The following is a 288,358-nucleotide window of genomic DNA, read 5'->3' as shown; positions in this document are numbered from 1 at the left end:
TTCAATCAAGGAATGCCCACTGTGTTATCTGCTGTCAAAAGGCTATCATAGCCTTCTAGAGGACTATAAAAGAACTCTAGGGGCTGATCCTTGCCATCTCAGATCTGCTTAAACTTTGGCAGGGGAAGTTCAAGCCACAAGACTGAGGTCTCCTGGTACTCTGAACTGTCCCTGCAAATTCTTATGGAAGAATTTGAACAACATCTATACATGGACTGCCTATTATTAAACTGATTCTGGAAGAAGTTTTTGCAAATCAGCAGCTCACCACCTTTGCTATGACCTAAGAACTTTATTGATATCTGTATGTATAATGATCTTTTAACCACAGTAATGCTTTCTTTTCTTTTTAAATAAATCTTAGATTAGTTAATAAAAATTGGCCGTAAGAGTGTATTTGGGTAAAATCTGAAATATTCATTGAACTGGTGGGTAATGTGTCTGATCTCTTAGGATTGGTAGAACTTTATATATGGTTAATAAGATTTTAAGTAATCCACACCATACTTGACCTGGCTGTCTGGGTGGGAGCCAAAGGCTGGATTGCTTATTGGGAACTGGATTTTAGTTTCTTGGTAACCAGTAAGGTATTACAGAAACTGTTTTGTGACTGGCTTGGTGAATCTAATTATAAGATTAAACCACCAGTTTGGGGGATTTGCCCCATTCTTTGCAGTTCACTCGGATTGAGCATTCTCAGTGTGGCCTCTCCAGTGACCACAGTCACACCCTGACTGGTCTGGATTGCACTCTGAACCCTGTAATAGTCGTACTTGCATATTGTTCTTGGATGAGCTGTCTTGCTTGAAAATGTGCCTTCCTATGGTACAGAAAGTAGCCAAAAGTAATCCCAGTGAAGGGCTTAATTATGAAGATTGCAAATGACTGGTTTTAGACTCAAAAGTGATTGACATATAAAGGGTCATTTCTTGAGAGGCACAGAGCACCTTTAACTGACACTGATTTGGCAAAAGAAAAAATAGGATGCTTTAAACAAGCTAAACTCTATCATGAGTAGATAGTTTCATATGAATGAAGACAAAATTACATGTAAAACATTTAGCTCTCTTTAAACCTATTTTTTTTCCAACTTACAACCTCCCAGTTCCTCTTGTTTGGTCGGTAGCTTACCTCCTAAGGATCTGACTTCTGGCTTTTTAGGTTCAGGTCTTCGTAAATGTTTGGGTAGCATGTCATTCTCGTTATGCCATTTTTTCAGACATTGTGGTTCATGGATGCCAATAGATTTAGTTCCAAACTCACGGCCACATATGTAACAAACAACAGTGGGTGGCCGCCTGATCACTGGTGGCTGCAAACAACAATTGCAGTAAAGAAACATTATTGTTTTCAGAATTCATTTTAGACAGTAGTGATGTTAATGGAAAATGATCATTTTAAGGAACTGATCCAAAGCTCACGAAAATCAATGGGAGTCTTTTTCTTGACTTCAGTGGGCTTTGGTTCAGGCCCTAAACCCATAAAGGTCCCTCCTTTATTAAATGGCCATTTGAACCGGTGCCCCAGACTCTGGGCTGAAAATTCATGGAGGTCACTTCATTACTCTTCAGCTAGCTAGATTTAAAGCCTTCTTCTCGTACTGTCACAGTCATGTCCATGGCAGTGGATCAGCATACTAAATAAAAAATTATAGTTTAAGTATGTGATCAAGCAGAAAAAGAGTAGTTTGATTCAGGAGAAAATAATTATTTAAAATAAGATACCTCCAATGATATTGGGGGAGAACACAAAAGTGTCATCATCAAAGCAAAGCAAATAGCTTTCTCTGTAAAAATGTTTCCCTAGGGGAGAGGGGTAACCTTTTATGTCAGATCTACCACACTTTCATTCTGAAGTGACTGACTGTCATTACCATTGGATAGACACAAGGGGGGGCGAGATAATATCTCTTATTTGACTAACTTCTGATGGTGGAAGGCACAAGCTTTCATACTACACAGAGCTACAACACTGCAAAAAGTTGCCATTGAATGGCTGCTTAGTGGCTTACATGGGAACGAGTTAGTAGTCTCAGTCCTGTGCCAGCCACGTCACAAAAAGACATCCACATCACAAAACTCACTGTTGCAGTTGGCACTCTTTCTGGCACTCTCAGCAGAAAGGCTAGAGACTGAATAAGCATATCTAACCAAGCCCTGGAAATTGTCCCTCCAGATCATAGCTGGAGGAGTGTAGGGAAGTCTGATAAAAGCTGTATTTGTTCTGTAGCCAGAAGTCTAGCACTTGGACTTTGTTCAGATGCTAAAAACTCACTTTAAAAAAAAGGTAAGAAAAAAATGGCTCCTTATTGTAATTTTCAACAGCATGCAAATATTTTTCTAAAGAAAACTGAAGATCAGAGAGAAACATCAGAACTGAATTAGATCACCTTCAGGTTGGAACGATACCCGTCCTGAACCCATGCTACATGTTAAATTCTCTCCCACCTCCACAGATACATGTACCAGAGCTAACTAAAATACAAAATGTGAAAGAGAATTCTCCTTGCTGTTTGTAATAAGAGATGATTGTTAAACTATGGAATCTTTGGGATGGTGAGTTTCTTTGGGATTTTTAAAACCACTGGTATTTAACATTCATTTCTATTCCTCCTTAAACTGTCCTGCCCAAATGTCACATCTGGAATGATCGTTGTGGAAGTAAATTATTTTTGGAAATCATCAGATCCCAGTTCAAGGAATTTTCCAACCCAGACTATTCATAGGACAGTGACTAAATAGTCTGCTACTTACTGTTCATGGTTTTGTTTTTCACTTGTAAAAAGAGTGATCACATTAATGCCCAGTGTCATGAGGAACTATGTGCTTATAAAAATAGCTACAAATACCTGACAAAGTCATTAAGACTCTTTTCTTGTAGGTGTCCTTTTTTACATGGTTATGACCATTTATTGTCTTCACTACCATGAATACAAGAATTAAACTCAAAGGCTATATATTTTCAACAATGAACAAAATATGTCATTTCTTTTTCCAAGCCTGTTTTGTAGAACATGGTACTTACCTTAGAGGTATATTTTTGGTTTGTTATGGTGCGTTCAATTTGACTGGGTCACAAACTTCCCTAAAGAGCATAATAATTTTTCATCTAGTAGTAGAAGAGTCAAAAGTTCCCACTCACCAAATTATCTACCTAACTGAATGACAGGGGATCAGAATTCTGACCAGTGCTGCTCACATGTGAACAATGGAGAAGTAGAAAAGATTAATAGCACAATCAGGCGCCTAGAAAGTAGACTTTTTTTCACCCATCCCAACCTGTCTGACACTTAAGGACATTAGCGTAAGGGATGGAAGTCTCTAGTATGAATCTTATTAGTAACATAAAGATTGTCTCTTTGTCACAGGCTGTCATAATGACCTCAGTGGGGGATTGGCCATATTGACTGGAATGGTGTAGTACAGAAGCCAGAACTGACCCCTATATTTATCTAGTTAAGTGTAGTAACAAAAAGGTAATTCTTTTGACACTGTAGATAAATGCATATGTAACTGCATGGGAATTATCTGAGTTTTCCATTTTATTCCAAAACTGCTACCTTTTTAAAACTCAGAAGTAAAGTGCACGGTACTTATATAGAGAGGAGAGAGGGGAACCTCCATACCCACCATGATATTTCTTAATGAAACTCATTCAAATCCTTTATTGTCCATTTTTATCTATCCTTTTCTATTTCCTCATATTTTTGTGAATACCTTCTAACAAAAAGTGTCCAAATTGGCTCCTGCTGAAATTAATGGAGAGTTTGTCATTTACTTCAATGAGAGCAGGAGCAGGCCCATGTTGTTTGGCAATACATTCTATTTGAAAAAGTTCTAATTCTATGAACTGGTTACACAGTTTTGTGCAAGATCAAGTGAATGGTGTAAAAATTTTGATGGAGTACCAGACTGATTCTGTATTAAGATGTACAGTAATGCAGAAGAGAGAGGTGGCTAACATTTTTATTTTGTCGGTAAAACATTACAGTAGGGAATAAACAGCAGATGGCAGCACCAGATGCTAGACATACAGCTGGTAGGATTTTAGGATTAAAGTTATCACCATCTGTTGCCAAAGAAAGCGGAAAAAGAACATTTATAGCACTTAATTAATATCAATCTGCATAGTAAGTAGCAACCATTTTTTTCTGTGAAAGAGTAGTGCATTCTCTGTTGTACTGGACTGGATTTAAAGAATATAATTATGTGCCTTATTAATAACATCTAATGTATCACTATATAATCCAAATAGGATCCAAGAAGAAGAATTTCAGAACTGATTTAATCCCTGAAAGTCAATTAGGCATAGGCTATTGTTTGGTTTATATACAGTCAGACCCAATTAATGCAAATGAGTCCATAGTTTCCATTAAAATCCATACTTTGGATTAAAAAACAACTTTGAACTAACAAATCAGTAATATACCAATTAGCTTTCTCTACAGCTGGACAAAAGATTTGGCGGAGGATTAGAAGAAAATCAGAGCTAGCATAAAAACAGAGGGCCAGATCCTTTGCTTCCCCATGGTTGCTTTATGCTGCTTTGGTCACACATAGGAGCCCAAGAGGTGCTTTAATGATACCAACTGGTTCAGGATTTCCCAGTGTGGCAAAATCCCCAGGTGATGCAGAGTTTGTATAACTGTCCCTACCTCACCCTCTGATCCAACTCCCTGCACAGGGGGCTTGGCAAGGGGAAGGTATGTGGCAGGACATCCCTTCATTTCAGTGATACTCAGTTGTAATGGCTCCTTTAGACCACTGGCAACAGGGACAAATTAGAGCAGCCATGAGATTCCTCTGGCTAGTGCTAGCCCGGAATTGGGGTATGCAAGTTTATGTACTTTGGAGTATTGATGGTCTCTGTGCTGATTATAAATGTTAATGTAAAGGTTGGCAGAGAGGCTCTCTTAATATATATATTTTACTAAATATTCATAAAAGGACCTGATTCAGCAAAACACTTGATTTTACGCATGTGCTTAATTGATTTGCTGATTCTGGACCAAAGAAGTTTGGATAAACATAACATGGACTGCCCAGGATTATTTTTCCCACCAAGAAGTCCTCTCTTAATTTCTTTTGATCCTTCTCCTGTCCCTCAACGGACATGCCCTGAGGCAACATTTCCTCAGGTGAACAGGCTTTTTCTACTTTGCATTAACTAGGTATGACTGCATGTTGTACTTTCCAAACTTCTCCTGCCACCAGCCCAGCACTTTCCCTCTATGCAGCAAAGCTGTTTGCTATTACTTAATTAGCCATTATTTATTTTTAACATAATATTAACATATTAGTAAATCGTTGTGTAGCTGGCAAAGTGAACAATAGTTACAAGTATTTGCTGGAAAAATACAGTGAAAACTGGACAAGATGACTAAAAATTAAGCTCAACAGATGGTCTATTTCTTGTGTGGTCTTTTTGCTACTCAGAGGATTGAGATGACGTTCCCATTATAATTCTCTCTCTCTTTCCACTCCCATCTCTGCTTTTAAAGTTCAGGTCTACATAGAAGAGAGGTTCTGTAAATGTAAAAATGCAGTGTGTGGTTCCTTGTCTATTACTGCTGAAGAATTCCCATACTAGATACATTCAATTTACCAGTGAAGAGATTTCTTTTCTAGTGGCCAGCACTGCAAACTCAGCCTCAGACCTGAAAATCAAGCTGGTTTCTTTGCTTCTTGTGCATCATCACTAATATTATTACACTGTCAGTCAGACATGTACAGCCCCCATCAATGTCAGTGGAATGAACAGGTGTAACTGACTAGAACTAAGTAAACAAAGTAATGATGCACAAGAAAGATTAAAATCCAATTCACATCATCTTGGCTACACTGACTGTGCAGTATTAAGAGGAGTAAAAAGCAGTAATAACTTATTTTTGCCAATCAAGTCAACATATGTGACTGAATGTACACACATCTGTTGAGTAAGAGGATAACATTTTTACAAAGTGACTTTTTCCATAGAATCTGTTCTCTGCATCACTATAATTATGGACTTCTTTTCTTTTAATTTTTTCAAAATATTTTTACTTAATTAATTTTTCTTCTTCAGTAAACATGAAATTATACGCAAAGAGTAACTAACTCATATGCATTATAATAGTATTTCATTGTACAATTACACTATATTACATAATGATACAAGTTTTTGGTTGATAAGACAATGTAACAATACAAGGTTAATGTATTTTTTTCTACAACCATAGATACTCATATATATATAGCATTTTGCATTACTTCATACATCCTATGCCATGTGAACATGTGCTGAAGAACCCTACTATCTATTCACCATTGTCTATCTATCTTATGTACTTATATAGCTCCTAATACTGTAGTATCTGAGTGACTTACAATCTTTAATGTATTTGTCCTCACAACACCCCTGTGAGGTAGGGAAGTACTATTATAGCCCCCTCCCCAGACACATTTTTTTAAACAGATGGGAAACTGGGACACAGAGATACTAAGGCCCAAATTTATGAAGGTATTTAGCCATTGCCCCACTCAGCACTGCAAGGCCTAAGTCCCATTTTCAAAGGTGACTAAAATGGGACTTAGGCACTGCAATGCTGATTAGAGCAACACCTAAATATTTCTAAAAATCTGAGCCTAAGTGACTTACTTGGTCTTGTAGGAAATCTGTGACAGAATAAGGATGTGAATATGGGTCTCCTGAATGCTAGACTAATGCGGTAACCAGTGGACCATGCACATTTTCTTTTTACAGTAGTGTGACTCCACTGAAAGCAAATGAAGTTGGATTCTCAGCACTTTTGAAAACAGGGGCAGCTCCAGGCACCAATGCACCAAGCGCGTGTCTGTGGCAGCAAGCCGCGGGGGGCGGCCTGCTGGTCGCCGTGAGGGCGGAAGTCAAGCTGCCTTCGGCGGCATGCCTGCGGGAGGTCCGCCAGTCCCATGGCTTCGGCGGCAATTTGGCGGCGGGTACACCGAAGGCGCGGGACCGGCGGACCTCCCACAGGCATGCCGGCAAGTCCGCATTACCAGCCAAAGGCTGCCTCACTGCCGTGCTTGGGGCGGCAAAATACATAGAGTCGCCCCTGTTTGAAAATCAGGCCATTCATTTAGGCACCTACTTATGAATCTAGATACTTAACTGTAGGCATTTTTTTAAAATTTCAGCCAAAATAAAGTACCATTCCAAAGTTGGCACAGAAACAAAAAAATATAGGCTCTATTTGGTTAATGTTCATGTAGCTTCTTGCATATAAATTGGAGCGAGAATTGGTCCCATTAATCTTGGCTCCTTCATCAAATTCAGTAGAAAAACTGCAGTCTGTTTACTTATTTTTCATTGTATTCTGGGTTGCTGGCTTTGAACATGCAAAACCCAATGATTTTATTCATGGTTAAGTCTAACATTTAAAAAATGTAAATCTCTGGAATGATTAAAGTACAAAGAAACATTAGGGCTCGTGTTAATTAAATACAAACATCTGATGTCCGTTAAAACATACTAGAAAATGCAAAGCCTGCTTAAGCAGCTCGCCATAATCTCTTAATGACCTATAGTGCATAATGGCCTCTTCTGGGGATACATCTCCCACAGGAACATGGAAAATGAGAACCCAAATATCTCCTTTCAACAAGAAAGATCAAAGAAACAGGGATAAATAGGATTAGAATATTTTATGCCTTCCCTTCTGAACGCATTATTCCCCGCCTTACTCCACCCTTGCTTAGCTGGGAAGAATTTGCATGGTGCAAAATGATGCCTTTGAAAGAAGTAGGCCTTAAAATTTAAGATCTGATGAAAGTTCATTCATCTCTAGTGTCTGGGGTATCTATAGCAAAACAATCACGTCTCTTTCATAGGTCATATGCATAATAATTTACCTTATCTGGTATGGCTGGTGCAGCCCCACGTGTTTGTTGAACTTTACTAGATTGATCAGTACGTGCTGCAGATACAAGGCCAGAGCTAGGGCCTTTAACAGATTTAGGGGGGTTAGAGCTTGAAGGGCCCAGGCCACCATCCTTTGGTCTGCAACTCCTTTGGTGCACAGGGAGACGATCAGGAAGAAAAGTGCGACCACAGTTTTCACAGGGTAAGAGCTGAGCTTGAGCACTCTGATAAGCTGCCTCATTTGCAGCCTTAATATCATAGGTGCCACCAGTAAGGGACTGAGGTTTAGCAGGTTCTGCTCTTCTGAGATGCTTTGGTAATTTGTCATTTTCAATATGCCACTTCTCCAAGCATTTGGGTTCATGTATGGCAAGAGATTGTGACCCAAATTCTCTGCCACAGATATAGCACACCCTAAAGCCAGGTCTCTTTGATGGAATGACTGGCCGATTCAACTGACTCTGAGACATGCTTGCAGTGTTTGACCGTTTTGATATTATTACAGTGCCTGGTCTCCTTTTCCCAGGGCTTGCTTTTACTATGGAATCTAAACTCACTATTTCTGGCAAAACTGTGGGAAGATCTGACACACTGGATGTTGCAATCTGTTTTGAAGGCAGAATGGTAGAGATATTAGCAGGGACCTTTCCAGCACTTGGCAGAGTTTTATTATGCTTGCTCAAACTCTTTTTCTTTACAGTTGTTTCCATGAAGAATACAATGTTCCAGGAATGTTCTCTCTACTTTATTTGAGATTGCCTTTTTTCAATGTGATGCTCATTTTTGTTGACTTTGCTTCGCAGGCTAGAAGTTACTAGAGTGTACGGGAGCTGCATCGAGTTGAGGCATATTTGCAGCAATCAGGTTGTGATGTTTCAGTGGCAGGAGTTTGTGGGGGGTTTTTATTGCAGTTTTTTTGTTTTGCCTTTTTGCTTTGTTTTATCCTGAAACAAATTATATAAGAAGAAATTAATAAACACTATCTCTTGTTAAAGGTTGGCAACCAGGGGTAAAGTAGACTCCATTTACCTTACCATGATGCTATACTTTCATGTCCCATACAAATAAGCAAGGCCATCTAAGATGGTCGACTCACAACATCAGCTGCTAAATTATTTTATTATATAAATCTGAAACTCAAAACTGTAAACTTGCAGGGTGCAAAGCCATGAGAAGCAAAATATGGATAAAAGGTTTGTATGAACCTGGGTGAATCAAAACTGCTGAGCTTCATACAACTGTAAACATAACGCAGAATTTGTTACTTTCATTCCTGACCAAAATGATACTTCATGAAATTTCCCAGTGCTAGTGCACGAACTTCGTCAGCAGTGTCCACCCTTCATTAACCCATAACCCTGCAGATAGCTCTCTGTAGGTCCACGGATGAGTGTGGGATGGGTGGGCAGTCCAGGGAAACATACATCATGTCCTCTCTCTTCCATCCTGTGTGATTTTAAAAAGCTCTAACTCATTGCTAAATTGCTTTTCCTTTCCTTGAAGCACAGCTCCGCTGGAACCCAGTGGCAGATAATAGAGAGAGACCATTGGACCATTGGAATCAAAGCAGAGGCACAAAAGCTCTGTGCAGAAGGCCTTTGCTTCCTATGGAAATCTGCCTTCCCTCCCCCAAAGAAACATGGAGGTAACTGCACAGGATTCCTCTTATAGAATTTTCCTTCCCTGGAGTTCCTTGTGGGAGGAGCAATCTGCCCCTCACTTGTTTTCCTCAGAGGCACAAGTTTTTGCCTCCCCTGTTTTCATCTTTATGCCCCTCTTAAAATAATAAGACTTTGCATATCTACAGCACCTATAATTATAGAATCGAAAAGCGCTTTACACGTATTAGTTAATATTCACAACATTCTTGTGCTCCAGAGAAGTATTAGTCTTATTTTGTAGAGGAAGAATTGAGGAATAGAGCACTAAATTCAGAAGTGGTGTAAGTGGGTGCACTCCACTAACCTAACTGTTTACAGTGGGTCTGCGTTTAACCCTTGTCTAGGCCACTCAGCAAGAGACAGTAGATGAGGTGAGAACAGAACAGAAATCTCCTATTTCACAACCCACTTACCCTGTTGGGCAGTTTGGTCATGAAAGATTACTATGCTTTCCCAATTTTACTAAAGGAACAACAATACCATCAATGACATTTAAGTTTGATAAACAAAAACTTTAGACAACCTGTGTCTGAAACTATATATAACAGTGCAAGGTCAAAGTCTCCTCTCACTTATACTAGTCTAAACCTGAAGTAAATCTATGGTAGGCAGTGGAGTTATATTGATGTAAAATAAGTAAGTAAGAGGAGAATCAGGCCCCTGCCACCCAAAAGGAACATTAAATATACTGAAAAATTTGACCTGTTATAAAACCAGTTTTGCAGTAAAAAACCCACTCTATCTTTGAAGTTAACCACGGTAGAAATATTATGTGCCTCATCTCAAGAAAATACAGGAAATATTGACCATTCCATCTGATCTAAGATTTGTATTTTGATCATTTTTGCATATGTAACATATAAACTAACGTCTTGCTGTAAATTACTTTTTATCTCCATGACATCTTTCCAAGCATTTCTGATTCAGTGTTGACCGAAAGACAAATTCATGGCCACAGATGTAACAAATTTGAAAATCCAGACAGCATTCTGGCCGACGAAGATGATTCTGCATGAAAGAAAAGAATACAAGACATGTAACTGACAGACTAGATAAAACCATTAATATGAAGTTTTGAACTACATGTATTTCTTGAATTGAACTTTAAATTCACTATGCAACTGGGAAATTAAATTAGCAATAAAGTTTGGATCATAACACTTCCTTGGAGAAAGCAACAAAACAAACTGTACATCTTTTGATACAAGATATTACGCTGTAATTTTAGCAAGGGTTTCTGGGAACAACTAAATAAAAAATAAACACACAACCATACATTTTATTCATTTTGGATTAATTTTATACAATGATTGGCTACCAATAAAAATACAGATTCCTGCTGGAACTGTACTTTTTCAGCTTATGACACTCCTTGAGCTCAATTTTCAAACTTGGTTTCATGAAAGTGAAAATTTCAGTGAAACTTTGTGGAAATGGAACCTTAATGACAAAAATAAATCTTTATTAATGTCTACGCCTGTTAGCACAGCACAGTTGTGGGAGTGGGAGTTGGATTCTCCTCTGAGTTCCATATCATCAGCAGAATTGCAAACCCGGTTCTAATAGCAGGGTCAAATTCTGCTCTCAGCTACGCTTGAGCAATTGGTTGAAGATGAATTTTATTAATGGGTGTGATGCATATGCAGGAAAAAGAACCCAGCTTGACTTTTAGAACCCAAGAGGGCCTTGCAAGTTTTACTTGGAAACATAGAAAATGGAATATGCATGAAATGGAGGCATTAAAACAAAGAAGCACAATAAACAGAGATACATGATGCTTTTTTTACACAGTCACTTTTCAGAGTAAAACTGCACTGTATAAGCTGCACTGCCAAGCACCCTCAACATGCCCTACTTTACTAAGAGGGTTCAGCACTGCACATGAAATGCTAAATGACTCACATGATCAGAATCATTACTAGAATATTCTGATCCCACATCTGGATACTCAGATAGACATTTAAATGAGTAAAACAGGCATTTTCTAAGAAGATATTTAGATGTTGAAGAAATTGCCCATTTTCCATGCCTAAGTGCTGATTTAAGTATTCAAATATAGGTGCGGGGTGTTCCTGTTTATTAATGTAATCACTTACATTGCAACCATCATGAAATATATTGCTAACAGTTGGTCATAAGAGACCATTCACTGCCATGACCAATACCAAGCACAATGAACATCCTAGCAGCTTTTAATGAGATTGCTACTTAGCATTTATATCAAATTTCAAGTTGCTTCACATTTTCAAAACACTAAATCATTGATTAATTAAACTTCACTGGTTGAAAGCTAAGCTTTATTGTCCCGATTTTACAGCTACGAAAACTGATAAGGAGATGTTAAGTGACTTACCCAAACCTTCAGAGTGTCAGTGGAATAGACAAAAAATGAACTGTGTACTTCCTAATTACTAGTCGTATGCTCTGAACACTAAACCTGTTAAAATCAGTGAAATACCATCTCCTGCTGCATCTACATTTTTAACAACCATAATCCTTTGTACCTTTGTAGTACTTGACATTAGAAGATCTCAAAGCCTTTTACAAACATGAATGAACTAAGCTTCACAACAAGCATGTAGGATAAGCACTGTTATCACTGCTTAACAGATCAAGAAACTGAGGCACAGAGCAGTTAAGTGACTGGCATAAGCTCACATAGCAAGTATGTGGCAGTGACAATAATAAAATCTAGATCTTCCAACTATCTGACCATTCTCCTTCCTAATGGCCCCAGAGTCAGGCTCTGGCCAATCACAAGAGGGAGCAAATTCTGAAGCAAAGTACGTGGCTATTCGCCTTCAAGAATTCAGCTCTCAGCATGTTTCAACATTGGGATTTTTGCCTTTCTTATAGTTTCTGTATATTGTCCCCTTCATATATGTGTGTACTTTACATGCGAGTCCTATTAAATGCAAGGTGAGCTATGTGAATACCATTCTCAACACACTATTTGACAAATTTAGCACCCTTTTCTGTTTGCAAGTTATCCACAGAGAGTTAGACTTTTACCCATTTGTTAGTTATTCAGAATTATTTGATAATTTTACTTATTGGTATTCCGTACTTAAAGACACAACATAAGAAGAACTCTCATGCAGGGCTCTAGGCATCCTTGCCATTAACTAGTAATAGAAACACAAAAATGACAAAAGTCAAAAATAGGATCACTTTTCTGGACCTAACACCACCCTTAATATTTCACAGGGACATATTTCAGCCCAGATGTTTCTCACAGACTATTTGCTAGGACTATTGCTTCAAGCATTTGGGTTTTGCAATTTGCTATTCGTACTGGGGGTGATATTCACTCCCCAATGAAAGGCGAAGACAATGCTTTTGCATTACTTAAGTCTTCCAGTGTGGCTAAAGCAGAGCATAGGCCTTGCACTGGCCCACTGCACATGGGTAAATTTAGCACAGATTGTATGCACTTTAGTGCAGGGACTGTATTTTTATTACATGTTTGTACAATGCAGAGCACATTGGGAACTGATCACTAACTTAGGGTTACCATTCGTCCGGATTTACCCGGACATGTCCTCCTTTTTGTGCTAAAAATAGCGTCCGGGGGGAATTTGTAAAGCACTCACAATGTCCGGGATTTCCCCCTCCCCCGGCACAGCAGAGCGAGCGGCTGGGAGGGCTGCAGGAAAGTCCCGGGCTGGACTCCGGAGCAGCTGGAGAGGAGCTCCGCCCTGCATTCTGAGCAAGTGTCTCAGCACAAAGTGCAGCCCTCCCCTTTTGCAACTGGGAGCGGTTTCTGCCATGCAGCGTAGCAAAACGGGAGCGAGAGCACTTTGTGCTGATACAAGGGCAGCTCTCCCCTGCAACCCGGTCCGGACCAGGGACCGGGTTTTGTTGTGCAGGGCCAGGGACCGGGTTTTGTTGTGCTGGGGAGCTTAGCCACGTGTCCGGCTCGCACAGAGCCCAACACCCTGTTCTGAGCAGCAGGGTAAGGGGGGGCAGGAGAAGGGGCAGGGAGGTTCTGGAGGGGGCAGTCAAGAAACGGGGGGGGGCTTTTTGGGGGGAGTGGAGAAAGTTTTGGGCAGTCAGGGTACAGGTAGGGGGTAGGGTCCTGGTGGGCAGTGGGGGGGGGGGTCTTAGGAGGGGGCAGTTAGGGGACAAGGAACAGGGAGTCTTAGGTAGGGGGTGGGGTTCTGGAGGGCAGTTAGGAGCAGGGGTCCCAGGAGGGGGCAGTCAGGGGACAAGGAGCGGGGGGGGTAGGGGGCTGGGAGTTCTGGGGGGGAGCTGTCAGGGGGCAGGGGTGGGGAGAGGGATCGGAGCAGTCAGGGGACAGGGAGCAGAGGGGTTTAGATGGGTTGGGAGTTCTGGGGGGGGCTGTCAGGGGGCAGGAGTGCGGAGAGGGATCGGAGCAGTCAGGGGACAGGGAGCAGAGGGGTTTAGATGGGTTGGGAGTTCTGGGGGGGGGGCTGTCAGGGGGTGGGGAGTGGTTGGATGGGGCGTGGGAGTCCCAGGGGTCTGTCTGGGGGTGGGGGTGTGGATAAAGGTTGGGGCAGTCAGGGGACAAGAGGCAGGGAGGCTTAGATAGTCCTGGGGGGCAGTTAGGGGCAGGGGTCCCAGGAGGGGGTAGTCAGGGGACAAGGAACGGGGGGAGGGTTGGGAGGTCAGGGGGGGCGGGAAGTGGGAGGGGCAGGGACGGGGCTAGGGCGGGGCTCCTCCCGTCCTCTTTTTTGCTCGCTGAAATATGGTAACCCTAACTAACTGAGGCCTCGTGGGGCTAGTGTAAAACACATAAAAAGTAATAAAAATATGAGTGGTCACCAGAATTGCATGTTATTTTTTCTGTTGCCAGTCCCACAAATAGCTGTCAAGTTGGTTGCACTAACACTGGTATGGATTGTGGCTGTGTATTCCCAGGATATCATGACACTTTCTAACACTGACAAATTCAAATTGGCTCATGCAAAGGTTTGTGGAGAGTGAATACAAGGGGTTGTGAATGCCATCAAAGCAAATCTGTAATTTTTATAAGAACAAGTGTCTGTGAACAACTATTTTGCAATATGCAGGCAGCTCTCCTGCAAACACATTAGGGAAAATATGCATTCCGAGTTTAACATCATCTTCTCTAAAATTCTAATGTATCATTACAGCTTATATAATGACATTGTAAAGTACAAGACTGTAAAAGCCTGTAATTTCTGAGGCTATATTTGTATTTTATGTCCCTATGCACATTAAAATACGTCACTGTGATATTTTTGTCTGCAGTATCAAAAGGGTTGCTAGCCAGCGTACACCAATTCATCACAAGAGTGTGAAACTAAAATGTCCAGTGAAAAAAAATTACTACCAACTAATGACCATACAAAGGTCATAAACAAGTTAGTTCCAGATACTATAGTAATCAACAATAAACAAGAAGCTTAGTGGGTTTGCAGAAAGCCTGGTCCTTTTCAGAGCAAGAACTTTTGCCTCATCATTTTAATGCAGAAAAAGTCCACTTTTCCACTCCCTGTCAACTATCTAGTGTAGGACAAAAAAGTTGTATATATAATGAGTCTGCAAGCACCTTACCTTTCATAGGGGTCTGAATTTTCTGGCCCTTACTTTCCTGCGGTTCAACTCTTCACCCCACAAATGACTGTAGTCACTGATTGTGTGGTGGGGTGTGCTCCACAATAGGAGCACATGGTTCCAGAACTCATTTGAATTCATTGGCCGACAAAGCCTAGTAATAAGGCTGCTGTAACTACGTGGCCCGTTCAAATAATGGAAAAGGGATTCCTAGGAGGACTGCCTATTGAACACAAGTTGGAAGGTAGCCAAGGCCTTTTAGTGGGATGAAGGAAATGGACACACTAATGGGTCACGTGAGGGAGGAGATAAGGGTTGTTGGAGGGTCATGGGAAGTGAATGTCAGAAAGTTCAGCTAAGTTTCAAAGAGCTTCTGAACCTAGTGAGGTTGTACTCATCATCTTCTGTTCTATTTACTGATTTATGTCAGATTGATTATTATGTTACCTGAAAGGATTTGAAAGTAACATCAAGCAATACACTGATTCCCACATGAAGAATGTTGTCTGACTCAAGCTATTTTATTATTAACAATGAATAAAACAATAAAAGAAGCTATAAACAACTTATTAACAATATAACCTATTGTTGGATTTCCAAGCTTGCTATTGAAATACTTACAGAATTATTCTTCCTTATGGGGATTACACCATTTGGTCTACATTTCTTCCTGCCAAGTTGTCCTTTGTTTGTTGGAAAGTAAATATAAATTCAGTGTGAACTGAAAATGTATTTGAAGACTTCAAAACCCCCTTTGTCTAGCTTAAATCATAAAATACATTGAATTCATTCAGGTTGTGGAATTAATGTTTCTGGGTAAAAGCTAAAATAAAACTTTTTTTTCTTTTCTAAATGATACAACATTGGAAACCAGTTATGGTTTGCTATCTTATATAGCTCTGCTAGCCAATACCTGAGACCCTCTGCAGTTCCCACTGAGAGCAGCAATTCTAAAAATAATGGACTCGTCTGATTCAATTAAAAACAAGTGGAATAAAATGGCTAGTTCAGCTTCAGGCTGAGAATGACACAGCCCAGAATCAAAAGTGTGTAATCAATATAAGTTCGATCATCCACCTTCCTGTTCTGTATGGGGAACAGGACTTGTAGCATATCACACTTTTTAACTAATCCTAATCAAAAGTTGTAACAATGGCATCATAATCAATACATGTTATTTTCTCTTAGCTATTATGTGTGGGTCAAGGATTCAGTCTGAAAAGGTTCCACCAATAGGTTCAGAAGGTGCATAACTCACTGACGTGGCTATTATTCTAATTGTTGTGGACTTCTTTCATGGCTCTGTTGGAACTTGGAATCTCTCTAGATTCTCTTATGTAAACAATCCCTCAAAACCCATTAGCAGGCCATTTTCTGAGTTTGGATTCCTTAACTGAATTCTTGCCAACAAAACACATCTATGCTGACCAAGGGATTAAATTGGCCAATGCTAGTGATCCTCAGCACTTCACCTTTTCACTTAGCAGGAATGCCACATGGACAATTCACAACCACAAAACAATATGTACCTTTTGGAAGATCACATGACATAAGGTCTCCTGGTGCCAGGATAGACTATTGCTTATTCAACCATAAAACAAAAAATAAGTAAAATTAATTATACCTTCCAAAAACATTCTGTTTTATAAATACTAATTTGAAGTCCTGCACACTTAAGTCCTTAATCAGTCAAAACTCCCACAGAATTTAATGGGAGTTTCACCTAATAAGGCCTGTAGAATTTGGCAGATTGCCTTTTTCCCTTCATCATCATATAAGAGTTCATCTGCTCTTGCTGCTTATCCTTTACTTGATGTCTGAGGATGTTATTTCCAACTTGTGACTGCATATTTATTTTCACATTAACCCATGAAAATGAATGGGGTCTCAAACAGGCTAAAGTAAAATTTATAATCTCATTTGTGACATCACATTTGGGTTTTATAGAAATTATAAAATTGCAATCACGTTTCCAACATCACATGAGGCATGAACATTATTATAATAATTCATTATTCGTATTACAGTAGCAATTAGAGGCCCAGGACAAGATCAGGGCCCCAGTGTGCAGGGCAATATACAAATACATAATAAGAGACAGTCTGTGCCTTGAAGAGATTATAATCTAAATAGACAAAATAGACAAAGGGTGGGAGGGGAAACAGCAGCACAGAGATGTGAAGTGATTTGCCCAAGGTCATACAGGAGGTCAGTTGCAGAGCCAGGAAGTGGTATATCTAATGATAGAATAACTACCAGTTTGGGATGAGTCTGCCCTATTTCTCAGCAGTTTGTCCTGAATCTGGTATTCTCAGCTTTGAGGCATGGTGACACCCAGAGCACCCCACAGGGCTGAAGCTGGGAGCCTAGAGCCCCAGTGCACTCCAGGGGGACGAAGCTGGGGGCCCAATGTGCCCCCTGCAGCTGAATCCCAGAGCCCATCCCCCTTCTAGGCCCTGGAATTTGTACAGTATGTTGCGGGGAGACTCAGAAAGAAAAAAGTTGAGAACGCCTGGACTAGATGGTCTGATCCAATATGGCAATGCCTATGTTCCTAAACAGGATATCCCTGTTCTTAAAATCAAAGATAACAGTGTACAGAAACATCAAACAACAATTTAGGGAAGAAAATGAAGATGAACAACATATTGAATTGAAGCTTTAGGGGAAACTCAGGGAGGCAGATGTAATTACCTGAAGTGTAATACCGCTCGGACAACAGGTTTAACACCCTATGTTTTATTAAAAAATTTTTGTGATCCTTAATCAATACAGATGGCTAAAAGCGCAGTTTCACATCTCATCTGAACCAGCAACACAGTACTCCCTAATGTCCTGCTGGGACATTGATATTGTAGAAGGAAGAGTCCTCCTGCTATATGTAAACAGTGCTTAGGAGGCCAGGGTCCAAATACTAAGCCAGCCAGGCACCATGTGAGCTCTGGCAGGATTACAGTGCAAGATCATTGCATAGGTAGCAGATCAGTCATTTACTAGAGGTCCTACCTCATAAATTAGTGATGCATCTTTAACATATGGCAGCCTAAAAGTTTATTTTTTTTATTGTTTTAAAAAATTGGGCTTCTACACCAAGCACAGTGCAGTCTCTTTGCAATGAAGTTGCCATTTTTGATGACTGTGGCAGTGACCAATGTGGGATGCCACAGATTAGATTTACGGGATTGAATCATTAATTGCTCCCAAACTGCTTTGGAGATTTCACAATTTGCTACTTTTGAGTTTGCTTTCTCCTCATTTTCTTTCTTTCCCTGTGTTTGAAGTTGTTTTTCATTTATTTGTTTACACTATCTAGTATCCTATCTTATAATTTCTTCACATACAAGGGCTTTACTACATTTCATGAGCCTATGGAAAAAACATATAGGGCAACAGAATGAAATACCCCAGATATTATGGGTTAAATGAAGAAACATCCGAGCTCTGTGCTATAAAACAATAGTTTCATCTGGTCTGAAGTAAAATCCTTCCTCTTTCCAGTCAAGTCCCAGGTCACTAGATTAATGAAAATTCTAATTGGAATAAAAAATTGGTAATTTTGCATTAAAGCCAATTATGCTAAATAATAATTTGGGTAACCATTCTATCAGGTATAATCTTAGATGGGATTCTTTTTACGTACATCTGCATAAACTTAGCGTACTTCAGAAAAAATTAAACAAACAAAGAGCATATGTATTTTTGTTTTTGTTTCTATATGCCATCATTTTTGCATTTTATAGGAAACATTGGTTTCTGGTAACTACTTATCAGCACCTTACCTATACAGCTGATAATTAGAACTACTGGAGGATTCTTAATGTGATTTGGTGCAATCAATAATTTATGTGCCAGTGGTGGCTATCCTATACATCAGGTAATATTTCTGTTTCTAACTTTTAGCGTCCACTTGCACACACTATCTAAAGCTTTGTCAAGGAGACCTGTACAGGTGAGCTCCACAAAATAAATATACTGCTTTCCCAGTAAGTAAGACACATGCCTAATTATCACCAACTAAGCAATTTTGGGGGGGAAATCCCACCCAAATCCTCCCCCCATCTCCATTCACCAAACTGGGAGATCTGCAGGAATCTTTCCCACTGGGCTTTTTGGGCTTGATGTGCTGGGATGAGGGCTTAACTAGTTAATTTTTACAACATATTTGTGAGTTAGGGAAGTATTATCAACTGAGTCTGAACTTGGGAAACAGAGGCACAGACTGATTAAGTGATTCACCCAAAGCCACAACAAGACAGTAATAGAGATGGGATTATAACTCAGGTATTCCTAACTCTCGGCCCTGCATTCAATTCACTACACAATATAGTTTCCCCAGGATCGCCGCCAGCTTTTCTGCCACCCTGGGTGGTGGAAGGTCCTGCCCCGAAATGCCGCTCCCCCCAGAAGTCCCACCGCCGAAATACCACCGCGGTCGCTGCCCCCAAATTGTAGTGCCTTAGGTGACTGCCTAGGTCGCCTAATGGGTTGCGCCAGCCCTGAGTTTACCTGAAGGCTAACAGGATGAAGGATCACAATGTACATAAAATGCCTTTACAAGGAGAAGGGAGAAAAATTATTCTCCTTAAACTCTGAGGATAGGACAAGAATCAATGGGTTTAAATTGCAGTAAGGGTGTTTAGGTGGGACATTAGGAAAAAATTCCTAACTGTCAGGGTGATTAAACACTGGAATAAATTGCCCCGGGAGGCTGTGGAATCTCTATCACTGGGGCTTTTTAAGAGTAGGTTAGACAAACACCTGTCAGGGATGGTCTAGATAATACTTAGTTCTGCCATGAATGTAAGGGACTGGACTAGCTGACCTCACAAGGTCCCTTCCAGTCCTATGATTCTATGATTCTAATGTCACTTTACTGCAAATGTCATAAGCAGGAATTTCATGTTTGCTTTGTTCAGTGGGTAAAATGGAAACTTCACTGTTTTTCCTCTCTCGGTGCCTTAAAGAAATGAACAGAATTATCTGAACCAAAGGTCAGAAGGGGCTGGATGAAGTGCAAACCTTGTAATGAAACAAATCTATTAATGACTATTTATTCTAAATATTTATTTTGGTTTAAAGGGCCATGCTGCAAAGTTTGGATCCAGATCTCAACTTTCCCAAGACCAGGAGTGTTCTGATCCAGAGTTATGGTTCAGGTTCATCTTTGTAAAAGAGAGAAAACTGTGCAGCTTAAACAGCAGATTTAGAAGAACACAAAACAAACCACATTTTTCCTGCTCTGCATGTGTAATTTTTTCTGACTTACCTTGTGATTTCAGCACCTAATCCCCCACATACTGATCCCCGCTGTGAGCATCCAGGAGTGGGCAAGGAACTGGCAGCAGCCCAGTCCCTTCTCTCTTTCAGGGCTTGGAAGGTTAGCATTTTCTGTTGCTATGGTAATGGGAGTCTCTCTTTTGTCTCTCACATGTTGCCCAGCAACGTGTCAACAAATGTAAATTCACAGAGCTCCTCAGAAGCTGATTGGCCTGCTTCATTGTTTGGTTAGAAAAAGGAACGAGGAGGTGTGTTCAGGAAAAAACATTGGGAGGGAGTCTTTGCAATCCCCATAAGCATCTTCAGTGGAGTGGGATGCCAGGGTGCAGCAGCTGGAACTCGCTCCAGATTTCTCTCTTGCTGCTCTATCACTGACCTACACCAGGTAAAGAGGAAGGAACAGAAAACTCTCCCCACTCTGCAAATATTCCATAATCACTGACCTACATGAGGTGAGGTCGGATGTGTAGGATGCAGGAGGAGCTGCAGCTGGAATACCTGCCCCCTACCAATTGTTGTACAGTTATAACATGTATGATGTTAGTGTGTGATAGGAGATGTAGATGGATACCCTTAAATTACATAATCAGTCAGCAGTGCATGTGTCATGACTTGAACCTCCTGGGCACACATCTTCAACACTGGTTTCTCTGGGCTGCTAGTACAGCTTTTTACCCCTCTAATTTTCTTCACAGGACAGTTGCCTGTAAATATTGGGCAATCTTGGCTGCTTTTCTTAACTCTATCTTGAGCGCCCTGCAGATCTCTTCAAAACCCACTGACTGATTAGGAGAGCCAGTTATGGTAACTCAATTAGAGTGAATTTCAAAGAATGGGGCAGCCAATCCCCATAAAGCTGATGGATATTCCAATACTTAGATTTACCAAGCCAGCATAAAACAGCTTCTCTATTACCTTACTGGTTACTCAGAAGTCCAATCAGCACAGTCCCTTAAAGTGACCCAGCCTCAGGCTTCCATCCAGGTACCCACATCAAATATGATGAAAATTTCTGTAAATCTTAATTCATCATATAAAAGAAAAGGTTCTACCAATCCCAAAGGATCAGACACATTACCTCCCAGGTTAATTAATGTTTCAGATCTTACCCAAATACACGCTACAGCCAATTCTTATTAACTAAACTAAAATTTATTAAAAAACAAAAGAGAGAGAGAGTATGGTTAAACGATCAATATACATATAGACATGAGTTCGATTCATAGAGGTTCAGAGTCATAGCAAAGATGGTGTAGTTGTAAAGAGTTCTTTCAGAAATAGTTCATAGGTTATAGTCCAATGTCCAAATCTCATATTCAATGAGTACCAGCATAACTGGGACCTCAGTCTTGTGACTCAAACTTCTCCGATGAAGCCTAAGCAAATCTGAGATGACAGAATCAGTACCCAAGGATCTTTTATACAATTTCATGTCTTTTGACAAGTTGGAGTTCCTCAAGGAACAAAAGGTAATTAGGATGAATTTGAAGGAGGTCCATCACCGTTACTTAGCTATACGAATTAACATAAGGCCATTTGCTTGTTCCTACACTATTCACAGTACATTTCAAAGAGAGATGAATATCGAAATATCCCATGTTTTGACCTCTGAATTATCAGAATACAGCATAGACAGGGACTGTTGATTACACTGTGGACCCTACTCATACATATGTAAATACACAAAAACACAAACATTATCTCCCCACATGTCTTTTGAGGGTTATTTATTTTGCAGAATGTTTAACCCTTTCTAGCCATGCATCACACAAACCACATCTTGGTTTGACAAAATACTAAACTTTTATTTAATCTGAGAAAACATAACAACAAACATAACCACAGGCATTCAATATTTTGCCAAATAGTTGAAATTTTCCTTGGAAAATAAACCTATTTCTGCAGGAAAAATCCCTATCACAGCACATGCACATGATAGTAGTGCTGAGGGCTTATACATGAGTGCTATAGTCATTTCATAACTTTCTTAATAAAAAAAACAATCCTCAGTTTTGGAAAATTTGCAAATAATGCCTAATAGACACCATTTATTTAAGATATTGGCAAGAACAATGTTTTGTGTACTGCTAAACAACAAGATCTATTGCAAACAAACCCTAGCACCAGAGCTGTGTTGAAATTATCAGTGATGCAGGTATGCTGCTAAGAAGGAAGTAAAGAAAATAATGAAGTAGGTTTTTACAATATTGCCCTCTCTTACTGCACGCACACTGTGAGTGTGTGTGTGTGTGTGTGTGTGTGTGTGATCACCAAACCAATTAGAATAGCAATTACAAATGACCATTTAGAATACCAATTGCCAAACCGATTACCAAGTAAAACATTACTTATTAATTACACTACCAATTTACTAGTCAGAATACCAATTTTAAAACCAATTACCAATGTATAATATAAAATAAAAATGAAAGACAAGTCAAAGATTTCAATCATTATGTCATAATATTTGTCTAACCCTTTTGGAATTTTATATTATGTTATAAATTATAATCTAATATAACAAAGCTGAGTTGATAAAGTTGAAACAGTGGTTTTTATCTTATCACAACTAAACATTTTGAAAAGGTTGAAATAAAATGCCATTTTCCAAAACAAAATTTTTGAACTTGTAACATGGGAAATTTTGATTTTTTCTGTTCTCATTTTGGAATGAAAATATCAAAATGCCTGAATTTCCCATGAAACCAGAATTCCAGGTTCCAACCAGTTCTAGCAGCAAGTATTGGATACCCACCTTTGTTACACCCCCTTACAGCTCAAGATTCTATTACCTCTTCTGGAATGCGCTCTGTGACTTTCCAATTAAAACAGTTTAAAAGCCTAATTTCCCATATTATAAACATATTTTTCTGTGGTGATATTAGAAGGAACAGAGTTTACATTTTTTGTCTTTTAATTGAAAACTGTGTGGAACAGTGAAAATGCTAATGAAAGCTGAGGGCACCCAGCACTTTGCAGAATCAGGTCCCTGGAGAGTTAAAACCCAAAGCAGGACTTCTATATTTTCTTTTAGGTCCCAGGGCAGCCACTGCAAATAGCCTTTTTCTGATGGTAAATGGGCATCAAGGCATGAATGCATTCTTTTATTCGTGTCATAGACTTCTTCCTCCAATAATGCATAATACAGTTTTAGCTACTGATAAGGCAATGCCAGTAATTTTAATTGTAGATCCAACTATATAAGAGCTATTTATTACAATTGGATAAAAGTAGTTGGGATAGATCATTGATACTGCAAACCCATTGATAAAGAAAAGCCTTATCTACATATCTACAGCATCTGTAATGTCCAGCCACCACAACTCAAAACTTTGGAATTTAGAAGCTCAAAACAAGTTTCATGAAGTCACCATTCTGAGTTTTATATGTGACAGGTATCACTGTTCTTAGCATCTATTTTATACATTTTTTTCCTGGGATCAAAAACATACTGTGAATACTGTAAAAGGACCATTCTATGTTTCAAATGCTTATATATTTCTTATCACATATCATGGACCAACTATCAGGGAATGTACCATATTCTCAAATTGCTTTCCCACTTAACTTTACACTTATTATACAAAACACACTGATAACTCATAATAAATTGGTATGAGATTGACATTTTCTTTTTATCCAAGTAGATCAACAAATCATTCTCATATTAAAATCTCAGTCAACTAATGGAGCAGAATTAGTAATTTTCATTAACTAATGCCTGTAATTCAAATGTCTAGACATGAGTCCTAGGAATATAAGTGGAGCCCAGCCCATCAAGATCATTAATGTCTTATTATACACATTTTGAAGGATCATAATCCCCATTTGTTCCCATGCTTACTATAGAGGCACCCTGAAGAGCCTCCAGCAATCATGGACTCTGGATTAAAGTCCAATGTGGCTATTTTACAGATTTTGTTTAAGAATTAGGTAAATGCATTAGAAATGACACAATCTTAGAATTTCCTTACGTTTTGTTTTTACCAACATGTTGAAGACACTTTCGGGATCATAACATTTAAGAAACTCCTGATCCAAATTAAAGAGGAAATTCCTATCCTCTCTAACCAAGAGACTAGAAATTGCATTTATGAAACTCATTTGTAGAATTTTAAAGAGTACAATGCAAGGCTACCTCTGTCTGATGGCAAGATAAGTGCATTGGTGTTTTATGGCTGTTAAAAAGGAGAGAGGTCTTCAATTACTAGGACTTCCTTGTTTTTACTACTTGTTATTATTTGCTCATGGAGGAAGGCATATTGTCAATACACAAAGAAAGATATTTTGTGATGTATTTTTGGTTTCTTGTTTGCTTTACCTCTGCTTTAAAAACATTCATAATTTGCTGTCCCTTTTAGCAATGTATCTATTATGTATTGAACAGCATTACTGGGCTCAATTGTATTTAATACAATGATGTTTGGATGGCTGAAGATTTAGGAGTTTGACTTTTCTTGCCATAAAATACGAACCTATACTATAAGCTTGTAGCCTCGAGAGCAATAGCTGTAAGAATTTTCTTTTCTTTCCGCTGCCTTATATATGTAACCCTTCTGCCAGGTGGAGCCAGCAGCAACAAGGATTGGGTTCAGTATCTAGGGGTTCCTTTTCAACAATACAACACAAGACCGTCTCAAGCCCCCACCGAGTGACCTGGGACAATTACAAACCACCCCCTGGGTGCCTGTAAGAGGCAATACTTCCCCTCTCACAAGTGTAGAGTCTGAATGTAGCAAAAACTTTTAATAAAAGGAGGGAATTAACCCAGCATTAATTTGGGAAAACACCGCAACTAGGGTTCATAAACACAAAGCATGAACAAAAGACCCACCCCCAAGTAAGTTGGGCAGTGTCCTTTTCCCCTCAGTCTTAAGTCCCGCAACCCAAAAGTCCCTTTAACTTGTCCCCCACCTTCTCTGTACCCCACTCACAGTTGCTGTCCTTGGCCAGTGCAGCCCTAGAGTTCAGAGGTTCATCCGCAGAGTTCACCTCCTACCCTGTATGGAAGGCAAGGGCACTCGCTCATCTCCTCAATGGCCGATTGCCACGCCTCTGTGGGGCTCTGCTCTGGCCCTCTCTAGCAGCCTCTCTGCTAGCCGCCCTGCCACGTCTCTGACAGCCTCCCTGCTAGCCGCTTACTGTCTCTCTCCACCAGCCACCCTGCTGGCCGCGCCTCTCCACCAGCCACCCGTCAAGATGTCTTCAGCCCCCCCCTCCACAGTTAACACAGCTCTCAATGATTCAGCTGTTAGTGGGTGAGCCTCACTGCAATAGAGATGCTATCCGAAAGTGGGTCTAATATTTAGACCTAGGTACCACTGATTTCAGCTCTGCAGCATGTAATAAGACTCTCAGTTGAGTCTAAATTAGCTCTTTTATTATACCATGGAGAGAAGAAGGATCAAATGGTGTCTAGAACCCTTAAACAAGTACCTGTCCCCACCCTCTCTCAACTCATTGGTCTTTGGAACCCTGTCCCCTGCCTAGCGAGTGCCATTTAATTGAGTCTGAGTCCCTCCATTGGTGTATGCCAGGTACAGTTCTGCTGCCCTCGGTTCACACAACAAGGATACTCCTGCCCCAATAACAAGGACAATGGGGATCCAACACCAGCCACAAGTGATCATTTGGGCAAGCAATCCCATCATGCTGAGCATGTAGGCAGGGTGGGTGTGTCCATGCAAACGAGATCAGCTTCTGAAGTCTTTTTCCACAGCTCACTAGATGTCAGGGGAGAGCTCATTCAGACTCTGCTTACATATGTAACCCTTTTGCCCATCTAGGTTGGCAGCAACAAGGGCCGGGTTCTGTATCTAGGGGTTCCGTTTCAATAACACAATGCAAAACCGGCTCGAGCCCCCACCCAGTGACCTGGGACAATTACATACCACCCCCTGGGCGCCTCTAAGAGGCAATATTTCCCCTCTCGCAAGCACGGAGTCTGAGTGTAACAGAAAATGTTTAATAACATGAGGTAAACAACATCAGCATTAAATTGGAAAAACACCACAAACAGGCTTCATGAGCAAAAAACCCACCCCAGCAAATTGGGCTGTGTCCTTTCCCTTTGGTTCTTGAAACCAGCAACCCAAGAATCACCAAAGTCCCAAAAGTCCAACAACCCCAAAGTCTCTTGGGTCCAGCAACACAAGGATCGCCAAAGTCCCAAAAGTCCAACAACCCCAAAGTCTCTTGGGTCCAGCTACACAAGGATCGCCAAAGTCCCAAAAGTCCAACAACCCCCCAAAGTCTCTGTCCCTGGTCAGTGCAGCCCCAGAGTTCAAGCTGGGGGGGGGGGAAGGAGGCACGCAGGGTGTTAAGGGGCACCTTACGTGATCCGAGGCCGACCGGCTGCCTCTCCGTGGGGTTCCGCCGCAGCCTTCTCCACGAGCCACTCCACTCCACCAGCTGTCCCGTGAGCCGCTCCCGCCGTCCACTAACTGTTCTGGCAGCTGCTCCGCTCTGCTCACCAACCTGTGAGCCGCTCAGCTCTGCTCCACTTCAGCCGTTCCTTGGGCCACTCCCACAAGGCTCCGCTCTGCTCGCTGCTTCTCCAGCCACTCCACCCTGCTCACCGACCCGTGAGTCGCTCCGCTCCAACCGTCCCATGAGGCTCCACTCTGCTAGCGGCTCCGCCAGCCGCTTAGCAATATAGCTTCAGGCTCCCCCACTAGTTAACACAGTCTCAGTGATCTCAGCTCTTAATAACTTTAGCTCTTTTGTGATTTCAGCTCTTAGCAATTTCAGCTCATAGTAGGGGAGCCCCAGTGCTAGTGCACCATTGGCCCAAAGTGAGTTCAGCTCAGCAGCCTGTAAATAGACTCCTAATGGAATCAAAGTTAGCTCTGACATTCAACAGTGGAGAGAGGAAGTAGTGCAATTGGTGTTTCAAACCCTCAAAGAGGGCCCATACCATCAGCTATAAATACCTGTTCACGTCCTCTCTCCATTCACTGGGTTTGGTAACCCATGCCCCTTGTCAAGCAAGTGCTACTTAGGTAATGGTGAAGGACTCACTCAGTCCTTCTGTCATACAACAGTTCCACTGGCCTTGATTCACAGAATCAGGGTAACAAAACTTTATTCTTCCTGCCCCAATAACAGAGAAGCTGGGGATCCCACACCAGCCAAAGTAACCACTTTGAGTTGCTGTTGTTTCATGCCAGGCGAGTGGGTGTGCCTATGCAAACCAGATCAGTCCCTGGAGTTCTTTTCCACACTCGCCATAATTCACCACCAGATGTCAGGGTAGAGCTCATCCTGACTCTGGTGGGCAAGCATGTAGGCAGGGTGGGTGTGTCCATGCAAACGAGATCAGCTTCTGAAGTCTTTTTCCACAGCTCACTAGATGTCAGGGGAGAGCTCATTCAGACTCTGCTTACATATATATACACACCCCAGTGCTTTATCGTGCAGATTGGCACATAGATACTACTGCAAAAACTGCATTTGACATATCTAAATATATGTTAAGAACTTATTCTCCACTGGAGTTAATGTTGAAGGATTATCTGTCATTTCCTGAGAAAGGGAACACATGTCACTGAGATTGAATGTACCTTGAGTAGGAGTTTAATTACCATTTCTCATGAAGAGTCTGCAGATACAAAAGATCACATTACTACTAAAAACATAGTTCAAATGTGCACCACCCACATTCTCCTTTGAAACTGGCAGTCTTCCTAGGGAGATGAATATGGCTGCAGCTGAAGCAACAATAACTTTTCAAACAGTGAAATACTGTCAAGCATTCCAAAGCTTGGACTTCACCAACCAAATTACACAACAATGTGAAAGTGATTACAATGTTGTCACCACCTGAAAATATCTAGTGCTCATTCTAATCTTTATTTATAATGGTACAATTACACTTATGTAGAACCTTCTATCCAAACTGTGAGGTAGGGGTAATAATTCAGAACATTAATGAGTTCTGTCCTCAGTAACACAAACACATAACAACTGGTGGAAAAGAGAATATGTCAAATCATTAGAATTGGTATAATTAAGAACAGGAAGGTGGGTTTTGAGCAGGAATTAAAATGAAGAGAATCAGAAAAAAAAGGGAGAAAAAGAATTCCAGGGAGCTGGGCTAGAAAAGAAGAGGCCTAAAGAAATGGATCTTTTAACAATATTTTTTAATTAAACCCGAACTTCTCAGACTTGGCAAACAAGGCTAAAGCATTATTTACAAGTGACATCCATAAACACATATTTCTCATCCACTGCCCTGGACATTACTCATTGCATCAGAACTGATTGTTCCACCACAGTTTAGGCTATCCTCACCCATGTACTACTTTAAGTTCAGACTCCCTTCCATGGAATGCTGCAGCGCTGCACTCTAACCTCAGTTTACTTGGCCTCCATCCGAAGCTGCTTAGGCTTATGGCTCTCCAGAGCAGAGAGCTTTAGCCTGGGAGAATTTCCTCTCACAGACTTCCAGGAACATTTAATAAATTGGATTTCCAGAAATTAGAAGCTACTGGCCTTTTTTTTTATGGCAGCCAGAGGATCCTGTGTGCTCAATCTGCATTTCTTGCAGCTCCCTCAGAGTGGGTGTATCAGTGCTGCCTAACTCAGCCTGCCATTTTACTCCGTCTCTCACTGGCTTTCCTCAGCAATGCAGCTGCCCATACCTGCAGCCCCCATTGCCAGAAGACCATCCAAAGTGATGGAATCAGCAAGAAAAGATCACCCCGAATTCCCTTTCTCCCAGGTTACTCCATGTTGTCACCAGAGCAGCCTAGCCTAGCCTGCTAACTTCTTGGACCTGCTGGCAATTGTCGCAAGGGCACTGCAGCAGAGTGGTCTAGTAGCCAATACCAATGTCCACAAACAAATAACTGAATTCCAACAATACAATATCAGAACTTGCGGGGGGGGGGGGGGGGCGGGGGGAGTGCCAATGGTGGCATGAGTGTAACGCCACTGCAGTAGGGCCTATCTGAACATAGTGCATTTTAAAATGAGCAATGCTTCCTAAGCACTAGTGCTCCTGTCTGTTCCTTCTACTCTCCCAGGATTTCAAACTCTGCTTTGGCAGAGGCTATTCTTCAGCTCCTAATATTATTCACCTCTGGCAGACACCCTTCATTTCATAAGTACCTTCACAGGGAGAAAATACGGGGTACTAGCAGACACTGTAATCTAGCATGGAAAAGGCATAACAAGAAACAATGGCTGGAAGTTAAAGCCGGACAAATTCAGATTAGAAATAAGAACCATTTTTAACAGTGAAGAACAGCCTAGAAGGGGAAGTGGTGGATTCTCCATCTCTTGAAGTCTTCACATTAAGACTGGATGCCTTTCTGGAAGATACGCTTTACTCAATCAAGTTTTTGGGCTCAAAGGAGTAACTGTATGAAATTATTTGGCCTGTGATACACAGGAGGTCAGACTAGATGATCTAAGAGTCCTGTAATTCCTCATGATTGGCCCCCATAGGGATTTAAACCTCAATTACTTAAAGCCTCCTCCCTCTGTCCTTGGAGTTATTAATCAAAGATTTTTTGTATCATCTTTCTTTTACACTTTCTCATCTCCTGTTTCATAGCTGCTCCACAAGACAGATTCCCAGTAGAAGAGTGGCAGGTCAATCTGATTCTACAGGCCCAGACAAAATCTCCATTTTAGTCCTATAGACGGAGACATCCTGTATTTGTTTGTTTCCTTCCTTACTGTAATCACTTAGAATGGCAAATGAGCTGGGGGTGTCTCAAAGAACTCATTTCCAGTTTTTCATTAAAAAATGGCGTTGACTTCTACGCAGCTAAAAAGAACAGAGCTCCACTTTAATCAGTGTCTTGCCTATATTTTTGTCCTAAATTCTAACATCATTAGGAAAAAAGTTGCATGCATTGGATGTGAAATGGGATTTAAAGTCTATCTGCACTGGACGAAAGGGTGGAGAAAGTGAGAGACCTTTCATTCTTCTTTCATGGGATCTCTAAAATGGTTGAAGGCCTCTAATATGTACTCTCAGATGATCAAAATAAACATAAGCCAAACATGCAAAGCACACTGTAAGACCTCTCCGGTGGACGTGATATATCTTGACTTTAGCAAAGCTTTTGATACGGTCTCCCACAGTATTCTTGCCAGCAAGTTAAAAAAGTATGGATTGGATGAATGGACTAGAAGGTGGATAGAAAGCTGGCTAGATTGTCAGGCTCAATGGGTAGTGATCAACGTCTCGATGTCTAGTTGGCAGCCGTTATCAAGCGGAGTGCCTCAGGGGTTGGTCCTGGAGCCAGTTTTGTTCATCTTTATTAATGATCTGGACGATGGGATAGATTGCACCCTCAGCAAGTTCACGGATGACACTAAGCTGGGGGGAGAGATAGATACGCTGGAGGGTATGGATAGGATCCAGAGTGACTGAGACAAATTGGAGGATTGGGCCAAAAGAAATCTGATGAGGTTCAACAAGGACAAGTGCAGAGTCCTGCACTTAGGACAGAAAAATCCCATGCACTGCTACAGGCTGGGGACCAACTGACTAAGCAGTAGTTCTGCAGCAGTTCTGGGGATTACAGTGGATGAGAAGCTGGATATGAGTCAGCAGTGTGCCCTTGTTGCCAAGAAGGCTAACAGCATATTGGGCTGCATTAGTCCAGCAGATCGACAGAAGTGATTATTCCCTTCTATTCGGCACTGTTGAGGCCACATCTGGAGTATTGCACCCAGTTTTAGGCCCCCCACTACAGAAAGGATGTGGACAAATTGGAGAGAGTCCAGCAGAGGGCAACGAAAATGATCAGGGGGCTGGGGCACATGACTTACGAGGAGAGGCTGAGGGAACTGGGCTTGTTTAGTCTGCAGAAGAGAAGAGTGAGGGGGGATTTGATAGCAGCCTTCAACTACCTGAAGGGGGGTTCCAAAAAGGATGGAGCTCAGCTGTTCTGAGTTGTGTCAGATGACAGAACAAGGAGCAATGGTCTCAAGTTGCAGTGGGGGAGGTCTAGGTTGGATATTAGGAAACACTATTTCACTATGAGGGTGGTGAAGCACTGGAGTGGGTTACCTAGGGAGGTGATGGAATCTCCATCCTTAAAGGTTTTTAAGGTCTGGCTTGACAAAGCCCTGGCTGGGATGATTTAGTTGGTCTTGGTCCTGCTTTGAGCAGAGGGTTGGACTAGATGACCTCCTGAGGTCTCTTCCAACCCTAATGTTCTATGATTCTATGACATCAAAGTACATTCTACAAAGAGCTCATCAAAGTCTTAGGATGAGAAGCACAGAATTTTATAGTAAGAGTTTTGCAATGCAGCCATTTAAGATTGGGAATCCCTTAATGATAACAACAAAAGTTTAATTCACTGTCTCCTTTTCTCTTGCTCTTCTTTCTCTTTCCTTTTTCTGTTGAATCCTTTTTTCTTTAAGGAGAACTACTCCTTCCCTTCAATACAAATTTCCTTAATTCTCTTCCCCTTCTTTTCACTACTTTTTCTTTTCCATCCCCACTTGTTCAGCTTCACTCTTTGCTAATGAAACAACCCAATCTCTTCCTTCTTTCTCCACTGCCTGCCACAATCACCACTCACAGTGCCGCAAGCACCCATGAACTCACTCACCTGTCTCACCCATCCACGCTCATTGCCCCCCTCCACAGAGAACCACACACACATCTATTGTCCCACCCAGGCCCATGCACCACCACTCACTGGGACCTTCTTTTCTGGATTCCACACCCACCCCATACCCTTTCAGGGACAGTGAGGACACCCCAAACACCCATGGGTCACCCAAGGCCCATCCCCCTTTTGAACTCTCATGAGCTCTCCCATAGCCCCCTTCTTGTTCTCTGAGACCCTCCCTCTTAGGTCTTTTTGTGCATCTCCCATTCCATTTTCTGGCATTTCTGTATGATACACACACACATACAGTCCCCTACCCCATGGCCCTCAGAGGCTCTCAGCCTCATCACCCTCCCCACAAGGCTCCCATGTGGACCTGTTTAGACCTCTTCTCAGAATACCCTTCATGGGTCTCTTGGGGCAAGCCACATTCTCTCTGGGCTTTTCCACCTTTTCACTCATTCTCTACTTCTTTCATTGCACTGGCCATAGGCAGGAGTAGAATACCTACTATGGGAGGCATCTCTGATCTGCCTCACCTGCCCACAATGCTTCCCTGCAGGGCAGGATCAGAAAGTGCAGGAGCAGCACCCTTCCTTGGTTACAGCCTGTGATTGCTCTGGAGGAGGCAGGAGAAATTTGGCTGCTGGCCACGTAAAGGAGGCTGGACAGTCCAGAAGCTGGGAAATGGAAGGGCCCAGGAGAAGGCATGGGAGGACCTGCAGACTATGCAGTGGAACAGCTGCTCCAAAAGGCCAAGCTCTAGCAGTTCAAAAGACTAGTGCACTTCAGAAGGCTCAGCCCTTTTCTTACATTAGCTGCAGGCGGGGGCAGGCTTTGCAAGCTATGGCACTCACTTAATCCACCCAGGACAAGGAGGCTAAAATCACCATAATTAGGCACAGTGATGAGGAGATTTATCTTTTACCCAGCTTCTCCTCTGAAGGCCTTTTCCTGTCCCCCAGTGTTATCCCATCTCCAATCCCTACCTATCAGTTTTCCCCTTTTCTGTCTTTTCTAGGACTCTTTGCTCTATAAGCCAGGCTGCTTGCTCTGTTTCTTTAATCCCGGAGGATTTCTACAGTTCTCCCATGTCCTGCAGAATGAAAGTATACTGGACAAGCACGCTGGCACAGACATTTGCTCACCTGGACTGCCCTTTTACCAATGTGTGGCTCGGAAGGATTATGGAAGTAAGGCCAGACAAATTCATTCCAGAAGCAGAATCTGGCAATTCCAACCCCATGCTGGACAAATGGGCAGAAATCATAGGGCCACACAAACAGTCAAAATCCACGATTACACTTAAATAAATATTGACAGGTAAGAAGTCTGCTCTCTTTCCTCCATTTGCTTCCTTTCCCCTAGCTCCTTCACTATTATGACCATCATCAGCTACTCCAGAGTCCATCAGCACCGTTACTAACTTTGGATGTGGCATGACATAAAGCACTCATTTAAAAAACAAGCACAATACAAATCAACATTGCAAAACAGCATTTCAGTCTGTACTGCAGTGCTGATTTTCTCTCTAGTGAGGGGTTAAGGGAAGGTGGGGAGCGGTTGGGCAGGACTGATGGTCTTTCCAAATATTTTCCTCCAAGGCATTGCCAGGAGCTGCAGGAGGGAGGCACAAATGTAGTAATCATACAAAAACAAAGGATTTAGAACATATTTTATTCCACTTTGCTGGGGGTTGTTTTTTAGGTCTTGGCTTCGGACTGCATATCCCTGTGGGCCCATCAACATCTGGTACCTGTAGCACTGTCTGTACATTCTTGGCAGGAGTTTATAGATTTCATTTCATGAATCATTCACAGGCTGCATGGATGCCAAAGTTATTTATCTCTTTATCCTTTCCTAGTATTTTTCTCCTTCAGCCTATGGCAGAAATGCTGAGCAATGCTAATAAGACATGATCTAATACATGATCTAATTCCCTTCTGCGTTTAAGTAGTTCCTTCAGGTGCCAATACAGCCATGCTACCTGAATTATACATGAATTTGTGTGAGTAATTAGGGAAAGAGTGGCAACAAGATATCAGGTAGAAACACAAACACACATGGAATTTTTGGCACCTAGGATAACAGAGTCATAGGACATCCCCTACTTTCCTTGACTTCCAGGTAAGCAAAACTCTAGACTAACATCTATTAAGTCTCCTGACAGCAATGAGCACCAATGCTTTCCTCTGCCACTTAATCAACTCCCTATTTTTTCCCATTGTGTCAACAATCTCTGACGGAAAAAAGTTGTGTTTGAAGTCTAGTTCATCTGTGAGCAGGACTTTGTCACCATCATATTCCTGAAAATAGTAGAAAGCCCAGCGTGACTGTCAGAAGATTTCGTATAGTTTTGTAAGCAGTGAATAAAAAAATTCCAAACCCAACTGGATTAAAAACTATATTACTAGATACAAATAACCCCTCAAAAAGAGGACAATATACATTTGGCACAACCTGTACTATGTAATTAGGAATAAAATAAATTTATTTAATCTGAATATCTGCTTCTTCCCATCTTGATTTACATGGAGGTTGCTACTTTAAAGTAACATAAAGAACAACCAGATTATTTCATCATGACAAGTACTATTTGCTACAACTTTAAAACTGGCTCCATTTGCATGAGGATGGCACAATTTACTGTGGGTTATTACACCTTTGGAAATACATAGTACAACATGTTTCTCATCTCTTATCACTAACTCTCATATGCTGGCCATTTTATTTCCCCGCAGAGATATGACATTTATATTGGATATTTTTTATTGAGATGAGTGATGCTGTAAGTAAGGACTAAAATGAGGCTTGTGAGTTATTTTATTTTTAAAGAGAATTGTATGGTAAAGTACTTTAAAAAGGGTTTATCTCTATTGTTTGGATAAGCTCTTAGGAGCTTGAAAATGAACTCTTTCCTTGTAATTTCTTTTTCTTCTGGCAAATATTGTTTTTGTTTGCGTCTTTTGGTTTGCTATGTTACTAAAGAAACTTGAAATGTAAAACCGAGTCTCTTCATTACCAATGTGTACGAATTTCAAAGAGGGTTATATTTTAAGAACAAATAGACTGACAATAACCCTCTAAAGGTCAATGTACGCAAACATAATCAATTACGTTAACAGGTGTCAAACCAAGAGAGGAAAATATACAGCATGATGTTGCTGGTGCCGTGTACCTTTAGGTTGCTTGGTTTTCTGGTGTCCAGAATAGTACCTGCAGGACCCGCATGGCATTGCTTCAGATAATGACTCTCCATGCCCAGGCTGTCACATTCTCTTCTTCAGCTTGAGGACACGGTTCCAGTTCCTTCACCAGAGAAAAGAGTCAGTCAAAACTCAATGCAATTCGATGACTAATCAAACCATTATTTACTGGCATTTTACAAAACAGAAGGAAAAGGTTAAATATTAAATGTATGAGTGTGGCTATTAGGAGACGTCCCCTCAAGGAACCTCACTGTGTATAAGCTGTCCCTTTCATAATCAGCTCCTGTGCCTGACAGCTACTTCTTAGAGACATAAGAACAGCCATACATATGCCCAGTGGTCTATCTAGCCCAGGATCCTGTCTTCTGACAGTGGCCAGTGCCAGATGCTTCAGAAGGAATGAACAGAGCAGGCAATTACTGAGTGATCATTCCCCTGTCATCCAGACCCAGCTTCTGGCAGTCAGAGGTTTAAGGACACCCAGAGCATGGGGTTCAGTCCCTGATCCTCTTGGCTAATAGCCACTGATGGACCTATGCTCCATGAACTTATCGAATTCTTTTTTTAACCCAGTTATACTTTTGGCCATGGCAATGAGTTCCACAGGTTGACTGTGCATTATGTGAAGAAGTACTTCCTTTTGCTTGTTTTTAACGTGATGCCCTAATTTCACTGGGTGACCCCGGGTTCTTGTGTTATGTGAAAGGGCAAACATCACTTTTCTAATCACTTTCTCCATTCCATCCAGGAGTTTATACACCTCTATCAGATCTCCCCCTTAGGCATCTCTTTTCTAAATGAACAGTTGTAGTCTTTTTAGCAACAGAGGGTCCTGTGGCACCTTTGAGACTAACAGAAGTACTGGGAGCATAAGCTTTCGTGGGTAAGAACCTCACTTCTTCAGATGCGAGTCTTTTTAAACTCTCTTCATATGGAAGCTGTTCTAGCCCACGAATCATTTTGTTGTCCTTCTCTGTACCTTTTCCAGTTCTAATGTATCTTTTTGGGGGATGGGGTGACAAGAACTGCACACAGCATTCAGGTATGCACATACTGAAGATTTATATAGTGGCATTAAGCTATTTTTTGTCTTATTATCTATACCTTTCCTAATGGTTCCTAACATTCTTTTTGACTGCTGCTGCACACTGAGTGGATGTTTTCAGACAACTATCTACAATAACTCCAATATCTCTTTCTTGAGTTGTAACAGCTAATTTAGACCCCATCATTTTGTATGTATAGTTGGGATTATTTTTTCATTGTGCATTACTTTGCACTTACCAATGCTGAATTTCATCTGCCATTTTGTTGCCCAGTCACCCAGTTTAGTGAGATCCCTTTGTAACTCTTTGTAGTCAGCTTTGGACTTAACTATCTTGAGTAATTTTGTATTGTCTGCAAATGTTGCCACCTTACTGTTCACCCCTTTGTCCAGATCATTTATGAATATGCTGAACAGCACAGATCCCAGTACAGATCCTTGAGGGAGGTCCCACTATTTACTTCTCTCCATTGTAAAAATTGACCTTTTACTCCTAGCCTTTGTTTCCTATCTTTTAACTAGTTACTGATCCACAAGAGGACCTTCCCGCTTGTCTCATGCCTGCTTTTGAAAATCCAGATACACCGTATTGATCACCCTTGTCCACATGTTTGTTGACACCTTTAAAGAATTCTAATAGAGTGATGAGGCATGATATCCCTTTATAAAAGCCATGTTGACTCTTCCCAAAGACATATCATATTCATCTATGTGTCTGATCATTTTGTTCTTTACTATAGGTTCAACCAATTTGCCTGATACTGAAGTTAGGCTTAGTGGCCTGTTGTTGCCAGGATTGCCTCTGGAGCCTTTTTAAAAATTCATTGTTAAATAAGTTGCCTCCCCTATCAACTGTTACAGAGGCTGATTTGAATGGTAAGTTACAAACCACAGTTAGTAGTTCTGCAATTTCATGTTGAGTTCCTTCAGAATTCTTTGGTGAATATCAGCTGGCCCTAGTGACTTCTTATTGTTTAATGTATCAGTTTGTTCCAAAACCTCCTCTACGGACACCTCAATCTGGGACAGTTCCTCACAGTTGTCACCTAAAAAGAATGGCTCAGGTGCAGGGCCGTCCTTAGGATATATGGAGCCCTACGCAGTATTACTAAACTAGTGCCCCTATGCCCGACTTGGGGCACAGCCACCACCCCGCCCGTGGACCCCCAGAAGAACCCCCCCATTGCTGACACACACTAAGCTTCGTACGCAGCAGACGCTGTGGCAGCTTGTGCTTGCAGCCCGGGTAGGGGTGGGGGGAAGGAACGAGGCAGCAAAGGATACTGAACTGCCCAGCCTGCCTCACAGTGGCGGCAAGTCACAGTTCCCTGCAGAGACCCTTGTACCCTCTCCCTCACGTGGAATGTCCAACGTGGGCGCATTCAGCTCTATGTATACAGCCCCTGCTTACGGAGACTGCGGCATGCGCTGGGTGTGCAGGAGCCGACACACTCTTACCTGCTGTCCCGGTGGTGCCCCAAATTTTTGGGTGCCCTATACAGCCACATATGCTGTGTATGCCTAAAGATGGCCCTACTCAGGTGTGGGGATCACCCCCACATCCGTTGCTGTGAAAAGCAATGCAAAGAAATCATTTAGCTTTTCCACAAGTCTTGTCTTCCTTGAGTACTCCTTTAGCCATGGCCCCAGTGACTGTTTGGCAGGCTTCCTGCTTCTGATGTACTTAAAAAAAAATTGCTGTTACATTTTGTGTCTTTTGGTAGCTGCTCTTCAAATTCTTTCTTGGCCTGCCTTATTATACTTTTACACACGACCTACCAGAGTTTATGTTCCTCTCTATTTTCCTCACTAGAATTTGATCTCCAGTTTTTAAAGGCTGCCTTTTTGCCTCCTACTGCCTTTTTTACTCTGTTGTTTAGCCATGGTAGCAATTTTTTTTTGGTCCTCTTACTTTTTTTTTTTTTTTAATTTGGGGTATACATGTAGTTTGAGCCTCTATTATGGTGTTTTTATATAGTCTCCATGCAGTTTGCAGGCATGGTCACCTTTGTGACTGTTCCTTTTAATTTCCATTTAACTAGCTTCCTCAGTTTTGTGTAGTTCCTCTTTGTGAAGTTAAATGCAACTATGTGGGTTTCTTTGGCATTTCCCCCCTTACAGCTATGTTAAATTTAATTACATTGTAGTTGCTATTACTAAACAATTCAGCTATATTCACCTCATGGACCAGATCCGGTTCTCCATTTAGGATTAAATCAAAATTGCCTCTCCCCTTGTAGGTTCCAGGACAAGATCTTTCAAAAAGCAATCATTTATTGTGTCTTGAAATTTTATATCTGTATCCTTTCCTTAGGTGACCTATACCCAGTTAATATGAGGATAATTGAAATCCCCCATTTTTATCTCATTTTCTGCATTTGTAGCCTCTCTAATCTCTCTGAGCATTTCACAATCACCATCTTGGTCAGGTGGTTGGTATTATAGTTCTACTGCTACACTCTTATTGTTCAAGAATGGAATTTGTATCCATAAAGATTCTATGGTACAGTTTGATTCACTTTAGATTTTTACTTTATTTAACTCTATGCTTTCTTTCACACATAGTGTCACTCCCCCACCAGCATAACCTACTCTGTCATTCCTGTACATTTTATACACTGGTATTACAGTGTCCCAGTGATTATCCTCATTCCACCAAGTTTTAGTGATGCCTATCATATCAATGTCCTCATTTAATTCTAGGAAGTCTAGTTCACCCAATCTTAGTATTTAGACTACTAGCATTTGTATATAAGCCCTTGTACATTTTATCTATATCCACTTGCTTGCCTTCATGTATTATATTAAATGAGACTCTTTTATGTTTGACTGTTCCTCACTAGCTCCTACCTGTACTTTACCAACTTCTTTCTTATCCTCTTTACTTGGATAGGGAGTTAGTTCCTCCTTTAATAAATTCACCCTAAGGGCTTTCCCTCAGCCTTAGTTTAAAAAAATCCTCTGTTTTTAATTTTACATGCCAGCAACCTGGTTCTGTTTTGGTTTAGGTGGAACCCATCCTTCCTGTATAGGCTACTCCTTTCCCAAAAGGTTCCCCAGTTCCTAATAAACCTAAAACCCTGTTCCCCTACACCATCATCTCATCCATGCATTGAGACCCTGCAGTATTGCTTCTCTTTCTGACATGTCTCTACAGAGAAATGTGCCATGCACTTAATAATCAATGTAGTATAAGTCAATTAGTTTTAATGTGTAGAGAGCACAAATTTCAATATGTGTTACTGTGTAGATAAAACTATTTTTTCTTTTGAAGAAAGGGGTTGTTATACCGTGAAACCTGCACAAAACACCATCTTTTGGGGGCAACCTTCTGCTACAGACTGCCTCTGAGTATTTCTAAACATATTCAGTACCGTTCTGCTCTAGATTTATTAGAAGACCACCTCCACTAAGTAACCAGTTTTTGTTGGTCTACTGAATGATTGCTTAAGAGAGATTTTACTGTATGTTCTTCTATCCTGGTATTGACTTATGATAAAAGAAAAAGTTTCTCACTGATTAATTCATTTTTCAAAATTACATCCATCTCTTTGCCCACTTCAAATAAGTTATTTCAATTTCCTTGTCCAGCTGGGTGAAAAAAATCTCTTTGCATACATTTCATTTAACTGGGTTTTGTTTGTTTGTTTGTATTATTAACAACCAAGGCAACACCTCTTTTCAAATTCCATTAGCATTAACATGAATGATTAACATGTTGATATATAGAGGTCAACACACCTTCTAGAGAATAAAGAAACAATCCCTGCCCCAAGGAGCTAGCAATCTAGTTCAACAAAGATAGGATGTTTGTCCGCAATGTACTTTAATTGAGTTACACAGCTGTAGGAATCAAATATAGATATGAAAAAATGATAAATTGAACAGGCTGGTCACATCTATTACAGTGAAAAAGAGTGAAGGTTCAATCCATCTTAGTTTGCTTCCTTAGTCAGGAATTCTAAATTCATAAATGGCAATTACTGAAACAGGGGAACAGACACTCAAACTGCACGACTGCTCACAAAAAGACAATAATACAGGCATCAAATCAAACACAACCCAACATAAAACACATGTCTAGACCTTTGAGTCCTCAAGCAGTGCAGAACAATTTTAAAAACATTTTAAACAGAAGCTTTCAGAAGCTAAATTCTGCCCCCTTTCCCCCCCCCCCCTTTAAAACATTGCAAAATCACCAGAGCTATTCTTTCCCAGTGACATTAATTAGATTGTGAAAGAGGAAGGTGATTGTGTGGTTAAACCACAGGACTGGGGATGAAGAGTTCTGAATTCTGTTCCTGGGCAGCCTTCCTATGTGATCTTGAACAAATCACTTAACCAAGAAGCCTGCAACCTCAGCTGGGACCTCTGTAATGCTACAGTAATGTAGGATATAAATAATAATTGTACCTCCAATTCATCCATCTGTACAAAGAGGATAATGACACTTTGTTACTCTACAGGGTGCTGTGAGATTGATTAATTAACCTTTGCAAACTGCCAGAGATCCTTGATTGGAAAGTACTATAGAAGTAATTTTATTATGCTCACCAGTGTGAAGAGATTTAAGGTTAAGTCTTTTGAAAAATGCTCTTTTTCAACATCTCCCTCTCTCTCTCTTTCCTTTTCCAGAAGAACATTATGTGAACCCATAGGTCTGGAATGGTGTGAAGACTGAGCAGAAAGGAAATTCACAGAGGAGAAAATAAATGTCTCATTTACTGCAATCTTGTGGTCTAAACAGAGGAAACCATAGCCAGATGTCAGTGTTTTTGTGCAGGGAAGGGGGATAACACGAGGACTTTTGCATTCCTGAGATTACAGAGCATTGCAGCCAGCCAAAGTGTGTACAATTCTTATTTATGGCAAAAGGGAGGCTTTCAGAAGTACAGAAACTAAGTTCACACAGTGGGTACCAGTCTGTTATTCATCCTTTCAAATTAGATTTAAAGCACCCAACCATTGCTCTGTTTATGTGCCAAACCTGGAAGAAACGTAAAATAAATAGATAATTTAATAGTTGCACTGTGTTTCAGCTGGGATTGCAGTGTATGGTGTCAGACCTTGGACCAAAAACAAGCAATCTGCTGTGGATGGTAGTGTTTAAAGCATATCTTATTGAATACACTACAGTACATCATAGAAAAATCTCCATCTGTTTAACATTACATTTATAATAAACATTCTAAAGAAAGGAATATTGAAGGCAAATATATACTTGAAAGCAAATTCTAAGCTCTTGGGACTAGTAATCCTTCCAGCAATAGCTCCCTAATGCTTAATGGCCTGGTCTTTACAGAAAATCCAAGCAATAAAATGCACAGTATCATGATGGTGAGGAAGCATCAGATTCTGCTGTTGGGAAACTGATGAAAGCTAAAGATTATATATTTAACACACAAACATCATGTGGTTATATGGATACCAACATTCATATGCAATCAACTCAGAAATAAGAATATCACATTTAACTTCACTTTTTGAAGTATATTGTTACTTTTATAAAATATGTTAACAGTCCCAATCTGTTCGGATATATCAGATATCGGCCTATCAGTGGATTTATTTCATAATGCCCATTTTTCTTGCCATTTTCAATACTCGGTTAATTCTCCAAACCACTGCAAAGGGGATGGGTAAAGGGATATGGATTCTTTAACCCCCAGCAACAAGTTCAAATCTAGTGCAAGCCGGTAGTGTCGGAAGGTGGTTTCTATCTGAAAGCTGCTTACTGGTCTGTTTTTTTGGGGGGGGAAGAGGGTGTGGCCCCAGGCCTCCGCTGGGGAGCAAGAGGGAGACCGCCCCCCAGCACAAGCCGGCGGAGCGGAGTAGGTTGGGGCTGGGTCGCTCCTCTTCCTGCCGCCTGGTGATTGCAGGGCGGGCCCAACCCCACACTCATGGGGCGGCGGGAAGCGAGTGACCCAGCCTCAGCCCGCTCTGCTCTGATCCCCTGGCTCCCAGCCTTGGGGCTTGCGGGGTAGGGGGGACCTGCCTTCCAGCACTCACCGGTGGTGCGGAGCAGGCTGGGGCTGGGTCGCTCCACTTACCGCTGCCCGGTGAGTGCAGGCCCGACCCCTGCTGCAGTCCTCAGGGGAAGGGGTGGACTGGGGGTGGGGCTGGGGTGAAGTAAGGGTGGGAAGAGGCAGAGCAGGGGCTGGAGCAGCACACAGCTGCATAGGGTACCAGGAAATTTGGGGCACCCATTGGCTGGTTTTGTGCGATTAGAAAGTTGGCAACCCTATTGGGCAGAGATGTGTTCTAAACAGATATTTGGGGAACAAAACCTAGTTTTGACTGAACACTGGATCAGCCAAACAGTTGTGCTGGCTGATGATACCCTCTCTCCTCCATAAGAAGTCAGTCTCTAAAGAAAAAGGGCCAGATTCTTAAAAGCAGGTCTCCCTCTTTGTGCTCACAGTTACTTGCAGGTGCACTTCAAGTCAGCTGGTATAGCTGATTAGTAAGCACAATGTAGCTAACATGTGCCAATTATTTGCACTCAGAAAACTGTACAGATTTAAAAACTAGGAAGTGGGGGGAGATGGTTAGGAGATGTCCAGGTAATCGACACGCCTGATTTTAACATTGAGAGGGAAGAAAACGAAGCAAGAAAGGATACTGTCGTAGGTCGGAGAATGGACATATGGAGAAAGTGTACTGTAGATACAATTCTAATAGGCAATATTGGCGGTAGAATGTCTGGGCCTAATCGGGTAAAGAATGTGAGTGAAGCCAAACAGCAAGAATTCAGATGTTTGTACACCAATGCGAGGAGCCTAGGTAACAAAATGGAGGAACTAGAGTTACTGGTGCAGGAAGTGAAACCGGATATTATAGGGATAACAGAAACATGGTGGAATAGTAGTCATGACTGGAGTACAGGTATTGAAGGGTATGTGCTGTTTAGGAAAGACAGAAATAAAAGCAAAGGTGGTGGAGTAGCATTGTATATCAATGATGAAGTAGACTGTACAAAATAAGAAGGAATGGAATGGATAAGACAGAGTCTGTCTGGGCAAAAATCACATTGGGGAAGAAAGCTACTAGAGCCTCCCCTGAGATAGTGCTTGGGGTGTGCTATAGACCGCCAGGATCTGATTTGGGTATGGATAGAGACCTTTTTAATGAAGTAAATATTAATGGGAATTGTGTGATCATGGGAGACTTTAATTTCCCAAATATAGACTGGAGGACAAGTGCTAGTAATAGGGCTCAGATTTTCCTAGATGCGACAGCTGATGGATTCCTTCACCAAGTAGTTGCTGAAACAACAAGAGGGGATGCCATTTTAGATTTGGTTTTGGTGAGTAGTGACATAGATGAACCTTGGTTCAGGCGATCATGAGCTAATTCAGTTTAAACTAAATGGAAGGATAAACAAAAATACATCTGTGACTAAGGTTTTTGATTTCAAAAGGGCTAACTTTAAAGAATTAAGGAAATTAGGGAAGTGGATTGGACTGAAGAACTTGGGGATTGAAAGGTAGAGGAAGCCTGGAATTACTTCAAGTCAAAGTTGCAGAAACTATCAGAAGCCTGCATCCCAAGAAAGGGGAAAAAAATTCATAGGCAGGAATTGTAGACCAAGCTGGATGAGCAAGCATCTCAGAGAGGTGATTAAGAAAAAGCAGAAAGCCTACAAGCACTGGAAGATGGGAGTGATCAGCAAGGAAAGCTACCTTATTGAGGTCAGAACATGTAGGGATAAAGTTAGAAAGGCCAAAAGCCATGTAGAGTTGGACCTTGCAAAGGGAATTAAAACCAATAGTAAAAGGTTCTGTAGCCATATAAATAAGAAGAAAACAAAGAAAGAAGAAGTGGGACCGCTAAACACTGAGGATGGAGTGGAGGTTAAGGATAATCTAGGCATGGCCCAGTATCTAAACTAATACTTTGCCTCAGTCTTTAATGAGGCTAATGAGGAGCTTAGGGATAATGGTAGGATGTCAAATAGGAATGAGGATATGGAGGTAGATATTACCACATCTGAGGTAGAAGCCAAACTCGAACAGCTTAATGAGATGAAATCAGGGGGCCCAGATAATCTTCATCCAAGAATATTAAAGGAACTGGCACATGAAATTGCAAGCCCATTAGCAAGAATTTTTAATGAATCTGTAAACTCAGGGGTTGTACCTTATGACTGGAGAATTGCTAACATAGTTCCTGTCTTTAAGAAAGGGGAAAAAAATGATCCGGGCAACTACAGGCCTGTCAGTTTGACATCTGTAGTATGCAAGGTCTTGGAAAAATTTTTGAAGGAAAAAGTAGTCAAGGACATTGAGGTCAATGGTAATTGGGACAAAATACAACATGGTTTTACAAAAGGTAGATTGTGCCAAACCAACCTGATCTCCTTCTTTGAGAAGGTAACAGATTTTTTAGACAAAGGAAATGCAGTGGATCTAATTTACCTCTATTTCAGTAAGGCATTTGATACGTTTCCACATGGGGAATAATTAGCTAAATTGGAAAGATGGGGATCAATATGAAAATTGAAAGGTGGATAAGGAACTGGTTAAAGGGGAGACTACAACGGGTCATACTGAAAGGTGAATTGTCAGGCTGGAGGGAGGTTATTGGTGGAGTTCCTCAGGGATCGGTTTTGGGACCAATCTTATTTAATCTTATTATTACTGACCTTGGCACAAAAAGTGGGAATGTGGTAATAAAGTTTGCGGATGACACAAAGCTGGGAGGTATTGCCAATACAGAGAAGGACCGGGATATCATACAGGAAGATCTGGATGATCTTGTAAACTGGAGTAATAGTAATCGGATGAAATTTAATAGTGAAAAGTGCAAGGTCATGCATTTAGGGATTAATAACAAGAACTATTGTTATAAGCTGGGGAGGCATCAGTTGGAAGTAACAGAGGAGGAGAAGGACCTCGGAGTATTGGGTGATCACAGGATGACTATGAGCCGCCAATGTGATATGGCCGTGAAAAAAGCTAATGCGGTCTTGGGATGCATCAGGCGAGGTATTTCCAATAGAGATAAGGAGGTGTTAGTACCCGAAATACAAGGCACTGGTGAGACCTCATCTGGAATACTGTGTAAAGTTCTGGTCTTCCATGTTTAAGAAGGATGAATTCAAACTGTAACAGGTTCAGAGAAGGGTTACTAGGATGATTCGAGGAATGGAAAACCTGTCATATGAAAGGAGACTCGAAGAGCTTGGTTTGTTTAGCCTAACCAAAAGAAGGCTGAGGGGAGATATGATTGCTCTCTATAAATATATCAGAGGAATAAATACCAGGGAGGGAGAGGAATTATTTAAGCTCAGTACCAATGTGGACACAAAAACAAATGGATATAAACTGGCTATCAGGAAGTTTAGGCTTGAAATTAGATGAAGGTTTCTAACCATCAGAGGAGTGAAGTTCTGGAACAGCCTTCCAAGGGGAGCAGTGAGGGCAAAAGACATATCTGGCTTCAGGACTAAACTTGATAAGTTTATGGAGGGGATGGTATGATGGGATAGCCTAATTTTGGCAATTAATTGATCTTTGACTATTAGCAGTAAATATGCCCAATGGCTTGTGATGGGATGTTAGATGAGGTGGGATCTGAGTTACTACAGAAAATTCTTTCCTGGGTGTCTGGCTGGTGAGTCTTGCCCACATGCTCAGGGTTTAGCTGATCGCCATATTTGGGGTCAGGAAGGAATTTTCCTCCAGGGCAGATTGGCAGAAGCCCTGGGGGGTTTTCACCTTCCTCTGCAGCATGGGGCACAGGTCACTTGCTGGAAGATTCTCTGCACCTTGAAGTCTTTAAACCATGATTTAAGGACTTCAATGGCTCAGACACAGGTCTGATACAGGAGTGGGTGGGTGAGATTCTGTGGCCTGCATTGTGCAGGAGGTCAGACTAGATGATCATAACGGTCCCTTCTGACCTTAAAGTCTGTGATTCTAAGTGTGTATGGGGGGTACTAACAATGGGCTAAATATCAAGCCCAGAATGTGTGGGTCTCAGATCTGAAACTGGAGCTTACAGCAAGCTTTGAGTTGAAGAGAATTTCCACTCCATCTTGTTTAACCTCCATAACAACAACTCATATTCTCCACTTTATGAGGCTCTTTAGAGTGCCATCTCTATCTTCTACTGCTGCACTGCAAGTTGTGCGACTGCCACTAGGCAACGATTTCCACTGAAACAGTGTTTCCTCAACCCTCCTCCATCCCCACGAAGAAACACATCAGAAGCCTTCTTAAACAGCCTAAATGAATAAAAATAAAATCTGTGTAGAGGGGTGTAGTGGGGTGGTCATCCCGCTCCTGCCTGGAAGGGCTTGAAAATAGCCCTGGGAGAAGGTTGTGGCTGGGAGCTGCTAAGCTGGGCTGATTGGGAAGTGGCTGCAGCTGGGCCATGCCCCAATTAGGCCACAGCTAGCCTGTATAAAGAGGCTGGGAGCCAGGAGCTCAACAGACTCCCTCCAGCTTCTGAGAGGGAGGGACCTGAGCAGGGGACCTGAGTGGAGCAGGGCTGGGGAAGCTCCAGCCTGGAAAGTCCCAGGCTGTGGCCTAGCAGAAGGCCAACGGGAACTGAAGGTTGCAGAGGGCAGCCCACGGGTAGGCAGAGGCAGCAGGTTCAAACCCCCTTTGCCTATGATGAGTGGCTTACACTGAAGTCCGCCCCAGTGAGTGCGGGGCTAGATGGGGACTGGCAGTAGTCTAACACTGAGGCGAAGTGGGGATGGTGGGTGGAGGTTTCCCTGGGAGGGGAGACCCTGAGGCTGTCAGGGGTTACTGCCAGGGGGCAGCGCCCCAGATAACGGGGCACCGGGTCCGGGAGGGACATGGGGGGCCAAGCAGCAGCAGGACACGGGCCTGCAGAGCTAATTCCCGAGATGACCAGCAGGAGGTGCCGTGGGGTGAATCCTGCATGGCTACAAGGGGTAAAAATGGAAATAACTTCCTGTATATTTTAAAGTTTCCAAATCTAATCCAAGTTCTAGTCAAAGGTATTATAGCCAATATCTTCCTGGAATGCACCAGCATAAGGGGTTTGAGTCTGTTACCCAGATCCTGGCCCACTCCATGTAATCTGCTTCCTTATACCAATAGGCTGGGTTTTTTGGTAACTGTGGTGGTAACACTACACAAGACTGTGATTTTTCTCTCAAAGCAGGCACAACTGGCTCAGCTTGATGTTTCCAGTACTCTAATGAAAAACTATACATACATTCTGCTGTTGCCAGATAGCATGTACCAGTGCCTGAAAAATATGATCATCAAGCAACCCTTCGATTAGGCAGGGGAAAAGTCTGTCAGGGAAATGAGTAACATTCTTAGGAGACCTGAGTCACACATTTCAAACCTGAAAATTACCGGCTGAGACCAGGAGAGGGCGACGAGCACATGTAATGTCGATGATGGTTAGCAAAGACCAAGTTACTGAATGGTATGATGGTTTTCCTCTTTTTACTCCAAAGTCAATATTTATTTACCCACCTCATTTGTTCCAACAAGCTGTGTGGCTGAGAGAGAATATCAATATATTTGTGACAGATCTAAATTCTCTCCCAAACATATGTATATGGAAGCAAAGTTTCCAGATGAGTCCTGCAAATGTAAACCCCGCCCCCCTCCATTCAGAATTTTCTGTGGACAGCTTGCTCTGGGGCAGGAAGGACGCATGTGTTTAATTGGACAGACTCCCAGAATTCCACAGAAATTTACATTAAGTAAAACCTAATAATCATTTCAAGGTGGGACAAGTGTTGCAAAGAACTTCTGTTTTTAGGAATTGCTTTCACAACCCCGCTGCACATATAAACACTCTCTCTTTTCCCCTGATGTATGTTTTTATAAATAGTATGTTTACTCCACTTGGAGTTCTCTCAGAGTATTTACCTTTGGGTGAACTCTAGAAGAAAAAACAATCCATCCATTAACAAAATGGGACAGTATTTGTTAGTTTTTCTCCCAGAAAATGTACTGTTTGTGTTACTTCTAGGGCCGCTGTAGACATAAACAACAATAAATTGTCCTACTAGATTCAGGCATGTAATTTTCTTTGTTTTCCTTGAAGAGGAAACTCCCTTTAGAAAGGCAGAGTAACTTCTAATTTCAAAGACCTTATAATACAAAATAAAGGGAGGTTACTTTGGTTAAAGCAAAAATAACCTTTTCCGAAAGCAATTGAATAAAAATACATCATTATCTTCAGGTGTAAATGTGCACAGTTTGAAACTCAGGATTGACATTTCCCTTTCAGGAGCTTTTTATAGTTGGAATGGAAATATGTTCCGTAAATGATCAGGCCAAAAAAATTGAGTCTTGAACTTATTATTTTTCCACTTTTTTTTTTTTCGTGGTCTGGTTGGCATCTATTGGATTCTGTTTTCGTCCCTAATGTATTAGTTTAACATTTTGTACACAACATTTAAAGCCTTTCTGAGGAATTCAGAATAGCTTCTGTACTCACAGGGGCAAACACATACATATTACTCACATATCTAACAGTCTAGTGGTTTACCATAGTGAGAAATTGTCCACTGTATATTATGGTTTAACCTCAGTGATGAGAGTTTTTTCATGAGTTCAAGTGAGTTTAACTTGCTTTTGCCCAAGGAAATTATTGCTTCACATTTACAGGATTATTTTGTTCACTGCTGGGATATGCTGCCATGTGTAAAATATTTTTATTGTATAGTAAAAATAATGTTCTCATATTACAAGAACAGTGACTCATCCATTTTCAGTCTCTCTCTGGTTATTGAATTAAGTCACTCATCTTGCAAGAGCTCAACCCTAGCCTCTGTTTGCCAAAAGCTGGGAATGGGTGAAAGGGGATGGATCACTTGATGATTACTTGTTCTGTTCATTCCCTCTGGGGCACCTGGCATTGGCTACTGTCGGAAGACAGGATACTGGGTAGATGGACTTTGGTCTGATCCAGTATGGCTGTCCTTATGTAAACTATTATTTATTAAATTACTACTTACTATTTATATAGGACCAGGGGCTCTAGCGACAAAAAATAGAGGCTAATCCCTGTTCGGAATGTATTTTAGAATGTAAATAGAACAAAAGTAGCCAGTGGTCGGGGCTGGGATGTAACAATCAACTGATGGTTCAAGGGAGAAGGGACATGTGTCTTATTAGTTTCATGTTTGTTTGTAGCCCTGTTAGAAGTAATATGTCTTAATGAAGGATTTAAAGGAGGAGAGAATGGAGATCAGATTGAGTCAGGTGTATGGGACTGGATGGAAGAATATGGAGAGGTGAGAATGGGAGAGGACACAAAGTGTGGGTTAAACTAGCTAGTTTGGATACTCTATACAGATATAACACAGACAGATATGTTAGTTTCTCCTCTGTAATTTAAGCATGACCAGAAAGTCATAATTGGAGGGAGATGAATGAATACATAGTGTCCTATCATCAGGCTTCTCTTGTACAAGCAGACACTTATGGCAACTCTGCTTTTGTTTTGCAATGTGGATTTTGGCTCTATAGGATAGGAGCCAGATTTTTACTAACAGTGAATAGGGCTAGATAATATAAACCTGTGTTCTGAACATAAACTTCTAGTGGTTGAGAAAATTAAACCTTTTCAACCCACATAGGATTTGTTCTGATCCCAGTGTTAAGAAAACAAACCATACAACAGGAGATGAAATGTCCTTGCTCCTCCCTACCTCTCATCTCTATGACCATACCAGCTTGTTTTGTGACCCTGTCAGAAGATGGGGTTAGTTGGGTTTATGTTTGGATATGAGAACCTCCAGGAAAACCCTAGTGTTACAGGAAGTGGTGTTCAGGCCTCAGGATGTGGCATTCTTCCCTCTCGGTTGCTACTCATTGGTGGTTTTGTCATTAAGGCATTGGGGCACTATATCACCTCAAATCACAAAAGCAAAACAAAATACATGAGCCTTCCTAACACTTCTGTGCATCATTCAAAGTTGTTAATTTTAACTGCACAGTGCTCCAGAAGATGGATCTAAGCAGGGAAGTTGCTTCAGTGCCCCAGACAATGAAGAGCACATTCCAAAGCAGCAGCAGCATTTTAACAAGAGCACCTGCCCTTCACTGTGGAGCCGATGGTCATAGCAAAGAAGTGAGGGCTTTTTCAAAGGTGCCCCTATTTAATGAGTGCATGAGGAGGGTTCGTGCTTCACCTACTTTTTTGATCTACCACCACCACTGTCCATAGTTGATACCCCACCATGGTGTTACAGGGCACTGTGATGCTGCAGGTGATGTCTTGTAGATTAAATGTAAAAGCAGCTTCATAACCATTTATATTGAGGGTTTTTCATAAGAGATGGAGTGTTAAATTCAAATTAGAAATAAGGCACAGTTTTTTTTTAAATCAGGGTAACTAACCATTGGAGCAATTTACCTAGGGATGTGGTACACTCTCCATCATTTGAAATGGAGGAGGGGACGGGGAAGTGAGCTGGGGGCGGGATGGAGAGCTGCAGCGCGGGGCCCTCTTGGCGCGGGGCCCAATTCAGCCGAATCGGCTGAATCGGCCTAAAGCCGGCCCTGTACCTACCTTCTCCCTGGTTCTGGCCCATTCTCTTCCTCTCTCTGCACTGAGCTGAGGGTGGGAGTGCATTGAGTACAGGGCTGGGGATGAAGGGTCTGGCCAAGAGCTAGAATGAGGGAGGGGGCTCAGGGTTGGGGCAGGAGGTTTGGGTGTGGGGCACTTACCTGGGCAGCTCCCATTTGGTGCGAGGGGTGCAGGTGGGAATGTGGGGGCTGGGTACAGGAGCTCCCATTTGGTGCTCGGGGTGGGGATGTGGGGGGGTGCAAGAGTCAGGATGTGGGGGTTGCATGGGGTGTTGGGGGGATGCAAGAGTCAGGACAGAGGGCTGGGGGCATGTGAGGGGGTGCAGGTGTCAGGGCGGGGGGTCTGGGTATGTGTGGGGGTGCCAGAGTCAGGGCTTGCGTCGTGGGGGGGGCGGTGAAGGAGTTAAGCAGAGGGCTGGGTGTGTATGAGGGGGGCACAGGGCTCAGGGCACGGGCCTGGGGTGTGTTTGGGGCTGTGGGCTGGGTGTGTGTGTGTGGGGGGGGTCAGGGCAGGGGGCTGGAGGGAATATGCCCCTATTCCACCTCCCTCTTCCCAAAGGCCCTGCCCCCGCTTCTTCTCTGCCTCCGCCGGGAGCAGCCAGCACGCTGACTCTGTTCCTTCCCGACTCCCTCCCTCGCATCCCAGCACACTGCGGGAAGAGGCAGGGGAGCCGGCAGGACCAAGGTTTTGCCCCTTGCCCCTGTGGGGGCTGGCGGGGGCAGAGAAGAGCAGGCTGGGTCGGGCAGGGCTGGGCAGGATTTTTAATGGCACTCTGCTGCCTGCCAGGACTCCGGCAGGCAGCAGCGTGCCATTAAAAATCGGCTCACATGCTGTCTTTGGCACACGTGTCATAGGTTGCCAACCCCTGGACTAGATGATCATAATGGTCCCTTCTCTGGCTTAAAAAAAATCTATGAATCCAAATTTCAGCATGTGTAATCTCACTCTACTCAGTCTACCTAGAACTTTCCCCAGCAGTTTCAATGAAAGAGTTTCCCTTCACTTCTTGTCTAAAACTGTCCTTAGTGTTGCTTGTAAACAGCTGCCATGTTCCACCAGAGAGCTGTTTGCATCTCAGTTGTTGGTGCAGTATGTAAAGTACTGTGGGATCTTTCACAATAAAAGGTGTTATATGAATGTAAATTATTATTGTTTAGTCTTTGTAGAGTGCTTAATTAGCTGTGGTGGTGACAACAGAGGAGGCGGAGAAGAAAGTGGTGTGTGTAAGAAAAAGAGAGAGATGATGATAATGATTCCTTCCCTTCCTCCCATAGGTCAGACACTTGAAATAATGCTCTACTCTTATCCCCAAGCATGAGAAAATAGAAACTTTAATGAGGCAAATTTTACAGCAGTAATTCTGAGCCAAAACAGTAGTGCTGAGAATCATTCCACTTTTAATACAGATTTAAAATGCAAATCAACAGCTACAACACAAAGTATGAAAACAAGAGCACCTCAGGGCTTTTTTTATTCCTTTAAAAATAAATCTTAGGCCAACTAGAACCAGATTAAACATTTCACTGCAGTAATTATCAGATACAGGGACAAATTGACCCCTGGTACAACACAGCTGACTTCCTTGGGAGTTATACCAGGAATGAATTTGACCCACAATGTTTTAATGAGGAACCTAGTATAAACATACTGAATGAGACCCCTTCCAGTGTGGGAAACACTAGCTTAAGAATTTTTTCCCTTTTATCTCAAGCAGGGACTTGACGCAAGAAACTTATGTGGGTCAAGGTTTGTGGATGTGTTGTGTTTCTCCAAAATTTCCTTCTCCCCCTGACATCCATGTCAGTATGGCTCCTGTAGGACAATGCAGGCTACCAACCCTGACTCACTCTCTTCAGGGGCCCAGCAGGGCAGAAAGATAATGTTGACAGGCCAAGGATTACCTTTCTGAACTCACTGATTTCCCTGGCTCTCAAGAGGAACTATGCCACTAAGAGCATCCATTTCCCCAGCCTCACCTGTGAAGCCTGATTTCTGTGGAGCAGTCAGAAGGGGGAAGAACAGAATGAGGCCAAGAAGCTGGCACACTTTCCTGAATCTCTTTTGATCATGGCAGTAGAGAAGGTGAACTGGAATATTGTGATTGATGACAGAGAATTCTCAGGTAGCTCTTCTTAATGAAAAGCTTTTTTTAAAAAAAAATCAAACATTTTACTGGAGATGGACCCCAACTATAAAGTTTGGATCTGACTGAAATGTTTGCCAACAAAAGTGCTAGTGTAGACAAAGCCAAAATGTCCCCAAAGTTTTAGGGATATTTGTGTGTGTGTCTGACCATATGTGTGTAGGTGTATTTGTAAAGGTCTTGGGTTTTGGTTCAGGACCATCTATTAACAACTATACTTTGGAATGTTAGTGTTGTTATACACATCGATATACAGGAGGATCTTTTTTCTAAATAAACACATGTAGAGACAGAAAATATTATGGTGAAAATCAGACCAAAGGAAAAACCACAGGGGATATTCTACTGAGTCAGAATTGTAGCATGTCTACTTTGTTAAATAATACAAATAGCTGCATGAAAGGCTTTGCAAGGATCTAAATGACTTTAAATGTTGCATTTATTTTAAGTGCTTCTGTAATGGCAAACACATTATGCAGCTAAGCAAATTATTGTGTATTCATTGTCTTTGTCAGATAGGTTTAAAATCAAATGCAATAATACTGACCTGCTATCCCATGACAACTCTCATGCTTACTCCCAGAGGATCATACTTCAATCCATACCAGAGATTTGTTCAAGTATCTAGGTTATCAGTATTTACTGCAAAAAGAAAAAGAATTCAGTGATAATTTTTATATCTGCTATTGAAAATCCCAGTAGATTTTTCTCCTGCTATCTCTAATTGGTAGGATAAATACTATACATGTTATCTTGACAAGCTTTTGATGCCTCTTACAAAGCATTTCTTTCAATATACCTGAGTTACTTTGAATTTTTTAATTCAACCATTTATTCATTTTTCTGGGTAACTGGAAGAGCAAAAGTGAAATGTGACAGCTACCCATAGTTGAAGACCAGAATCTGGCTTGAAATGGATCTATTGTACAGCTATATAAAACAAAATTGAATAATAAAAGAGTATATGTTTGATCATAATATTGTACCTAAGACAATGTTCTATAAACAGTTTGGACTAATCTGTTAACGTTGTTATTATGTATATTGCCATAGTGGCCAAAACTAATAGGATCAGAGCCCCATCATGATGTAATTGAACAAACACCTCTGAGACCCAGCCCTGCAGAGCTTAAAATATTATTAAAGAAAATATGCAAACAATAGGAGGGAATTGGGGAGGGACGATAATGGCAGTTACACTGGATAAGAATGTGAATACCTAGATGGCCTTTTATTTGATTCAGAACTCACTGTCTCTTATAAATCAGGTAAATAAAGAAAATCAGCTTTCCATGACTGTCATTCAACTAGCCACCAAGTTTTCCATACTTCTCGGAATAATCACACTCAGATCTCCTAGAGAATAATATTTAACAATGGAGAACCGATCACCAGGCCAGATCACCAGGATGGGTAAATTGGAATAGCTCCAGTGAGGATCTGGCCCCTTGTCTCACGTTAGCTGATACAGTATAGTCCAAAGATAAGAATACATATCTTTTGAAACCTCAGTTCACTTCAATCACACAGGAACTTTACTTTTTCTGTACCTATAGCTTAAACATGGAATGTGTATATATACTAACCTTATCTGGTGAGCTAAATAGCATTAATGTATCTCCTGGCAATTCCTTCAGGATGAATTCTTATAATATGAAGATTTTTACTTATCTGTACTGGGCTAGCCAGTTACCTTGTGTCAAATATGCATTGGCGTTCATTTTAGATATGATTGCTCCATTACCTCCAGGAAAGACACACATGCACTGGAAAATATCTCATGTCCTGCACTGAGTTTATATAGGGGTACACAGGCATACTGTCCTCAGTTCCTTCTCCACTGCAAAATCTGGTAGAGGAATTCTGAAGCTGAATGGAAGGAGGGCAAGTAGTGGAGCAACCATAGAGAGAGACATCTCAAGGAACTCCAGTTACTGCACAGGGTGAGTAACCTCTCTGTCTACTTGAAGAGTGTCCCTATGGGATCTCTACTTCAGGTGACTACTGAGCAGCACTCTCAGCTGGAGCGGAGAGCTTCAGAGCTGAGTCCAGGGCTGTAAACAAGACTGCATTCCCAAGGGCACCATCTGATCTGGAAGATGGAACTACTGCATAGTGTTTGGAAAAAGACATGTATTAATGTCCAAGTTGCAGCCTTGCAGATCTCAGTGACGGAAATGTTCTTGAGCAGTGCCACAGAATTAGAGAGAACTCTCATGAAATGGGCCAATACCGTAGAAAGAGGTTACATATCGATAGATTCATATAGGAAAGTCTCTAGATGGAGGTTGTGGACCCTTTTGATAGGTCAGCGATTGACACTACCAGTCTCAGAGTCTTCCTAAATGGCTTGGTCCTTGGGTGGGAGCTTTCATCTGAGGGAAAAGTTTCCCAATCCTTTGATAAATCTCACTGTTGTGGAATGAGAACCCCTCAACCAGAGAGTGAAAGGCATTATAACCGCCAAGTGAACTCTCACAGAACTCATAGATAAACCTGTCATCTTCAATTCCAGGAAGTAGTCTAGAACAGCTGAGACAGAAGAATAAGCAGGTGAAAGACGTTGTTGTTCACACTAATGGTTGAATCTTCTCCACTTTTGAAGGTAAGTATTTTGGGTGGATGTTTTCCTAATGTTCAGCAATACCTGTTGTATCTCTGCAGTGCAAGCAGTCACTAGTCCTGCAAACCATTGAGAAGCCACATCTTGAGGTGAAAACCTCCTAGGTTGGGGTGAAGAACCTGAACAGCCTCTTGAGAAAACAGATGAGAAATTGCCACAGGGCTAATTGCAGACAGCTAGGTGAATCAGGTAAGGATACCAGACCCGTCTTGACCATGCTGAAATTATTAGTCTGACCCTGGATATGTCTTGTCTGATCTTGTTCATCACTTTTCATATTAAAGGCATTGGGGGAAATGCAAACATATGTCCCTTCATCCATGGGAGGAAGAAGGCATCTCCCAGTGAGTGAAGGACCAGTTTGGATTCAACAAAACTGACTGCACTTGTTATTGAGGATGGCAGAAAAAAGGTCCATCTCTGGAAACCCCCTGGTCAGAAATATGGGATTAAGGGTCCTAGAATCCAACACCCACTTTTTGTCCTGGGAGAAGAGCCTGCTGAGAGTGGCATCTGTGGTGTTCTGTATGCCCGGAAGATAGGCCACCAAAATGAGGCTCTGATTGGCTATGCACCAGTTCAAAAACTTTATTGCTTCAGTACAAAGAGAAGGGGATCACATTTCCTTTTGCCATTTGATGTAAAAAGTGCAAGCTATGTAGTCTGTCATGATTTTGATAGATTTCTCCTTGATTAATAGAAGCAAGTGAAGGCAGTCATTCCTCTCTGCCTTCAACTCCAGAAGGTTAATGTGTAGTTGAGATTCTTGGGCCAACCATCTTCCCTGAACAGTATGTGACACTAAATGTGCCCCCCAGCCCAACATCTGTTGTTATGGTGATGGATAGAGATGACTGGGTAAAAGGAACACCTGCACAGACATTGTGAGAATCCTTCCACCAATTGAGTGAATCTTTTACTTAACAAGGGACTGACACTTGTCAGTCTAGCCTGTGTTTACTCAGTGAATAAATTGCTCTGAGTCATCATAGAAGCAGCAAAGGCATAACCTTGCATGACGTGTTACAAAGGTACAAGCTGTCATATGTCCCAAGAGTTGGAGACAATGTACCGCCACAGTCTGACAGGGTTGTGAATCTGTCCATGGGAAGGCACAGCATCCAGAGAAGCTCCTATGAATTCTATTCTTGGCACAGGGATCAACATAGATTTCTTGATATTGAGCTGAAAACCTAGCCTGAGGAACGGGGACAAATCTCATTGTAAGACCAGCTCTTAATCAGCCAGTTGTAGAGGTACGGAAAGATTATTATCACCTGTTGATGAAGATAGGCAGTGACCACTGCTAGAACCTTCTAAAATATTCTTGGAGTAGGGTAACAAACGGAAGTACTCAGTATTGGAAGTGGTCCTGGCCTACCACAAAGCAAAGGAATCTCTTTCAGACAAGTGAATCACGATATGCAAATATGCATCTTGAAGGTTGAGGGGTGAAAACCATCCCTGGATCCAATGATGGAATTATAGCTGCAAGAGTAATCATCCTGAACTTTCATACTTTCACAAAGTTGTTTAGGAGTCTTAGTTTTAAAATGGGTCTTCACCCTCTGTTCTCTTTTGGGACCATAAAGTACTTGGAGTAAAACCCCTTCCGTCTGTGCTGAGCAGGAACTGGTTTTGAAGCTCCTAAATGTAGAAGGTTGTCAATTTCCTGTCTCAGCAAACGTTCATAAGAGTGATCCCTGCAGAGGGATGGGAAAGAGGAGTGAGGTGGGGGGGGGAAGGGAAGTAAAATGAATGGTGTATCCCAATGTTATGACCTCCAAGATCTGTTTGTTAGATGTAATCTGCTCCCATGGCAGTTGAAAATGGGAAAGGCAACCTCCACATGTGAGGATGCAGGCAAAATGTTGCAGCTGGAGATGCAAAAAACAGGGATGATTTGGACCTTCAACCAAGCTGCTAAAATTGACATTTTGTCAATGAGGAGAGTTGTGTGGTTGAACCAGGTGCAGTGAGTGGTCTCTTTCTCTGAAAACTTGACTGCGGCCTTGGGAGCTCAGAAGGTCTTTGGAAATGAGTTAACTGGATGGAACAGGATCTCAGGATCTCTGAGCTGCCTGGGATCTCCATTTACTTGCAAGTGTGTAGATCTCAAGATGGCTCTGGAGTCTTTCACCATGTGCAATGACTCATCAGTGTTCTCAGCAAAAAGTTTCAAACCATCAAAGGAAAGGTCATCTGTATTTTGGACTTTCCTAGGGAACCCAGAGAGCTGGAACCAAGATGCCTGTTTCGTGATAACTGCCTTGGAGAAGGAATGAGCAATGGTGTCTGGAGCATCTAGGGAGGCTTGTAAAGATGTCCTGGCAAGCAGCTGACTCTTGGCTATGATGGTTTGGAACTGCAATGTTATTTATTGTTTGTTATAGATATTACCCCAATTAAGCAAGGTACTTATGCACATGAGTAATCCCATTAATTTGAAATGGGACTGCTCATGCTGAAAGTTAGTCACATGCTTAAGTAGCTGAGTGAATCATGACCCAGTAAAATACATGAACTTTTAAAATGAAGCAGTACTCAAATACATGAGTAAGGTGAATGTGTTGTGTTGGATACCTGTTATATCACTAGATTTTTAGGGCAATTTTTATGCAATTATACTGGGGGGACAAGAGAGTTGGATGGGTTAGTTTTGTAATGAGCTTTTCAGCTCTCTATCTCTTGTTCAGAGCCAGTGGTAGGCTTTTCAGAGGCCTATGAAAACAAGTTAATCATCTTAGTCCGGTTCCTCAAGGATAGGTATATTGGCAATATTTGCAGAGAGGACAGGGGCTGAATGAACTTAACTAAAAATGGAGGATCTCACTTTCCAGGATTGTTGCCAGCACCTTTTATGACTCATGAGTTCTACATTCACTAAAAATTAAAAATAGTTCTTTGGAACAAATGATAAACAATGTCTGATAAATGGGCAAGACTATTCCCAATTATTGGTTTCTTCAATTTCAGGAAAAACAGTTACATAATCAGGCAAAGCACAAGAGTTGTGGCCAGAATCCCAGTGTGTGGAAACATTTTCTAATATCACACATTGGTATACAACTTGCTATTTGTAACACTAGTAAGATTTATGGGAAGATTAGAAAGACGGAGACTTCATTTTCTTCAACGTTATATTTTCCTTCTTTTCTAGACTTTCCATTTTCGTCAGTCTTAGTCATTGTTCCAGTCAAGACCTAAAGCGGAGGATAAAATATTTAGTAACCACATGAAAAAGTTCTGAGAGACTGAGATGAACTGTCTGAAAAATTAGAAGAAAACCTCGTTAAAAGAAACAGGAGAGTAATGGCTTAACAGTTGCTTGGCCTGTGCATGTGAGGGAAGTTACCATTTACCTGTTTTACTACTAGAAGACCCTGTCCTGCAAATGCTACCTACCAAGTATTTTTAAACTATCATGAGCAGGCATCTTCAGCCAATGGGATCACTCCTGGGAGAAAACACTATGCTAGTCAGGAAGCGGTTGCAGGACTACCAGGGAAATTTACAAGAGACAACAACAAAAATCCCTATTGGTTTTAACACCTGGTATAGAGGAGCCTATTTTTATCACCATTTTAGTTACAGCAGCTGGAAAGCAACCATGGCCGGCTCCAGGGTTTTGCCTGCCCCAAGCAGCCAAAAAAAAAAAAAAAAAAAAGCCGCGATTGTGATCTGCGGCGGCAATTCAGCGGGAGGTCCGTTGCTCCGAGCGGGAGTGAGGGACCGTCCGCCGAATAGCTGGACCTGCCGCCCCTCTCCGGAGCGGCCACCCCAAGCACCTGCTTGCCAGGCTAGTGCCTGGAGCTGGCCCTGGTGGTAAAAAACAGTCCAGCAGAGAGAGCCCCGTCTGCACTAAGGCTACCACCATTTCTAACACCAATTCCACCGAAATTATTTTGCATATGTGGCAGTAATGGGCCTTAGTGCTCCTTTATCTATCTAGCAAAGGCCCCAGTCCTGCAAATGCACATGCTTAACTTTTCATCCATTGAAATTAATAGGACTCCTCCTAGTAAAGTGTTATACAAAAGGTATTAATTCTTATTTATTATTAATATTATTAATTGGATGATAGCTTAGTTAAACATCCTTATATTGTAGGATCAAGTCCAATATTTATACTGAAATTATTATAACCAGTACTGTACAAATGGACAATTTTTATGTTATTGCAAAGAGTAGGTGGCAAATTTGTCTGGAACCAGCTTTGCATGGCACTGTTAGCAGGTTGCTAACCTGAAGGTTCAGGAGAGTTAAGAGAATCTATTTAACTGAGGCAAGAAATTCCAGCCTGGCACTGACCCAGGACTGACAGGGTCGTGTGAAAAATCCTCACTAACAAACTAGAGCTGATTCTGTCCCATTCCTTTGAAATGATTCATTAGCAAACATTTGCACCTGTAACAGCCACTGAAACCACACCAGTCTGGAGTTTGTCTGTGCTTCATGGATGTGTAGTTACTCCCAGACAGTGAAACAGTCTGATCTGATCCAAACACAGCGTTTATACATTTTTTTTAAAGCAGGAAGGGGAAAAAGTCAGATCAAATACCTTTCCTCTTCTCCCAGCTCTTCCAGGGAAAGCATAGCTTTAGGGGACACTTGCCTGGCCAGGTTTATTTGTTCTGCTGATGGGCTAAGTCTCTCCCATGTGAAATTTCATTTTCCAATGAACACTTACTCTGGGAGGCAAAGTTGTAGTGCATTTCTCGTGTGACTCATGCAGAAATCCAGAAATGGATAGGCAAGAGTTTATTTACTGAGGGGTTTACCTCAATTAAAAGGGCATTAAGGATACTTGACTGTTACTTAAATCCTCAGCAGTGACCATATTGTGGGAGATGTTTTGGCCAGAATATTTCCCAGAAACATGTTTCCTCTCTTACTAAGCGCTCACCCCAGTCTCTCCAGTGCTGATGAGCTAATAGCATTTTTCCTTTGCATATTTTGGCATTGCCCCACGGCCTGGCAGGCCGTGTGTGTCTGAGTGCATTGAGATGCCTGCAGGCTCGCTCCAGCTTGAGACGTGCAGCTAGAGGTGTGTATATATAGAGAGGGAGGGACCCTTTTGTCTCCTTCCCCCTGCAAAGAGGCTCTGTGAGCGCGGGCCGAAGAGGGGAGGCAGCGGCGGGACAGATGTGAGGCGCTGTCAGACTCGCACGTTCCCCATCGCATTACGTGAGCAAACAGCGGCGGAGCAACCCGCCAGGCGGGCTTGTGTAACTTTGCAAATGTGCCAGAAAGTTTAAAATCCCTGAGCCCTCCTCCTCCCGCCTCCAGTCCAGACCCCAGAGAAAGCCGGAGGACGATGAGAGGCGGGTTGTTTGCTGCTGCTGCTGCTGTTCAGAACCGTGCCCTGTAAACACCCCGGGAGCGGACAAGCTCCCTCCTTTCGGAAGGTCTCTGCCTCCCCGGCCCGCCGGCGGGGATTGAGCCTGGCTGCGGCCAGCGGCGTTTGGCGAACGACCTTCGCGCCCGTCCGGGGCCATTGAAGCGGGGAAGATGCACGTGGCGCTGCCAGCGGCTTTGCTCGCCCCGCTGCAGGTGTGGGTGTACCTGAGCTGCGCCTGGCCCGCCGGCTGCCAGCCGCCGCCGCGCCGCAACCCACCGGCGCCCGCCGCCTGGAGGCAGAGGATTCAGTGGGAGAACAACGGGCAGGTGTACAGCCTGCTGAGCCTGGCCTCCCAGTACCAGCCGCCCCGGCGCCGGCAGGCAGCGGCCGCGGGCAGCCCCATCCTGCTGCTCCGAAACAACGCCACCGCCCCGCGGGGGGCTGCTGCTGCTGCTCCAGCCAGCGTTGCCCAACCGCCGGCCGGGGCCGCCAGCAGGGGCTCGGGGGCTCGCCACTGGTTTCAAGCCGGCTACCAGCCGCCCCCCGGCGGCACCGCAGGGCAGAGGAGCCAGGGAGCCACGAGCGGTTCAGCCAGGAGCCCTCCCCAGGGGGCGTCTCAGCCCAGCGCCCCCCACAGCTCAGGCGTCGGGCCCAGGAGGGGCAACAGCACCAGCCCCGGCAGCCCCCCGCCCCTGAGCAATGTGAGAGCCGGTCGGGAAGATGCCATGGTAGGAGACGATCCCTACAACCCCTACAAGTACACGGACGACAACCCCTATTACAACTACTACGACACCTACGAGAGACCCCGCCAGGGCAGCAGGTACAGACCCGGCTATGGCACCGGCTACTTCCAGTATGGTAAGAGCCCCCCGCACCCCTCGAGCGCGAGCAGTAACACCTCGCCCCAGGCTCCAGCAGAGGCCCCGCCGCCAGCTCTTAGCTGGGCTCTCCGCTATTTCCCACAGCCCTCCCCGCCTCAGCCCGCAGCCAACCCAAACGCCAGCACAGCACATAGCGATAGGCTTTGGCAGTGGGCTCACATCCCAGCATGCTCTGGAGAAATGACCAGCCCTGCCTGCTCCACACACGAGGCAAAAAATCTGACACGGTCCTAGGATTCCTAGGATCATATGGTAGTCTTAGGGGCCCGAGAGGATTTATGAGGCGAGAGGCTGGCTGCAAACAATAGGCTGTGTCTGTCGAGCGAGAAGTTTAAATGCTTCTTGTGACCTAAAGGCTGGCAGGAGCTTATGGCCAAAATAACTCCTTCTAAGTAATGGTTGAAAGTGAAACAAAATGTTGGCAGACATGTTCTGGGTTTGATCGTGCTGTTGTGTGGTTGGTTTGATGAACTGCAGGTCTCCCTGACTTAGTCGCGGATCCCTATTACATCCAGGCATCCACATATGTCCAAAGGGTGTCCATGTACAGCCTGAGATGTGCTGCCGAGGAGAACTGTCTGGCAAGGTAGGCATCTCTGGTGACTTCTCCTTTATGTTAGGCTCAAGCCTGGGTACCCAACAGCAAGAAAACCAGAAGGGAAGGTAAAGATAGAGGGCTTGAGAACAGGTCCTGAGTCTAGCTTCTTTTGTGGCATCCTTATAATGTTTCAACAACAGACAACAAGAAAGGGTAATGTACTAACCAATGTTTTTAAAAGTGACAAGTGCTTTTGGGTGCCTCCATTGGGTAGCTCATTTGAAATGTCTTAAAGGAGCCTGATTTCCAAAGGGTAGGTATGCTGCACTTTCTGAAAATCAGGCCTCTAAACCTTACTGAAGCTAGATACACCAAATCACTTGTCCCTTTTGAAAATCCTTGGAATCTGGTCTTTTTCAACTCTCTCCATTAACGTGAATAAATCATTGTTTCATTTTTAAAAAATCACCAGCTGCTCATTTGTAATCATTTGTGTGGGTTCACAAAATACTGTATTCAGTATTCTTAGGCACATGCAATACAACATCTGTGAGAGAATCTAGCAGAAAAATATTTGCAATAATCTCTTAGAATTTTGAAGAAAAAAAAAATCTTTACTCGTGAGTTGTCTCTATCCACTTGGCAAACAGGGATTTTTCCTGTTTTGACTGGAACTGAAATGAACATAGCTGAGTTTCATAAATTTAACTTATATAGTACCTTACCATGCAAAACAACTTTGTTTATTCATCAGTTTCATAAACTGGTTGTAGCATAGCATTAAGGAATCATTTTTGTTACGTTGCTTCAGGAAAACCAGCAAAGGGAGCACAAACGGTTGATTATGTGGTTCTTGGTAGCAAATTGATAGTTAAAAGTCAGATATTTAAAGAGTTAAATTACAATTTGGGATCAAAATGTCTTGATTGTAGCCTTTTAAACTACAGTGGAAACAGAATCTACTGTGGCCAAGAAATCAACAAGATATGTTTTACAGAAACTATTGGAAAACAGTTTTTCATGCCAAACAAGGACATTTTTACAGCTATCCATTGTTAAAGTGATCTTATGCTCTTGGCTATTGTTAAACACCATTGATTTCCCTAAATATCAAAGTGTTTCTAACCAGTGCTCATCAGGTATCAAAATCCTGCTCTTACTGAAAACAGCGACAAAATCAACATCAACAAAAAGACTGAGTCCTAGAATGTTACTAAAGCCTGCATCCAATACCAGAAGCTCCTAAGTACACCATTGAGCATTCTTGAGCATCCTCAGCTATTTAAATTAATGGGGTTGAGGGTGCTCAGCAACTTGCTAGTTATGACATCTAGTCACAGAAGGTTGAATGCTAGAGCATAAGCCAAGAAGCAGCAATTTTGAATGTTTAATATTTTGTAAACATACTTATGCCTCTTTTTACATCACTGCAGTTCAGCTTACAGGTCAGATGTCAGAGATTATGATACTCGAGTGCTTCTGAGATTCCCCCAAAGAGTGAAAAATCAAGGCACATCAGACTTCCTACCAAGCAGACCCCGATATTCATGGGAGTGGCACAGCTGTCACCAGTGAGTAAAGTGCCCAGTATGGTACCTTCTACTTATCTTTTTAATTTGTCATTTGTTAATTGTAATGTGATGTGTTTTGTTACTATCTAGGGGAAATATAGCTATAATATTTTGCTCTCCCCTCCCATTTTATGGTAATAGCTCATTATATAGCTACACATGTGAGGATGAAGAATTGAAATGATCAAATGAAAATAAATGGTTCATACTCACATACAAATGTGACAATCTGGAAGCCTATGCAATCTCAAATCAGTTTAGAATATTCAGTCACATATCCCATCTATAGAATTCAATTTTGCATAAGTCTATTGTCCATTTACCTGTATATTAAAGAACTAACCAGTGAACTTAAAAAAAAGTTACAATTATAGTTAATGCCCCCAAATGTATTTTTTACTTGCACATTCACTAAAAAAAAAAAGGAATATTCAAATACTGAATGTGTCATTTGGTCCTCTAAAGGGCCATTATTTCATGAGACAAGGCACATTTTCCTCAAATTTGAAAAGAGGAATTGGAATGGTCCTTAATAAGCAGTTGTACCTATATGAAGCCTTAGGGTGGTATCTCATTATCATCTTCATCTGAAAAGAACTGGAGTTTTACATAAAAAGTGATGCCACAATAGATACTATTGAGCTCTGATATACAATGCGCTAATATCACCTTTGCAAGACGAACATTGACAGACACTTGGCAAGACAAACACTGGAGAATATTTGTAACATTTTGGGACCTAATAAAACTGCATGTGTGCACTTGTGTCTTTTCCAAGAGGCTTGGCATATATGAGTTTGAAATCTTGTCCTAAATTTAGATATTTCATACCAGGTTTGTGATCCTTTAGGAAAGTATATGTATTTTCTTCAATTTATTTAAAATATGACTCTACAGTTGTGTGTACATAATGATTAATTTTAATATGACAGAAATAATGTATTCATTGATAAAGTGATGACTGAACACTGAATTCCATCTAAATACATACCACAGAGGTTGCCATGGGCCTGATCCAAAACCCTTTGAAGTTAGTGGAATTTCTCCTTTGATTTCAAGGGGCTTGGGATCAAGCCTGCAGCAATATGTCAAATTGTAAAATTGTTTATTCCTGATGGAATAATTACTATCAATTCAAATGAAGTCTTTTAAACACAGACCTAGAAAGGCAGATGTTTTATTCAGACTACAAGCCTTTGGTAAAGTCCAAAAAAAAAACCCCTCTCGCTCTGTGAATGTGTTTTAGTTTTAAAAAATGTAATGTGAAATTGATACTTACAAAGGTGACAGACTGATAGCACTGCAAACTGAAATTCTTCATCCACAGAACAGGTAATCCTTGCCTTGCCAATAGGCCCTATAACCATACTGACCAGGATTTGAATGTAGTTCTTTCAATACTCATCCAATTCTTGGACTTTGAATACGCTGCCAACAAGAATGCCAATTGTGGGGATGGTTTCTATGATGTTGACACTAGTCCATTAGTAGATGAACTATAACAACCAATTAATTTCTCAAATGACCTGCCATCAGATGGTACTGTTTAATCATCATCATTCTCTGAGTCACCTTGTCATCCAAGTTTTTAGTTGGTGATTTTATATATATATATATATATATATGTATGTATTTTTCATTAAAAGGTGTTTGAACTATATTTTATTTAATCTTTTACATATACACAGCTTGCTAAAAATCTTGCATAAGCAACAGCAGCAGAATGCTACAAAGACAAGCTGCTGATTTGTTAGCTCTTGCTAGTTTGCTTTCTCCATCTATGTGAGAAAAGTAGAACCATAGAACAAATAGGGTGTGAGATCTAGGACTGTGTGAGATCTAGGACTGACACACACACACACACACACACACACACACACACACACACACGAACAGCTAGTGTGTGAGATCTAGGACTGACACACACACACGATAGTGCACACTGTGAAACAAGCAAAAATATGTTTTTGCAGAACACCTTAACATTATCAAACCAGCGAGACTTTGCATGTCAGTTTATATATTTGAATGTAAATAGCAATTCCTTCAACTAATCCAATCTGTAATATTAGTACATAAAGAATGAATCTTTAAGCAGAGTAGATTGTTTGCAAATATAATTATAAAATGTCACATGTTTGGGAGACAATGGAAGTGGAAAAATAACCACAACCCTTCAGCTCCTTCCAGAAATAGCAAACTTGCCTAGAATTTACAGTATGTAAGGTAAGCATTCCTAGCCAAACAAACTGTGCCTGAAGGCAAACATTACAAGATAAACTGTTCATATTTGAGTGGTTCAAGTGCTTGCTAGTGTTATTGAAAAAGAGAAAACAGGAAATTTTGGGAAAACAAAGCCAATGCAGAGCCATTCCTTTAACAAATTAAAATGTGATTTGTTTTTAGAAGGTTGTGTTTTTATACAATAAAAAAATTTAACAGTGGTGCCACTGAGAAAAATATATTAACCCATTAGTTTTATGTAAGAAACAAAATTTGGCAGGATGCACTATAAGGTAGATTAGATAGGAAACATGATTTAATAAGGTTTTGGCAAAATCTGATCTGCCTCTACTAACTGACCTGTGGTCTAACAGACATTACCACAGCATGGACGAATTCAGCCACTATGACTTGCTGGAAGCAGGCTCACATCGGAGAGTTGCTGAAGGGCACAAAGCTAGTTTTTGTCTTGAAGATACCTCCTGTGATTATGGATACTATAGAAGATATGCATGTACAGCACATACACAGGTAAGAGATAATTCCAAAGAACCAAGAGATTTTCTTTCTTGCAGTTTACTTCACTTGAGAGATTTTATGTAACATTATAGGCCCCAATGCTCAGGTGCCTTAATTAGCTATGAGATAATCACCCCAGGGTACGGGTGGCATAAAACCAGCATAGCAGCTTTTGTAGTCTCCTTCCACTACAGCCCTGTAGGGGTTGTGGCTGCTGGAAGTGCGTGACTGGGGCTTTCTTGTACGCTGGCAGGTCCCCTGGAGCCATTGACAGCTGATGTACATTAAAACAGTCCTCAAGGTACTCTAACTTAGATTGGGGGACTGGCCATCAGACAGCAGTCCCAGGATTAGGGGCAGTAAATAAATCCTTTAAGGTCTTACTCCACTTCTCTCATCCCAATCCACATTCTATCGTCTGTTTCCTCAGTTCCCAATGCTATCGAAAGGGGTTTGAGGGGATTCAGTACACCACCGAATCGTGCTCTGTGCATATCTGTAACAGACATTCCAATTAATGGGAGCTGTGTGAACATCATGGGCAAACTATATCCCTTTTTCTGCAGAGGTAGTAATTTTATCCCTGAGAAATGCCAAATATTATCCCATGGTGGATGTGTCCACATTTAAATCTTAAGTACTGTATAATGATTTATCTACAATATGTAAAGTTTGTGAAGGGGTTTTAAAAATAGTTTCCTTTGTGTAGGTTACAGCGTTCACCTAACATATATATTTTACAGCTGGAGTACTTGTGTCACTAGAGTCAAGGCTGTGTCAGCATTTCCACTGTAAACCCATATTTTTAGGGGCTGTAATTGGACTGTAAAACTTTGCTCCAGCCTCAAACTTGGCATGTGCAAGTAGGGCATAAGCTGATTACCAGCTGGGGTCAGGAGGGAATTCCTGCATGGCTTTGTCTTGCATAGTTAAGTGCCTTATGAGGATTTTTCATTTTCCACTAAAGCATCCTATATTGGCCACTGCTGAGGATACCAGACTTGATGGACCATTGATGTGTTTCAGTGTGGCTATTCCTAGCAACAAAGTAGGAGGTTTTTTGGAAACACAGATCTGGAAAAACCTCTGCTGCCGTTTTGGATACCCTCTGAATTCTTGCAGACATTTCTGATGTTTCAAAACCTGTATTTGCTTGAAGAGAAAAACCATTAGGCCATTTTTTGCAGAAGTAAAGCCATAGACAAATAAAATACAAAGATAGCCCTTGAACGCCGCGAGCTTCCTACGCCAAGAGAGTACTTTACTCTTTGCATTGGATGCAGAGTTCATCTATGGCCAAAGCTAACACTCTTCTTTGAGGTAGTCCAAGATTCTAATGGCAATTACATTCACATAAATGAGTTTGGAACTGGAGAATGGGATTCATTGAGCACGCATCTAATGTCCTAACTCACGGAGCAAAGTTCTTTCTTGATTTTTCTTATATTCAAATAAATTTAGAAGGAAAATGGTTTAAAATGGAGCTGCCAGGACAAGAAAGAGGAGCTGTGTAGCCCTCCCCAACTTATCCCACAAAAACGGTAATGAATATTTTTTGCTGAATTGGTCTCTAAGATTTTAAGTCTTAAGCAGCAGTTATAAGAACTTCGTCTTCAGATAGAAGGGATCTAAAATGGCACTTGCAAATAGTATGTCTGTGACTTTATCGCTGCTGTACTGTCTCATGCAGGATCCTCCTTACATCTACCAAACTTTTCAAGTGGCCTTGTATGTTTCTCCCCAATGGACCAAAATAACTCCTTTGGTTTCATTAATCAGGTAAATAGGTAAAGAAAAAAGTCACAGGTGTTTAGTCAAAATTTCAGATGTTTATTTGAACTGTACCCACGCTTCTTGGGCCTGCAAATCCAGGATTAAACTATCGCAAGATTTTCAGTACTTCCTGCTTCCTGTCAGGCTGAAAATACTGTGAGAACAGGCTCCCTCATAATATTTCAGCAATGCTGGTCCCACGCCGAACCAGAAAGTGGTACATGAAAAAAGACAATAGGAAAAATGATAGCCAAAACTTTCTGAACCTCAAAAGCCATTCAGTTGAAATTCAGAGTTTTAGGTGTAGATTTTGGTCAGTTCTTATCTTTTCTGAAATGATTCCTTCACCTCTTGCAAATAAGCGACACTTTAGGTAATACTGTCAGATAGTACTTAAATATAAGGATTTTAAATTTCAGGGATATGTAATCAGTAAATACCTATTATATTAAAAAAGTGTATAAATAGTAAGACTAGTTCAAAGTTTTCCATTGAAACAGTGTTTTGCCGGAAAACTGGGTTCTCAACAAAATATTTTCTGGGAAATGTATCTGCTTTCCACAGAAAATTGATTTTTAATCAAACTGATCACCTGAAAAATGAAAAAAAAAAAAAAAAAATTCTGAAATGGAACCATGCTGGGTCAGGGAATTGTCTGCAGCAGCATTTCAGAATTGAAATATTTCTGTTTTTGGCCAAAATATTTGTTTTTGATTTTTCATCCAAAACTTTCCATGAAAAACAACCCCTATTTTCCAACCAGCTATAGCAAATACCTATTTATCCAAAAGAGCAGAACAGCTTGTAAATGATGCTCCAGTCTCTCAGATAGGTACCAGTAATTACAATGCTTATTTATGAATAGTTTTATCTTTAATTTTCTTATATGGCAGAAACAACAAAAAGACAATACAACGGCTCTGTCAGAGCTAGGCAATACTATTTAAACAAACAAAACCCAGAAAGTTCAGATTCAATGCTTAAGTCATTCATTGGTGTCTTTTTCCCCCCCAGTGATGTGCACGAAGGAAGCATCATGGTGTTACCTGCATTTTTTGACGGTGTTAATGTTGATTTCTGAAAATATATTCCTTAGACTCCTTTGCTTGCATATTTTTAGGGACTAAGCCCTGGCTGTTATGACACCTACAATGCTGACATAGATTGCCAGTGGATTGATATTACAGATGTAAAACCTGGAAACTACATACTGAAGGTATGGGGTGTGTTTTAAGAAATCATAACTATAAATCCCTTTAAGCCAGCACAGCAGGTTATCAATCCAAACCCCAGTTGTAAACAGCATTTTCCTTTCTTCAAGGTTAGTGTAAATCCCAGCTATTTGGTACCAGAGTCTGATTACTCCAACAATGTAGTACGCTGCGATATCCGCTATACAGGCCATCATGCATACGCCTCTGGCTGCACAATTTCACCGTAAGTAGATTCCTCTTTCTTTGTAACTACTTTACACTCATAAAATTAATATTAGCAAATAGGTTTATGGTATTTAGGGGTGAATTTTGCATTGAATAGATAATTGCCAAATGAGTTCTAGTGATGCAAACTTTGTAAGTGTATAATTTTATATTTAGTATGGAGTGTGCTAGTTTGGATTACAGATGGAATTTAGAGGTTTTTGTGTGTGGGCGAAATGGGAATGATTATTTTGCTAATTACAACTGCATAGCTTTCAAATTATAACTACTTGTAATTAAGCTATTTTCTTCAATCTTCCATCAGATTCATAGAACCATTTGAGATGGAAGGAACCTACAATAGTTTATCAAAATCCATTCCTCTCCCAGTACAGAACACCTACTAAAATTCTTGTTAGAAAAAATTGTTTTTGAACTCTTGAATTCAGGATTTATAGCAGGGGTTCTCAAACTGTGGGTCGGGAGGGTCAGGGGATCGCAAGGTTATTAGAATGGGGGGTTGCGAGCTGTCAGCCTCCACCCCAAATCCCGCTTTGCCTCCAGCATTTATAATGGTGTTAAATATAAAAACATGTTTTTATAATTTATAAGGGGGGGGGGGGCGGGGCGCATCGCATTCAGGGGCTATGTGAAAGGGGTCACCAGTACAAAAGTTTGAGAACCACTGATTTATAGGGATTTTAAACTTGCTGCTCCTACCTGGATTCCCAGCTGTTCTCCCTGGTCAACTCCCTTCTTGAATTTGCAGTCACAAGCCTCCTGATGCTTATCCAATTGCCATACAGAGCTGTTGAACAGGTTGCTGAGGGGCCCTTGAAACGCTTTGTTAAAAACAAAACAAAAAACCCACATGAACTTATGTATTACCTTCTCACTGCTACAGCAAGGCCCCCTAGAACAGTTCTTCCAGCAACACCTCATTTACTGTTTCATGTTAGCTCCCTTGGTGTTCAAGCAATAACCCTTAACTATGTCTGGCCACAAATTGTTTTGTAAAAAGCATATGTACATTGAACAAAATCAGTGTTCCCTTTGTATTTTAGCTTAACATAGCCTATGAACATTACACAGATCTCATTTGGACATTGCTTAATTACTATGTCGGAGTGCATCACTCACTGCTGAACTGGCGCCTCCTCCTGGTTGTTCTGGGGATTAGCTCGAAGCCAACACCCATGTCCGCGGTCTGCACCCTATCACTCCTTCTCCACAGTCCGCCTGCAACCCCTCTTGCGTCAGGAACCACAGAATCCTCTTCGTGGCTGGGCCCTCCGGCCATGTCACTATCTGTGTTCCCCCTTTTTGGGGAGATTTAGCTCCTTAGTAGTCAAGCCACTTCCCAGTGGCAACTGTAGTCAGTTGCCCTGCCCCTTCCAGTGCCGTGTGGAGGGGATCCAGGCCCGCCCACTACTCCAGGTCCCAGCCCAGGAACCCTCTGAACTGCAGTTACTTACTGCATTCCTTTGCCTCTACTATCACTGCATTTCCTTGGGCCACTTCCCTGCAGCCACAGCACCCTTCTCAGTCTCAGCAGCCCATCTGGAGCTCCTTCTGTCTTCCTGGTTCCTGCCTGCACCGCTCTGTCCAAGATGCTACAGGTTTGCAGCCTACTCAAGAGACAGTCTTCCCTCCTCGAACTCCAGGCAGCTACTGACCCTGCTCTGCCCTAAGGCTCTTTTTAACCCCTTACTGGACAGTGTGGGGCTGATGCCCCATCACATACCAATTGTAAGGCTTATCTCACTTTGAATTTGCTACAAAATCCTTTGTACTGGGAAATCAAACACTGATCAAGCAGGGCTAAAATGACAAACATTTGTATCACCCTTATGTGAAGACCTAGGTTCATATCACACCGTTCATAACAAAGAATAAGATAGGTCCATCAGTGATCATTAGACAAGATGTGCAGGACTGAACCCCTGGGTGTCCTTAAACCTCTGACTGCCAAAAGCTGGGTCTGGATGTCCGGGAACTGATCACTCAATAAACTGCCCTGTTCTGTTTATTCCCTCTGATCCATCTGGCACTGGCCATTGTCAAAAACAGGACACTGGACTAGATCGGTGGTTTTCAAATTGTGGGTCGCAACCCACAACTGGGTCGCAGAATATAAGGCATTGGGTCGCGGCTGCTCTGGTCAGCACCACCGACCGGGCCGTTAAAAATCCCGTGGGCGGTGCTGCCTGGCTGAGGCAGGCTAGTCCCTACCTGTTCTGATATTGCGCTGTGCCCTGGAAGCAGCCAGCGGCAGGTCTGGCTCCTTGGCGGGGGGCCATGGGGCTCTGTGTGCTGCCCCTGCCCTGAGCACCGGCTCCGCCTGGCCAATGGAGCTTGGGTGGGGGCAGTGCCTGTGGGCCAGAGCCATGCAGAGTCCCTTGCGAACCTCCGCCTAGGAGCCGGACCTGCTGCTGGCCGCTTCTGGGGCACAGCGTGGTCCCAGGACAGGCAGGAAAGCCTGCCTTAGAACTCCTGCTGCGCTGCTGACCGGGAGCCACCTGAGGTAAGCCCATGCCCCAATCCCCTGCCCCATTCCTGAGCCCCCCCAAATCTGGAGCCCTTTCCTGCACCCCAAACCCCTCATCCCCGGCCTCACGTCAGAGCCTGCACCCCCAGCCCTGACCCACTCCCGCACTTCAACCCTGCCACAGCCAAGCCCCCTTCCACACACTGAACCCCATTCCCAGCCCCACCCTGCAGCCCTCATCCCACACCCCAGCCCTGAACCCCTCCCACATCCCAAACCCCTCATCCCCACATTGGGTCACAGGCATGATCTCACCCAGTATGGCCATTTTTAAGTTATTAAAAGCAACAAGTTAAGTGGCCTTGGCCTGGTCCTTTATTTGTTCTCGCCACCAGAGTGTCTGTGCTTGTGGGAGAATGAGGTGTGCTGCAGGTCATGAGTGGTTATTTTTGGCAGAGCAGTGTGAAGAAACTTTTATGGCATCTCCCTGCACTAGGACTAGCTCTAATCAGAGCCTTCAGTAACAGAGCTTCTATTCACTTGAATTCAAAAAGGGGAGGAGAGAGAAAAGGTTAACTGAAGGATGTCAGTTAGGGTTATGCATAGTTACTTTGCTTTGTAGCCTCCCCTCTCTCAGCTTCCTAAATTAACAAAACACTGTAATGATATTCAAACGTACAAAGAAAGCAAGTTCTCTAGTTCCTTTTGTGTTGCATGTTCATACTGATGCATAGATATTTAACACAGGTGGGTTAACTTTGTTTAGTACTCGTTTGCTAATGTATGATATTTTTAACAAATTTTTCATTTTTTTTAATAGATACTAAGATGCAAGAAAATGGATGAGTCAGTGCCCACTGTTTTGTACTGTAATATCATTATATAAACTTCAGTAGAATATGAACACTTTACAAAAAGCAAAAAAATTCAACACAAACTTTTATGTTGTTTTGAAGCATAATGGCTGCTTCATAAAATGTGTAACTGGATTTTTAGCACTCAAATTGTCACTTAAAAAACTATTGCAACGTGTGGGATTGGTGATTTATGTACAGATTTTCAAATTCTAAAGGAAATTAACTCATTCACAGAAAAATAAGTTTTTTGTGTTTTGTTTTGTTTTAAACTCCACTGGAAATCAGAGTGTAGATAACAGCAGAGTTTGGTCAGTACACTCTCTGTGAATGAGTTGTAATCTCTTTAAAAGGTAGCAAAAACGTATAATATTACATAAAATGCAGTAAGTAGTAGTAGTAATGCTGGCTAGCTCAATGAATGCCAGATCAAAGACGAACTTGGGAGTGATGCTCCTGCCCTTACAGTAAAACTAATTGGATACATTGGATGCAGACGAGAAAAGTATCCCTGGTTTTCAAGGAATATTAACATATAGCAGAAAAATTTTCATGTATGCATTAGTTACATCCCATATACGAAATTTATGTTTATTTTACATTTTTAATATATTAGTAGGTAAACCATTTTCTCAAGCCAAATGCATACTGGGGCTTTGGCCATAAGCCTGTTTTACTTTTGGAATAGAATTAAAGAACTTAGCCACTTTTCTGTGTGAATAGAGATTTTCAAAATGGGGCTCTTAAAAGGATCTACCATTAATTCAATGTGAGTAAAATGAACTAGGATGAACACCTGTCCAGCAGAAACAAGGCTTCTGAAAGCGACACTGGATAGTCCCTAATTATTAGCAGTGGGGGAAAAAAAAAAAAAAAAAAAAAAGCATGAATTGAACAGGCCAACCAATTACAATGAGCTCATTGCCTCTTGTCAGTTAGAGGCACCACAAACAGAAATAGGCCAAAAGACCTATCAGGGTGTTCTTATTGAGAAAAGGCCTTTTACTTGTATTCCCATTAACATTATTTTACATTTAGTACTGTACTTGATTCTTAATTGCATATTTGGCTATTCAAAGAATGAAGCTTAAAATATTATACAGTAAGTATAGAATAATAGTTGGTGTATGCAACACAGAAAGTACTTTAGTTAGGTCAATCATGAAATATTCAAAGTGAAAAACTTTCAGCCCAAATTAACAAGATACATCATGCTGCTTACTGGTGGGGGTTCACAAAAGTACAATTATTTCATGTATGCAGTGGACCAATCTGTAAGCTAAAACAGCTGTGATTTTTGTTTTTTAAACTGTGAAATTATTTCTCACAACATTGTCCTGATACTTTTTCCAAAGATATCAGAAGATGCAATGCTCAACCTGCAGCTCACAACAGCCAAAGCTCAAAACCTTTAGAGTTTTAATGGCATTTATTTTTATGTATTGGTGTAGCTTGAGGAATATTGGGGTGTTTTGTTACAACTTTGGGAAATGTTTTAAGCAATATTTGCCAATATTGCATGCAGTAGAACCATGCAAATTTAATTTTGAATTTGTGTTAGTTATCAGAATATCCTTGAGGACTATGGATCAGCTAGTTATTTCCTACATATATTTTGTTGTTTTAAGATTATCAGATGTTTCTGTCCAAATCACAATCATGTTCTGGCACAATAAACCTAAACAACTGAAACATCAACACTTAGCCAGACTGACACTGATGAACCATTAACTCATTGAGGGCATGGCCTTTTAGGACTACTCACTCACCTTTCACTTCTGCATGCGGGATGGGTCCAGTTTACATCTGCAGGCTGCTAAGTTTTCCATTGGTTTTCCTCATTTGGTTGATAAATGATCATTTTAATCACTCACCAAGTTGGTATCTAACTCAAGCAATAAAGTTTGAAAACTAGACTTGGTACATTTTACTGTAGTAGGGCTCTATGCACATCAGCAGTTAAAGTTGTGCCATTATTTCTTATAAAAAAACACACTATTTTAATGTGTTTATAATTGACTGTACAAATATGTTCCTGAGGTTTGGCTTTTGAGGGCTAAGCTCCAGAACAGTTTTTGTAAATGGATTAAAAAAAAAAAAAAAAGCACGCACACACACACGTACGTGTATGAATGAACGACTGCAGGTACATTTATACCTCCTGTCAAAAGTGATTCAGGCCAAGATTTCCAACCTGGGATGAAGGTTCTGATTCTACAACTTCTTGTGTGTGGGCAACTTGTACATGTGCAGTTGCATGGAAGTCAGAGGATACGTCTACACTGCAAACATGTACCGACTGCAGCAAGTCTCAGAGTTCAGGTCTCCAGACCTCGGCTTGTGCTACAGAGCTAAAAATAGCAGGGTTGTTCCCGTTTGGGCTGGAGCTCAGGGTTTGAAACATGGTGAGGGGAGTGATTCTCAGAGCCCAAGCTGGCATGTCTACACTACTATTTTTAACACCATAGCACAAGTCCCGCAAGCCTTGTTCTGTAGAGCTGGACTCTGAAAACTGTTGGGGCACAGCACATTTAGGATCAGCCATTAGCCAGGAGCTGTGCAGCCAGGAGGCACTCTGAGGTGTGGTGTTCTAAGAGTAGTTCTGGGGGTGTTTACTTTGTAGATGCCCTGAGATCTGTGGGATTTTCCTGTAGCTTTGCGGGCATCTGCAGGGTTGGAGAGCCACACCCTCTACTTACCTCAAAAATTGTGGAAGTTTAAAAAGGGAGTTTACTGAGTATCTTTGGCTCTCCTGTAGGAAGAGACATTCTGGCCTTTAGTGCTGATGCTTGGGCTGCCAAATGATCCAGTGATTTAAGAATCTTTAATTACTCATTGACATGATAGATTGTTAGGGCTCCATAGACACCTTCATTGGTAAATGAACACATTTTACATGTTGATCTGATAAGACAATGGGATTTCTTTTCTTTAGCTAAATACTGTACAAGTTTTAAAACGTTTTAAACAATGGGAAAATAAATGAAATTTGCTCACTGTTCAAGAATACATGAATGGTCTTACTTAAATCAACAAAAGCTAGGAATGTCAGCATTAAAGTTGGAAAAATTAATACAATCTGTCCTTAATTAATCCTGCTGGGCTATAATGCAGGAGTAGAGAAAAGTGGATTTATATAGCTTATGAGGTAATGTTAATAAATGAAGGAGTGCTGGCCATAATGCTCAATATCTTGGTCACTGCAGGTTTGACCCAGGTACCTGAAGCCTACTTTTTTCATGCTGCAATATATTTAAGGGAATGCTTGCTTTTCTGTAGGAAATCTTTATACATTGTTTTGATGTAAGAGTTTATTTTATAAAACAAATTTTATTGTGTAATCATTTTTAATAGGCTTTGGGCCTGTTCCTGCAGTCTTTGAAAAGGAGCTTTGCCCTTGATCTCAAAGAGTGTAAGATCAGTCCAAGAGTTTGCAAAATTTCAGAAGTACAGAAATGCTTCTCTTGCAGTTTCAAATTTCCGTTGAAAATGTTAGAGTGTGCATGAAGCAATTACCTCCGACATTTCAGGTCTTTAGAGAAATGGTGCACATAAGGAACATTCCCATGCAACAGACGCATTACAAGAGGGTTTTGCTATATTTGTAAAATCTTGAAATACATGTTTGATAATAGGTGCATATTTCTAGACAAAAGTATTAAAAGAATGAGAGATTGGTCATCAGTTGAACCAACAGATCATGTAGATGATATTTTTATGTTGCACACCAAAGTTTACTATGTAGTATTGAATGGTGCATTCACCAAATTTACATTCATAGTCCTTTTATATATGTTTTTTTAGTTGTATCTGTTCATACCAAAAGGTTTATTTTCATTCATAAGATATTGAAAGTGGTCTATCCTGTGCCTCACATTATGCCAAATATGTATGGTCTTTTCACATTCCCCAGATTAAAAAAGGTGCTGTAATAACTTGAATTAAAACCAAGAAGTGTATGCTAATAGCAGGTTATTTTTTGTTGTTGTTTTAGCAACTAAATGCTACAAATTCAGTGAAATGCCACTTGTTTTTGCAATTTCTTGAAGGAGTTTTCAATGTTTCCTTCACTGTTTTCCAAGAATCTTAATTTTAAAATCTCTATCTTTATTTGAAGAGCTTTTATTTATAATATTCAGACACTAGCTTTGTATTCTTCATTGCACTTTCATATTCTTGTGTTACATTGCCTGTATTATGGTTGCAAGTTTATGTGAAAATGACTTGAATAAAATGTTTCAAGTGTTCACACTGTCTGTCCTGCTGCACCTGAGTTCAACATGGGCCTGATCCCTTTGTCACCGAGGTCAACTGGAATCTCTTCATTGTCTCCAGTGGCGCTGGGCTGAGGCTATATATGCGTCAAAATGGGAACGATTAAAGTTTGGCAAAGTTATAAGCACCTTATAAGTCTTATAATGGGAAGTGTCAGGCAACCAGCAGCAGTATCAACTCTGCCTATAATACACAAGAATCTAGCACAAATACATAACATGTTTATAAATCTTAGTTCTGGGTTCTAAATTCACTTTTGGGTGTAGATCTTTAAAACTCTGAATACTCTGGGACCCAACTGTCAGAGAGCCCTATATCTCATCATGGCAATTAAGCCAACTGGGATTACTGAAATGTGTGAATGTTTTAATAAGGTGATCCCATGAAGTGCTTGGGCCTGTGCTAACTTTTGGGTCTCGGGTGCATGTGTCCACAAAAGAGGCGGCGTGAGGGACTGGGAATTTATTTTACCCACAAATGCTTTCTTCTAGCCACAAAAAAGGAAGCAGTCAATACTTGTTTGGCAAGTGATGTTACATAGCAAATGCCTGAAAAAAATGTACAGTGTATAGTGATACCATACCACATTTAACTTATGTAATTAGGAGGAGAAGGAGGAGGAAGTAAAGGTCTTCTAGTATGTCCACACAACATTTTGGAGGAAGTCTCAGGCCTCTGAGCCTGAGCTCCAGCCCAAGCCACAACCTCAAAGCACTGTCTCTACAGCTGTTTTTAGAGCGCTAGCTTGCGCTCACTCCAAAATACTGTGTAGTCATACCTTTAGTGTTTCCTGGTATCTTCCCCTCTGCAAATATTTTGGAAATGCCTGTCATTCACTGTAAACTAATAAAAAGAAAATTGCTCTTCAAGAAGTATTTCCTAAGCCCAGACTTAGTTCATCTGGGCAAAGATGGTTTCACAGCATTAAGAAAGGGTGTGAACTCAATAAGAAGCAGGGAAAACATTCCAACTTTCCCTTCATTTTGGCCAAAATTTTAAGAAGGGGCTCCTGCAACATCTTTCTTGTAACAAATCCTGTTGGGAAGTGCTTGCTGCCAGAACCCAAGCCTAAATACTCCACGTTCAGAGGCAAAAGCATTAACAAAATGAGGGCCCCATTTGGAATTTGCTCTCCCTGGAAGCCAGTCAAATCCAAAGTGACCTTTAGGCCATGATGAAAGATATTTCATTTAGGATTTAAAAACTTGTTTTGTGCTCTGTCTGTTTTGAAAGCCCGAGCCGCCACATTATTTATTTCTATAGTAATTCTCAATCTGTCTTTTTAGAGTATCAAGGAAAATAGAATTGAATAAGAGACACTATTTAGATACAATGATGTTCTGTTACTTGGAGAAGATATGTTTTGTGGAAACACATACCAATACCACATACCATACCAATAATATAGCATATGGTATTTTGTCATTTGACTTGGGTAATTCTGATGTGAAACAAAATAGAAAGCAGAAACCAAAGCTAAATTACCACATCGAAACAACACATGAAAGTACGTTACACTAATGCCTAACAATACAGGAATGGTGGGATGATCTATCCTACAGCTAGATCAACATTCACACTGTACTAAGGACACACTGTTAGCAATCATCTAACCAGAGCACCAGAGGAAATAGAGCATGAGCCTAGCAACCAGTTTGAAGAATTCATTCCAAAGAACAGATACCACAAGGAAATGAATGGGCTTAGACCCTCTAACACGCCTGGCTCCATGTAAGCCAGAGAGATGTAATGGCACATCTCTAGCCATCCCGCAGTTCCTTCGGAATTTCAATTTTCATAGAAACACATTTTTAAGCCGTATGGTTTACCTTCTAAATATGAACGAACGTTATGTTGTCTTCCCAGTTCTGTACACTGCCTGAATCAATAGACTAAGGCTATGTCTACACTGCACCTCTTGTGGTGGTGTGTAGGGTGTATAGCTACAAGCCACAGTGAAAAGCAGGGTGGTCCACGCTGCAGCATGTAGCATGAAAGTGAAATCCTCTGGGAAGGGGGAGGCAGCAGGAAAACGCTTGGCAGCAGAGAGCTCCCAGAGCCTTTCCCCACTGCCTTCCCACACCAGCGCCTTTCCCTGTTGCAGCAGCCTTCCACTGTGGCAGGGAATGGCTCTAGCCAGCTCCTACAGCAGGGAGCTGCTGGCCAGTAGCGGAGAGCTGCCAGAGCCTTTCCCCTCTACGAGGAAAGATTCTGGCAGCTCCCTGCTTTAGGAGTCTTTCCCTGTGGTGTACAGTGGCTCCATCAGCAGGAACTTATATTGATAAAACAATGAGGCGTACTTATGGCACCTTAGAGACTAACAAATTTATTCGGGCATAAGCTTTCGTGGGCTAAAACCCACTTCATCTGATGCATCTGATGAAGTGGGTTTTAGCCCACGAAAACTTATGCCCAAATAAATTTGTTAGTCTCTAAAGTGCCACAAGTACTCCTCCATTTTGCTGATACAGACTAACACGGCTACCACTCTGAAACCTGTATATTTATAAAAAATAGTATTGTTGACAGGTAGGCACTGTTTGAGTGAATAGAGAGCCCCATACCCACATGGTTCAGGCATACCTTTACTTACAACCAACTGTTATTTATACCTGTTAGAAGTGTGTGTAGTGTAAGTACTTTGCACACCGCTGAAAGGAATGTGTAGTATAGATGTACCCTGAGGTGTGTAGTGCCTCCCATACATCTGAGGAGTTAATGCAGAAGTATAAAGGTCTGAGGAGTTAATGTAGAAGTATAAAGGTGAACACATTTAAAATGTCCACTTTGTTAACTATTTCACTCAATAACTTTAGCAGAAATGTCCAGTTAATGTGTTTTTTTAATTATTTGACCATGGATATCAGTCACTTCTCAAAATTGGAAACTTTCACCTACTCAGAAAAGATTAGCTGTCTGTGAAGAATTTTTTTATAACAGGATTACAGCCAACGAAAAGAGAAAAAGTTTCCTGCCCTTTATTGAAACCAGGAAAATTACACATCAAATATTTGTTTGGACTAGTACTAAGCCTTTAAAAAAGTTTCTTGTCTAGAATATGTAAAACAGTATTCTAGATATTGCTTTCAAGAGGATGACTTTTTCTTCAAAACATGATTTTCCTTGAAGATAAATACAAGTTCAAAATACAATGAATGTAGTTCCTATGTGTAGCCACTGGCTGCTTACCTAGTACAAGATTACTTTTACAAGAGTCTATTGCTATTGAAGATGCCTTGAACTCTTACGATCTGGTATAAAATCCCCACCTCCACACATACACCACTGTTTCATATAATGAGGAATAAAAAGAAAAAAAATCAAAACATTCGGGGCACAAACTTAATTGAAATCCACATTCCTCCAAGGCTGTAACATAATTCAGGAAGGGAGAACTTCACTTTGGATATAAAAACCTTCCTGCTGTATGGATAGCAAAGCATAGCATAGACTATCCATATTATTAACTGTGTATATGTTTTATGGAATTGATTCAGACCAATTGTATAAAGGACAGTAGCATCCAATTAAACCACAACGAGGAAGAGACAGTTACAATTAAGTTCATAGATCTTTTAAAACTAACTAATATGAAAGACCTTTAAAGAAAAAAAAATGGTTAAAAAACCATCTCCCCACACCCCGATCCCAGGAACTCCAGAACACTAAAACGATAGCTCCATCCAACACAGTCAAATGCCCTTCCAACAGTTAGGGATATAAAAAAACCCAAGATCTTTGGCAAACAAATCAATAGCATTTAATAAGAAGGTACTTTTTAAATTTATACTCTTCTTACTGATTCTGGAGTTAGGAACTCAGTAGGATGAGATCCTAATTCTCTGACTACCTGCAATTTAAATTAAGTGGGGCACACTGAATTTTCCTTTCAGTACAGGAATGCTCACGACCGTGTACTTTAGTTATCAAAATTGTTGATCTAATCAAGAAAGATGAACATATTTTAGATGGCAAATTTTTATTGCTATCTAGAGTTTGCCATACACACTAATCTGCATTTCGGCTTGCTTCATGCATTTATGGAATTTAGCAAATGTCTTCAGAGCTAACAGAGCTCTGAACTTCTTCCAGCTAAGATAAGAGTAAATATTTTGATATTTTAAACATATGTCTTAATGAACTATTTTAACTATGTTTTCTTAGCTAGGAGCACTTATTCTTCCCATCTCTTCTGATATTGAAGTCCTTAAATAGTTTTCTGGAGTGTACCTTACATAATGCAAAACCCCACAGAGGAAAATTCTCAACTATTACAGAGCACAAAATAGCTCCATAAACCCCTTCCTGACTTCATTGTGGGTTTCACAGGTGGTGGCACTAAAGAACTGAACTCTTAATCATATACTATGTGACATCCCCATTAGTTAACTAATACAGCACAAATTGTTTCATTTGCTCAATCTTCATTATAAACAAATCTGGAATAGCTTTTTCCTTGCCAAAAAACCTTAAAAGACTACATCACCGATTTCTCAAGATTAGAATACTATTTAGTTTATAAAAACCTGTAAATATGATTTGAAAAAGGCACTAGTTCTCAAATACTGTAAAAGGTTTAGTTTCCAAACTTTGCACGTATCATCTCAATCAAGAAGATAAATATTCTCTTTTCAATCTATAACACCGGGGTCACAAAGGTCCAGTCAAAACACAAGTTGTTACATCTCAAAAGTAGATACCAAACTAGAGGGGAACTATAAGAATCTTCTTTAACAATATGAATTTACATTAAAAAAGTTTAATCATCATCAAATTTAATCTTTTTCCCCTGGAATGCTGTAATTTGAGATATTTGTTCCCGACGCTTCTTGCTTGCTTCCCACGAAGGATGAAGTGGTTGCTCTAAATACTCTTTTTTATTTTCATACTTTATACCTGCAGCTTTAGCAAGGTGTGTTCTCTTTACTCGCAGTTCATTTTTTGGAAAAGCTGTGCATAAAATACAATAAAAAACATTAAATGCAACTATGTCATGAACATATACAAAACCAGGTAATACATACTATAAATACCTTAAAATAAGGGTAGGTATTTACTGGAAGCCAATATAACTAAGACAATATATAATAAGTGAGACATATCATATAATCTCCAATATCCATTCCTAATGAGCCACACATAATATACACAGATGAACACGACTAAAAAAAAAAAAGTATAAACACCTAGGAAGATTGCTAAGGAGGAAGGAAGATTATCCCTCTTCTCACAAATCAGCAAACTGCCAGTTCATGAACAGCAGATATGGTCAAGATGATATGATTAAGATGGCAGAAGGCTCTGGGGTTTCAATGCAAAATTTGTGCAATCTCTGATTTTATTGTACAGAATACCGATGAGAGATGAGTCACTGGACATCCGATTTTAGAGTAGCACTTTCAATATGAGATCGGCACATAATTTCTTTCTTTCTTTCTTTCTTTCTTCAAAAAAATTATAATCCTTAAAAGTGCAGAATGAGCCATAATCTGGGTAAAATATTCAAGTGGCTAAAATAATTTGCTGGGATGAACCACTTGATGAGATTAAAGGTTGAATTCCGTCACCTTTACTCATACTCAGGTTGTACCTTTTTCCATGAGAAGTTTCATGGAGTAAGGTCCTACTTAACGTGGGGAAAGGTGACAGAGTACAGACCTGTAGGATGCTTGCTTTTGATAACTATTTCAAACCATGGAAACGTATAACATCAAACAGTTTCTATAAGTTAAAGGGCAAATACAATCCCTCGATGACTCAAACTGAATAAATGTCACTAAGGGCTTGTCTGCATGAACATTTAATTTGTGGCAAGATTGGGTGGGAATCTACCCTGCACTAGCCTGCTGCAGACTAACTATCTATGTAGACCTTGCTGATGCACATTTATGGTTTGATAACATTCTCTGATCTAGTCCTCTCTGAAACGGAACTAAACCAAAGCACGTTAACATATTGTTAATGCATGTCAAGAGGGTCCACACAGACAGTCTATGATAGGCTAGGAAGGGGGTAGATTCCCACCCCAGCTTGCCGCAAGCTAATTGTTTTCATGCAGACAAGTCCTAAATTGAAATATGAAACAAAACAGAATACCTCACTGTGATTAGCCCTACAGGGGTAAGTATAGCTTGACAGGTTTTACTTTGGGATTTTAAGGAATTCAAATGGAGCAGCAGTACCATGGACACATACCTGTTCTTCTGTTTTTGGAAGTCTGATAGTTAGCATTTCTAAAAAACAAGAAAATAATATTAAAGATCTTTCAAGAAAGGAATAATAAATAAAAGATTTGTTTGAAAAAATGGTAAAATCCACCATACTTGCTGGATAATCTACATGGCACTAGGGTATGGTAGCAATAAACAGCTTTTGCTATTGGTTAACACCGAAGTGAAACTGTGACATGAAAACCAATGCAAGAACTATATATAATTTATATTTTTTGTATACAACTGATTTTTGCTGGCTCATCTTGAGCTTTTGAGTTCAGCTTTTATGAAAGTCAGGAGCAGTTAACATTGCTGTGAGCATCTTTTTAGAACTTTCTATTGATACTGACACAAATAACTTTCCTGAGCAGGGAAGAATTTGAAAAATGCATAACGGTCAAGGAATAATAATGTGACTGGATACAAAATGCCAATCCAAATACTCTGAGCAGTGATTGGCTGAAATTCTGCTCAGTTGATGGAAATATAACAAGTCATAATAATTACTCTATAATTTCTATAACTGAAATGGAAAAGAATACCTCTTCATATTTTTGGATTTCTGATCAGATCTGGACAGAGAATTGCAAAATACTGATTCCAACTTCATTGCTTTTGCACTTGGTTTACTTTCTTCTGTGATCACATCCTGCATCGTCATAAACTTTGAGTCCTTTGTTTTGTTTAGTAATGCTTCTTTGAGTTTTTTCTTTTCCTTTGCTGAAGAAAGGTCACTATCTGCCACTTTCTTCTTCTTTTTCTTCACTTTGCCGATGAAGAAATCATCATCGCTATCACTTTCTTCAGAATCGGATGACTGGTTATAAAACCTCTCTTCTGTGCTGTCATCAAAATACTCCTTGTTATCGAATTCTTCCATATCACTAACATCACTGTTTGATTTGTTTGTTATCCTGAACTTGTTCGCACTTGTAAGTTTTTTTCTTTTTGGCCAGTCAATTGTCGGTTCTGTTTGATCTTCAACTACGGAATGTTTTTCTGAAGTTTGTAATGACAAATCACCCGGAGAATCTGTTCTTTCAATTTCTGAAGATTTCTGCTCACATTCTCTCTCACAGATTTGTTTATTTTCTATGTTAGTGGCTGTTTTCACATTCACCTTTGTTTTAGCTTCTTGCTGTTTTAGAACCAGTATATGTGTCTGGTTGTCTACATTGCTATTAGAATGTTGCCTCAATTTAGGCTTTTGAGAAAGCTGTTCTTCTGATTTATGCTCATCTGAAGATTGAGTTTTAGGTGGCTTCCGTCTTGCATCCTTAAAGGCTTTTACAGCAGCTACAAAAATAATAGCAAATAGAGTTATTGCAGCATCACGACAGTACATACATTAGTTAAAACAACGTTCAAGTGGCTATGACACTAAGTTTGCAAGTTAGATCCACTGTGCTGAACAAGTATGAGATATTTTTGGTGCCTTCACTAGATCATTTAGAAAGTAAAAGTAGGGGCTGAAAATGGCTTGAAGTAATGTCAAAGAGGAAAAGTGGGAAATCAGAACTGAGTGAGGGCTCCTATTGCATGTAGTGAACGTCTCAGCATCAGATGATTTTCATTGATTCAAGTTAATGTCAGGTGATATTTTGAGTGTGGAAAAACTGTAAACACACGTTTATATATATATAGTGACAGACCCAGACCAGTGGGGTACAGGAGTCTGGTAGAGGTCACTGGATGAGTAGTTTTCTGTTCCCTGAGTGACCAGAGCAGGGGCTGCACTAGAGTAATCAGGAACCTGCTAGAACCAGTTAAGACAGGCAGGCTAATTAGGACACCTGGAGCCAATTAAGAAGAAGCTGCTAGAATCAATTAAGGCAGGCTAATCAGGGTACCTGGGTTTTAAAAGGAGCTCACTTCAGTTTGTGGGGCGAGTGTGAGGAGCTGGGAGCAAGAGGTGCAAGGAGCTGAGAGTGAGAGGGTGTGCTGCTGGAGGACTGAGGAGCACAAGCGTTATCAGACACCAAGAGGAAGGTCCTGTGGTGAGAATAAGGAAGGTGTTTGGAGGAGGCCATGGGGAAGTAGCCCAGGGAGTTGTAGCTGTCATGCAGCTGTTACAGGAGGCACTCTAGACAGCTGCAGTCCACAGGGCCCTGGGCTGGAACCTGGAGTAGAGGGCAGGCCCGGGTTCCCCCCAAACCTCCCAATTGACCTGGACTGTGGGTTCTTCCAGAGGGGAAGGTCTCTGGGCTGTTCCCCAACCCACATGGTGAATCTCTGAGGCAAGAAAATCCGCCAATAAGTGCAGGACCCACCAAGATAGAGGAGGAACTTTGTCACACTGGTGTCAGGAGTGGGATCTTGGGGTGCACAGCACAGCGGAAGGAGGGTGATTTAAAAACAAACAAACAAAAACACACACACACAAAAAAAAGGGAGAGGGTTTACTTTTTTTCCACCACAATGGATGACGTAGTGCGGGCACTGATACAAGCTACGGTGGCCCAGCAGGAGGCTACCAGTGTCCAGGCAGCCGCCCAACAGGAGGCAGTGCGGCTGCAGCAAGAGCCTAATTGCCTGCTGATGGACCAGGCTGCTCAAGACCGAGCTATATTGTGGGAACTGGTAAACCAGGTAAAGTCCCTTACAGAGCTGAATCATGGCCATGATGGGACGCGGCTCATACGGGCCAGCCATTGGCTGCAGAAAATGACACGGGAGGATGATGTAGAGGCATACCTTCTGGCCTTCGAGAGGACAGCCCTACGGGAGGCCTGGCCTGGAGATCAGTGGTCTGGCATCCTTGCCCCATTCCTGTGTGGGGAGGCCCAGAAGGCCTACCATGATCTGCCTGAAGAGGCTGCGGCAGACTACCCCCAGCTGAAAGCAGAGATCCTGGCCAGATCTGGGGTAACGACAGCAGTGCGGGCCCAGCGGTATCATGGTTGGAGGTACCAGGAAGACAAAACCCCACGGTCCCAATTGTATGACCTCATCCATCTCGCATGAAAGTGGTTGCAAACAGAGTCCCGGAGTCTGGAAGAGATACTAGCGGTTCTGGTCATCGACCGATACATGAGGGGACTACCATCAGTCCTTCATGCCTGGGTAAGCCAGAACGAACCCTCCACCTATGATGAGATTGTCGCCCTGGTAGAAAGGCGAAGGACAGTGAGGGAGCTGACCCGACCAGTTAAGGAAGAGGCACCCCAGGTTAAACTAGCAGCACCAAGCCCTAAAGTTCGGGTGACTGGGCCACCAGGAGGGCCCAGCTGGAAAAAGATAGAGGCTGAAGGCCCATTAGAGGCCACAAAGAGTCGGAGCACTGAGGGAGAAGGGGATCGTGATGTTAGACTGCCCAAATCAAGAGACCGGGGAATGCCTAGGGCTCCATACAGATGTTATGCCTGCGGGGAGTGGGGACACATAGCTGCACAGTGTCCCAATGCTGAGGAGCCTATACAGCGTAACCTGGGGAACTGGGCAGATCCATGCCCCCTAATCCACCTTGTGGGGGTCTGACTAACCCCACATATATATATACCAGACCAGTGAAACTAAATGGGGTAGGGACCACGGCACTGGTTGATTCGGGGAGTGCTATCACTCTTATCTCAGGGAAGCTTGTGAAGCGTAGTCCGCTGCTACAGGCTAAACGTACGGGGATAACATGTGTCCATGGGACAGTTAGTTACTACCCCACCATCCCAGTAAAAATCGAGATCCAAGGGAACACTACTGAGGTAGCAGCAGGTGTAGTCCCTAAACTCCCATACCTGGTGCTCATAGGGAGGGACTTCCCAGGGTTTGGAAACTTACTCCCAGTAGGGGGATTGGAGAAAGATGGGGACCCTAACATTGGTGAGGCATCCACAGTAGACTGTCAACCCCCAATCTTCTCTGGAATATCCCCAGATTTGTTCTCCACTCCCAGACAGGGTAGAAAGACAAAAAGGGAAAGAAGGGCAGCTAAGGCCTTGGGAACCCGAAGACTGACCCAAAGCCAGAGGGTCGCTCTTGTAGGTAGGCGGACCTGCGCAGCTGAAAAGGAGGTCACGTAGGAGGGAGAAGCACCTGAGTCTGACCCCCACCCTAATGCTTCTGAACCAGTAGAGGCAACAGAGACTGGGCCCCTAGATCTTGGGCAGATTAGCCCCGGGAGAGGAAATTTTGGACGGGACCAGGCAGAAGACCCAAGGTATGACAACATTAGGAAGGAGGTGACTGAAATAGATGGGGTCCCCGTGGAAGGGAAAAACCCAGGGACCAGGACCCTACTTCATAATGAAGAAGGATCTCTTATACTGGGTTGCACCAGTACGGGGTAGAAGGTACAGCAGATCCTAGTACTTCAAAAACACCAGAACGCTGTATTAAATCTTTCTCATAGTAATCTTTTTGGGGGGAATTTGGGGGTAGAGAAGACCCTGGCACGAGTCCTACGACAGTTCTCCCGGAGTACATGAAGAAGTGCGGAGGTACTGTGCCTCCTGCCCGGAGTGTCAGCTGCACAGTCCCCGTCCCCACTTGAGGGCACCTTTAGTAACCCTTCCCATCATAGAGGTCCCCTTCGAGCGAATAGCCATGAACCTATTGGGGCCCCTGGAGAAGATGGCTCGGGGCCACCAATATATACTTGTTGTTTTGGACTATGCTACTCACTACCCAGAAGCCGTCCCCCTGCGGAACATGGCCTCTGAAACTATAGCCAAAGAGCTGGTGGGGATCTTTGCCCGAATGGGGCTACTGAAGGAGATATTAACCGACCAAGGAACCCCATTTATGTCGAAGCTAATGAAGGACCTCTGTACGCTGCTCCATATACATACCCTGAGAACTTCGGTCTACCATCCGCAGACTGATGGGTTGGTAGAAAGGTTTAACCAAACCCTCAAGGCTATGATAAGGAAGGTGCTAAGTCGGGATGGGAAGGATTGGGACACCCTACTACCCTACCTTATGTTCGCTATCCGGGAGGTACCACAGGCCTCAATTGGGTTTTCCCCCTTCGAGTTATTATATGGGCGTCACCCCCGTGGCATACTAGATATCGCCAAAGAGATCTGGGAAGAGGAACCCAATGAGGGGAGAAATATAATAGAGCATGTAATGCAGATGCGAGACCGGATAGCCCGGGTTACCCCTATTGTACGGGAACATTTGGATAAGGCAGAGGAGGCCCAGCGAACCCATTACAATCGCCAGGCAAAAGTGCGACAGTTCCAACCAGGGGATCGGGTTATGGTGTTGGTACCCACGGCAGAAAACAAGCTTCTGGCCCAATGGGGTCAGAGGTGGTTGAGCCCGTGGGGGAAGTAACCCACAAGGTGCAGCAGCCAGGATGCAGAAAACAAGAACAGATTTATCACGTTAACCTTCTGAAACCCTGGCAAGCACAAGAGGCATGCACAACGGTCCAAAAAGACCTAACCCAGGAAAACAAGCCTTCTAAACAGGTGAGAGTGTCTCCCGATTTAAAACCAGACCAGAAGAATGAGGTGTCTGAGATGATCTTCCGGAACCAAGATGTGTTCTCGACAAAACCGGGTCGAACAACAGAGACCTATCACCACATCGTCACGAACCCTGGGGCCAGAGTAACAATGAGGCCCTATCGGGTGCCAGCGGCAAAAAGGGAGGAAATAAAAGCAGAAGTAAAAAAAATGCTGGAGTTGGGGATCATCGAAGAATCCCACAGTCAGTGGTCCAGCCCAATTGTGCTGGTGCCCAAACCTGATGGCACCACAAGATTTTGCAACGACTTCCGGCGACTAAACAAAGTATCCCAGTTCGACGCGTACCCCATACCTCGCATAGATGAGCTAGTGGACCGTCTGGGTAATGCCCAGTACTTGACTACCCTAGACTTGACAAAGCGGTACTGGCAGATTCCCCTTGCAGAAGACACAAAGGAAAAGACTGCGTTCTCTACACCAGAGGGTCTTTTTCAATATACTGTCCTCCCTTTTGGACTACAAGGGGCCCCAGCTACCTTCCAGCGCCTCATGGACAAGCTATTACGTCCGCATAACAGTTATGCTGCTGCCTACTTGGACGATGTGGTCATTCATACCCCAGACTGGGAAACCCACCTGGAGAAGGTGGAGGCAGTCCTCGATACCTTCAGGCGAGCTGGCCTTACAGCAAACCCTGCCAAGTGCGCTGTAGGGTTTACAGAGGCCAAATATCTTGGCTACACTGTGGGAAAAGGTTTGGTAAAACCCCAAGTGAACAAGTTAGAGGCCATCCAAAATTGGCCCCGACCAAGTCGCAAGAAACAAGTCCGGGCGTTCCTAGGTGTGGTGGGGTATTACCGACGATTTATCCCCCACTTTGCCACAAGGGCAAGCCCCCTGACAGACCTAGTGAAAGCCCGTGGACCTGATCTGGTGAGATGGTCTGACGCAGCAGAGGAAGCATTCACAGACCTACGGACTGCCCTCTGCAGTAACCCCGTACTGATAGCCCCTGATTTCACCAAGGAGTTTATCCTGTAGACAGATGAATCGGAAGTAGGGTTGGGGGCCGTTATAACCCAGATGGTCGGGGAGGAGGAACACCCAATTCTATACCTCAATCGGAAACTCCTTCCAAGGGAACAAAAATATGCAGTGGTGGAGAGAGAATGCCTCGCTGTAAAATGGGCCATGGAAACATTGCGCTACTACCTGCTCGGGCGCAGATTTGTCCTCATGACCGACCATGCCCCTCTTCAATGGATGCAGCGGAACAAGGAGAAAAACACAAGGGTGACCAGATGGTTCTTATCCCTCCAACCTTTCCAGTTCCGTGTGCGACACAGAGCAGGGAGCCGTCATGGCATTGAGCAGGGGGGAGGGATATGTGACAGACCCAGACCAGTGGGGTACAGGAGTCTGGTAGAGGGCAAATATACTGGTCACTGGATGAGTAGTTTTCTGTTCCCTGAGTGACCAGAGCAGGGGCTGCACTAGAGTAATCAGGAACCTGCTAGAACCAGTTAAGGCAGGCAGGCTAATTAGGACAACTGGAGCCAATTAAGAAGAAGCTGCTAGAATCAATTAAGGCAGGCTAATCAGGGCACCTGGGTTTTAAAAGGAGCTCACTTCAGTTTGTGGTGCGAGTGTGAGGAGCTGGGAGCAAGAGGCGCAGGGAGCTGAGAGTGAGAGGGTGTGCTGCTGGAGGACTGAGGAGCACAAGCGTTATCAGACACCAGGAGGAAGGTCCTGTGGTGAGAATAAGAAAGGTGTTTGGAGGAGGCCATAGGGAAGTAGCCCAGGGAGTTGTAGCTGTCATGCAGCTGTTACAGGAGGCACTCTAGACAGCTACAGTCCACAGGGCCCTGGGCTGGACCCCGGAGTAGAGGGCAGGCCCGGGTTCCCCCCAAACCTCCCAATTGACTTGGACTGTGGGTTGTTTCAGAGGGAAAGGTCTCTGGGTTGCTCCCCAACCCACATGGTGAATCTCTGAGGCAAGAAAATCCGCCATTAAGTGCAGGACCCACCAAGATAGAGGAGGAACTTTATCACCACACACACACACACACACGTATAATCATAGGTTGCTAACAGTGCCTATTATTAGCTAAGGTTATTTCCACCATAACCTTTTTTCACAAGCTAATTTTTTCCTGGAACATTCACCCTTTGGCCTGGAATATTCCCTATCTGCTTTCTGCCTAACAGCGAGCAAAACCAATGTGCCTCAACCTTCTTTTAGCCTATGTCTACACTATACACCACTAGCGGTGGTGTGTAGGGTATGTGAGTGCTGCAGTGAAAAGCACACTATGTCCATACTGGAAACAGTGCAAACTGCCTTAGGATACTTTGAAAACCCTAGCCTTAAATACCTCCAGTATATCGTCTTTATAGAGTCAATACAGGTGCTGCCCTAAATATGATTCAGCACCAATTCAGCAGAGACTTCTGGATTTTATGAATCATGTAATCCCTCTCTCTGCTAGTTGCTATGCAATTGAGAGTTTTACACCTATTAACCAGCTAAGTAGTTATTACAAAACTATTTTAGGTCTGTGACTTCATCTCAGCTAGCTGGCTTAAGTTTGGCAATACAAGCATGTAACAGTACATATACATATTAGCAAACAGTACATACACCTAATAGCAAATAATATTACTGTGGGTTAAAAAGCAGAGACAAATATGGAAGCAATTTAATATTAATCAAAAGTGATCAACATGTTCAGGCTATAATAAGCCAGTTCATTATTGACACTATATATTTGTATTTTCTCTCTATTAAAAATTCAGTTCCTTACAGAATAAAGGGAGCCTTGGTGTTCAGAATAGAATTGTAAAACCTTTAAAATTCATCTGTGTGGCTAAGGCAAATATCTCTATTTGAGACACAGTAATTATATTACCTCTTCCAAAACACCATTTTTTAGGGATAGAACAAGATAATATGCATAAATAAATACAGGAATTTGAACAAGATGAGATTGTCTATTTCATACCTTTAATATCAGCAATTTTTGTCTTTAACAGTGGGTGTGTTGCTAGTCTAGCAGTCGCTCTGTCAGCTGCAGTGGAATTTGGCTGTATAAAAAGATAAAAAATAAATAAGAAATGTTATATGGTGATAAGGTGGTTGTGTAGATTTGCCTGATCCATACTACAAGATACACTAGTGACAGATTATGGATATCCCGGCCCACTAAAAAACAAACCAAACCCCAAGACAATACAAGTTTAAATGTTACCAGGCCTGCACACCACACATTTGTCTTAAATTAAAATCTCACGTCATCCCAAGGAGCATGAAAGAATTTGACTATGAGGCTATTGATAAGAACATCACAAATATATACCATTGCAATTGCCCTATTGTTAAATATGAGTGATATTGTTGATATTTTTGTTTAAGAATATATTGTCAGCACATCTTTCAGGCTTGAACAACATACTACAATTTTACATTCACTGCATATTTGCTATATTGGTCTACAATAATTCAAAAAAAGACTGAACAGGACTGTATACACAAGGCCACCTCCTCTTGGCTGGAGGGGTAATTACTATTAAGTCAGATAATATTATTCATCTTCCTTTTTTGATAGAGCTCTAGAGACTAAATTTTGAAGTCATTACTATTATTTCCAATAGTGCTCACAATGTATTAGGTGCTTTCCAAACATGAGACAACATTGCTCCTTTTCTCCAAGAACTTTTCAGTCTAAAAGGCAAACAGATGAACGGGTAGAGGAGAAGTGTACATATCTAAGTAAGGTAGTCAAAGTAGCAAATGGCCACATCTTAGTAACACAGTTTGAAAAATATAACACACTTGTGTTTTTTAAATAGAGGTTATGACAAGGCTGTGGATAAATAGTAATAAGCAACCACCTGACTTCCTGTAGGAGTCACCGTAGAGGTTAACTTTCAGGAAGTATCTGAACACGAAGAAGGTAGCAACCTTGTGGACTAGCTCAAAGAGGGGTGGTTTGGATAAAGGAATAGAGTAGAATTTGTGAGAGAAGCAGGTGGAATGAGGCATTGAGGCTGGCATTGTTAGCACAGCAGAGGAGATAAGGGAAGATGGATAAAGAGAAGGGTGGCTAAGAGTTAAGGTGCAGAGTTATACAGGGTCTTGAAGGCAAAGGTAAGCTTAAATTTGATGTAGGTGAGCAGAGGAAAGCCATTGGAGGGATTTAAAGAGCAGGGTAACATGGTCAGATTGAAGGGCAAGGATGATATTGGGGTTTGTGAGTTTTGTATGAAGAGAAGGGAGGCAGAAGACAATTTGGGTGTCATGGAGGCAAGAGGGGGAATTTATAGTAATTAGGGTAAAAGTACTATGGATGGTGTTTCTTTCCTTTCCTACCCTTGTGATTTTCAATTCCTAGTTTTTCATATGTTGGAAGATAACATGCAGTTATTAGACTGTTCTTAACTCAAAGTTGTCCTCACTGCAAAAGTCTTAATGGGCAAAACTGATAGGGAAGGCATCTCAGATCCAGGATGGATTTTGTGGGGTAGAGGGGAAAGGAAGGAGGAAAAACACCAAACCCAGTACTGCTAATAGCCCAGTGTTTATCACCTGGAATGTGGGAGACCCAGGTTCAAGTTCCTACTGTGCCTGGTTTGGAGGTGAGTGCCCTAAACATCAAGCTACTAGCAACACTCGGTGGGTTTCTCCCCCTCATTCCATATCCAAATAAAAACAAAATTTCAAACTCTCTAAACTCTTTGAAAACAAATGTTTTCTGGCCAGCCCTAGGGAAAATGTTACAAAATAGTGAGGGAAACTCAACATTTTAGCAGAAGACCATACTGTTTAGGTCATATTTCTTGTTTGATGAGATGATTTTCTGGGCTTGCCAGTAATTTCCCTTCTTCCCAAGTCCCCTATATTGCAGAAAGCTTTCCTCAGGTCAAGGAGAGCTGGGAAACTGTTTCCTTTGCAGACAGTCTGCGATTTTCTGAACATTGGCCAGAGGAGATGGTCCAAAAGACATACATGTTCCATCTCCAATGGGCCTCAGCTGGCTTACTTGCAGGCTGGTTTGGCCTAGAGAACTTGAAGCCTGAATCCAGATCCCATGTGACAATGGTGCATGCTGCTCCCAGACTGCTGGGACAGCCTGCTCACACTGCTGAAGATCAAAAGGTATTTTCTTTGGAGATTTTTCTATAGCTGGAAAATGTATTTTTGAAGTTAATTAATATACTTTTCCCCTCAGACGCTTCCTGTGGGTTTAGAAAGTGTATACCATAAATTTCACAAACCAGTAGTAGCTTCTGTGCAACATCTGGTGTTCTTTAATTCAAGTATTTATGGAAAAGGGTTTAAGTTTATTTGCCAGTTTATATAAGAAAAATGTGAGTATTCTAAAGAAAAAATACCTGCAAACACTAATCTACATTAGGAGATAGCAGCCATAAACATACAATGTGACATTCTTATCCTTAAACACTTCCTATTTTTTGACTTTTTGGCATATCCAGGCTTATGGAAAAACAAATTGAACACAAGTGTTTTACATGATGGAAAACACTGACAGAAAATCTAATTTAGAAGGAAAAATGTTAAGTCTATCCATAGAGGAAAAAAATCATTACATTTGATTATTTATGAAAATGCTGGAATGGTAAATATTTATTCATATGAAACCATACTATTTCTTGTACCACTTTTCACTAATGTGTGTCTTTCATGCAAAAGTCTCATAGTATTTTCAAAGGTAGACATTATCCCCATTTTACAGACTGAAAAACTAAGCACAAATTAGCCCCAGTGACTTACCTGAAGTCATAAAGGAAGTTTCTCACATGCAACAATAAAATCTGGTTTTCCTGGCTCTCTATCAAGAAGTTTACACTTACAAAACCTAATATTTACTTAGATATGCACGAACAGAAATTTTTATTTTTTGGTATTTCTATAGCTGTCTTCTATCCAATATATGTTAAACTAAAACAATGTTAAAAGAATGTAAAAGTTGCAATGTGAAACTCAAATGATCAGAAAATGCGTAAGGCTGCATGCACAATCACATCTCTATCTTCTTGTGCATATGCATTTTTGACAATACCTAATTGCATCACCACATATTTCGATAGGATCCTCTTCCCTCATTCAGCATCCAGTCTGGCAGGTGTAAAGTGAATAAAGCAGTCAAGTAATATATGTTTACTGTTCAGTGACTGGCTCTTTCTGTACTCAACATTCAACCTGGGCAGTCATGAGATGCCAACATTGTCTGGCTATACCAGAAAAAAGACAGGAGATATTTGACATAGGCTTAATCAGGCCACAAATTTATTATCAGATGTCTGGGACTACCTGGCCGATAAGTGTACAGTGCAGGTAACCCCATGTTTATTCCATAATTAACCAGGGGGCTTTTACCAGCTCCCCCTTTTTCCATCCAGGTCCCTCCAGCAAATCCATTGCCAGGAACTTACCATCCACCCCGCCCTCATAGGATCGTTAAGGTGGGCTATAATAATAGGGGTTGGCTCCCTGCCGTACCAATCATAGCGGTCCCCAACCAGCCCCCGTTCGCTCCTTTACCGAACACCTCTTTTTATGTGCTTTTCCAAACCATTTATCCGGTCACTGTATATCTTTCCTATGGAGTACCTGCACTGAACATCCGCCACAAGGAGGCGAAAACTATTAGCTTGGCTGCTTCCTTCCAAACCCAGTAGGTTCCCTGACCTCACCTAATGCCCTCTTTTATATCAGTCAAAAACATGACAGCACCCAAGTCTGAGAGGTGAAACAACTCCCAAAACAACTCTAGTGCTCCATATACTATGCAAGGATGTGAAATTACTGCCCATTCTAGGGTCCCCAGGAATTTGGCCACCTCCCTGTTCACATACCTCCTGGCCTTGTCCACCTTGGGGGTCTCATGGCTCCTTGCCAGACCCTGCGATGAAGAATATCTGACCATGCAATGTTAACTCCTGGAAAAATGTCAAGGATCAGCCTCAAGTCCCTCCTTGTTCTGAGCATTAGTTCCACCCCTTTAAGCATTCCCAAATTGTTTTCCCCAAGGTGTACCACAATTATATCTGGTGGCCATTGATGGGCCCGCACAGCATACAGCAGCTGTATCAGTTGATCCCATGAAATGCCCCTCTTTGCACGCCAATGAGAACTGCTTCACCACCGAAGCCCAGTGTGAACCCTTGAGCAACTTGGATGTGTGCCTATGCTCCCAAAAAAACAATACTGTGCCCACAGATCCACACCACTTCATGCAAAAGGGAGGGTTAAGGTACAGGGCTGTCCCTTTTCAGTGCCTCATTCCTGGGGGATGAGTCAGTGACCTCACTGACCCTTTGCAGCAGTTTTCTATCTCCCCTTTTCCCCCAAGCCCTAAAGCACAGTTCCCTTGTTTGGCCAGCCAGCCAAATACCCCTCCGCTTACAGGTGCAGGGAGGTCATTTTAACAAGGGGCTCCTTCAAAACTTTTTGGCCTCACTAAGCGATGCACTTATTTATGTTGATTTACAACAACTTAAAAAGGAATCAGTTTGTCAACAACTGCCATGTCTCGTTAAGCTCCATGAGTGACATTTTATGCTACACCTCTACCCAGATATAACTCTGTCCTCGGGAGCCAAAAAATCTTACCGCGTTATAGGTGAAACCATGTTATATCGAACTTGCTTTGATCAACCGGAGTGCGCAGCCCCATCCCCCTGGAGCACTGCTTTACTGCGTTATATCCGAATTCATGTTATATCGGGTCGCGTTACATCGGGGTAGTGGTGTAGTTATATAAGCTAATTTTCATACTTGAAAACTATATATTGAGCGGAACCAAGAACACCAGCACTGGCTCTTCAAGTTCTGAGCTGGGGATGGGGAGATAGGCAATGGAAGGGAGAGGTGGACTGCAGCAGCTGCCAAGGGTCAGGGGTGGTATGGAGTGTAGGGACTACATGGAGTGACTTTCATAAGCTTTTAGCAGCACTGTAGATGAGACGTTCCCCTTGTAGCAGCTGCCTGAGTGAGGAAACAACTCAGCATGAGCGTCAGTAAATGTCAACAGAGGTGACCCTAGCATTTTTGAGTAGGCTTATGAAATGTTTTCAGCTGTAGCTGACATCTGTCCACAGGGGTGCTGGAACAATTTATATAGTGGGGGTGTTGACGATGAAAACCATGCATTTGGTGTTTGTTATTACTACTTCAAGCCAGGGAGTGCAGCAGCACTCCCAGCACCCATAGTGCCAGCACTACTGTCTGTTCACTATGATCACACTGGCCTAAGGATTTTGTGGAGGTTTAGCAAGATGATACTTCGCAATAAGTCCCAAACTTCACTGAACCATTTCACATAAGAAGTCAATACACGTAGGCAATCTTAAGGTCCCCTTTGGTTTCTGTCAGTTACCATATTCAAGGTAATCTTTGTAAATAAAAAGCCTAGAGCAGCGGTTCTCAAACTTCATTGCACCACGACCGCCTTCTGACAACAAAATTACTACATGACCCAGGTAGGGGAAGAGGGAGACAGAACCTGAGCCCCACTGCCCTGGGTGAGGGTGCAGCTCAGGCTTCAGCCCCGGGTTCCAGCAAGTCTAATGCTGGCCCTCGTGACCCCATTAAAATGGGATCGCAACCCACTTTTAGGTCCAGACCCACAGTTTGAGAACCGCTGGCCTAGAGGCTTGCTTTATTTTATTAAAATGAAAGCTGAGATTATTTTTTAGAAGGGCCAAAGGCCACTTTTGGTAACCAGGGATTTTCCTGAGCCACCTTCTGCTTATCAGCAAACACACAGAGAGAAATTTGGAGAATGAGGCAGCCGTCTGGAGAGTCTGTCCCTGTGCAACAGGCGATAACACTGAGTGGCATCAGTGCTGTTGACTCTTCTTTTCTGGTGGAGTCTGGCACCCAGGTGCACACTTGAATATCCAACTTTCTGAGCACGGTTGAAGAGCAAGCGCATTGCCCTGTTCGATATGCGTGGCCTGAGACCAAGGCTAACCACTTTCACACATCCTGTGCATTTAGCCCTATTTCTATTATAAAGTGAAGTATATCCCCAAAATGTTGGAGGCTGTGCCTCGTGTCCTCCAATTACACTACAGCCACACCTGCCTCTCCTCTTTCTCCCATCAAAAAAGAATGAGTATACTTGAATATGTAAATGAGTTTCTATCATGGTCTCTCACCTCCTTCCTTCAACAAGCATAGATGCTGGAACTAGGGGTGCTGCCACACCCCTTGGCTTGACGTGGATTTCATTATACACAGGGTTTACAGTTTGGTTCAATGGTCTGAGCACCTCCACCATACAAATTGTTCCAGCATCCCTGTCAACAGAAGCATTTTCCAAGATGTATTCTCCTTTCTTCTTCCAAGAGAATTTTCAAAGACATAACTACATTCCCATCAGAATTTTGCAAATGGTTTTCATATGAAAGTAACTTTTATAGAGGTTTTCTTTGCAGGATATGATGTAAAAAATAGCCACCATACCAACATTATCACAATAAAGGGAAAATTCAGAGGCATGAAATTGCATGGAATGAAGTCAGAAAGTTTTTTCCCCCTCAAAATTTTGAAAAAAAACCCAGACTCTCTTCCCCACACTCTTAATTGGATTTATATTAATTGGCTTGGTAGTATTAAGATGACATAATATATTGAACCTCTAATTAATGTCTTCCATGAAACCTCAAAGCACTTTGCAAGTCTTAATAGATTTAGAATACAACGGTCAATGTAGTTCCATTGGATTAATCTGGCAAAATTAATTTAGCTATCCAAGAACTCTGAGCTCGGCAATTATTTTTTAGAATGGGAAACAGCCATAGAAAGATTAAGTAATCTGTCTAGTGACACTATAATGATCTATAGCAGAGCTTGGAATAATAATCAGATCTCCCAAGTGCACATTCTGTGGCGATCTACAAGCCATTATTATTCTTAACTTCTTCTTTTTGTCCATAGTATCAACACTACAACTGGTATTATAATGGGAAACCACACAAAAAGTTCTAGGACAGGGCACGCACATGATCTGAGTTACCTACCCATGCATAGAGTTTATCCTTCCAGGCCTAAATTGACACAGCAGTCATGTTGATTGGTATTTTATGTTGTTTTTCATGTGGAAAAATTTCCCACTAGAAAGTAGGTGGGTATTATACTCTTCATATTTGACTTTAGAAATTTCTTCAGTGTTGAAAACAGTGCATTTACAAAAAGCATTGCTAAGTTCCTATCAAAAGGGATACCAGGTACATTTGTCCAAAAGTTGTTTATGAAAAAAAAATACTGAAAGTAATTTGGATTATTCAGGTTTTGCCTTAAGAATTTCCAACTTTCTAATCACTTTAGGTTTTGTTGCCAATCTTAAATTTAGTAACATATTAGAAAAAGTATTAGTCTATTAAATACTGTAAGAATTCATATAGAAGAAGACAACAGAAGTGGTATTTATTCATCAGGATTACATATTTGTACAATTCTTTGAAAAGTTAAAAAACTATGCCATTGCTAAATATTTTTACTATTTGGTTTTTACTGTGCTGAACAACAAAACTTGGCAAAAAACAGGGGAGCAAAAGAGATGCTAGTACTTAAAAACCAGGCAATCCCCATAAAAATAAGGAGATAATTAACAGTGATTGTGCTGCAGCAACAAACATGGTCAAATAAGAGGGCTGAGCAAAAGATTGTACATTATTTGTAAGTGACTAAGAAGCTGTATAGAATATGTAGAAAAATCTTACTAAAAAGATCTGTTACAAAATTGGAATGAAATCTTGAGCCATACTTTAAACATATATATAAAAATAATTTCTTAACCATTTCACAGCTGATCTGAAAGCATCACACTGATTGCTTCACCTTTTCTGGAGAGCAAAATGTGAAACTGGCCTCTCAATATACCAGTAGCTGATCATATAGCACTAAAAAGTGAAAATGGAGAAAAGCCAGGTTAGAGAGAACTAGAGCAGGAAGTTGCTTCCAACAGGGAGTTGGATGTCTAAACATGATGGGAACTGGCCAACCTCAACAAGCTCCAAAAGAAAAGTCTGAAACTAGTATTGTTCTCACTGTTCTCCATTAAAAATGGGTGGTAATGTGAAAGAGAACACATGCTGAGGGTAGAACAAACTATGCCCCTCAACTTACGTGTTGTAAGCCAATTTGGAGACAGAGTTCTGAAAAAACTTCTACAAGTTAGCAATAACTCAAATGCATCTTGACTTCTCTGCAGTTTACCACTGACCATACTCTCTCAGTGGAAGTAGATGGTAGAAATAAATAAGGACAGTTCTGAGGATGGTGGCGTACAGGGTTTATCTCTATACTAATGAAACTATGTGATGGCCCAAGAAAAGTGGCTGCTTGATCAAACCATTAGTTGAAAAGTTCTGGAATTAAAATCCTCATAGCTAAAGTCTTATTACAAATTTAGGTTGCTGATGGAATGATGAACACAGACTCCTGGGGATTTAACCTTCAAAGTATTATTAGGCAATTATGTGGCTCCAAGGCACAAACACAAACCCCAAAAGATAACTCATCAGGGATACCCACACAGACTTGTGACATGGTGAAAAAAACATCAGTGCTTCTGCAGTTAGACTCAAGGGGAAAGAGGTATGTTAATCTCTTGGGCCATGCTACAAAGGTGGTGAGGGCTAGTGAGGACACACAGGGATAAATGACCTAGTGGGTATCTGGTACTGTTACAATAAGTGTGTCATTTTAAAAGTTGGATGTGCTATTGAAAACAAAAAGATTTCTTGGCATACTACACTCATAAAGTCTGCCCACAATTGAAAACAGATTTTCATCGTATGTGTTTAGCCATTTTTCTGAAAGACGTACCATGGAAATGGAAATTCAGTTCACTGAAAAACTATAAAGCATTTGAGATAAACATGTAGATTAACAACTTCTTGGCACTGAAAAGCAGATTTTCCAGCATTATGTTCAATAGGCAATATATGCATTTAGTAATGAGTAACACATGCCACAACTGCTCAAGCAAAATCAAGGTTTCCATACATACCATAGAAGACTTGGAGATGAATTTAAACCCTGCACTCAAAAATCCTACTGGAGGTATTTCAGCATTTGGTACATCAGTGATTCTGTATCATACTGGGAGAAGATCTTTTAGGTGTCTTCTGGCTACTGAGGTATTATTCCTTAGACTCGGTTTACAGGCAGTTTTTTTTTTTTAAACCAAAATAGTTAAATTGTCACAGCCCTCTAGTGTAAATGCAGTTATGTGGATGGGTGCAGTCCCAGAGCACCCCCTCATGGTTTGAGGTGGCCCTACGGACACCATGTCCTGAGTTCCATCTTAGTTCTTCATAATAATTTATATTCAGGCCAAAATACTTATAATAATATGCCCCCTTGTGGGGTCTTATTTAGACTTTCCCAAATATAGACTGTTGTAGCCCCTTCAGGACCAACTGTTCTCCTCCTTCATTCAGGAATTGTGCCTGCCCTCCTCCTGGATAACAGCAGGTTTCCTCTTCTAGGCACAGGAGCCCCACAGCCATCGTTCTAGGGCTGTGCTAATATTCAGGCCTGCTGCAGCCTTAAACCAGCTTCTCCCAGCTGTCCCGCTTCGTAGCTCAGTCCTTTCCCCCGCAGGCTGGAAAAGGGCAGCAGTCCTTCCACTGCTGATCTCTCTCCTGTTATGAAGGAGGAGGCAGCATAGATGCTTCCAACCTTCCCAGGGCTTGTCCCAGTTGGCAGGGAGCCTTGCCCCACCCTGCCCTACAATCTCTTTGGTTCCAGGCCCTCAAAGAAACAGTGACCTGGGATTCTCTCCCACAAATCCCTCAACCCCCAGCACTATCTATTCACCCAGCACCATCTTCCTCTATCCTAATACCTACCTCTGCTCTTCCCTAGGCCTTTGTCCACTCCAAAAAGTCCCAGGAACCTTAAACAGATACACCTGGGGATAAGAATAGACTGACCCCTAATCCCTACTATTTTTAAAGGAAACAGTCACACTGCTGCACAATACAAGGGTGTCTCCACACTTGCATAGCTTAGGGCATGTCTACACTACATCTTAAATTGACATAGGTTAGGTCAATTTACAGTCACCACAGTAATTACTGTAGTATGACTCAGTCAAATTCAAATGCAGACATGTATAGTGAGAATTCTCCATTCGTAAATGTAAGGGAGATGAATCTTTGACAGATTACTCATTTTCTTTGTTTACAGAACATTTGCATTAAACAGGTCTTAACAAAAAAAAGTTTTCAATAAAACTAAACAAAACCCACTTTCCTCCTCAGACAGATTTAATTTGCTTAATATCTATGACATCATAACTCTACAACCCTCCAGCTGTCTGTATTTTTTTTTTTTTTTTTTTTGGAGGGGAGGGGTGGAAAAGCGGAACTGACAAAAAATGAAGTTCCCATGTAAAAACACGCAGATTTTTTTTTTTGCACCTTTCTGTTATCTACAGGGGTGGCTTGTAAGGCTCCTTCCCCACCCCCAAAGGCCCAAACTTATTTTCCCCTCTTTGTGGGTCAACTTAAAAAAACAATTACATTCCCTTATGAGTACATCACATATACAAATCTGAGACCCAGCCCTCCCATACAGGGATGAAATCAGCTCCCAGCCTCTAAACATGCAAGTGCAGGATTTCCTCTATCCTTTTCCAGAACTGTCCATGACATTTTCCCATCACAGAGGAAACAAAAGAATTTAGCACGGAGAAACAAGGAGGAAACATAGTACAATGCGTAACTGCCCTTTACCCATCATTTCTGTGTATTTCTCTCATTCAGAGCACTCTGGGAAACATAGGAACGTAAGTGTTTATTGCAATTTTCTGTTAACTATATCTTGGGCAGGGAGACCGGGTCTGTAAGGGTTTTTCTTTTTTGGAGGGGAAGGGAGTGGAGGGTTGGTGAACTGGGAGCCAGTAGGTGGGGAGAGCGGGTAGATTAAGATTGGATGAGGAGCTGGGGCACGTTGGGCAAAGAGACTGGGACCGAGAATTAGTGAAGTAGGGGGAGGCGATTTGAGAGGACCCAGGGTGCAGTATGAGAACTTCCACTGGCTGGGCAAAAAGATTGGGACTGAGCTTGAGAATTGTGAGGGGGTGGGGAGTGGAATGGAATCTGGAAGCCAGGATTGGAGAAAAAGACAGATTACATCGGGAACTGGAAAGGTAGAGTCTGGAAATGAGAGACTAGCACTTGCTGGGCAAAGAGACTGGAATTAGGACTAGAAGCCTGGGGAGTGGAGGCTGGGACTGGGGGCAAGGCGTGGGGGAGAGGGGAAGGGCAGGGATAGGTTTGAAGGTATGAGGCAGAAGGGATCAAGCTTGGGGGCAGAGAAGTGTCTGTGCCTACTAGACCACAAATCCCTCCAAAACCAGGAATGGAATCCAAGATTCATTAATCTCAGTTCCTCTGCTGCCAGCAAATATCTGTGAAACCCACTGATGCTTCTCTAGTGTTGGTACATGACTATTATTGGTTACTTTGTTAGCTCAAGTGGCAGAGGTCTGCGTAGATCTAAAAGTTCCAAAACTGCGGATGACTCATGGGTCATGAGCAGTGCCAAATTATGCCAAATATGATGCCAAATTATGGATTTTCTGCTTTTTTCAGTTTAATATTTTAAAAATACGGAATTACACACACAAAAATAAATTAAAGGATGAAGGTTACAATGCCAAGCCCTCAAGTTAGGAAATGCCAGAAAAAAGTTTCCTGAATGGTGAATAAAAATTGGTTATTTAAAAAATAAAAATAAAAAAAAAAAAATCAGACTTTTACAAATTTAAAGCAAATATGGATTTTTAAAAAATAAACCTATTTAAAATTAAATATTAAATCCACAATCTATGTAAAAACTATAATCTATTAAAATAGTTTAAATTAAATACAAAAAAATATTTAAGCAGTACATTTTTGCTGCCAAATTTTAAATAAAGTCTAGTGGAAATCCCCCACTGAATTGATTGAAGTCATTTGCTAAGCAGATGGAGTTTGCTGGAACCAGAGTTTGCTGGGGCTAAACCAGATTTTGACAGCAGCATCCTCTCCTGGAGGTGTAGAGAGAATATTTCTCTCATTTTTGTTTACTCAACTAGTTCAGTTCAATGACCAGTTCATTCAAAGTTAAGAAAACAATTGGAAGGTGAAAAATAATGGAATTTGTTATCTTCTTCCAACTTAATAATTAAAAACTAGATTTGAGAGCATGAGATCTACTAGTTCTAAAATCTTAAAGGACATGTTAAATGCAAAAAATGTTTTGATAAAAGTTTTGATTTCCTCCCCATATGTATCTCACACATTTAAGGTAGTTTTATTCAATAAAAAAATAAAATGCTGTTTTGGGGCTTTTAAAATTGATTTTCCATCTAAATACAGCTTGACACAAATAACAAGTAAAAAAATTAAACATCTACTAAATAAGAACTGCATCACTGACCATTTTCTAACTATAAAAATGTAAAAATTAAGAATATGAATAAATGGAGGTTAACCTATTGAATAGTTCAAATAAATGTATATAGATATACTGTAGCTGCCTAGTTAGCAAAAAGAAGCATCAGATTTAGTGTAAAGGCTATATTTAGTTGCAAATTAACATGTTTTAAGGGGTATGTACTGAAGAAAATCAACCTCTCTTTCCAAAAAATAACTAAAAAGTATAAACAAAAAACATGATTAAAATAAATTATTTAAATCAAGATTTCCTCCTCATTGCTTTAAAAAGCTTTGATTTAAAATCAATCCACCTCAATTGACTGTGGAACCTTAATTTGGCCCCCTATGCATACATATGCATAGGGGGCCAAATTACACGATCTCATTTTTTTCCAATGGACTCCTGCCTCATTCAGTGAACAGGGCGGACCTACTCTGGGGATTAATCAGTCATGTGGGGAAAAAAAAGTATGTAATTAAAGACTACCATAATGCACATGCATAAGTGGGCCAAACAAGGACAACCTTACTTCTGGCATTTCCTAACGTTTGATGGCTTGATTTTACACCAACCTTGATGTTCTTTTAATATAGTTTTTGTGCATACTATCTATATAGCTTATTCCTGTAAATTATGGGGAATAAACTCTACAGATATAAAGCATCTTTATACCAATACAGCTCCCAAATGATTGTACCACTTTAACGATCAGTTTCTAAATGGATATAGTTAAAGCAGTAAAAATAATTGTGTAGATAGGCATTAAGTATCTCTCAGTTCAGTTTAAATTATCCAGTTTTGAAGGCAATGAGTTGGTCACGATGAGTTGGTCACAGACAGACAGTTTTTACACCTTAGTGCAACATTTTTCACATCTTCAATGGTCTTATGAAAGCCACAGCCATCCTTGTTTGAAGTTAACATTTCACGTTTGCCATGGAAAATTCTCAGGGAACTGTGGTTTCATAGACCCAGAGTCACTTCCATTTCAAGCAGATTTTAATAAACGAACAAAAACCCCAACCCTATCGTGGTGATTCCTGTATATCTTCAGTTATTTTGGGTCTGTACTAAAAGAAACCATTTTATTTAGTGAAGTAATGCACATTGTTCCACAAGGATTTTGAGTATGTAGATATAATGTAAAGCTGAGGCACACATTATCACTGAATAGATTTCCATTAAAGGGATCCTGACAGTTCCTTATTGCACCCTGAATAACACATCTGATATAATAGGGAAAGAAAAGCACTTCCATGAAAGTATTATTTCCCTTTCAGTACTTTCAGCATAAATATGCTGCCATAAAAGGCAGCGAGCTGAGAGCCGGGACACGGCTTTATATATCCCAAGATGGTAAAGAAAGGGGATTGATGCAGAAGGCAGCATATTCATCTTTGGAGCAAAAAGAAATAGAATAATCACTACTGCTTCTGGGGAAATTTGGATAACTGGAAATACTCCCTGCTACATTAAATATGTTGGTGACAGAATTTCTAGTAGCTGTTACAAATATACACACACTATTAAAGCACAGGAGGATGAGTATTAAAGGTTGAGCTTCATTTCAGAAACATATTTTGAATCAAATTCTGCACTGGATGTCCTTGTAGAATTTCCATTATTTCATCTAGAGTTTTACATTTACATATGAGGCCACAATTGAAAAGCAGAATACATAAAGCATAAAAAGCAGAATACAAATTTTTGATGGGTCCCACAAAAACAGCAGCTGCTTTTTGTTTCAAATTTCTTGGAATTGGAATAACTGCAAAATTCCTTTTGCCAAACTACCACTATATATTTATTGACAAAATTGCAATGACTGAGCCAGATTATTTTTAAATGGCAAATTTTGGGTGAGAATGCTCTGCCTATAATTAAACACAGAAACACTTAAGTGCAAGACATCAATGACAAGCATATTATACAAAATACAAAAGACTAAATAGATTGAACAGCACATTAATAATATTAAACCAATAGAGAGAGAGGACTGCATACAGTCATTATTTTTCTATGGTTTATGGACTGTGAACAGAACTTTTTCATAAGCAAAGAACGTTAAAAATCCACAAGTAATTATCTGGTTATGCTGCTATTAAAAGGCACTAACAATAAAACCAGAAGTTTTATATCACTAATAGGAATCTATCATTGCAGGAATGTTTTCTGTAGTGAACCGACTTTATTTGGGAACAAAATGAAAACTGCAGTGATTCTGTGCCTGTTCTAAAGCCCTTTGAAGTCAATGGAAAGACTTCCACGGTCTTCAACAGGCTTTGGATCAGGCCCTTTGTGACTTTTCTAACATACACACACACACACACACACGCATCTCTCACCCACACAGAGAATTACACTCTGACAGAAAGAGCATTGTTTTTGTTATATACATTTTCCATCACAAAATACTTTGTTAAAATGAAGTTACGGATACAGACATGTATTTAGGAAGGTTAAAAAAAAGCAAACCCCTCAAATTTCAGAAAACTAGGAAATGCAGTTAATGTTGTGCTTCTTAAAAGACATTCAGATTCGCCCTGCCTTGGAGATGCCTGCTGCCGCTACCATCCTTAATGAGGATTGCGAAACAACTGCCTTCAGAAGACTCTCTTTTTCATCATGAATTTGTAAAATGCTGTGTGTGTACAATATAGGACAGTAAGGAAGACCATAAAGCAGCATAAGAATGATTTGATTAAGACTGAGGTATTCTAGTTTTTATAGTCACTGATAAAATAGAACTGTTTGTTATGGTTTGATAAGGAAACATGAAGTTGATTTTGTTAAGGCATCATTAGTAAAGTTAGTTTACGTGCTTTGTTTGCAAAATGCAACCTGGCCACTGAAGGTTTTTTTAAACTTAAACATTCTTCTTTAAAGGCAGTATACATTCAAAACACTGATGTGTGCCTGAAATCTCTCTTTGGCTGACAGATATAGGTTTTTGGCAGCACATAATCAGCACCTAAAAGACAAAGTCAATGCTAGAAAATTTATGTCCCATTTTTTAGTACTGGCACAGCTGCATGAGAGCAACCAAAAGTATAAGTTCTACTATTCTAGCCTCATGGAGACATTTTCATCACTGTCACCTAACCTGTGGTCTATACTAGAGGTTATTCTGTTGGTAGCACTGCTGCAGCTGCACCACTACTGAAAAAACGGGTACGAAATTTTTCAGTGTAGATTTACCCACAAACATGAAGTATCCACTGGCTGTTCTTACAATATTAATATAATGTAAACTCTGCAGGGTCAGTCTCTTTGCTCTGGGTTTGTACAGGGTCTAGCACAAGGGGCCCAGAGACTCTAGGTGCTATCACAATACAGATAAATAATAATTTTTATCTACTGTAAATCAAATATTCTTATCTGCCATAGTAGTGACTACCCGGTATAAAAATATGTTGACTAATCTCAAAACAGCTAAATCATAGAACTATAATATTTTTGACTTGCTATACACCTATGGTATGCAATTTCTTTTTCTGTCAATACTTGAAATATACAGAAACTGTTTCCAAATAGAAATTTATGCCTGTCAAAAAAAAAGCTAGTATTAGATCATGAAATCTCAGTAGGTTGAAGGAATTAGCAACAAATGACTATGCAAAACTAATATTCATCATTCCACTATGAATTAAAAAAAAAAAAGATTGCTTTTTATGGAAACAAAAACTATTCTGAAAAGGTAAACTACGGGATGTTTTGTTTCAGATATTTTGATATTCAAGTTAATGAAAAGGTAAACAATACATTATGTGCTTTAGCTGACCTATAGAACATTATTAGGGATTAAAAGAGGAAGAAAATCACAAATAAAGGAAAACCTAAAAAATAAGGGGAAAATAGTATAGAGAAGGAACTGCAGAGTTTAATTCTAATAAAACATACTGGTGAACCCCAGTTTACTTTTTCTTGTGAGCAAAGAAACTGCATTCATTATAAAGGAGCAAGTTTAAAATAAAGACTTTCATGTAGTAGTTGCAAAACAGAACACAGCAGCGTAATAGCAGATGAGGCTTATGATAAAAATCCCTAGAATAATTTTAAATAGGTAGCTTCATAAACATGTCTGTTTTAAATGATAAAAAGAAAGCTTACTTTATGTAAATACAAAAACACGCAATTCAGCCATGTCATTGGGGAAAATAGCTATAGTTAAGGCCCCTGGAATTTCATGGCACATAAAACTTTCCTTGCTTGATTGCTTCAGGTTCATAATTGGAGAAAAATAAGGAATAGACAAGAGAGAAAATCTGACTGGTCAGATTAAAAGCTTTACTTCCCCATTCTTTTTGGGTAATAAAATCCTAACCATGACAGTGAATTGCTCCAAGCTAATGCCAGCTGCTTCATTTCTGGGCTTTCGTATTTTTCAAGAATTTCATCACAGAACGAGAAACTGGTTGCTGTTGGACTCTTGACAATGCTATTAAGCCACAGAAATTGGCATCAAAATGCTTCACTGTTTCAACTCAAGAATTTTTCCAAGATGCGAACTCTCCCTGTTTTAGCTCCCTTCCCATCTCCAGAGACCCTGCACACCAGAAAACACTCCTATCTTAGTTCCATATTCCCTTCATACCAGCAACCAACCTTCCTCCAGCTCTCCTACTGCCTGGAAACTCCATGCCCGGAAACTCCATACCCATCACAGGTACTTCCAACCCACTCCCTACCAGCAATCTCCCAATCTTTCATTTACCCTCTTTTCCAGCCCTAGCATGAAGGAATGGTAGAGAAGACAACAGAGAGGAATGCCTACTGGAGTGCCGCTCTAGACCCGCTCAGTCCCTCCTACGGAGGATGCTGCTATTCTGCTCTTTGAATTGAAGATTAATCTGATTTTTCCCCGTGGAAGTTTGGAATCCCCTCTGCATGTGCTGCACAGACTCCTGGGCAGGCCCACCGACAGCAAATCTGGGACCCAGGGCAGAACAGTCAATGGGCCCCCACGCATGCACAAGCCATGCCCGTGCGGATGAGGTCTGCCTGACGTTTGGGCTGTACTGCTGCGCACGCTTTTCCAACATGACCAGGGCTTCCATATGCCTGCCCAGTAAGGTTGCCAACTGTCTAACTGCACAAACCCAAAGACCCTTGCACCACCCCTGTCCCATCCCTTCCCTGAGGCCACACCCCTGGTCTCACCCCTTCTCTGAGGCCCCACCCGCTGCTCACTCCGTCCCCCTACCCTCTGTTGCTCGCTCTGCTCTACCATCACTCACTTTCACCAGGCTGGGGCAGGGAGTTGGGGTGCGGGAGGGAGTGTGGGCTCTGGGAGGGAGTTTGGGTGTGGGCTCTAGGCTGGGGCAGGGGTACAGGAGGGGGGCAGGGGTTCGGCACTTACCTTGGGCGGCTTCCGAAAGAGACTGGCACACCCCTCTGGCAACAGCTCCGAGGTGGGGGACAAGCGGGTCTCCGCGCGCCGCTGGCCGCAGGCACCACCCCCGCATCTCCCATTGGCCACAGTTCCCTGCCAATGGGAGCTGTGGAGTCAGTGCTGGGGCGGGGCAGCGTGGAGACCCCCCTCTTCCCCCCAGGGGCCATAGGGCCGTTCCAGCCACTTCCGGGAGCAGCGCAGAGTGAGGGTGGGCAGGAAGCCTACCTTAGCTCTGCTGCGCTGCCGGCAGCGGGCCCCAGGCCTTTTTAAATCACCCAGGTCCCTGGGAAATTGTCCTCTTTGCCCCCCACTGCTCCTGGGGCTTGAGAAACTTCAGCTGCTTCAGACTCCTCTACACCCTGCATGCAGTACAGTAGCCCAGGGATGTCAAGCCCATTCATAGATGGCTGAATTCCATGTTAGCCTCAGATATAAACTCCAGACTTCATACTCCACACGATCCTCAGTGGAGAGTCCACTGATGTCAGAGATCAAAAGAAGAACATGCAATATAAAACTTCATAAAAATAAATATATATAACAAAATTTTACCTACGCCTCTACCCCGATATAACACCAATTCAGATATAATGTGGTAAAGCAGTGCTCCGGGAGGGCAGGGCTGCGTGCTCCTGCGGAATAAAGCAAGTTCGATACAACGCAGTTTCACCTATAACATGGTAAGATTTTTTGGCTCTCGAGGACAGCGTTATATTGGGGTAGAGGTGTATTTATTATTGATTCAATGCCTTCTTGTACCATTCAGTATCACTCAGCGGGAAAATATGCTCCCTTTTAGGGCTCTCTTATTCCTGCCTTTTGTTACTCGTCCTTCTCCATTTTTCTCCCATTATCTTGTCCGTGCATCCACCCTCTGAATTTCCTTCCCAACAGAATGACCTATTATTACCCTCATGTACTTTTGATTTGCTAAAAACATCAACAATGGAATAGTTAATGTTGACAATTAATTATCAGGCTATCGAGGTGATACACCAATGAGATTAATAGGGGACAGGGAGTTCACCACTCAGTCATTATTTCAGGTTGTCTGCAGACACCATGACATCAGTTATACTCTGTTCACATTTGGACATTTCTCTCTGCAGCCAAAGTAGTTGGAAATTTACTTTATAAAAAAATGAAAACATACATTGTCCACGTGTAGGTCATGTGGGTCACACATATATTAGGAAGGCCATGACACCCTGATATAGATGTTATATAGGCCAATGATGTGGTTGCCTACTATTGATGGGTATTAGCCTTACCAGCCCTAATAACAAGCCATTCCTGCTAAATTGCTTTTTAAAATACATACACACATGCCCTAATGGATCGGTATATTCTTTTAATTAAAAAAAAATCAATACACATACACACAATTTGCACATGCATACATATACCCACACTTGCATGTGTCCTAATGATCATTCTAAGATAAAAAAGTCGTACCTTTTTGCAGACTTGCTCAAAATTAATCTCTCCTCCAAGAGCAAGTTTGGTTACTTGATCCGGTTTGATTTCCTGTGGAAGAAAAATGTTTACTCTTCTTAGACGTGTAATAACAGTACTTTATAATAATGTTCATGAAGAAGGTAAATCTGAGAGGTTTAGTAAACTTTGACTACTCCTACTAATTTAAAGGAGAATAGGATCAGTTCTTCAAAGATGGCATAGACACCAGTATTTATGTACACTTACAGGTAAAATTATACTGAATTTACTTGCAAAATGTTGCCTTACATATTTAAAACCAGATTCTTTCTAATCTATTTATATCATAGCCATCACAACAGTACCTGGTTATACTAAAGCCAGTGGGAGTTTTGAGTGAGTACAGTCTTCAGGATCAGATCTTATTTTTAGAAACTCAGCTGCCTGAATTTGTCACTTAAAATAGACCATGGGAGGTTTAGACATGCCCATTTACCAGAGTCTCTGAAATCTTTCCAGCATAAATATATAGATTTGATTACAGCCCTGTAATTAAGGTTGAAAGGAAAAATTACTTACCTGTAATTCCACTTCTCTGAAGCTATCATCTATGCAGGATTCTCATGCCAGAAGGGAGAATCCTGTACAGCAGGCGTCTTTAGAGAAGCAAATTTTAAACTTAGGCCTGGTCTACACTACGAGTTTAGGTCAAATTTAGCAGCGTTAAATCGAATTAAGCCTGGACACGTCCACACGACGAAGCCCTTTCTTTCAACTTAAAAACGGTTTCTTTACTCCATCTCCGACGAGGGGATTAGCGCTAAAATCGGCCTTTGTGGGTCGGATTTGGGGTAGTATGGACGGAATTCGACGTTATTGGCCTCTGGGAGCTATCCCACAGTGCTTCATTGTGACCGCTCCGGACAGCACTCTCAACTCAGATGCACTGACCAGGTAGACAGGAAAAGCCCTGCGAACTTTTGAATTTCATTTCCTGTTTGCCCAGCGTGGAGAGCGCAGGTGACCACACAGAGCTCATCAGCACAGGTAACCATGATGGAGTCCCAGGATCGCAAAAGAGCTCCAGCATGGACCGAACGGGAGGTACGGGATCTGCTCGCCATATGGGGAGATGAATCAGTGCTAGCTGAACTCCGTAGCAGTAAACGAAATGGCAAAATATTAGAAAAAGTCTCAAAGGCCATGAAGGACAGCGGCCATAACAGGGATGCACAGCAGTGCCGCGTGAAAATTAAGGAGCTAAGGCAAGCCTACCACCAAGCCAGAGAGGCAAATGAAAGGTCCGGGGCAGAGCCACAAACATGCTGCTTCTACGCGGAGCTGCATGCCATGCTAGGGGTTGCAGCCACCACTACCCCAAACGTGTGCTTTGACTCTATCAACGGAGAATCATGCAACAGGGAAGCGGGTTCGGGGTACGAGGAAGATGATGATGAAGACAATGAAGATAGCTCACAGCAAGGTTTCCCCAACAGCCAGGATATGTTTATCACCCTGGACCTGGAACCAGTAACCCCCAAACAACCCCAAGGCATGCTTCCAGACCCTGAGGGCACACAAGGGACCTCTGGTGAGTGTACCTTTGTAAATATTACACATGGTTTAAAAGCAAGTGGGTTTAATGATTAATTTGCCCTGGCAATCACGGCCAGTACAGCTACTGGAAAAGTCTGTTAACGTGTATGGCGATGGAGCGGAAATCCTCCAGGGACATCTCCAGAAAGCTCTCCTTCATGTACTCCTAAAGCCTTTGCAAAAGGTTTCTGGGGAGGGCTGCCTTATCCCATCCGCCATAGTAGGACACTTTACCACGCCAGGCCAGTAGCACGTAGTCTGGAATCATTGCATAACAAAGCATGGCAGCGTATGGTCCTGGTGTTTGCTGGCATGTAGACAACATCCATTCCTTATCTCCCTTTGTTATCCTCAGGAGAGTGATATCATTCACGGTCACCTGGTTGAAATGGGGTGATTTTATTAAGGGGACATTCAGAGGTGCCTGTTCCTGCTCGGTTGAACAGAAATGTTCCCCGCTGTTAGCCACGCGGTAGGGGGGAGGGGTGAAGTGATCATCCCAGAGAAGTGGGGGGTAGTTGGGTTTGTGCTGCATGTTAACCCGGAAACTGCAGCCCCTCCTTTTACATTGCAAACCCATTTTAAATGGCCAACCCAACGGGTGCTTGGTATGGGAAATGAGGGTGCTACTGTGTGAAACTATTCCCACATGTTAAAAAAGCCAAAAGACTGTGGCTTACCATGACTGCCTGCAAGCCGAAATCTATTGCCTGGCACTGCGTGAGTGATCTCTCACACCAAACTGGCAGGCCCTCAATATAAGAGGAAAAATGAGACCTTGTAACGAAAGCACATGTGCTGTGTAATGTGAACAGCAAAATTTAACGTGAAAGAGTGTACCCATTGTTCTCTAAAATGTGTCTTTTTTAACCACCTCTCCCTTCTCCACCAGCTGCAAATGTTTCTCCTTCACAGAGGCTAGTGAAGATTAGGAGAAAACGGCGGACTCGGGATGATATGTTCTCGGAGCTCCAGATGTCCTCCCACGCTGACAGAGCACAGCAGAATGCATGGAGGCAGTCAATGTCAGAGTGCAAAAAAGCACAATATGAACGAGAGGAGAGGTGGCAGGCTGAATCGCGGGCTGAAGAGAGCAAGTGGCGGGCTGAAGAGGATAGGTGGCGTCAGCTTGCTGACAGAAGGCAAGAATCGATGCTCCGGCTGCTGGAGCATCAAACTGATATGCTCCAGCGTACGGTTGAGCTGCAGGAAAGGCAGCAGGAGCAGAGACCGCCGCTACAGCCCCTATGTAACCAAGAGTCCTTCTCCAAACGTTCCATAGCCTCCTCACCCAGACGCCCAAGAACGCGGTGCGGGGGGCCTCCGGCCACCCAGACACTCCACCCCAGATGATTGCCCGAGCATCAGAAGGCTGGCCTTCAATAAGGGTTAAAGTTTTAAAGTTTTAAACTGCAGTGTGTCCTTTTCCTTCCCTCCTCCCCCACCCCTCCCGGGCTACCTTGGCAGTTATCCCCCTAGTTGTGTGATGAATTAATAAAGAATGCATGAATGTGAAGTAATGACTTTATTGCCTCTGCAAGCGGTGCTCGAAGGGGGGAGGGGAGGGTGGTTAGTTTACAGGGAAGTAGAGTGAACCGGGAGGAGGAGGGGGGGAGGTTCATCAAGGAGAAACAAACAGAAGTTTCACAGCGTAGTCACAAAACTCGTTTTCAAAGATTCTCTGATGCGCACCGTGCCCTGCTCTACTCTTCTAACTGCCCTGGTGTCTGGCTACGTGTAATCAGCGGACAGGCGATTTGCCTCAACCTCCCACCCCGCCATAAATGTCTCCCCTTTACCCTCTCAGATATTGTGGCGCGCACAGCAAGCAGCAATAACAATTGGAATATTGGCTTCGCTGAGGTCTATCCGAGTCAGTAAACTGTGCCAGCGCGCTTTTAAACGTCCAAATGCACATTCCACCACCATTCAGCACTTGCTCAGCTTATAGTTGAACAGGTCCTGACTACTGTCCAGGCTGCCTGTGTACGGCTTCATGAGCCATGGCATTAAGGGGTAGGCTGGATCCCCAAGGATAACGATAGGCATTTCAACATCCCCAACGGTTATTTTCTGGTCCGGGAAGAAAGTCCCTTCCTCCAGCTTTTGAAACAGACCAGAGTTCCTGAAGACGCGAGCATCATGTACCTTTCCCGGCCATCCCACGTTTATGTTAGTGAAACGTCCCTTGTGATCCACCAGGGCTTGCAGCAGCATTGAAAAGTACCCCTTGCGGTTTATGTACTCGGTGACTTGGTGCTCCGGTGACAAAATAGGGATATGGGTTCCGTCTATCACCTCACCACAGTTTGGGAATCCCATTGCAGGAAAGCCATCCACTACGACCTGCACGTTTCCCAGAGTCACTACCCTTGATATCAGCAGCTCTCTGATTGCGTTGGCTACTTGGATCACAGCAGCCCCCACAGTAGATTTTCCCACTCCAAATTGATTCTCGACTGACCGGTAGCTGTCTGCCGTTGCAAGCTTCCACAGGGCTATCACCACTCGCTTCTCCACTGTGAGGGCTGCTCTCATCCTGGTATTCTGGCGCTTCAAGGCAGGGGAAAGCAAATCACCAAGTTCCATGAAAGTGCCCTTACGCATGCAAAAGTTTCGCAGCCACTGGGAATCATCCCACACCTGCAACATGATGCGGTCCCACCAGTCTGTGCTTGTTTCCCGGGCCCAGAATCGGCGTTCCACGGCATGAACCTGCCCAAGTAACACCATGATTTGCACATTGCTGGGGCCTGTACTTTGTGAGAGGTCTATGTCCATGTCAATTTCCTCATCACTCTCGTCGCCGCGCTGCAATCACCTCCTCGCCTCATTTTGCTTTGGCATGTTCTGGCTCTGCATATACTCCAGGACAATGCGCGTGGTGTTCATAGTGCTCATAATGGTATAATCCTTATGACTATAGTAAAACTATCAAAAATTGCAAGTAAAATCAGTATAAAATGAGCTATCATAGGGGCATGGGAAAGAACAGCATAAATTCCAGAGGAAGGAGCATTCTTCCCCCTCCTTTCATATACGGAGAGGGTGGGTGGAAAGGACAGCAGAAGCCAACAAAAATTAGGGGCAGCAGAGGTGCCCTTACACCAAGGGAGCCAGTGGAGAAGGCTGCCTCCACTCACCCCATATTTGTGTGGGAGCCAGTAGAGACTAGAGTCAGACGAGTCCATGCAGACCTTTCACACTATCCAAACAAACATCCACTCCCTAACCCTCTGTGGGAGGTCAGACGGTATGGAACAACAGAAACTATCAAACACCATCTTAAGCTAATTGTACTAAAATGTGTTTGGGTTCCCCTAAGACTTCTTCCGCTTGGTTCTCCAAGAACTTAGTTTGCAGGGCCCTAGCAACAAAGAACGTGGCCCCCTCCGAACATATGTCCAGGCGGGGCCCCTTACAATGCAAAAACTGGAATGCGGTATTTATTTTATACAATATACAGGGTTCATATTATGTATACATAGGCCTACAGTGTATATGTATTCCGTATTTACGCAAAGCACTTCTTTCGAGCCTTGTTCTCCGCAAATTGGTTAATCAATGCGTCATAGTCCAGAGATCTGGCAATCTTGTTTTCGATTGAGATAACTGCAAGCGCAGAAAGCCTGTCATCTGTCATGGTTGAGCGCAGGATATTCTTGATCAGTTTCATTCTGCTGAAGCTCCTTTCAGCACCAGTGACAGTAACTGGTGTGGTCAGAAGAATTCTATGCAAATGCAAAGATTCGGATACATCTCCTGAAGGCTGTTCTTGTACATGTACGTTAGAGAGAGGACTTGTCATGGCAAACAATTTTTTTTCTTGAGGACATAAATAAAACGATTCAATTCCATTATGAGTTCGTTGGCATCAATGTCTCCCATTTTTCTTTCAAAATTTTTGCTGTGATTCTCCAGTTCATTTTCTCTGTGACACTGCTTCAGGCTGTTAGCGTTGTACAGAAATCCAAACAACTTGTACCACTCCACGAGTTGATCAAATCGTGACGAAACAGAAGATATGGCCTGATCAGCGAGAACAAGAAAGAACTGCGATTTGAATTTTTCTTCAGCAGAAAGACGACTCGAATCATCAGCACATTCGTAATCAAACATTCTCTTACGTCGCACCCTGGTTTCTGGAAACACCTGCTCAATACCCATATGCTCTGCTATTTCACGTGCATTTGGGAGCACAGAGATATATCCTGTATTTCGATAATCTTCCAAAAACTTCTTTGTAGCACTGACTTCTGCCTGCAGTACGTCAATTGACACATCTAGTGACTGAATTAATTTGCTGGTTTTAATGACGTGAAATAGTATATCGTACCACGTGTACACAGTCAGAACAAAAGGCCACGTAGTAACATGGTCTAAAAGCGCACCGGCTTCTGTTGCTGTATTGCCATCTTTCTTTTCGAGCGCATATTCTCACAAAGATGACAAAGCAGTGCACAATTCTTCAAGGTGATAATGCAATGGCTTCATAGCATCAATTCTCGACTCCCAACGAGTGTCCGATAACCCTTTAACAGATATTGGCATATGTTCTTGAAGTATATCCCAACGTGAAGGTGAAGAAGAAAATATAACGTGTATTCTGTTAAATCAGACCAAAAAAGTCAATGGCATATTTCGATGACTTTGCCGCGTCTGAGATCACAAGATTCCAAGTGTGAGCTCCACATGGTACATACAAGGCATGGTCATTTATATCTAGCATGCGGGCTTGAACTCCTTTATTCTTTCCTCTCATATTTGCGCCGTTATCATATGCTTGGCCTCTCATGTCAGCAATGTCTATTCCTAAGTTGTTTGCCTTTTCAAGAAACGCTTCCAATAAGCCCTCGCCAGTTGTATCATGAACATTAAGAAAACCAAGAAATGCTTCACGAATATTGACACCATCTTCACCGTTGCGTTCAACAAAGCGTAACACCACAGACATCTGTTCTTCATGTGACACGTCGGGAGTACAGTCCAAAATAACTGAATAATATTTTGCTTTTTTAAGCTGCGCTATGTTGGCCTCTTGAATGTTACTGGCAACAAGTTGAATCAGCTCGTTTTGGATCTGTGGACTGAGGTACTGAACATGTGTCTCTGCCTTCTTAATCCTCTGTAAAAGTTCGCTGAGGACAGTATCATACTTTGTAAGCAATTCAAACAGTCCCAAAAAGTTGCCATTCGAAGGATCGCCGAGCTTTTCATTACTTCCTCGAAATGCCAAGTTTCTTTCGGACAAGAAAATAACAACATCAACCATGCATTTGACAACATTTCTCCAGAAATCTTTCTTTCAGAAAAGCCTGCAATTCGAGTTGGTCAATAGATGTACGGTTTACTATGCCTGACCAAAGGTCAAACCATTTCACCATACAGTCTTGATGACCTTTGCCTGTTTCATGCTGCTGAAGTCTTTTTGACAGTGCTTTCCAAGCAGATGTTCCACGACGTAGCGGTATGTCGCCAATGCCAAATAATTTACAACAAAAACAAAAAATGGCATCTTTCTGAACTCAGTACATTAACCATGAACATCTTATTTTCTCGCCATTTGCCATGGTTCGATAGAAATGAGTACTTGTGAACCTCTGTCTTTCCTTGTTAAATGGAAATTCGTAACTTTCATTCTGCTGCGATGGGCCACGTGCAACAATGTCACACACTTGCCTGTCCGATATTATAGACGGCCAATCTCCTGGATCATCAGTCAGTGGTTCAGATTCAGATACTTCTTTCCCGGCAGCAGCTGGAATATCTGTCACAGTTTGTTTGGTAGAACAACTGGCTTCACCTTCGACCTCACTTGAAGCACTTCTGGATATGATTCGTCGCTGCTAGAACTGTCCGTTTCATGTGCCTGTACCTGTACGTTGGATTGCAGCGCAAAATAAGTTTACAACTTTGGAATTTTCTCAAGTTCCTTCTCGGCATCTTTTGCTGCCTTTCGTTTACTAGCTCCGCTCTTATACGTTCTCTTAGACATCACAAAGCAAGCTTCTGCGTTGGAAATGAATCGTTTCAAACGATAAAAAATTAAACAACTAAATTAGTAACATTTATCTGCCGACCGCCATTATGAACGCAAATACACATTCTTTGAATGGGTCCAACTAAAATTCGAAACTGACCAACAGACAATTGATGTAGCCAATACATTATGATGTATCATAATGACTTCACGGTTTTGTCAGTAAAACTGACATGGATTGCGCAATAGCGTCAATAAATGTCACTTTCCTAGTTATACCTTACATTTTTTTTTGCCACTTTTAGGGGCCCCCTTCCTTGCGGGGCCCTCTCCGGTCGGAGGGTACGGCGGGCGCTCGCTACGCCTCTGTTAGTTTGATTCTAGTCTTGTCACTCAGGCTCTTTTATTTGGCATACAGCAAAGCTACAATGAATTGATCAGAATTAAGGGTAGAGGGTGGGCATAGGGCATATCAACATCCGAAGTTACATAGCAAATCTCTGCCTTGATATACATTTAAACATTACATTGTATTTACTATACATCACACTAGACATTTGGGGATTGGCTTGGTCATTTTGTAGAAACCAATCCCTGTACAGCACACACTATGAACGACTTATCCTTTACTTTATCTTACGTTCCAGGCCTATCTACTGTTTTCTTGTCCATTGTAAATGGTTTCCTGGGTGTTTCCCCTTATTTTAGCTAGTACAGACATTCTGTTCCTAGTCTGCTGATTCATTCACTTCCCTAATCCAGTCACCTAAGAAATGAAGCCTCACCCATGTCAAGTCAGGCCTACAATAAGGGTAATATCTAATTAGCTTTGAGGTGGGCAGGTTGAGAGATGGTCATATTTCTGGAGATGCAAAAGGCTGGGGCATCTGCCTTTTGGGAAAAGGGAGGATGGTTTAAAATAAAAATATCATGTAACTGATAAGATGTATAGCTAACATCAACCGCAACATGTTACCTGCACATTATTGTTTTACTTGCCTATTTAGACAGTAACAATTTTGGGGAAGGGACTGTGTCTTCTTATTTTGTGTGGCAGCCAGCATGCCACATTTCAGGACAGATGTGGATAAATTGAAGAAAGTCCAGAGAAGAGCAACAAGAATGATTAAAGGTCTAGCAAACATGACCTCTGAGAGAAGATTGAAAAAATTGGATTTGTTTAGTTTGAAGAAAAGAAAACTGAGGTCCAGGATAACAGCTTTCAAGTACATAAAAGGTTGTTACAAGGAGGAGGGAGAAAAAATGTTCCCCTTAACCTCTGACAATAGGACAAGAAGCAATGGGCTTAAATTGCGGCAAGGGCAGTTTAGGTTGGACATAGTAATATGTCATCAGCCCCACATCAGCACCTCCCCCTCCCTCCCCACATATCTTGATCAACTGTTTCGTGGCATGCAGGAGGCTCTGGGGGAGGGGAGGAGGTGGAGCAAGGACATGGCAGGCTCAAGGGAAGGGTTCGGAAAGGATGGAGTGGGAGCATGGCCTGTGGCAGAGCTAGGGGTTGAGCAGTGAGCACCCCCCCCCCCGGCACATTGGAAAGTTGGTGCCTGTAGCTCCATCCCCGGAGTAGGTGCCTATACAAGAAGCCGCATATTAACTTCTGAAGAGCTGCATGTGGCTCTGGAGCCACAGGTTGGCCACCCCGGTCTAGATAATACTTAGTCCCACCATGAGTGCAGGGGGCTGGACTAGATGGTCCCTTCCACTCCTACAATTCTATGGTTTTCTGTGCTTGCTAAAAAACACAAAATATATACCACAATCAAACACATGATAAAAATTATAATTCTAAGACTAGTTTTGTAGTAGTGATTCTTATGGCTGGTCAAATGATGGAATTTTTTTTTTTTTTTTAAGTCAAACAACTGTTAAGACAAAAAGTAAAAAACAATATACTGTGGTGTCACGAAGGGTACAAAAACAATCAACAAATTTACCCGTGACAACGGGTGTCACAGCCCAGGTCAACTGACTTGTGCTCAGACTATGAGGCTGAAAACAACAGTCCAGATGTTCCCACACAGGTTGAAGCCGGGGCTCTGAAGCCTGGGAAAGGGGTGTGTTTCAGAGTCCTGGCTCCAACCTAAGTGGGAACATCTACACTGCTATTTTTAGTTCCATAGTGTGAGCCTGAGTCAGTTGACCTGGGCTTTGAGACTTGCTGACAAGGAGTTGGGCGGGGGGGGGGGGGGGAGGGGGAAGAGTGCAGACACCTTTAGACAAATAAAGCTGAATACTTTACATTTGGAATTTAATTCAGCCTAGATTATGAAAAAAATTTACCACTTAGTTTAACTTCAATTTTCTTGTCAGTTTCATTTTTTTCTGATTCTTAAGAATACAAATCAATAACATTCCATTAGTGTTCTAAAATCATGTCATGGAAGCTTTTCAAAAGAAGGTTGGATAGTCATCTGTGTTGGATGGTTTTTGAGACACAACAAATCCTGCATCTTGGCAGAGGGTTAGACTAGATGACCTTGCAGTTCTTTCTAACTCTATGGTTACTATGATGTCCGTTGGGTTCACAACAATTCAGAAAATGTTTAAAAGTTTAAAAAACATCACTGCACTGAAATTTAATACAAGGAAACACTTCTATTCATATTAAGGTTTATATTCAAACTTAAAGTTTTGTAAAACCATACTTTCAGTTTAAATTGATAACAGTCTTAACATAAAGATTGGTTTCCCTGACAGAAATACTTAGAAAAGCCAATTCCAAAACTCAAAAGAGTTCTTTTCCCATCCATATATATTTTCTATGCACTAGCAATAGTTTTAGTGGGTACAAAATTCTCTGCTAATGCCCCAGTAGATACTACAAAATGTCACTTCCTAGTTTGAGCCTTTTAGAGCACACTAAAAAGACTTGATCTTGGACACTTGATACAATACACAGATCATGACATCCTAAGCAATATGGCAGTTCAGATATTGGTGCCATTATCTACAAAAATAGATTAACTCTGCTCGTTGGTGGTTAAAAAACTCTGCTAAAAAACTAAAAAGAGCTAATCCTATAGGTGTAGTTCAATACAACAGACTCCAGAATTGGCATACTGGTTTATCTGTCCACAGTAGACGAAGTCTAAAAAAAGGCTAAACATTTTCATTTTTATCTCAATGGTAAAATCAAAGTTTTATGAAAAACAGACCATAGTTTAGTCCACATTTGGACTTGCTAGTTGTTTACACTGGTAATAAAATATAGACCCCAGTTCAGTACCATCGAACGGTAGTTCAATGGTCTATATGAAATGAGTTGCTGATGCAAGTTTGAGGTGGATAGGTGCCCACCTCACAAGACTGACCAGCATAACTGCTTCAATAAAGCAATGGTTACTTAGCTTATAGTAACTGTGATTCTTCAAGATGTGTTCTCCATGTGGATACCACTCTTAGTGTGCATGCACCCCGTGTGCATGAGATAGGATTATTTTGGCTAGCAGTGTCCACTGGGGCCAAGCCTAAATCCTAGCTATCCTTGCATGCCCTCACCTAGGGGCACTAAGGGCAGACTGGACCCAATAGTCCCTCAGTAATTTCACCAATGTAGAATCCCAGAAGAGTACGAATCTAAAGTATCAGTGAAGGAGGGCACGTCATGGGATCTATGTGGACAACATATCTTGGAGAACGACAGTTAATGTAAGTAATCATTCTTTCTTCAATTATCTGTCCACATGGATCCCACTCTTGGTGACTACCAAGCAGTTACCTGTTGGCTTGGAGATGAGTGCTAGGCATCCTACTAAAACAATGACTGTAGAGACAGCCCTACCAAAACTGGTTTCCAATCTGGAAGCCTCCATTAAAGAATAGTGCCCTGTAAAAGTCTGGACAGAGCTCAGTGTAGCTGCCCTACAATTTCAAAAATAGGGACATTCTTCAAACATGCAGCTAAGGCTGTCTGTGCTCTAGTAGAATAAGCTCTAATGTGGTGGGTGGATCTAATCTTGCTAACTTGTAACATGCTCTTATAAGGTTGGAAACCTATTTTGATAACCTCTGTAAGGATACTGCCTGACCCTTAATGCTATCAACAAAGGCATGAACATTCCACGTGTGTTACTGAATGACTGTGTCTTGTTATGATAATATGATGATGCTCTTACCCCATCAAGCGTATAACATTTAGCTTTCCCCACAGCAGCTTGGAGATCAAATCTCTTAAGCATTCCCATAGAGGAGACTCCGGTACTGGAGCTATGAATAGATATGAATAGTGAAAGGCTTTGAATATGTGGTGCTGAGACATTCATTACTTTAATATCCATTGATACTGTGAAGGCTGTGATCGGTATCAGGGGTGAAGTGGTGGATGTTAAAGGTGGTGCTGATGTGTACAGTATTGGCATTGTACTGGAAATAGTGTGGGCTTTGTTGATTAAAGGATCTATCAATGACACTTTGCTCTTTGATGTTGGTGTACCAGAATAGGACCTTGAGCTGTGACTCTTGGTGGATGAAGCCTGAGAACTTTTAAGTCCCTTGCTCAGGATTGGAGAGAGTGACCTATACTTTGATCCTCCACCAGAGTGGTACTCTTTTCTTCCTCTCTCAGAAATTACTGAGTCAGTAGCGGAGTGGGGTTTGTGCAAGGAGGCAGCATGGGAGCTGGAAGAGTCAAGGTTCCTTCCCCACTCTGAACTTTAGGGTATAGATGTGGGGACCTGCATGAGAACCTCTAAGCTTAACTACCAGCTTAGATCTGGTTTTGCTGCCACCACCCAAATTATTTCTGAGTTATTTGGGAAACTCTGTCTACCCCTCACCCCCCAATATCTCCCTCCCAAGTACTATAACCCTTCCCTGGGTAGCCTTGAGAGAATTCTCCACCAATTTCCTGGTGAACACCGATCCAAACCTTTGGATCTTAAAACAAGGAGAAATCAATCATTCCCCCTCCTTTCCCCCCACCAATTCCTGGTGAGTCCAGATCCAACCCCCTTGGATCTTAAAACAAGGAAAAATCAATCAGGTTCTTAAAAAGAAGGCTTTTAATTAAAGAAAGAAAGGTAAAAATCATCTCTGTAAAATCAGGATGGAAAATAACTTTACAGGGTAATCAGATTCAAAGAGCCCAGAGGAACCTCCTCTAGCCTTAGGTTCAAAGTTACAGCAAACAGAAATAAACCCTCTAGCAAAAGGAACATTTACAAGTTGAGAAAACAAAGATAAACCTAACACGCCTTGCCTGGCTGTTACTTACAAGTCTGAAATATGAGAGACTGTTCAGAAAGATTTGGAGAGCACAGATTGATGTCTGGTCCCTCTTAGTTCCAAGAGTGAACAACCCCCAAAACAAACAGCACAAACAAAAGCCTTCCCCCCACCAAGATTTCAAAGTATCTTGTCCCCTTATTGGTCCTTTGGGTCAGGTGTCAGCCAGGTTACCTGAGCTTCTTAACCCTTTACAGGTAAAAGGATTTTGGTGTCTCTGGCCAGGAGGGATTATATAGTATTGTACACAGGAGGGCTGTTGCCCTTCCCTTTATAGTTATGACACACAGTTAGCCGGTGCCAAAGCAGAGTGAGAATGATCTACTCCAGGTTTCTCTGAGTCAGAAATGGAAGGCTTCATGGACTTTTCCAGCAGCAACAATTTAAGCCTCACCTACCTATTTTTAAGAGTCCTTTTACAAAACAGACTACATATAGGAGGATCTTTGCATCACCACCAACCATGGTGCATACAGTTGTGTAACATGCATCTAAAGCAGCCTGCAGGGAATTTCTAGCTATTAGCTAACCCTCTAGCATGAAGAATTGTAATTCTTCCATGTGCTCCTGCAGAAGTCTTTCCATAAACAGAGACAATCACATCCCAGTGCAGAAAGTCATATTTTGCCAGAAGCACCTAGTAGTTGGCAATGCACATCTGGAGATCAGGAAAGGAGCAAATTTTTCTGCCAAACAGATCCAGTCTTAGGGTTCTTTTCCCTTTGTTTTAGGGGGCCCTTGCTGTTTGGATCTTTCTGAACAGCCACAACAACAAGTGAGCCTGGAATGGAATACAAATAAAAGTCCTTGAATCCTTTGAGAGGAACTTGGTACCATTGTAGGGATACTAAAGAAGGTACTAACAGTGATTCCCCCAAGTGACAGTGCCCCCCCATAATTTGTCCCCCACACTTTAAAATCCAACAGTTTCACCAAGTACAAAAATCTCTTGGGTCTTCTGTTAAAACTTGTAAGCTACTGTCTGTAGAAACCATTGACTGTATCTGTCCTGTGAAAGATACTTTATCACTATGTAAAACTTACAAACAAGTTAATTGACTTTGTTCTTGAAGTGAACACTATGTTACCACCCCTGCTGTGAGCCTTAAGCCGTCAATTGACTCTGTGCACTTCAGGCAGTTTATTCTGCAATTGATACAATGTAAACAAACGCTATAACCCGTTAAGTGACTTTCACTTCATTGTAACAGCAACGGCTCCTAGGAACAGACCCCCACCTTCTGTGATTGAAGGGCTGGGAGTCTCAAATGAATTAGCACACCCCCGGAAAGTGGTGGAGACAGTAAATTAAAATATGGTTAAGATATGGAATGTATGTTGATGAATGCTTGATGTACATGAATGGTTAGGGAGGTGCCAGCCTAGAAAGGGAGTATCCATCGGCCGAAGAATGTGTCAAGTGGACCTACCAGACAATCCCCGGAGGGTAAACGGGGATCCACCCCATCACCTGGAAGGATGAGAAACACAAACTGTGGACAGTTGGAGCCACCAGGAATGTGCCATCTGCTGATTGAGTCAGCAACAGCAGGATGAAACAATTCCCATAGACTAACATAGGAATTTAGAGTCCATTCTTATAAGAATGGACTCTAAAGACTGAGGACTTTGAGACTCTGGTTCTTCTGCCAACCTCCAGGAGCATCAGGTGCACCTGACACGGGCTCAGCTCCATCTTCATGACCAAGATACCTGGCTAGTAACCTGGCATGAGCAACTTCTAGGCTGGTAACTATAACACCTATACAGAACTTGAATGAATGATTGTGTGAATGAATATATGTGTGTGTGTGTACAAGGAATAAGTAGTGATAGGAATAAGTAGTCAAACGACGTTGTTTACTTTTATCTTTTGCTTTATCATTATATTTACAATAAATGTGGCATCTTTACCTTATCCCTCTTAAGATCCTGCTGGTTTTTATTCTATTGGTATAACACCATCTATCCACCCTCTTGGAAATGGCAGGTACTGACAATGGAGTCTACCACAAATCTTTTGCAGTTCTAACAATCCGTCATTAATGAACAGGGCAATTGACCAGGCATGGAAGGGAGCAGAATCTCTAGTGGCTTGTGGGACTTCTCTTGACTTACTGCTGGGGATGTCAAGGGTCTCTGAACACTTTAAAATCATCTGTTGGACAAGGCATGGAGGGAATGACTGCCTCTTCGGGAGTAGGGATGACGAAATAGCTGTCAGGATCAATTGCGTCTCAATTTCTGCCTGTTGATCCTCCTAATTCTTATGGGAAAGGTGTTTTGCCCTAAAAGGGGGGCAGAAGATTATGGATTGTGGACACATGGCTGCTTACCCCAGGGTGCCCAGTAGCACCATGACTCATAGTATATATTTATTACTGGGCTGATGGACAGAAGATACAAGGGGGCCTGTTCTTTGTGAGACTCAAGCCCCCAGTGTGATGCCCATGGAGGGGAAGGGGGGATGAACACAAGAGAAGTCTCTACCATGTCTCCCAGTGGAGAAGATGAAAAGGAATATACATCCTCCAGTGATGGGGATACACTTTCTACTGTGCTAGACCACTCCCTCATCATTTCTAATTGGGTAGAGGTACAATCTACTTCCCCAACTGCTGTACGTGGTGCTGTGGTTTTGGGGATTTTGGTCCAGGCCCACAGGCAGGTCAGTTGGTGCCACATAGGGACCAAAACGGCCTGCACTGGTGGGTGGTGAAAAAGCTGGTGCCAGAGTCAGTGCCATAGAAAGGCACACAGCGGATCTAGTCAATACTGCCTACACTCTTTTCATAACAGATACCAAAGGGCCAGAGAGTCGCATTTTAGACCATTGGCTGATCTTCAGCTGTGGAGCTTGAGACAAATCTTACATGTTGAACTACATCTCCGTTCTGATGGTCTTGAACAGGGAGACCTATATCTCATCTCTAGAGTGAGACTCCTTCTTATCCCCTTCCTAAAGAAGTCAATAATGGATTGAAGTCAGTAACTGGAGTTTCAGATGTTTCAACCCTGGAGCCCAAGGTGGAATCACAGCTTACTGGGCCCCTAGCTTAGAGGGACTGGAGGGAGGACTAAGCCTTAGCTGTATCCTCCTTCTCCCTGTCCAAAAAGGCTTTCATGGAGCTCTTCAGATGAAAACTTTAGAAGGCACCCCTAGTCTTCTGAGTCTGCTTGGAAAGACTGGCAGATGGAGAAATCGCTATGATATACTCTTTACCTACATAAAACAGGCACTTAGAATGCACATCACTAAGTTGCATAGAAGCATCAGAGAAGCATGTCTTAAACCCTGGAAATTTAGCTTCCATAACAATTGCTTGAGTCCCAATAGCAGTGTAGGGGGCTCAGAGCCTAAATATGAAAAATTAGTAAAAAAAAAAAATAGCAAAACTTTTTTTTTTTGTTAAAGCCAAAAGACAAACTAAGGGGCTAGTCTACACTAGAATCGCTACAGTGGCACAGCTGTACTGATGTAGCTTCACTCCAGTAGTGCTGCTAGTGCAGATGCTCTATGGAGCACTTCTCCTATCAACACAGCATTGTCCACACTGGCGCTTAGGTCGATGTGACTTGCGTAGCTCGTGGGGTGGCTTTTTCACATCCCTGAGCGATTTAAGTTATACCAAAATAAGTGCTAGTGCGTAGAAGCCCTAAGAAACTTGTATTTACCTAACACCACCATTATCTAATCACTAATTATAACTTGGTTTCAGCGAAGCAGGCACACACAACAGGGGCTCTTGTTGCCATGGGCAGCAAGAAGAAACTGAGCAACGGTTGGGATCACTCTAATCCTTTCTGCCCTCAGATTTGTGGGGAAGGAGCAAGAACATTCAGGGTGCAGGCACAACTCCAATGGACACTGCTGGCCAAAAGATTCCTATCTCATATGCACATGCATTAAGAGTTGGATCCATGTAGACAAACACTTAAAGAACCGAAAGCTGGCTTCCTTATTGGCAACCTCTGCCCAGAAGCTAAGGATGAAATTGGCATAGAAAGCATATTCTCTCATTCTGAGAGGTGCTCTCTTCCAGGACAGGGTCCAAGCACTTAATCAGGAGTGTAGGGAAAGTTGTACGTCCACTGCTGTATTCTTTCTACATATAAACAGAAGACCAGTTTCCAGTGGTACCCAGTTTGCACCTTTCACAAGCAGTAGCATTTTAAAAACATTTTGAAAAGAAAATTTTAGTTTTGAATGTCTTATCTACAGAAATATAATTTCCCCTTTAAATCTAAATATTCCACACATTTTCCCATTGTAATTCAATACCTTTCTCTCCTTGATAATCCTTCTATATTTTGATATATTTTCTTTTTTTTAATTCTCTTCATTTCTTTTATGTAACCTTTCTCCAAACCAATTTTTCTCCTGTATATCACCTGCTTGCCAATTCATTCATCCAGTTAACAAGCTGGATATTACATGAAAGTAGATTTCTTCAGGGCACAATGGAAAAAAAAATAAATTTCATTAAAAAGATTAGTGACAGGTGTCAAACTTAAAGATTGGTGTCACCAAAAGTTAACACAAAACACATTTTGATATTAGAAAGCAAAATGAAATGTTTCCTTAATGTGCGTATTTAGCAATCAAATTCTTTTAAACACAAAAACTTTAAAATAAGTAATATTTGAATCTGAAATGGTTGTGATATTTAGCATAACTGATAAACCCTGTTATAACTAAATACATTTAAAGTAGGCATAACTCTGACTTAGGAAACCAGCAGTCAAACTTGAACATTAAAATGCCAAGCAGAAATGGCATTTGAAATTTTAATTTCAGATAAGAACAGCCATACTGGGTCAGAACAAATGTCCATCTAGCCTAGTATCCTGTCTTCTGACATTAGCCAATGCCAAGTGCCCCAGAGGGAATTAACAGAATAGGTAATCATCAAGTGATCATCCTCTGTCGCCCATTCCCAGCTTCTGGCAAACAGAGGGTAGGGACACCATCCCTGCCCATCCTGGCTAACTGCCGTTGATGGACCTATCCTCCAGTTCTTTTTTGAACCCGGTTATAATCTTGGCCTTCAGAACATCCTCTGGCAAGGCATTCCACAGGTTGACTGTGTGTGGGAAAAAAATACTTTATTTTTTTTGCTTTAAACCTGCTATCTATTAATTTCATTTGGTCACCCCTAGTTCTTGTGTTATGAGAAAGAGTAAATAACACTTTCTTATTTACCTTCTCCACACCAGTCATGACCTCTATCATATCTCCCCCCCCCCCTTAGTCGTCCCTTTTCCAAGCTGAAAAGTCCCAGTCTTATTAATCTCCTCTCATATGGAAGTCATTCCATACATACCTAATCATTTGTGTTGCTCTTTTCTGAACCTTTTCCAATTCCAATATATCTTTTTTTGAGATGGGGCGACCATATTTGCACACAGTATTCAAGGTGTGGGCATACCCTGGATTTATATAGAGGCAATATGATATTTTCTGTCCTTTTATCTATCTCTTTAATGATTCCCAACATTCTGTTCATTTTTTTGACTGCCACTGCACATTGAGTGGATGTTTTCAGAGAACTATCCACAATGACTCCAAGATCTTTCTTGAGTGGTAACAGCTAATTTAGACCCCATCATTTTATATGCATCATTGGGATGATGTTTTTCAGTATGCATTACTTTGCATTTATCAACATTGAATTTCATCTGCCATTTTGTTGCCCAGTCACCCAGTTTTGTGAGATCCTTTTGTAGCTCTTCATAGTTTGCTTGGGACTTAACTATCTTGAGTAGTTTTGTATCATCTGCAAATTTTGCCACCTCATTGTTTACCCCCTTTTCCCGATCATTTATGAATATGTTGAATAAGTCTGGCCCCAGTATAGACTCCTGGAGGACACCACTATTTACCTCTCTCCATTCTGAAAACTGACCATTTATTCCTACCTATTGTTTCCTATCTTTTAGCCAGTTACCAATCCATGAGAGGACCTTCCCTCTTATCCCATGACAGCTTACTTTGCTTAAGAGCCTTTGGTGAGGAACCTTGTCAAAGGCTTTCTAAAAATCTAAGTATACTATATCCACTGGATCCCCCTTGTCCACATGCTTGTTGACCCCCCTCAAAGAATTCTAAGCAGATTGGTGAGACATGATTTCCCTTTACAAAAACCATGTTGACTCTTCCCCAACAAATTATGTTCATGTATGTGACAATTTTGTTCTTTACTATCATTTCAACCAATGTGTCCGGTACTGAAATCAGGCTTACTGGCCTGTAATTGCTGGGATCACCTCTGGAGACCTTCTTAAAAATTGGCATCACATTAGCTATCCTCCAGTCATTTGGTACAGAAGCTGATTTAAATGATAGGTTACAGACTACACTTAGTAGTTCTGCAATTTCACATTTGAGTTCCTTCAGAATTCTTGGGTGAATACCATCTGGTCCTGGTGTCTTACTACTCTTTAGTTTACCAGTTTGTTCCAAAACCTCCTCTAATGAGCCCTCAATCTGGGATAGTTCCTCATATTTGGCAAATAAAAAGAATGGCTCAGGTTTGCGAATCTCCCTAACATCCTCAGCCATGAAGACTGATGCAAAGAATTCATTTAGTTTCTCTGCAATGGCCTTATCCTCCTTGAGTGCTCCTTTAGTCTCGATTGTCCAGTGGCCCCACTGGTTGTTTAGCAGGCTTCCTGCTTCTGATGTACTTAAAAAAAAAAAAAAGCTATAACTTTGAGTCTTTGGCTAACTGTTCTTCAAATTCTTTTTTAGCCTTCCTAATTATATTTATATTGATTATGACTACTTTGAATGCAGTGCAGTCTATAGTGTGCTGAGTGATTTCCAAACACAGACAAAAACAGTCCCTGACTTGGAGAATACAGTCTACATATAGATTAGAAAGTATTTCATAAAATTGCTTCAAATTGCATAAAATTGCTTCAAATACACCTCTAACCCAATATAACGCAACCCAATAAAACACAAATTCGGATATAATGCGGTAAAGCAGCGCTCCAGGGGGCAGGGCTGTGCACTCCGGCGGATCAAAGCAAGTTCGATATAACACGGTTTTACCTATAATGCGGTAAGATTTTTTGGCTCCCGAGGACAGCGTTATATTGGGGTAGATGTGTACTTACAGTTATCAACTATATTCCCCAATCATCCACAGCATACGTCTTCCCTCTTAAATAAACCAATCTAGTCTTTTAATCATTTTTCTTGATCCACCCTAAAATTCCCTCTAATAAAGACAACACTTTTCTGGTATTTGGAGGAACTATGATGATCAATGACAATATTAGAACATAGATAGATGAATAGCACTCCATTGTCCAGACCTATATAAAGTATTCTAGGTGAAGTCTCACTAATGCCACATGGAGGGACTTTGGTTAGACCAGTGGTTCTCAAGCTTTTGTACTGGTGACCCCTTTCACATAGCAAGCCTCTGAGACCCCCCCACTTATAAATTAAAAACACTTTTTTGTACATTTAATACCATTATAGATGCTGGAGGCAAAGCAGGGTTTGGGGTGGCTGGCAGCTCGCGACCCCCCCACGTAATAACCTCGCAACCCCCTGAGGGGTCCTGACCCCCAGTTTGAGAACCCCTGGCTTAGACTGTTGGGTGACAAGACAATGTACCCTAATTTGAAAGTACACCTCTACCCCAATATAACACAAATTCGGATATAACGCGGCAAAGTAGTGCTCCGGGGGGTTGGGGCTGCGCACTCTGGCGGATCAAAGCAAGTTCGATATAATGCGGTTTCACCTATTAGGCGGTAAGATTTTTTGGCTCCCGAGGACAGCGTTATATTGAAGTAGAAGTGTTTAGAATTTTTTGCCATCACATTATATTACAAATTTGTAGCTAAATAGCTGTCCACTCTGCTGCTTAGAAAGCAGTAATACCTAAGTATCTTTCTCCCATTATGTTTCTGTGCTTCAGATTATTTTTCCACAAATGTACTAACTTGATTTTTTTTCTAGTTGTTCAATCTCATCATGCTATTTCCTGTCAATATGTTTAGATTCTGTAGTGGTCTTAGTAGGGAAGGACTCTTCTCAGGCCAGCTCACAGTTTCCTGAAGTGCCCTTTTCTAACAGTTTATGGCTGAATAGTCTAATGTCATGATTAATTTGAGCCCCCATTTCTGTCTCATCTGAAAAAGCTGGAAATTTAGTGAAGAACAGACGTACTCTGTGACTGACAGTTGCAGCGTGTTACCATTCTGGGCCATGTGCTGTGCTACAGAGTGTATATTGGCAACTTGTGGGGGAAAGTTCCAAGTAGGGCTGGACATACAGTTCAATAAAATAATCCAGCTATGGTCCACATAAAGGATTTACTATTTTCCAATTAGAAACAAAATCCACAATAGACATCAGTTGGGTTCAATTGTTGAGCCCTGTTTCTAGGGATCTTGGTGCCAGTAACAAGTTTATTTTCTAAATGGCCTGCTGATTGCCTGATCAACAGGAGAAAAGGAGAGTGTGACATCAACCTGGGATGGTGTATCTGAAGTAGCAGAAAAACATTTTGTCATGGCACGATTTACAAATTCAAATCCTATGACACCAATTGTGATCCAAATCTACATGAATTTCTACAGCTGGAAATCTCATTAAGGTTCTATTGTAACAACAAAATAAAAAACCCAAACTAGTTCTGAAAAACTATTTTACCAGATGTGACATCAAAATTTATCTCTCAAAATAGTGCCAATTGGTTTATTCAAATTAAAGTATAGTATACATTTTGACAAAGCAAATTTGAATTTGATAGCCAAGAGACTCCAAATTCTTACTTAGATTTGGGATTCTTTTAAAGTTTTACATAAAAAGTTACAAGTGAAAAAAGGCAGCAATAATACCCTGAAAGATGAAAGATTCACATTAAGATAATGTTCAGCCATGTGATATCACCCAATTCTCAACTCTCACTTTAACCAACTGCCTATTACTGCAGAATTGGAGCAATGTATAAATAGGAATAGCATTTAGGGGAAAGACAGGGGAATAAAAATCCAGACTTCAGCAGCTGTATACTTGCCAAGCCACATATCTATTTTAGTAATAGTCCCTGTGACTCCACAGAGGGACAGTAGGTTTTAAAATAACCTGTTTCATCTTTGTGTCTTTTTTTCTCATTAGAGAAGACTACTTTCTGCGGTGATCAAATTAAATTAGCATTGTACATTTTAATCACTGCTCTTAAAGCCCTTATAGAACTCCTGCAAATTTCTCTCTATAAATTAACAAGTGAGAGAAACTCCCACATTGCTGAATAATACTCTTACCAGGGCAATACAAGAATTACTGTCACCATCCTTTTGTTCTGTGTTTGTACAATGCCCAACAAGTGGGGTGCTGGTCCATGACTAGGGCTCCTATGCACTACAGTAATACCGCTAGTACTAATAATTCTTTAGAAAGGTATAAGTTTGCCTGAATGTGTTATAAGTAACAATCTCTGAAGTACATGGGTAGGTGCAGAAGCCCAACTGCAAAGCTGTTCTGGGAAAAAGGAAGTCCTGTCCCTTCCCAGCCTGGCTGGGATTAGCAGCTAGGAGTCCCCAGCTCGAGCATTCCCAGCAGCCTGTGGGAGATCAGATGCACCTCCAGGAATCTGAAGCAGCACAGTCATGAAGCTTCCTTCAGCCTGGGGAGGTCCAAGAGGCGTGTCTGATCTCCCCCTGAGAGCGCCCATGCAGGGGAAGTAGTAGTCCTGGCCCTTCCCAGCCTGGCAGACTAGCAGCTAGATTTCATGGGGGAGGTATGATTTCACGGTCTGTGAATTTGGTAGGGTCCTGGACAGTCTTACCATGGAGTCACAGACAGTCCATTGGGCACTTCAGTTTATCTTGGCACCCAGGCAAGCTGGACTTAGTGATAAATGGTCACTTACACCAAAAATTAAAAAATATTCAGGTTGGCCCGAGTTCCAAGAGACCAGTCACTTACTCAAGGTCAATTAGTGCTGTACATCTCATACCAAAGAACACATGTAGCCAGTAAACTAACTAGGGATTTATTAACGGGAAAAAGAAATCAGTTATTTACAGGTTAAAGCAGGTGACATACCGTATATACTTGCTCATAAGCCGAATTTTTTTTAGTAAAAAAGGGAAGCAACTGAGAAGGGGGTTGGCTTATGAACGGGTACAGAGACGGAGAGGTGGGACATAGCCCCTCCCCCAACAGAGGGAGCAAGGAGAAGCAGCACAGCCAGAAGGGAAGAGGCGGGGCCAAAGTCTCTCCGCTTCTGGCCACGCTGCTCTCCCCCCAGCCTCTGAAGCAGCCGCAGCTCCGGGGCTGGCAGGCTGTGGCCGTGCTGCTCATCCCTGCCTCCCAGAGCGGGCTGTGGCCACGCCGCCAGAGCACGCAGCGGCCGTACAACCCAGCCCAGCCCGCTGGAACATGCTGCGGCTGTGCCGCCCGGTCTGGCCTGCCGGAGCAGGCTGCGGCCGCGCTGCCCTGCCCAGCCCAGCCTGCCGGAGCAGCTCCAGCCAGGTCAGAGACATCCTCCCCTGGCCCTCCCCAGATAAGGTGGGAAGGGATGGGATGGGATGGGGAGAGTGTGGGGGTCCAGGGCTAGGGGTGGGGTCATGTGGGGGGTGGTCACAGGGTTTACTCCCCTGACTTCCAGTTTCTCCCCCCCAAAAAATTTCCTCACCAGTTTGATGACCCCTGAATCATCGGGTCGGCTTATGAACGGGTTATAAAAAATTTCCATTTTTACTTATCCATCTTGGGGGTGTCGGCTTATAAACAAACTGACTTATGATAGATTATATACGGTACTTATTCACAAAAATTGGAAACTTTAAAAGTAGTATGTTAACAGCATATCTTACTTTCTCAGTCCATACCTGATAGCTTGTATGTGTGTTCAGGTAGCTCCTGAAGTTAAAGTTTTATTTATTTATTTAAGGCACTGAAGACTTGTTCTGTGCACAGTGAGGTGTGAAGGTCTTCATTAGTATTTGGGGACATTGCATCATCTTTACTAAATTATTAGGCAGGAGCTCTTATAGTATTTGAAGTGTCTAGCACAATGGGTTCCTGAGCCATGACTGGGGGCTCCTAGGCCCTACCAATCTTGATTTGAAAATTGCCAGTGAAGGATAATCCACCATGACCATTAGTGAATTGTTCCAATGGTTAATTACCCTCACTGTTAAAAATGTACACATTATACCTTTGCCTGCTAGATTGAAGAGCCCATAACATCAACAACACACTTTTATACCACTTTTCAACAGCAGATCTCCAGCCCTTTACAAAATATCATCCCCACCAAGTTATATATGGGAAGACAGGCACATAGGAGAAGTGATTTGCCCAATGTTGCACAGCAGGTCAGTGGAAAAGCCAGGAACAGAACACAGATCTCCTGAGTTGAAGTGCAGTGTCCTATCCCTAAGGCAGGGGTAGTCAATAGGCAGACTATGGGCCAAATCTAGACTGCCAGACGCTTTTGAATGGACTCCAAAATCTTATCTACTTATTGGGTTTTTAAAATTTTCTTCTTCTCTGGAATATCTTGACCAAGAAATATGGACTTTGACAAAAAATAATTGACAACCCCTGCCTTAATGCCACACTGCTTCTACTCATTAAACCTACACAATGGAGGACAGACAACTACTGGAGAAACACCACAAAAAGACCTCATTGGCTTTTTTTGCTTTGTCGGTCTAGCGAACATATAAAAAATGTTTCCAAGCCATCTGACATAATAGCTTGCGCTGGAAGTTCCATACTATCATATAATGAAAATAAGGGTTTTACCAAGTAGGAACAGCAGTAATCAGAGAAAATGTGTTCAAATTATGTGAAATAAATTGTAATTTAAGTAAACTCCCATATCATTGAGGCTTAACATTATGATTTTGTGAATTAATTATAGCATTCTTCAGTTATCAAAATGTATATTATATATTGCCAAGAGGAAGGATTTAATCACAAAAGAAAAGTTTCTGCAGTTACAAAACATTTTTTTAAAACAATATACCAAAGACAATATGGTGTATTGTTTAATTTATGCAACTTCATCCACATTCCCATTATGAATTTTTTAATTTTCAAGGGATTTATATTATTTGTACCACCTTTAATTTTAGCACACAACTTTTCAAAACATAAAAAGCTTGAAGCTCTTTCAACAAAACTGAGCATGTTTGTTTATTCTTAATAATCTGAATTTATCAGATATAAACAAAAGTAGCAATACCTATTCAAAATGCATATTACAATAAAAAAGCAGTGCAGAAAGTCAGCAAATGAAAATGATCAATAGAAGTGAATAGGAACTAAAAAAATTCTAAAGCTATACAACAACCAGTGCGTCATTTGATTTTGATGGTACTCTAATGTTATTTACCTTTAAAAAAAAGCAGTCCCAAGTTACAGTTTACCATTGGGAATGTAAGAAAATACTTCAAGTTGAGTTTGTTTAGGGATTGTTCTTTTGTGAACTATATTTGTGTCAGGTTTTTGCTGGCAGCAATTTTAAACATTACTAAATGTCTACATACAGTGCTGTCTCAGTTTAGATCCAAGTGAAATTCAATGTCAAACTCAATCTTAATTTTATTGAAATTAAGCTTTACATTAAGAAGTTTTATATGTATTCTTTGTATAAAGAATGTTTTTTAGAGAATGTAAAACACTAATGATTTCATCCCTTTATTTTGAAAGGTAAAACTACAAAATGTTAATTTAAATTTTATTCCAGGAATGCACACACTCCCAAATAGCTAAAATTTCTTATCCTAAAGTCTGAACCTTTAACCTTAAGATTTCTAAACCTAAAATCACTTTACACTAATGAATGATTCTAGTAAAAAGTTCTATATCTAGAAAAATGTTTGCTAGCCCTGAAAATATGAACATGTAACCCTGAGAAACCTATTCATTGCTTAAATCACAAAATAAATACCTTTTAAGAGCACAAAAGAGTTAAAGTGGCTAGCTGCTTAAGCTGATGTAAAATACCCAAGCTTTATTTGGCAAGTATAGGCTGCTCTCCTCTGCCACGTTTATAAACTAATTTAATATTTCAAGAGGTATGCAAGTCAAATGCCAGCAATTACATCATTCTAAAAAGACGAACATTATGAACTTGGCATTTTATTTAATGAATTGTTTAATTCTGGAGGTTCACCTCTGACTCAGTGGCCACATTTGCAAAGAAAAGTTTACTGTCTTCACCCTAACATTCAAACAGCGTTAGCAAGTTTGTAATTCTGTAGCAATTTCAAAAGTAGTAGGTATAGTTCTTTCATAACCATTCTATGAAAGTATTTAGTAAACTACACAGTTAAACATTAAAAAATGTTACCCAAAAGGAAATACCAAGCTCATGGCATTATTCAGTACGGCAAGTATGATAAAGCCAAAATTATAACATTTGAATGTTTTTTCCCTAAGCAACTTTTGGTTTTGAATGTCAGTAGTCACATGAACTAGTGCAATCTGTAATTTTACTATTTGCAATTTGTTACACAAAACACTTTTCTAACAGTTGAAGTCACCACCACATTACTTCAGGGTTAACATACTTTTTTAGATGGGACTATCCTCGGTTTTGGATTACAGTCCTAGTGTTTGCAATCCCTGCCAATGTCATAGGTTGCCAGATGAACTATTTGTTTTTGAAAAAATTAGTGAGAAAAATATGGTCACCTGCCAGAGAGGGACATTGTGCCCTGCTGGCAGCAGGCCTGTGGTTATCTGCTCTTTCCTCTCTTCCTTGCCTTAGCCACTCTGCTCACTGCTGGTGTGGGACACTACAAGGGAGAAGCAGAGGCAGGACAGCAGCCTCCTTCTTTCCTACATAGCAACAGTTTCAGCCTTCTACTCCAGACCACAGTAAGTGATTGATAAAAGGAGTGTGGCCACTAATGCCCATCCACAGATCCTCAGATCATCCCTGCTTTAAGATCATCATCTACTTCCACTCCCTATGTGCTTTTAGCAGTGGAATAGTGACCTTTAAACAGTCATCGGTTCCATGCATGACCTTCATGATGTGGACATCCTTCTGATCTCAAGCTCTAACAATAACATATTCAAAGGTGCCAATGCCTGGAGCGAGGGTGTCTCCAGGTGGTCTTATGCGTCTCATTTTCTTACACTCTTTTATGGGTGACCTATCAACAGCATCTCAAGAGTCTGGAGAGGTACCACCAACGATGCCTCCAGAAGATCCTTTGCAGCAAGTGGGAAAATTACTGCACTAACGCCAGCATCCTCACTGAAGCCAATGTCACCAGCATTGAAGCAATGATCCTCATGCACCAACTCTGCTAGGTTGGACATTGTGTCCGGATGCCAGAGTCTCGCCTCCCAAAACAAGTCCACTACTCTCAGCTCACCCATGGTCTGAGATCCCATGTTGGTCAGAGGAAATGCTACACATTGAAAACGTATCCGAAGAAAACTGATATGGATCACAAGCCACCAACCAACCTCAATGGCTCCATATCCTCCATCAGACAGTGTCCCACTTTGTGGAGAAGTGCCTTGCCCTCAAAGCTGAAAATCAAGAAGGAAAGAAAAAGAACGAACTTTCTTCCAGCAGGCAGATCTGCCAGGAAATGTCTGTACCTACTGCATGTGGATTTTTTAGTTCCAGGATCGGACTCTTGAGTCATTTCAGAACCTATATGTAAACCTGTGGTAGAGAGTATCCTTAAACTGAGGGATTGCCGATGACGAGGAGTGATTTTTAAAATGTAACTGGCGTCTGAGGGCTTGGCTACACTCGGGACTTCACAGTGCTGCCACGACAGTGCTGTGAAGCGCGAGTGTAGTCGCGCCGCCAGCGTTGTGAGAGCTCTCGCAGCGCTGTATGTACTCCACCTCTCCGGGGGGAGTAGTTTGCAGCGCTGCAAGCGAGCATGCAGCGCTGCAGGCACTGATTACACTGGCGCTTTACAGAGCTGTACTTGCTGCACTCAGGGGGGGTGTTTTTTCACACCCGTGAGCGCAGCAAGTTGCAGCATTCTACAGAGCCAGTGTAGCCAAAGCCTGAGTTAACTCCCTATTGAGATGAATGGAGCAGTTCACGCCTATCAAAATTACTGTTTCAGGTGCTCTGCAGACTGAGGCAGACACCACTGATTGGAGATTTTTTAAGAACAGGCTACACAAACACCTGTCAGGGACGGTCTAGGTTTAGTTGGTCCTGCCTCAGAGCAGGGGGCTAGATTAGATGATTCCATGATCTGTAACAGTCGCTTCATGCTTTGAAGGTTCTCTCCACCTACAAGTTAGTTTTATATATAAAATAAAAGCTTTCTATGAACAATTGAGAGGCCTGTCCGCTCCCCTACTGATCCTAGGCATTTGCCCAGAGAGGTGCACAACACACTTTGGAAAACACTGACATATAGGATTTATATATAGGAGCTGCCATACTGGATCAAATCTGATGTCCAGCTAGACCAGCATCCTGTCTCTGACAATGACCAGTACAAGCTGCTTGCTGCTCCACAGAAAGGTTTACCACCACCAAAGTAGGCAGATGTAGGATACCTGCCCCCCATAGTAGGTCTTATCCTGATCTCTAATTGTTAGAGATTGGCTTAAACCCTGAAACATAGACTTTCATATCCCTTCCAGATTTTTTTTTCTGTAATTATGACAACCGTAGATATTCTTGCTAGCCATATACACATGTCCAACCTCTTTCTGAATCTTGCTAAATCCTTGGCCTCAACAATGTTCTATGGGAATGAGTTCCACAGTCCAATTATGAAAAGTGTTAGAAAGGATCTCATTTTATCAGTTTTTAATTTGCCACCTTTTGATTTCATTGAATTGTCCCTTTTTCTTGACTTTTCAGATAGGAACAACAGAAGCTATTGATTTATCTTCCTATACCTTTCATTATTATATACACGTTTATCATATCCTCTTATTTGTCTGTGTTCTAAAGTAAATAATCCAGGGTTTTCAATCTCTCTTCATATTAGGTTCTCAATTCTCTATCATACTCATCGCCTATCTCTGAGCCCACTCTAATTCTGTAATTTCTGTGGCATGGAGGACTGAAAGGAGTCCATATGTTCAGACAAGTACCCAGGCTTCCAGATACTTACCCGAATCCAAAAACTTATCAAGCACTGATAATTAAACGTCAAAATCTGAACAAGAGTCAGAGTTAACAGGATGCATTTAAAACTGCTTTTTAATCATTTCCTTTTTGTTATACCTTAAGTCATTATGCATCCAGCCCCCACCCAAATGAGGCACTATTGCCTAGTGGATAAAGTACTGGTCAGACTCAGGAGACCTGGATTGTATTCCTAGTTCTGCCACTCACCTATTTGGTGAGCTTGGCTAAGTCACTTCTCTGTGCCTGAGCTTCCCCATCTGTAAAATGATACTGACCTGTTTTTTTAAAGTGCTTGGAGATCTGCTGATGAAAAGTGCTACTTGAGAGTTGGGTAATTTTTTTTTATTAGCATAGCATCTGAGAGCCTTCCAGATATTAAAAACAGTAAGGAACATCACACTCCTTTCCTTCCTCCTGAGCCAACAGAATAAATACCTTAATTAGTTTAGTGGAGCATAGTTGCCATTGATGGCAGTCTCTCAGACCAATCCAATGGAAGGCTGTGACTATCAGGATAGAGACTGCAAACTAAACTTTATGGGAAAACTTTTCAAGGAATAAAGACACCTGACTGCCCCTTGTGCCTTTGAAAACCTCCCCAAAAATTCTTCTCTCTCAACCTTTTTTTCATGTGTGGTCGTAATGTGTTTTACTAACAAGCGTTAGGGGGACCAAATGGTGTACGACACATTTCTACATAGTGTAGAGCATAAACAAATCCTATTTTACTCTCTAGAAGTATCCATCAGTTGGTGAGGAAGCATGCTGCATCCATTAGAAGAAAAAGCTGTCTCATTAGTGGTCTGAACCAAAAGGCTGGGAATCAAAAGCTTAACTAGATATCAAGCTTCTTGGGGCTGGCACTGAATCAATCTCAGAACAAGATACAGAGGAAATGTCTTCACTGAAGAGTTATCTTGAGTTATTTATTCTCAAGTTAGCCTAGCTTGAGTGAGAGCAGTCATGCTGCAAAGCAACACCCCGGCTACTGCATCCACAATGGTACTGCAGTCCATGTGTGGCACTAAGGGCATGTCCAGATGGAGAAGTAGTACACAGCAAGCGAGGCGGAGGGTAAATCTACAGCGCATTAGCCTGCCACGCACTAACTGATCATGTGGACTCTGCTCTCTCCCTCATACTTCTCTATTCCATAAGGAACATAGTGCCTTAACAACTGGTTTCCATCTTTGCCACTCTCCCGCTTCAGACTTAGCTTCCTCCCATGTCATTGTGATAATTCAGTTATTCTTCTATTGAGCATTTCCATGTTATCCTGGGTCTACCTTGTCATCTTTTGCCCTGGGAGTTCCTGTCCAATGCCTGTCTGGTTGTTGTTCGGGTTTTTCTCCATGTACGTGCTAGCCATCTCCATTTTTGTTTCGTAATTTTCTATTTCAGTGCTGTCCTCCTCCTGAGTTCCTTGTGATTTTTTTCTGGGCCTCTGACACTGAAGATTTATCTAAGACAGTTTACGAAAACTAGAAGTATAGACAACAAGATCTTAAGTCTCCAAGTTTCAGTGAGACTGACTATACAATGGTGTTAAATATTCAAAGTTAAGTTTAGAGTGCAAGGTTTTGGTTTCTCCAGACCAGCTTTAGCATTATAAAGGCATGACTGGCTTTTAGCATTCTGGCTTTAATGTCTTCACCTATTCCACCTGTTGTACTTACAATGCTGCCAACATATGTGAAATATTGAACCGCTTTTATGTCAGTCCAAAAAGTGTTTTTTGTTTCTTGTTGTTTTGATTCTCGTGCTTTTCATTTTCTATATGTTGATTTTCAGCCCTACTAATTGTGCATAGATGTGGAGATCATTTGTTTCGGCTTGCACCTCTCCATGGGAATGGGATAGCAAGTTGATGTTCCCTGCAAACTCAAGATTCTCCAACTTGTGTGAAAGCCCTTTGTATATCCCTTGGTTGTTCTTTGGTCTCTTTCATCACCCAATCCACTACCAGTAAAAAGATCATGGGTGACATAAGACATCCTTGAGACACAAGGTGGGTGAGGTAATATTTTTTTTAATTGGACCAACTTCTGTTGGTGAATCAGACAAGCTTTTGAGTTACACAGAGCTCTTCTTCAGGTCTGGCTTAAAGAAGGGCTCTGTGGAGCTCAAAAGCTTGTGTTTCTCACCAACAGAAGTTGGCCTAATAAAAAAAAAAATAGTACCTCATCCATCTTGTGTCTCATATCCTGGGACCAACACAGCTAAACCAACACTGGAAAGACACGCTTCTCTGGCACCTTCAGTAACCCTGAATGGCTTAGTCAGTTTACTGTTATGTATTACTTGGTATGTCACATTTTCATAGAAGCTCTGAATGAGGTACACAGATTTCAGAGGAATTCCATAGTAACAATGTCCATAAACTGTTCTATCTACCCTACCACTGGCTTTTTGGAAATCTCTAAAATTCAATAGTGACTGCCATTTGATCAACAGTTCTATGATATGTAGAGTTACTATTTGATTTACACAATTTCTCCTGTCTGACACCTGCCTGTTTTTGTCAATCTTGAATCTACTGTCCATCTTCATTCTGTCTGGAATGATACACATAAGTATCTTATTTGGGATAGACAGTAACAGAATGCCTCTCCAGTTTTTACACTGAGATCTCCTTCCATTGGCAGCTGCGCTATAATATTATTTTCCCACTCACCTGGTACTTTCTTCTTCTCATACCTTTTGTAAAAGGCCTATTAAAATGTCTACTGTGTTCTTCAAGTCTGCCTTAAGAATCTCCATTGGAATGTTATCTGGATCTAGTGTCTTTTCATTGTTAACCGGCTGCCCTCTCTACTTCTACTTTGGTGATTGGTCTTCTAGTTCAATGTCCACACCTTCTTCCTCCATATTTGGGAGATTGGCCAGCGGCTTGCCATTCAGTAGTTGACTAAAGTACTGCCTCCATCTATTTAACTGTTCTGAAGTTTTCCTTTTTAATTTGCCCTTGTTGACTTAAACTGGTCAGTTGGTATTAGTTGTCAGGAAAACAAACAAACAATCTAATGATTTTGTTCAGTGTCTTCATATAATTTCATGCTTCAGCAGTCTGTGCTTCTGTTTCTATTTTGTCTACAAAGTCTCATTTGTCTTTCCTAGCACTCTTTTTGGCTTCTTTGTTCTTTATGACACATTCTTCCAGGAGCTGCTGTGTGCGCGCATTTTCTTGGTTCATTTATTTTCAGTTCAATTTTGCATCTTTCTTCTATTTTCTGGCACATATTCTCAATAACCATTCATTGTGTTGTTTCTTGCTGAATCTGAGCACTTAATTTAGTGTTTTAGTGAGTTTCCTTTACCTGTTTTCATTTGCTCACTACCGTTTCATCTTCAAGCACCTGGTATCTATTTGCTCATGCAATTCTAAACTTTTGTTTACCAAACTAACCACATTACAATTCAGTACAAATGGAAAGTAACTTTAGAAGATGTACAGACCAAAACAAGGCAGATGTGGGAATTGACCAGTCATCAGCGGCAGCTAAATTGAGAATAAAAATAGGAACCAAGATACCTGAACAACAGAGAAGGCCACATTATAACATCACCAATCTAAAGCAGATGATAATACAAGCATTTAGAGCAGACCCTGCTACTGCGCACTAAAAGTTCCCTAGTGCCCTCTGACTGACTGCTGTTTGAAAACAGAAATAGTTGAAAGCGCACTACGGAACTTTTAGTGCATGGAAGCCAGGTCCACAGTCTGTTGCAAGCTAGTGTGCTATGGATTTACACACCAGCTTGCCATGCACTAAATCAATCTAGAAAAGCACAAAGACTTCTGGGGGCATATCCCAGGGTTCCTTGCACTGCAGTGAGCTGAGTTGCTCCAAGTTCTTTCCTGGTGAAATGTGGGAAAACTTCTCTGTTTTCTGGGCAAATGGGGGAGAATTGTGGGAACTAGTGGAACTTGAGCACAGCTAGCTTGAGTCCATACTGCAGAGTGGTTGTTATAGTAGTTGACAAGTTGTGCTAACTCAGGCTTTAACCCCCAGATAGGTCAGCCAACTTGAGTTAAGAACACCACACACTTGAGTTAAGGATGTGAGAGTGTGGACAGGATTTGAGTTAGGGGCAACACTCAAGTTGCAACCTGAGTTAACTCTGCAGTGCAAAAAAGTCCTGTATGAAACACACTGCCAGTGATAAAAATTCTCTTGTTACATTCAGATTTTTCATCAGGGCTCATCATAAAATCTAGCATAAAAACTTTTCAAAGGCCTGAGTAAGTGTGATATCCCCAGATCATTACTAAATTCCTATAGTATTAAAAATAAATAATAGATGTCAATGAGGAAATAAACCAGAACATAGAAAATACACAGATTAAATGTTAATTTTGAGGAAAAAGAACACACAAATAAGTCTTGGTACAATGACTTGGCATAGACATTAAAAAGTCTTGTGTTTTGCTAACTGCCCTTGCTCAATTTTAGACTAAATTAGACAGAAGATGGATATCATTTTTTTTGTCCTACCAGACAGACTACATCTCTATGAAACCAGGAGTAGTAATACGTTCACTTATGCAAGACAGAAGGGAATTGGAGTTTCATCTGTAACCCATATTTTTTAAAAAGTGAAAACAACCTCTTTTACATCCCTATGAAAAATAGAATAGTAAGAAAAATACTTATGCAAGACTTGGGAAGGAGTAATTTTATCTGCAAAACTTTTTTAAAATGAAGATTGTCAACAATCTCTGTTATTTAGCCTACTTTTCTGACATTGCCATAAATTCAGCAAAAAGCTGCCTCTGATCTGTTTCACTTTATCACCTTAACAGTCTAGTAGGCATAAGGAAGAGAGACAACTATTTTTTTCTATTCAATTCTCTTGTCAACAGGGAAGGCTACAAGATGAAGGTGGTGGTATTAACGGTCACATTTAAGAAATATGGGCCATAGGCTTTGACGCACTCTAAAGCAACATTGTGTGTATATTAACCATTCAACAAATTTTGGTGCAAAATCATGACTGATGTTCTCCATGAAAATGATACAGACAATGAAAGCTATTTTAGCCCCCCCCCCCAAACTTAGTGCATTAAAGAAAGGTTTTTCATCCAAAATCCAGTCTCTCCCCCCTCCCCTTAAGTTTGGCTAACAATAAGGCAGGGGTAGTCAATAGGCAGACTGCAATCCGAATCTGGACCGCCAGCCCAGTGGATCACAGGGGCAGAGGAGATGCGTGGGCGGGACAGCCGGGTCACGTGCTCCCCCGGCCCATTGCTCCAGATGTCTCAGGAGAGTATGCCCAGAAGTGAGGAGGCAGCATTCCCCCCGGCAGCTGCACTCTCCATGTGTCCGTGCAGTGTGGGACGGGACCAGGGTAGCTGGTTAAGTGCCTTCCTCCCTACCTCCATTGGGCTGCTTCACCTTCCCTGCTGCTGGAGACCCAGTACTGCTCCCTGCTTTGCAGACCATCTGCAGGTGAGAGGCAAAGCAGCCCCATGTAGTGGTGGGTGGCGGGGAAGAGAAGCTCAGCCAGCCGCCCTGCTGCTTTCTCCCTTCCTGCGCTGCACAGACACATGGAGAATGCCGCTGCCAGGGGGAGTACTGCCTCCTCACTTCTGGGCATGCCGAGAAATTGGGGGGCACATGATCCCCAAGAACCTTTATTTGCACCCCACACACACACTACCCACAGCTACGTGTTGCTTCTGCGCACGGGCTGAAGCTAAGCTGAGCTCAGGCTGGAGCCACGTAGAGCAGTGCTCATGTTCTGAGCAGTCCCTGAAGCGCTCCCACCTAAGCCTCGTGCCCCCTGCCCCAGAGTAGTCCCCAGAGTGCCCCCCAAATCCTGGTCTCGTACCCATCGCCCATGAGCGGTCCCCAAAGCACGCCTCTCCCCCTCCCCCGTGTCCTCTACCCCCAAGCAGTCCCAGGAGCCCCCACCCTGGCCTCACATCCCCCTCACCCTCTGTCCTTGGGGGACAGTCCCCGGAGTCCTCTCCAGCTTTCCCTCCCCAGTCGGCCTCCAGTCACCCACTTCTGTCACATCCAGCCTGATGTCCCCAGAGCTGCTACCTGGAGGCTCCTTAGTCTCTCCTGCTATCTGGAGCATGCCTTCCTGCCCCTCTGCTATCCCAGCTCCCAAAAGGGCATCACACTACTAGTTGGATCAAAGTCCAATAGTTTTACCTCCTGGCTCTGAGCTCAAAAGTACTCACATTCACAACCTGCTTTGCTGCCCAGATCCCTGCCCATACCCATCCCTCTCCCCCTCTGCCCCATCTCTGTCACTTGGTTCAATTGGGGGAAGGGACGAGCGACAACGCCAAGAGGCTCAGGCCAGCCCCGTGTGTCCCTGTAGACGTCCGGGGTGGGGCTCGTCCCTCGCAGGGGCGACCGGGAGCCAGGCCGCCTCACGTCACGAGGCCGGGAAACTGTTCAGTCTGGCAACTCCAAGCCCTAAGTCGACGCAGGGGCTGAGCAAACAAACAGTACTTCAGGGGCTCAGGCCCTGAGGCAGGGGCTGAGCATTGGCGTGAGGGTAGGGGTGGAGGAGAGACTGCCACCTGGGGTGGGGTGGCAGGGGGGACACAGGCCCACCCACTCCACTGTGTCCCAGCCCAGGGCCTTAACAGCAGCAGTCCGTCTGCTGCTGGGTCAGCGGGGATCCTGACCGCAACACACTGACATGGGCTCGGGGTCCGTTATCCCCGGGCCACTTCCAATCTCCCCCTCCATGGGTACCTGCATGTCCTCAGTCTCCTCCACCGTGTCCCAGACCATGGGTTCCTCAGGGCACCGAGCGCTGGGTAGGTTGGGCGGCTCCTCCGGACCCTCGGCGAGGGGAAGCTCGGCCAGTCCTCCTCGGGACACCGGGCTCGGGGCAAGCTCGGCCAGTCCTCCTCGGGACACCGGGCTCGGCCAGTCCTGCTCAGGAGCTCGGGTACCTGCATCTGTCCTCTCCCGCGGCCGGCGTCCAACTGAGCGCTGGGGCCGCGCCTTTATACTTCCTGTCCCCCCCTTGACTTCCGGGGGGTGGGGATAGACAGCGGTGACTCCGCCCACTCAGGCGGCTGTTCTGGCTCGTCCCTCGCAGGGGCGACTGGGAGCCAGGCCGCCTCACTACAGTCCCATTTTCAGTTTAGGGAAATAAAGTCACCGTACTCTCTGGGTGGGGCAAACAGGGAGCTGGCAGGCGAGTGGGGGGTGGGGGAGGAGAGCAGGGCAATCAGGGGGTTAGGAGAGGGGAGCTGGGTGGACATTGACTATACCTTAATCAAGAAATTTGGACCTTAACAAAAAATAAATTGACTACCCCTGCAATAAGGTTTTGTTTTTATTTTAAGCATTCTATCACAGGTATAGTATCTGCAACCTGGACACTGCAGACAAAATACTTGTGAGTGTATCATTCCTCATAGACACCTTCCCTGCTAAGCTTGAGCAAATCAGACATTCAACTGATTCCATGAAAAAGAAAAAAAAGGAAGAATGAAATCTGTACCTCCGGGGAAGTAGGTGTCCTGCAGGATACGCACACATGAAGGGAAACTGTACATGGGTGAAAATTATGTTCAATACTAGGCACAGTTATTCAAAGTGGAGGTAAATCTCCAGACCTCTGTGTGCCAGCACAGAGTGCAAAGAGACAGGTGGTGGAAAAAGGGTTTTGCAGAGGAGATAGGCTTAAGTGCTGTCCTCAGCTTGCTGCATGCTCCTTTCTTGGACCATATTCCTGAGTCCAACTAGCAGTAGTTATGCAGCTGTGCAATCATGTTCATTGTATAGAATGAGGCATCCCAGCTCTCCATCTTACTCATCTCCTTTTACTGCACACTTCTGGTGTGCAAAATCAGACTCTTGATACCTTTATTGCCATTCACATAAGAACTGATGTTGTTTCCCAGTGGAGGCGTGAAGGAACAAAATACGCACTTGCTGCCACAGAGTTGTGAGAGTAAGATGACGACAAGTGCCTCTAAAGTGAATAGAATTGTTGTCTAGGTGGTTGTCAAAATCCTATCCCCATCTTCACAACTGAAAAACAATGATGAAAATGAACTATTGTTCACTCCAGGCCATGAACTCATCCCCTGGCAGTTCATATTTGTATAAGCGCCACTGCGTGCGTGTGTGTAAATTTAACATTCTTTGCACTTTTTGTTTGTGCAGTTGATATAACTGAATAACTCCAGAAAGAGAAAGGCAGGGAGAACCCTTAAAAGGAGTCAGCAAAAACAGCCAGCGCAATTACTGAAAAACAAACAAAATAAGCCATACATTTCTAAGATGTTGTTTGAATAAAGAGAGCTGGTGCAAAATAAACCGAAAGATTTATGCTGTTAAGTTTGCCCACGTATTGCACAGTAGCTCATTTTTGAGCTCTTGGGAGCTGGGGGGGGAGAGGGAGGAGCAGCTGTAATGCAACCTATTACACTACACAGGCAAAGTGGTAATCAAGGCTCCCTGACATCAACGTTTATAAAAAGAAAAATACTGAAGTTAAATATTTCTTTGGCCATTTCTGGACATTAGAGCTGAGGGGAACCTGTTTTAGGTTAGCACATTAGAATCAGGAAGTTAAAGAGGTACTTTTACTAGCTACAGTAAAATTAGACAACCCAGAGGGTATGCAGATCCCATTCCAAGACAAAACTTTAACCAATATTGAGTAAACTGAATAACTGGTTCCAAGAATATTTTATTTAAACGGAAATCAGTGCAGACATTGGGTATTTTTCCTCCTCCTATTAAGCTTCATGTTTTATTAGCATTCCCACCTTTGGTCAACCATACCCATGTTTTTTCAAATATGACATATTTTAGCCTTAAAGGAAAACTACACACATATTGATCAGCCAAGAAATCTGAAGGATTTCTTAATGGGAGCACATGGTGAGGTATATGAAAACAGAGTTCTTAAACAGCAAGTTGTATTATCCATGGCAATGTTAGTTTTGGCCCATGTGCCCAATAGCTCAGAAATTCTTATGTACTAATGTAATACAGTTAGGATCACATAGTAGCAGTTAGTTTCAGATATGTAGAAAAGTGACATTGAAGCATGAACACTGGAAGGGGTAGGTATAGCATAGCATACACCAATTACACTGCTCTACAGCCAAAATGCTTCTGAAATAAATGTACTCAAACTTTACTAATTCTGGGTTACTGAGAACGAAAATGATGCTTAAAATTGTTGATTGACTCTAGTTTTCAAGATATGCTATTGGGTCAGTATATACGACCCTTGACTTGGGAATGGCGAAGGATAAGTGAGTTACAAAGGGAAGGGATCTCAATTTAAACCAGAAATGACTAAAATACATCTTTGACTGGATCTAGGAATACATCTATGACTGAGTTTGGACAGTACTTGCTTTTTAGGCAAAACAATGAATGATGCAATCTGAAGCAGGTATTGCGACATACATGATATGAATTGCATCATGTTATTCCTAGAAGTCACGGATGATGCAATCATAACGAAGCTTACATCACTCTGCTGAATAAATTGCCCTATATCTAGAAATCATACAGTGTCGTGCTCTCTTATTTGTCACGATTTGATTTTGCAAAGGGACACATTTCTGTTTAGCCAAAGTGAGCAGAGATGCCTCATACTTGTGTGAACAGTGCAGATAACTTCTGCTATGTTTGTGGTGAAGTGACTTTTGCATCACAAAAGTGCAGAATAAGCACTATAGTTAAGAAAGCCTATCACCTTTATTTTGGCTGCAAAATTGGAGATCAGGACAAGAGGTGGGCCCCATGCATATGCTGCAACACTTGCGCAACAAATCTTCGCCAGTGGTTGAACAGGAAAAGGAAGACTATGCCTTTTGCGGTGCCAATGATTTGGAGAGAGCCAACAGATCATACCAGCAATTGTTACTTCTGCATGGTGCCTCCAGTTGGGAAAGGTGTGTCAAAGAAGAAAAAGTGGACTGTGCATTATCCAAACATTCCATCAACTATACGCCCAGTACCCCACGGAGAAGGACTGCCGGTTCCTGATGCACCAGAATCATTCTCACTTGAGTCAGATGAGGAAGAGGAAGAGGATGAAACTTCTGGTCCTGAACCATCAATGTCACAGGACCCACATTTTCTCCCATCCTCCTCCTCCCCCTCTGAACCACACCTCATAACACAAGGTGAACTGAATGACCTTGTCAGGGATTTGGAACTACCCAAGAGTAAGGCAGAGCTGTTGGGCTCCAGACTACAGCAGTGGAATCTCCTGGCAGGTGATGGTAGGGTTTCCATGTTCTGTGACCGTCAAAAGGATCTTGTCCCATTCTTCTTCATGGAAGGTGATCTTGTAGCCTGCAACAACATCGATGGTGTGATGGCAGCCCTCAATGTCGTTCACGATCCAGATGAGTGGAGACTGTTCATTGATTCATCGAAGACGAGTCTTAAAGCTGTTTTACTGCATAATGGCAATGTTTTGCCATCAATTCCAGTTGGTCATGCAGTCCATATGAAGGAAACCTATGACAACATGAAACAACTTTTGAGGTGCATAAACTATGACCAACATCAGTGGCAGCTTTGTGGCGATTTGAAGGTTGTTGCTCTCTTGCTTGGTCTGCAGACTGGATACACAAAGTACTGCTGTTTTCTCTGCGAATGGGATAGTCGTGCAAGAGATTCCCACTACCTCAAGAAAGGTTGGCCACTCCGACAGTCATTGGAGCCTGGGAGGAAAAGTGTTCAGCATCCACCACTTGTTGAATCAAGGAAGATTTTGTTACCACCCTTACACATCAAGCTGGGTCTGATGAAGAACTTTGTCAAGGCCATTGACAAAACACAAACAGCTTTCAAGTACCTCCGTGGAAAATTTCCAAAGTTAAGTGAAGCTAAGATAAAGGAAGGTGTCTTTGTTGGTCCTCAGATTCGTGAACTTCTTCGAGATGATGCATTTGACCATGCACTGCGTGGCAAGGAAAAGACGACATGGAAAGCCTTCCAGTTAGTGGCAATACATTTTCTCAGCAACAACAAGGCAGACAACTACAGGTTGTTGGTGGAAAACCTCCTCAAGGCATACAAAAGCCTTGGTTGCAACATGTCACTAAAGATACATTTTTTGCACTCTCATCTAGATTTTTTTCCACTGAACTGCGGAGCAGTGAGCGACGAGCACGGCGAGCGATTTCACCAGGACATTGCAACAATGGAGAAACGCTATCAGGGCAAATGGAGCCCATCAATGCTTGCAGACTATTGCTGGACAGTGCCAAGTGAGTAGACACTGAATAGGACTAAACTATGTACATAATAGTTTTTCGCCTTTTGTTTCATAATAAATGTTATTTATATAACCCTTTTGTTGATTTTAAAGTGTTACATAAACAGGACAGGTGAAATATTATCATGTAAAGCAACCATAAACACATGAAAAGACCTAGGTTTACAATTTATGATTAAAACTCTACTATTTACACAATATACATAGACATAAAATGTAAAAACTTAAATATCTTAGAAACAGTAGCCAGTTGTTTTAATTGTCATATTTGAATTCAGCAAATCAAAATACATAATAAATAGCACATTTTATCTCTGAAGCAGACGACTTCTCAAAATTTGTAGACCAGTGTTATCTAGTCACAGAGATCAGTAGTAAAGTCAAGTCTGGAAGCTTTAAAAAACACACTTAAGAAGTTACTATTTTTATTGGTAAGGTTCAGTTTTCTTTCTTGCTTTTGTTACGTTTAAAGACAATTTTCACTATTATGTTCTGTTTTCAATATAACAAAAACAAAAGAGGAAAAAACTAAAACTGAAATTTACCAATAAAACAAAAATAAACCATCTGTAAAAAATGAGAAAAAATATTCATGTGATATGAATAACTTATTTCCGAAAGCAACAAAATACTACATCTGCCAGTGCAACTCCTTGTATCCTGGAGTAGGGGTTGAACAACTCCACATGAAAGACCATCATCTAGACTCAGCTACACAATCACAAAATTAAAAGAAAATATTAAACTGAATTTTCAGCAACTGGTGAATTCTATGGAAAACACTCAAATGACAGAACAATACCCTTCATTAGATAAGTAATTAAAGCTATTGACATTGACTGGACCTTGAAAAAATCATGACTAAGCATGTGGCTCCTTGCCACATCTTGCTGTACCACTTTAAGAAAATGCTGTAGATTTTTCTGTTCAGAAAGACCCCGATGGGGGAAAAGAGAACAAACTGACATCCCTGGACATGCCCAGTCACGTGTGGACTGTAGTAATGTCTTTAGAACACAAACTGTGGGGTTGGGAGAGGAATGGAACAAAGATCAGAGTTTCATTCTTTACAACAGTAACTTCCTGGAAAGGGTAGACAAATGGATTTGATAGGAGAACAGGGATACTTGCTCTTTCTTTAGCAGCATGCAACAAACTAGGAGATAGATCAGGGGTCTCAAACATGTGGCCCGCGGGGTGATTTTCTGTGGCCCGCGGGGTGATTTTCTGCGGCCCGCGGGCCCCTCGCAGCCCCCCCCACCCTCCGCCAGTGTTTACCAGGCTCCCTGCCTGCCTGCCCTGCCCCCACGCTGCTCCGGGAAAAGGCTGGAACGTGGGGAAGGGGGGACGCGGACGGGCTGTGCGTGGCTTTGCTTGAGGCAGCGCCCCCAGCAACTCCCATTGGCCGGGAACAGGGATCCGCGTCCAATGGGAGCTGCTGGAGGCGGTGCCTCAAGAAACAAACACACAGCCCCTCCGCCCCCCCTTCCAGCCTCTTGCAGGGGCGGGGCGGGGAGCCTGCCCTGCCCCCCGTATGTGCCGGGCCACGCCCTGCCCCCCGAACCCCTCCTGCAGCCAAACCCCCTGCCGCACCCTGCACTCCACTTGCACCCCAACCCACTGCCCTGAGCCCCCGCCGCACCCCGCACCCCGACCCCCTGCTCACCCTTCCTGCATCCCAACCCACTGCCCTGAGCCCCATGCCACACCCCTCCTGTGCCCCAATCCCCTGCCATACTCTGCACCCCTCCTACACCCTGACCCCTGCCACACCCTGCACCCCTCCTACACCCTGACCCCTGCCACACCCTGCACCCCGACCCCATCCTGAGCCCCCGCCGCACCCTGCACCCCGACCCCCTGCCATACCCTGCACCCCAATCCCCTGCCCTGAACCCCCGCCTCACCCTGCACACCTCCTGCACCCTGACCCCCTGCCCTGAGTCCCCGTCGCACCCCAACCGACTGCCCTGATCCCCTTGCTGTACCCCTCACCCCTCCTCCACCCCACACCCCAACTCCCTGCCCTGAGCCCCCACCACACCCCACACCCCTCCTGCCCCCCCTGGGGACAGGGAGGGGACAGAGTTGGGGTGGGGATTTCGGGGAAGGGGTTGGAATGGGGGCAGGGAAGGGGTGGGAAGAGGTGGGGCCTCATGGAAGTGGTGGCGTGGGGCGGGGCCGAGGGCAGTGGGGGGACGGAGGTGTCAGTAATGTGGCCCTCGGGCCAATGTATTAGTCCTCATGTGGCCCTCATGGTCATTTCAGTTTGAGACCCTGAGATAGATGGACTGGAGAGGAGTAGAGCAATGGAAATTAATAGACGGCGACTGATGTGTAAGATTACAGCAACCAACTTTTGACCTTTTTAACCTATCCAGCCTGCTCTATTACTTTAGGAAGTTAACAAGAGGTTATCGGACCTTATGAAATGTGTATGCAGTGTTGTTGTAGCCCAGGGATCAGCAACCTTTCAGAAGTGGTGTGCCGAGTCTTCATTTATTCACTCTGATTTAAGGTTTCGCGTGCCAGTAATACATTTTAACGTTTTTAGAAGGTCTCTTCCTATAAGTCTATAATATATAACTAAACTATTGTTGTATGTAAAGTAAATAAGGTTTTTAAAATGTTTAAGAAGCTTCATTTAAAATTAAATTAAAATGCAGAGCCTCCTGGACCGGTGGCCAGGACCCGGGCAGTGAGAGTGCCGCTGAAAATCAGCACGCGTGCAATGGTTTGCCTACCCCTGTTATAGCCACATTGGTCCCATGATATTAGGGAGATAAGGTGGGTGAGGTAATATCTTTTATTGGACCAACTTCTGTTGATGAGAGAGATGAGCTTTAGCACTTACACTGAGCTTTTCTTCTTATACTGCCTATACTTTTCTTCTTATACAGGTACTTTAAGCAACTGTATAAATGGAGAATTCTACGTGAGAGGGAAGAGAGGAATGGTTTCGGGGGAAGATGGGTTAAACTCGGGGGGGGGGGGGGGGAGGGAAGAATCCTAGAAATTTGATAGTGAAAAGATGTACTAAGCTATCTTGTCTGTAAAACTGCAAATATAGGATTGTTCTTTCAATATAATCTCAATTGCTTCATTCAGCCTACTTTTACAGGATACTGATGATGGGGTTCTTTGGGAGATAAATCTACAACCTTGTATATTTATCATATGTATCAGCCCTTGAATGTCTAAGGGCTTGTCTACATGCAGGGTTCTCAACAAATTTTTGGTGGCCTCAAAGTGTGGCCACCAACTCTTGCTGGTGGCCACTGACAATTTTTCCTAAAATACTTAACTAACTTTATGTGCATATTTATTTGTTTTTCTATACATGTCCAAATCATAGTAATTTATTCATGTAGGGTTTTTTACAGACTCAAAAATAAAAACAACATCCAGTTGTCTCTATTCTTTACTAGACCTAAACAGAACAAAAACAAAATGTGCTTTGCATGTTCTTGTCTTTTTTGTTATTGTTTCTTTTGCTTTTTTGGTTGCTTTTAAGACTAGTTAGTTAGTAAATCTGCTTCTGTGAAAAGTGATATTTATATGTTTGTAAATATCAGTTTTCATAGTAGCAAACTTGCTAGCTAGCTGGGAGGCAGCAAAAAAATGATATTAACAAATATCACTTTTCACAACAGATTTACTCAGCTCTGGTAAGCTAGGACACAAATTAAGCCCTGCATGGGGAGGTGGGTAGGGAGGCAAGCAATGGGGATCAGGGATGGTGGCAGGATGTAGGGGGGGGCTGAGCAAGGCAGCGGGGGGCCAGGGAAATGGGGTGGTGGTGACCTGAAGCCAGAGCCTGGGGACTGGAGCCCTGCACCCGCATGACTGACGCCTGGGGCCGGACAACACAGTGGGGATCAAGAGCAATGGGGGGGTTGGGGGGAGAAGTGTGTGGGTGAGTGTGGGGCCGGCACCCAATGCTGCATGGCTGGGGACTGGGGCTGCAGTCCATGGCCCTGCAACCGGAGTCTGAAACCCTGCGGCCGGGGGACGGAGCCCAACACCCCTCACCCCAGGGCTGAAGCCAGAAGTCCAATCCCCACTGCCCCCAGGAAAGTGGGGAACTTACACTGGCTGCCTGCTTCTCCGGTGATTGCGGTTCCAGAGGGAGGCAAGGCCCAACCCTTGCTGACAGCCCTGGGGAAGGGCTGCTGCTTTGCCCCCCCGCCCAGGAGCCTGTGGCTGCACAAAAAGCCACATTTGAGAAACACTGAATAGGGATACTGAGGAAAGTTAAGGTAAATCACCTAAAGATGTGAAGTCAATGTACATTAAGTTAAAGTGTGTTAAATCCCATTATGGATGCTCTCTTTCAGGAGTAAAATGGCCTTACTTCGCTGTAACTTAATTCTCCTAAGGCCTGTGTCCATACAGGTGTTCAAAGCAGTTTAACTTGTACACATTGATGTCATATTAGGAATTTCTAATACACTTTTAACGTCCTATAGCTGAAGGTATAGATGAACCTTTGAAAGCATCCTGGCTCTAAATCTTCACACTATTCTTTCAAAAGCCTTTAAAATATTCTTTCATACTAACTTTATGAATGTTGCAATGCCTAATATGAAGCAAAATATATAGCACATTTTTGTTGGAAACATATGCTGTGAGACAAAAGAAAAATACAGCAAAACAGCAACAAGGAATATTAGTCACTGCTCTTGCCTAATACAATTATTTACAGTGGGATGTTGACTGAAACCTAGGCTACAGAAGCTGAAAGGATCAAACAAACAAGTAGCTACTTTACAAGAATTCACATTATAAGTCTTTTAGAAAAAAAAATCTTTAAAAAAAAATAGAGAAAAACAAAAACACCAAACAAACCCAAGAAAACAATGCAACGAGCAAGACTTGTAATGCTTCTGAGATTTCCCTATATTAGATGAGTTAATGACCTAAACCTTGCTTCTGATCACTTCTTTCTTCACTGAATCTAAGTGTGATTTTTGGTATTGATCATTCTTTCTATTGCAAGAAGAGAATGTGTTTAGCACTCTTTTGGTTTAAAGTCTACAAGTCTCCCATTTTCCCTCACATTATTTATTTTTTGTCCCCTTTTCCCTTGGAACCTCTAGCTCATAGTTAGCCTCAGCTTTGGACATCACTTCTGTGTGGAAAACCACTAACTCCATCTTTATTTCCCATTATCTTCTCTCTGCCTACCTACTTTGAATAACCCTCTGCATAAATAATATCTTCCTATAAAGGAAGATTTCCAAAAACTGCAGCTTTCCTCCAGGCCTTTCCTTCCTCATGTCATTGACTGCACTATTCAAAGATTCATAGATTCTAGGACTGGAAGGGACCTCGAGAGGTCATCGAGTCCAGTCCCCTGCCCGCATGGCAGGACCAAATACCGTCTAGACCATCCCTGATAGACATTTATCTAACCTACTCTTAAATATCTCCAGAGATGGAGATTCCACAACCTCCCTAGGCAATTTATTCCAGTGTTTAACCACCCTGACAGTTAGGAACTTTTTCCTAATGTCCAACCTACCCTGTTTCCCCGAAAATAAGACATCCTCCGAAAATAAGGCCTACTTACAGTTTTGCCTCTCGTTGTAATATAAGGCATCCCCCCGATAATAAGACCTCCCCGATAATAAGGCATCCACCAATGTGTACCGTATTCTTCTTCATTGAAAAATAAGACATCCCCTGAAAATAAGACCTAGCGCATCTTTGGGAGCAAAAATTAATATAAGACACTGTCTTATTTTCGGGGAAACAGGGTAGACCTCCCTTGCTGCAGTTTAAACCCATTGCTTCTGGTTCTATCCTTAGAGGCTAAGGTGAACAAGTTTTCTCCCTCCTCCTTATGACACCCTTTTAAATACCTGAAAACTGCTATCATGTCCCCTCTCAGTCTTCTCTTTTCCAAACTAAACAAACCCAATTCTTTCAGCCTTCCTTCATAGGTCATGTTCTCAAGACCTTTAATCATTCTTGTTGCTCTTCTCTGGACCCTTTCCAATTTCTCCACATCTTTTTTAAAATGCGGTGCCCAGAACGGGACACAATACTCCAGCTTAGGCCTAACCAGAGCAGAGTAGAGCGGAAGAATGACTTCTCGTGTCTTGCTCACAACACACCTGTTAATACATCCCAGAATCATGTTTGCTTTTTTTGCAACAGCATCACACTGTTGACTCCTATTTAGCTTGTGGTCCACTATAACCCCTAGATCCCTTTCTGACGTACTCCTTCCTAGACAGTCTCTTCCCATTCTGTAAGTGTGAAACTGATTTTTCCTTCCTAAGTGGAGCACTTTGCATTTGTCTTTGTTAAACTTCATCCTATTTACCTCAGCCCATTTCTCCAATTTGTCCAGATCATTTTGAATTATGACCCTGTCCTCCAAAGCAGTTGCAATCCCTCCCAGTTTGGTATCATCCGCAAACTTAATAAGCGTACTTTCTATGCCAATATCTAAGTCGTTGATGAAGATATTGAACAGAGCCGGTCCCAAAACAGACCCCTGAGGTACCCCACTCGTTATGCCTTTCCAGCAGGATTGGGAACCATTAATAACAACTCTCTGAGTACGGTTATCCAGCCAGTTATGCACCCACCTTATAGTAGCCCCATCTAAATTATATTTGCCTAGTTTATCGATAAGAATATCATGCGAGACTGTATCAAATGCCTTACTAAAGTCTAGGTATACCACATCCACAGCTTCACCCTTATCCACAAGGCTCGTTATCCTATCAAAGAAAGCTATCAGATTGGTTTGACATGATTTGTTCTTCACAAATCCATGCTGGCTGTTCCCTATCACCTTACCACCTTCCAAGTGTTTGCAGATGATTTCCTTAATTACTTGCTCCATTATCTTCCCTGGCACAGAAGTTAAACTAACTGGTTTGTAGTTTCCTGGATTGTTTTTATTTCCCTTTTTATAGATGGGCACTATATTTGCCCTTTTCCAGTCTTCTGGAATCTCTCCCGTCTGCCATGATTTTCCAAAGATAATAGCTAGAGGCTCAGATACCTCCTCTATTAGCTCCTTGAGTATTCTAGGATGCATTTCATCAGGCCCTGGTGACTTGCAGGCATCTAACTTTTCTAAGTGATTTTTAACTTGTTCTTTTTTTATTTTATCTGCTAAACCTACCCCCTCCCCATTAGCATTCACTATGTTAGGCATTCCTTCAGACTTCTCGGTGAAGACCGAAACAAAGAAGTCATTAAGCATCTCCGCCATTTCCAAGTTTCCTGTTACTGTTTCTCCCTCTTCACTAAGCAGTGGGCCTACCCTGTCTTTGGTCTTCCTCTTGCTTCTATGGCTTTCACAAATTTAGATCTTAATTTTCTTCTCAAGGCTCATGCTCTTAAAATCATCCTGGAGTCTCATGTTATGCCCTCAAACAACTTTACCTATAAATCTGGTATTCATAACCGTCAGAGCATTACTACAGCTCATACCTCTCTTGACCTTGCCTTTGTTCATATACTCATTCTTTAATTTCTCTGCCGAGCACACACACCCTAAGTTTTTTCCTGTCTTTAAATCTCATCTTAAAACCTTCCTTTTTAGCCTATAATTGAGTCCCTAAAGGATTCTCACACTGTGTATGAAGGATACTAGATAAAGAGATTATATTGCTTCACTGGCTTCCAACAATATTTTGAAAAAATTGAAAGGGCTGAATTTCTATTGTGTGCCATCTTCTTGCTCTGTTAGTAGAACTGGCCAGTTAACTGCTGCTCACTACCAGCAAGTAGAACCCACACATCTCCCTTTATTGATCATGGGGAGGGCTTTACCCTTCCTTTATAATTCCACTACAGAGATTCTCTATCAGATAAGTTTGGGATAAGAAAACAAAATCAGTCTTAAAAAAAAACAAAAAACAAAAAGCACTCTTTTTTTTTAAGAGGCACAGTCAATCAATGATAGTAAATAGCTAATAATGCAAATCACACAATGTGCAAATGTGATTGTTTTACTTTTTTTTATCAGGTATGTTAAATATTGGACACTAAGTACTAATTTCTGTTAAAAAGTTTTAAAAATTGAGAGGTTATTTTCTGATTAGTTTAACATTTAGACAGTATAGCGTGTAAAGAAAGCTAGATTATTAAATATTACACTTTTTAAAAAACAGGATAAAAAACTCTGCAAAGTCAAACCATAATCCTTTTGGAAAATACCTTCAAACAAGGCAAAGACTATTTTAAAAATATACCTATCTTTCCAGTTTGCCATTTTTTTATTTCTATAAAGTAAATCGCTTATAGGAAAGGCTACCAAGGATCATACTGTTCTTTTCTTTTTCTTCCTTCTTTTGAGAAACGTTAAAATAAATGTTTTATTCAGTTCTGGTGAAATGAAGTCAGAAGAGTCCAAAAACACTGTTCTATTCCAATAGCTCTGAAAACTCCTGCAAACAATTAACCCAGTTCTTGCATCCACGTAGCTGGAATTTTTAACCACTGTCATCTCCCACATAAAACACATTCCTAATTCCTGTGCTTGAGAAATGCAATGACTCTAAACACGTTTCACTGTTATTTAAAGCGATTACTTGTCCTTTAATTCTCCTGCATTACCAAAAAAACCCCAAGATGCATAAGCATCAATAACAAATGCTGTTCCAAACCACAGTCATATAACTTACTCTATGAACAAATTTGCTGTAAATGAAAAAAGCTCTTCCTATCTACAAGTGGCAAAATATCCTTGGGTTTCAACATATTCACCATTATTTGCCTCTATGACTATTTATATATGATTTTTTAAAAAATTAAGTCTCTGTAACATGGCACAATATTTGTTGTTCTTTAGGTATGGGATAACATTATCCTCCAACATGGTATACTGGCTGTAAAATTAGTTCATTGTCTGCCATTGTATTATCTGAGAAATAAAATTAGCACATAATCTGGTGTCAAAGTGTTGCAACTACTCTACTCTTCCCATGTTGTTAAATTGGAGGGGAGAGGGGTTGGGTGGTCCTGGCTGGATCGAAGAGTGGATGCAGGGGAAGGGGAAGAGGTCCAGGTACAGAAAAGGTTTAAGAAGAACTACTAACATATACAACGACAAAGTTCAGGCCTAACATGGCCATATTAGAACTTTTGCATGCTGACATGCAACTTTAATTCTCTTAAAATTAAATGAAAAACTAAAATACCCCCTCCACCAAACTAGTTTGGTTATGCAAAGCAGAGAAATGGGGCACACAAAATGTACATTTGGATAGAAATTTTTAACACGCATGTATAATACACATACCATGAAAACACATTTGGGAAAATTCACTTTCCAGGCCTAGTTACTGAACCTTTCCTTATGTTAAAGGTCTGATCCTGAAAACGGCTGAGCATTTACAACTCTCATTGTGTTGAATGGAGACAGCGCTGATCAGCAGATCTCCCAGGTAATTAAGCACTAAGATGTCTTCCAGTCACACATGCCACCAGCAGAAAGGGAAGGAAAAAAAATTCAGGATAACAGTGGCTAGACGGAAATTATTTAATTGTTGGTCAATAATGAGATGCAGATCCCAGAAATGGAGAAAGAATCAGTACAAAAAGGCATGCTATTTTTTAATCCAATTGAATGTCGATAATTTCCAGAGAGATGAATAGGCAGAGGGTCTCCGTGCAGAAATTCAAAACTCATTACGCAGGCTGAGGAGAGAAGTCCCTCAGACTGGGGCTCAACCCCCCTAGACTTTTTCTATGCAAAGATGATGCTTGAGTGTTGCTCTGGAAATGATGAACAGGAGCAACAAGAATGCAATTGCTCCAAGATTCCAGAGTTCTAAATCAAGCTTACGAAAGACACTTTCTTGGAAAGCGTCGCGGTTCCGGCAGCGTCCGGTGAGCTCTCGCTGACCCTTGAAAATATTTTTATTTCTTCATACAGTGTACTTGAAATTAGGACTTTATGAAATCGAGTAAAGGGGGAGTCAACCTGTCATTAGGATAATTATTAGTTGAATGTGGTTTTAAAGTTCTGTTATAAAACAGACAACCAGACATTTAATTACATGTCTCAGTGTTAGAGAAATGAATTACTTGAAAGTTATGCTAACAAACACCCTGTCTAAAGAGGGGAAAATATATCTGATTCAATGTCTCATCAGTGCACTGCAACTTCAATTTCAACAGATCTACACCCTGAACAGCACAAATATTTAAATTCCTATATTTGTAACTGTTACAGTGAGAGCTTCAGGCAATGGAGCATTTCTGAACAGATGCAAGTTTAGTTTGGCAAGTCTCAGTCAAATTAGTTTAACACCTTGACAGGTATAGCAACAAAAATGGAATATGCAAATATTCTTAATGTTCCACCCTGTTACATTTACAGTCAAAACAGACCTATGCATGATTTCACATTCCAAGAAAACAGGCCCAGGTTTTTGTTACTAAAATAAGTGACACTAAATATTAACTATATGTATATGAAGACATTACCTTCATGGCATGAATTTCTTCTAGTAATCTCTCTGCTCGCCTTTGGTTCTTTAGTACCACATCTTCTGAACCCCTGTAGATAAAGACTGTGTTTAGCTGGGTAACACACTGATTTGCAATCATTTCCCAACAAGGAAGTTACTATTTGCAGCAAAATAAATCACAAAAGTCAACCTAAACAATTTTATTTTACTGTTCACATCTATTTTATGTTAAATGTAAATTTTTAGAACAACCAACTAGACACAGAAACATCAATGCATCCCCAGCTTTTACAGATGAAATTAGCATGCACAAGAGATACAATGATAATTCTAAAAACGTGATGGCAAGTAGTAATATATCTGATAAGTCCTTGCCAAAATGTTGCTTTTTAAAATCAGAAGAATCTGCTGCATCCTCTATGGGAACTGTTGAATTAAATGTAGTGTCTAGAGAACATTATAAATTGTTTAGCACAGTCTAAGTCAAGATTGCTCAAACTAGATAAGAGATGAATCAAGGCCAAGAATGATTATTAGGCTGAAAGTTTCCTTCTAAAATTTGTGTAAGTACATTATGATTAAGTTTTCAATTACCCTAGATAGGATATAATAATCAAACCTTAAGAGATGATAGGGATTAAAGAACAATAACAACAACAACAACAACAACAAAAAAGTGAGCTAGCTGAAGATAGAATCCTGAAAATTTAGATGGCAAGAGGTACTTTGCTGAGTAAAATTTACAATAAAATTAAATGTTCATTACAAAATTTAAATATGTAATGGAGGCCACGATACTGCCAAAAACCTTACAAAATTTGCTAGAGTGGGTGAACTGTCTAAAAAAAACCAACTGTATTCTTCACATTTTAAACACAACAGTAGATTTGTCGTCTTCCATTGGTCTCCAGTATTAACAGTGTCACAAATCACTTTGCCCCATGTGAAAGATTAATTACATTAACACTGATTAAAAACATTAAAAGTGCTTATTTGTTCAAAGCATATTGAAAAGTGCTCCTTGCACTGAAATTTGCAGAAGTACTTTGAACTTTGCACTGAGGAAGCTGCTGAAGCTTTCTGTAATACAGTGATGTTCTAAAACATAAAAGGATAAACTTTTCTAAAATGCTTATGTGATTTAGTCTAAATCTCATTTTAAAAATTACTTCGGTCAAGTGTTTAAACCAGTTCTGAAAATGAGACTTGGGCTGAAAGTCACTTAAGCAGTTCTGAAAACTTTACTTCAAGTCTGCTTGGGAAATTGTCTTTAGATTCATATTACCTTAGACTATATTAAGATAAGTAAAATGTTGACACAAATCTATAAATAAGATTTACTACATCTTACACACTTAATAATGCACATTCATAAAAGTACAGTTCAAGACCAATCCCATTCTAAAAACAGTGTTCTTAATAAAAGTATTAACTATCCAGTTAATGTACTGCCCACACCTCAAATGTGTAGTGTGTTAAATAATGTTATGTAGACACTCATTTTTCCCCACAGTTTATTCAATATTTATGTAAGTCATTTAAAATAAATGCAGCATTAAAAATTAAAAAAAATTAAAGGAATATTAATATTAAAACTAACTTTTTTAACTTAAGTTTTGCAATGTGTCTGGTGAGTCTGCGAATGGTAAGAACTCTGGCCTTCTTCACCTCTTTTCTCATCTTCACAACCTATTTGAAAGGAGGACAATATGTTAGAAAGCTATTTATCCTTGTGTACAGAAACTAATCAAATGTATCTGTTATGCCTTTGTTTTTTTAAACTGATTCAATAAACAGAAAAATATTTTGAGAACACAGTTCACTCCTCTGCTTACCAAAAATCTTAGTTCAAATGAATTCAGATTCCTGTTAAACTCAAACTGCTTCCATAAACATCAATCAGAGGAGGAAAACAAACCAACAGTCTAAAAATGTGTCTGAGGTCTGAACAGGAACAAGACATGAAAAAGCCAAGGCATATTTTAATATTATTCTTAGAACCAGGCTGGCCTAGAATTTTGAGCATTCATTTTGTATTCCCACCCTCATTGAAAATGTACCTGTACTTTTCTGTTAAAGCACGATATGGAACAAAACTACCTTTAACTGACAATTTAAATGTTCTTTAAAAAGCCCCTAAAGCTAACACTTCAATAATAAACCGTCTGTCAAAGGCCATTCTAAATTCTACAAGAACAAACAAATAGACAAACAAATGAAACCACATTGTTACATATGGACTCAAGTATCAGGGGGTAGCCGTGTTAGTCTGTATCTACAAAAATAACAAGGAGTCTGGTGGCACCTTAAAAACTAACAGATTTATTTGGGCATAAGCTTTTGGGGGTAAAAACCTCACTTCTTCAGATGCATAGAGTGAAAGTTACATATGCAAGCATTACATACTGACACATGGAGAGCAGGGAGTTACTTCACAAGTGGAGAACCAGTGCTGACAGGGCCAATTCAATCAGGGTGGATGTAGTCCACTCCCAACAATAGATGAGGAGGTGTCAATTCCGGGAGAGGAAAAGCTGCTTCCTTCCAATGGCAGATGTACATTGGCCAAACCGGAAAGTCCCTCCACAAAAGAATAAATGGACACAAATCGGATATCAGGAATGGTAACATACAAAAGCCAGTAAGTGAACACTTCAATCTCTTTAAAAGTCATAATCATTGAACAAAAAAACTTCAGAAACAGACTTCAAAGAGAAACAGCAGAACTAAAATTCATTTGCAAATTTAACACCATTAATCTGGGCTTGAATAGGGACTTGCAGTGGCTGGCTTATTACAGAAGCAGCTTTTCCTCTCCTGGAATTGACACCTCCTCATCTATTGTTGGGAGTGGACTACATCCACCCTGATTGAATTGGCCCTGTCAGCACTGGTTCTCCACTTGCGAAGTAACTCCCTGCTCTCCATGTGTCAGTATGTAATGCCTGCATCTGTAACTTTCACTCTATACATCTGAAGAAGTGAGGTTTTTACCCCCGAAAGCTTATGCCCAAATAAATCTGTTAGTCTTTAAGGTGCCACCAGACTCCTTGTTGTTTTTTACATATGGACTGTCATTAAATTTAGTTTAATTAGTGTTTTCATAAAAATACAAGGACTTGAGGTGTAGGATGATAATAGCATCTCATTGCTGACTGATGACCTGGCCATTTGTTTACATTAATACTGTACAGAAATTTGAAACTATTTAGCAATACATTTTCCAAATACATTTTCTAAAACTTTCTTTTTTGGAGTGATTTACCATCATCAATAGTAAAACAGTGTTAAAATCCACAAAGTGGAGAGAAAGAGAAAACAGAACAAAAATCGTGTCTGATTTTTATATTTGTGGTAAAGTTGTAGAAAAATCCTAAAATTTACTCCTGCCCAGAGAATTTGTACTGTATGCCAAGTTGTCATGCCCTTCTTAAAATTCTATAGAGGAATCTCTCTTTATTGTACCCAGAGTTTTTATTTTTAACTACAGACAAAATCTTAAATACTTGCACACTCCCTATGCATATTCGCATATAAGATCTAAAATACGGATATACCTGGGGCAGACCCTAAATGTTCCAACAGCTCATGGTATCAGGTATGCATCAAACGTAGACTGAATTAACTTTTCAGAAGTCTATGCAAGTCTTCTCCTGCCCAGTACAACTGATATCATGTACTAGTTGCAGAAGCATCCAGTGGTACAATCGAGGAACCCTTCTTCCCTGTGCATTTATCATGTTCGACGTGATATAGTTCTCCTCAGAGTATAAATTGGGGCAACATCCACAAATGTTGGGGTTCTACCACCTTGTCATTCACAGCAGCAATTTAGTTGTAGGCCCTGCTCAGCACCAAGTCTTCTCTTTGCTCCCAGACAAAATCTGGGTCATGAGCCAAAGCTCCCTAAATCTGACAACAGCAATCCCCTGGCTACCACTCCTGTCTACAACCTGGATGTATGACCTGTGAATCATGAACTTCCCTAAAGGGGGTTGCCTAATTCTCTTAACTCAGCTAGATCCATCATTCCAGGATCTTCCCCAGGTACTAGAACTGGGTTCAGCAGCCACTGTATCCAATTTTCTTGGCTCATGGATAATTTCCCACAGGTACTGCTAATCCCAGGATAGGACAACAGCGAGGGTAGAGCCATATGTCATCTTACAGATAGCCATAGGCATCTGCAGAAATAGGCCTTCACATGAGTGTGAATGCACTGTAGGAAGATGATTTCCCCTGGGTCCCTTCTGCCCCAGGTAAGGGAGTCTGCACCAGGATCTGGCTACATACAGAGTTCAACCGACCTTGCACTTCTGTCCCATTGATCCATACAGGGACCATTACTTTGGCAGGTCTGGTCTTCCACACTCAGCTTTCCACTGTCCAAACCTTGGGATACTCACATTCCATAAAGGGGTACTCTCTTTGGGAGTGTTCTTGCTGCCCACATGAGAATAGGCAACCACGTTTTGGTCTGAGCCCATTCTCTCACCTGCTATCAACCTTGTCTGTTAGTGGTTTGGCATCTAAGTTCACACTATTCCCTCATCACAGCGGTGTAAGGCGCCAACCACACTCTTTAGGTTTTGTCCAGGCCCTGCCTAGCTTGTTGCTGTGACTCATCCAAAGTCAGTCATTCTAAATCACGAGATGCTGAAGATGAGGGCACTTGTCCCTGATGAACAGAGTGTGTTCTCTTCTGCCTGGGCTTCATATCGGGCTGGGTTGGCGTATTAGCCCCACTTTGTCCTCTGCCCTCATCTCTGCAGTTTCTAGGCAATTTTCATGGAGTAGCTCATGATTGAGTGCCTGCCTCAGGACAGACACTCCAAACTGGTGCTATGCTCTGTAATTAGATTTCACCAACCCAGTAACACAGTCCCCTAGGCTCTCCAGTCTATCTTGTCATCCAGGCAAGTTGGACCAAAGATCACAAAATATCCAGGTTACTTCCAGTCCCAGGGAGCCAGTCACATGAGTTTATATTTCAGTTCTCACACCAAAGACAATGCTTCTAACCAATCCTTAATACGCTAACTAAAGGTTTATTAACCAGGAAAAATAAATATGAGAGTTATTTACAGGTTAAAGCAAGCAAGCATATACACGCAAATGAGTTACCATCTATGGTTCCTAAACATAGTAATCTTTCAATTCAAAATGTCTTTCAGGGTGGACCCAAGGCTAATCCCTGGGGATCTCTGCCTTAGTTTAGTGTCTCTAGCCCTGTGATAGTTCAAACAGCAAAGAGATGAAAAATTTACTTTTGCCCATTTTATCTTTAAGCCTTCCAGCCCATGAGATGAGCTCCCTTGAATGTAGCATTTCCAAGGTGTGACTGGGTCATTCACTAATCTTTGTATTGCAATGTTCGTTAATTGCCAGTTTAATTTTGACAGGCCTCCTGAACAGGCGGAGGTGATGATTCCCATACCTAGGTTCACAAGTTTAGAGCCAACATTTTCAAAGCTATAAGCAAAACTTACATATTTTCTTGGCATGGAATACAGACATTACAAGTGAGATTATGAAATGCTTGTAAATTGTTATATGCATTAGAGTCTAAACACTAAATACATTCTGATAAAAGACTAATACTTATTTTGAATAACATACAGGTAAGATGGTTTGATTTCCAGTTATGAGTTTGTCAGTGATCAGCTGATGCCTACAGACTTGGCATGATCTGGCACCTGGTTTACAGCACCACAAAGGGCACTGATGGAAACACTGGCCCTGGGCTCACGGCCCCAGTCATCAGATCCATGGCTGCCCAGACTAGCTCCAACAGTAGCTGTTACAGCAGGTTTTATTGCAAGTCTTTCTGCTGGCTCACCATCTTGCATAGCAGCTGCTGCTGTTGGGTTGTCTGCAGCTCTTGTTGAGTGGTGCACTGTTGCAACAGTTGCTGCTGGAATTGCTGTTGCTGGGTTGCCTGCTATCTCTGGCTCTCTGTCAGTGACTCGTACCACTGCTCAGGACCAATTCTGCTTGGGTGCTCTGTCTCTCTCGTGTACGGACTTTTAATTTCCCTCTAATTTACCCCAGTGTCAGGGTTGGGAAGTCAACGCCTATATTCTCTAGTATTTGTAGCAGGCTACACCTTTTAGTGTCCCCATAGGTAAAGGATGGGCACTGCTACTGTCTTGGACCCTGGGGCACATCCCTTTGGCTGTGCCATTCAGAGTCTCTGTCCTTTGCAAGGGGAGTTATAATAGTCCAAAGAAAGAGTCAATATGTTTCCGCAGCGCACAAGAAGGGTCCTAAACTTTCAGGAAGCCAAAAGTGGGAAGAGGGGGAAGGAGTACCAGCCCTTCCCCTTTCCAAGTGGGCCTGGATGACCAAGGCTCTCAAGCCATCTCTCCAGTCAGCCACCCCTTCTTCCAGGGCCGGGGAGCTTTGAGAAGAGGTTTGCTCTGGCCTAATTGTAAAGCCCAGAGCACAGACAGTTCAAACTCCAACCAAGCATGAGCATGTTGGGTTGTTTTTATACTTGTCCCAACCGGACACTTGTAGTTGTGTCCTGTCGGGTTCAGGTCAAGTTGCAAGGGTCTAACCACCAGCCTGGCTCCATTTCTTTGTTTTCTCTGTGGAGCCAGTAGGGCAAATTACCCCCAGCCTCACTCTCCCAAACCTGCAAGCCAGGCACTCCCTCTCCCAGTCCAGAGCTGCATACCTGAAGAAAGTCTGATTTCCCCATCTCCAGACCATTTCTCCTCCCCTCCCCCGCCCCCCACCCAAATCTGTGGCAGCACCAATGCTGCCACTCAGAATTGGGGCTCAGCCTGCAGGGGCTTCCCTGTGATCATGCCTGTGATCCAGATTCAGCTCCCTCCTGCCCATGGCATCAGCAGCTGCGTGCCTGGTTTCTGCCAGATACCACAACTGCATTGTGTGTGCTGCAGAGTGAGGTGCACTGTGACTTGTTGGCACATTCACTTCGCAGCACACACAGCGCAGGGAGGTAACAGTGGTCAACAGTAACGAGGCACACAACTGCCACTGCACTGATCTCATGGGCAGGAAACGGTTATCAGAGACTACCTGACTCAACCCAAGCCTGAGAGTATTGGGTTGTTTTCAACTCAACCCAACCCTGACACTTGTAGTTGGGTTCTGTCAGGTTTCAAGGTTTCAAGGCTCTAGCTTGGAGTTGCAGTCCTGCTCCTTTATAGTGTCAACTTACATTAAGCAGGGCTCCCTCCCTTTCCAGGACCCACCCATCTCCAGGCCTGACAAACCTTATAGGTGTGCTGGGTTGAGGATGATGGTGTCCAGGGGAGCTGTAACATCTTCCTGACTCATGTGGGGATCTGTCCCACCATGTGCTAAACTGTATTTATCACATCCTACTGACAACCTCAGTCTCACCATTAATAAATCTCCATCAGGAATACTAACACTCCAAACCTCTGAAAAGCTTTCAAGAGCCACTTCCCTTTCCAATGAGCAACACGGTGAAGAAAAGTATCCCCCATGTGAAATTACCATTTCAAAATTACAGTCACAAGGCCCTGTTGGGTAGTAGTCAGTCCTGGACCAAAGACAGTTTAAGGTCTGATCTCTTATGGTTAGAAATAAGATATTTTCACCATTTGAAAGGAGATATGTAGAACAGAGACCACAAAAGTAGTGCATAGCAAATGGTACTTACACAACATACTATAGATTAAGTATGATACCAAGTAAAGATTTGCTGACCTATGTATGTGATTTAAGATTGTAACTAAGATGCCATCATAGTTAAGAGCCCAAGCCTCTGAATTGTACTGAAAGACAACTCTGCTGCTGGTTGAAACCAAAGGAGAGAGTTTATATATGGCTCATGACCAAGAGCTCTTTTCTGCAAATACGCATGTGCTTAGGTTTAGTAGTCCTAATGAGGTCAAGGATATTAATCACATGTGTAAAGTTAAGCATGTGAATAAGTATTTGAAGATTTGTGACCTAATTCTGGAAATGCAGTTTAGAGAGGAGAGTTTTAAAAGTCTGCATGAAAGATAGTGGGCTACTATGATAATAAAAATAGCATAAATATGCAAGCAGGAAAAGATACAAAATGCTATATGCATCTACGGTTGTAGAAAACATACTGTGTTATCAAATAACTGGTATGTCATCATGTAATTAATGGCTATATTGTGCACACACACTAGGAGAATTACAGATTTGCCAGCTCCTCACAAAGTGCCCAGTTAAAATATTCTAGAGTGTAAACTATGCAGGCATACCTCCCAAACTGCCACTGCCCAAATATGGGGGACACAGAATGACAGACTCAAAATTAGGGACACAAATAAAAAACAATCAAGAGTGGAGGAAACTTAAAATGCTGTGGGATTCAACCCAACATTACCAACTATTATCTGAGTTTCACAATTCTTGTTTCTAATTTAAACAGCTGTCAACAATAAAAGTGAAAGGACACCAAATTTGTGCAGAATGTAAGTAACTGGGACTAAAACAAATGACACCCTTCAAAATAAGGGACATTTGAGAAATTTGCATCCAGGCTTCAATGATATACGATAGTAAAAATTGGTGAAAGTACAAAGTAACTGAATTATTCAGATTTTTCTAGATAGATAGAAGTTTGTAAATATTAGAAGTCAGGTGTAACTAACCAAGTTAAAAAAAAATAAAGATTATTTGTGTTCTGATTAAAGTTTCAATGGTAAAAGGGTAAAATATTTCAGTTTGGCTTTTATTGACTATGTGTACTCAACTCACTACATTCACAATGTGAAACACATTTTTCTCACAAGGTAATAGTACAGATCCCATTTCAATTTTAATTTAATAGTAGAAGTTCTAATGCAGGAACATCCGTATACCACTGCACATGCTGAATAAACTACAGGTTCTTAAAAGGTTTACCGCAAAGCAAAAGTGTGTTCGCACCTTGAAACCAACTGGTCATGAATGTGAAGTCTGGGAGAACTGTAATAATTTACTATTCAGAAATTTTCATGCCGGGAAACACCCTTCATCCAACAACTGTACAAACAGGAAGTCTGTCTTTAAAAAGTCTTGCAAAGTTGTACTTTTTCAAAATGAGCATTGAGGACAAACGGAAACTGATGTGATAGATGCTCTGAGCAATTATTACCTTTCTCTTGCCCCTAAAAAGGAACCATGTACAAAGACGACTTGATGTAATTAAATAACTACAGAGAAAACTATTTCCTTGGAGTTCATGACATTGCACATCTAGCTCTGTTTCGACAACTGCAGTCTGTAAAGTTGAACACACGCTGGAAAACATTTAAGCCCAAGATCATTTAGAACGTCTTAAACGAAGAGAAAAAATTAGTATGTCTTATTTCATAGGAAGCTTTAATAGTGGTTCTTTAACACTGCAGAAAAAAAAATCCACACACTATAATAAAAAACCAAGATTATTCTTTGAATAAAGCATACACTAATTTAAAAAGCACAGCTAGTCATTATATAACCAAACATATACATTTAGTTTCCTCTCCAACATGCTTTGTAATGTATTTTTCTAGGAACATTTAATGCAGATGGAGCATGTTTTTGAGGGACCAACTGCGCCAAAAAAATCAACTTCTTCAGCTGCCAGCCAATTATAAAGTTCTGTAGGTGGATGACAGCAAGAACAAGGAGAGGTATCCGCTATCCAGCAGCCACAAAATATCGAAGTAACCAACCTGTGGCTGTTTCTTTCTCAATGGATGGTATGTGTGAATTGGGCTCTTGGAAGTCCTCTTGAAGTTATTCCCATGAAAATGACCAGCTCTTTGAAACAGAGACTGTCTTTTTGTTCTGCGTTTGTACAGTGCGTAGCACAATGGGGTCCTGGTCACGACTGGAGCGCCTCATTATCATCTTTTATTATTTGTAGCAATGTTCAGCGAGTTCTGACATCCAAAAATGGGATAGATGGTTCTTCCTTGGCTAACTGCTCAGGTGGGAAAGAGTCTTCTTTTTTAAATAGGGTCTATAGCCAAGCAGGACTCTAATGTTTCAGAAGGCCAAGCAGTAAAGGAAGTGGAAGCCCTTTTCAATGAAGCCTCTAAAATGACTGCGGTGTGAGGTAGGCTCATGACCATGTATCAGAACTCCCCAGACTTAGTAGCCCCTGAAACTTGGTGATGGGGAGTTCCTTCCACATAGATATAAAAATACAAACAAAAATCAGAAGAGACTAATTATAGTCCAGAGGTAAACCTCAAACCAAATAATTTCCTCTGTCAACAGCAGCCCTGGAAAATTACAATCTAGAGTGGCTGGAAGTCCACAGACTACGTGGCTACCAGTGGAAAGAATGACCAAGAATTGTTTGCAATGCAGGATGGGAATGGTGGGGCTCTCCTTCCGCCAAGACAGCTCTGCCATTCATTGCAGAATGGTGCTGTCTAGTTGGCTTAGATATAAAAAAACAAACTTGAGAAGTCATCGTGGAAAGAAAACCAGTTTTAGTGTCTTTAAAAACAAATGTGTAATAAACACTAGCGTAGCAAAAGCTATGTCAACACATTTAACAAGTCATCACTAGGAATCTTGCCAGAAATAATGCATGCAACTCTATGCTGTGTCTCTTGGAGATACAGCACAGAACTCACAGCCCAGGAGAAGGGCACAGCTATGGTGGCTTCAAGCCCTCTTTGCACCCTCCTGATTCTGGGCTATTCCAGGGACTGGAGATCACAGTGATGCCTTCTGACCTTATAATTTATTGACTATGAAATTTAGACTCTTACTGCTGTCTAAATTACAACAGCTTCTTGTGTTGCTCCACAGGTTGCAATGCTACCCAGAATCTCTGCAGTACTGTATGCCGGAGCCATGCCCTCGACATACTCCCTATGCCATTTCTTGCAAGGGTGTTTTAGAACAATGGCTCTCAACCTTTCCAGACTACTGTACCCCTTTCAGGAGGCTGATTTGTCTTGCATACCCCCAAGTTTCACCTAATTTAAAAACTACTTGCTTACAATATCAGACATAAAAATACAACAGTGTCACACCATATTACTACTGAAAAATTGCTTACGTTCTCATTTTCACCATATAATTATAAAATAAATTGATTGGAATATAAATATTGTACTTATATTTCAATGTATAGTATATAGAACAGTATAAACATCATTGTATGAAATTTTAGTTAGTACAGACTTCGCTAGTGCTTTTTATGTAGCCTGTTGTAAAACTAAGCAAATAACTAGACCCCATGGAAGACCTCTGCATATACCCCGAGGAGTATGTGTACCCCTGGTAGAGAACCACTGTTTTAGAAGGTAGGCTGATGACCATCTCAGCCAATACCTGGCTTTTAGGGCCCTTTATGTTGGGTAAAAGGTCTGGAGCAGTGTAAAGGGGACTGGACAGGAGTAAGGATCTCACCCAATACATATCAATTACAACTAAAACTAAGCATATACATATGTATGCTTTACAATATATTTATTCGCAACTTAAATATTTGGATCAGTGATAACAGATGAATCAGAGTTCTGTATTTTGCATTTAAACAAATAATCTTGCAAATGCATTCAAGTATGTCAGATTCATATATAGTGGGTTTATCGATACTAAAATAATCATAACATCTTGCACTTCTAGAGTATATTTCATTAGAAGAGGGCAAAGCACTTTACAAAATACCAATGAACTAATTCTGAACCACAGTTAAGTACATAAATATCCCTAATTTTGAAGATGAAAAAACTGAGGTATAAAAGCTATGGTCTCACAGTAATTCTATGGACCAGACAGGATAAAATCCACATCACTGGACTCCTAGTCCTGTGTTTAAATCACTGGATCATATTTCTTTTCTATAGAAAGAAACAGAAAGAAGAAACATTGCTAATTTGTTCTTTTTCAGAGTAAGTAACAAATCTGACTTTAGATATAATTTGCATTTGCAATAATTATAAGAAGCTTAATCAGTACAGTAAGTTTAATCACCACTGTAGCTTTATTATGCTGATAGGTTAAAATGGTCAAAACAGCCCCATGGTTATGGTCCAAGCCTGGGAAAATCTATTTTGTAGTGTTCTGTAGTGTCATTATTGGATAATGGAACTTTAGAAGAGAAAGTGAAATACACCGCTACCTCGATATAACGCGACCCAATATAACACGAATTTGGATATAACGCGGTAAAGTCGTGTCGGGGGGGGGGGGGGAGGGGAGGGTGCTGCGCACTCTGGTGGATCAAAGCAAGTTCAATATAATGCGGTTTCACCTATAACGCAGTAAGATTTTTTGGCTCCCGAGGACAGCGTTATATCAAGGTAGAGGTGTATATGACATGTCCACTTGCATGCCAGCAGTAGGAATGCCTTCCCAGCATTTAGTAGTTTCTCAGAAGTGCTGGTGCCCAAGCTGTCAGGGGGAAAAAAACTAGACAGTTCAGTCATGCTTTGATCCTGCAAATACTGTATACAATATTATTGCAGAACAAAAAAATAAATAGTGTGCTTAACTGCATTTTAATCCTAAACAGAGTACTTTTTCAGCTCTCTGCCATTTCAGTGGTCAGATATCAATATGAAGAAACATATAACACTCTATAATTATATTGGGTAGCTATGGGAGTACTCACATGCTTAAAATTAGGCATATGCTGAAGTATTTTGCTGAATCAGGGTGTCAGTGCTTGAAGTATCTCAAATGGATAAAGATCTGCCTCCCTCTCCTTCCACTACATAGCATATATATTCCATCCATATACAACTCCCATCACACCACACCTCTCTTGTGTACCGTCCAAAGTCTGCAGGAGGGGAACTCCACTTTGGTAGGCCTCGTAAGATCTGTTAGGACAAGGCTTCCTTCCTTTTGGCCTTATACTGCCACCCAATTTAAATTCTTAAACAAAAAACTGTTAAAGAGATCAAATTGAAAAGTGTACTTCAGTAGAGTTCACCATACTCCATCCCCATCAAAAGTTACTTTCTTAAAAAAAAATTCTATAACTTCCAAGAAAACCCAAATATTAGACCCAGTTAATGAACAAGGGATTTAGCCACTTCTCTGCCATGTAATCCTTCACCTCTATCATTCTAACTCACACTACCATCTAAATTTTGCAAGTACCGTGTAGAAGTCAGACAGTTGAGATTCTTCTTTTTCCTTCACTTCTTATTGTGAGAGTTATACATTTTTTACTGTCTTACTCAAAGCCTTTATCAATTAGGATCCTGTAAAAGATTTACCATTTTCATTACTGTGACCAAGCATAATAGAGGCTGGGGAGAATTCTTTAGACTCATTGCACATGTTGTCCCCTAGGTCTGATACCCACAAAATATTCACAGCTCTAACATCTTTTCCCTGAAGTAGAAGCAGAGTTATTAAACTTGCTCTTTGAGGTTGGGTCTGAGGATTCGGAAGTTATTTAGCATTATATATTTTCATCTTGGTTAACATGACTGAACTTAGTGATGTGCTTACCAAAACTAGCCTCTGATCAAGACTGCTGCACCGCCCAGTTTTACAGGACAAGTAGCATTTGCTTTTACATAGTATGAAGCAAAACAAATGCATGACAGAAGAGAAGAAAGTGTCACTGCATATAACGCGCACACTTCCCTATTTCTTTCTTGTTATTTGAGAAATTACCTGTACAATTTAAACAAAGTTGGCAATTTCCACAAACGATACTTTGCTGGTTTCTTGATGAGAAGTGGGGAACTTCTGGATAAGGGAGACCAAAAAAATCCTTTATTTATCTATATTTAAATTATTATTTATTTATTTGTTAAAATCCTTCCACTTGCCTGGCTGATACCCGAAAAAAACAAAAAAACCCAAAGCATAGCTCCACATATGCATTAATGATAACTGAATCCCAGATATAGGCACAGAAAGACATTCATAGATAATATAGAAGGCCACTGCTCCTCTCATGAGTCTTTTTTTAAGCCCACAAATTTCAAGGACCTCGACTGTGGTGGAAATGTTCTCAAAAGAATATTACATCAGAATAAAATGTTATGCTTGGCTGCATTTGGGGCTTGTTTTGGGGGCTGCATTTGGGGCTAATTTTAAAGTTTGTAGAGGGAGTTCATCTCCAAATTAAGCGAACATTCAGACAATTTTTTTTTAATCTAGGAGAATATGACTAAAGATTTGGGAGATGTAGCAAGAAAGGTACAGGTCTATATTTTCAACTACAGTGTCAGATGCATTCTGCAACAGTTAACCAACTGGATGGTTCAGGGACAAAAATAAATAATGCTCACATATTCTCCCAAGACTAGCTATGCGTAGTCTGTTCTAAAACATTGAAATACAGGTACTAGATGATCTGGATAAGATTCCAAAAAGACATTATAAAAATCAGAGCTTTTTATTCTTTTGCTGTGTACAAGCAGCAGCTAATTTTGCATACAAGAATCATATAAAATCATTTTATAAAGCAACGCACAAGGAACCAGGGAGCTTTGCGACCAGGGGCTGCTAACAGGGAGTTTCGCAAGGGAGTTCTCCAGGTGAAGGAGGAGCAATACAGCATCCTTTTGGGGTAAGTGACTGTCTGTAGTGTGTGTTTGTTTGTGTTTGAGGGTTACTTGCTGTGTGCTGAGCTTGTGTTTGTCAGTCTGTTTGTTTGTTTTGGTTGTTTGAAGGACCGTGTGCTGTGGCTGGCAGTTGGAAGCTGTGAGCTTCAAAGGAAGGTTTGAAAGCTAGAAGCCTCTGGTAAGTGGCTGAGCCTTCATCAGTGGGCGGGGCATTCATACAGGCCAGGGCTTTATAAAGCAGCGCACAAGCGACCAGGGAGCTTTGCGACCAGGGGCTGCTAACAGGGAGTTTCGCAAGGGAGTTTGGAAGGGGAGCAGGAAGGGGGCGAGGATCCCTTGCCAGTTCCATCTGATTTCTCTTGATTCCCCTTAATACTTATAAGCAACTACATTCATAACTTTTTGCTTAAACAACCCTTTCAGCTGACAGGGGGCTGCAGACGGGAGTTTGACAGAGGGAGGCTTACGATGGTTAGGAAGACCCGCAACACCTGTGCTAGCACTGCTACTGTCTCCTCCACCTGTGCCTGTAGCCAGACAGAGTGCCTGAGCATGGATGCCTCTACCCAGATCCTGGTGTGGTTTTGCAAAGACTGTAACTTGCAATTTCCACTTACTGATATCCAGGCTGGGGGGACCATCCAATGTGAGAGGTGCCTGCTGGTGGAATCTCTCAGGCAGCAGGTGGGAGAGCTACAGGAGGAGGTGGCTAGGTTGAGGAGCATCCGTATCCACGAGCAATTCCTCGACAGTGTCCATGTGGAGACAGCTGAGGTAGCTGTCCCAGTACACAGGACTGCTGATACACCACTGGTGGAGGAGGAGATGGCTCAGGGTGGACACTGGCAGCTGGTTACTTCTGGCAGCAGGCAGTGCTCCACCCTTGCTCCGAACCCTCCTGCCGTGGTTATAGGTAACCGTTATGCTCTTCTTGATACAGGAAAGAAGGAATCACTCCCTACAGTGAAGGAGGAGAAGCCTCGTACCCCTAAGGCTGGAAGGTCTGCTGCCACCACTGCGAATAGGAAACGTAGGGTAGTGGTGGTCGGAGACTCTGCTGAGGGGGACAGAGGCGCTGACATTTCATCTCGGGAGGTATGCTGCCTGCCGGGGGCCCGTATCCGAGACGTTACGGAGGCATTGTCGAGCATTATCCAGCCCTCTGACTACTACCCCATGCTACTCATCCATGTGGGCACAAATGATACTGCGCGGTGTGACACTGAGCGGATCAAGAGTGACTACAGGGCTCTGGGAGTACGGGTGAAGGAGTTTGGAGCGCAGGTGGTATTCTCTTCAATTCTTCCTGTCAAAGGTAGGGGCTCGGGCAGAGACAGATGCATCATGGAGGTGAATGCCTGGCTGCGAAGATGGTGTCGCCAGGAGGGCTTTGGCTTTCTAGACCACGGGATGCTATTCGAGGAAGGACTGCTAGGCAGAGATGGCGTTCACCTTTCGAGGAGAGGAAAGACCCTATTCGGACACAGACTGGCTAACCTAGTGAGGAGGGCTTTAAACTAGGTTCGACGGGGACAGGTGAGCAAAGCCCACAGGTAAGTGAGGAATATGGAGACCTGGGAGATGGGTCGGAAACAAGAGGGAGTGTGGGCTATATTGGCAGAGAGAAAGGAGAGTCAGGACAAAACTGGGAGGAAAGATCAAACCAGTATCTTAGATGCCTATATACAAATGCGAGAAGTATGGGGAATAAGCAGGAAGAACTGGAAGTGCTAATAAATAAATACAACTATGACATTGTTGGCATCACTGAAACTTGGTGGGATAATACACATGATTGGAATGTTGGTGTGGATGGGTACAGCTTGCTCAGGAAGGATAGACAGGGGAAAAAGGGAGGAGGTGTTGCCTTATATATTAAAAATGTACACACTTGGACTGAGGTAGAGATGGACATAGGAGACGGAAGTGTTGAGAGTCTCTGGGTTAGGCTTAAAGGGGCAAAAAACAAGGGAGATGTCATGCTAGGAGTCTACTACAGGCCACCTAACCAGGTGGAAGAGGTGGATGAGGCTTTTTTCAAGCAACTAACAAAATCATCCAAAGCCCAAGATTTGGTGGTGATGGGGGACTTCAACTATCCGGATATATGTTGGGAAAATAACACAGCGGGGCACAGACTATCCAACAAATTCTTGGACTGCATTGGAGACAACTTTTTATTTCAGAAGGTTGAAAAAGCTACTAGGGGGGAAGCTGTTCTAGACTTGATTTTAACAAATAGGGAGGAACTCGTTGAGAATGTGAAAGTAGAAGGCAGCCTGGGTGAAAGTGATCATGAAATCATAGAGTTTGCAATTCTAAGGAAGGGTAGAAGGGAGAAGAGCAAAATAGAGACAATGGATTTCAGGAAGGCAGATTTTGGGAAGCTCAGAGAGCTGATAGGTAAGGTCCCATGGGAATCAAGACTGAGGGGAAAAACAACTGAGGAGAGTTGGCAGTTTTTCAAAGGGACACTATTAAGGGCCCAAAAGCAAGCTATTCCGCTGGTTAGGAAAGATAGAAAATGTGGCAAAAGACCACCTTGGCTTAACCACAAGATCTTGCATGATCTAAAAAATAAAAAGGAGTCATATAAAAAATGGAAACTAGGACAGATTACAAAGGATGAATATAGGCAAACAACACAGGAATGCAGGGGCAAGATTAGAAAGGCAAAGGCACAAAATGAGCTCAAACTAGCTACGGGAATAAAAGGAAACAAGAAGACTTTTTATCAATACATTAGAAGCAAGAGGAAGACCAAAGACAGGGTAGGCCCACTGCTTAGTGAAGAGGGAGAAACAGTAACAGGAAACTTGGAAATGGCAGAGATGCTTAATGGCTTCTTTGTTTCGGTCTTCACCGAGAAGTCTGAAGGAATGCCTAACATAGTGAATACTAATGGGAAGGGGATAGGTTTAGTGGATAAAATAAAAAAAGAACAAGTTAAAAATCACTTAAAAAAGTTAGATGCCTGCAAGTCACCCGGGCCTGATGAAATGCATCCTAGAATACTCAAGGAGCTAATAGAGGAGGTATCTGAGCCTCTAGCTATTATCTTTGGAAAGTCATGGGAGACGGGAGAGATTCCAGAAGACTGGAAAAGGGCAAATATAGTGCCCATCTATAAAAAGGGAAATAAAAACAACCCAGGTAACTACAGACCAGTTAGTTTAACTTCTGTGCCAGGGAAGATAATGGAGCAAGTAATTAAGGAAATCATCTGCAAACACTTGGAAGGTGGTAAGGTGATAGGGAACAGCCAGCATGGATTTGTGAAAAACAAATCATGTCAAACCAATCTGATAGCTTGCTTTGATAGGATAACGAGCCTTGTGGATAAGGGTGAAGCGGTGGATGTGGTATACCTAGACTTTAGTAAGGCATTTGATACGGTCTCGCATGATATTCTTATCGATAAACTAGGCAAATACAAATTAGATGGGGCTACTATAAGGTGGGTGCATAACTGGCTGGATAACCGTACTCAGAGAGTTGTTGTTAATGGTTCCCAAGCCTGCTGGAAAGGCGTAACGAGTGGGGTACCGCAGGGGTCTGTTTTGGGACCGGCTCTGTTCAATATCTTCATCAACAACTTAGATATTGGCATAGAAAGTACGCTTATTAAGTTTGCGGATGATACCAAACTGGGAGGGATTGCAACTACTTTGGAGGACAGGGTCATAATTCAAAATGATCTGGACAAATTGGAGAAATGGTCTGAGTTAAACAGGATGAAGTTTAACAAAGACAAATGCAAAGTGCTCCACTTAGGAAGGAAAAATCAATTTCACACATACAGAATGGGAAAAGACTGTCTAGGAAGGAGTACGGCAGAAAGGGATCTAGGGGTTATAGTGGACCACAAGCTAAATATGAGTCAACAGTGTGATGCTGTTGCAAAAAAAGCAAACATGATTCTGGGATGCATTAACAGGTGTGTTGTGAGCAAGACACGAGAAGTCATTCTTCCGCTCTACTCTGCTCTGGTTAGGCCTCAGCTGGAGTATTGTGTCCAGTTCTGGGTGCCGCATTTTAAAAAAGATGTGGAGAAATTGGAAAGGGTCCAAAGAAGAGCAACAAGAATGATTAAAGGTTTTGAGAACATGACCTATGAAGGAAGGCTGAAAGAACTGGGTTTGTTTAGTTTGGAAAAGAGAAGACTGAGAGGGGACATGATAGCAGTTTTCAGGTATCTAAAAGGGTGTCATAAGGAGGAGGGAGAGAACTTATTCACCTTATCCTCTAAGGATAGAACCAGAAACAATGGGTTTAAACTGCAGCAAGGGAGGTCTAGGTTGGACATTAGGAAAAAGTTCCTAACTGTCAGGGTGGTTAAACACTGGAACAAATTGCCTAGGGAGGTTGTGGAATCTCCATCTCTGGAGATATTTAAGAGTAGGTTAGATAAATGTCTATCAGGGATGGTCTAGACAGTATTTGGTCCTGCCATGCGGGCAGGGGACTGGACTCGATGACCTCTCGAGGTCCCTTCCAGTCCTATAATCTATGAATCTATGAATCTATTTAAATCACCCATGTCCTAATTCATCTTTAAGCTTTTAGTTGTTAAAGAAATGTAATTGGACAATTATTTTCTTCATCTCAAATATATCAGCCCACAAATGGATAGTCATTTCATTTCCCCTTGAGCAGTCTGAAGCAAATACAACTATTCACTTAGGGGATCCTATAAGGAGGGTGACCAGATGTCCCGATTTTATAGGGACAGTCCCTATTTTTGGGTCTTTTTCTTATATAGGCTCCTATTACTCCCCACCCCCATCCCGATTTTTCACACTTGTTGTCTGGTCACCCTTCTAAGATTCTGAGTGCTACAGCCCTAATTCAACAAAGCAATTCAGTCCAGCATATAGCCCTTAAACAGATAATATTGGGCTACAATTTGGAGTCCTTTCAACCATTTCTGGTGGACTCTGCTCAAGTTCTAGCCATGGTTTTCAGACCTGTGAAGCTAAATAAATCAGGGGACCACTGCATTCCTAGTAACAGATTTAGCATCTACCCTTATAAGCAGAAAAAGGTCATCCTCTATAGAACAAGCAACCTGGACTTGCTCTACCAATCCCAGGAGATCTTGGGAGACATTTTTCACACAAAAAACCCCCACATGATCACATTTTATTGTTTTTATCACAGACCTATGGTAGGGTTACCATACGTCCAGATTTTCCCGGACACGTCCGGCTTTTTGGTCCTCAAATCCCCATCCGGGGGGAATTGCCAAAAAGCCGAACATGTCCGGGAAAATACTAGTCCCCTGCTTACCTTAGAGCAACTCCGGCAGGCTGCGAGCTGCAGGCAGATTCCCCCACGGCGGTGGCGGCGGCTGCTGCTCCCTCCAGACTCCTCAGCTCTGCGCAGCTGAAGAGCCGAGCTGCCCGAGCGCTACCGGCTTCACGGTTTGCCAGGCAGCCCCCAGACCTCCAGACCCTGCGCCCCCAGCCGGGAGCTTCCCCTCCCGGGCTCCGGCTGCGCTGGGGAAGCGCCCATCCGGGGGCGCAGAGTCTGGAGGTCTGGGGGCTGCCGGGCAAACCACGAAGCCGGTAGTGCTCGGGCAGCTGTTTCGCGAGGCTGGGAGGGAGGAGGGGGAATGCGGGGCGCTCAGTGGAGGGGGCGGGGAAGGGGCGGAGTTGGGGCCGGGCGGGGAATGGGCAGGGCCAGGGCCCCATGGAGTGTCCTCTTTTTTTAATTTTTAAATATGGTAACCCTAACCTATGGGTCCTCTTCCTTTATAACCTCTCCTTCCTCCTCTTCCTTCTGTGTCACCATCCTCTTTTCTTTATTCTTCCTCAGTTTTCATTTCATACAGGCCAATAAAGGTTTCAAATGAATAGTGTACAACTGCACTCCAGTACAGTGTAATACTAGGTGATATTTTTATTCATTTACTTCCTATTTCTTCCCCCCAAAATAAACACATACCTTGAACTAAACTAAAACTTTAAAAGGTTCTCCTTATAAGATTCCCACCTATTGTTGTTCGCTCATATTAGATGAATATTGTACATCTGTTCTTTCTGTAATAACTTGGGCTACACAAGTGTCATGACTTTCAAAAATGTCAAGGCTCTGCAAGGCTTGAAAGGGGAACTTTACTCTTAGGAAGTCGTCTTCACATTTTCCACAGGCTTTTGTCATAGAAATTTGGCTAGATGTAAGTTTATCTAAAGAAATAATCTCTTTGGTCTTTTTTCCCCTTTTGGGAAATATAAGTCCTACGATAGATAATTGACTACTTTAACCTATTAAGCTCAATGAATACAACACTATTAAACTTTAGAAAAAAAAATCTATATACTCTAGATATCAACACCTTAACATCAACCAGTGAATATCACACACAGAAAGCAAAGTTAGCTGTACAGAGGTGATGAAGAATATGAGTACATTTCAAACAGAATAACCAAGTACAAGGAAACTGAGGCTCAGGGAGTAGGACTGGATTCTTTTATTCAAATAAATAATTGAATCAAAGCCACAAAAAGGAGCTTTGATAAAAACATGTTTGAAGCTGACCAACTGCTTGATTTTTAAATAGGGTTTTCTAGAGGGTGATAACGTGAAAGAAAAATTTACTACTGCGCTTGGGGACACAAGCTGGTACTTGTGATGCAAAAAACTAGGATATAGGGAAAGAATAGAGAATAGGAGGCAACGAAATCAGAAGTATGGTGAATTTATTCAAAAGGTGCATTTTTCCACGTCTGTTGTATCTGTTCCAAAACATTCTTTTTTTTTAATTTCATCTACAAGTTTCACAGATTTGCTTCAGTCCTTTTCCTATTTTATTTGGAGAGGGTGAATACCCTGCATTTGCCTGGGACTATTACAGATGCCAAAAGATGAAGAGGGCTTTCTGCTGCCCACAAGTATGCTTTGGTATTATTGGCCAGCCAGATTGTGAAACATAGCCACATGGATAATTTATGTGTTAGCAAGTTTTTATATTCCACAAGAAAAAGCTCCTCCTCTGAGGGTACTTCTATCATTTCTGTGTATTTGTCTCCTTCAGTAAGAACTCTGTGCCTCACCTGGCATTTACAGAGTAAGCCAGACAGAGCACAGGTTTAACAAAGTTTGATATTGAATTTTGTTTGAAATTAAAAGGGGAACAGTAATTTGCCTTCTACACACAAATTTTTTCTGCAAGAAAAAGCAAATAGTGGGAGTGAAGCCCATGGGAAAGGATAAGAAAGAGAAGGAATAAAGAGCTTCAAATATCCCTGCTAGAGGTTTGATTGACAGTGTACTTTTATATAAAGCTCCTACCTGTGTAGTTAATTCTCCCCCAAACAGCCTATAAGGCCCCAAACTACATGAGATGCCACATATCACTGCCACCATCTTTTAAGTGCTACTTATTACTGCCCTGGAAGGTTTCAGCAAGTCTATTTTTATGGTTTAGCAACACAGCTGCTCTCCCATTGCTAATCCCATTTACTAAAATCTACTGCCTTGTCTCAGTACTGATGACTCCTTTTCTACATCTACTAACCAGTCTGTTGGGGAATCTCTTCCTTTCCATCTTCCCCTTCCCCACCTCCCACTACCACCACCTGCTCTCCCATTTTCATTTGTGTGATCTCTTCTTTTAGTTTATTAATTCCTCCTCTCCTACACACCCTTTTCCCCCCATCAACCTCTCACTTCCATCTTTGGCTCTAGAGATATTTGGACAAATACTGACTCTACCCTCATTTCCTTCCTTCCTTCCTCTAACCAGACCAGTTCCGCAAGGGGGAACATCCTTTCTATTCATCACTTCATCAACTACCCTTTTCTTCTGTACCCCCTGGAATGCCTACTTCAAACAACTAAACATGCTCTCCCACTCCTCATTCCCACTAAAACCTTCACTCTGATTCAGTCTCCATTGCCATTGTATAGTGCCATTCTCACACCTCTCTTACCCTTAAACTCTGGTAATAGCATTGGCATCCCACTTTCTCACTCCACCTGACTCCAGCTACTCTTTCTCCCTTCCTCATAAAGAAGCACTGCTAACCTCTTCTCAGCAGACTCCTTCAGTCCTGTTTTCCATCACCATCCTGGATCCCCCTCACACACACCCTTCCAGACTCACCACTGGCAACTTCAACCTCTGTTTCAACACTCTCAGACACTTATGCTACACACATGATGGGTCTCCTTTGATCTTTTACTCTTGACCTGGTATTCATCCAAAACTGCTCTCATTGGCCTCTCTCGATGAATCTGTTTCTAATTACTCATCTCCCCATACTAGCATGTATGTCAGGTCTCTAAGCAATTTTCTCCTAAGCCAGAGGTCCCCAAACTGTGGGGCATGCCCCCTAGGGGGGCACGGAGAATGTTCGGGAGGGACCCGGCTGGGGCCCAGGTCAGCCCCCATGGGGGCAGGGAAGGAGCACCGCCCAGCTCTGCCCCGCGCCTGGGGGGGAGGGGAGGGTGGGGAGTGGAAGGCAGTGAGGTAAAAAGTTTGGGGACCACTGTCCTAAGCCCTCACAAAATTGGATGCTGGATACAGGCATAAAAGTGATGCTGAAAAAGAGAGACATGAATGCTGCCTGAAGATGGCTTCCCCAAATATTGAGAGACTGTATACTTTGAAATAATAAATTGATGTATCACCGAAGTTCCAAATTTAAGAGAAAAATTGTATTTTATCTTAGAGATTCAGATATTCAAGGCCTGTTGCTTTCAGGAGCTCTAAGACACTATTAAATACTTCACTGATGCATAGTTTTAGTCAAAATTCCTATCATCTTTTCCTGCTTGTTCTGCCCAACAATTGGCTTTCTAATAATTCCGAGTGAAAAGAGTAGCTCCTACAGCAGCACTCTTTTATTCAAAGAAGAAATGCTGCCTTAATATTTCAGAGTTGGGATGTGAATCCTCAGGAATGATTCCCTTGTGCTGGGCAAATTTAGTTTTCCATTGGCTGATTTCATTCGCAGGGCCAGCCCTTATTTTCCATTGAATTGAGGGTTCCTAAAAAATGAGGGCAATTTGGGAAATTTGCAAAAGAGAAGAGCACAGAGATGATTCCCAGATAAATAACATTTTAATCAACTTTAAAATCGGTATAGAGAATCCTTGCTTGAAAGTGGTCTATTCACAATTTGATTTAATGAGATTATTGTTTGGAAGCGGATTAAGCTAAACCAGAATAAGGCACTCTTACTCTAGAATCAGATCCACATAGGAAGCTATTCCAGAATTGCTACTGTGCTTTAAATTCACACTTAATTTAATCCAAAATAATTTTCAAGAATAGACAAAAACTATTTAGGGACCCTGCTCATACCTCCTCCAAAAAAGAGCTTTGCAGTATTTTTACAGACATTCACTAAAATGTTGTGTCTTACTCTGAGCTTCTGTTCCTACTCATTATTACAACTTATCTGCACTGTACACATATCAGTGCATCTATTTTTACCATTAATTTATGTTTAATTAGCTTCAATTTTCTGTTTAACTGTATGCATTTCTATCCTTGGAGACCATTTGAATACAACGGAATTTTCAATTTGGTAACTATTCAATGAGATTGCTTAGTGAGGATTCATGATAAATGTGTGATTGACCTCAGACAGGGCCATCCCTAGCCATTTTGGTGCCCTACGCAGCCACCCCGCAACCCCCCGCAGGGGGAGGGAGGGAAGAGGGTGTGGCCCCAGGCCTCCATGGGGGGGGGGGGGGGGCGGAGCAGGAGCAGGCTGAGTCGGCGGAGCGAAGTGGAGCAGGTTGGAACCGGGTCGCTCCACTTCCTGCCGCCTGGTGATTGCAGGGCGTGCCCAACCCCACACTCACGAGATGACTGGAAGTGGAGTTACCCGGCCCCAGCCTGTGCCGCTCTGCTCCCCAGGCTCCCAGCCTTTGGGCTTGGGGGACAGGGGGAACTTCCCCCCAGCACTTGGCAGCGGCGCGGAGCAGGCTGGGGCCGGGTCACTTCACTTATTGCCACCTGGTGAGTGCAGGCTCAACCCCTGCTGCAGTCCTCAAGGGAAGAGGTGGAGTGGGGGTGGGGGTAGGGCTGGGGCAGAGCAGGGGTGGAGCAGGGGCCATGGGGAAGAGGTGGAGCAGGGGCTGGAGAACCAAATTTCCTAGTGCCCTATGCAGCTGCATACTTTGCATATGGGTAAGGACGGCCCTGACCTCAGAGGAAGTTTTTTTAAACAAGCCCTGCACCACATGATATGTCAGCTTCCAATACCTAACTGAGTGAATGAACAGAGTCCTGGATCTCAGACAACAAATTAAGTTTGTGAAACAGAGTGCCTAGATAACCCTGGAAATCTCCAGGTTACAACAAACTCCACAATGATTTTAATGGAGATACTCTAAGAATGATTACTCAAATCCTATGCCACATACGATATTAGCCTTTAATTAAATATGAACTATGAAATGGAAAGCCATGACACCTTAAGAAGCCAGACATTCACAGAACAGAGTACATAAATTCGAGTGGAATACTTGCATTTAAAAACTATGTAACATTTATCTACAATCTAGTCTAAGTGTTGAGTTCAAATACACTATAGTATAGTGAACAGTGCTGTTACTATAGAACCTGGAAGACACGTTGGAGCATTTTCCCAATAAAGCAGATATCTCAGTTAAGTCATTTTTAAAAATAAGTCTAAAAAGACTTAAGTACTATACTGAACAGCTGCAAGAGGACACAGAATTTACTCCATGCTTATTTCATCCTAGCCTAGGGCAAGATTCAAAGCCCCCTGAAGTCAACACGAAGACTTCCACTGACTTCAGTGAACTTTTAATGATTATCTGGTAACTTCTGTATTAGAGACGAGAAATCAGAATGTCACAGCTATTTAACTCCATAACATGAGCCAAATTGAATGGAAGTTCATCAACACTGCTCCAATTAGGCAGCAGTCATAATCACTTACTATTATTCGCTCTTAGTTTTCTAGAAAAAAGACCTCAATAGCGCCTTCATTCTAATTTGGAAGAAAAAAACTGTAGCATAACCCCTCCTTCCTCTCACAATCACTCTGTATTTTTCTTCATGAATTTGTACACATCAAGCCTGTAATGCAAACTAACAATCAAAAGCTGAACAGAGAAGGAATTCTGCATTATGCAGATAATAGCAAGCCATACTGAAGTATGTTGCTTTTCCTCCCCCTTTTAAAATCATTTGTCCTTTACACATGCATATACACCAATAAATTAGTACTGGTAAACTATATTATATAGCATAATCTGTGTGCTGCAGCTATGCTAAAAATAAAAAAAATCTACAGCAGTTTCTCATGACTGTGTGCGCATGTTTTTTTCATTATTATACACTGCCATACCAAGGAACCACAGATGTTTTATTTTATGAGAGCACCTAACTAGCCTACGTGGCCTACCACACACACTTTTATATAAACTACTGAGAGCTAAGGAAAACTTTCAGTTCTTGTTCTCAAGTACAGGAGTTTGATATTGCTTGTGTACAATATAGTTGGCAGCAAAGACTGGATTGCTTTACATTTTTAATTACTTTTGCAATCTGCTGAAAAAAAATCTGTGTGATCTGCTGATCATAGTCTGCCGTTAATAGAGTATAACTGATGATGTGGCATCTCTAGGAACTTTAAAAACAGCTGCTGGAAGAGTTCCTAGAAAAAGTACTGTTCCTCTGAATTCTCTCTCACATGGTATAAATTTGGAAATTTCATAAGCTTTAAAGAGACCTTTTCCTTAGGACATCTAGATGGTCTGTAAAAGAATGTCAGTAATTTAACATTTGAATCATTTTAGGCAGAACTTAAGACCAAACTATACATTGTTTTTCTTCCAGAAACTGTCGTATTGAGGATTATTTAAAAGGAACAAAAGTAAAACAAAAAGCTTTACATGTATTTCCATAGAGCTAAAGAGGACTGTTGCCAAGTATTTCAGAGGTTAAAGAGTACATACTTTTTTCCTTCATAACACCCTACACATTTATAACACATGCCGTCAAAGCAAAAAATATATATATATATTACACACACACACACACACACTAACTAAAATTTTATATCAGCCCAACTTGGCTAAAGCATGAAAAATACATTTGGTAAAGAGGAAAAATTTGAAACGGACAGTAAATTTGCTTTAATGATTTCTCATGCCTTGCTTAGTCCTCTAGAGACAAAGTTACTTTGAAAATTATAATTTAGGATTAGTGTTTTTTCCAATCAATAAAGATTCCTCAGCAATGTGATTAAAGAAATGTAATAAAAGGGAAAGATAAGTTGTATACAAAATTACTTAAGCGCATATCAACTTTGATGCCAACTATTAACTTTTTTTTTTTTTTAAATAAAAAGCATAAGATTCTGTAGAGCAGCATTTCTAAGATATGGCCTCAAAAAGACCAAACCATTTTAAAGGGATATTAAAAAAGGTCCCATCTGGTATCTGTCTTTTGACTATTTTTATTTTGGACCAGGAAGATGGGGGAATGTCAGCCCAACCTGATAAAGTAAGTTCTCTCTCTGTCCCACTCAACACTCTTCCCACACCAGTGTGAACAGGAAAAAAAAAAAAAAAAAAAAAAGGTATGAAGTAGGTTCTTCAATGGCAATAGCTTGCCTGAAAAGTTCTTCTTCCCCAATAGGTTTATCTAGTGGCTCTCAAACGTTCATATTTTGAACTTCATCTATCAAAAAACCTCTCCCCCTCAACCTACCTCAAGTTTACAGCCCAAATCCAACACCTTCCGCACAGCATCAACAGACCTTGGTTACATAGAAAAAGTAGTACACTTCTACCTCAATAGAACGCTGTCCTCGGGAGCCAAAAAAATCTTACCGCGTTACAGGTGAAACCGTGTTATATCGAAATTGCTTTGATCCGCTGGAGTGCGCAGCCCCCCCCCCCCCCCCGGAGCACTGCTTTACCGCATTATATCCGAATTCGTGTGATATCGGGTCACGTTATATCGGGGTAGAGGTGTATTAGGTGAGAGAAGAAAATAAATATAAACGGTCTTTAATTCAGCAGTGCAGCTGTTTGGTTTTCTCCTCCCAATTATCTATCTATTCCTTTCCTTGGATGAAGAACTAAGTACAATAGTACTTATTAGTACCAGATCTTCTCATTGCCTGCAAATTTCAATCTTCTAACCACTTCAGGTCAGGAATTTACAGGCAATGAGGAGATCAAAAACTTAATTCACATAAGTGTCACTGCTTGAAGACTAACACTTCACCACTGTGAAGACCAACAGGTAACTACACAGACCATAGTTTAAGACACACTGGCCTTGTCTGTTCTTTTGGTGCATGCACCAAGTATTCAAACAAGGTATCCAAATTGATTTGAATGTTTCAGCAACTCTCTTGACAAAGAGGGAGTCTTGTGAGAGGATGCCTCACATATTAAAAGTAGTTCTTGTTTCTCTAGCCTTAACTGTGAAAGCAAAAAAAGAGTTCATTACCTTTAACACAACTTCAAAGTTTTCATTTTATGATGACAGTTCAATATGGTAGTGCAAACTTGGATAAGTGCCACACAAATTGGAAACGGGTCCTAGTGTGGAGCGCTATAGTGAAAACATGAATGAGAAATCTGTCAAGAACCAATTTTGGATGATGGAAGATATACATCATGGAGGATTAACTCTGAATTGTTAAGTATTTAAGGTGCTTCACACTCAGAGTGACTGCATTCAGGGACAGCAAAGTAGTTCCCATTTGTTCAGATTGCACTGGGATCCATTAGATTGACATTAATAGTGTTAATTGCAGAGTCATGTAAAACTTGCAAGATTAAAGTCTAACGTGGATAAGTAAACAATGTTTTTTGTATTTAATAGTTTAAAACATTTTAGAAACTAATTTACACAGCCCTGAACTATGCACGTCAGACATCTCAGCTTCAGTCGGAACATATCTCCCTATCATATTTTCCCATCCTTCCTTCAAATTCCACCCTCTACCCCAACGAGGCTGAGAATACATGTTTTTCTCATTATACAGAAGCCAGTATCTCCATACCATGAAAGAATGTGTTTGGCCATTCAATTTACAAGTTGAGAAATAACATTTCTGGAGAAAAGGAAGGCAAGGAATAAGAATCCAGCAACTGATTTTCTATTTGCTTCTCTCATCTTAGCTGTGGAAATTTCCTCACAACCACTATCTGGCCAGCTCCTGGAGAACAATACTTATCCATGCTACATAGCACAACATACAAACCAGCCTACCCATAAATAAGGGAATGCACAGTCCCCTGTGAGATACACAGATCCCCAAATCAAAACTTCCCTCTGGCTTCACTCTGATTGTCAATCAAGCTTAAGAATTCAACTTGGGCACAGAGAGAATATATTCTGGTGTGTAGTCTGAGGCCTCTGAAAGTTAATATATTTGGTCTTTTTTCATAAGTTATGGCTATTTTCACTCGTGTTTTATATACATATTATTTTTTCTTCTTATATAAGGAGTGATATAGTTCAGTTGTATAACAAATACAAATTTAGAAATTAAGAGCTCCAGCACACCTTACAAACACATACACACACAGCAGTGCAAAAAGACTTTCTGGTAAGTTGTAGTCTAATAAATAATAGACTAAAAAATCTGCAGTCAAAATAAAGATGATTTCCACTGCCATTAAGGACACCCTACTATCTCCCAACAGCTCCCCCACGCCACGTTTTCCTACTGGACTTGTTAACAGTGACAACAAGAGAGTGAAAATGGCTATTACAGTGTACTGTTGAAGCTTCAAACTGAGATCTGAGCCCTGTTGTGCTAGGTAGGCACTGTTCATAAACTTAGTAAGATTATGTGACAGTTAAACGGAATTCAAGTGTCCCCAGACCCACTTTAGTGCTTTAACTACAAGTTCAGCTTTCCTTTCTAAACATCTCACTGTTGGAAGCACCCCACAGAACATTTCAGAAATTTAGAATGTTAGCTTTTTCACCCCAACTCTGCTGCTGCAAATATACTATAATAGAACAGCAAGGAAACATGGAAAGTAAAGGGGGAAAAACCCACCCACGAGAAAGCAGCTTCTGGCCTGGAGCACTAACCCATTATCTCCTCTCCTCCTCAACAAGATGACATGAGAGAAGAGCAACTACTCTCGCTGTCCCAATGGCATGACTCCTCTGGCTGCATAGTGCTGATTACAACTCCTACCATCTCTATGGGCCCAAATCTCTTCCAGGTACAAATAGTCATTCATTTCCTCATTGCTCAAGTTGGGGTGGTTAGGGGGAGGAGGGGCCTTTCTCCAGAGCACATTCCTTATTTAAAATGCTTAATAATTTAAACATCTCTGGTCCAATCCTCTAATGGAATTTTCTATTTCAGCTTGGTCAAGACTGAGCAAGAACCACAAGTCAAGGTGCACATAAAACTTAACCTACACCTTCTGGGAGGTGAGTGGAGATCAACAGTTTATTAATCTGAGAGCTATGCAGTGCCCACCATTGGATAGACTTGGATTTAAACCTTTTTCCCAGATCAAAGGGATATTTTTAAAATTAAAATCAAACAAATATAGAGCAATCAAAATAAGCATGGAGAATGCAAAGATTATTAAACTCAGGAAGAAGGACTGCTTTTCACCCTAACTTCCACAACTGGGAACTAAACAGTTTTGGTTTATACAATCCTTTTAATGGTCCAGTTCTGTTTCCAATAAAATGAATGGGAGTATTGCCTTTGACTTCTGCAGGAACAGGTCCCATCATTTTTAAAACTCAGTTTGGAGAGAATTTGTTAGGTAGTCCACAAGATTATTTGGGGTCGGGGGGGAGGAGGGGGGGCAGGCGCGCACGGTGGAAGGACACCACGAAAAATCAGTTAAATGGGTATTATGATGAATGCTTGCATATACAAACAAAAATGTTGATTATTTTCATTTATTTCCCTTGAACCATCATATCAGTTTTATCCTGTTTCAGCATGCCTTAGTGATGGATCACCACTGCCAGTTCTCTGGGGATTTAATTTGTGTTACAAAATATGACACCTTGTTACAACTGGACTTTAACATGTACATATATGACATGCATTTTTTATATTTTGTGTTTTTGCTACCTCAGTTGTTTGGCCACCTGTTCAACACGTTTCCAAAACCTAAGAAACTTAAAAAAAAAAAAATAAAAAAAAAATCAAATAAGGCCAAATTCTGTACTTTCAGTCTCTGCTAGTGTACTGTCCCACAGACCAGAAATAGGCCAATAGTGCCTAAAAGCATTGGTTATGATTAATAAACTCAAGTTTTAACTGTATTTGTGAACAGTAATCAGTTTCACTCTTGTACTCCTCTATATTGCAGATGAAAAACAATCCTTTTTTCCCCTATTAAACATATATATGACATAGATCTCTCTAAAGCTGTCACTGACAAGAGTAGTTGCTGATTATGTGCTGCCATCTAGCAAAATTTTTCAGAAGAATTTAGTTTATCCACACATATATTTTCTGACAGCAGACTATTGTACCTAGGACCATATATTAAAACTTTAGAAGGCTTTGTAAATAGAAATATGTCTGGTGTACTATACATGTTTTCTAATCCTTTTCTTCTTTATTCCTAGAAATATGTTCAAACACAGATCTTGTTTTCATGTAAGTTTATAGTCATCAATCCATGGACAAGATATTGTTTCAATATAAGATCACTGCAAAATTAGACATAAGAGGAGAGGATGGACGGGGGAACAGACAATTGCGGCCTAATGAATGTAAATACTGGAAGCATACTTGTATGCAATGGATGTAAGAGTTTACAAGATGAAAGGTTTTCCTTTCTCCCCCCATAAATTACTTTAGTTTGTATTCTTATCACTCTGTTTCTTTAGGGAAAAACAGTTGGGGAGGGTAATATGCACTATAGATGAAAGAAGCATCTTATTCTCCATATTTCTACTCCTTCTCAAAAGTCCCTTCTCTCATCTTTCCACTTTGCTCCAACTTTCTACCTTCCTCCTCCTTTTCCTGCCTATCCACCCCACTGTGCTACATGGAAATAAAAATGGAATTATCAAACCTATTCAGATGCACATTCAGAGCCTTAGTTAAAATTTTCTGCTGACAGACTGCAAATCAACATTCAATTTTTGAACATAGCCGTGTCAGTTATACAGGAGATAGCTGTTTTAAATTATGAATTTGTTTCAAAACTAGTTTTGAAACTCTAATACTTTGAAGTCACACATCATGGAATACTAAAAGATTAGTACACAAAATGTCTGCCACTGTGTTTTAAACAAGTCATGCTCACATGGAAGGATAATTCCACTCTCTCAAAGCATGGGTTTCCTTTTATATGTATAAAATACAAAAGTCAAATATTTGTTGAATTATATCTTTAAAACTCCATAAGATAGTGATATAAACACAGAATTAAATGACCATACTGAAGATAGAACATTCCAGGTAACACTGCCAGATCAAGAAAAGAAAGTGAGTTATCCTCTGGAAACATTACGGTATACCTACACTTGAAGTTTTAGTCATGTTTTAACTAATATGTTGAATATTCTAGTGTAGACAGAACAAATGCTTGCTGCTAGTCATGTTTAAACCTAGGGCATGTCTTCACTGCAGTGTTAACTTGAGGTGTAATCCGAGTGTTGCTCCTAACTTGATTCCCATGCACACACAAAAATCGCTAGCTCAAATTAAGTGATCCTTTAAACTTGAGCTAGCTGGTCCATCAGGGTGCGGGGGGCTGAAGCTCAAGTGCTGCGGATACTCCAGCTATTAATGCAGAGAGGACTCAACTACCTTGTGCTGCTAATACCAACTGAATTGCTCCAGTGCTGTGCAGTGTGACCGCCCTTACTTTAGCTAGGCTAACTTGTTACTCCAAGTATAGATAACTTGAGCTAACACTGTAATGAAGACTGTAGCTAGAGTTGGCAACATATGTTTGTGTTCTGTCTACACTAAATTTTAGAAACATGTTAAGTAACGAGTTAAAACATAACTAAAAATTAGGGCTGCCAAGTGATTAAAAATAATCGCAATTAATCATGAGAGTGATTAATTGCGGTTTTAATCGCACTGTTAAACAGAATACTAGTTTAAATTATAAATATTTTCTCTCCAAAGTTAAATATATTTATTGTAATTACAACACAGAATACGAAGTGTACAGCGTTCACTTTATATTGTTTTTATTACAAATATTTGCACTGTAAAAAGATAAAAGATTATGCTTCCACTTGTAGAATGTTTAGCATATCTGGCACGTAAATACCTTGCAAAGCCAACTACAACAGTGCCATGCGAATACCTGTTCTCACTTTCAGGTGACATCGTAAATAAGAAGCGGACAGCATTATTTCCTGTAAATGTAAACAAACTTGTTTGTCTTAGCAACTGGCTGAACAAGAAGTAGGACTGAGTGGACTTTAGAGCCTACAAGTTTTGCATTGTTTTGGTTTTGAGTGCAGTTATGTGGGGGGAAATTCTACACTTTGCTCCTGGGGGAATTCTGCACACTATATTTTAAGATTCTGCATATTTTATTTGTTGAAACAGTATATATATAACTCCAGTTTCAATTATTTGGGTAATTTATTTCAAAATACCTGTCAGTAAGTATGGCCGCAACAATACAGAAACAAAAAAAGTTCCCCTGAGAGTAGAGAACCCCTATGATAACCAAGTTCCTATTTCTCTCCCACCGCCCCAACAGAGCACAGGAGGGAGCTCCCCAACACCCACATGCCCTCCACCCAGAGCCCAGCTGCGGGGCACCCCCCAGCTGAGACACCCGCATCCCCTACCCCTCAGAGGCCAGGCTCGTGGCACCCCTCAGCCCAGAGATCAGCTGCAGGGCCCTCCAGCCCACCTCAATCACTTTGTATGATTAAGTAGTTCACGCTCAGGGGTTGGCAAAGAGAAAATTAGTAACTGCTTCAGCACTCTTTAGAAGGGGTGTGCGCTCTGAGAAGGAGGTTGACTGACTGGGATTAGGAGTCAGACCATCCTTTGGGAGGAGAGAAAGAGGAAGGAGAATGTTAACAGTGAAAAAGTTCTCATTGAGAAACGTTTAGGAAACAGGTTGAAGAAAGCTTTTCAAAACCTTTCTTTAACCCCTCCATGATATAGGAAGTTCTTTATTTGCTTTGCCCAGCCTCTGAAAAAGCCCAGATGTGACAATTGGAGTCCAGGTTCCCTTACACTAATATGACTCTTCTAATCTATTACAACCATAAACCAACAGATCTTTTTTTAACATTGTTATCAAACTCTGTCTGTTCAGATATACTAATAATTAAAGGAAAATAGCAACGTAATATCAAAAGTAGTCAAAACAGTACATAATTAGATGATTACAGAATAATTCTAAATTACAGAAATTAAATCCATAAAAATCTGAATGCAGATTAACAATGCCTGACACAGATTAGATACAGAAAATGCGTCAGATTACTAGACCATGTATTAAACCAATTTTTGAAATTTTTGTATTTTTGTGAAAAGTAAGTTAAACACTTAAAAAAAGATTAAGAGTACCAGACCTTACCTTAGAGCAATTTTGAAAATCTGATTTCACATATACTTCACTGAGGAGATAAATTTCCTCTGCCTCAGTCTAGTTCCCAGCAGGACATCAACACTGTCAACTTAACAACCTGTCAGCTGTCACTTAATGACAAGTATCTCTGAAATCTTTTGAACGTTATCAGATCTCAGATTTTTTGTTTTGTTTTGATAAATGCTTCCAGAAAAATACAAAACAGCATAAACAGTACTGTTTACTCAAAGAATCTTGGACAAGCTACAGTCCCTATTCAAATAAAATCTACAAGCATACGACTTGTAAATAAACATGGTCATAGTTCAGACTGGATATCCACAATGTGGGTAATTGGGTTCCCAAAATAAAAAGGCATTTGAGAAAAGCAGCTGGGAAATTTCTCTGCTTCCAAAAAGCATCTTTAAAACATTGGCTGGAATTAGTAGGCTCAGATCACCTCCATGATGTACCACTACAGGATGGAAAAAAAACCAAGCAGGTGACTACAGCGTTAAATGACTGTAGACCTTGCTTTAAAAGCCTTCTGCAATCCCGGAGGTGCCTTTAGTAAATAACCAAATATTTGCCCTTACAGTTCTCAAAACCAATTCAACTATGTCAGCAATTATAAATTACTATTTAAATAGATGTGACATTTAATGTTTCTCTTTGCAGCCATAAAAAAAAAAAGTGTACATTTCTAAAACAAAAAATTCAACAGCTTATTTGAAGCATTTCAATTTGTGGATCAGTATTTGGTTTGGATTTTAAGAGAAGAGAAACACTGGATGTTCAGGCAATGCAATCAAACTAGTCCAATGCTGTCAATTTCCACTATCTCCTGAACGTAGGACAGAGTGCTCCACCTGGTCTATTACAATTGCCCATGTAATTTATTTCAGTTTAGTTTCCCAGAAAATATATTTTTTCTATATAAATAATTTTAAATTTTGCTGAGCATCAACTGTCCTTTTTAAGAATACTTGCTTGACTGGTATTCAGCTTAGATTCTCTGCTGAATGTCCAAGATGCACATGCCCAAGATGGAAAATGGTGAAGCTCCTCTCTGCCTGCAAGATGAAGATCTTAAATACAAACACTAGATTCCCTTATAAGAAATTCAGTATCCCTTCTATTTTCTCTTTATAGATTCCTAAAAATCCATGGTCAATCATCAATATCTCATAATACTGCCACAAGATTTCAGAGCCCAGACTCTGTTCCTCCTTATTAGCTGCTAACAAGATCAAGAATATTCATAATACCCTCTCAAATAACCCACACATTTCCCCCGCATCACTTAGTACCTCCAGTAGTCTCCCATCTTACCTGTATACTTTGTTTGAAAGTGCTTTTTTCTTTAACTACTATTGTTCAGCTCTACTATCTCGTCTCTGAATTTTCTAGCTATATTATCATCCTTGAGTAACTCCAATATGGATTTTTTTCACTGACTCAAAAGATATTTCTAATTTAGCATGTTCTAGTGCAATATCCATGTATTCTGTGGTCAGTCTTTTGCTTAGTTCCCTAGTGTATAATAATGCATTATGTTAAATGAGATCAGGACCTTTCACAAAATTTGTGTGGCTTGGGTTTGTTTGATTTTTGCCAACTCATTTTTAAGTTGTATTATTTTTTATGATTACTGGTATCAAATTCTGGGACTTCACAAACTCTTCTATTATCTTAAAGACAAAATAATGCAATTTGTGATAACACTAAATGAAAATTGCCAAAACTGACGTGGAACACACCTGTCTTCACCACTCATGTTTCCCACATTCATTAGTTATTTTTACTAGTGTGGTTCTACTTTGAAAAGTATCTGTATAAATTACACACAATCAAAAATATGTTCCCTCTGTGTATTCAAAATCATGTCTACTTACTTTAGGGCCAAAAATAAGTTTATATTTCGGTTTGGGAAGATTAGATTATCGGTAAATGTCCAGTTCACCATTCATACAAACCAATGAAAAAGTATTTCTATTGATGGTAATCAAAATTTACAGGTAGGCAACGTAAGAAAACTGTTGCTTGAGAACTTAGTCATTAGTGTTTGATTTATCAATATTTGCTTTGTAAATGTTAAAACACAAGTTGTCAACATTGTGTCAACAGTTATAAATCTTTTAAGTTTTTGAATCTCAATGTCTACTGTCATAGTATAATTATAGAAAGCTTTTAAACTATTTGTTAATGTTTACTGATATTAAATTATAGTGAGATTCCCATTGTCTGACCCCACTCTAAGTTCCCACAACTGTGAAAATTTAAAAATAAAAAAAATTAAAAATGCTTAGACCCTCTAATTATGTGCAACCAAGAAAATTTAAATAAATAAAAAAATCTTAAAATAAACCAATATCTGTTAAAATTATAAAAAATAAAAATTGAATTCTGCCAAGCCTATTTGTAGTCCTTTTTATTCTTGTTAGCACTTAAAGTCAACACAGCTGCACAAGCAAGCTGGATTCAGTTCTGGCTGATCCATAAACTCATCCAGAATAGTTAACTCTGTTCCAAACAACCTCAGTTATACATGGTTAACCCTATTAGTTGAATCTTTATTACCAGAATCAATCTGCAAGGAGAAAAGTACACAACATGACTTTCAAATCCAAGTTAAGAGTTTACATGATTAGCACTTAGAAAAACAGTATCTTTATACTCAAACTGCACAAAAGTAACCGTAGTCCTTTGGAAACTGTGGAACCCCACAGTGAATTGTTTTAAAACACTTTAGAGAGTAGAACTGCAATTTTGTTTTCAAATACAAATTAATATTTTAGAATCCCAAATCTCAAGTGGGGTAGCACACAAAGAGCGAAGTCACTAAACAGATACTCATGTTTATTTTTCAATTTTATATAAACAGACTGTTCTGTCTGGTTTCTATCATGCTGAATATTTGGAAGTTAAAAGGCTAGGTCTGGATCTAGACAGACTTCACGCAGAACCTACCCAACTTACAAGAAGTTAAAAGAATGCAAAACGATTATATTTCATGACCTGATTAAAGTCAGAGGGAGAGCGAGCTTTAAGCTCTAAGGCTCCTATCACCTTAGTGTATAGTAGGGATCTGAGTCGGCAACCGTACCCAACCAAACGCGTGATCCTTGCATCTGTGTCACCCCCTCCAAGGGCTTGTCTACAGACATCTGACCAGCACAGCATTAGCAAATATCTATTCCTGAATAATTTACCATGTTGACACTCTACTCCACAATAAGTAATTTTATTCCTGAATAATTACTCTGTGTCCAAAACAGAGTAGTTATTCCAGACTAAAATCACATTTACTGCAGACTAGTGTCAACAAAGGGGAATTACACTGCTCTACAGCCAAAATGCTTCTGAAATAAATGTCGTCAAACTTTACTAATTCTGGGTCACTGAGAACGAAAATGATGCTTAAAATTGTTGATTGGCTCTAGTTTTCAAGATATGCTATTGGGTCAGTATATACGACCCTTGACTTGGGAATGGCGGAGGATAAGTGCGTTATAAAGGGAAGGGATCTCAATTTAAACCAGAAATGACTAAAATACATCTTTGACTGGATCTATGAATAAATCTATGACTGGGTTTGGACAGTACTTGCTTTTTAGGCAAAACAATGAATGATGCAATCTGAAGCTGGTATTGCGTCATACATGATATGAATTGCATCATGTTATTCCTAGATGTCATGGATGATGCAATCATAACGACGCTTACATCACTCTGCTGAACAAATTGCCCTATATCAGCTCTAGAAATCATACAGTGTCGTGCTCTCTTATTTGTTAGTGTTTGATTTTGCAAAGGGACACATTTCTGTTTAGCCAAAGTGAGCAGAGATGCCTCGTACTTGTGTGAACAGTGCAGATAACTTCTGCTATGTTTGTGGTGAAGTGACTTTTGCATCACAAAAGCGCAGTATAACCACTCTGGTTAAGAAAGCCTATCACCTTTATTTTGGCTGCAAAATTGGAGATCAGGACAAGAGGTGGGCCCCATGCATATGCTGCAATACTTGTGCAACAAATCTTCGCCGGTGGTTGAACTGGAAAAGGAAATCTATGCCTTTTGCAGTGCCAATGATTTGGAGAGAGCCAACAGATCATACCAGCAATTGTTACTTCTGCATGGTGCCTCCAGTTGGGAAAGGTGTGTCAAAGAAGAAAAAGTGGACTGTGCATTAGCCAAACATTCCATCATCTATACGCCCAGTACCCCACGGAGAAGGGCTGCCGGTTCCTGATGTACCAGAATCATTCTCACTTGACTCAGACGAGGAAGAGGATGAAACTTCTGATCCTGAACCATCAATGTCACAGGACCCACATTTTCTCCCATCTTCCTCCTCTGAACCACACCTCATAACACAAAGTGAACTGAATGACCTTGTCAGGGATTTGGAACTACCCAAGAGTAAGGCAGAGCTGTTGGGCTCCAGACTACAGCAGTGGAATCTCCTGGCAGGTAATGGTAGGGTTTCCATGTTCCGTGACCGTCAAAAGGATCTTGTCCCATTCTTCTTCATGGAAGGTGATCTTGTAGCCTGCAACAACATCGATGGTGTGATGGCAGCCCTCAACATCGTTCACGATCCAGATGAGTGGAGGCTGTTCATTGATTCATCCAAGACGAGTCTTAAAGCTGTTTTACTGCATAATGGCAATGTTTTGCCATCAATTCCAGTTGGTCATGCAGTCCATATGAAGGAAACCTATGACAACATGAAACAACTTTTGAAGTGCATAAACTATGACCAACATCAGTGGCAGCTTTGTGGCTATTTGAAGGTTGTTGCTCTCTTGCTTGGTCTGCAGACTGGATACACAAAGTACTGCTGTTTTCTCTGCGAATGGGATAGTCGTGCAAGAGATTCCCACTACCTCAAGAAAGATTGGCCACTCCGACAGTCATTGGAGGCTGGGAGGAAAAGTGTTCAGCATCCACCACTTGTTGAATCAAGGAAGATTTTGTTACCACCCTTACACATCAAGCTGGGTCTGATGAAGAACTTTGTCAAGGCCATTGACAAAACACAAGCAGCTTTCAAGTACCTCCGTGGAAAATTTCCAAGGTTAAGTGAAGCTAAGATAAAGGAAGGTGTCTTTGTTGGTCCTCAGATTCGTGAACTTCTTCAAGATGATGCATTTGACCATGCACTGCGTGGCAAGGAAAAGACGGCATGGAAAGCCTTCCAGTTAGTGGCAATACATTTTCTCGGAAAAAACAAGGCAGACAACTACAGGTTGTTGGTGGAAAACCTCCTCCAGGCATACAAAAGCCTTGGTTGCAACATGTCACTAAAGATACATTTTTTGCACTCTCATCTAGATTTTTTTCCACCGAACTGTGGAGTAGTGAGCGACGAGCACGGCGAGTGATTTCATCAGGACATTGCAACAATGGGGAAACGCTATCAGGGCAAATGGAGCCCATCAATGCTTGCAGACTATTGCTGGACAGTGACAAGAGATGCTCCATTAATGAATACAAGAGACAAGCCAAGAAGCGCTGAGTAGACACTGAATAGGACTAAACTATGTACATAATAGTTTTTCGCCTTTTGTTTCACAATAAATGTTATTTATATAACCCTTTTGCTGATTTTTAAAGTGTTACATAAACAGGACAGGTGAAATATTATCATGTAAAGCAACCATAAACACATGAAAAGACCTAGGTTTACAATTTATGATTAAAACTCTACTATCTACACAATATACATAGACATAAAATGTAAAAACTTAAATATCTTAGAAACAGTAGCCAGTTGTTTTAATTGTCATATTTGAATTCAGCACATCAAAATACATAATAAATAGCACATTTTATCGCTGCAGCAGACGACTTCTCAAAAATTGTAGACCAGTGTTATACCTATTAGCAAAATTATATCAGAATACCTATTGAAGAATACATAGAATACTTGTTATGGGAAATTTTCCCCTTTGTAGACCAGTCCTAACTTCAACTATCAGTTGCAAGATAGGGGCCCAAATACTATGTCTCATGCTCCCCCTGCTGTCCTGCACATTCACAAGATGGAGAAAATCAGATTGCAGGTATTTTATTCCCTAATTTGAAAGCTCTCAATAATGCAGGACCATTTAAAACTGCTGTCAAAATATGACAGTTTAAATTAGGAAGAAATGTTTTAAGAGATTCAGTAATTTGTAACAGAACAAAGAAGTAGAGTTTTTAGTTTTACCGCAATTAATCCAAAAAGAATATCTCCGGAAAGATGAATATCAATTGGCTACCTGTCTCAGTTACCAGTACCTTCCAGGCCAGGGTCCAAAACATGGATCCAAAGACACAGTTCTCTTTGCTCTCTTGGGCCAGGTGTACTCTATAAACTTACATCAATATAACTATGTGGCTCAGGGGTGTGAAAAATCCACACCCCTGAGCGACAGTAATTCCAACCTAACTCCCAGTGTAGCCAGCGCTATGTAGCCAGGAGGGCTTCTCCTGTTGACATAGCTACCATCTCTCCTGGAGGTGGATGAACTATGCTGACAGAAGCTTTCCCGTGGGTGTAGTAGTGTCCTAAGTGAAATGCAACTGTGTTGCCACAGTGTTTTAAGTGTAGACCTGCTCCCAGTGATGGATCACCAAAGTGTCTTTTTGCTTCACTTTTTTATTTCCCCAGAATTTACTGTATTTGTTTCCCGATTAATTCTTGGGGTTCAGACTCCAGTGTCCTCGTATGCTGATTTTACATGCCCCCAGTCAATCTAGCTTTTCCTGATGAGGTACATGCAAATGGGGCTCTCTTTGTGTTGGTTCCACAATGCTTAATTTACTTTAGAGACAAGGAGATAAATTCCTTCCCTCCTGTGTGGAAGAAAATCTGCTTCTCCCTTTGTTTGACTACAGACTTTAAAGTATATCATCAGCAAGTATAAATTCTCCATATAGTGTTAATACATACATATCACAATTATATTAATGACTAGTGGGCTACTGGCTTTCATTCAATACCTTACAAGACATTTTAATATGTAAATATGAGGATAGCAACGTGTTAGATGTAGGTGTTTGTCAGACCTGATAGGAGTTATTGTTACATGACAGTGAACCCTTTGCCAGTTGGCACTAAGAGGATCTTAGGGTCACTGAATGACAGCACCCTTTCTCTTCTCAGCAGCCTCAAGGGAGAAAGTCTGTGCTTTCCATTAGGACATTACCCAGAACATCGGTGATGGCACCCTAATCTTTTATTAATCTTAAATCAGGCTAGCTCCATTTAAGGGCAGCATTTCAATCTGCCAGAAGCCAAAGGGATGCATGTAGTTTTTAAAAACTGAAAGAAACTGTTGAACCTGCTCTTACTTTTAAGGAAAAGGGAACAGCCAACAAAATTACAGTCCATCAGATCAAACATCACTCTGAGCTACGCAGAAGGGCTAGTACTCATTGCTGTTGGTTACAGCTACTTGGATCAGGAAGGGGCACAGCCCAATGGAACCCATGGAGCCAGACAACTGCAGCCCATGAGACAAAAACTCCACCTGCCACATCTCAATCCCAGTGGTGTCAACATGAAAATGTAACATGAAGTTTACACTATCCTGTGTCCACCCAATCCAGGTGACAGAGGCAGGACTTGGACCAAACATTTCTAGAGGCTTATAAATAGGTCACTACCAAATTCACAGCCATGAAAAATGTGTCACAGATTGTGAAATCTGATCTCCCTCCGTGAAATCTGCCAGGGAGAGGCTGGGCTGGGGGTGCCCCACCAGTGGCGCCTACCATGCACTGGGCTCCAGCTGCTAGTGGAGGCTGCCATAAGGCCAGCCCTGCCCCCCAAAAGTGATGATACACCCCCCTATACCATGCAGCCCTCGTCTGCACAGCCCATTGCTCTCCAGCTGCCCTGTTCTGAATGCAGCACCTCTGTCACCAACAGCGCAAAATAATGGTGACAATACCATGACCCCCCCTACATTAGCCTTGCATCCCCTCCCCCGCCCTCTTTTGCGTCTGGACCCCCATGGTTACAACACTGTGAAATTTCAGGTGTAAATATCTGAAACCCTGAAATTGACTATGTTTAAAAGCCTATGATAATGAAATTGACCAAAACGGACCATGAATTTGATAAGGCCACTACTTAACACTCTGGGCACCATGGGCCACACTGCAGAGCTACCGAGGCCTCATCTGACTGGTATTGGCCAGGTTTTGAGGGGCCACAATATACCTGATCCCAGGGCTCCCCTGAAATGGGAGATGAGCTAAAAGCCCAAGAAACAACTCGCCCCAGCCTGGGACCCCCCCATCACTCTCCCTCCATCCATCCATGCGCAGCCCGGGACCCGACCCGCAACACTCTCCCTACGCCCCTCATCGGGGAGCCGCACCCCCCTGCCAGAGGCCCCCGGGTTCTGAGCCCCGGGAGGGAGCAGCCGGGAAACCGCCGGCGAGGGCCACGTGCGGGGGGAGAGGCGCCGCGTGCAGACTCACCTCATTGTTGAGGTTCAGCACCTGCGCCATGGCGGCCCCACTACACCGCAACAGCCCACGCGAGCCAGTAGCCCCCGTGGCGAGGGGAAGCGCGGCCCCACGGCTCACACTCTTTTCAAAGACAAGCACGAAACGAAACTGCGCGCGTGCGCACTGCTCTCGGCGTTGCGGAGACGCTCTAGGTGGCGTCTCGATGGTGAGGGCCAGTCTAGGCACCGGCGGCATCTCGCTGGCCCGAGCGGACTTGATTGAACCACGGCCACCACGGGGCAGAGCTGGAGGAAGTTGTGCTGGGTTCGCTGCGCGGCGGCCCGGGGGGAGAGACTTTTCCTTTGTTTTTCAGTGATTTCAGCTTATGGCTGTGTCAGGACTTTTTATACATTGAATAACGGAGCTTTGTGATAGAGCTCAGAGCCGGCAAGGAGCCCCCAAGCACGCATGGGAGGGGAGGGCTCCGTGTCCAGATCCTGCACACAGACACCCTCTCACAGCATCTAGCCCGTGCTATTAGGTCTTTCCCACGGAGTGGGTTACAGACACAATTTGATGGTGGTTGCTGTCATTGTAAGGCGAACATATAGCACTAATAAAAAAGTAATAAGAGCATAACATGCAGAGTGGCAAGTTTCTGAGCAATTGTTCACTCTAACCCTGTAAAACAAATATACCTTCCTCTAGATTCACTGGATCTAGCCCTTGCTGCATTTTATATAATAAACAAATTACATGTCTAACAAGTTTTTAAAAATGACAAAATTATAAACAGAATTAATCGGGGAGCCACCCAGTCACCCCATGTGTCTGAGTTTCATTATGCCCCACAGGGTTTGAAATTTTGTTACCAGCCATGGAATTGAAAATTTAAGCTTTTACCTAGTCTATAGTATTTTCAGATACTACATCCCTCGAAATCTGAAAGAAATTTGGTACCCTGGGGAAATGAATTTGAATAAAGGAAGAGTTACTTTTTGTTTTAATTCAAATGTAAGGAGACTTGGCTCACTGCAAAGTAGCTGTGAGCACAGTTTGAAATTCAGGTAATTGAAACTGCACAAGACATCTAAACAATGTTAATAACAGAGCAATATATTTATTCCCCATTCTCTTATAAATAAAAAAAAGTTGAACACATTGTTTTAAAATTGTGCAGAGATCAAACATGGGAGGTTTCAACCTAAAAGGAGAAAGTTATGAGCGAGTGAAAGTAAGTAGTTTCAGTGTACAGTATTTTAGTGATACTACTCACATGCTTAAAGTTAAGCACATGCATAAGTCTTTTTAGAATTGGAGCCTAAAAAAGAAATGAAAAAACACAGCTGCAATATGGAAGATAAATGCTGGTAGTGAGACAATCTTCTCAATAAATGCAGTCACTAATAGAAATCTATGCTTCAGACAGCAGTCTTATTAAGTCTTTCCCACAGAGTGGATTACATCCACATTTTGATTGTAGTTGCTGCCATTGTAAGGCTAACATATAGCAATAATAAAAAAGTAATAAGAGCATAACACGCAGAGTGATAAGTTTCTTGGCAACTGTTTAATCTAATCCCTGTAAAAAAATAACTTCCTCTAGACCCAAGCTAATTAAAGTACCACTTTTATTGGAAAGCAGAATATGGGATGTACAGTAATTACGCTATGTAAGGCCTCAACCCTGTAAAGATTTACATACATGTTTAATGTTATGCACTGTGAATAGTTTCAATGAAGTCAAGTTAAGCACATGTGTTGTATAAGTATATTCAGGATTGAGGCTTAAACTGTTTATCAAGGTTTCATCAAAAGATAGTTTTTCCTTTACTTCAGATTTATTATGCTAAGTGAATTGCCATATGATTTTTAAATGCAATCATCTTAAACCACTTTATATATTTCTGATGTTATTCCAGTATGTTACAGGTTTCACAGCCACAATTGAAAATCAAAGTTATTGTTTTAGATTTCTACACTTTAATCTGTTGCACTATTCAGATTATGTAAAATCAGATATGAATACACTTGAAGAAATAATTCCAAATATAATCACAGCAGAAATTATTGTTTATACATATATTATCAGTTCTAGGCAATTATTTTGATTACACACCATTAATTAACTGGCCCCTGGATGGCACTGTTGCTCTAAGAATTCTTTGACTTTGAAGACTGACTAATAAGGAAGGAAATCTAAACTGAGTTCAGATACCTCTATAATACATACACTTCAGGATCTAACATTTAGATCTACGTATGTTTTGATGTTTGGCTGCTAACTACCTTCTAAGTGAACTGCAGATGTACTACCTTAGGCTTGCTGTGAATGTCTTACAAACTCAGCAGAGGATGGCAAGCCAGTACTCGGATGGAAAACCTCCAACTTGAATTCAAGATGCTGCAAGACGTAGTATTAGTGGTTCAGTAGCTCTCTCTTCCATCTGTATCAATACCAACTGTAGTAGAGGAGAGCCAGAATCTGTTGTGAGGAGGGGAAAATTGGACAAATATTGACATGATTTAATATTATATTGCAATATAGGTGGCCCCAGGGAATTTGCACTATGCCAAATTCACAAATCCAAACACAAAAATCAGAAGTGAAAAAGATAAGGAGTCTCATTTACATGAGGGTCTCTTTACACTGCTGTAGCATTTTAAAGAGATCTTAAAGCAGGTGAAAATTACATTTGCACCCATTTTAAGGTCCCTTTACACAGTGTGTAAGTGAGAATCAAGCCCCTAATTTCTACAGCAACATCAGGTTGGCAGCTGTCATGGTTACAGGACTAACTGCAACTCTGACCCCTTTCTGGTCTCTGTGTGTACCCATTTCAAGTCATAGTATGACATTCCAGCCCAAAACAAGTAAGGGTAAGCAAGCTTTTGTATTCCCTTTGCTGAACATATTCACTTTTTTCCTCACAAAAGTCTACAAATTGTCATCTTGATCAGCAGAGTTCCTCAGTTTTCACTTTGCAAGCAGACTTTTGATCTGAATGCTCAGGACTATGAAGAGCTTTAAAACTAAAAACTAAAATGTTAAAATACAGAACATTTTCAAATGCTTCTGGTCACCAATACAAAGGACAGAAATATGTTGATCTGTGTGGTGGGGCGATTACCCCACACCCAGAGAGACTGGGCTGCGGCAGGCCTAGGCGCCTGCGTAGACGCGCGGCCAATCAGGAGAGGGCTTACTGGGAGCCAATCAGAAGGCAGATTGGAGCCAGCCAATCAGGGCCCAGCTTAGCCATATAAAAGGCTGCCCAGAGCAGGAACAGTCAGTCTGTCCCAGGCCTTCAGAGGGGAAGGTCTGTCTCCAGAGCTGGGAGGCCAGCACCATGGACAGTGCAGTGCAGGCCAGGCCAGGCCAGCCTAGCCTAGCCTAGCCTAGCCTAGCCTGAGAGAGTGGGAGAAGGCCCTACTCCATAGCCTGCTAGGCAGCAGGCCTGGGAGGAGGAGGCCTAGAGTAGCGAAGGGCTGTTGGGGGAGCGGTCCAGAGGGATAGTCAGAGGAGGAAGGAGAAGGAAGACAGTGAGACTGTTGCCTGTTGCCTGAGGGCCTCTGGACCAGGACTCAGAGTACTGGGTGGGCCTGAGTCTCCCCTTTTCCCCCTTTGTTTGCTGTGCTACCCCGTGCACAGCCACAGGCCGCAGGGAGCGGCTGGTCAGAACCACACCAGGTCCTGGACTGTGAGGATCGGACTCGAGGGTGTGGGACTGTTGTTTAAGCCCCCCCCAGAAGGGGGTGTGAGTGGACAAAGGGACACTGTCGGAGGACAGTGCTTCGGAAGAGGACTCTGTACCTTGACGGCGACGCAAGTCCGTGCACCCAACGCAGGTGGAACGACAGGCGGGACGCCACCCGAAGGGGCGCCTTACTGGTTCGAGCCAATTCCCCGAGATGACCAGGAGGAGGTGCCACAGCGGTGAGCTACTACCCTGTCACAATCTGCTTTAGCAAATCTTGCAGCTGCTTGGTAGGAAGCATATTCTATTAATAGATCTAACCGAGAGCCCTATAAAAAGGGAGTTTCAGTATTTCAGATTAGAGGTAATAAAAGCAAAAGCACAGGTTAAGGTCTCTATCTCCTTGAGAGAAAAGTGAGGGCATTTTAATAACATTTCTAAGACCGTAACAAAGAAGCTAGGAAAATGATCTTCACAGCAACACACTGAATAATTAGGAGTGGGGCAAGATTACATCCTTCCAGGCAAGACAGTGTTGTAGTGTTGGGCAGCAACAGACAGGTTTGGGGGTAAAGAGAGAGAGATCTTGGCGTCATTGACATAGAGATGGTAGCTGAATTTGTGCTTGCAGGTGAGATTACCCAGAGATAAAGTGTAGCGGAAGAAGAGAAGGATACCAAGGACGGAGCTCTGTGGACCCAGACAGAAAGGTGGAGAGGGATGAGGAGAATCCTCTGAAAGTCATTATGGCGTGATTAGAGAAGTAGAAGGAAAATGGGGGGGGACAGTCATTAAAGCCAAGGGTAACCAAGATGTCATCAAGAAGAGCCTGGTTGATGGTGTCAAAGGTGGCTGACGGCTTGAGGAGAATGAGGATGGAGTAGTGGTTCTGAGCTTTGGCCAGGAATAGGTCATTAGCACCTTAGTGTGAGATGTTTCAATGAAATGCCAGGAGAAGAAAACAGACTGAGGGGAGATAAGGGTGGTAGTTCATAGGCAAGTGGGGCTGAGGGTGGGGTTTTTTAAGTGGGAGAGTCTAAAGCAGGGTTTTGTTGTGAGGGGAAAGAGCTGGAGGAGAGTGAGGCTAAGGAGCAGGGTAAGGAAGAATAAGAATGGAGGCAAGGGAGAGCAGGGGATGGGAGGGAGTCATTGGGGCAAATGGAATGATTGAGGAGCCAGATGGACAAGAAACTTCTGTATCTATGACAGGGCATAAGTTAAAAAATAAAGCCCATCAGTCATGTAAAAATATAAAACAAAGTATACCAATTTTAGTTTGATTGTACTCCAATTCAAAAGTGATTTTTGTTTCATAACTTGAATTTTGCAGTGTAAATTTCTTGTGTAGGCCAGTTCTAAGTCTCTAGCTGTTATAGCTGTTAAGAAAACCTCAGACATGTGAACGGTGTGTAAGTGAAGTTGCAATATCTGAGTCTGAAACAATAGCCCTAGGAGGTGTAAATTACCCTATACATCTCTTTCGGGGTTAATTGATTGGTAACCAGTGATGATAATCTAAATGTCAACACTTAATTATTTCACTGTGCAAATCTGCAATTCCACCTCTTTTCTTGCATGATTGTTCATAAAATCTGCTATGAATGTCACCTCATTTTGGCACCATGGGTAGATGGGGTTTGGGAGATCCTATCACTTATTATTTGTATTATCATAGTGCTTACGAGCCCTACCCATACACCAAGACCCCATTGTTCTAGGTTCTGTAGAAACACAGAACAAAAAGACAGTCCCTTCCCCAAATCGCTTACAAGCTAACTTTTTTTGCCAATCAAGAAGTCAAGCCCAAGGAGCTGAGCAGATCCGCACTGAAGGGGAGCAAAGTACAAGGAGCTCAACAGAGCCCATGGACATGCACTACATGGTGCAGATGTGCAAAATTGAACAGGCTCTCCATGGTCCATTGGGCAACTTGAGTTAGACTCCTGCTCTGTGTGTAAGTGGTGCCTCACTGTGGACAGACCTGATTTATGAGTGGAGTTTAGAAGAGTACCCCCACCTGTTTTCTTGCAATTTGACTTCTGTGCTTCACATATTCTGAGTGATCTTTTTTAAAAAGTCCTGTCCTTTTATTGCAGAGGTAGCCAGCAATGTAAACTGACAACTAGGGTTTGTAAATTGATCATTATTCTTCCTACAAACCACTGGTTATTCACACTAGCTTTCACAAATAATCACAGTCCCTCTGCTGCCCTGCTTTCTTGAAAAAGCCAGTGGCCATAGCATACTGAGCATACTCTGGGCATTTTGTACTGGCTCTATTTTTTGTAAGATCCTACAAACCCTCTGTGAGAAAATAAGAACTACTCATGTGAATAAAGACTTCAGGGTTAGGCTCATATTTTGTAAGTCCCCATTATATGCATTTTATTAAAGGTCTTCATATGTATTTATCTGACCATCAGTTATGGCTCTGGATGGGAAAATACATATTTGGGCAACTTAAAAATACCCTATACCGAAAACCCACCGACCGCTACACCTACCTTCATGCCTCCAGCTTCCACCCCGGTCACACCACACGATCCATCGTCTACAGCCAAGCACTGAGGTACAATCGCATCTGCTCCAACCCCTCAGACAGAGACCAACACCTACAAGATCTTCACCAAGCATTCTCAAAACTACGATACCCACACAAGGAAATAAAGAAACTAATCAACAGAGCCAGACGTGTACCCAGAAGACTCCTGCTACAAGACAGGCCCAGAAGAGAAACCAACAGAACTCCACTGGCCATCACCTACAGTCCTCAGCTTAAACCTCTCCAACGCATCATCAGTGATCTACAACCCATCCTGGACAATGATCCCTCACTTTCACAGACCTTGGGAGGCAGGCCAGTCCTTGCCCACAGACAACCTGCCAACCTTAAGCATATTCTCACCAGCAACCACGCATCGCACCATAACAACTTTAACTCAGGAACCAACCCATGCAACAAACCTCGATGCCAACTCTGCCCACATATCTACACCAGCAACACCATCACTGGACCTAACCAGATCAGCTACAATATCACCAGCTCATTCACCTGCACGTCCACCAATGTTATATATGCCAGCAATGCCCCTCTGCTATGTACATTGGCCAAACTGGACAGTCACTACGCAAGAGGATAAATGGACACAAGTCAGATATCAGGAATGGCAATATACAAAAACCTGTAGGAGAACACTTCAACCTCCCTGGCCACACAATAGCAGATGTTAAGGTAGCCATCTTACAGCAAAAAAACTTCAGGACCAGACTCCAAAGAGAAACTGCTGAGCTTCAGTTCATCTGCAAATTTGACACCATCAGATCAGGATTAAACAAAGACTGTGTGAATGGCTATCCAACTACAGAAACAGTTTCTCCTCCCTTGGTGTTCACACCTCAACTGCTAGCAGAGCACCTCACCCTCCCTGATTGAACTAACCTCGTTATCTCCACACTGATATATACCTGCCTCTGGAGATTTCCATTACTTGCATCTGAAGAAGTGAGGTTCTGACCCACGAAAGCTTATGCTCCCAGTACTTCTGTTAGTCTCAAAGGTGCCACAAGACCCTCTGTTGCTTTTTAAAAATACAGTCCATCTGCTAGATAAAATGTAACAACTTTAGAGCAGTTAGGCATATTTGTAAATCCACATAACATTAAAATGGAAAAATGTATCCACTAGTATGTAGTCGCCTATTTTTATCAGCTTTTTAATTAAAAAACAAAATTTTGGACAACCTCACTGCAAGATATAGTTGTAACACAACCACTTGTGAATGATAGGAGTCTATCAAACTAAAATTGGTATTTGTTTACTTTTGTACACAAGTGGCTGACTTTGGTTTTGAAATTTGGAAGAAAACAACTTCTCTAGAGACATTTCTAGCTAACATTCATCCTCAAGCACAGTTTTGTATTCTAGTTATAAACCTTTGAGAATAAGGGTCTATAATAGAAACTCTGACTGGCAAATCCATAATTTTAGTGACTCCAGTAGGCCTTGCTATGATGTCTTCAATGGTTCAAGATTTCATTCTCAATCCAGATGGTATAGATGGAGTTGAAATAAAACATGCATATTTACAATTACTTTATATGGACACTTCTTGGACTCCAAACAGCAAAGAGGATGTGTATGCATGTCAGTGAATGGGTTTAAAAATGTACATTTTTGTGGTAAATACTGTAAATCTATGTACCCATGATCTTTTGGAAAAGATTAAACATACAGCTTCCAAACAATGAAGGGATGGGGAAAAAAGTGTTTCATATCAGTGCCAAGTCAGTTGTTAAATGTGTGCCATGAAACCAGTTAAAACTGGACATAATTTCCTGAGTTCTAAAGGTTCAGAATATATTTTATCTCTAACTTTTTAGGACATCTGAACTTCAAATAATTCTTTTTACTATATCACAGCAGTGTTTTCCTTTCAAAGAAATATCAATGACTACACAGAGGCTGGTATGGTTAGTTTGAAAAGCAGAAGAGTTTGATAGAAAAATACTAATAAGGGAATCTCTACTATAATATTTAGGTCATGGATAGACACTATTTGTAAGTCAGCCTCAGCCACCTTTATGCCACTGTCTTTTATCCACCATCACCACTATCTTGCAGAATAGTAACACATTATTAATTAGAACTTCTCTCTTTCTACAGTGAAACTCTGGAAGTGATTAATTTCTTTTGATACTCTGATTTACTGGTAATTAGAGCTGGTCACAAACTGTTTTTTCAACAAAAATAGCTTCTCAAACCCTGAAAATTTAACAAACTTTGTGTCTTCAAAACTTTGTTTTAGAGGAAAAAATCAAACAATTCTGTTTTTAAAACCAAATATTGATCATATTTACCATAAACTGAAATTTGTAATGTTTGAAAAAATTTTTGGTTTTCAGTTCTGGTTTTTCAGTGAAACTGATTTTTATTTTTTGTAGAAAATTAAAAAAGGAAATATCTGGCAAAGAACTGGGATTTTTTGATCAGCTCAACTGATTCCTTAAATACTAGGAGTAATAAAAGCTCTTCTTTGTTTTTTTGAAACTGTTTTGAATTCTTTTTAACAAACTCACACTTTTCTTAAAAAAAAGAAAAAAACACAACAGATTTATTTAACTCATTTCAATAATGCAGATATTCAGTGGTTCCAGTGGATGCCACCCATCTCCTTACATCAATAGTACATTACACCGCTGACTGATATGTCTTGACATGAAAAGTCACATTGTGATGAGTAAACTTAAAATGTTCAAAGATCACACAGCTTTCTTAAAAACATAGTGTAAAAAATTGCCATTCAAGGGGAAAACAGTGTGGGGATTTTTTTCAACACTAGTTCTAAAAGCCAAGATTTCCTGCTAAAGAGAGGCCAGATTGGGAGACTCATACAATGGCAGCATGACTTCTTAATGCAGTTGAGCTCTCCACCATGTAGGTATCTCCACTGGTCTGGTGCTCCACTTACCAGCTGATTGCCAGTATCTGTGGGGTTGGGAGGCTGTGCTCTAGCCCATTCCACTTTAGGGGACGATCACCTAGAAATTCTGCCAAGTTAGCCTAATGGAGTTTCCTGGCCCTGTGCCAACTTCCACAGCTTTCCCCAATCAACCAACTTTTCATGACCTGTCAACAGGCGAGCAGCGGCACCGGAGGCAGGAAACAGGGCGGCTAACAGGGGAGTTTGAGAGGGAGTTTGCAGGGGGGAGGCAGGAGGGCACGGTGTGGTGTGTGCTCTGAATCCACAGGTGCTGTGGGCAGAGATTACAGCAGCCATGAGCCCAGCAGCAGCAGACAGAATGCAGATGGCTGCATGTGGAAGCTGTGGTATGTATATGGTCCTAGCAGGGGAGCTGGAACACAGGTATGTGTGTATGAAGTGTCGCCTGATAGTGTTACTGGAGGAAAAGATTAAGGGGCTGGAGATGCAGGTAGATACCCTGGTGGAGTTTAGGCGGGGGTTTGAGCAGCTGATGGAGGACAGGCAAGGGGGGGCTGAAGGAGAATGCCCTGTGGTGCAGGTAGAGGCAGAGGTAGAGGACGGTGAGAGGGGAATGGAAGGGGGAGAACATGGGAGGTGGAAGCATGTGACTGTGAAGCAGGCCAAGGAAAAGAAGGGCCAGTGAGGGGGGAATAGAACTCAGGAATAGGTTCAAGTGTTTGGATAGCAAGGTGGAGGGGCAGCAGGTGGCGACTGAAGGTGGGAGGGTGAGGAAGAAGAGAAGAGCAGCTAGTCCAAGAGAGAGAGGGGAGGAGTTGATGGAGACAGCACCAATTCTGGGCCCCGGGAGGATTCAGGAAGGCATAAGGGGGAGCATAAGGGAAGATACGAACAGGCACAGGACAGGACTAGAGGGATCAGAGACTAGATTGCACTGCTGCCAGGCGACGGCAGGTGTATGTGATTGGAGACTCTTTACTGAAGAGATTGGATAGGCCTGTGACCAGGGCAGACCCGGAGAACAGAAGGGTGTGCTGTCTACCGGGCGCAAAGATACGCGATGTGGACCTGCGGTTGAAAAGGATCCTAAAAGGAGCAGGTAAGAACCCCTTGATAATCCTTCATGTAGGAACGAATGACACAGCTAGGTTCTCGTTAGAGAGAATCAAGGGAGATTATGCCAGGCTGGGGAAGACACTCAAGGAGATAGAGGCTCAGATTATCTTTAGTGGGATTCTGCCCGTTCCGAGGGAAGGGCAGCAAAGGGCTGATAGGATTGTGAGAATAAATAGTTGGCTAAGGGAGTGGTGCTATAAGGAGGGCTTTGGGATGTATGGCCACTGGGAGGCTTTCGGGGACAGACACCTGTTCTCGCGGGATGGGCTTCACCTGAGTAGGGAAGGAAATAGACTTCTGGGAGGGAGGCTGGCTCACCTTATCAAAAGAGCTTTAAACTAGGAAGTTTGGGGAGACGGTTGGGAGATGCACAGTTAATCTCCACGCCAGATTCCAGTATGGAAAAGGTGAGTAAAATGAGAGGAGACATAGCCAGGGAGATGAGATTGGACATAGGAAGGACAGGGGGGACGGACACAAGGAGGCCCGCAACATATAGTGCTACTAATGGGAGACAGGCTAAACGACATACATTAGGGTGTTTATACACCAATGCCAGAAGCCTAGGTAACAAAATGGAGGAATTGGAGCTCTTGGTCCAAGAGCTGAAACCAGATATCATAGGAATAACGGAAACGTGGTGGAATGGCAGTCACGACTGGAACACAGGTATGGAGGGGTATGCGCTGTTTAGGAAAGACCATAACAAAGGTAAAGGTGGGGGGGGGGGTGGCATTGTATGTCAATAGTGAAATAAGCTGTAAAGAAATAATAGTGGACGGAATAGATAACAGAGTCCATCTGGGCAATACTCACACTGGGTAATAGGACTACTAGAGCCTCTCCGGGGATAGTGCTTGGGGTGTGCTATAGACCACCGGGATCGACCCAGGATATGGATAAGGAACTATTTAATGTGTTTAGAGAAGTAACTACTAATAGAAACTGTGTAATTATGGGGGACTTTAACTTCCCGGATATAGATTGGGGAACAAACGCTAGTAGCAATAATAGGGCTCAGATGTTCCTAGATGTGCTTGCTGATCGATTCCTCCATCAAGTGGTAGCTGAACCGACGAGGGGGGGGCATTTTAGATCTGATTCTGGTAAGTAGTGAGGACCTCGTTGAGGAAGTGGTAGTAGGGGATAATTTGGGCTCCAGTGATCATGAGCTAATTCGGTTTAAAATACATGGAAGGAGTAACAGAATTAAGTCAAAGACTAGGGTTTATAATTTTAAAAAGGCCAATTTTAACAAATTAAGGGGACTGGTAAGGGAAGTGGATTGGGCAAACGTATTAATGGATCTAAAGGCAGAAGAAGCCTGGGATTACTTCAAGTTAAAGATGCATGAGCTGTCGGAGGCCTGTATTCCAAAAAAGGGAAAAAGATTACTAAGCAAGAGATTTAGACCGAGCTGGATGAGCGACCGACTCAAAGGGGCGATTAGGAAAAAACAAAGCGTACAAAGAGTGGAAGAGGGGAGGGATCAGTAAGGAAATGTACCTAAGTGAAGTCGGAGAATGTAGAGATAGAGTGAGAAAGGCCAAAGGCCGTGTAGAGTTGGACCTAGCGAGGGGAATTAAAAGCAATAGTAAGAGGTTTTACAGCCACATAAATAGGAAGAAAGCAAAGAAAGAAGTGGGACCGCTGAAGACTATTGCCGGAGAGGAGATTAAAGACAATCTAGGCATGGCGCAATATCTCAATGAATATTTTGCATCGGTGTTTAATGAGGCCAATGAAGGTATTAGGGATACTAGCACCACTACAGAGGGGCATTCAGGATGGGGGATTACTGTATCCGAGGTAGAAACAAAACTTGAACACCTTACTGGGGCTAAGTCGGGAGGACCGGACAATCTTCATCCGAGAATATTGAAGGAATTGGCGCGGGAAATAGCAGGCCCATTAGCGATAATATTTAATGAATCTGTAAACTCGGGGGTGGTCCCGTTAGACTGGAGAATAGCTAATGTGGTTCCTATTTTCAAGAAAGGGAAAAAGTGATCCAGGTAACTACAGGCCTGTTAGTTTAACATCTGTAGTGTGCAAGGTGTTAGAGAAAATTCTGAAAGAGAAACTAGTTGAGGACCTGGAGGTTAGTGGCAATTGCGATAAATTACAACATGGTTTTACGAAGGGCAGATCATGCCAAACGAATCTGATCTCCTTCTTTGAGAAAGTAACGGATTTATTAGATAAGGGAAATGCGGTGGACCTAATACCTGGATTTCAGTAAAGCGTTTGATACTGTACCCCATGAGGAATTATTGGTTAAACTGAAAAACATGGGGATCGATATGAAAATCCAGAGGTGGATAAGGAATTGGTTAATGGGGAGAATGCAGCGGGTCGTATTAAAGGGTGAACTGTCAGGTTGGAGGGAGGTTACTAGTGGAGTGCCTCAAGGTTCGGTTTTGGGACTCATTTTATTTAATCTATTTATAACTGACCTTGGAACCGATTGCAGGAGTGGGCTGATAAAGTTTGCGGATGATACGAAGGTGGGAGGCGTTGTAAATTCGGAGGAAGATAGGGATATCCTGCAGGGAGACTTGAATGAGCTTGTGAATTGGGGTATCAGAAATAGGATGAAATTTAATAGTGAAAAGTGTAAGGTGATGCATTTGGGGATGACTAATAACAATTTTAGTTACAAGCTGGGGACGCATTGGTTAGAAGTAACAGAAGAGGAGAAGGACCTAGGGGTCCTTGTAGACCGCAGGATGGATGAGTCGACAATGTGACGTGGCGGTGAAAAAAGCCAATGCTGTCTTGGGATGCATTAGGCGAGGTATATCTAGTAGGGATAAGGAGGTCCTGCTTCCGTTGTACAAGGCGCTGGTGAGACCTCATTTGGAGTACTGTGTGCAGTTCTGGTCTCCCATGTTTAAAAAAGATGAACTCAAACTGGAACGGGTGCAGAGAAGGGCCACTAGGATGATCAGAGGAATGGAAAACCTGTCGTATGAAAGGAGACTAGAGGAGCTTGGGTTGTTTAGTCTGACAAAGCGAAGGCTGAGGGGGGATATGATTGCTATCTTTAAATATATTAGAGGGATTAATACGAGGGAGGGAGAAGAATTATTCCAGCTTAGTACTAATGTGGATACTAGAACAAATGGATATAAACTGGCCGTGGGGAAGTTCAGGCTTGAAATTAGACGAAGGTTTCTGACCGTCAGAGGGGTGAAATATTGGAACGGCCTTCCGAGGGAAACGGTGGGGGCGACGGACCTGTCTGGTTTTAAGATGAAGTTAGATAAGTTTATGGAGGGAATGGTTTAATGGTAAAACATAGTAGTTACGGAAAACCAAGCAGTGGTAGGTAAATAGTATAATGGCTAACAGGGGTCAGGCTGGAGACTCTTGCCTATATGCTCGGGGTCTTACTGATCGCCATATTTGGGGTCAGGAAGGAATTTTCCTCCAGGGCAGATTGGCTGAGCCTCTGGAGGTTTTTCGCCTTCCTCCGCAGCATGGGGCAGGGATCACTAGCAGGAGGGTCTCTGCCGATTGAAGTCACTAAAAACAGGATTGGGGACTTCAACAGCAGAGTCCAGGGAAGGGGTAGGGACGGTTTTATGGCCTGCAGCATGCAGGGGGTCAGACCAGATGATCATAATGGTCCCTTCTGACCTTAAAGTCTATGAGGTGACCTTAAGGTTGGAGATTTTTTAAATTATTTTGAAAAAGAAGGGATGATTGGGGAAGAATTTACTGCATTCTTCTTTTTCAAATATTGATCTGACACCTGGCTTTGTGTATGATCTTGAGGATGTAGTTCAGGGGTCGGCAACATTTGGCATGCGGCTCGCCAGGCTAAGCACCCTAGCGGGCCGGGCTAGTTTATTTACCTGCTGATGCGGCAGGTTCGGCCAATCACAGCTCCCAGTGGCCGTGGTTCGCCGTCCTGGGCCAATGGGGGCGGCGGGAAGCGGCGGCCAACACATCTCTCGGCCCGCGCCACTTCCCCCCATTGTCCCGGGACGGCGAACCGCGGCGAGTGGGGGGCCGCGATCGGCCGAACCTGCAGCATCAGCAGGTAAATAAACTGGCCCGGCCTGCTAGGATGCTTACCCTGGCAAGCCACGTGCCGAACGTTGCCAACCCCTGATATACTTCCTTAATCATGGACAGTGTAAAGGGTAGGGGACAGTCACTGGTTTTAGGCCCCTACAGAGAGAATTAGGGCTATTCTGACTCGTGCTAGCTAATCTTGGACCCAGAAAAGGTATGTTCAGTTGTTCCAATCAATCAAAAGGGTTAGAGCTCTTCTCTTTTGGGACAGAAGGAACAATAGGCATAAGACAAGTGTAGGAGGAGTACGGGTGAGGGTTACATTTTCTTAAATTGACAATACCAAATCCCAGGGAAGTGGGTAAATTTTAGACTTTAATTCTATATATTGTGTGGAGGGAGCAGTGTGGGAAGCTTCACTCACAGCCCCTCTCCACATAAGCACAAGCTAATTACTGGGGTGTCTTTTTCCATGGGTTGCTCCCCCGACTGTAGCTTGCCCCCCTCCCCAAGTTTGGACATGGTCATTAGGAAGCAATAATTGTCCAGTTTCTCTGATCCATTATGCTATTTGGGATAAAAATGTTCTATATGTTGACAACTGTATTCCCACCCCCCCAGAATTTTTCTGAAGCACCCTTGTATAATTCTCTTGAAAAATTCTAACCAAGTCTTACATTTACTTTAGCCTAGAACACTTTGAGCATCTTGCCCCATAAAATAAACTTCCTCATTTTCCTAGTCTGAATGGAGTGTAGGAAGTAGTGGATCGTAGGGCTATGCTACTTTTAACAGATCAGTGTGTCCAGTGCAAGTCCCATCATCCATTTCTTCAGTGCGTTGAAAATCCTTATTGAAGGGCCAAAATCCATGTGCTGTGCATGTAAAACCCTGACACAGGCTCTGTCAGCAACTTTTACAGGCCCGAAGTTCAAAGCTTGGTCAAGAGGTCTAGGGGCCTAGCAAACAGTGAACAATATTGGCTAAGAGAAGCTGAACAAACAAGAGACAACCTTGTTTTTAACTAAGATAAGCATGGTCAGCAAAACTCCAGATAGGGAGCAGTAATTGGCACCCTGATCGGAAGCTACAGACATACCAGAGTATTGAAAGGGGCCTCTATGTCCACTCCTTCTGCAGGAAAAGATAGCCAATACCCTCCCCACATACCAACCTTGAGTTCATGGAGAGGTTCAAGCATGTCAGTATGAGATATGACATCCTCCCGTCAAATTGAGGCACCCCATCCCTCCCAGATTCCAGTGTCTGCCTTTAAAAATACAATGGGCAACCTGAAAAACAATTTCTATTGCCATATACTTTTCACTGTCTTTTTGCTTTAACCCCCCAGGAATGTACCTGTTGGACAATCAGAGGAGCTACCTCATTCCTCTGGACTCCAAATCAGAATTCAACATATATATCTTATAATTAAACACTTTATACATTGTTGAAAGGATAACACCTGTGTACTAACAGTATGTTACATGTTAACCTGAAACCATGGGTGGAGACATTATGTAATCTTTAGACTATTGGCTTACTGTGCTTATCTTGTCTTGCTACTAGACCTATCCAGGGGCTCAGGACCTCTCACCCCGTCACTTCCCTCCACCCATGGATATTCCATATAATCTATTCTAATCAATGGCTTGGCAATGTCTCTGAGCCTAATAAGCAAAGTGACACTCTGCCAGCACTGTGTGTAATAAACCTATGTGCTTGATTCTACACGGTGTCCATTTTGTTCCTTCACTTATGCTGTTTTCTGGGAGTGAATATTTGAAGTAGAGCCTATTGTTTAGGAGATCTGACTCTCAGACTGTTAAAGGTGAAATAAATTAACTGAAATGGGCCATCTGGCCTACCAAGGGTCATTCCCCTTCTGATCTTTCAAATTTCTTATCTTGTAATCCCCTATCTCTTTTGCAGGGAAAGAGTTGAGTCTTCTGATGAGAGCAGATGACAGACTATATTAGGACCTATAACATCCACAGACTAAACTTCTGTATGAAAGATGCAACTATTTGCTCCATTTTATCCAAATTAAGTGTGACCCTTAGCTGAATTAGGTGGGTAAAAGTCTATCTGGCACTGGCTTCTTGAATTTTTTGGCCCTGATTTTCTTTAAACCCTTAATTGATATTTATCTGGTCTTGGCTCACATTGATCTAACTTTCATGTAGGTAATGAGTCCCTTGTTAATGCTGTCAACTAGGAAACTGAATGCATAATTAAATATAAAAGGCTAGTTTTCTGAATTCTTTCTTTCAAATATATTGAAATTCTTCTTCGAGTGCTGGTCCCAATGTGTATTCTACACATGGGTGCACATGTGTGCCATGCACCTGAGTCCAGAAATTCTAACAAGCAGTGTCCATTGGCCTGCACAGGTGCAGTAGTTCTGCTCATGCTTCAGACTGAGAGCATAAGAAGCTGTATGAGCTGACCTCTCATCAGTTCCTTCTTACTGCTGCATGGCCTGAGTTGGTATGTGTCCACAAATTTCTCCAGCTTTTTATCATTGAGCTCTGTTTAAAAAAAAAAAAAAAAAAAAATTGTTAATGGTTTAATTTTTATATGAGCATAATTAGAGTTTTACTATAGTTAGTATTGGTAGATTTCCCCCCCCCCATACTGGGGACTCCCTCTCTGCAGTCTGGGACTATTTCCAGAGTCCCAAAGTTCAAGAATTTCTTCTGCCCACGCTCCTTCTCAATGAGTGACCATTGCAATTGCTGTCTCTGCTGTTTAGGTGAGACATATATTCCTGCAAAGTGCAGCATCTGTCACTCTTTTCCACCATGATCTTAGATTAGTAAACACCTCATGGAGAAGGCTATGAGTCCCCAATCTGATCTAGGTCAGGGAGACCCCTTGTATATTGGCCCCACCAAACAGGCAGCGCCTCTCTGAGCACAAGCAGAATCTACAGCTGCTAAACCCAAGGACTCTTTTTCCTGGGCTTCCCATGAGAGTAAGGAGCACTGTCACAGGGCACCTCCATCAGTACCCATTGAACTGCACTGCCTGGCCAGTTTGTGTGGTTTCACAGTCATGAACACACACTAAGTTGTTAACATTTTCACCATGTGTGTATTTATTCTTCCTTTACCAAGTATCACAGTGTAATGCAGGCTTGCAGCAAGGGGAGGCTTCCCTGCAGCCCTCACTCCTCAATGGGAACTAAATCTCATACCATCGGCACTCACCAGGGTACCATTTGAACCCTTGGCAACATGCTCCATGTCCCATCTTCCAGGAAATTCACATTCTTAGTAGCTATTACCTCAGCCAGAAGTGTGAGTGAGATGGAAGCCCTCATGGCAAATCCCCATATACTGTTTTCCATGTGGAAAAGGTCTCTCCTTGATTACATCCTAAATTTTTTCCCCAAGGTTATTTTGGAATTCCATGTCAACCAAGCTGTCAGCTTAGATGTTTTCTTTCTGAAACCCCATGCTTTTGCTGAGAGGAAACTTCATTCCCTCGATGTCAGACGCACATTAGCGTTCTATCTGCAGAGGACTGAATCTATCCGAAAATCACTTAGGCTATTTCTTGCCATAATGGAAATGTCACAAGGACAAGCTATAATCTTTCAGAACATATTTAAATGGATTTCTGGTTGCATCATTGTGTGCTATCAATTAGTGCATATCCCTCCACCTGATGGGGTAAGGGAACACTTCACAAGAGCACAAACTGCCTCTGCAGCATCACTGCAGTAAGTACCATTACTGGGTATATGCAAAGCCGCTACCTGAAGTTCCATTCACACATTCACAAAACATTATGCACTAGCTCAAGCCTCTGCTGCAGATGCAGCAGTGGGAACTGCAATACTTCAAGAGTATTTCTTGCTGGCTTCTTCACATCCCCCTCTAGTCTAATTACTGCTTATCGGTCATGCACGTGTGGAATACACATGGGGACTAGCACTTGAAGAAGAAATGGAGGTTGGTTACTTGTAACTGGAAGTTCTTCAAGATGTTGGTTACTATCTCTATTCACTACCCATGCTCCATCACCTGCTTCAGATCCTTCTGGATTTGCAGTAAGAAGAGAAACTGGAGAGGTGTTAGCCCACACTACCTCTTGTGCCCTCAGTCTGGAGCATGAGGAGAACTACTGTGCCTCTAGGGGCCAACAGACACTGCTTGTTATAATTTCTGGACTAGGGTGCATGGTATGTATGTTCACCCACGTGTGGAATATAGATAGGTACCACACATCTCAAATAATTTCCAGTTACAGGTAAGTAACATCCATTTCTAATGTAATACGTGAGTAATTTTACTGACTCCTGTAAATTAATTTCCATTAATTGTAGAAATGTTCTATTTCCCACCTTGACTTATCTCTTGGGGGTTTTTGTTTGTTTTTTGCAGTACTAGAAAATGTTGCAAGAATTATTAATAAATTGCTTTACAGTAGTGTTTCTCTTATCATTCTTGACTTCAGTTTTCTCATTTATCAACACTTTCCCCATTTCTTGTAATAGGGTCCGTGGCCTGCTTTAGGTCTTACATGACAGGGTAAATATATATGTGTTGATTACTGTTGGACAATCCTCTGGGGGTCAATTCACAGGGATTGGACTCTGCAGGACTGTTCAAAGGAGTTAGGGCAAGCGCAACCACAGCAGGTTTGGTTTCTATTGACCCAATTGACCACTGAAGTGGTTACATGTGCTTTTTTTTTTTTTTAATAATCTCTGGCCTCTAAAGTTGCTACTCCTGCATGCCGACTCAGACTTTGCCATCTCCCAAAGGTCTAATAGCCGTGACAGACAGTAAAGACATATAATCTTGGGAGTTTTTGCTGCCACGTTTCCATTGGGGAAAAAAAATTATTCCCAGCTGGCATGATATGGTGATTATATATATATATATAGAGAGAGAGATTCCAGTGGAAGTAACCACTGTAAATGTTTAGCAGTGTATTCTAGAATATGTAGTTTAAAAAACTCTAAATTAATAGCAGTTATTGCTTTGTGTGTATGTATTTCTTGTCTAGTTCCCTGCCAAGGTACAGTCTACAGTAGAATCTTGATTAATATTAGTGCTGATGCTTTCCATTCATATAGCACACTTCAAGCCAAATTTGATTACATATGTGTAAATGAAAAAGCTGGAATTGTTCTTGCATCCTCCGACCTCTTGCTTTACGAAAGGGAGTAAATATTTTAATAAGATGGACAGCCAGGCACAGAGTTTAAAAAGACTGATCCTGTAAAGGTGCTCAGCACCCCAACTCCCATTAGCTGTATATAAGTTGAAGGTTCTCTGCACTTGACAGGATAGGGCCCTAAGTGATTTGCCAAGGGTTCCTTAATGAATTAGCAACAAAGCCAGCTACAGAACTTTTTTGTCTCCTTTTCAGTCTTGTGCCCTATGTATTGGATTAGCGAAGTGCCACTTAAGCAAAAACCCTATTTCCAAAAGAGGGTCATGTATCTCCCTCCGAAGTCTTTTTTTGACTGATTGTACAAAACAGCAATGACAGAGTGCTGCAAAGCAGCCAGAAACTCCATAGATTCAACCTGCAAATGATACTTTCAGTATAGGGGAGTCTCTCTGGGCAGTGCAATGCTCTAGGGAAATCTGGCTGCACCTTTGGCAACAATAGTGGGAGATGTTGGTATTCCTAGAGAAAAGGAGGCATGGCCAGTGCATTCGAATTCCTGGATAATCCTCAGATGCTGGAACACTCCTTTGGGCTATTCGTAACTGAGTTCTCTATAGCTGGACCCTAGGCAGGGCCGGCTCTAGCTTTTTTGCTGCCCCAAGCAGCAAAAAAGAGCGCTGCCCCCGGAGGCCCCCCGCCGAGCGCCCTGCGCCGGAACCCCCCCCGAGCCCCGTGCTGCCCCCCCCCCGCCGAGCGCCACGCCGCCGGAACCCCCCCTGAGCGCCGAGCCCCGTGCTGCCCCCCCGCCAAGCTCTGCACCGCTGGAGCCTGCCCCCGCCCCCCGCCGAGCGCCGCCGGAACCCCCCCTGGAGCGCCGGGCCCCCGGAGCCCACCCCCCCCCCCACCGAGCGCCGTGCCACGCCGCCGGAGCGCCCCCCCCCCCAGAATGCCGTGCCGCGCTCCCCCCGCCGCCCCTTACCAGGTGCCGCCCCAAGCATGTGCTTGGGTGCCTGGAGCCGGCCCTGATCCCAGGTCAGTCAGTTGCAGGACTGGGGGAAATGCAAAAGCTGGCATAAAACCAGCAGTGAGCATAGCTCATCTGCAGACCAGAGAAACAGAGATTCTTTATGACAGAAATCTACGGAGCATCAGCACCTCAGTGCATAGACTTTATGCACAGAAATCGTGGCTTCAGCTCATATGAGTGATTCATCCACTTACAAAACATTCAATATGCAAATGACTTTTGTGGCTCCTGTTACATTTGCTATTTGAGATTCCACTGGATTTTTGAATACTTTGTTCAGTCTAGTTTTCAATGAACAAGTGGGGTTCCTGCACTTTCTTTAGGAGACTTTTCTTGCTGAAAAGTGACTTTGTTTATGATCTTGGAAATAAGAGAGCCCAATGCAACAGACTAGAAGCCAATTACTATGATGCTTTAGGAGTGGTTGAACAGTCATTAAAAAAAATTACTTCAATGCCTAGATTGCACCTACACAAATAATAGAGTCAGAACAAGTAGCTTCCCTTGCATACATATTGTATCCCTGACCTCTGCATAATCACAGTCCCTGAAACCCTGTTTAGCCCTTATACTGGCCTGACCAGAGGAGCAGACTGCACACTCTTCAACCACATTGTGTGCTCAAGGAATGATTGTGCCTCTCAGTGCAACTCTGCATTGCCCCCATTCATGGATGTGACTCGAAGCATAATATAGCCCGTAAGCTTAAAATACCACCTAAAATATTAACTCCTTCTATGTGTAACCCTTCTGCCAGGGGGTATCGGCACCAACAAGTGCTGGGTTCAAAATTTAGGGGTTCCTCTTAACATCACAATATAGAACCAGCTTGAATCCCCACCTAGTAATCTGAGAACTAAATGTAACCCACATGCCTAATGGGAGATGTCTCTTTAAGAGATGTAGAGAGAAGTGGGGGGCAATTCTGTCTGGGCCATTGTTGCTCTGCAAATGCACAATTAGCATTCCACTCGCAGAAGTTTCTGGAATTGGGTGTGGTAGTTTTGGTCATACTCAATGGCTCCCTGTAGCTGGATTATGAGACTCCAATGGGGGCAAGAAGTCGGGGCAGCTGCTCTACCAAAAAGATCATGTGACCTACCTGGGTTGGGAGGAGCTTTGCTGTAGGGCAATGGTGGGCAAACTTTTTGGCCCAACGGCCACATCTGAGAATAGAAGTTGCATGATGGGCCATGAATGCTCACAAAATTGGGATTGGGGTGCGGGAGGGGGTGAGGATTCTGGTTGGAGGTGCGGGCTCCAGGGTGGGGACAGAAATGAGGAGTTCAGGATGCAGGAGGGGGCTCTGGGCTGGGGTGGGAGAGTGGGGTGCGGGCTCCGGCTGGAGGGTGCGGGCTCTGGGGTGGGGCTGGGGATGATGAGTTTGAGGTGTAGGAGAGTGTTCTGGGCTGGGACTGAAGGATTCAGATGGCAGGAGGGGGATCAGGGCTGGGGAAGGGGGTTGGGGAGAGGCTCAGGGGTGCAGGCTCCGAGTGGCGCTTACCTCAAGCGGCTCCTGGAAGCAGTGGCATGTCCCTCTCTGGCTCCAACATAGAGGGGTGGCCAGGCGGCTGTGCACGCTGCTCCGTCCACAGGTACCACCCCTGCAGCTCCCATTGGAGTGCCAGAGGGGGCAATTGGAGCGAGGCCATTGGAGCGCATAGGAGCCGCAGCAGGGCCGTGCTGTGGCTTCTGGAAGCTGCAAGGTGCAGCCCCCAATCCTGCACCCCGCCTGGAGCGCCGGAGTGGAGCAAACCCCAGACACCGCTCCCTAGCGGGCCGGCCCGTAGTTTGCCCATCCCTGCTATAGGGGAAAATACTCTGCTTTCTGCTCTTAATTCTGAAGAATGTTGCAACAGGTAGGTATATTGTTAACTGGCCAACAGGGAAGTATTGGCAGTGTTAGTCGCAGAAAAGGGAAATTGGGAAGAAAATTAATTTTTCATTTTAATTATATACATTCAATGTTGTTTGATTTCAGCCAAATTGTTTTAGTCAAATTGTCTTAACCATTGTGGTTCACCAACTCTTCATATTTAAATGTGATGCTAGGAGAAGAATCATTTCTATTTTGCTATTCTCAGTTTTGTATTTTTCTTGCAATAGTGATGCTCATTTACATCAGAGATGGGCAAACTACGGCCCACGGGCCAGATCTGGCTGATTGCGGCGGTGGGAAGCGCAGGGAGGGAGGGGGAGGTGCTGATTGGTGGGGCCTGCCGGCAGGCAGGAGACTCTGGAGGAAGAGGGAGGTTCTGATATGGGGGCAGCCGGGGGTGCTCAGCATTTTTTCCCTGTAGCTGCTCCAGCCCCAGAGCATACATGGAGTCGTCACCTATGCTATCCTCATTAAGAGGTTTAGAAATGCCAACTGTAATTAAAGTACATTTTGGAGTGTTTCTGATGAGATGTGGATCAGATGGATTTTCAGACTGCCTGGCTCAGCAAAAAGTATATAGTTTTATTGCAACAGTGGCCAAATCTTGCTTGCTTTACTAATAGACGTAGCCCTAATTTTGTCAGTAGAACTGCTTGTGTGAGTAAAGTGAGCAGAGTTTGGCCTTATGGCTGTAGTATGAGTTGTTTCCTTTAAAATAATAAAAGGAATAGCCAAAATAATCAGCAACTTGATATGGGGTACAAATCACTAAAGAAGGGTGGAGCACATAGAAAAGGGAACAAGGTGCATGTTCTTTCTCTGGAAATTTTTTTTATAAGCAGAAATATAGTTTAAAGCTGACCCATTGCAACTTTACATTATGCAACTACCAATTAAGGTGGATGTGGGTAGAAAAATTCCTCAGTTTTTAATATCACTGAACAATTCCTTCAGACTTCACTCAACTGTCAAATCTTATCACACACTGCATCCAGTCATACATTTTGCCCTGGCCTTTGGCCAGCAACTAATCATCTTGACTTCCACACAACCTGGAAGCTAATGTGGGAAGGAAGGAGTTGCTGATTAAAAGGAGACCTTTGAGGTGTTTATAACTGTAGTTCTCCCATTTTTTCACATTACCTTACTGGGATCCCTGTGAATAAAGAAAATTAAAAGCCTACTGGACTATATCAGAAGACTTGACATTGCTGGAAGGGACAGCTTTCTAAAAGTTCACTCTCTTCTAAAGTTCACACTATTCAAGGCAATTCTCTCTTTATGATTCTTCACGTATTCAAGGGGACTCTTGACAGTTGAGGAAGGTTTTGTCTTGCAGATTTAGTATCATCGAGTTGACTTCTTAGTATGAAGACACCTTCTTTCAAAGATGCTCAGGTCAAGTTTTCTTTCAAAATACAGACACGTGCATCATTGGCAGCTCTTACTGCCTTGAAGTTTGTTTTTAAGGTGTTTTGCACTTGAGATCTACAAAGTAGATTCAGAGTAATCTGAAATCAAATCTCAGGATCTTTGCTATTCTATGAAGCAATTAAAGTCAGCTGGTCAGGAATTGCCCATAGGTCATTATCTTGCTCTGAAGTTTGAAATCCACAGTAGTCTCTTCACACGTAGGACTTTTTTTTTTTTTTTTTTTTTTAAAGTAATCTTCATGGTGATGAGCATAAGGCCTGATTCTAGAAATATTTAGGCCATGATTTAGGAAAGTATCCCTACTGAGGACAACTGTTAAACAAGGCTTTTGATATTGTATCAGAAGGCCTTCCAAACAAACTAGAGAAGTATAGCTTAAACAAATCTATTATAAGGTCGGAGCACAACTGGCTGGAAAAGCATACTCAGAGTAGTTATCAATGACTCACAATCATGCTGGAATGGCATATCAAATGGGGTCCCACAGGGATTGTCCTGGGTCCAGTTCTATTCAATATCTTCACAAATAATTTGGATAACAGCTCCAGCAGCTCCTCCGGGTCTCTAGCAGTATTGCAGCCTCTGCTGGCCTTTTATAGCTTCAGTTCCTGTCCTGCCCCTCTGCCGGCAGGGCGGTTCTGCCCACGAGGGGACAGTCATGGTTCTCTCCCCATTAGTCAGGGAGGGACACTACGCCTCCTCGCTACAACACTTATAAAGCTTGTGGTCAATACTAAGCTGGGAGGGGTTGCAAGCACTCTGCAGGAGAGGATTAAAATTCAAAATGATCTTGACAAATTGGAGAAATGGTTTGAAGTAAAATAGCATAAACTCAATAAGGACAAATACAAAGTACTACACTTAGGGAGGACAAATCAATTGCACAAATACAAAATAAGAAGTGACTGTCTAGGAAAGACAACAAAGAGTCTGGTGGCACCTTAAAGACTAACAGATTTATTTGGGCATAAGCTTTCGTGAGTAAAAACCTCACTTCTTCGGATGCATAGAGTGAAAGTTACAGATGCAGGCATTATATACTGGCACATGGAGAGCAGGGAGTTACTTCACAAGTGGAGAACCAGTGTTGACAGGGCCAATTCAATCAGGGTGGATGTAGTCCACTCCCAATAATAGATGAGGAGGTGTCAATTCCAGGAGAGGAAAAGCTGCTTCTGTAGTGAGCCAGCCACTCCCAGTCCCTATTCAAGCCCAGATTAATGGTGTTGAATTTGCAAATGAATTTTAGTTCTGCTGTTTCTCTTTGAAGTCTGTTTCTGAAGTTTTTTTTGTTCAATGATAGTGACTTTTAAATCTGTAATAGAATGACCAGGGAGATTGAAGTGTTCACTTACTGGCTTGTGTATGTTACCATTCCTGCTGTCCGATTTGTGTCCATTTATTCTTTTGCGGAGGGACTGTCCGGTTTGGCCAATGTACATGGCAGAGGGGCATTGCTGGCATATGATGGCATATATGACATTAGTGGATGTGCAGGTGAATGAGCCCCTGATGGTGTGGCTGATGTGGTTGGGTCCTCTGATGCTGTTGCCAGAGTAGATATGGGGACAGAGTAGGCAACGAGGTTTGCTACAGGGATAGGTTCCTGGGTTGGTGTTTCTGTGGTGTGGTGTGTAGTTGCTGGTGAGTATTTGCTTCAGGTTGGGGGGTTGTCTGTAAGCGAGGACTGGCCTGCCTCCCAAGGTCTGTGAGAGTGAGGGATCATTTTCCAGGATAGGTTGTAGATCGTGGATAATGCGCTGGAGAGGTTTTAGCTGGGGGCTGTATGTGATGGCCAGTGGTGTTCTGTAATTGTCCTTGTTGGGCCTGTCCTGTAGTAGGTGATTTCTGGGTACCTGTCTTGCTCTGTCAATCTGTTTCCTCACTTCCCCAGGTGGGTATTGTAGTTTTACGAATGCTTGATAAAGATCTTGTAGGTGTTTGTCTCTGTCTGAGGGGTTGGAGCAAATTTGGTTGTATCTTAGGGCTTGGCTGTAGACAATGGATCGTGTGATGTGTCTTGGATGGAAGCTGGAGGCATGTAGGTACGTATAGCGGTCAGTAGGTTTCCGGTATAGGGTGGTGTTTATGTGACCATCACTTATTTGTACTGTAGTGTCCAGGAAGTGGATCTCTTGTGTGGACTGGTCCAGGCTGAGGTTGATGGTGGGGAATTCTATCTGCTACCCAAGATCCATAAACCCGGAAACCCTGGACGCCCCATCATCTCAGGCATTGGCACTCTGACAGCAGGATTGTCTGGCTATTTGGACTCTCTCCTCAGACCCTATGCTACCAGCACTCCCAGCTATCTTCGAGACACCACCGACTTCCTGAGGAAACTACAATGCATTGATGTTCTTCCTGAAAACACCATCCTGGCCACCATGGATGTAGAAGCACTTTATACCAATATTCCACATGAGGATGGACTACAAGCTGTCAGGAACAGTATCCCTGATGAGGCCACAGCAAGCCTGGTGGCTGAGCTTTGTGACTTTGTCCTCACCCACAACCACTTCAGATTTGGGGACAACTTATACCTTCAAGTCAGTGGCACTGCTATGGGTACCCGCATGGCCCCACAGTATGCCAACATTTTTATGGCTGACTTAGAACAACGCTTCCTCAGCTCTCGTCCCCTAGTGCCCCTCCTCTACTTGCGCTACATTGATGACATCTTCATCATATGGACCCACGGAAAGGAGGCCCTTGAAGAATTCCACCTGGACTTCAACAATTGCCACCCCACCATCAACCTCAGCCTGGACCAGTCCACACAAGAGATCCACTTCCTGGACACTACATCCTGCATCTGTAACTTTCACTCTATGCATCCGAAGAAGTGAGGTTTTTACTCACGAAAGCTTATGCCCAAATAAATCTGTTAGTCTTTAAGGTGCCACCAGACTCTTTGTTGTTTTTGTAGATACAGACTAACACGACTACCCCCTGATACTTGTCTAGGAAAGAGTGATGCAGAAAAGGATATGGGGGTTATAGTGGATCACAAACTAAATATGGGTTGACAATGTAATACTATTGCAAAAAAAAAAAAAGGAAACATCATTCTAGGATGTATTAGCGGGAGCGTTGTAAGCAAGATACAAGTAGTAATTCTTCCACTCTACTTAGCATTAATAGGGCCTCAATTGGAGTACTGTGTCCAGTGCGGGGCACCACACTTTGGGAAAGATGTGGGCTAATTGGAGAAAGTCCAGAAGAGCGCAACAAAAATGATTAAAGGTCTAGAAACATGACCTATGAGGAAAGTTTTGTTTAGTCTGGAGAAGAGAAGACTGAGGGGAGATATGACAACAGTCTACAAGTACGTAAAAGGTTGTTATAAAGAGGAGGGTGATAAATTGTTCTTAACCACTGAGGATAGGACAAGCAGTAATTGTTTTAAATTATAGCAAGGGAGATTTAGGTTAGACATTAGGAAAAAACTTCCTAACTGTAAGCATACTGAAGCACTGAAACAAATTATCTAGGGAGGTTGTGAAATCTCCATCATTGGAGGTTTTTAAAATAGAGGTTAGACAAACACCTGTCAGGGATGGCCTAGATCATATTTAGTCCTGCCTCAGTGCAGAGGACTGGACTAGATGACCTACAAAGGTCCCTTCTACTCCTACATTTCTATTATTCTATATAGTTAAATTTAAGAATGTGTTTGAGTGCTGTCCTGAACAGAGATACATGCATAACTACTTTTCACAGTCAAAGCCTTCCTGCCTGGTATAATGCTAACTACTGTGAGGCATCCCACTGACTTCAGTGGGACTCCTTGTGATAGTAAGCCCCAAGTCAGGTGTTTGACGGATTGGGCACATATTTACTCTGAATGTGAATCACTACTTTGTTTAATACCTGGCTCTGTGTTTGTCTATTTCATGGAAAACTTAAGTTTAAATATTTTTATAGGAGGGGAAAAAAAATCAGGGCTAGAGTTTTAAAATTGAATGGAATAGGTAGTATAGCTCCTTCTGTGAAGGAAAGTTAGCAGTCTTCATTTCTGTTAACTACTGCTATTCAGGCTTAGCATGAATAGACCAACAGGTACTTTAATTTCTAGCTCCCATGACATCAAATAAGAAAAGTGAGGGATGGAATTAGAGTAACAGTAGTGTTACCCTGCTGAATCATCCCATACTGCTAGATCCCGGGATGATTATGGCAGCAATCTCCTATGGGGAAAGTTATAGTGGTGTTACAGTGCTGTCATTACTAAGGGCTATTCTTCTGGATTCTGTGGCAATGAATATGACTGACAGTAGCTGAGGGCAAAATTACAATGTCAAATCTCAGCAGTTCAAGGTAGTTAATATCTGAGAAATGTTTTATTTCAGAGTAATTTAAGGGCTCTTCCCTACTGCAAAGCAATTGATAATTAATATTCAGTGTAGGAGATATAATTAATAGGCAAGTATATAATCCAGTGTTTCTCAATCAACAAATGTCTCTATGCACACTATGCTCACTTCATCATGTAGTATGATGGAAAGCAGGAGGGCTGGGTAGGTTGCCTTGAAAATACAGACGCATGGAATGTTTCCTCAAGTCCACAAAGCCATCCACAGCCCCTCCTCACCAACTACTTTCAGGCACTAGCATGTGACGTAATGGGGTATGACCACGTGCTTGAAGGGGGAAGGAGTCAGGAGTACAGCCATTTTAGATAGCATGTTCCCCATTCAAACTGGTGTAACTTAAACACATTTGTCACCCTAACTGTGCTAAGAGCAGCATTCTCTTGCCCTGCACACTCTATGATCCCCAATGTGAAGGTCACTTAGGCTCAGCTAGCAGAAAGATAATGGTATTGCTGCATGTGGAGGAGTTACCAGGCATGCAGACACAGGCTGCATGAATAGACCTTGTCCGCAATGGGGCTGGGGGTGGCAACATTCTCAGCCATCCAATTAATGATAGTGCAGTTTCACCAGCAGTAAAAATAATAGTCCTAGTACAGACAAGGCTTTTGTGGTCATTAGAGATTTCAATAGCATGCCATTTAGTTTTACTCTGAGCTAGATTTAATACAATGGTCACCCGGGTTGCCACAGAAGTCTGATCTACAAGAGGCTTCCTGCCACTGCTGAACTGGTGATGGTAACAGCTTCTCATCATTACCATTATCAACCTGTAATTAAAATCAATATGAATTCAACCACAAATACTAGCAATAGTTGGAAACAGCATATTTGTTTTACTTTAGATTTTGGTTTTAGAAATTAGTCTCTTTAAGATCACAAGGCGGCAAAGGAACTTAACTAATTTCATTCTTTTGCATTACTTTATTAGGAATAGCTTGGGATTATATAATACAATTTTGTGGTTATTAAACCAGAGTGAGTAGGTCAGATTAGTATTTAAAATAACTGAGGTTGAAAATTCCTTTTTTCATGAGGGATTTACTGCTGTAGTTAACCAGTATTATTGATTTCTCTCATCACACAAGTGTGGCTTGTTAGTACACATTCTGAGCATTCAACATGATGAAATAACTGGCTAATGGAAAACAAAATATTACTTCAACACTTCCCCCCTCCCCCCCCTAACATCTGCTTCTTGTTTCAAGAGTCTGATCCCACTCTGCCTCTTCCATGTCCTTTCCTGGGCCTCACTGTGAAGTGTGTATTGCCAATAGGAAAAGGGAAAAGAAGTTTCTGCTCCACTGAATTCATAAGTAGTTTTGCATATCAGACTGCAGGTTTGGGCCCATTTTACTTTGTTTTTTAAATGTCCAGTTGAAAAGTGCCCCTGCCCTTACTCAGCACCTTTGAAGACTGAAGAATTCTAGTCTTTCACAGTCAAACCCAGTAGCCAGAAAGTGACAAGAATACTGTTGTTGATGAATTCTGAACTTCCAAAGGATGTCTTAGAGGTACTGGTCCCCTGCCTTTGGTTACACTGATGTAAATCTAGAGCAACTCCTCCAGCTTTATCTCTGGTTTCACTTAAATGTAACTGAGGCTGAAATTTGGTCAATATGTAGAGTTCTGGTCAAATAGAGCTTCACTGGAAGAGTTGTGAATAGACAGCACCTCTCAAGATCACCCCAATAGTAAGCTATAAAAACAAGGGGAGATAACTACATATAGCAAATGATAAAACAGACACATACAGCAACCAAAAACAAGGAAAGACAGGAAAACTAACTCACTTTCCAAGCACTTTGAAGTGTTCCCCTGCAGTGTCCAGCCCATTATTTACTGAACACTTATACAAATAGCAGGTCTGCTGTCCACAAGGGAACAGTGAACACATTAGCTTGAATGATTCAATTCAGGATCAGGTCATTGAACAACATCATAGTACTGAGATATTTATAGTGAGACACGATGATAAGTTTATTACCAAAATTCAGGGTTCCAGAGATAGTAAGGATTATGGAAACAAATGGGTTACATATAAAAACAAAATCATAACGCTATTTCTAGTGGCTAAACTTCTGTCTAAAAGTTTCTCACTTCAAATGTTCTCTGTAGCATTTCAGCCAGGGCAGGTTATGATCCTGTCTTCATGTCTTTAACTTCACTGCCAAATTACTTCCTAGGTGCAGGATAAAGGGATGTCTTTCTTTCCTTCTCCTTGTATTCCCCCAAAATTCATTGTCTGTACCCAGATTCAGGATAATCATCTGTGTCTTATTCTCCAGTGTGCTGCCTCCCTGTTGATTTCACATTCCACTGTTGACTTTGTAGGTAAATGGAACAGGAATACTTGTGGCACCTTAGAGACTAACAAATTTATTTGAGCATAAGCTTTCATGGGCTATGTCCCACTTCTTCAGATGCAATGGAGGTAAATGGAGTTTCCATTGTACTGACTTACAATGCTTAGTTTGCATGCTGATAGAGAGACAGGTGAATCAACTTCTTTTGTCTGCCAGAAAACCTGTTTGTCAACTCAGTCTTGATACATTTTAGGAACATATTATCAGTATGCATACATAATCTATGTACGTTTCACAATAATATTAATGACCAGCCTGACCCTGGCTTTCACTTAAGACTCCACGTTTTTTTGGTGAACCAGAATGTTCGTACCAGAACTGGGATATTCTTGTAGTCCCCTTGCTAGCGGACTTTGACGGGTTCCTGGATTATACCTAGTAAATAGCTGCTTCTTGGAGCTGTATGTCAGCCATCTAGTAAGTAAACTTTGTCTAAATCTGGTTCTCATCCATGACCAGTGCCGATGACAAACAAATCACAGGGATTTAATTAAATCAAAAAATATTTCTAATGCCAAAAATTTATTTTCACACAAGCCAGATTTCAAAATTGGTAACAGAAGCATTAAACTTTGTTCTGCTTGGAGTGAATGGTTTTTAACAAATGACACAAAAGTACAGTATAACTGATACTTGACTAATGCTATCCCTTTAGCATATAATGATCAGGTATTGCTCAGAATCACTTGCAGTATGAATTATTTGTTGTTCTTTTCCTGATAGCACACAGGAAGACTTCAAGAGAATTAAAATATTCTGTTTACATTTAGGATTTTTCTTCAGGCACCTTTCACCAGAGCATCAGACAGTACATGATGAGGATCATTTGAATAGTTAGTGGGACCAGGTGCCTGGGATGGACCACATTGAGAATGCCACACTCAGGGCAGACTGCAAGCAATAGGGCAGACAATTCCCCAAAACTGATGGTTTATTCTATAATTAGAATCACCAAACCCGTATCAAAAGAACTTCTGCAGCACCACACTGGTTAACAAGAAGCCAAACACATCCCCCTTTAGGAATTCCAGCCTTTGGCTCCCATCTAGGCAAACAGGTTTTATATAGTGAGGGGTTACTGAAAACCTAATTCACCATATGTAAGGTTCTACTAATCCCAAAGGATCAGACACTTATCTCCATGTCAATATGTATCTCAGATCTTTCCCAAATATCACACTCTCAGACAATCCTTAGTAAACTAACTAAAGATTTATTAATAAAAGAAAAAAGTTATTGAATGGTTAAACAATTATATACATTACAAAAGCTTGCAAGTCCTTATATCAGATTTGTAGCAGTGACGGATGAGTCTACTGGTTTGCAAAAGTCTCTCTGGAATCATCCCAAAAGGTTAGAATCCAAATGCAGCTTAGATGTAAGTCTGTTAGAGTCTTTCCATGCATTTCCCAGGGTATTCCAAATAACGACTTGGAGATCTCAGTCCCACCACTTAAACTTTCTCTGTTTAAAATTCAGCAGATTAGAGATGACAGATCAGACCTGAGGTTTTATAGCTGAAGCAGGCTGTTAAGTGATTTGAGCACAGCATGTGATTGAGGATTATTTTTTGCTGAAGACACACTGACCCACCTCTTTGAAGTTAACATTAAATTTTCTATGCATACACAGGTAATCTAGTAACACTCATTTGCATAAGGCAATTATCCAGTCCTTCATTATAACAGAGATAGATAAGCTGAAGACAATGTAGATAATTAGTTTCCTGCAGTATCTCACATCTTTGATCTTAAGGTTAACTGAACAGTAACATACATAATGTAAGGCAATTAAGAAATGAAAAGGAGTTAGCATCTAAAAACTAATTTGATTACATTGGTAAATGTCAAACAAGATACAGGTACACAGACAAACACATTTAGCATCTCCCCTTGATTTCTATTTCTACAAATGAATGGGTTAATGAATACTGGTGTAGTACATCTCTTTGAAATTCACATTCAAATGAATTGTCCTGATAACTGTAATACCTCTTGTTTAGTTGTTATGGGTCACACATCGGTTAGCTGGTCTGCCAGTGTCACACTTGGCTGTACAGACAACCTACAAGAAGCACATGGCTATGCTCTAATTTTATATATAAAACATGGGCTGATGTATTAAAGATACATGCACTACATACTGAACAACCTGCTGTATTTCTCACTGCTGTTGACTACACATACAAAGAAAATGTAGTGCTAGTTGTAGGTATCGGCTGCAGTGCCTCAAGGGCTGAATCAGGCTATAGGGTGTAATATTTTGTGCACACACCCTTGACATTCCTAATGCTATAGTTCCAATGTGCCACTTACAGTGGTTTAGAAATCAGTATTCTTTGTAGAGCTGGCAGGAAAACCAATTTTTAATTCCTCAATTTTGAGGTTTTGGAAATAATTTTCATCCTGAAGCAGGACAAAAAGCCAGAAACTCTAATTTTTGTAGAACTGAAACTTGGCAATATTTACATATACTGCAATATGTTTAGAATACACTAAAAATGTGGTGTTTGTGAAACAGAATATGGTCCCTGGTTGCTGTGCAGCTGGGTATCCTGGAAGTCCTGGGAGCTGCCTGCGGTCCATCAGAAGTCTGTGTAAATAGAATTGTTTCTGCAAATTTTTGTGCATGCTGAACTGGCTAATTCTAAAGGAAGAAGTGTTTCCGTGGAATTTTTTTGACCTGCTCTGATTGTTGGTAGGTCGTACTGCATTGTGCAATACTTTCTTTCCATAAAAATGGCTTTCCTCAGCCCCTCCGCACACCCACAGCTACCACTATCCCTTGATTTAGATCTGGTCAAGTAATTACGTGGGGGTTGAGGATGGGAGAGAAGAAACAGCTTTCCAGACATATTTTTAAATAAATTTCCCCAATTGCCTTTTGTGGGATAATTCTATTAACTATTCACAACAATTTAGATGACTATTTTCTTGGCAAATTCTCAGTGTTTCATAATTTTTGAACCAGAAACATATCTTTACTATTCTCCATTTGTTGGCATCCTGTTAAAATTCGGGAGCAGAAACAAACCCATGTGACCAATCACACACCATGAATAGTGAACAACACATAGCTGTAGAGCAGTGGTTCCCAAACTTGTCTCGCCACTTGTGCAGGGAAAGCTTTGGGAACCACTGCTGTAGAGAATAGCTCATGAACAGTTTACAAACCAACCAGAGTCTGAAAATCATTTAGTGAATACACATGAACAACAAATGCACTTGCAGAAATCAGAAATGGTTCACAAATGACTGTCAAGCTAAGAAAAGGCCTAAATTCATCAGTTTTGGACTATCAAATACTATTTGATTAGCTGTAACACAATAACTCACACACAGTGAAGAAGCGCCTGCAGCTACCACTGATCCATACCTTTTACCCCTGAATTAGAATAACCAGGATTAAAGCCATAACATTCTTTTTTGCTAAAACTCCTCTAAAAATAGCCCCCCCTCCCAAAAAAAATTACAGTTCCGAGATGCTGGTGTTAGGGACTATTGGCTAATATGTCCTTCAAACCCCATCTATGTATGCAGCCTCTGAATCTGTTTTGATTAATGATTCAAATTAGAAGCCCAGTATGAAAAGAGTTAAAAGTAGTGACACATGAATACCTGAACTAGATTTGATTTGTACATGGATCCAGCATCAATGGAAAAATTCAGAATTATTCAGATCCTGATGTCTGAATATGGATATCAAATGTTCACTTGACTACCATCTGTGATCACTGATTGATTGGTCATTGCTTAAAATCAGCCACTCTGAGTGTTACCTGTAATGTAAGGCCTAGTTTATGAATCTTTGGGGATATACTGCGTGAATAAGAGTAGAAGTGCATGGGAGTATTTCTCAGTCTCAAAATATCTCTCACTGAGTTCTGTAAAACTGAAAATTCTCTAGAAAGTGCTGGGCTAGCTGCTATGTCTGCCATGAAAAAGCACATTGATACAATGAACCCATATGCCTAGGAAAGAACTATGCATGTGTCTGACAATAAGCACTGGGTATAATAATTTTGGTCCAGTACCAAACATTGAAAGCTGTGCAAAGCACTAAGGACGAGTGTACAGAGGACTCTATACATGGGATTGTGTGAAAGTTGAAATCTAGTCTACTCTGGGAGAAATGCTACCGGGGTAGTAGGTAATTGGCCAATTTCTATTGGAGGCTTTAGGCAACTGTTCACCCTCAGTATAAAGCCAGCTTCCCTCTTGCATTTGATACTGTGATCTCCGTTATTTGAGTGAAGTTGCCTGCAAGTGGTATTAATTATCACTAAGCAAAATTCAGAATTTTTATCCCACAGTAAGTTACAACACTTCAATATTTGCATTTGTCCCAAGGTTTTGAATGTTTGGGGGGGGAATAGAAATTCCCATTCAGAAATGTTGATTGAAAAACAGTTTGACATTCCACAATCTAAATGCTTTTGTTTACTGAATTGACCCAAACCATCTTGTTTATATAATTAGTTCAATAATAAACTGCGCATTCCCACAATGGTGCATTGCCTCAGGGAGGTTTTGTAGTCTGGGAGACTGATGCCCCAATTCCTCTCCATGGGCCAAGCCTCTTGTAGGACTGACTCCAACAATAGACTATTCAGTTCAATCAGAGAAAATACACTTTGCATTATAGGAGATGTAGTCCTTGGGAAGCCAAGCCCATAGGAGAGAATGGGGGTCCAAACAATTCCTACAAGGCAATGCGCTAATAGGGAAATACTGCTTATGTTTTGTTGAACTGATTTGAAACAATATTTTGATCAGTTTAACAATAAAATATTCCAATTTGATTCAAGCTAACCCGAAATGAAATATTTCTTTAGGTTTTTCCCTAATGAAAAATTGAAAATTTTCAGTAAAACCATGCTTGTGGAAAAGTTCTAGCCAGCTTGAGTATTAATGTTAAATACACTGAACTACTACTATTCCCTATCACCCACAGAGCATACATGTGGAACCGGAATAGTCCACTGATTTTTTTTCTTGGTCTTACAGCCTACTGGATCAATTACACTTTCAACAGAATGTGGTAGTTTACTGGAAGAAAAATCATTCTTTTCTGATCAAGATTATTAAATGATATATTGCCAGAGATAGCATCACAATTGTTCTGAAAAAAATATGCCCGTGTCATCAACAGGGTGAATGCTTTTATTATCTGTAAAGTGTAGACTCTGGGGTGTTTTGTCCATACTCTGTATTATATGAGAGTGGTAAAGAATCAGTCACTTTCTAACATTGAACAATGAAATTCTGTATTGCTAATCCTAAGCATTCAAATCAGGTTCCAAAAAATCATGATTGGCTTAAAATAGTCCTATTTAAAATAAATTGTGGGTGCTTTTGATTTGCCTTCTGGTCCTATATCATTTAGGGGGTCACATTTTCTACCTTCTTTCTGCAACTATGTGTGCTAGAAACTTTAAAAAAATAAAAGCTGGAATTCTTAGGCAATAACCTGATTCCAGCAGCTGAGGCTTTGAGAACAATAAATATTGCAAGTCTCAATCACAAGTGTTGGCAAAACTGGAATTAATGAAAACAGAATTATCCATAAAGTGACTCTCTCTCTCCTCTTGTTTCACTGCAGAACTTCTACCCAGAATTAGAGCTGGTCAGAATTTCAGATAAAATTTTGCATCTGAAAATGCTGAGTCAGCAAAATCAAGACTGTGGGAAAGGGTTGATTTTGATGAAACTCCAATGCAATAAATAAATAAAATTCAGAATTGTCACAATATCCTGTTTTGATACATTTTAAATGAAAAGCTTAATTTTTCAGTTCTAAATTACTTTGTTTTGAAATGTATAAGACAGTTTCCGGGCCATCTCTACCCAGAACTTTCTTCAGGCCCCTCCTGCCTGCCTTCACACTCTTCAACTTTCTTCTAATAATACCTCCTTACAACAAGTTTTTCTGAGAGCCACTGTTAGCAACTGGCCATTCTAAGCAGACTTCTGATGTTGTTTCCAAGCTGAAACTGAAATGGCTTCCCTGTTAACCAGCAATTCTAGGTTACACCCGCAAGATGCAGAAAGCCTGGGGGAGAAGTGAGCTCTGGCAATTTTCTACTCAGAAGCAGAAAGCTGATGTGCCAATTCAGACACCACAGAGGCTAGTAGAGAATGGTTCATTCTTCAATACTTTTAAGTGCGAACTTTTGTGGACATGGTTCTCAAAATCCACTTCAGTATCAAAGTGCTAGCTCAATAATAACTGTGCTGCTAAAGTGCCTCCCAACAAGGATCTTAAATCACTTTACAAACACTCATGAATAATGCCTCAGGACTACTCCGGAAGGTAGGTAGGTTTTATTGTCCCCATTTTACAGATGGGGAAACTGATACAAAGATATCAAGTGACTTGCTCATGTTAACACAGAAAGTTTGTGGTAGAACTGGGAATAGAATACAAACCTTATGACTCCCAGCTCTGTGCCTTAACTACAAGACCATCTTTCCTCTTAAAGCATTAGGAACATGAAAGAAGAGTTTTATCTTCTGTTTGACTGGTTTATTGATGTTGACTCTAAGGAAGCAGAGGGTGTGGCATGCCTTAACTCCTCATTTCAAGCTGTTTCCTTTCAGCACTGAATTTCATCAATACATCAATATGATCTCAGAGTTGTCTCACATATAGGCTGCCTCAAACATCAGAAAAAAAATACTGAGGACATGAAATAAAGACAGAAGCAAAAGACTATGATTCAGTCCCTGGTGTGTTTATATAAATATATCCACTTGGAAACTTCTAGTCTATATAGCGCCTGGGAAAACATGACACTGAAACTCTGGCAATTACAACACTGCAGAAACAAGTAGTGTACCTCACTAAGCCCACTGTTCCACACACAGGATGCTCTGTTCAGTGGTGTAAATATAATGTTATCAGACTTTTGCATCTTGCAAACCTGGTTTTGTCAGACCCTGAAGCAGTCTAGCAGTATTCCCAGTGAGAGCCACTTCACATCTGCTCAAGATGTTGTATAATAGATTCCAGCTGCTGCCAAGCAGTCCTTGTGGAAATGTAATTTCACCACACTTATTTTTAGTGCAAATGGCTCCTATCTTTATACTTTGCCACTGGCTTTTTCAGGTCTTCTGTTAAACTATGGGTCAGATTATGTGCCTGTGGTTTAAAGTTACATGGGGAGGGGAACAAGATATTGGAAGAGGTTTTGTGTTGGCTGCAGGAATTTTGTGCGCTAGAATTCCTCCTAGAGCTGTTGGGGAGGTCATGCTGGCAAGGGTGCTCTGCTAGCTGTTGAAAGGATGCACTATTGACTTCCAACCACACCCTGGTTCAGTTCTACTGCCTGTTAGGGAGGGAGAGGTAAACCTAGGCCCTTGTCACACTGGGGTGCCCAGGATGACTGCTGTTGCTAGCCTAGGGTAGCCCTTTTGCTCAGAGAACTCAGGGACTTTAATTTATGGTTGGCTCCTACACTGCTTCATAAGGGTGACAGTAAAGGTCTCCCTCCCTTTATGTACCTGAAAGTTTATGCGCATACAGGTTGCCCCTCCCGAAATGTATTGTCATTGCCAGCTTTTACCAGTTTGTTGCATAAGTACTTCCCAAATGTGCTGTGTTGTAGCTTTAAATTGGAGATTATTTTCATATCAAAGATTTTTTTGGGGGAAAAAAGCCTTCCAATGGAAGGCATCTTTTAAAACTATGTAGTATGTCACAGACATGCAATGTAGCTTTGTCTCATGGGCTCTAACACTAAGTTTCTAAAAACAGCAGGTAAAAGCCTGTGTACTTCGCTTACTGAGTTGATGTGCTACCTAAGCCCAGTGTTTCCTCTGTTTTGGCTGTTGCTTGTTAATCTAAAACAGATCTCTGGGATATGGGTGACCTCAGCCATTCTGCCTTCCACAGGTGGATTGGAAATAGTAAGGGTTGTGACTGCTGCTGAAGGAAGAAGCTCTTTGGGTCTTTCCTAGGAAGAAGGCAGGATCCTCAAAGTCAGAGGGCTTCATTTTTCCTTTGATACCGAGTGAATAGTGTTCCTCCAATAGAAAATTCTGGGAGGAAGAGCAGTACCTGCATCCAGTTAATGCTGGGTTGCCTCTCTACCCTGTCAAGCAAATCATCCCAGGAAGGGTGGATTCACCTTGGGAGCATGCAGATATATGGTATTTTCTGCTGCAGTGCAGTATGTGTCAACAATCAGTGACAGAGGGGAGGCCTCAGGCAAACAGGTCATGTGTTATTGAGACTGTTTTAGTCTCTAACATGTTCCCAAGCTCTTCCAGTCCTACCTAATTCTCTCAAAGAGGGGCTGACATGTAGTTAGGGAAAAGTAGAGGGGGGAAAAATCACTGTAGAAGAGGCAACCACCCTGGGCAGAAGTGGCAGGTGACCCTGCTATGGGGCTTACTCTAAGAAGGACTTCTCTATGCAGCCTTATATTGAAGTATAAGGTGAAAGAATCAGTGGTTGGCTGAGGCAGACCCCTTTTCATATGCCAAAATGTTTGAATCTCCTTCCATATTTGAATAGAATATTTATAAAAAACCATAACAATTTGGAAAAAAAAAAGAAAAGTTCAAAAAATAAAAAGAGGAGACACGAACATTCTTTTGAGGCCTCAAGGTTGTTCGTTAGCATATGCTGTAGTGTTGAAATAGAAGTATGGCACAAATGCATTCCTGTCATGAGATGTCAGAACAAGTATATTTTCAGGCATGGCTAGTTACCATTGCTGGGAGCCAGTGTTAGACCTTGTTAGAAATAGCCTATGATTCTTGACTACCAGAAAATTAAGCTGCATTGCTGCTATGTTAAAAACCCAATAGTGAATACATGTGAACATCTCCCAGTATCTCAGTCTTCATGTACCTGGTGTCTTGCCTCAGGTCTTTTGAGGCAGAAGCAGCTTTTGTATTGGAAGAAACGTGTTATACATGTGATAACTTCTGGGAAGGAAAATACTCATAGTTACATTGAACACCTTTTAAAGGCAGAATTATGGTTTCAAAGTAGGTCACCAGTCCACCTGCCATATGCTGTGTTGTGCTGATGCTTAAGAACTGGAAAGCAGGTAGGTATTTCAATAAAGAAAAAATGGCAGCCCCATAAATAAGAGATGGATGAAAGCCAATTTGACTAGTCTGAACTATTGTCTCATAGTGGTCAGGCGCTCCCTGGCTTAGGCCCAAGCCAGATTCAGGCTGGGGGGAAAAAACAAAACATGCAGGTCTGTGCAAAATTCAAATGAAAGGAATTTTAGTGGTTAGTGATTTTTTTGAGTGTGTAAGAATATATTGCAGTGATATAAGAATTATAAGGTTTCATAGTTTTGTGGAAGGCAGCCCCAGTGTCTTCATGACAGAACATAGCACTTCTAGGTATGCATCTGAGTTTGGGTGCAAAGTCATCCAGTCTCCCTGAGTGGAGATAAATCTAGCCCTCATCAGATGAAGAGAGGGTTACTGTTGTATCAGTCACACTATTACAATTAGTCTAATGAGTGAATTATTGATTTCAGTTGGATTTAGGAGACTAAATGTTAAAAAAAAATCTATCCTTTAGATCTTGAATACGATGTTAAGTGTTTTTTTTTTTTTCAGAAGCTTGCACATCACATGAAGTTTGGTCCCTAGTCATCTTCTCTGCAACTAGCTTCATTTCTTATGTGAGGGCTGCTACCAAAAGGATACAAACACAAACCAAAACATTATCTGGTATAAAATAAACTAGAGCTGAAACGATGCCTTTTGGTGGGGCAGAAGGGGGAAATGACCTGGGGGAAGGGCTCTCCACTATTAAAAGGGAAAACATAGGTTCTGGAACATTGCCCCTTTGGGTTTGCTTTGAAGCTGAGTCAAGAGTTAAATACATAAATAAACAAAGCCCTGAAAAATGTATTGAACAGAATGCAAAGGATGTGAGGTTAAACTAAATATAAATGACACCACATTTACAATTGTTTTGCTCTTATTTAGGTGCACATCAGTAAAAGGAAGAAATTAAAATAATTTGAGGTGAAGTCAGAAATTATATTGAAGGGAATGTAAAAATATGAAATTGTTGAAGTATTAAATGTAATTTTCCCATGAGGGAAGACATAACTAAATTATACTGGCTTCATGGATGGTAAAGCATAGGTAATAAAGGAGCTGCTCTGAAAGAAATTAACATCAAAATGAATAAATGCCTATATCTTTTGGAATTGATGTAGTCAAAGAAAAGGAATAGGCATTTGTGGGCCAATAGAGTAATCTTTTAAGCTTGCCTAATGTGATTTAGTTTTTAGAAGATTAGAAAGAAAGGAGCAGGGTAATAATAATTAAAAAAGGGCAAAGGGAAAACCGATTTGTTTCTATCAGTAGTACATATTATAGCAGAGCTATCATTCTGCTATAGTTAAAGTTAAGACCAGCTTTCTGTTTAAAGAGTAACCCTAAGTGCTCTAAAATCTATATAGTTATTCAGATTGCCTTGAAATTTGGTGTGCCTCATGGGGATGCAGGGTTCTGTTAGTGACCAGATTTAGGGCTAATTGACTAAGGGGTTCCTGAGACAGCTCCCTCCCAGCAAAACAGTAACTTTTTTTGCTCAAAGAGAGATCAAACCAGGGCTCAGATCACCATAACAGGATCTCCAAAGCTCAAGGATTATCCCAAAAGTGTACATTTAACTTCTGGTCATCCCTGATCTTCACTTCTGGGTTAAACTCATTTCATTTAGGTTGATATCATCTAATTCCTCCTGTTTATGATGACTCAAGCATCATTATCCAACATCCAAATACACCTCTACCCCGATATAATGCTGTCCTCAGGAGCCAAAAAATCTTACTGTGTTATAGGTGAAACCACGTTATATCGAACTTGCTTTGATCCGCCGGAGCACGCAGCCCAGCCCCCCCCGAGCACTGCTTTACCGCGTTATATCCGAATTTGTGTTATATCGGGTCGTGTTAATTTGGGGTAGAGGTGTACTGTCCAGTTCATTGTATATTTTATTTGTATCATTAGAGGGTCAGCAGAATTTACTAACCTAAAATGTCAGATAGCTGGTCTTTTTGTAAATAGCTTAAATATCCTTTTGATTTTTTCTATTATGAGAAATTGCAGATAGGACCTGGTCCACAGCACATTGAAGTCAATGGCTCTCTTTCTCCAGGCTACAATGAGCTTTCAATCAGGCACATAGTGAATACCTAAATATTAGAGATGAATCTAAGCCTAAACCCTGTATATCCAGAATCTGGGATTGGATTTGAATCTCAATTTTGTAGATCTTTAATAGACAGAACCAAAATCTCAGACTGAACCCTCTTGTACTTGCAGGTTCAAAATCCAAATCTTCCTGGTATTTGGGAGTCCAAATTTGATAACCGAACATGGCCTACTTTAGATACAAGTTTGAGATGTAAATCCCAACCTGAGGTTTTGGTTTAATCCATCTCTACTGAACTAAAGATTTTTCTCCAGACACTTCACTCAAAGGCACACTGGTTTAGATAAAGCAAACGTACAGGTTTATTAACTACAAAAAATAGATTTTTACAGGAAGGCTAAGCTTTTCATAGCTCGTTGTCTTTGTTGATAAGCCATTAGCACTGTCTTGCTCATCATTGTTGTACCTGAAAGGCTGGTTGTGGGTGTTTCCAGAGTAAACACATTTGAAATACAGATCCATAGTCAATGTTCATGACTTCGGATGCAGGGGTGGTGCATGCATACAAATAGGATGGTCATGGTCAGCAAATAACTTTTCCAATGACTCCTCACATGACTCATCTTGTACAAAATGCATCGTAATTGTGTCAGGACCATACCATAATCATACCCCCATGATGAATATGGGTAGTGTCACACAGAGGCTGTTGCATTGGCACTTTGGTGTGGGAAGGGGTCACGTGACCTAATGATGCCCACACAGCAGTGATGAGATAGGAAGAATGTTGGCCTTTCTTACATGAGAATTGTAAAGGGCTGGGAGATGAATAGTCTCTTTGCTTTTTCCGCTAGAGCAGTGTTTCTCAACGACTGGTCTGTGGACCGATGCCAGTCCCTGAGATCTCCCCGACACAGGTTAGGAAGGTCAGGAAGCCAGTGCTCGGTACCAAAAAGGTTGAGAAACACTGATCTAGAGCACTATTCCTGAAGAAAGTTCAGGCAGAATGTGGCATGCAAAGAAACCACTACCTGGATGGGCAGAGCGTGTGGGTTGTTAAAGTAAAAACTCATTCCCTGTGCTGAAATTACCAACAGGGCTGGGGTTAGTCACTCCACTTTAGCAGTGTCCTTGAGACTCCAGCTACTCCAATGCTTTTTTTGCCTCTGTCTTCACGAACAAGGTCAGCTCCCAGACTACTGCACTGAGCAGCATAGCATAGGGAGAAGGTGACCAGCCCTCTGTGGAGAAAGAAGTGGTTCAGGGCTATTTAGAAAAACTGGACGAGCACAAATCCATGGGGCCAGATGCGCTGCATCCGAGGGTGCTAAAGGAGTTGGGGGATGTGATTGCAGAGCCATTGGCCATTATCTTTGAAAACTTGTGGCGATCGGAGGAGGTCCTGGATGACTGGAAAAAGGCTAATGTAGTGCCCATCTTTAAAAAAGGGAAGGAGGAGGATCTGGGGAACTACAGGCCAGTCAGCCTCACCTCAGTCCCTGGAAAAATCATGGAGCAGGTCCTCAAGGAACCAATTTTGAAGCACTTTGAAGAGACAAAAGTGATCAGGAACAGTCAGCATGGATTCACCAAGGGCAAGTCATGCCTGACTAACCTAATTGCCTTCTATGAGGAGATAACTGGCTCTGTGGATGGGGGAAAAGCAGTGGATGTGTTATTCCTTGACCTTAGCAAAGCTTTTGATACTGTCTAACACAGTATTCTTGCCAGCAAGTTATAAAGAAGTATGGGCTGGATGAATGGACTATAAGGTGGAGAGAAAGCTGGCTAGATCATCAAGCTCAACAGGTAGTGATCAATAGCTCCATGTCTAGTTGGCAGCTGATATCAAGCGGAGTGCCCCAAGGGTCGGTCCTGGGTCCGGTTTTGTTCAATATCTTCATTAATGATCTGGAGGATGGCGTGGATTGCACCCTCAACAAGTTTGCAGATGACACTAAACTGGGAGGAGTGGTAGATATGCTGGAGGGTAGGGATAGGTTACAGAGGGACCTAGACAAAGTAGAGGATTGGGCCAAAAGAAATCTGATGAGGTTCAACAAGGACAAGTGCAGAGTCCTGCACTTAGGACGGAAGAATCCAATTCACTGCTACAGACTAGGGACCAAGTGGCTAGGCAGCAGTTCTGCAGAAAAGGACCTAGGGGTTACAGTGGACGAGAAGCTGGATATGAGTCAACAGTGTGCCCTTGTTGCCAAGAAGGCTAATGGCATTTTGGGCTTGGTATAAGTAGGGGTATTGCCAGCAGATCGAGGAACATGATCATTCCCCTCTATTCGGCATTGGTGAGGCCTCATCTGGAGTACTGTGTCCAGTTTTGGGCCCCACACTACAAGAAGGATGTGGAAAAATTGGAAAGAGTCCAGCAGAGAGCAACAAAAATGATTAGGGGTCTGGAGCACATGACTTGTGAGGAGAGGCTGAGGGAACTGGGATTGTTTATTCTGCAGAAGAGAAGAATGAGGGGGGATTTGATAGATGCTTTCAACTACCTGAAAAGGGTTTCCAAAGAAGATGGATCTAGACTGTTCTCAGTGGTAGCAGATGACAGAACAAGGAGCGATGGTCTCAAGTTGCAGTGGGGGAGGTTTAGGTTGGATATTAGGAAAAACTTTTTCACTAGGAGGGTGGGGAAGCACTGGAATGGGTTACCTATGGAGGTTGTGGAATCTCCTTCCTTAGAGGTTTTTAAGGTCAGGCTTGACAAAAGTCCTGGCTGGGATGATTTAGTTGGGGATTGGTCCTGCTTTGAGCAGGGGGTTGGACTAGATGACCTCCTGAGGTCCCTTCCAAGCCTGATAGTCTTTCTATGTATTTATAAATTTAGAGATGATGTTGTCGCTGTTTGTTGTGTGGTTCTTTAGTTTTTGTTTTTGCCACTTAAACATCCACATTTTTTATGCTTTTTTCTAAGTGTCTTCTTCCTGGCCAATCATGCATCTTTTAGTCCTGATATAGAATGTTAAGCCCTTTGTATTGGGAAAATCTGACTTTTCAGTACTAAATGCAGAACTTTTCACTTGGTTTTTATTGAATTTCATCTTGTTGACTTCAGACCAATTCTCCAATAATCAAGGTCCTTTAGAATTCTAATCCTGCTCTCCAAAGTGCTTGCAACCCTCCCTGCAAATTTCATAAGCATACCGTCCGCTCCATTATCCACATCATTAACAAAAATATTGAATAACAAGCTGTGATGAGCTCCATAGACTTCACGCTAAACCAGAGCAAGGCTTGGGGCAGTACTGGGTCAGGGAGGCACCACTCCTTAGCAGCTGCAGGGCATCCTCCTGGTGCAAGGACAGCATAAAAGAGCACTGCTAGCATAGAGGCTAGGGCGAAGGAGTTACTTCTTAGTGCAGCCTGTAAGAGTGATTCCTGTTGCTGTGGGAAGAGTGATTACAGTATCGGTGAGGCCATGCTGGAAGCAGTGATCCATATTTCTCTTCCCTCCACTCCCTTTTGGAGTTGGGAATCCAAGAGAGGCCCCCAAGGAGAGCTCTGTGTGGTTCAAAAGCTTGTCTCTCTCACCAACAGAAGTTGGTCCAATAAAAAATATTACCTCACCCACCTTGTCTCTCTAATATCCTGGGACAAACACGGCTACAACTACACTGCATACAAAGCTGACTTATACATTATTATTCTCACAATCCCTTGTGCTCTTTAATTATGATTCAGGTATTTACACAAAAAGTGTTATGTCAAGTCACTTTAATGGACTTTGTTTCTGATGGTTGTTGAAGTTTAACAACAAATGAGGTTCTTTAGCATCTTAACTCAGCAGGATTGAACACTGAATGATACATAAATGTTGTATATGAGTTTAAGTACAGTTTAGACATATGCTTTAGTTTCACTAGCAAGGGATATATCGATTAGTTCTGATCTATTGCGCTTGCACCCCCCCCCCAATCCCTCTAATTTCATAAAATAATAGGGACAAGAACAAAGGAGAAATAAATAACCTGTTGCAGAAGCACACCTCAGGATCTGCATCCCTGAATAGATACTCCTCAACTCTGTGTGTCTTGGAAAAATGCAGACTACTTTCTCTGCATGCATTATGTGAGCCTGGCTATGAGTACGGTCAGAGCAAAAGAGCACCAATAATCTCAGCACTGCCTGGAGGAGAAGAGAGGTTGGAGCTCAGGTGGGAGAAACAGCAAGTGGATGGGCCTGGAAAAGCTTGCTTTGTTTGTAGCTTGAAGCTGGAGGCCAACCCTACAAGGGACTTTCGTGGTGCCCGTGCTCCCTTTTTATTCTGCAAAGCTGAGCTCACTTGGAGCTGCTGCTACAAGATGCTGAGACAGAACTCCTAAGTGCCTTCAACTCTCACTGTCATCAGTGGAAGTGGAGTGTGTTCAGTATTTCCCAGTGTAACTGTACACCTTGAGGGGCCATAATGCTTGTAGAACAGGTAGTCTATAGAACAGGTAGTCTGCAGCTAGAATTTCAGGCATGCAGCACCTGAGGTGTTCTACTGAGACAGGTTATTCATTCCTCATTTGTTCTTATAGATGGGTACAAAGAACAGCAGGATCTCCCCTAATGAGTTTGAGAGTAAAGAGGGATAGCGTGTGTGTTTTATACAAGATCAGAAACAGTCACTATATCCCTTGCTACTGGAACAAAATCATAATGTCTAAAACTGTACTTAATGGAGACTCATGAAGAGCATTTATGTATTCAATGTTCAATCATCCTAACAGAGTTATGATGTTAATAATGATGCTCATTTGTTAATAAACTTCAACAGCCATCATCAATAAAGCTGATTAACATGGCTTGTCTTCAAATAGCATTTGTATAAATTTGTGGGTCATAATTAAGGCTTGTGAGAAGAATAATATATTTGTCAGCTTTGCTTAGAAAATGATTTCTCTTCATTTACATTTCATCGATTATTAAGGACTCAAGTTTCTTTTAGATGTTAACTGTTTCTGAAATGTTCTTATGTCCCAGCATTTGTATTCTATAGATTGCTCATTCAAATATATGGACAATATGAGGACATTTACATTAGTGTAGACTAGAAGATTTGTCTGTGAAGTCATCTACTGTGATATAGTGGACAGGAACTAAACAAGACAAGTTGTTTGTGAACACGTGGAAGGTGACTGTCTGCTACCACCAATGTTTTAATAAACAAGGTAAAACTCCAGGACAGGACTTCAAAATGGTAGCGTGGTCCCCACAAAGTACTTTACTTTTATTTTTTACCATCCTCTTAAGGAAAATGTGTTGTAATAACGCTTCTTGTGGTAGCACCACTTTATGGTATATAATGCTTTGTAATAGTTTTAACAAATTATTTTTTGGCATTTAACTATGTCACTCATTAATAAAGTGGTAAAGAATAACACCAGGAGGTTTGCAAAACGGGTTATAAGATTATAAACTGGCAACCCTAATGAAGAACTGTACCTGATAAACAGACATAGGTACAGCATAGACAGCAACAGGATATTTCTCACATACTATGCTCTCAAAGTGCTTCAAGCCTAGACTAGAGGAGATCTTCTCTGGCTTGTTAGGCTATAGCAGTTTTGATAGGATGGACTTGTGGCACTGGATCAAAAAATCATTTTATCAGAATAGGAAGCACTTTATGCAAATAAAATTACTATTGCAATTAGAGGTAAGCATGAACTAAAACTCTGGATCCAAAACCCCTAGATTATGGAAAAGTTTGGTTTTGGATCTCAATCTGAATCCAAACTTTGGGCCCCATTCTGTTGCCCTTATTCACAGTTACTTTATGAATAGTCCCACTGAAATAAATGAAACAATTTGGGGAATAGGGTACTATTCAACGTAAGGGTATCAGAATCAACCCTATGTGATTTAGATTAATCTTAAATTATATTGAGTGGTTCTCAGGACACAGATCTCATTAATTCTTGCCAGTTACCCTCACCATTTCAGGGAGTGAAACAAGTAGACTTGGATCCTTATCACCACCATATAATTACCTACTAACTACAGTTATGGAATACTCCCTTTCTTGCAGGCATTGCATCTTACTTACAAATGTGTGAGTTGAATGTATTATTTTCTTGTAGACTTGAGATGGTACAGACTTGTGTCCCCCCCTTGGTAAGCAAAATTTGATGCAACTTTGCAGATCTAATTCCTTAAGAATGACACTTTCAGTGTGAGTCAAGGACTCTGAATTTTTCATTGCATGTATACTGGGACATGTAAAAATCATTACAATATGGAAGACTTGGCTCATATTCAGCAAAGCACTTAAACACACACACAACTCCCATTGAAGACAAGCACATGCTTAAGTGCTTTTCTGAATAGGGATGGGATTACTCATGTATTGTAAATTAAGCATGTGTTTAAGTGCTTTGCTAAATCAAGGCCATGTAGTGTACTGTCCTAATATACATCAAACTTCCACAAGAAGAAGCATATCTCCATCATTTGAAAGTAGTGGGGGGCAGCACCATGACCTTGCTATCTGTGAGCTAGTGAGTAACTTTGTTTACCAAGATTCCAGACCATTACTGAATCATTCAGCACATTTACTCACAGGAATTGGGAGAAGTTATAAGAAGCTACAAATGTATTTAACCTCAATTTGATAAACTTTTTTTTTAATGGTCTCTTCCTGCAATTATATCCACTTGAATGGATTCCAAACAACCCTTCGGCTGGGATCCGTATCTTCTTACAATTTCAGCACTGATAGTTAAAGAATAGAGGGGAAAGGGCTGTTTAATGTTGCTTATATTGCTACTCCTGCTACTTAGCCAAGGAACTAATAGCTGTCCTCTGGGGAAAATGGTTGGCAGGTGGTTCATAGGATGAATGAAAGTGCAATGATACAACCTTGAATCCTAGCTATCCCAGTAATAAGGTTCTCTTGTGAATATTTGTTGTGTGCTACTCCTTATGTCAGACCTATGCTACCTTTGCAGAAGTTTTATTTATGGTACCAATTCTCTATTCACCTATGGTAACAAAACAAAACAAAATCCCAAGGAAGTAGAGGTACCATATAAAGTAATTAATGACTGAATTAGTCATCATATTTATATTCTATATGGCATCCAATGTCTCTTCAGTACTTGTCTCTAATTAATCTAAGTAAATAAATAAATAAATATAATGGAGATATCCTATCTCCTAGAACTGGAAGGGACCTTGAAAGGTCATCAAGTCTAGCCCCCCCTGCCTTCACTAGCAGGACCAAGTACTGATTTTGCCCCAGATCCCCAGGTGGCCCCCTCAAGGATTGAACTCACAACCCTGGGTTTAGCAGGCCAATGCTCAAACCACTGAGCTATCCCTCCCCCACAAAAGTAATAAGATATTGCCTCAAAAGGGCCAGTGTAAATGAGAAGTCATGAATTGATCAGCCTGAAACTCTCTGCAAGAGCATTCCACAGTCATGAATCACTGAAGCTGAAACCTTTTCCCTCCCTATAATGTTTAGAAATGCTGTTCAGAGACTTATAGCAACTTAGCATCAACACGTAGTATGGATAGGAAGGCTTAGATGTGTGGAGACCACGTTTTATTAGTTACTACAGCTGACTCATCTTCTGTTTTTGTTGCTATCAAGGAAGATGTTTTTTGAGTCTAGAATGTCAGATAAGAAACAAGGCTGGTATGACAATTCAGTGAGTACTGCTATATGCTAGCATGGTAGCTGGACTTTACTGGGAGCAGATGAGAAAAGGTTTGTGATTTTTAAACTGTGATGCTATCACTGATTCCCAAGCATGTGAAAGACAATTGGCCTGATTCTGATCTCACTCCACCCGTGAGAATCCGGGATAATTCACTGAAGCTTGTAGAGTTTCACACCAATTTTACAGTAGAATATGAGATTAGAATCAGGTCCAAAGTGTTTATATTACTAAAACATAGAATGTGATTGGGAGGACCAAGAAATTAAAGATCCTTGGCTTGATTCTCCATTCCACATGGTGAGAGAGAGCATACAGAATGTTGATATCAATTACAGAAGGGTCTAAATGGAAATCTCAGATCCAAACACACTGTTTTGAGGATATTTGGAACCATATCTAAATGTTGCAGCTACTCCCACTCTCTAAGCAGGCCACATCTAAGGTCTGGAGTTGAAAACCTCAGGTATGTCTACACTGAAAAAACAAAACAAACCAACCTGTAGCAGCGAGTCTAAGTGTCCAGTTAAACTGACTCGGATTCCCACTATGGGGCTAAAAGTAGCAGTGTAGATGTTCTCACTCAGTCTCTAAGACTGAGACCCACTGGGTCAACTGACCCAGCCTCTGAGACTCGCTGCTGTGGATTATTTTTGTTTTGCCGTGTAGATGTACCCTACAGACTTTGCAATATAGCCCCAAGTCTAGCATCAATTCATTTCTCCATCATCTCAAAACCCAGCTTCTTAAGATGAGGAAGCAGGTGCAGAAGAAAAAAAAAAGCTAATATTTAAATAACTGACAGGATATGATGAGCTAAAAGCTACAAATAAACCCTAAAACTATCTGCTTTTTATTTTTAAGTGACTGGTAAAGTGATTGTACTTGAGCAACAGCCTTTTCCTACAGCTGATTATTGACAAGGTTTTAAATCTTTAACAAACCATATACTTGGCACTAGGCTATTTTGCTTTTTGCAGTGAAATCATTTACTTCTTGACTGATTAGACCAAGGCTGCAGGTGGTTGATTCTTCCTGTGCATTTGCCACCTTTTTTCTGTTGATTTTTTTTAAATTCTAAATCAAACTTTGGCAAGCTTTCCCCCCTTAAGTATACTGAATTCAAGGAACTGGTACCTTTTCATGTTGCTGCTTTGGAAGGTGAACACAGTTGTCAAAGTGCATGTTGTAAAACTGGGTGACAGAAATGTCCCTTACAGAGATAGTGAACTAATCAAGGATGTGGAGGGGCTAAAGGGTGGCTAAAATGAACATTCTCCTCTTTGCACACATGGTATATTCATTTAAACCCTGTTATGCTTATGTCTAACATCCCCATTGGGGTTTATGCAGCCTAATAACATGGTGTGCCTAAATGACAAGTCACAGTCTCCCTGCCCAAAACGTCAAGATGTATGCACCTGTTTGCAGTGAATGAGGCAGCAATTATTTAAAAAAAATCTCAACCAAGTCAAATAAGGTTGGCAATAAAGGTGATAAAATGAAGGATGTATTTTAAAAGCTAATGAATGAAGGTAATTTGCTGACATGTCTACTTGAATATTCAACATTTGATAAAAAGGAGCCATTGTTTTGTGTACCATCCAGTGGCCCCTGAGTTCTGAGGCATTGAGATCTTTGAATGAAAAATCTGCCATTTAACCACAGACCAGCACTGAGGGTGGTAGGGAGTATTTGAAGGCATTCTGCCTCAGAGGAGCCTCCTTCTACAGCTCCCCATTTGTGCAGGAAAAGAGCAATCTGTGATCCTTCTCATTCTTCTTCACTCCATCCTTCCCTTTCCTGCTGCTCTTAGGTACTCCCATTCATTATGTCAGGTCTAAAATATGGATTGTAAACTCCTTCCTGTCTCTTGAGAAACATTTATCCCACTTGCAGGTGCTGTAGGAGTAAATAATGATGTGTCCACAAGGAAGTAAACAAAAGGCAGTCCTGCTGATCTATTTTTTTTTACTTCATTAGAAACCCAGTGGAGAAAGTCAATATTTGATAAACAATAAAGGACAAACTTGGTGAAGGGGAAAAATTATATTTCCAAACTTTGAGAAAATTACAAGCAATGAACTGTAAACATCTTTTTGAAAAGTCTAAAAATAGCAGATAGTCTCTCTCTAGTTATTCCATTCTGACAGCAGAACTTCAGAAGAGATGATATGGGAAATTTGTACTCTGGCAGAGAAGAATAACCTGTAAGAAACAAATTACAATGAAACTTTGAAATAGTTCCACACATGATAATTATATAAAAACATGAATAAATGAATTTAACGACAGCAGGAGATAGGATTTCTGGATTTGAATCCCCGGCTATGAATCAGGCAGAGGGAGGATTTGATCCTAGGTCTCCCACATCCTGGTTGAGGGCTCTAACCATTGAGATAAAAATTGTAATAGAGTCCTGCAGCCACTACCTCCTCCTCTTCTGTTTGTGTTTGGTGGAGGGGCTGAGCTGGTAAACATGATCTAATGTGGCCTCTGAGCACATCTACTAGATTGGGTCCTGCAGGTGAGATAGGGGAGGGAATGACTACTATATGAATCCCACCAAGAATTAGATATGAGTTCAATGCTGTGCTGCTGGTGGTAGGCTCCTGCTCCTCAGGGACTTTACTAGTGGAAACGTGGGCACCTTAGGAGTTTAGACGCCTACAGCGTTAGGCCACAGCTGAGTGGAGGGTTCTGAGAATCTAAGTTTTAGATGTAGGTGCCTACAGTCCCTCTTGTGAATCCCACCCACAGTTCCTTCATCAATAAATCTATTACATTCCCCTTTCCTAGCTCACTCCCATCCACTTTGTTGTTGAAATCCAAGAACAAAACGGATGTCAGAGTATTCAAATGATGACTATGAAAAAAACCAGTAAACTAGTTCAGAACAAAATAGAGGCTCAGTTTGGTACATGCCTAGAGATTCGAGAGAGAATGTAATTACCATGTATAATTTTTCAGCCTCCATAAAAATCAGACCTAATTTAAAATTCTTCTCTTTCTCCTATGCAGCAACTTCAACTGCCTTTCAGAGCTTGGGCTTTGCTCTTGAAAATCTGGCCCTTAATGTTAATACCATATCTGAATGTTCACTCAAGTTAACAGTAATATTGCATTGACTTCAATGGACACAAAATCAGACCCACAGAGCAAAAAGAGCTTAATGTTTTTTTTAAGGTTACCTCTCAAAAACCTGAATACAGTAAACTTCATTCACATCTCAGACTTGAAAGGAGAATAGACTGAGTTGATTCTTTTAGCATTTACACATATGGGTCTGGAAGTCCTAGTATTTGAAACCCAAGATTTCGACCACTAAGCAAAACCCTTCAGATAAAATGATTTTTATCTATCATTACAAATTTACACATTGAGTAAAAAATAAAGCAGGGAAATTTATAAGGAGTTACACTTTTAAGACCTTATTCTTTAAGAGAAATGCTCTTGTAATTAAGTGGAAATGTAGGCAAATACATTCCCTTTAATATTTGTTTTAAAGTCTGTTATATTAGTTTTATTTATAAAGTTTTTGCAAAAGTAAAATATATATTCCATCTGGTGAGGGAATATTAATAGTGTAAACACAAAATGTAACATGTAAATATAGTCAAACTGCTGCATAGTTTTCTTCTGACCTTACTGGCTTGCAATAGGTATTCACTTAGTGATTAATCCTGATCTCCTTGAAGTTGGTGCCAAAAGCCGCTTTGACTTCAAGGGGAGGAGGAGAAGCAGGCAATTTGAGAACTGAATTTAGTTAAGTTAAATCTTAGCTGAAATCCACATTAAAATGTAGAATTATTCTCTGCAAAAGTTATAAAAGTAACTGTTCAGAGGTATTAAGTTACACCAGCTACATTTGCAAGAGAAGCCAAATGTTTTTACATGTAAAATTGCAGTTTACAACTTCAGATGAAATGAACCCACAAAATAAACTTATTACACATAGAATAATTGCATGGCATCATTTTACCTAAAATATATTTATCTGATTTTCCCCTTGTAGCACTGTAAGTACCTTTTAAAATACTTCATAGGAGGAATGTATATCAGCGTCCTATAAAAATTTAATCAAATGCTAGCAGGAACGTTTGAAACAATTATTATATACTGTAATTATTTCCTTCATCCCAGAGAATTATTGTATAAGGTAATGTTAATGTACTGTTGGAATGAATGTATAATTATGATGTGCCTCATTGGTCTGCCGCTATGATATGCTCATAATTTTAATGAGTCTTGCCCTTGTCACGTCTCAGCATAATACATTAAAAACAGAGGTTAATCCCAATTCTGAACTTCAGGGCTTCATTCACCAGCATGTATTATTTATTTTCTGTAAGTAAATTTTAGAAGTATGAAGACTCCTGGCTTGTGTTAAAGTAGATTTTTTTAAAGAGGATGCTGTTAATTACTTATTACCCGTGTCCTGCTGGGCATGTCTACGTGATCCTGTTTGGCATGTGAGTGATAAGCAGTTGTCAGGACAGCTCTTATTAATGGTAATAGGCAGAACTTTCCACATTAAAACTTCAACAGTTCATTGCCTTAAGCATCAGCTAATTCATGTTTTGAAATCACAGAATTATACAGAATAATTTAGCATCTATTGCTTCTAGTCATGCCTGTTTGAGTCAGACTTTTGTCTTTTTTAATCAAATGCAAAACTGTAATTAAATGTCACTACAACATGAGTGACCTTGACATGAGTGCTCCATTGGCAGGTTTGCTATATTCACACGGATATCATCTCAAAGTGTTCTCCCTACAGTTATAGGGACAGTCCCAAAGGGGCAGCGGGGCTGTCAGTTTACACCATAACATTTCTCTCTGACATCTCAAATGATAGAAGTTGGAAGTACATTTGACTAGATCCTCATGTGGTTTAAATTGGCATAACTCCAGTAGAGCCAATGGAGTTATGCTTCTTTACACCACCTGAGGATCTGGCTCTTTTTTTTTTTCCGCATTCATTGTCACTTGTGTCCTTGTATTGCAAGGGAAAAGTGAGAGTTATGCTTGTAACAAAGAGACTGGAATATACCGTTTCCTTTACTGATGTACCACAGGAATAAAAGCTATACAGAAGCCCTGCTAATGAAACAGGGTCCAACCCTGCTAGCCCTCTGCGTGTGGAAACAAACCCTTCTGGGACCAAAGGACCCCAGTTATTTTTTAGGTATGAGAGAGGTGAGGATGTAGCAACACATCAGGGGAGGAGGAAGTGGTTCACAGTCTTCGAGGCTCCATTTCTTTGTGGCCCAACCTCCTCCGCATCACCAGTGAAAAAAATAGAGCAGCCAAGTTGCTCCCTTCTTCCAAAAGGAACTGTTGGCTAGTAGGCTTCTTCCCCTGCTGCTGGGAGGGGAAAGGGTGGAGAAGAGCAGGGACCTAGAGAAGCAGCAAGGACATCAGGGGTAGCACCAGTGTAGCCCTGCTGAAAGGCAGGGGGAGGGGTCTGTATTAACTGTATTGTAGGTGAGCTGAATTAATTGTGTTGGGGCAGGATCAACTCTCTTTCCTCTAAACCTCTCCTCCCCACAAGAAGCTGAAGCAGGACCCTCAGTGCAAAACCTGAGGCCCTGAGCAAGCTGGACAGGGAGGCCCCTTAAACCTTCCTTGCCCCCGATCTGTAACTGATTGCAAAATTGGTTTAATTAGTTCACCCAGTGAGAAACCAACCTGAAAACTGATATTATATTTAAAATACCCTAACTTTTCACTTATGATGCAATGTGCCAACAGAACTTGCTGCTTCCTATTTCAGTCATTTGTCGCACATTTCAATGGCTTGTGCAACACATAGCTTTGAAAGTTGACAGGTGTCAGGCATCTCTGCCACAGGAGTTCAGCGCCTCCTGAGGTGAGGAAGGCTCTGGCAGCATACGTACATAGTGTTCTTGTTTCACAAATGGTTCTGTGCAAGCAATGAACTAACTTGTATGCAGGAAAAGTAGTATTATAACTGCATATGTAAAATGGGCCTAATTATGCCTTCACACGCCACTACCCAGAACAAGCTTCCAAAAGACATCCATTTGTGTCCTTCTGCAGTTTTCCAACTTACTTGAAATAAAGCAGCCTAGAGTCGTTTCTCTTCATAGTTATGTCTTTCTTTAACAATTACTTTGGGAAACATTAAGAGCTCCCATATATACTCAGGTTACTGGTAGCTGACAGGCCACTCTATTAATGGGAAGGCAGGACTTGATTATAGTCTTATATCATTGACGGGTCTAAACAGCCTCTGCCCCTTTCAGCAAATCACCGCTTCCCATGATGACTTAACTACACTTGAGTCATACTTCCTTATGTGGAGTGATGGATCTCTTAATCTGTTTTGTAAGTGGTCTGTTGTACCATTTTTTCAGCAAATAACTTGAAATCTCACCCTAGCTATGATTTAACTGTAAGCATTTTATTGGTTTAGGGATACTGAAGACTTAGTCAAGGTGACACTCACCTTGGGCTTTTCAGCAGCTGTAAAATACCCAGGTCTGGTAGCTTCCACTCTCTCTCTCATTTCCACTGTGCAGAAGGAGTTGATCGGATATATTGCATGGTTGTGTTTGTCATCTTTCCACTCACTGACTCTCCAGCTCTTTCAAGAGCTTATCTTAAAATGGATTTTTTTCCTCTTCATTTCTCTTTCCCTCTGTTATTGGCCTTGTAATCACAGGTGGCTGTGGATCAGCATTTTACCTAGGGCACTGTAGCTCACCTTATCTGAGCATGTGTTTATTAAATAAGGTCATATGAAGGAGTTCATTCCTTTATCCTGAGCGCATAGTTATGTCAACCTGAATTTAACTGTAGACAGGGCCGACGAGAGGGGGGGAAGCCGGTACAAATTACGGGGGCCCGGCGGTCTGGAAGAGGGCCTGGGGCCCGTCTTCCCTGTCTTCCCCTCCCTCTCGTCAGCCCTGTTTAGCCGGTCCGCCCTGGCTGGGGGACCCAAATTTTTTTTTCACCAGGGCCCGAACCTGCTCTTAGCGGCCCTGATTGTAGACCAGGCCTAGGACAGATAGAGAGATAGGGCCCATGTGACAGGACACTGGGCAAGAACTGCTGACTCAGCCCTCTGTCATGCCAACTCCCATTAAGGGAAGTAAATTGGAGCTGGCTAAAGAAAACCTGCACCTAATTGGTGAGTGGGATACAGCTGCCCACCCAATTTGCCTGGTGCAAAATAAAAGGCTGGGAGTAAGGAAGCAAAATGATAGCTCTTACCTCTTGTGTGAAAACACTAGAACCCAAGCTGTGTATGGTGAAAAGGTGGTGGGAGCACAACCTGTAAATATATGTCACCAGTGGTTACTGAACCCAAGGGTTTCCAAGTGACTTGGTTAGCACAGCAGGGGCAGAAGCCAAGAGGGCCTTGCACCACCCTGCTGTAGTTCAATTCACCACTGCATTACTTCATTCGTGATATCAAAGGACCTATACTGGCCTTAGACTGGAGTAACTTCATAGTGAATCAGGCCCATTCATTAGATAACTTTAATTGCTTATAACTGACTACTTTATTCACTGTACAATGAGCCTCCTCCTTCTTTCTCTTTCTGAAAGGGAATAAGTTTAGATATTTGCTTATGTTCATACTTTACAAAGGCTTCCAAACTGGCATTTTATATCAAACTGCCCATTATTATGTAATTGTACAGGCAAATCTCTTTAACCAGTCACAAATTACCTTTGTTATTTTTTGCAATTAGTGACAAAGTTTGGTCTTGCCTATCTTGTTATATCTGATATTGGCTCTCTACGCCAGGTTAGATATCTTTCATCTCTTTTTTATCCACGTTAGCTGTGTTAAAATAAACAATAAAGAATAATCAAAAAGAGGAGATTAGGTGGTATTATTCATTATATATCATCACTTCTTCAGATGCCTGATAAATCAATATGTTCTTTATCTGTCAGTAACTCCTCTTTCAGTGTTTCTAGAATAAACCTTTTTTTGTGTGTTTTCTTTATATGTCAATACTATGTCTCCATAGCAAAGATTACAGATTAAAATGATTAAAAATCTTCTCCATATGCATTGTGTGTTTTATGAGTTCTAATAGTGTGATGCTTTTTCATGTGCTTTTCTTCCAATTAAGGCTCTTTGAATTAATTAACTATTTTCTTGTTTTGGCCATCTAGGCTCTTGAACTGCATGGTGTGTGCATTAATGATTCATCATTTCTGATAAATTTCTGTTTTTTTCCGTAGTTCAGAGCATTAGATGGATATTAGATTACTGTGTTTGCAATTTAGGTATAAACAAGGTCTATGCTTTATTCATAAGATATTTATGCTTCAATATACCAACAATTTTATAATCAACAACAAGGCAAAAGTTTTATTTGTTATATTTTGTATCTTTTTTTCATTAGTTGATAAATTCATGAAGATTGAAAAGCTGATATTGAATCTACTGGCTGATTAAAACTGCTGTTTTGGCATACTATTTGTTCAAACTTTAATAGGGACTTTCCATTCTTTTAGACAGAGACAGATATTTTTACATACAGGTCTTATACATGTGGAGCTATTCATCTTTTGGTGCTTTACATGTTGTGATGGGGCTTAACCCCCTTCACCTGCAAGACAAGGGAAAGATCACCAGCTAGTCATGCTGTGCTCACTAAGTAATTGCCTCATGGACAGAGGTGGCAGAGCTAGGCCTTCTAAGTAGACTGAGGGAGCTCAGGTTTGAGAGAGATGATAGAGAAGACAAGTCTCTGGCAGAGAGAGAGAGAGAGAGAGAGAGAGAGAGAGCAATCCCTGAGATAGGGTTTAACAGACAAGAAACAATGGAGGAAGAACACAATAAGAACAGGTCAGACTCCTGCAGGGAAACCTTGAGGTAAAGGCAGCAAGAGAATTACAGTAATGTCTGAGAGGAATGGAAGGGCTATTAGTTTGGAGATGTTTGACTTTTATTTGGACTTGCTTGTGCAAAGGGGTTTAGACTTTCATGTGGTTTGGCCAGAGGGCCAAACCACAGAACATCCAGTGTGGGAGTTGCGTCAATAAACAGGCCAAGAAAGGCCATTACAGCTCCAAGGGAGAGCCTGGTGCAGGTGCCAGAGACAAGAGCCCTGTGCAATGTTGCAGTCAGGCTTATTTTACAAATACAAGAAGCTGTTTACTATAGCATCTCAAATATATAATGCAAGATTCTTCTGGAGTGCTACTGATTTTTAAACGTTGTACGATGATTAAAAAGAGTGGTTTTTCTAAACTACAGTATTTTCTATTGTTTTGGAGCCCAAGACTACATAACATTCTACTATTGTTTTGGTAACTTTTCTATTGTTTATGGTTGTCTTTCCTGAATCATTGGAGTGATTAATACTTCAGAAAATGATAAATTTTTAACTGGCCTGTCATCCCAAGTGCATCCTAGAAAACAAAAGGTGGTAAGTTTACTGTCAGAAAGACTATTTTATAGTACACTAAAATGAATTACCTGAGCTAAGAATACTTTGTAGTTACTGAAGCATAACTGTATAGATTTCCCCACACCCCTCTCCAGTTGTTATCCTGCTCTCGAATTGGTTCCGGTGATCTGATTTACATAATTACTACATGCATACTACTTAACTATACAGTATGTAAATCACTGTACTCTGAATGACAAATTCTTAGGTACGTGCTGTTTTGAATAATCTATATATGGTTACTGTCTTCACTGTTCTTACTATGAGCACACACATCTCTCTCCTAGTATTGTTGTAGATATGTTGGTCCCAGAATATTAGAGAGACAAGGGGAGTGGGGGCATGGTGTGAGGTAATATCATTTATTGGGCCAACTTCTGTTGGTGAGAGAGAATAGCTTTCAGGTCCTGAAGAAGAGCTCTGTGTAAGCTTGAAAGTTATTGTCCCTCATGAACAGAAGTTGGTCCAATGAATGATATTACTTCACCCCTCCTGTTTCCCTAATTGGCTATTGTAGTACTTTTGGTGAGCTCCTGCACTCATAGTTTTCAGGCTGCTTGCCAGCAAGGGAGAAACCATGTCAGCCTCTCACTCTCTTCAAGTGAATCAGAAGAAACAGACAACTTCCATATAGCAGAAGACTTTCCTCCACCACAAAACAATCCATCAAAGAAAATGGGGCTGGGAAACTATTGACTCACTTCCTTCATTTAGACATCAGCTATGTTTTTTTTACATTATTATTATTATTATTACTATTATTATTTTTTACTGTGGGATAACCAATGCAAGTTAGCTATTTTGCTGTAAAATCCTAGTGGAGATAAGGCAGTGCACTTACCATGAGGTAGATAAGCAAGGATAATCATGTGCAGAGGTGGAGTGTTGACCTCACGTACCTACCTCACAGTAAAATCTGCACAGTAAAAAATGCACCCTTTTTGTCAGTGAAGACATAGCATTAATCTTGCTTCCATTGATGTTAATGGGAATTTTGCCTATGACTTCAGTGAAAATAAATTTTTACCTTTTCTCTTATCCTTCTTCCCCTGCCCAGCAATCTTTTGCCCCTCCTTAAATGGTAGGGATATTCTTATAGCCCAGTCAGTTTCACATTTGTACTCTAGACTGGGGCAATTCCACCCCCCTTCTTCCCAATTATGGATTTTTTTTTAAAAAATGAACTATATAAGGATAAAAGGAAGTAGGATCAGATTCTACTCTCATTGAAGTCATCAGCAAAAACTCCCTTACAGCAATGGAAGGAAAATTAGGTCTAGATGAAGGAAATAAGTCTCTTATCTGCCTGCAGATATATCTTGTAGTTATTCCAGGGGGACTCTTCTCTCTGGCCTGTGAAAAGGAAGTGGAAAATGATGGAGAAAGAAGAGAATTGGTTGGAAAGTAGAAAAACAAAGGAGAGAAAGATGTCGAGGAGAAGGAAGGGCGAAAAGTATTAACTTCCTTGAAACAGTTTCTTTCTGCAACCATATTTTCTTTGTAGTTTTTTCCCCAACTTTTATTTAAAACATGACTAAGTAAAATGAATTCAGTATTACTGAATTCTGTGCTAATCAATCCCAAGCCCAATATGGTTTGCCTGCACAGATATTGAATTAAGGAACTCAGGCTTTGGCCCAACATTGTAGTATAATGCAGTGTACATTGTTAATTAAGTACCAAATTAATTGGTTCTTAATGGTTAATTGGTATGTATTTTGCATCTAGTGTATCAAAATTGAGGGTTTAATCCAACTCCCGTTGAAGTCAAAAATCTAGGCTTCATTAACTTCAGTTAGATGTAGAGCAAACCCTAAAGGTTAGATACTGTGCTCAGTATGTGCCTACACTCCTCTCTCCCCCCATACCACCATGACTGCAATGGAAAGTTGTCTATTTGTATCTGAGGGCAGAATTTGGCCTATAGTCAGCATTGCAATGTATTTAAGTGTCCTTAATGTATTCCTATGTATGGAATAAGGTATGGCCACAGGAATATTTAAGAGGCCAGAGAAAACCACATGTTCACTGTAGCTTTCCACTGAAAGCATAGTTGTCCACCCCCCACCCCACCCCTTTTGGACTGGTTTGACTTTTTCCATGCAAAATCAGCTCCTTGGCACTAAGACCCAATTTCCCTGAGGCTAAAGAAATGCTGATGTTCCCAATTTCCTGACAGCAAGTACTGATAAACACCATGACCATATTAATATTTGAAATTCATTCCAAGAGAATGTTGTTTGCTTGCAAAGTAGTGAATGGTCTGTTTCAGTGTAAAGTAAGTTCAGCTTCATCCGCCTCATTAAAAGTCAGTGTTGTGGTCATACACAAATCTTTTCAAAGGGGTACGTAGAAATGACTAAAAGCATATTTTCTGGCTGTAATGTAGAGATTCCAGTGCTGCTTTTAAAAGAGGTTTTCTACAGATAAAACGCTGCAGCTGCGGAGCAAAGACACTACCTACACTGACAGGAGGTGTTCTCCCATTGGCACATAGATAATCCACCTCCCGTCAACCTAGCACTGTCTATACGGGGGTTAAGTTGGTTTAACTGTGTTTTTCTGAGGTGTGGATTTTTCACACCCCTGAGAGATATTGTTTTACCAAACAAATTTCCTAGTGTAGGCCAGGCCTAACTTTGTTTGTCTTCTGAAATAACAGTTGTTTCATATGTAGGGCTGGTCTACACTGGGAACTTATATTGGCATATCTATGTCTCTCAGGCTAGGTCTACACTACCCGCCTGAATCGGCAGGTAGAAATCGACCTCTCGGGGATTGATTTATCGCATCCCATCGGGACGCGACAATCGATCCCCGAATCGACGCTCTTACTCCACCAGCGGAGGTGGGAGTAAGCGCCGTCGACAGGAAGCCGCAGAGGTCGATTTTGCCGCCGTCCTCACAGTGGGGTAAGTCGGCTGCGATACGTCGAATTCAGCTACGCTATTCACGTAACTGAATTTGCGTATCTTAAATCAACTCCCCCCGTAGTGTAGATGTAGCCTCAGGGATTTGAAAAATCCACGCCCCCGAGAGACATAGTTAAGCCAATCTAAACCCCAGTGTGGACAGTGCTAGGCTGACAGAAGAATTCTTCTGTCAGTCTAGCTACTGCCTCTCAGGGAGGTGGATTACCCTCTGTGGCGATGGGAGAACCCCTCCTGTAGACATGGGTAGTGTCTACTACACTGAAGCGCTACAGCTGTGCTGCTGTGGCAGTTTAAATGTAGACATCTCTTAGTTCTTGTTGAGGGCAGTCTGGGACACTTTTATCTTTCCCAGTGTGCTATTAACATAGATAATCTTCTTTCTCCATTGGTGGGCACAGACACAGCATGGGGTTTTCTTTAATGTCAACAATCTATCCTCAAGCTTGTAAAATTTCAGGAGTCCAATGTTGTCTTATGCAGCAGAGATCTAACTTTGCATTCTTGTCTTTTCAAATCTTTCTTTCTCTGCTACCTATTTATTTTCATGAAAGGCTGAATACATAGGTTTTCTTAAAATTGATTGACAAATAATTATCACTATAGAAACGTTCCCTTTTATATTAACAGATGTTCATACTTTTTCATGTATTCACTGCAGGTATGTATTTAGACTGCCTCACTCAGATAAAAGTGTATATCATGCAGATACATATTATAAGCCAGGTGGTACATTACATTTATCATGCACGTTTGGCTACTTTTCCTGCTCATTTCCCACAAGTGCATCTATTCCAGGTGAACTTCTGGCACTGCAATCCTCTGTACAGCTTCAAATAGCCACTATTAAAAACAAACACACACCAAAAACTCCTGCCATACCACCTAAATGTGGAATTTCTCTTCAAATTTATATTAGTCTGAGGCCCAGTTCAGGGCAATAGTCAGTCCTGGTCCATTAGAAAGGTTTAAAGTCTAATATCTTGCATTCCATCCAACTTGGAAACTGGAATCCTATGCTATTAGAAACTGGAGAGATTCCAGTTTTCCAGTATATATACCACCTGCTTCTACCCCTGATATACTTGACTTTACAATCACACCATTATTATGTTTGAAAAATGTTATTTTAGGTCATGCTTCTAATATTTTATGTTATTATTTCCCTCTTCTCCTGAGGCCTGGATAGTTGAACTTCTGGTGCTTGGAGGAACAGGTTTCTAGATGGAGAGATAAGCAACATAGTGCCAGTGAAATATTTAAAAACTGTAACACATTTCTAAAATGTGGTATACACCGAATATGTAATTGTAGCATGATAATATATACAAAAAGAGCCAGGCCTTAACAGCAATTAGAGAGCTCCTCTGAAACACATCCTGGTCCTTTTTTAATAACTGTTGAGGACCAAGAATTCTCTAACCACTTCACTCTCTCCTTTTTAATGAAATATTAAAACTTAAATTATAAGTGTATGTGTGTGTGCATGCACGTGCCCACACGTTTCAAAATAAACTTTGAATTCCTTAACTATTTATACTACGTTATAAATTCCATTTAAACATTCCTGACCACTGTTCTAAAGTTCAAGTCTCAGAGGGGGTCTGATCACTCCTCCAGACTGTTTTCACTTCTACTGAGTTTGCATATGGAGTACACTGTAGAGGGAGGGCTCAATTTCCAACAGAATACCTGCAAGTCCCAGATTCTCTTTGTGTAGAGAAATATTGAAGATGAACCCAATTTCTCTGGAGCAATTTTTCTGGAATCTCCACTAGGTAGGATCTGGGAGTTTCTGCTGAGTTCCAAATGTTTAGGTGCTTTTCAGTCAAGCTTTGTTCCCTGGACTCAGTTAAGGGAGTGTTTTTGTTCTGTGCCAAACATTGATGTTTTGTTGCTGCCAAATTTTTGTTCCAGCATCCTATTTTCAAAATTCCTTCAGGCTGGGTCACTTAAGTTTAGGTTGTATTGGTGCCACAGGTAGAAGCATCCCCTAAGAGGTTCTTCCCCTAAGAGGTTCTCTTGGAGATAGTCCAAAGTCAAGTAATATTGACTCGTTTTTTGTCATGAGTGCTTTATATAGGTGCATGAATTTTTTCCAGAAGTCTTTTTAAAATCTGCACTGCTCTCTCCACCTGCCTGTAGCTCTGTGGGCAACGTGGTAAATTGAGGCCCATTATCTGATATGAGGACTTCAGGGACTCCATATCTTGCTGACAGTACACACTTGAGACCCAGCTGCAAAATGAAATGTGATCCTAAACTTATCTACCTACTTCTTACTTATTGACAACTGCTTACCTTCAATGCAGTGCTACCAGTCTTCCCATTAATAGCTATCCACTCTGAGGCCCCTTTCTGTTTCTGTAGCCACACTACCTCAGATTGTGATCTCACTAAACCCCCAAAGGCAAGAAAGGACAAGTCTGGTCAATAACTTATGGAGTGGGATACTGTTTGCATCCAGTTTGCAGGTTCTGATACTCTACCACAACTAGACAGTCCCCAACCCAACTGTAATGTTAAATTAAATAAAAATAAGGAGGAACTAACAAGATACATGTTGTAATAAACATGATCTTTCACTCTTGTAACCCTCATCTTCCCATACTATTTGCATCCTTTGTTTATTTTCATCCCTAACTATATATATCTGGTTTAGGGCCAGAGATGTAAACCCAGAGTAGCTTCAGTGAAGTTTGTGGACTTACTTTAGTTTTATACCTATGTGACCAAGGTCATAATTTGACTCTTACTGAGTAAGTTCCTGGGGGCACAGACCTATAAGTCTATTTGTCTGCAGAGCACCAGGTCCACCCATAAGTATCAATAATAAACAATAATACTATTTTCACCTTTTATTTGACATAGCGAGGCAAAAAATAAAGATTGATCTGATACTTGTTGATATTTATTGCACTGAGTTTCTTTAGTGTCCTCTTCACATTTCACTTGATTCTGTATGTATGACAAGTTATCTGGAAATTAAAATTTAAAACAGCAGTTAGTACCTGAGAGATTTTTTTGCCTTCCTTTTATACACCAAAATTAATTCAGTTGTCTCTCTGTAGAAAAAAAATCTTTACACCCCAAGGAAGAAAGAGAAAACAAATGTCTGAAACTTGCCATACCTCATGTCTGTTTCACTACAGATTCAGCAGTCCATTCATGTTTGGTGTACAGCTGAAGCAATGAATCACAACAGCAGATAAATACCATAATTATGAATTTCAAGCTCTGAAAAGATGAGAGAGGCATTAGTGGTGATGAAGTAAAGAACAGACACTTAACCTATCAAAGATCCTTCATGAAATAAGTACCTGTGGAGTTGTTCATTAGACAATGTCGTGTCTAAAAAAGTACTTTACTGTCCTTTACTCCACAAAGAAAATATGAAAAAGGTCCTTATTTACACCTGGAAAAATTATTGCTGGGGTGTCTTTAGAGGATGTTGGTCAATGATTAAGATATCGATTAAATTAATATACAAGAAGATGCCCAGTTGTGGTGTTATAGATTTGATTTGTTTGTTTCCCCCATGGGAACTTAACCATATTTTTTTTCTTTTATAAATAAAATATACAAAACCAGGATTTTTACTGAGATCTCTACTATGCTACCACATATGCTGTGCAGAAATGGGAAAGCCATTAAAATGAAATATCTACTATGCAGTGGCAGGTTTTGTTTAAATGTCTGTTTCAGAAGCTTAGTAAGCAATGCTTTTTACAACAAAGTTTCCCCTTTATAAGTAAGTGCACAGGAACATCCATCACCAAGTTACACACAAATTTCTTGCATAAACCAATGACATAATCCTTAATCATGTATGCACCCTCACACATTTATTTAAACAGACATTAAAGGTCATTCTGGAAATGCCTCTTCCAGTGTGATGACAAAGGCACGGATAAATATATTGCCATATTACTAAGATTTCCTTAAGGGTGTGGGGAAATACATTAAAAATGCTTTTGCAAGGAAAAAAAAATACAATAAAAGCAGAATTTGTATTTAGTTACAAAGCTGCAGAATATTTAAAAACTGCCAGTTTCCAGTTCCTTACCGCTTTTCATTTAAGTAAAGTGCGCCATCTCCATTCAAGTCTGGATGTTGCCTGTATGCATTGGCTTGAGTAAGTGGTGGTGCATTGGTGCACCATCACCGGGGGTGCACTGAGAGGCCATGTGTCTCACAGACATCCCAGAGGTACGATTCTTCCTTAGGTTTCCCAGTTGCTTTGCTGAGGAAGTAATTGTAGTATCGCTTTTCAGGGTGCAGTCTCCTCCTCACCTTCCATCCTCTACTCAGAGCCAGCTAGCTCTACAGGATGGTAAATAGTCTGGGAGCAGAGCCAGGGCTTTGCCTCATCCCTGTCTGCTTTGGCAGCAACTGGAGTCACCACAGCACCCCACGCTAAGATCGGCATTGCTCTAATGGCTATGGAATAGGATGAGAATCCTCATTCCCTTTTTGGCTGTGCTGGGGCTTGTCACAATCTAGGTAACGTAGAAACATGCTATGGAGAGCTAAACTCTGAACCAATCATATTCTTAAGACGATTTTAAATATCTCTTCACAGCTCACAGAATTAAGATCATTGTTTTAATTAGTAAAATTGCAGTTCTAACAAATGTTCTAGATTAAATTAAAATGTATAGAGATAATGGCTCCAACATGCTAAAAACCAGTACTGCACAGTTCTGAAAAACACTGAAAAATAAATTCCTTTCATGTCCCTCTATAAGTTTTATAGCATGCTCAGGTAATGGGAAATGGAGTAAATATGTCCTTATATTCTCCTTAGAAAAACTGTTCTCTGAATACTTGAGTGTAGGTGTTTTCGAAAACTTTTATCTGCACTCCAATTCACAAATGTATATATTCCCTCTTGACAATTATAGTAATTGTTTCCATGGGAAAGTGATATTAGTAAAGGGCTCAGTGTATTTTTAGCTTATTTTCTGGGGGGTGGGAGGCAAATTTAGCATCTCACAACAAAGAGACAGCACTACGTGAGCAGCCAGGTCTCTATAGTCCACCTGCAAGTGCTTTGAGAACAGCAGCTCTTGCCTTACTACTGATAGGTTTTTCCCAGGTGTTTTATTCTTTTTTTTTTTTTTTTAACAAAAATGCCTCTCAACAACCACTTTATCACTCATTCCTTAGGTTGTGCCTCTTGAATTAATGAGACAAGTGTTCATGGAGTAAAATCCATAATTTAATTTATATGACATTTTACCCTACTGCTGAGGGTTTAACTATGCCCTTCATATCATTTAAGCTTCTCAAACTCTTAAATCAGCAGGGCATCAGCGATCTGAAGGGTCAGGAATGAGCTCTCTCCTCTAAGGTAAGGTGCTGAAGAAGCTAGAATATCAGTTGAACAATGCCAATAGTTTGGAGCCTTTCTGAAGATGAGAAATACAAGGTCAAGCCAACCTCACTGTGCACAAAGAAAAAGTGTTTTCCTTTACACTGACAACAACATAATGTTAGGAGAACAACTATAACAATACAATACAGCATGGTTGCAAGGGAGACAGAGCCAGCTGCAGTGTGGGAAGGAGAAAAACCAAGTAGAGTTACATATTGAATGTACCTGACACTAGCATATTAGTCTGACTTCCATAGCAGGGCATGGTGAAGGGTTGTTTTGCAAGTACTTGTTGCTGTTGTAGTCCTACATAGGTTCACTTCAGCCCTGAGGCTTTGTGTAGTGAGCATTCTGGCAGATATATAACTGTACCACCTGGAAAAGGATGTGTAAAAAGGACTTAGTGAAGGAGCAATGACAGGAGTATAGTATTAAAAAAAAATCTAAAACAAACAGTACCCTAAACACCAAAAATGTCCCATAGCATTTAGATGATGTCTTTCTTTGTTTAAGCTTAAGGCTACCTAAACAAATGTTCCAACCACAAACATTCATATCTTGTCAATTTGCCGCTTTGATACAACTTGAAATGTACTATTCTGAATGAGATCAGGCTGACTAGCTGGAAATAGGGACAGTATTTTCTGTGTTATAAGTTTTGCCATTTAATCAAGAATCTTGAAGTGGCTACTGCCAGCCAGGTGAGGGAGAGGAAGGTGATTAACCCATGGCTGGGACAAAGGATCTCATGACAAATAACTGTTGCTGAATAATGTTTTGAAAATTATTTTGGCATTTTAGAACATAAGAATATAACAATGGCCATACTGGGTCAGACCAAGGGTCTATCCAGCCCAGCATCCTGTCTGCCGACAGTGGGCAATGCCAGGTGCCCCAGAGGGAGTGAACCTAACAGGCAATGATCAAGTGATCTCTCTCCTGCCATCCATCTCCACCCTCTGACAAACAGAGGCTAGGGACACCATTCCTTACTCATCTAGGCTAATTTTGTTATTGCAGATAGGAACAAATGTGTGGGAAGAGAGAATTACATTCATTCTTTGGGATAAGAGATAGTCTGTGAGTTTGCTTCATTGAAGGCAATGCAGCATCTGTAAACTGGAGCTCATCTCAAACACTTTAAAGCAATGTATATCTGTAGTGACTCAATCTGGACTCAACAGAAAAAGCAACAATGAAATAAGTGGAAAGTTTAACAAATGTGGGCTGCAAAGGAATCTAATCCATAGAAATGCTCCATTGAGTTTGATGGACCGATTACGATGCTGAATAAAAATGGAATAGAAATTTATAATGACTATGAATTTTAGATTAACATAATCAGATGTTCATAAAACTTGGCTAACAATTAAAGTGATGTTACAGGTTGTGCTCAAAAAAATATTACAAATTGGTTCCCTGAGTTCTCTCAAATGCAAGTTAGTTTTGAGGTATCCAATATTAGACAGTAAACCATACAATTTGAGTTGTGCAATATCTTTGTCTGTAAACTATAAAATTCCTACAGCATGCAGATCTTTCAAATACACATAGCAGTGAAAAGGTTAAACTTAAAACATGAACCCACAAAAACATGAAAAGTCTGCATTAAGGTGGCCCAATGTGATGGCCACTGACTTGGCTAACACCCTGGGGATTCAACTGGAGATCTCCAGGGCTAAAAAGCATGAGCTGCTAAGCTTGAGCTAAAGCTCATTAGGAGGTAGTGTAACTCATATCCCAAGAGGATCATCCACAGAAAGGGACCTGTAACACATACTCACAAGTAGGTTACATAAACACTTAACTTTTCCCTGGATATGTAATGCATATGGTCCTATATCAGAGAAGCCTAAGCACCATGTGTGATTATCTATAAATATAGTTCATAATTCACACTGGGGTATCCAGTATAATGCACTTCCTGAAATGTTTTTTTTTTGCATTCATAACACTTTAAAATGTACACATTATTTTTTGCATTACTGTGTACTATATAGGACCTAACCAAGAGCAGGTCCCCATTGTGGTAGTCACTGTACAGAGTGAGACACAGTGTCTGCCTTGGGTAGTTTCTAGTCTAAATAGACAAGGCAGACAAAGGGTATGGGGTGTGGAGCACAGGAGATAAATAACTTGCCCATGGTCATATAGTAAGTTAGCGGGGCTAGAACTGAACTCCGACTCCCAGTCCAGGGCCCTAGTCACTAGACAACACTTCTTCAGCATGAATGAGGGTTTGTTTAGAAAAAGAGTTAGAATGTGGCATGCTAGCGTGCTGTAGATTTACATCTCAGCTGGCCGCATGCACTAAAAGTTCCCTGGTCTGCACTGAACCACTCCTGTTTCAAAGCTGAGCACTAACTCTCCATTAAGTCAAATCCTGAGGCTAAAGCTGACTCAGTCCTCAATGAAGATTAGTCACATGTTAAATCCAAAATTCAACCATTTAATGATCTCTGTACCATCGATTTCAGGTTCCCGCATAATTTCTAGATGTAGGATCTTTGCCAATAATACTGGCTCTAGTTAAGGGGCCTTGTTGTAGAATTTAGGGCCAAAGTGCATTTCTCCTAGCTACTGAGAAGAAGAAAGGAGGCTTATATTCCTCTTTGATTGCAGGGAGGGAGTCGTTTGGGTGTCTTACTGCTTCCCTTCTGATTCAATGACGGAGGGGATAGAATAAAGTAGGATTGGGAGGGAAAGAAATGTTATTTTGACAAAGGTGGAGGAGGGGAAAACAGATACTTGAGCAGTTGAAGGCAGCAGAGGGGAGAAAGGGATTTAGATATTCAAGAGCTGTTCAGAAAAGCTGTGGGAAGCATAGCATGTTCAGTTTCAAAGTAGATCACTTTTACCTTGGGACAGGATAGGGTTGATTTTCAGAGGTCAGTGTCCTGGCGAGAAGTTGAGATGCCTGAGAATTTCCTTTGTGTGGCTTAGGGTGCGCACTGAAAACAGCAAGGACTCCCTTTGGATGAGGAGGGAGAAGCAGGCAGGGAGCACAAAATGGCAACACAAATCTCTCTAAAACCCCTTTTTTTTCTGTGGCAGCTGGCTCAAACAGTAAATTCTGCAGCCAGAGAATTTAGGGGTATATGAACTTGCTGCCTGAGCTTCCACTTTTCTCTCCCCCGGCTGAGAAAAAAGACTGAATAGTTTGTTTAATGATTATTTTTCTTGGAGAAGCAATTAATATTACAGGTGACAGAGGACAACTTTGACCCTATTGTGTTTTCCCAAGCCATAGTTCACCATCAGACCAAGTGTGTGCACAAAGGACGATGTGTGAGTGAAGCTGCTGTCACTCCTGACCATCAGCATGTTTATACCATTGTCTGTGACAAATAGCCCAACGTTAAGAGGAAGCTGTGCTTAGTTTGCTTAGAACAATGTTTTGAAAAATCACAAACTGTTCAGGAAGGACAGGCAGGGCAGAAAAGGTGGGGGAGTTGCATTGTATGTAAGAGAGGAGTATGACTGCTCAGAGCTCCGGTATGAAACTGCAGAAAAACCTGAGAGTCTCTGGATTAAGTTTAGAAGTGTGAGCATCAAGGTTGCTGTTGTGGTGGGAGTCTGCTATAGACCACCAGACCAGGGGGATGAGGTGGACGAGGCTTTCTTCCGGCAACTAGCAGAAGTTACTAGATCGCAGGCTCTGGTTCTCATGGGAGACTTTAATCACCCTGATATCTGCTGGGAGAGCAATACAGCGGTCCACAGACAATCCAGGAAGTTTTTGGAAAGTGTAGGGAACAATTTCCTGGTGCAAGTGCTGGAGGAACCAACTAGGGGCAGAGCTCTTCTAGACCTGCTGCTCACAAACCGGGAAGAATTAGTAGGGGAAGCAAAAGTAGATGGGATCCTGGGAGGCAGTGACCATGAGATGGTCGAGTTCAGGATCCTGACACAAGGAAGAAAGGAGAGCAGCAGAATACGGACCCTGGACTTCAGAAAAGCAGACTTTGACTCCCTCAGGGAACTGATGGGCAGGATCCCCTGGGAGAATAACATGACGGGGAAAGGAGTCCAGGACAGCTGGTTGTATTTTAAAGAATCCTTATTGAGGTTGCAGGAAAAAAACATCCCAATGTGTAGAAAGAACAGTAAATATGGCAGGTGACAAGCTTGGCTTAACAGTGAAATCCTTGCTGACCTTATACGCAAAAAAGAAGCTTACAAGAAGTGGAAGATTGAACAAATGACCAGGGAGGAGTATAAAAATATTGCTCAGGCAGGCAGGAGTGAAGGCAAAATCATACTTGGAGTTGCAGCTAGCAAGAGATGTTAAGAGTAACAAGAAGGGTTCCTTCAGGCATGTTAGCAACAAGAAGAAAGTCAAGGAAAGTGTGGGCCCCTTACTGAATGAGGGAGGCAACCTAGTAACAGAGGATGTGGAAAAAGCTAATGTACTCAATGATTTTTTTGCCTCTGTCTTCATGAACAAGGTCAGCTCCCAGACTGCTGCACTGGGCAGCACAGTATGGAGAGAAGGTGACCAGCCCTCTGTGGAGAAAGAAGTGGTTCAGGACTATTTAGAAAAACTGGACGAGCACAAGTCCATGGGGCTGGATGCGCTGCATCCAAGGGTGCTAAAGGAGTTGGCGGATGTGATTGCAGAGCCATTGGCCATTATCTTTGAAAACTCATGGCGATCGGGGGAGGTCTGGATGACTGGAAAAAGGATAATGTAGTGCCAATCTTTAAAAAAGGGAAGAAGGAGGATCTGGGGAATTACAGGCCAATCAGCCTCACCTCAGTCCCTGGAAAAATCATGGAGCAGGTCATCCTCAAGGAATCAATTCTGAAGCACTTAGAGGAGAGGAAAGTAATCAGGAACAGTCAGCGTGGATTCACCAAGGGCAAGTCATGCCTGACTAACCTAATTGCCTTCTATGAGGAGATAACTGGGTCTGTGGATGAGGGGAAAGCAGTGGATGTGTTATACCTACACCTATCTCATAGAACTGGAAGGGACCCCGAAGGGTCATCAAGTCCAGCCCCCTGCCTTCACTAGCAGGACCAAGTACTGATTTTTGCCCCAGATTCCTAAGTGGTCCCCTCAAGGTGGAAGTGTTATTCCCTGACTTTGGCAAAGCTTTTGATACGGTCTCCCACAGTATTCTTGCCGGCAAGTTAAAGAAGTATGGGCTGGATGAATGGAGTATAAGGTGGATAGGAAGCTGGTTAGATCGTCTGGCTCAACGGGTAGTGATCAATGACTCCATGTCTAGTTGGCAGCCGGTATCAAGAGGAGTGCCCCAAGGGTTGGTCCTGGGGCCGGTTTTGTTCAATATCTTCATTAATGATCTGGAGGATGGACTGGACTGCACTCTCAGCAAGTTTGCAGATGACACTAAACTGGGAGGAGTGGTAGATACACTGGAGGGTAAGGATAGGATACAGAGGGACCTAGACAAATGAGAGGATTGGGCCAAAAGAAACCTGATGAGGTTCAACAAGGACAAGTGCCGAGTCCTGCACTTAGGACGGAAGAATCCCATGCACTGTTACAGACTAGGGACCGAATGGCTAGGAAACAGTTCTGCAGAAAAGGACCTAGGGGTTACAGTGGACGAGAAGCTGGATATGAGTCAACAGTGTGCTCTTGTTGCCAAGAAGGCTAACGGTATTTTGGGCTGTATAAGAAGGGGCATTGCCAGCAGATGAGGGACGTGATCATTCCCCTCTATTCGACATTGGGAAGGCCTCATCTGGAGTACAGTGTCCAGTTTTGGGCCCCACACTACAAGAAGGATGTGGAAAAATTGGAAAGAGTCCAGCGGAGGGCAAAAAAATGATTAGGGGGCTGGAGCACATGACTTATGAGGAGAGGCTGAGGGAACTGGGATTGTTTGGTCTGCAGAAAAGAAGAATGAGGGGGGATTTGATAGCTGCTTTCAACTACCTGAAAGGGGGTTCCAAAGAGGATGGATCTAGACTGTTCTCAGTGGTACCTGATGACAGAACAAGGAGTAATGGTCTCAAGTTGCAGTTGGAGAGGTTTAGGTTGGATATTAGGAAAAACTTTTTCACTCGGAGGGTGGTGAAGCACTGGAATGGGTTACCTAGGGAGGTGGTGGAATCTCCTTCCTTAGAGGTTTTTAAGGTCAGGCTTGACAAAGCCCTGGCTGGGATGATTTAGTTGGGAATTGGTCCTGCTTTGAGCAGGGGGTTGGACTAGATGACTTGCTGAGGTCCCTTCCAACCCTGATATTCTATGATTCTATGATTCTATAGTGAGAATGTGTAAACCGTCAGTTGTATTTAAATTTCATTTTTATTTTATAAAATGAATGCTCAAGCTTCTTTGTTAGTGGCAGTCATGCATTCTGAAAAGTCAAAATGACATCCTTTGTCACATAAGCAGATTAGGGACCCAATCTCATGAGGAAGGCAAACTATTTTGACTCTTGCAGTATTCCTGGATTTTGTGTGTCTGTGAGAGAGCGAGAGAGAGAGAGAGCGCATGAGAGCACGAACTTGCTCTGCGCCAGTATTTACAAACAAAAAACAAACAAACAAATAAGCGGTGGAAAAACTCCTACCCCTTGGTCTGACTGAGCATGAGAAAGCTCAGTTTTGAACGAACGGAAAAAATATTTTCCCATCTTGAAAAATGCTTTCTCTAATGTAATCCATCATTCTCAATACAAATTTGCTTGTAGTTTGGGATTGCATCTGAATCTTAATGAAAGTGATCTGCGTCCAGTTTTGAAAGGAAAGGGGTCCTGATCCAAACCAAAAAACCGACAACAAAACCCCACATCACCATTTTTACAAACTGGCATCCATGTTGGCAGTCACAGCAGCAGACTTAGTTGAAAAATAAATTGTTTTCTGTTAAAAAAAATTAAATGGTTCCAAAAAATATACCAGCTCTAGCCAGCAGACATCCAAAAGACAAAGAAGAAGGCTGAATGAGCATGTAGAAGAGCACAGATGGAAGAGAAGCAAAGCAAATATAGAAAAGAGAAAGGAAGACAAGAAACCAAAAACATAGAAAGCTAAGAAGAAAATAGAGATGGAAGAAGAGCAAGAAATAAAGCAGAACTCAGGGTTGGTGAGACAAGGAGTTGGACCTGCAGAAATGGGGTAGGAAGTTCAGGAAAGTGGGGATGGAGAATTCCCCCTCCCACGGGTCTTGACTTTTTAAATGTTGAAAGTGAAGAGAGTTGTAGGGGAGGGATGAAGCTTAATATGGAACCAAATAGGAGAAAATGGCATCCTTTTCTCTTCAACCTCTCCCTCTCCTCTTCTTTAACTCACACTGAGGGATGGATCCTTCACAAAGTGGCCCCAGGATCAGGGGAGTACGGGGTAATCTTTAAGAGAGCTTTGGACTTGCCCTCACTCTCTTTACCATTGATTTGTGTAGTTTGTCCTGACCCCAGGATCTGCCCAAAATATCTTATCTGGAACAAACCAGAGAGTTTAAGGCCAGAAGAGAGTCTGACCTCCTCTAGTATGTCACAGCCAACAAACACCACCAGTACTGCACACTAAACCTAAAAACCAAAATTAGACCAAACTATTACATCCCACAGGAGACTAAACTATTATGTGCCACAGATAAAGAATAGGAGGGACCATGGTACACTAGTGCCCGAGGCCCCTCTAATGGCATCAGTGAAGCAAGGTATAGACACTAACAAAATGGCTGACAGAGATGATCCTGAATCTACTGATCATGCTGTATCACCTACTAGTTATAATGACAGTGAAGCTGTCAAATGGGCAGACACAGAGGGAGATATTAAAGACTGAAAAGGTGGGGCTACATAATAGTATTACGTAGGAGATACAGAGCTGACAAATTGCCCTGTGGTGACTGCCATCCTTCTGTGTTTAATGTCCTATTGCTGCTCAGCTGGGAGGCACGCAGACAATCCCCAAGCAGACAGGCTGACTTCTGGAGGTAATTGGAGCTGACCTTGCCCCCACCATCCCAAACACTGATGAAGAGGAGATGCGGTCAGATGCCCTCCCCGTGAAGATATTATGGTGTAGGACACCAGACCCATCCACAGAAGACAGCAGAAGGAAAAAGGACCTTGGCTCCATGTTTGGAGACAACACTATACCGCATATCAATGTGTAACACACCTGTCCTCAGAAATATGTTCTCTCCTCCTTAACACTATTATTATCATCGTTTATTATACTTAGTCACCTAACTAACAGGCAGCTAAATGTGGAAGGAAATGGACCTTCTTGAGGATAGTTCATTTATTATCTAAGAATAAAAGGCTACTGTATATTAATAAACCAGATGAATAAAAAGAGACCATCTCACTCATGTTTCTGGTAAATTGATGCAATGTGTGATGCTGTGTGATGGAGGCCTTGAAAGATTTATGCTCCTTCTTGCTGATCAGTCACAAACATGGTAAAAGATTCTGTGATAGTAATTAGGCTTTTATTTTTTTTAAGTAAAGAAGTGGAGAGAGATGCTAGTTTATTTCAAACTGAGAATAATGGCTATTCCCTTCAGGCCACTAGGATCTTTCACTGAAGCATATATTTACCTCTGTGAGACAGCAGCATGGGATGTCATTGAATGAGATGTCTGGTAAAGCCAACTCCAGTACAAACCCAGAGGAAACACATACCAGTTACAAAAGAAACACCTTCATCTTCACAGCATAAATGTTCTCAATTACATTCATTACAGATTAATGTTCCATAAAGTTTCTAATCCTTCACCGAGCCTCTAAAATATTATCTTCTATCATAGGCGCTATGGTACATGTGCAGATAGGCCTTGTTGAACTTCTATTGTGAAAATAGACTAGTAGTTACCCACTGTCTTTCTCAGGTTTCCTGCTGGCTAGTGGCAGAAAGAGGTTTCTGAGGTGTGGCATCCCCCACCCCCACTTTGTTTTTCTCATTAGGAATCATAACAGATTTTTAAAGGGATAGGCTAATTCTGGTCTCAGTAATACCAGTGTAAATCTGGACTGACCGTTGAAATCAATGGAGTTACATTGATGTAAAGCTTGTATGAGATCATACTCGGGCACAAGCATCATTTGGGTGGGCAAGGTCTTTTGGTACCTCTTTTAATGCCCATCCATTGCTTTACAACAAGAAAGCTTTAATTATTCTCTAGAGCATATTGTAGCTAGTAATGTGTGTGAAGTCTAGTTTTGAAAACATAAAAGGATACTTGGAAGTTAATCTTAACATAGAAAAGTTCCAGGAAACTTCTGAGACTCTCTTTTCTGTTTGTTGTATTTGCCTAATGTCTTCTTACAATTATTGATACACTCAGTTTGTAATCACCAACACAACTCTGGGTCAAATTCTCTGGCCTGTTGATGCCCAGGTGACACTAAGGCAGTGGCATGTAGCCCAGACCCCATACTGTGAATTCCTCTGGTGCTACGGAGTGCTGAGCACGTGGGGATCACAGCTAGCTGGTGTAGTTTAGCTCCTTGGTTGATCTAAATTATGCCAAGGCTGGCATCAAACTGGCCCCATGGTCAGAGAGCTGCAAATGACTCTTGTTGACCTTTCTCCTACATCTACAATCCAGACTTCTGTTTAGTTATTGTATTGATCTCTAGTGTTCCAGAGTGTAATTCTAGATTGTAAGGCCTTCAAGGCATGGAATCTATTTGGTACAGGCCTCCAATTGCACAGCACTATGTTCACTTACTTCACCTTATAAATTTGTAAAGCTACAATGTTGTCCCCTCTCCCAGGATGTGATGTTTACAATGTGATATCCTGACACCATCCAATCATTTCACAATGCAAAATGATGTACGTTAAAATGGCATAAAGTTATGAGGCAACTCTGAGATATTTCATAGCCCCATCCCAGCCCAACTGATTTTTGAGTCCTGTGAATATCCTGGTAGCAGTGCTTGTGGGATGAAGAATTGCTATAAGAAAACAAAGATGATCTTGCAAACAGTACAACAGACACTAACAACCACTCTAAACCAATGAGTCCTATTTCCAGTTTTGGTAGTTTATTCCTTATTATCTTTCTTAATGCAAATCAATTCCTTTTAAATTTCTCAAGTCACCCCTCTGTTCCCTAACTGGCAATTTACACTACTTGAAATAGCATTTAGCATCTCTATTGTCCTCACAATTGTTTATATACTTTGATGCAGTCAGTTTTTAATCTTTTGAAAGATCTGCAATTAATCTACACTGAACCACAGAATACAGCATCAGTCTGCACTATTTTTATGCATATTCACAGTCATTGAGTTGACTGATTGTTTGCCCATTTGGAGTATCATCAACAAATTTGAGCATCTTAATGTCTGTTATAGCTTTCTGGTCATTTTAAACACATATTAAATTGCAAGTATTCTAATACAAAGATTAAATAACAATCAATCTCTTCTCTAGAGATAAATGATATTTAGATTGCAATCTAGTTGAAAAAAGAACTTTTTTTCTCATTCCACAACAGCTGGCAACTATGCACACTAAATTTAAAGATGCAGTTGCCTCATGAAACTACCATGTCATGGTATTACTCAATAAATATCAATTGCTCCATCTAAACCTATCCACAGACATCAAAATACAGCACGTTATGCCGATACTATTAAACTGAATTTTTCTTTTTACACTAATTTCCCCTCAGAATTATTTCTTGCTTTAAGATGCTTGTTTACCTTTTCTTGTGGTTGGCACCTATGTTGCATTTTCATTTTAGACAGAGGAGCTGCAGTAAAGAGTACAAGGGAGGAGGAAGATGAGAAAAGGAACAATGACACCATCTGTCTAAGAAATGTATTTCAAAGGAGAGATGGAAAGGACAAGGTAGAAAAGTTGGGGTACAGTCTCTGGGTTCAGAAGCCCATGTGAAGGATTAGTACTTTGCCAATTGCTAATTTGACCGGACAACAAGTGAACCACTGTATTGTGTTTTATATGCCATTTGTAACATTCCATAGGTAGATTTTTTCAGAAGTGATACCACTGAGCTGCTGTTGCCATTCCATGTGGGTGTACAGATATGCAGAGTGTGAGTGTGAGAAGATATGTAGTACTGAAATTCTGAATCGCTTTTGAAGAAGTCTGTGTCTTTTATGGAGCCTATATTCTATTGGATGGGAGAAGGAATTGTACAACAATGGCTGCACCCGGTGAGATTGTGTTCAACAGGCCTCATTCTCCATTGTCTGCACCTTATGTAGTCATTTTTCACCCTTGCAAAGTAGGTGTAAAATGCTACTAAATCACTTTGGTAGTATTTACACCCACTTCTCACTTTCCACTGGTGAGAATGACTGAGCAATAGAGAATCAGGACCATTTTCTCCTGGCTTTCTGGAAGGGTGCAGGATTGAGCAGGCTATGGTCCCCCCTTTCAGAGGGTGTAGCATATGCTATCCCCTGTGCTGACCAGTAATGGAGGGACTGGCCCTGTTCTAGTCTTATCACTCTGTATTGAGGAGTTCACACTAGTCCACCTCGTGGGCCCTGTGCTTTAGCAGTGCAAAGAATTGGATTATTTTCCAGAGGTCCATATAAAGTGGAGGGGATGTCAAAACTCCTTGCACTTCCCGCACCTTGTGCACACTGAGCTGGGCATAATTTACCCTATTCTTTTATTTTTCAGTGATCTGAAGTAAGATTGCAATTCACATGAATAAGACATGATAAATATCACAGATCATTACATTCATATGGATTTAATCTCTAATATCTGAAGACCGCTTTTGGATACTAGCATTTTGGATACTAATGAACAACAGGTGTTCACAAAGCTTCCCACTGATGCTTACCACCTGCGCACAAGAACAAAGCCAGGGGTCAGTACAATTCTGGTAAATTCTCTCACAACAGTGCTGGGTGGGGCTACCTTTATAACACAACAGGCAAGTAATTATAGTAACTAACTATATGTGTTGCTAGGGTTAAGTGTTCAGTGATTTTGGTTGCTTTCGCCAGTAAATGTGGCCTACTGAGCATATTTACCAGTTAGCTGATTTATAAACATACTGCCACTTAACACACTACTTCCTATTCAAAAACTTTCTGTTCTTCATAAACAGTGGAAATGTTAGGCATTGGATGTGTATTTTAATATTTAAAACTTCTTTCAGAGCCTATCCTATGGCAAGGAAGCAAACCCTATCAAAAACCTCTCCTGCTAAAAGATTTAGTCCCAATTAAACCTCTTAACCACAAGATGGTGTACTAGCATTAGCTAGCTAGGTTTGCAAATAGGATTCCTCTAAATTGGGGGGGGATCCGAACAAAAGCTTTCTAATGCCTGTGCAAAAAAATAATTTTGTCTGGTTTTGAACAAGTATGTTCTGGAAAATGAATTACACAACTGTCTTATTAAATGTTATTGCCACATAGTTGTATTTTGTTTACTTTCATGTAATAGTGGAATCGGCAGTTAATTATCATTGCATTTGGTTACAATAATATAAAGTATATATATATATATATATATATATATATATATATATATATATATATATATATATATATATAAAACAACTATTTTTAAATCAGACATTACATTCTACTCTTACTTAACAAGATCAGTTGTACTTAATGGTCTAGACCTCAGCCGATGATATGGCCCTTTTGCAGCACCAGAATGGCACAAATTGGCTATAAAGCTGCCTTATCTTGGAAGCTGAGGATTCCACTGGTAGAGATAATCCGAACTGAGATAGAGCTAGAATAGACAATGCTATGCCTCCCTCACCTGATACCCAGCACAGGGACATATCAGAGGGGAGCCAGGATGAAAGCAGTATGCTGGCTGTCCCTGGTTGTCTTTTGTTTGTTGCAGCTAGCCCCCTATAGTCACAGGGCAGGTCTTCACTACGGGGGGGGGGGTCGATTTAAGATACGCAAATTCAGCTACGGGAATAGCGTAGCTGAATTCGACGTATCGGAGCCGACTTACCCCGCTGTGAGGACAGCGGCAAAATCAACCTCCGCGGCTCCCCATCGACGGCGCTTATGCCCACCTCCGTTGGTGGAGTAAGAGCGTCGATTCGGGGATCGATTGTCGCGTCCCGACGAGATGCGATAATTCGATCCCCGAGAGATCGATTTCTACTCGCCGATTCAGGCGGGTAGTGTAGACCTAGCCACAGAAATCAGAGAAGTGCAAAGGTGGTAAACAGCCACCTTTGCTCCTCCATTTTGGTTCTGAAGTAAACAGAATTCAGTCAGATGAGAGGATCAGGGTCAAGATTTACAAAAACATCGTTAAGATAAAAGAAGGAGCTACTCAATTGACTAAGGGTGAATTGCAGTTATTGCTATGAGTACCTCAGACAATGAGGGTTGAGTCTCATAAAAAATATTGCTATGTAAGAGGAGCCTGAAATGTAAAAATAATAATAATAATAAAAAAAACACACACAGAGGAATAATTCATCTATTCCAATCTGGGGTTACAATACTTATTTGTAAAATCTAAACCATTATCTATCTTAGATTGTGGTATAGATGCTAAAAATAGATGTTAATATAGATCTTGGTTCACCATAATCAGTACATTTATAATCTAATATAACCAACAATTTAGCCAGAAAAATTGGACTCTGATCTAGTAAAGTTTTTAGCGTGTACTTTGTTTTTAGTCACTTAAAAGGAAAAAATCACATCCTTAAATTTAAGTGCTTTTCTGGATTAATGCTTTAAAGCTTTTGTGGCACTAATATTTGTAAATTTCTACATTATCAGGTAAAACTTGTCACTGATTGGAGGTCTTCCTTGCTAAATCAGAGGACATATTAGAATCTGATGTCAAAAGGCCACTTTTTTGTTTTAAATCTATTTTTTTTCTTTATTGATCAATTATAGACTCTAACATAATCAAACCATACTACCTTATTAACTGAATCTCTTGCTTCAACAGTTTTGCTCACAAACAAATAGCCCTTTCTATAGGTCAACTTTTACTTCAAAAATGTCTTCTAATGAACCAGGTAAATTTGGGAGGATTATCTTCCTCTGACTCCTCTTTTCAACCTAATACAGAGGATGGAAGGTCTGGATTTATTTACCTTTACAATGAAAAGAAATATTATCTTGTATTAAAAGGTTACAACTTCTGCTCCTCTGATAAAACCAATGAGCCACATAAATTCCTCATGCAGGAAAGTTCCATATGAAGGAATTTCTGAAGTCAGCTAAGGATGCCTCAGTAAAGTATGTCTGGCTTATTATTAGTCATTCATATAATGGCATAAATACATGGTGCAGTACAGTAGGCGGTCAGGCAGCACAGTAAAGGTCAGTTATCTGACAGTATGACTGGTGCTGGCACCAGTTCCATTTATAACTGTTTGCTATACCTCTTATTGCTATCAGTACCTTTAAGGCCGTGAAATCAAAATTCATCCTCAAGTCTTTTTTCTATTAATCTCTACTCTGCATCCTCAATTACTATAGCCTCAGTTACTACCACAGCTCAAGTTACAGGTCTGATGGATTATATTTGCATTCAAATAAACGAATGATTATTTGTATTAAAATAAATAACAGTAGCGTGCAGGCATTATGGAAAACAAAATATGAATGATCCCTGAAGGAAAAAGAGGTATTCATCTTGCATTCTGTGTTTGGGTAAATTTCCTAATAATGTAGTTTATAATCCCATTGATGGAGAAAAATCACCTCCACATTAACACAGTCAAGATTGCTTTGTGTTTAAAAAAATAAAAGTACATATTGTCTAAATGTCCCTGTTCCTAATAAAAAACAATCTAATGTACAGAGATCAGCATGAAATACATCCAGATGTGATGAAGTTAGATCCTGGAATGTTATATTTCATGCCTAACAAAGCAGATTTTCTATTGGAGATGTGCCAAAACTGTCAGAGGGGAGCATCCAGGCAGTTAATTTATTTCCCACCTGGATTCATATTTAGAAATTAAAACACTTTCTTCAGTGGCAGAGACATGAGTCTGTCCCTAGCCTCTGCCAGCTTCCAGGCATGGAAAGATCTATCTTTAGATAAATAGAGCACTAAATCAGCAAAAAAAAGTTCCATACTAATGCACTTCCTGACCTTGTTTGGTTGGATGCTCTTTCAGTTAGAAAGTCACATCTAGTAAAACATCTTTAGCTGTCGAAGAACAAGATAATTTGCAGCAATCACACAAGCAAAGAATCTGAGCCAGGCTTAGATATTTCTTCAGCTGTAGTCATTCACTGTTTAAAGGAGAGAGAAAGAAAAAAAAGAGGTGAGGTCATAGAGCTGGTTTAACTGACCAAATGAGGATTCCCCAGGGATCAGGAAACATGCAGATGCTGAACAGCTGGCATAGCCAGCTCTAGGCCACTCAGCCTCCTGGTGTAGGAGATGTGGCTAGAGCTTTGCCCTAGTAGATGGATGACTTTCTTATGCTGTCCCATTACTGTAGTTATACCACTTTGTGATCTATAAAGTGGCAGAGACAGCTGGGGTCCTCAAGAGAGCCATACTGTTTTTTCTTCTTAGAGAGTGGCTAGTGTAGAAGTAGCACTGATGGACAATCTGTGAGCAACTGAGAACAAAGTTGTAATTAAGCTGTTTAACTAGCAAATTAAACTATAGCATTTGCTACCAAGAAAGCACTTATCTGTAAAAAAAAATTAATTTTTAAAGAACAGTAAAAAGCAAGTAGCTGGTCTCTAAAATTCAGAGTGCATTTTTTCCTGCTTCTGGTGTACTAATAAGAAATGCTCTGGGGCAGGAGGGGTGTATGTGTTTGTTAGTCACTTAGATTTTGGTCACTGACAATTGGGACTGTTTCTTCTCTTACAATATTGTGAAACCAGTGCAACTCCACTGACTTCATTGGAATAGCTTCTGCTATACACAAGTTAAGTGTGAGGGGAATCAAACCATCTGAGAGTAAAAATTGACAGAAATCCAAAATAAAGCTTCTTGGATTATGTGAATCCTTTAATCCAGGTGCTGTGGCAGTTTGATGTGCTTTAGTACATATTTCTTCAAAATGGCTTCTTGACATTTAAGCATTTTCTATCGACTTTTGAGGGAATAAGCTAGGAACTCTTCTATAATCAATCAGTCAGCTGCAGTACCTATTGTTCTGAAACAAATCCAAATCCAACAAGAAAACAAAGATCCCAATCTCACTACATGAATACTCAAAGTAGACAGTGGTCTCAAAGAATTCAAGGAAGGAATTAGAGTCAAGCATACATGTTGACAGAACTACATGATGAAAAGTTTCAAGGGAAAATATTTAAGTTGTGATTCCACTGGGCTCAGATATCATCATTTCATTTATAGGAATCTGTCTCTTTTGATCAGAGACCTTTGCCTACATTAGAAGAGATGCCTTGTCAGAGGCTGCACTTTAAAGAACAGGGGAAAATGAGTTTTGAATTAGTATCTTGCCCATGGGATGAGCTACTGCTACAATACTACGCACAAACATTTCTCTTCAGCTCATTGTTGAAACACTATTTATCCAACTTCCCATTAACTTTAGCATAAGGGAAGAGAATGAAAACTCCAAATTCAAGGGAGAACAAAATGCTTAGATTGGTAATGGAAAACTGTTCTTTCCCTGTGACCAAAGTGTTGCTGTCTTGTTCAAGTAGGAAATGAAGAAAGCAAAAACCAAACAAATTTCAGGAGTTGCCAAGAAATGAAGAACATCTTGAAAGATGGAGTTGTTTCCTAGAGAATCTTCATTGGCTTTATATATTTCTGCTTTGCATTTTTTGAATATGCTGGCCACACATTAACTAACTACTTTATTTTAAATCGAACAAAGGAGATTGCTGTGTCTTTACTCTTTTGCAATTTAAATATATTCTACTTTAATATCTACCCAAAAGAAAACTATAAAAGAGAAAAATACTAGCAGACCGTTTCAAAAGTGTGGTGCCTCTGAAGCAGAGACATGGTTAGATGAGCAGATTTCAAAAGGTTTCATGTATCCCTTGACCAGTATCCTATCACCAACCACTCTCAGTCTTTGGGGTAGG

At 41.6% G+C, this 288,358-nt stretch overlaps 3 protein-coding genes and 2 long non-coding RNA genes across 9 annotated transcripts in view; 2 read left to right on the top strand and 3 right to left on the bottom strand.

Annotated features, from left to right (window-relative positions):
• LOC101951909 (zinc finger protein 474) overlaps nt 1-10,550 on the bottom strand; it is a 15,973-nt gene extending 5,423 nt beyond the window's left edge. The window contains exons 1-3 of the mRNA XM_042854642.2: nt 10,426-10,550; nt 7,869-8,822; nt 1,132-1,312 (exon numbers count right to left, since the gene is read on the bottom strand). Coding sequence (XP_042710576.2) covers nt 1,132-1,312; nt 7,869-8,588 — 901 coding nt within the window. The 5' untranslated portion in view covers nt 8,589-8,822; nt 10,426-10,550. The remainder of the gene's footprint in view (nt 1-1,131; nt 1,313-7,868; nt 8,823-10,425) is intronic.
• LOC122174109 (uncharacterized) overlaps nt 1-10,589 on the top strand; it is a 16,519-nt gene extending 5,930 nt beyond the window's left edge. The window contains exons 2-3 of the long non-coding RNA XR_006175497.2: nt 9,387-9,523; nt 10,453-10,589. This is a non-coding gene — a long non-coding RNA (uncharacterized LOC122174109). The remainder of the gene's footprint in view (nt 1-9,386; nt 9,524-10,452) is intronic.
• A 50,278-nt stretch (nt 10,590-60,867) lies between these two features.
• LOX (lysyl oxidase) lies at nt 60,868-74,807 on the top strand. 2 transcript variants are annotated; one of them, XM_005305141.5, is made up of 7 exons: nt 60,868-61,696; nt 62,197-62,305; nt 63,691-63,828; nt 66,426-66,582; nt 69,464-69,559; nt 69,665-69,780; nt 73,070-74,807. In XM_005305141.5, exons 1-7 carry the CDS (start codon nt 61,006-61,008, stop codon nt 73,074-73,076), a joined length of 1,314 nt encoding a protein of 437 aa, XP_005305198.2. In that variant the 5' UTR covers nt 60,868-61,005; the 3' UTR covers nt 73,077-74,807. The 2 variants fall into 2 exon arrangements, with proteins under 2 accessions (XP_005305198.2, XP_005305199.2); XM_005305142.5 differs by lacking the exon at nt 73,070-74,807 and having other exon boundaries at nt 69,665-69,784.
• On the bottom strand, nt 68,380-70,605 carry LOC135984335 (uncharacterized). The gene is made up of 2 exons (XR_010602273.1): nt 70,482-70,605; nt 68,380-68,534 (listed from the first exon to the last, which is right to left on the bottom strand). It is a non-coding gene; the product is annotated as an uncharacterized LOC135984335 (long non-coding RNA).
• A 5,533-nt stretch (nt 74,808-80,340) lies between the features above and the next one.
• On the bottom strand, nt 80,341-204,560 carry SRFBP1 (serum response factor binding protein 1). 4 transcript variants are annotated; one of them, XM_065599269.1, is made up of 9 exons: nt 204,385-204,548; nt 163,506-163,594; nt 161,922-161,994; nt 123,009-123,099; nt 111,312-111,383; nt 92,004-92,085; nt 84,133-84,886; nt 83,574-83,611; nt 80,341-82,328 (listed from the first exon to the last, which is right to left on the bottom strand). In XM_065599269.1, exons 4-9 carry the CDS (start codon nt 123,075-123,077, stop codon nt 82,138-82,140), a joined length of 1,206 nt encoding a protein of 401 aa, XP_065455341.1. In that variant the 5' UTR covers nt 123,078-123,099; nt 161,922-161,994; nt 163,506-163,594; nt 204,385-204,548; the 3' UTR covers nt 80,341-82,137. The 4 variants fall into 4 exon arrangements, with proteins under 4 accessions (XP_065455341.1, XP_065455338.1, XP_065455339.1 ...); XM_065599266.1 differs by lacking the exon at nt 123,009-123,099 and having other exon boundaries at nt 204,385-204,559; XM_065599267.1 differs by lacking the exons at nt 111,312-111,383; nt 123,009-123,099 and having other exon boundaries at nt 204,385-204,560.
• Nucleotides 204,561-288,358: the final 83,798 nt, after the last annotated feature.

The sequence above is a fragment of the Chrysemys picta genome, chromosome 6 (assembly GCF_011386835.1).
Source record: "Chrysemys picta bellii isolate R12L10 chromosome 6, ASM1138683v2, whole genome shotgun sequence".
In the NCBI taxonomy this organism is placed as follows: Eukaryota; Metazoa; Chordata; order Testudines; family Emydidae; genus Chrysemys; species Chrysemys picta.
The sequence above is the reverse complement of the archived record's forward strand: the minus strand, read 5'-3'. Positions and strand labels throughout refer to the sequence as shown.

Bases quoted from the DNA above. Each gene is read 5' to 3' on its own strand.
- LOX (XM_005305141.5), top strand. From the start codon at position 61,006: ATGCACGTGGCGCTGCCAGCGGCTTTGCTCGCCCCGCTGCAGGTGTGG. The intron at 61,697-62,196 runs GTAAGAGCCCCC...GATGAACTGCAG, and splicing joins CACCGGCTACTTCCAGTATG to GTCTCCCTGACTTAGTCGCG. The intron at 62,306-63,690 runs GTAGGCATCTCT...ACATCACTGCAG, and splicing joins GAGGAGAACTGTCTGGCAAG to TTCAGCTTACAGGTCAGATG.
- SRFBP1 (XM_065599266.1), bottom strand. From the start codon at position 204,414: ATGGCGCAGGTGCTGAACCTCAACAATGAG. The intron at 92,086-111,311 runs GTACGACTTTTT...CTTTTTATACAG, and splicing joins TTGAGCAAGTCTGCAAAAAG to CCAAATTCCACTGCAGCTGA. The intron at 83,612-84,132 runs GTATTCTTTTCC...CTTGTTTTTTAG, and splicing joins AAATCCAAAAATATGAAGAG to AAATGCTAACTATCAGACTT.